Genomic DNA, 251631 nt, shown 5'->3' with positions numbered 1-251631 from the left:
CTTCATACCTGAACCAATTATTAAGATGATTGATACATAATTATATAATGCTACCATTCCTTCTACAATTATGAGTTAGCATTCTACTATAAGCTAGATTTCCCCTTCTTATTTATTTAAATCAGTTTGGATTCATAGGTTCCTATTTTGTTGAATGAATTATAATTTATTACGAGCATTATTTCCTTTGATGCTCAATCTGGCCTAGATTTGGCCAGTGAAAACTTATTGAGGATGACTTCTGTGACTCTTGAAAGTCTCCATTATTCTTGGAGAAATTCTTAATTTCCTGCTGTAAGAAATTCCAGGGCCATTTTGTACTTTCCCTGTTCCAGGCATAGAATCAGCTATTTCAGCAGGGCGTTCTAGTAGCTTTTAGCTGAAAATGATATTTAGAAAACAAAATTTAGTCAGTGCTATATGCTACAAGGATGTCATTCATCCCAGGCTCTCTTCAGTGGGCATAGCTATATACTTACATATACACATACATACTTTATTGACCTCTGAATCTACATATTTTGGAAATCCTGCATTTATACCAATGCCCCCAATTACCACCCAACACTGCAAAAGTTATTCTAGTCTTCCTTTTTTTTTAAATATATAATTATACCTTCCTTCTTTAAAAGAGATAAGGCTGGCTTCCATCATCCTCCATGGACTTGATTTTGGGGATGTAGCTGATCTTGCATCCATTGTGGCTGTCTCCTTAGCTCCAGGGCCTCTGACTCTAATGCCAATGCCAGTGTCAGTCAGAGGCCAAGAGACTCCCCAGTTCTGGTGGCATGTCATCTGAGAGTTCCACATCCATATTGCTTTGAATGAATATTGAAATGGAGTGTACTCATGGTTAAGTGTAAAGTGTCAATAGTCAGAATGTCAGGTTTGTGTAACAGTTATGCCTCTCGCTAGCTGTGCAATCTTAGACAAATTAGTTAACCTCCTCCATTATCTAAATTCCTCTCTTCAAAGAGGCTACACCAGAGAGAAAGTAAGTCATCTTGCTGCTTTTTGCTGATTTGAGTGCAGATCCCGGACATAGAATAAAGGATTCTGCCTTCTCCAGGCATATAGTCATTGAACAATGAGCAGCAACTTTTCAGCAAGAGACCATGAGGTGACTTCAGGGAAGAAGTACCAGCCAGATGAGAGGAAAGCATAAAACACCTGTAACATCAGTTCACTTGGGTTAATGACAGCCCACTATAAAACAATATAAATTTGGGGCCTCAGTTTCTTTACTCATAAACTGAGGATAGTGAAGTGGGCTTCCCTACTTTAGAGAACTGTATGAAGGTAAAATGGGCTAGTATCTCCCAGTGGAAGAAGTAGGAGACATTTAAAGAACATTTCCACCCTCCACTCCCACCCCTTTTCAAAAGAAATACATGTTCACGGTAGAAAATATAGAACACTAAATAAGCAAAATACAGATGATAGCTAGCACTGGTGGTCTCATCAGGTAAAGATAACAACTGTTTAATTTTGGAATGGATCCCTCCAGTCTATTTCTATGCATAGTAGTTAGAAGGCATTCATATAATAGAGTCCCCACTCTTTTCTGTGCAAGGAAAGGACCAGATTCCCTGTGGGGCCCACTCCCTGATGCTCCTGGGCCCCTTGGCTGGCTGGATCCAGTAGTACAATATCCCCACAAAGAAGCTGTCAAGCAAGCCAGGCCTATGTGTCTTACCACATGGGTGGCACACATGCACTCCTCCTGGTGGGCACTTCTGTCTGTGACACCTCCTTCCCATGAGGTCCTTCTTCCTTTACAAGTGGAGAAGGCCAGGGAACAGGTTTCCTCACTCTTTGATGAAAATGAGTCATCTCCTGTGGAAGCTGGCTAAAGTCCAGATCCAAGAGGAAACAGCAGTACAAACTTGTATTCAATGAGAATCTTCTCATGGAAGCTTCCCTGGCAACCGTAGCTCTGGGAAATAGATTCAGAGGATGTGGGGGGATATATGTGTGAACTCTGGGTGAGAGATGGCAGCTCTAGGAGACATACAAAATATGACTTATGACTTCCTATCCCTTCTGCCTTTCCTTTGACAAAGGACCAGCTTGTTAGGTGGTGCCAAGGGAGAAGATTATGTAAGTTAGCTACTTTGTCTCAGAATTGTCACTGCACAGCCAATGAAAGGATACTAGTCCAAGTTCAAGTTTACTTTGCATTTCTTTGAATATTTCCTCTGAGGACCTGTGAATGTTCCTATCACATATGTCCCTCAAAACTCATTAGGAGGATGCTGCTATCTAGCACTATCATATTTATGTTTTCATTTCTTAAATAACCATATGAACATGTGCTACATATTCTGCCCCAATTTTGTTAATATTGTCTGCTAATAGTTTGAAATTTTACCTTTAGAGATTTGAGAACTTTGTGTCTGGAATGTTTTATTAATAAAAAAGAAAGTGTCTGATTAAAACACATATCCTTTAGCACTGTTTTTTTTTTTTTTTTTTTGTGGGGGGGAGGGTAGGTAACCAGGGATTGGATCCAGGTATGCTTTGATGCTTAAATGCTAAGCCACATCCCCACCCTACACCCTATTTATTTATTTATTTTGGGACAGAATCTCACTAGGTTGCTTAGGGCCTTGCTAACTTGCTGAGGCTGGCTTTGAACTTGAAAATCCTCTTGCCTCAGTCTCCCCAGAGTAGCTGGGATTACAAGCGTGCACCACTGTACCTGACTGAGCATTGTCTTTGAATACATTGCCTTGTATTAGTGAATAGTAGCTCAGTGTTACTGCCCAGATGGCAGGGAGGACACCAAGGGAGATATCCAAAGTGACCCAAGAGGAACAGAAACCAAGCATCACCCCAGCACCTTTGTGAAGTTTGTTGATCTCATCATTCAGTAAGAATTTGGATGCAGATAAATTTATCTTATTTAAATGCATCACCCCTCCCCCCATCATGGCTTCATCTCCTTTTCACTATGCTAGGGATTTTATCATCATTGCTTTGTCTATATACTCAGTTTCTTTGACTCCTAGAAAACTCTGATGGCATCTCTGCACTTCCCTGTAACTGAACAGCTGAATGTGGCTGGAGAAAATCTCAGTGCCATGAGGATCATCCCACATCAGCTGCATGACTGTCAACCCCATAGAGCTCCCAGCATCCCTTGCAGTTCTACCTCATTTCCCTAGTCAGTTAACTATATGCTCAAGGAAGACCACTACATATCTTTTCCTGAAACTCCAGCACCTCCTCCTTGGTCCTCCCCATCAGCTGATGACTGTAACTCCAATGGAGAAAGTACAAGTATTGGAAGGGAACATCCTTGACTTTCCTCCTAAATTTACCAACCTTTGTGCCTTTGGACTCATATGTCTTATTTTCTCTCTTATTATAAGTGATGTTCAGTTCATGCTCATTTATTTTCACCTTCTCTAGATATTTTTCCCTTCATCCTTTTCCCTCCTGCATCCTGAGTTTTCTTACTTCTTTTAGATTCTTCCTTTTGAAACCCAAGTATGCTATATTTTTTTCTCACTTATACACAATCAAATCCCAATCCCAAACCTCCTCAAATCACCAACTATTTCCCTATATCTCTGTACTCCTTTACAGCAAAATATTTTAAAGAGGTTCTTTATTTACCTCTAATGTCCTCTACTGTGAGATAATGCTATCTTTTTTAAATACATATATATGTATAAATAAAATGGTATCTTATATGTATGCATGCATAATACTTATCATATAATAATATGATTATTATAACAATGATTATAATAATTATTGTTTATACAATGATAATAATTGTACTATTATAATAGTAAAGATTTTTTTTTAGTTGAAGCAGGACTGAGGCTTTTAAAAGGTTAGAGGGAAGGAGAACACATAGGTGTTTATGGGATAGAGTATGTAAACTTTCTTTGGTGATAGGCAAGCTTTACTGAAACAGATTAGGGTGGTTACATATAAGTCCATTGAAATATCCACACCAGAGATAGTCTATTCTTTCTGGAGTCTCTAAAGGCCCACTAAATATTGATAGAGTTCTGAAAATTGTTTTTTCATTTTTTGTTTTTTGATTCAGTCTTTGTGTAGTACCTTATCCCTGCTGGCAAGTCCATAAGGTTCTTAAAATGATATTTGCTTTCACTTTGATCATTCTACAACCATCTAAACTTACATCAGTGTCAATACATTTTTAAAATGTATTTCTTCTTTTTAGATATACATGACAGTAGCATGTATTTTGACATACAATACATACATGGAGTATAACTTATTCTAATTAGGATCTCATTCTTGTGGTTGTACATGATAGAGAGTTTCACTGGTCATATATGATCAGAGGAAGGTTATGTCTGATGCATTCCACTGTCTTTCCTATTTCCATCTCCCTTCCCTTCATTCTCTTTTGTCTAATCCAATTAACTTCTAGTCTTCCCTGCTCACCTCATTGTGTGTTGGTATTCATATATCAGAGGAGATTTTTTTCCTGTGCATTCTCAACACTATTTATCTTCTGTTGGTATTAGCCCATCCTGATAGACATAAAGTGATGTGTCATTGTGGTTTTAATTTCCATTTCTCTGATGATTAGTGATGTTGAGCATCTTTCCATATACTGTACTGATTGGCCTTTTTCTTCTTTTTTTGTTTGTTTGTTTGTGGGTGGAGAAAATTGCTGGAGATGAAACCCAGGGCCTTGTACATTCTAGGCAAGCCCTCTACCTCTACCACTACTACTAAGTTGTAAGCATTCCTTACACATTTTTAATATCAGCCCCTTATTGGATACATGGTTTGAAAATGCTTTTCCCATTCCATGGGTTACATTTTCATTTTGTTGTTTCTGTTACTGTTTTTTGTTGTGGCTCAACGATTTTTAGTTTGAAGTAATTTCTCTCATCTATTTTGCTGTGTTGTCTGTGCTTTTGGTTGTCATAAGCTCACCCCTGCCAAATATGCCAAAACCAAAAGTCAAGCATCGTTTCTCTTATTATTTTCTTCTAGAAATTTTAATCTTCCATTTTAAAAATTATTTTTTATGCATTGAGTCAGATAAAGGTCCAGCTTCTTTCTTTTGCTTGTGAATATGCAGTTTCCCCAATACCACTTTTTTGGGGGGTACTAACAATTGAACCCAGGAGCACTTAACCACTGAGCCACATCCCTAGCCTTATTTTTTATTTTATTTAGAGACAAGATCTCACTGAGTTTTTTAGGGCCTTGCTAAATAGGTGAGGCTGGCTTTGAACTTGCATTCCTTCTGCCTCAGCCTCCCTAGCTGTGGGTATTACGGGTGTGCACCACTGCACTAGGCCCCAACACCATTTTTAAAAAAATATTTATATTTTTTATGTAGTTGGACACAGTACCTTTATTTCATTCATTTATTTTTATATGGTGCTGAGGATCAAATCCAGGCCACTGCATGTGATAGGCGAGGGCTCCACCACTAAGCCACAATCCCAGCCCCCCAATAACATTTTTGAAGAAGACTGTCCTTTCCCCATTGTGTATTCTTGGAACTCTGTCAAAGATCAGTTGACCATAAATGTGTGGGCTTATTCTTGGGCTCTCTATTCTGTTCATTGGTCTATTCGTCTATCTTTATGCCCTTGTCATTCTGTTTAATTACTATAGCTTTGTACTTACTATATTTTGTAACCAGTAAGCTTCATACCTCCAGTGTTTTCCTTCTTTCCCAAGAGTGGGCTCTTTTGTGGTTCCATATAAATTTTAGAATATTCTTTCTATTTCTGTGAAAAAAATGCCACTAGAATTTTGATAGGAATAGCTTTGAAACTGTAGATTTCTTAATTGTAAAAGAGCTGGGGTGCAGCTCAGTGGTAGAGTGCTTGCCTAGCACAGGCAAGGCCCTAGATTCAATTCTGCAGCACTGTAAACAAACAAATGAACAAACAAGATGCCACAAATGGAATAACAGTATTTTTTAAAGGCTTTAAATAAATAACAGTATTTTTAAAAAGGCTTCAATCTGGGGCTGGGGTTGTGGCTCAATGATAGAAAGCTTACCCAGCATGTGCAAGGCCCTGGATTCTATCCTCAGCACCACATAAAAATAAATAAAATAAAGATATTGTGTCCAACTACAACTGAAAAATAAATATAAAACAAAACAAAAGGCTTCAATCTGTGTCAAGCCAGAATCCCTAGGCAACAAATAAGAATGAATCATTTGAGTTTAATGTTACAAAAGAAAAAAAAAAAGAAAAAGAATTGATGGGTAACCATATAATATATCATCCCAGTTATAGAAGTTTTTTAATCAACTATATTGAGTTATAATTCACATATGATAACATTTGCTGTTATAAAATGTTCCTTTTGTTGAATTGTGATAAATAGTGACAATTATATAACCACCACCAGGTTCAAGCTATAAAACATTACCATTTACCCCTAAAACCACCCTTCTGCCCCTTGTCTGCTAATTTCTTCATCCAGTCCTTGCAGTCTGACTGACAGTTACTGATCTTTCTGTCTCCACTCCCTTACCTTTTGGAGAATTTCATTTGAATGAAATGTACAACATAGTCTTTTGTACCTAGTTCTGGTTTCTTTCACTTAGCTATGGAAATTTATTCATGTTGTTAAGTATATCATTAATTTATTTATTTTTAATGGTAAGCAGCATTCTATTGTTCGATATACCACAATTTATTTATCTGCTCATCAGTTTATGGTTTTTCAGGTGTTTGTTTTCCCCGTAGGGTTTGTAGGAAAGACTAAATCTCACCAAATAATCTTAATGTCTTTGTACCAAGTCAATTGACCCTACCCATTTGAGTATATTCCTGGATTAAGTTTTATTCCTGGATGTTTAAACCATGCCAACAATACACTGTCTTGATTGCCGCAGTCCGGCTGCAGCAAAATAGCCGGGGGTGACGAATAACTTGTGCACATTGATACAGCAGGAATGGGAGCCCTTTATTGTAGGACAACAGAGCTATTTATACATTTTGCACAGCTTATCTTAATTAGCATAAACTAGATACATCAGTCAACCAATAAGGAATCTCCACACTTAATGGCTCACTTTTGTTACTTCTCAAACCACTCCCTCTGACATTTTGCCAGGCACCATCCAGACTTGTTTACGAACTCTAACATTTCTCTGGCAAAATACCAGGTGTTATTTTTGACTTATTTACAGACCTTAACATTGATGACTGTAGCGCCATCATGTCTTAAAATCATGCAGCATGGGTTGGGGTTGTAGCTCAGTGACAGAGCGCTCACCTAGCACATGTGAGGCCCTGAGTTTGTCCTCAACACTGCATAAAAATAATAAAATAATAAAGGTATTATGTCCATCTACAACTAAAGGAAAGAATTTTTTTTTTTTAAATCAGGCAACATGATGCCAGGTGTCATGGCACATGCCTGGAATCCCAGCAGCGCAGGAGGCTGAGGCAGGAGAATCAGGAGATCATAAGCCTATATCATCAACAGCGAGGTGCTAAGCAACTCAGTGAGACCCTGTCTCTAAATAAAATACAAAATAGCGCTGTGGATGTGGCTCAGTGGTCGAGTGCCCGTGAGTTCAATCTCTGGTACCCCTCCCTGCCAAAATCAGACATCATGAGTCCTCCAATTTGTTATTTTCCAAATTGTTTCCTTTGTAAGTGTTTTACAATTGCATATAAATTTACAGTCAGCTTTTACCAAAATACTCATTTTTACCAAAAATACTCTTGAGATTTTGATTGGAATTGATCTTGCAATTCTTTTACAACGTGGCCAAGGAGACACAGGAGGCTCAGGAAAACAAAGCTCTTTATACTCCTCACAGGTCCCAGAGACAGGAGGCTCCATGCTGTGCCACCACATGGGGAACACACAAGGGTGGACAGGGGGCAGAAGACAGGAGTGAGGGAAGGGGTCAGGCCACAGCCTTATTAGAAAAGGCAAGACGGGGAAGATGAACAGCACAGAGTTGACCAGCTAAATGATTTTGGAAGCTCTGTGTTCAGTGACTGCCCAGCATATGTTTTATAGCTACTTGCTCTTTCACTAGAAGAAAGTAAGCGAATGGTCATGAATATAGCCTTTTCCTTTTATGGGGAGAAATCTTCATGAATACAGCCCTATGCCTACATTTTAGATCCCATCAATACATTAGCACAAAGAATACAAATATTTTCAAAGATATTTAGATTGCCAAATCTTCTCCCAGAAGAGTAAATGATATTTCTTGTTAACAGCAGTCACTGGACTGACAGCATAAGAAAGAAACCCTAAGGAAAAGGATTCAACATACGATCCTGTTAGCCAATAATGCTGTCCTAAAGATATCATTCAAATTTCGTAGACTAGAAGATAATATCTTTAAAAATATCCATGTGACCAAACTCATCTTTCAGGATTCAATACATAATATGTCACCTGCTCTAGGAGACTTGACCCTTTAGGTTGAATTATTCGTTTCTTTGGGGTGCTTCAGTGACAATGCGAATGCTCCTAAATTCTGGAAACACCTTTGAACCCTATGTGTAATCTTGCCCAAAGCCAATTCTTCCTATGGTTTGGATAAAAAGTGTCTCCTAAAGACTCATGTGTGAAGCTTTTGTCCTCGACACTGCCATGTTCAGAGGTGGAGCTTTTAGAAAATGATTGAATCATGAGGGCTCTGACCTCATCAATGGATAAGTCCATTGATGGATTTATAGCTGGATGGACTATGAAAAAGTTGTGGAAACTATAGAAGGTGTGATCTAATTGGAGCGAATGGGTCATTAGAGGTATGCCCTGGGAAGGTTTATCTTGTCCCTGGCCCCTTCCTTGCTCTCTCTTTGCTTCCCAACTGCTGTGAGCTGTGAAGTTATCCTCTGCTACACACTTCTACCATGACGTTCTGCCTCACCTCAGGTCCAAAACAATGGAACCAGCCAACCATGACTGTGACCTCTGGAACCATAAGCCAAAAGCAATCTTTTCTCTTACGTTGTTCATATCAGGTATTTTGGTTACATTAATAAAAAGATGTCTGATCCAATATTCCTTTCAGTGAACCAACAAATTTCTTTTTTTCTCAATTTTAATTTTCTCTTGTCTTTCTCTTTCTACCATAACCAGCATAAATGATGGTTATAAATGGGTACAATCACCTTCCCAATGTGCAGGAGGAATATACTTTTAGGAAAAAAGTAAAGAAGGGGGCTTTGGAAGACAGTAATGGAAACCAGAGAATATCTAACAGATGCTGGTTGTGTCAGCTTTTCTCTATTCACCTCAGGATGCTTGAGTCTTGTAGGTCCCTGAGTATGTTTCTGGTTAGAACAATCAATTCAGGTGGAAAAAGGGAAAGCCAAGGCTTAAAAATAAATAAAAGCCAAGATGGCTTCTGTGATTGAGTTCTGAGCTCAGCTTTTGAAGGTGGGATGAACATGACATTAGAAAAACTGACTGAGCAGCTGGCAGCCTTTTCCTAGGCAAGGAGAAGGAGGACCCCAAGGGCCGAAGGGAAGGGAAGCTTCTAAAAACTAAGAATTGTCCTTAACAAGGCATCCTTGACAATTAATCCTACATGCTGTTCAGTCTAGATCATTCATTAAACATCTGATGATGAACACACATTGGAATTCCCCAAATTTCTCATGCATCTAAACAATTGAGGGGTGTGTGTTTACAGATCAAATATTAGGGTGTCACTTTCTTAATTAAAAGCTATTTAATAATATACCATAACTCGCTAATATCTGATGGAGAAACTCTGCTAAATGTTTCCATAACAGAAGTAGCTGTAGACTTTTATTTTCCATTTGTAGAAGTCAAGAGAGTAGTCTGATTTGATCAATATTACATAGCAATTCAGTGATAGAGTTATGTCTAGGACATGAGACCTCCAACTGGTGGGCCACTATACTTTTGAATGCATCCACATGGCCCCAAACACACTTGCTTCATTGGTCAGAGGCATAATAAGAGAAATAAGCACAGACACAGATGTGATCTTCCAACCAGCAGGTGGCAATCTGTTGAGAAATCTCAAAAGCATATTTTGTACACTACTGAGGATGTACATGTAAAAGCCTAGGCGATAATATGGTTTTAACTCCTTAGATTTTTTTTTAATGCTGCTATTCCAGAAGTGGAAAAAAATCAGGTCAATTATGAATTTCATTAGACCAATTATGTTTCCTACATGACAGAAATTAAAATTTGTGATTTTTTTTTCTGACTCAGGTAAGCATATCTCCATTTGTCCCCATGCATCTTTCTCTGAGCTTCTTGTCCTGCTGTGCACCCCAGGAGGCTGACCTTCATGGACTGTACAGCTAGACTTTGTGTCTCTGGCTTATTGTTGGGTTTGACCAATTCACATTGGCATCAACAGCTCCAGAGGGCAGGGGAGAGAGGACAAGTATTTATTTTCCCTATTCCTTGCTTACATGCTGCAGTTCTGGCAGTGGGCACATTTCTCTACAATGTACACCCTGTCAGCTTCTATCAGGCAACCCTGCTTCTAGCTCTCCAGCTCTCTGTGGTGCAAGATGCTTCTTGACCTTTTAGACTCATGGAAGGGAATAGTTTACTTACCATTGTTGGCTCCTTTAATCCTTCCCACATCTCTGTACATGATCCTTTATTCCATAGTAATTCTCCTTAGTCTATGTGTTGTTCTAATATAATTATGTATTTCTCTGATTTCTATCTTTATTGATGTGTACTCTTCTATCAGAAGGGGTTGTCTTTCTCCCCTATGTACTTATTAACATCTATTAATATCAAAATGGTGTTGTGGATATTGATTTTAAAATCCAATATTATTTTACTATTATTTGATTTATTACTTTGTTCCAGTTTTAGCCTTTGTGAGCCCTTTAAAGTTGACTTTTAACATGCTACCATCTTTTTTTTTTCTTTTTCTTCCCCAGTACTTCCTTAATTTATGGCACCATAAGACATGTCTGGATTCATATTGTATTTTATTTGTCCCAACCATTTCTTCAAAGAACCTTTTTCCTTTTTATTGGCGAATGGTATTTAGAAACCAAGAAGCACAGAACAAGGTAGGCTCATTCCTATCAGGGTGTTACTGCTTTTAGGATTTCTCAGTAACAGAACTAAGAAATATGTGGACACATAGACCCATACACATATTCACATATATGTACACATTTATTTCTGTACCTATTCGTGTGTGTATACATGTGCATCTCTATACACATATAAATTATATGCATGTGGGTAGGTATATATAAGAGTAGCTAAAGATATAATAATTTTAACTTGGAAAGCAATTTTAATATCCAAATAGTATTAAAGGCAAGAAAATGTCTAAAGGAACAAAGAATAGTGTTATTTATTGTTAAACAGAGCAAGAAGTTAGATTCTCAAAAACATATATTAACCTTGTAACATGCCCTCAGAGTATAAAAAGCAATCAGTAGTACAGGGGGATAAATATATGTCAACAAGTGTAATTAGAGGTTTTACTACAATTACCTCAGAAATTGATAAAACAAAAAAGCTTTCTAAATTGAGAGGAAGGAAAATTAGAGCTCAGAATCACACAACTAAGAAACCCAAGTTATTAGATGCTGTATTAGTTTCTTGGTGTTGCTATCATGAATTACCACGAGTCCCGTGGTTTACGACAGCCCACATTTGTTCTCTCATAGTTCTGGAGACAGAATTTGAAATGAGTTTTATGGGGTTAAAGCCAGGATAGGGAGGTTTTAACACTGCTCCTTTTGGAAGCTCCAGGGGGGACTGACTCATGGCCTCCTCCAGTTTCCAGAAGTTGCTGGCTTTCCTTGGCCAGTGGCAACATTACTCCAGTCTCTGCTTCCTTCGTCACACAACCTTCTCCTTTTCTGTACTCAAATCTCTTTGGTATCCTTCCTATAAGGACTACACGTACTCTGCCAGAAGAGAAATCTCAACTGAGTCTGAATAACAAATGTCCTATAAATCTTGTGCTCTGACCATTATGAACAATGTTTCAGAATTAGTAATATGGAAAACCAACACATCTCCTATATCTAGAAATTAAATAATATCAGTAAAATGGTAAAAAGAAAACATAAGGAATGTGATCAAATACATGTTTCAAGAGAATTTTTAAGGACACATTTAAAGCAGTAGCTAGAACAGTGCACTATCTTACAAAACTTTCTGGCAATCATGGAAATATTCTGTATCTGCTCTATTCAATAGGGTAGCCACCAGCCTCCAGGTCATTCTTGTGCACTTGAAATGTTATCAGTGTTGACAAAGGAACTGGACTTTAAATTTTCATTTAATTTTAGCTAACTTAAAGTTAAGTCATCACATGTGGCTAGTGGCTACCTTATTATACACTGCAAACTCAGGGAAATTTGTGCCTATGGATAGGTTAATAACTTTAAAAAGGTTGAAATAAATGACCTGAGGTACAGTTGGAAAAACCATAGTGCAAAACCCTAATCGGATAGAGATAAAAGCAGAAATCAATGAACTAAAGAACAAAGACAAGAAAGATGAACAAAATCAAAAGTGAGTTATTCGACAAGATTAAAACGATGGAGAGAATGCTGTTAAAACTAAGAAGAAAAGAGGAGGCAATAAACACTATAGAGAAACATAGCACTAAACAGCCATAGTAGCAGTGGCAGGGGAGGTAGCCTTGAGAGAACCCCCTATTAGTGGTGAGATCTGGAACACCTTTACTTGGGTAACTGTGGCAGGGCCTCAATGGGAGGTTGATGACATTTTAATGTAATTTCTAACTGCATAGGCTCAAAATCTGATTTTCTGGCTTTCTTAGAGATCCCATGAGCAGTTGTATCTTTTTTAAGTCAGATTTTTGAAGGTATACTTTATATAAAACAGAATCCCACACTTTGAAAATAGATGATGCTGTAAGATTGAGCAAATGCAAAAATAAGATTTCCTTGTGCTTTCTGCAAACTTCTTTGGTCCTCCTCATCCTTTCATAAGTTCTTGACAACCACTGATATTGAATTCTGTCACTCTTTAGGTCCTATGGACTAACAATTATAAAAATTTTAATAAAATCATGTTGCTATGATAAAGCCATGTTTTCCATTCATTTTATCTTCCTAGGCATACAGGAAGGCAAGACTTTTTTGGCCTCTTTTGCAATTATTTCTGAGGATGGTACTTAGGTTCTAGATAAAATTTAAGATAAGTAGAAATGATGTAAGGCCCTCACTTGAACCTTACTGAATGCTGTACGGTCCTACAGCCTTCTCTTCTCCTTTGACTGCCATCTTGGAAATCACATATTCCTGTCAGTGTGGTTACAAGATGGAAGCAAACTTGTGTCTTGATGATACCACCAGTTACCAGTGACGAATTCTGCTTCTGTGCATGTTGAAGTTTGAACATTAGAGAAGCACGCCAAGGCAAGCATATAAAGCAGGATTTATTTAAAAAGTAGCAACACAGACTTTTCCCGTGAGGGAGAAGGGAACCAGAGCTGGTATACTGGTATCCCGAGAAGTGAGGGTGTCCTGCCCCTTTTATACCTCTTAGACTTTCTTTGTTTTCTTGTCTTCTTTCCCCTTATCTCTGCATGTATGACTAGGCCCAGGAGATGGCCCAGGTGGGACAGCCAAATGGTGAGAAGCAGATGGGTAAGGGAAAGGGCCAAATGGAGTGATCCAGGCAGAAACCAGCCCAGGAGGCATTAATTAGCAACTTTTGTAACTACCTGTAGGGAGGGAAAATTCCTGGGACAGGTTACCTTAGCAACAGGTTGGAGCAGGGACAGATGGAGGAAGGGTTTGAAGGCATGAACATTTCAATCTCCCAGAGGCTGTCTCCAACTTCCTGGACCTAAACTGACCTCCAATTTCTTCATCCACCCAATTACCTATCTACACTGACTGCCTGACTTTATTCTTAATTCAGTGAGTCTCTACTTGTGGCATACCTGTCCAGAAGAGCTACATTGAACTATGACATGAAAGAGGAATAAATATTTTTTGGGTTAAGCTATTGAGATTTTGGAATTTATATGTTCCAGCAGCATAGCTTAGCCTAATCTGATTAATTCATTGTTTTTCTTCATCTTAGAGTCTTTGCATGAACTTTTATATCTCTTGGTCCTAGTTAGTCACTCATTTCTATCTCTTGGGCCTTTTCTTTCTCTTGGAATATCTTCCCCATATCTTGCATGCAAATATGACTTTTGTTTTCTTTTAGTACCAGGGATTGAACTCAGGGGTGCTTAACTACTGCCACATCTCCAACCCTTTTTTTATTTTTTATTTTGAAATAAGGTCTGCTAAGTTGCTTAAGGCCTCTCTAAGTTGCTGAGATTGGCTTTGAACTTGTGATCCTCCTGACTCAGTTTTGCAAATATGAGTTTCTAATTTCTGTTTTTAGTCTTTATTTTTTTGATACACAACAATTGTACATATTCATGGAATATTTTGATACATGTTTATATTGTATAATGATCAAATCAGGACACTTAGTATATCTATCTCCTCTAACATTTATCACCTGAGATCATATTTGATGAGACCATTCAACATCCTGTCTCCTTATTTTCTGGAAATATATATTATTAACTATCATCATTCCATTGCTAATTTCTTAAACATCCATGTTGAAAGCAAGGTGATGTAAGTGTTTAGAAATACTGTTCAAGGAACTGAACAGGAACTTATAGAAGAAATAGAAGAAATATGATAGGTCAAAATATATATTTAAAAAATGTTCAACATCTTCAGCAATTAGAGAAATGCAAATTAAACTACACTGAGATTTCATCTCACTCCAGTCAGAATGACAATTATCAAGAATACAAGTAACAATAATTGTTGGTGAGGATGTGGGGAAAATGGTACACTCATACATTGCTGGTGGAACCGAAAATTGGTGCAAAGACTGTGGAAAGCAGTATGGAGATTCTTCAGAAAACTTGGAGTGGAACCACCATTTGACCCAGTTATTCCGCTCCTTGGCATATACCCAAAGGACTTAAAATCAGCATACTATAGTGATGCAGCCACATCAATGTTTATAGCAGCTCAATTCACAATAACTAAGGTATGGAACCAACATAAAGTGCTCTGCAATAGATGAATGTGAAAAAGAAAATGTGCAATATATACACAATGGAATATTACTTAGCCATTGAGAAGAATGAAATTATGGCATTTGTCAGTAAATGGATGGAACTGGAGACCAGCATGCTAAGTGAAATAAGTCAACTCCCCAAAACCAAAGGCTGGATGTTCTTTTTGATATTTGGTTGCTAATCCACAATAAGGGCAGGGGAATAGAAGTTCATTGAATTAGACAAAGGGGAATGAACGGAAGCAGAGCTGGGAATAGGAAAGACAGTGAAATGAATCAGACACAACTTTCCTATGATCATATATGAATACATGACCAGTGTAATTCCACATCATGTACAATCACAAGAATGAGAAGTTAAACTCTATGTATATATAATATGTCAAAATACACTCCACTGTCATGTATATCTAAAAACAAATAAATAGTAAAGATTAAAAAAAGAAATACCTTTCAAACTAAGCTTGTCAATACTTGAGTATTCTCTATACCACTGAATCTTCTGAAAGTTAGTATTTTGATTTGTACTCTCTTAGGAAATATGTCAGTTATAATATAAAAAAATAAAAAATTAATTCCATTTTTATAGGAAAAATAACCATTAGTGAAGTGCTCAACATCATATGATATTCAGTGATAGGGGACTTTCAAGCCTTGGTATCTACTAAATGGTTCCAGCATCTGTTATTCTGCTTTCCTCTCTTGTTTTTGAATTCTTTCAAAAGCACTTGGTTTCAACAACATGTTGAATTCATCCCATTTCCAAGTGTACAGTGTGAAAAGCAGAAGGGTCTGTTTTTTGAAGACATTCAAAGAGATCTAAAAGATGATGGTCTAAGCTGAAGTTCATCATAAGGAAACCTTTCATGGTGTTCATAGGGCATTAGAACTAAATATAGATATCGGTGAATCAACAGTGCATCAGAACAGAATAAGAACTGTTTGGAGTGAAATGTGACCTTCTATAGAATCAAGAGATGGTTTCTTATCATGTAGCCACATCTAAACTTCGAGCTTCGAGAGAGGATTTTATGCTTCCTTTTTTTTTCTCTCAAGTGTTAGTCTCAGAGTTCAAGGTCGTGGCAATAACGAGTCATATATAATTTTGTTTTCCTGAGCTATATCAGCTTGTGAGTAACAATGTATGGAGTTTAGGGAGTACAAACTACTCTTTCATCAAGTTTTCAAATAATTCTACACTATTCTTGACCTCTGATTTCAAAGACTTCTGTGGGGAATGAGGTGGGAGGGTCTGTGGGATTCAATGATAAACTTCTTACTTATATTCTTTACAGATTTTGCAGTTTCAATCAATAGACTCTATTCCCCTTTCTAGTTTATATTTATACATATTACTTGTCTATTGCTGTCTTTTCTATCTTCTTTGTCCTTCTGGATTTAAATGCTGTAAATTATTTTACTGAAATTCTTTTACTATCATCTTTACTCTTGTTTAAATCTTGTTTTAGCTCTTTGAACTATACTAGAAATCTATTTAACTTTTATTTACCATTTGGTTTTTCTTCATTAAACAAATAAGATTATGGGTGATACTTTATAATCAGTTTCCAAAAATTAATGATATGAACATGCAAATGGACTAACCAGACATTTCTCCAAAGAAGAGATGCAAACATTCAACAAATATTTGAAAAATGTTCAACACCACTAGCAATAAGGGCAATGCAAATTGAACTACACTGAGATTTTATCTCATCCCAGTTAGAATGACAACCATCAAGAATATAAATAATAAAAAATTCTGGTGAGGATGTGGGGAAAAAGAAATACTTATACATTGTTGATGAGACTGCAATCTATTACAACCACTATGGAAATCAGTATGAAGATTGCACAAACGACTAGGAATATAACCACAATATGACCCAGCAATCCTATTCCTTGGTATTTATCTAAAAGAACTGAAATCACCACAATATAGTGATACGTGCATTACAATGTTTATAGAAGCACAATTCACAATAGCCAAGTCATGGAACCAGCCCAGGTGTCTACCAGCAGATGGATATGTAAAGAAAATGTGGAGTTGTACTCATCCATAAAGAAGAATGAAATCACTTCATTTGTTGGTAAATGGATGAATGGGGAGAACATCATGCTAAGTGAAATAAGTCAGAATCAGAAAGCAAAGGGTCAAATGCTTTCTCTCATATGTGGAAGCTAGAAAGAAAAAAGTCTAAAAAGAGGTGGGAGAATATCATGAAAATAGAAGGAAATCAGTAGAGGTAGGGGAACAGGAGGAAGGAGGAGGGAATGGAAAGGGAAGTTTCCGGGAAAAGAGACTGAGTAAATTATGTTATGTGCATATGTGAACATGTCACAGTGAACTCCACTATTATTTATAATTATAATTCAGTAGTAGAACATAAAAAGAAAACCTATTGCAAATGGTCCAAATTTCTTTTTCCTTTCCTTCCTTTTTTTGGGGGGTGGTGGTGGTACTGAGGATTTAATTCAGGGGCACTCAACCACTGAGCCACATCCCCAGCCCTATTTTGTATTTTATTTAGAGAAAGGGTCTCACTGAGTTGCTTAGTGCCTCACTTTTGCTGAGGTTGGCTTTGAACTCATGATTCTCCTGCCTCAGCCTCCCAAGCTGCTGGAATTATAGGTGTGTGCCATCAGGCCAGCTAAATAGTGCAAACTGAAAAAAAAAAACAATAATAATACATTTTGAACACTTTTGATGTGGGGCCAACTTGCCTTGGGTTTCCTTATTCCTTTATGATAACCTGCCCATAGTATGTCACCCAGGAAAAGAAACATGGGGGTGGGGGCAAAACTTCCCCTGGGGAAGGTGAGATTTCAGCGGCTGTAAGTCTGAAGAAAGAGGAGATGCAAATGTGAGACAAACCACTGCCCAGGTGCAGCTATTGGAAAGGAGACAAGGCATGTGGTTTAGGGTAGCTTTGAAACTACTAGGGTCCCAAGTCATAACACAGATGACCTAAGTGCTAAAATAAGGTGTCACAATGATTGTGCTGGGAAGCAGTCTAACCACCATCACAAGGATATAATTCTCTCTCTTGTCTTAACTCGCCTGCACGCCCTGTCCACAGCCACCGCAGGGAGCTGGACACAACCCTAAATGACAGGCTGTGGGCCAAGGAGAATGGTGAAAGGAGTTGGGGAATTGAGATATGCAGAGATCTCTGATTCCACCCAAACGTCAAGGGTCATGGGAGGACCCTAATACAGAATCTGATAATAAGGAATCTGGTAGAGCAGTATTTACTCAGGCATATCAGTAGGAGCTGTGAGGATGTAAATATAATCCTGAAGCCTGGGACTTTGCTGAAACATCTAACAGGAAAGGTCTATTTTTTCAGCCCACCTGACTTGCCAGCTTTGACTAGAAAGTTGAAAAGATTTTGCTTTCCCACCCCTGTCCCCAGAGGAAGAGAACCTTGTGATCAATGAGGATTTCCAGGCAAATCCTATGCTCATCAAATCTAGTTTTGCAACAAATTAGGGCATTTTTTCAATGATCTCAGAAGTGTTTGAGAAATTCTTACCAAAAATTTTTTGAAAAAGAAAGCATAACCCCATTTTTCATTCATTGTGATTTTAAAATAAATATGGGGAGAGAGAGGGAATGTGAAATCAGTCAAATAATGATATCATTACTGGCCTCACCTAGACCCATGGCATGTTTCTGGATCTGATGCTTGAGTCTCCTGCTTGCTGTCGCTACCCTTCCTGTCTGGGTTGGGTGACCTCCTACCACACACACACACAGAAGGAAATGACCCTTCTTGCCACTTTCAGGGACTGATGTTGGACTCCTGAATACTGCTGTGCACACTGTTTTTCTGGGACAAGGGCTAATGTGGGGACCAAGGGAGGTGTTCCCCAGGGCAGAGGACATTCTCTGCACTCATCCTTCTGGGGCAGGAAATGAGTAGAAAGGAAGAAGAGAACACTCGGGCACTTATCTCTTGATTCTCTACTCCAAGGAGTCTAGATGGGCTTGAGAGGGTGAGATGGTTGATTCCTCTTGGAGACTGGATAGGAAGAAGGAAGGAGGGATGCCTGAGGACATTGAAAAGACACCTGGGGACTTTGGGCACTAACAGTGATGTGATATAGCAACTAGTCAAAAAAGAGGTATAACTCCCTTTTGGAATCAGCCAAGTCTGCTCAATTACCACAGACCATTACTAGCTGAGTTGTGGAAGGGAAGAGAAGGGAAGATAATGTGTTTATACCTGTTTCTTAACTTATCAGTTTAAAATATTATCTTCTCTGAATTTGTGAAGGGTAGAGGATCTCAGAGCGAGGCTGTGGGCTATGAAATTAACCTGCCTCTCTCACTCCAGGTGTTATTTCATTTTTGGGAGATGGTGGCCTTTCCTCAGCGTACTTACACACTTCTCATATATTCCTCTGGTCTTTAGGTTTTTAGAGGGCAGAATGTCGTCTTGTGACTCGTTTCCCCATAGCAGCACCTAAGGCGGAACCTGCATTAGAGTGGGTTCTCAACAAATATTGTTTGAAGATATGGGTCTGTGTGTTAATGTTTCACCTCTGAGTTCTCAGGGAAGATGACTAATCTCTTCAAGACATTCTGATTATGCCACAGAATGACTTCACCCATCTCATGTGACCGAGGTCAGCACTGTAGCCTCCTTTTGGGAGACATCATTTGAGCCAAATACTTGAATTTCATCTGAGACTCTGTCTAGAATTGATGACTAGGGTGCCATGTCACCTTGGGATATCTCTGTGTTGTTTTTTTTTAATTGAAAAATGAATATTTATATATGGTTTTCTTAAAAAGTCAAACAGAATACAATGTATACTATGAAAAGTGTCATCATCTAGATTTTTAATGTCCCCCAGCCAGAGGCAGATATTAACATTTCAGACATTCTTCCACAAATTTTCTACATAAATGTAAGCACATACATGTACATATTTATATGGGCATATTTATAAATATGTTCACATGCCAAATACAATTAGGACTAAGCTTTATGCTTTGTTTTTAATTTGCTTTTGTCCTGCCAAATACTTCTTGAGGATTTTCCATATTGTCCCATATAAATTGACTTCACTACTGTTTTTTTTTTAATGTATTAAAGTAATCCTTGCACGTGGCGTAAATATAAAACATTCATATGAATCTATGGAAGAAACTCATCTTCTGCCTCACTTCCAGCCTCACTCCCTGAAGGCAATCTCTTTTTCTGTTTGTCTTTAGTTTTTCCAATAGCACCATATTATTGAGAATGTGTTTATGCCTGTTTCTTAATTTATCAGCTTAAAATATTATCTATTGGTATTCTGCCATGATAGGTGAGGCTATACCCAACCAACTCACTTCTTCGCCTATCAGTATTAGACATTAATTATTAATTTTTTAATAAGGAAGGTGAACACCTAGCTGCTTTTTCTGCCCTATCTCCCCCCAACAGTGCACCATCTCTATTTACAGTTTCTTCCCTGTTACCTCTTTAACCTCAAACAACAAACATAACTCTACTTCTTTTTGAATCAACCATAGGGAGCATCTCTTGACTCTGAAACCTAAGAACCTTAGCAAATCCAACCGTTCCTCCTCTTATACCACTCCTTCCATAACAAAGTTTCCATCTTTCAAAATCACTCAGCTCTCCCTTAAGTTTGCTATTGTCAAAGCAGGCAACATTTTTGTTCTATTCGGTAACCATGATGAAGTCTTTGATGATTTTCTGGTACATGGATCATATGTTATTAGAACTCAGTAGCACAGAAAACTCACATCAAAGCAAATGAAGCAGGAGAAGAAATTTACTTACTTACATAACAAATAGCAAAGGCCAACCTCAGTAAAAGTTTTATCCAAAAGTGTTATCCAGACCTAGTTTCTCTCTCTAGCTCTTAAAAATCGCTTTGTGTTGGTTTGACTGAGTGAGTCTTTCCCTCAAGGAGGCAAGATGTTGGCAGTTACTTCACCCTTTTATTTTCTCAGGTTGAAATCCAGTAAATTTGGTGGAAAGAAGAGAAAGGCTTTTTCCAAGTACTCAAATTTTGGGATTTATTGTGATTGGAACAACATGTTCTCATGCCCATGCTGAACCAGAGACTGGGACCCTGTAAGCAGGGACTATGGGCATGGTGGGTGTTGAACCCTGTGTCCTAGGTTCCACAGAATAATCAGTGCAGGATCCTCTCCCAAAGCACAAAGAGTTTCCCAAAGGAAATCAGGGTACCCAGAGAAGGAGGAAAGGACATGAGGCATGAAGAATAACAAATACCTACCAGAGGCAACAGACACTCATGTCTTTGGGTTCCATTTATATACATCTGTGAACCAAACCAGTGAAAAACAGAGTGATGGTTACTGTAGGTGAACGCTGTGCAAAACTGTTTTCAGAATGTCAAAAAAAAAAAAAAAAAAAAAACAAGAGTCCATCTGGAGGCCTAATTTTTCTTGAGAGTCACCAATATGCAACTATTGGTTTGTACCTTGATTCTGAAAGTTGGAAAAAATGCAAATACCATTTATATTATTGTAGTTATACCAACAGTTTTTAGAGCAGAGCAGGTTTTTTAGAGCAGGTTCTCTTAGGAACCCTGTCCTTTGGCACTCAACAAGAATGCTTCTGGTATCAAATTGCCAAGATTCTCCCCCTTGCTCCCTAGCTTGCTAAGAATCAAGCTGTGCTGGAGTTTATTTACTCATTCTTTCATCATCCTTTGAATGACAGATATGGCTGCCTACTCACCTGCCATGCTCATTTTTCCTCCCTAGGTTGTTTTCTTTTGTTTACCTTGGTTGTCATGTATGTTTTGTGGAAATTTGTTACATATTCTTGTATAAGAGCTTCCTAAAGTCTTTAATGTGCATTTATGTCTTTAAGAGAATTTCATTGCTATTACCTTAATTATTTCTTTGAAAGGGGAGTTTATACATATATGTGCTTAATTAGTACATTTGTACCAAACCAGAAATCTCTACATCATTCTTTCTAATCATTGCATAATATTAAATTATTCAGATATTTTCTTATGGGTTAACAGATTTTTTAAAAATATATTAACTTTTCATCTACTGACTAACAATTTTGTAGTTATAAACACAAGTGCTATGAGCATTCCTCTATGCACATGTATATCTTTAGAATAAATTCTTAAGCGTAGAGTAGAGTGTTAGATTGAAGGTCATTGGAAAGTTCCTCTTTGGAGTGTGTGAGTGCGTGTGTGTGTGTGTGTGTGTGTGTGCTTGGAAAGTGGTGTTGCATACTGATTAAGAGCATGAACTCTGTGGCTAGGCTGTTCCGGCTCATTCTCCTGACTTTCTCCCTTAGCAGTGTGGTGACCTTGGGCAAGTTACTTAAGTTTCTGTATCTTATTTTTCTAAAGGATAAAAATAGGAAAAATAATATCACCTTTCCTCTAGGGTTGTGAGGATTAAATGGGTTAATTGGATGAGATACATGTCTGATACTAAACACTCAACAACCATTATCTATTAGTGTCTGTTAGTGTTATTCTACGTCAGACTTAGCTATCATGTCAGTAAAATAAAAATAAAAATAAAAATAAAATTATTGTTCTTAGTGGGCTGGTGTCATGATTTTGGTTACTTTGGACATTCTCCTGAGCATGCTCTTTGAGGGGTGTAAGGTGGTCCCTGTGGTCAGGCTCAGGTTTGGGGCCTCAGGGAGGCCTGAGGGAGGGCTCTGGACTTTCTTACCCTGTGGTCTACTGACTGTAGTAACTGAAAGCTGCGGGATTCACTGTGGTTCCACGCAGTGCTTAACACATAGTAGAATGAATAACAAAGTGAATAAAGGAAATCAGGTTTAAGAATTGTCTTCTTGTTGTCCCCAATTCCTCTTCATTACTGCCAAGCCTTCAAAAAATCTTAACCATCACATTCTGGCTTACCAGTGAGGAGCTAGGAAGGCGAGGATGGAGGAGGGACTCCGTGCCCAAGACTGTAGCAACCAGGGCAGACTAGATAAAAAACACAGTCCCTAGACTCCCCAGGAGAACTTGGTGAAGGAGCCTATAAAAGCCTGGACTTCCTGTTCTTTCCAGAAGTGGGTTTGGATGGCTTGCACCTGTGTATTTGAAGGAGGATGAACTGTCCAACCTGGGAAATCTGGCACAGGGCCTACCAGATTACATGGTAATCTCTAATGACAGCTATTTATAATCTAACTTTTGGTACACACTAAAATAAAGTCTGCGTTTCATACTGTATCCACTCTTTCTAAAGCTGTATCTGCCTTCACGCATTATGGATATGACTGCCCATTTAGAACAATATGACCAACGTGGCTGCTAAATGGATAGATGACTGCCAGAATGAATGATGCTCAGAGAGACCAGATAGAAGAACAAAAATCTTAGGTTTCCAACCAGACCCTCTCAGCAGCATTACCTTACCCTAGTCAGTTGAAATTTCCAAGAACTGGTTTCTGCCTCTGTAAAATGGGGATTAGTGCCATAATAACTACTACCTGTCTGGGTTTAAGAACACATCTTGACATTAAATTAAAAGAGAGAGCGAGAGTGGGCAAATAAATACATTACAATGGGCAGGCAATATGCCCTGAAACCTTGACCCCCAAATTACCACTAATGGTAAAACCATTAAAGTATTATATTTCTATAACATTCTTAGCAGTTGCTTGGCTTAGGAAAAGTCCTGATTTTGAATTTCTTAGAATATGGTCATATTTTATTATTTCTTTTACCATTCACGTATGTTAAAAATAGAAAAATCTATGTCCAATAGGGGGTTATTTTCTAAAATTTGATAATGCATAAATAGAAATCTCCTTCAGATAAATAGAACCTTTACACATAATATCATAATACAGATTGCTCATTGTTAATGTCAACTCTTTTTTGGGGGGTGGGGGCATTGTTTAAAACTAATGAAGAACTTAGACAGGATAGTAAAAACATTAACCAAGGCTCATCTGTAGTTACCAGATCCAATATGGATCCTGAAACCAAGAAACTTGTTTGGGTGTTAGATTCAGGAAAGATCCAGAAAAGTCTTTGTGACATCAGACCCAAAACATAGATCTCTCCACGTGAAAGATTCAAGTCGACCTCTTATTTTAATAATGAAACAGCTGCTAAGGTCATGGTCCCTCTTGGAGGGGGAAGGAGGGGTCTTCATTTGCCATAGATAACTGGGTCGTTTTTGTTTTGTTTGGAGAAATAAATATTTGAAGGGGGTAACTAAAGACGGTTTCGCTGCTGTTATGATGTTATTGATACACAAGCTGACGCTATTATGGCCGACGCTATCAGACTACATTATCTTTATGCTTGCAAGGTAACCTGAAGCAGCCCTCTATTGACTGGGCACTGCCTTACACTGAAGCGTCTGCCCTGCCTGGGGACTGTAACCCGAGCCAAGTGCATGCCATACAGACAGCTTTCTTTAGCCACTGAGAGCATCAAGGAAGGAAGAGCGCGAAATCACCTAGGATGGACGGTTTGGAAGAGGGGCTGGTGGCTGAGTGACTCCCAGGGAGGGTGGCCTTGCCATTTCCTCAATTTCTCTTTAGGGGCAATTACTAGTGAGTCCTTCTTTTCGCTCAGAAAAATAGCTACTATAAGGAAGCCTCTGGAAAATTTCCTTTTCTCCTTTGAACTGTGCAATGTTTCACCGCAGGTCATGTCCACGTGGAGGGCCAGGCTCACCAAGGAACTGAAATCTCCGTCGGGAAGGATGCACCCGTTTACCTGCTCAGCTCTGCTGGCTTGTTTTGGGAATTCAAGGGAGAATGCTCCCTTTGATCAGTCCAGCGCGGCAGATACCCATTCCACCATCTATGTCCAGCCCATGGCCAAAGCGGGCAGACGCCCAAGCCACCCAAGAGAGGAAGAGCGAGCTCCAGAGAAAAGGCGAGATTCGGGTACCCGCACAGAGCGCAATGGCAGTGCCACTCGGAATTCAAGCAAACGGACCACTGTTCGGCCTGCTGCAACCCCTGAGGGTTTGTCGGGGTCCCCGGATGACGAACCAGACTGCAAAGCAGGTACTTTGCAGGCTTCCATCCCCAGGCCATCAATTATTGACACGCCAAAGGTGAGTGTTTCCAATTCTGTTACAGATGGGATGATGTCCGGGGAGAGTTCTGAGCTTAGGGAATGCTACAGCAAACTGTTTAAACTCGCTGTTAAGAGGCAGAACCCAACTCTTAACTAGCAGGTGCAAGTGTGTAAAGTCTTTTAAATTCTCAGAAAACTTGGAAAGAGGCAATGATAATAAATGCTGAAGCTTTAGCAATGGCCAAAGTTGATCTTTAATTAACTAGCTGTAGTGCCTTAGAGCCAACAGTGTCTTGACAAAAGATCAGGAATGAAACAACCTGGGAAACTATTTTTTTTTTGTGTGTGTGTGTGTGTGTTTGTTTTAAAAACTGGCCTGTAAATCTATTTATGTGGAAATCCACAATATGAAAAATTTTGCTGTAGGATTTAAGAAATTGCCTCTAGTGCTCAAAATAAATCATATGACATCAAAGCATTTGGGGAAAATTTGGAAATGGCAAATACTGTGTACAGATTGGTACAGAAAGGAATTGGCTCATAAAACTATTCACAATTATGGATGTTTCTATGATCATTTTCTGAGATTTAAAGATAGGAGGAGGAAGTTATTTGAAAAAATGGTGCTGTTGCAATTAAGAAGTAGCATCTTGATTTATTATCTATTTTATTTCAAAGTTCTTGGTAAGGCAAGGTGTCTTGGAGAGACAGTGTAAAGAAAGGGTTTCCTAAAAGGTGTTTTCCAAAGCTCTCCTTTGAGGGTCTTTTTTCTTTTTCTTTCTTTCTTTCTTCTCCTCCTCCTCCTCCTCCTCCTCCTCCTCCTCCTCCTCCTCCTCCTCCTTCTTCTTCTTCTTCTTCTTCTTCTTCTTCTCCTTTTTCATTTCCTGGTCAAGTAACTTAGAACCACACTTTAAAAATTGAAAACTCTTTGGGGGATCATTACTAAGATATTCTGGTTTTAAAAATATTTTTTCCTATGTATTTAAGAAATCCTTTTTCTTGTGTGACTACTGACTTGAATCTAAAGAATTTCTTTAGCAATGAAACTGCCTAACAGTAAATGTGGGGTTAAAACATAATTCAAAAACTAGTTTCATTTGACACTTTTCAAGTTTATGTTAAATGATTGTCTGCATCCTTTTATTCTGAAACCAGGCAGAGAGTTTTACCAAATCTTGTGTTATAGCAGTAACTATGATTTATTTTTAGCTCTACTAAATCAAAATCTAAAACTAACCATGACAACCAAAACACTTGTTCAATTTCCAATGCATACTCACATCCAGATTAAGGTATTTTGGGTGGTAGTTAGTTGAGTACACATCATGACCAAATCTATTTGTTCAAGTTCAAGGAACTAGTGATGTACTATTTTAATGAGACTTTCTGTTGGGTAGGGTATCCAGTAACTCAGCACCCACCCTATATTGCTGAGTATGGCAGCAAGAACAAGGATCAATTTGATTTTATCTTCCTGTTTTAGTGGTTTATATGACTTGTGGTAAGCATGTGTATTCAAACAGAACCAATAAAACACAGTGAGGGCTGTGCCATCCATCCTAGGGATGCAATGACCCTAAGCATTCTATTTATCAATCCCAAAGAGAGAACTTGGATGACTCAATGGAGAGGTTTTAGATATTTTATTTCTTATTCACTCCTTGGTGGCAGTGGAGGGCTGTGCCATGTCTACAGGCAGAGGGAATGTATGGGATAGATGGATGCCCACTGTACAACTGGATTTCCTCATATGTTTTATGAGTACATTCCTTTACTTTACAACCAGAGTCACTCTGTGTAGATCCTCTCCCAAGGACTGGAGATAAGGAAAGTGGCCTACTCTCCCTCCCCATTTCCCACATTCTTTTAGAGACCTTTCCCATTTCACAGTCTTTTAGAGTCCTTCTTTCCTCGCTGCAAGCTTGATTGGTGTTTAACCCAGTGAGGGGCAGTAACATGAATATTTATTGTTCAGTTTGTAGGAGCAAAACCATGGGTAGACGACAGATGTCAGGCAGGCCTTGCAATAGAACCAGACCAAGTACAAGACTAAATATGGGTCACAAAAAGAGGCAATGCATAAGAGAGTTCAAAGGAGGGCTGGAGGCTCAGCAAAGTTACTCTGGAAGGAAGACTGGTCTAGAAGGAGGCATCAGATTTTTTTCAGGGCAGAGATGAAGGAAGAACATTGCAGTGAAGGAAATCATATGACCAAGACTATGGATGTAGAGGAAATGTAGCATAGGAACAGGATGTTTGATAGGCTAAAGATGAAGCCACATATTGGAGAGATACCTGGAAAGGTAGATTAGGGTCGAGCAATAGTGGGATGCCTTGAATGCTGTGGTGAGAATTTAAGTTAGTGGCAGTAGGAAGCTTTAAGAATTTTGAACCAGAGAATTTAATGCGTGGGATTTCATTCTGGGGATACAAATAGAACCATGTAGGATAGATTCTAGTTAGGAAGTCTGGAGCTGAGGGGCCATTGCAAAAACCCAAATCTTGGAATAATCATAAGGACTAGTAGGAACAAGAGGTGGAAGTGGCCAAGAGGACGGGACCCTATGGGGTAGCAAGTATAGTGGATGACTCTGTGGAGGGAAGGGAGACCAGGGTGGTAGCAATAAAAAGACAACACTATAAAATTAAGAGGGCATTCCATGGGTAAGGCAAGTGGACATCTATTCTAGTTCAGATGTCAAGAAGTCACCCATATCGAGCACTTGCCAGTTTGCCAGCCATCTGCTGAGTGCTCTGCATGGAATCTCTCATCTAGTCCTACTTCCACTGAGGTGTATATCTTATGATTCCCATTGTGCAGAGGAAGATACTGACACCTTCTCAAGCCCACAGAGGGAGGAAGTGACTTAGATAGGGTTGGGGTCCAGTTCTATTTGATTCCAAAGTCCATCTTTTGAATATAATGTGTTTCCACTACTGTTTAACTATGTGGTGTTTGAGGATATTCATACATGATCTCACTTGATATGCAAGCAGATTTAATTCCATATAGATGTGTATGCATATATATGTGTTGTATTTTTATAAGCATTTGTTTCTTATTAATTTGCTCAACCTTTTTCTATCAGTTTTGTGGTGACCAATACTATGGAAAGGGATAACTTTACATTTGTACTCTGCTGGTGACAAAACTTTCTTGACGACAATGTGGGAGATTGCTTTGAGATCATCTGATGTAAAGTAGCACAGGACTTCCCAGACTTTTCTTTACCTACTAACTTTGGGGTGGCATGTTTTTCTTCAGAAGATGATGGATAGACTGCTTTTATTGTAATCTTGTCTAGTGGCAAAAAATATTTCCCCTTTGGATGCTTTGAACCTCTTCACTTAAACTGCCTAAGAAATGGCTAATAAATGGCTACAGGTCCCCCAGTCTGTCTTTAGTTACCTGGTGTTCAGGTAGGAAGACAGTTCATTAAATCTGAGACAACATCTGGTTTGAGAGGAAAAGCCCAAAGTAATAAAACCAAGTAAACTAAGTAAAAATGAAAGGTTTATGTCTTGTGTAAATGTAAATAGGTATATGTGTCCATATCTGTAAAGTGTTATAAATTAGTCGTCTTTTCCCTATTCTGGGCCTGAAGTCAAGATGATAACAAGTCTAGAATTGGAATCTGTCTTATAATTACTGATACCTTTGAATTATCGTTTTTTTCCATTCTTGGTGATCTTATAATTGAAGCATCTCATAATTGGTAGAATTAATTGTAGGGTCAATGAAATACAACAAGTACTGCTGTTTAGAAAAATAAACAGCAATTTTTACTATATTCTTCCTCTATGTGAGGATAGCACTAGCCCTAGGAAAGTACAGATGACTGGGATGTGGTCCCTAGCGGGAGAATCCGATGTGCAGTACAATGAAAATACAAGAAAGCTTATGGATCAGCTCTTCACAAGCACAGGAAGGAGCTCTTAAGTCAGACTCTGGAAGACAGCGGGAATGGGGGGGCGGGGGGGAGCTGGATTATTTGGAGGAGAAGGTTTGGAACCTTATTCTCTTAAAATTACCCATCAGACCCAACACTGTTCTTTTCCTACTCGGATGGGGAGAAAGGTACAGTTCACACACTGAGCAACTAAGGGCTTCAGAGAAGTTTGGTAGTTTGAGAAAGTCTGTAACAGTTGTAAGTTTTTTTTTTTTAATTTTATTGGTGCCTTATAGTTATACACAGTAGTGGGATTCATTGGGCCATATTCATACAATTCTAAGTTTTTAATCTAGTTCTTATTCCAACTGAGAGTAGCCAGCCTGACATAGGAAGAGAGAATAATTATAGTGAGGAAAATATTCCTTGGTGTATTTTAACAAAAAGTGCATTGCAGCAGAGTATGGTGGCTCATGCTTGTAATCCTAGCGGTTTAGGAGGCTAAGGCAGGAGGATTTTGAGTTCAAGGCCAACCTCAGCAATGTAGTGAAACCAACTTTTCAAGACCCTGTTTCAAAATAAAAAAATAGAAAAGGGCTGGGGTTGTAGCTCAGTGGTAGAGCAGCCTGGGTTCAATCCCCGGTACTTAAAAAAAAGTAGTTAAAACCATATAAAAATGAAGGGAAAGCCGGGTGCGTTAGCACATGCCTGTAGTCCTAGCAGCTTGGGAGGATGAGGCAGGAGGAACATGAGTTCAGAGTCAGCCTCAGCAACTTAATTAGGCTCTAAGCAACTCAGTGAGACCCTGTCTTTAAATAAAATATAAAAGAGGGCTGGGGATGTGGCTCATTAGTTGAGTGCCCCTGACTTCAATCCCTCATACAAAAAAAAAAAAAAAAAAAAGAAGAAGAAAAAACCAAGCAGAAGGCAAAAGGTAAAAAGGGCCCATCTTGGAGTTGACAACTCTATTGAATTCTGGATTAGGTAGGTTTTACAATGAAACAAGAGAACTGGTAACCAGGCCATCCCTGGCACTCATATAGCAGGCTGTGTTAAGGTCTGTAAACAAGCCAAAATGGATGAAGATTCATGGTCTCAGGTGATCTTCAGGTTCTGAGTCTCATTATTGATGTCTAACAAAGACTCATCTGTCAGTCACCTTTCTCTAAGAGATAGTCTCTTGATAGCCAAGCTTACAAGAGTCTGGTGTGTAAATCAGAATGCCCATTTAGTTGTAAGCTTTAAGAAGTAACTGGCAAATTTAGATCCATTGAGCCATGTATTCTCTGCAGTAGAAAACTACATATAAGAGAAATGTTAAAGACAGTAGAATAAGTCTAACATAGTTTTCCTATGTACACATGAAATTATGTAAGTGAATCCCACCATCATGCCCACCCACAAGAATAGGGGCCTGATTAGAGTAAGATATATCTTATGCTTGTATCAAATGGATTATGTTGTCATGTATAACTAAGAAGAACATTTTAAAAAATTGTTTGAAAACATGGACTCAGAGGAAGGCAAGGTATCTATTTTTTTGTGTGTGTGATAAAATATACATAGCATAAAATTTATCATTTTAACTGTTTAGTTGTATAGTTCTGTGGTTTTAATCACATGCCCATTATTATGCAGCTGTTTCCACCGGTCCATCTCCTGAACTTTTGCATCTTCTTTAACTAAAACTCTATATTCATTGAACGATAACTGCACTTCCTCCTCTATAATCCCCTGGCAACACCATTCTACTTTCTGGCCCTGTGAATTTGACTACTGTAGACCTCACACAAGCTTGGCAATGCTGTTTTTTTCCATTTTTGTCTGTCTTATTTCACTTTGCATAATGTCCTTGTTCATCTGTGCAGCATGGATCACTTCTACCTTTTTGCAGTTGGGGATAATGCTGCTGTAAACATGGATGTACAAATTCTTTTCAAGATCCTGATGTCAGTTCTTTTGGGTTTGTACCTAGAAGTGAGATTGTGGGATCATTTGGTGATCCTATGTTTGATTTTTTGAGGAGCTGACATAAGTTCCTAGAGTGGCTACAACATTTCCTCCAGTGATGGTTCCATTTCCCCCAGTGATGGTTCCAATTCCTCCACATCCACGCCTGCATTTGTTGTTTTCTGGGGTTTGCTTGTTTTTTTGATAATAGCCATCCTAATGGGTATGAAGCGCTGTCTCACTGTGGTTTTAATTTGCATTTTCCTCATGACTAGTGATGTTTAACATCCTTTTTAAATTTTGGGGGGCTACTGGAGTTCCAACTCAGGGCCTCATGCCCTAACATTGACTTATACCCCAGCCCAATATTGAACATCTTTTTTTTTTTAATTATGTGCACTCTCTCATTCTCTATTTATTTTTATTGGGTGCTGAGGATTGAATCCAGTGCCTCACACATTTTAGGTAAGCACTCTACCACTGAACCACAACACCCAACCCTGTTGAACACATGTGTGCTTATTGGTCATTTGTGTATCTTCTTTGGGGAATTATCTATTTATGACCTGCCTCCTCCCCCTACTCCTTTTTTGGAACTGGAGATTTAGCCCAGTGGCACTTAACCACTGAGCCATGTCCCCATTCATTTTTGTGTTTTATTTTTTTGAGGCAGTGTCTCACTAAGTTGCTTAAGGCCTCACTAAGTTGCTGAGGCTGGCCTTGGATTTGTAATCCTCCTGCCTCAGCCTCCCAAGTTGCTGGGATTACAGGTGTGCACCATCATGCCAAGTTTCTTTTTTCCAATTAAAAAAAAAATAGTACTTATGTGTGCTGAGGATCAAACCCAGTGCCTCATGGTGAGCACTTTGTCACTGAGTCATAATCCCAGCCCCACTTTTTACATTTTTTAAAAATCAAATTGCTTCCTCTTGTTGAGTTGTAATTCTTTATGTATTCTGGATTTTAATCCTTTGTCCAGTATCTGATTTGCAAATATTTTCTCTCTGTTGATGAAAAAATTTTTTAAAAAATTTGGTTGGCATCCAATTTCTATTTTTTTCTTTTGTGACCTTTGATTTTGGTGTTATGTTCAAGCAGTGATTGATTAGCAGTGAAGATTTTGTCTTATGTTGATTCATGTGAGCTCTTACATTTGAGTCTTTGATCCATTTTGAGTTAATGTTTGTATAGTTAAGGGACCAACTACACTCTTTGATGTGTAGATATTCAATATTCCAGCACCATTTGTTGAAAACCTCTCTTCAATGGTTTTGGCACCATTGTTGAAAACCATCTGACAGCGTATGTGAGGTTTATTTTAGGTTCTGTATTTTTCCCTTGCCTTGTCTGTCTTTTTGCCAGTGCCACAAGGTTTTGATTACTGTAGTTTGTAGTAAGTTTTGAAATATGGAAGAATGAGACCTTTAACTTTGTTGTTCTGTTTCATGATTACTTTGATTATTTGGAGTCTCTTGAGATTCTAGATGATTTTTTTTAAGGAGAAATCAAGAGAGAGAGAGAGAGAGAGAGAGAGAGAGAGAGAGAGAGAGAGAGAGAGAGAATCTTTTTTGTAGATGGACACAACACAATGCCTTTTTATTTATTTATTTATTTATTTATTTTTATGTGGTAATGAGAATCGAACCCGGGTCCCGCCCATACTATGTGAGCGCTCTACCACTGAGCCACAATCCTAGCTCGAGATACTATATGAATTTAAGGATAGATTTTTTTTTGGATATTTTAGTATGCAAAATGCACCATTGGGATTTTGATAGGGATTACACCGAGTATTTCGGTAGCTTTACATAATACTGGCATCTTAATAATATTAAGTCTTCTAATCTGTGAGCATGGATATCTTTTCCTATATTTGTGCCTTTAATTTCTTTTAGCAATACTTTGTAATTTTCAGTGTCTGCATCTTTTGTTTCTATATTAAGCTTATTTCCAAGTATTTTTTCTTTTTGATGCCATTGAAAATAAAATTGTTTTCTTAATTTACTTTTTGGATTATTCATTGTTATTGCATAGAAATAAAATCAATTTTTGTTCATGTATTCTATCCCAAATTTTGTTGATATCATTTACTCTATTTTGTGTGTTTTTGATGTGTGTATAATCTTTAGGGTTTTGTATATAAGATTGTACCATCTACAAACAGAACTATTTTCTTTCTTTCTTTTCAGTTTGAATGTTCTTTATTTCATTTATTGCCTGATTATGGTGGTTGAAATTCTCGAATTGTGTTAAATAGAAGTAGTACAAGTGAGCATTCTTGTCTTGTTCAAGATCTTAGAGTAAAATCTTTTAGTCTTTCATGCTGAATATAATGCTAGCTGTAGGTTTAAAATATGTGGACTTCATTGTTAGGTATTCCTTATATTCCTAATTTGTTAATTATTTTAATGATAAAAATGTGTTGAATTTTGTTAATTTTTTCCTACATTAATTAAGATGATAATGCCTGTTTTCTTTCTTTGTTCTGTTAAAATGTTGTATTACATTGATTGATTTTTCTATGTTGAACCATCCTTGGATTCCAAGAACAAATTGAGCTTGATCATATTATGATCTTTTTAATATGTTATAGAATTCTGTCTTATAGTATTTTACAGAGAAATTTCATACTCATAAAGAATATTGGTCTGTAGTTTTATTTTCTTATGAGACTTTGACTTTGATATCAGGGTAATGTTGGCTTCAGAGAATAAATAAGGAAGTGTTTCCTATTTTAAATTCTTTGGAACAGTTTGATATGAATTGGTGGTAATTCTTTATGCTTGGTAGAATTCCTCAGCAAAGCCAAGAGTTTTCTTTGTTGAGATGTGGGTACTGATCCCACCTTCTTACTATTTATAAGACCATTCACATTTTGTATGTCTTCCTGATTCATTCTTTTTTAAAAAATATTTTTAGTTGTTGATGTACCTTAATTTTTTATTTACTTATATGTGGTGCTGAGGATCGAACCCAGTGCCTCACACATGCTAGGCAAGTGCTCTGACATTGAACAACAACCCCAGCCCCTGACTCAGTCTTGGGTAAAGAAAAGCTACTTTTACAGCTTCAGTGAACCATGATAATTGCATCTGCAATTACCATTTATTTAGTACCGTTAATAAACAAGGTATAGTGTTAAGTGCTTTACCTGGATTAGTTCATTCCACCCTCCTAATACACTTATAAATTTAGTTTCTGATAATACCCTCCTATGCTCAAAGATCTCCAGTGGCATCCTATTCCCCTCAGAGGAAAAGCCAGATTCTCACAGTGGCTTCTGAGTTTTTATAAGATTCTCTTTTTACCTGAATGAACTCATCTCCTAATGTTCTTCCTGATGGGAAAACTAGACTAAGTGAGGTAAAGTGTCTGATCCATTTCCACTCTAATAACAACCCTTCCAGCAGCCCGAGAACCTCAAGTCAACAACTCAGAACATGATTTCCTTGGGTGATACAAAACTGAGGCTGTAAATAACTAGGTAACTCCTTATATTTCTCTTCTTGTCTAGGCTTCAAGCCCATCCTTTCTCTTCTTTTGGCACTGTCTTTGCCAACAGCTGGGATCATTCAATTATTCAAGTTTCAGTTTTTTTTGGTTAGAATCAGATTATAGCCATGGTCTCCTGAGGCTGAATCAAGACCATGTTAATTGGAATTTGGTGATTAAAAGTCTCCTGGGGTATCTATTAATAGAACAAGTCTTGGAGACAGTCACCTCTAAAGGTAACTGATCTCATTCAACATAGTGATTTTTATTTTTAGTATCTTAAAACTGCATGAAGTCAAGACTTGGGGGTGCCATCTGTAGAAGGCAGTGCTATTTAGAAGTATGTTTCAAACTCATGTGTGATCATCTGTAGCTCCTGATTGGACCTGAATTCTGCATCCCCTTACATAATGGCACTTTTGAGGGCAACTTTGCTGGGCTGCATATCCATTTTCTGGTACAAATCAATCCTTTTGCATTTTTTTTTAAATCACTCCTTCCTTTTCCTATGGCTCTGAAAAGAAGTGAAGCTGTCGGTTGAATAGATGGTTTGATAGAAACTCTTCAAAAATAGAAAGCAACTGATAGATCCTCTATCTAGTTCCTTTCTTTGCTCTGGAGTGAAACCAATATTTTCCCCTTCCTCCCCAACAAGGAGGATATTTTAATGACCCGGTGAGAATCCCATACCATTCCATTTAAGACTTGCTCATTTCTTATGTCTGGTTTCCACTTTCAAAAGATGTTGAAACATAATGGCATGATAATGCATCATATACTTGTATACTCAGTTGGGAATTCCAATCCAGATATTAAATTGCATCCCAACTGGAAAATAGAGAGATGGATTCTTGTCTTTCCTGGAAATGAAATGAAATTAATGGCTCTTATAAAATCATGAACACTTATAACATTATTCAACTTTGACTGTTGGAAACTATCCATAAAAGACTGCAGAGGAGGGCAAAAATGCAAAAATTTCAGACAATTTAGAACCAAAAGGCATGTATGTTCCAAATTGAGCAATAGTAAATGAGTGCCTAATGTAATCAAAATTTGAAGCACCATTTTCAAGTGAGGTTACCACCGTATTTATAATTATTTATAATTCAGATAAAATGGTAAATTCTCTCTATGCAGAGATTGAATGTTGGAGAACAGAGGTACAAAAGAAAGAGGTTGGGCTGTTTTTGAGCAGCACCTATGTACAACTTACCAGAGAGAATCTAGCAACCTGCCTGTGACCTACTTGTACCTTTGCCCTCAATTTTTGCAAGTAATGAGTGAAAGAGTAGGGTTTATTTTGTTCATGGGGAATGGCCTTGAGTGTCTAGCCAAGAAGGTTCCAAAAAGACCCATTTCCCCAAAATACCTGCATCTTTCTATTTAATTGGAATTTAAGTTTTTTTTTTTGAGTATCTAATCTGTATTCATGCTTTAGTTTTTAAAAAGCTGATTCCTCTATTCTACTTGCTGGGTATGCTGGAAATGTTAAAATTTCTTATGCTTCAGGAATCACAGGGGTAGTTGAATGAATGTGCTGTATCAATCATGGGAAATTAGAGAGTTTTTTTTCCAGGCAAAGACGTGGCTAATCTGATCTGAAGAGTGAGTTTTCCACTCACTGTTCCTCCTTTCCAAAGAAAATATAACTCATGGAGTTAACACTTTTTCCAACATGAGGTTTACACACTTGATTTTGTAATTCTGTACCAGAGGAGGCAAGAGTTTGGAAATTTGTGGCAATTAGAGGAAGGAGAACCCTCCACCAGGGGCATTGAGCCCCCTAGAAGAGGAGTTTATAGTCTTGTTTTGAAAATTGGTTTGTGTGTATACTACATTCAGTTAAGTGAAGAATGACAACTCTGGCAACTGTGAGAACTAAATACATAGGCATGATTTGATTATCCCTTGTAAAGGAATAATGTCCCCCCAAATGGCCGCCTGCCTGGAAAGAGTCATGCTATGGTCATTAAAGCATCAAATCTCAACAACAAAGGGCAGTAGATGTATCTCATGCAATTTATGATTGTAATGAGTACACTGAAATTTACAAGTCATAAACTGACTTTAAAATAAATGTAAAGGTTTTGATTTTGATTGGAAACAATGCATAGTCAAATATTTTATATGTATACCTGTAATCAGAGTTGATTTAAGGTTATGCCTTTTGTTAAATTACTCATACTGATCTGTGGTCTGGCATACTAATTCAAGGGGCAAAGAAAGGAGGCAGCAGATCTGGGGAGCTGCTGGCACTAGTTGGTGACCGTGCTCCTGATGTGGATAGTGGGCCTGAGAAAATCATGTAGTTATCCCTTGCTATCCATGGGTGATAGCTTCTAGCCCCCCCATGGATACCAAAACCCACAAAGCTCAAATTCTTTATATATAACATGGGTTAATATTTGCATATAACCTATGCAATCCCCCTGTATGCTTTCCATCATCTCTATGTGATTTATAACACCTAATATAAAGAATAAGCTCTATAAATAGTTGTTGACTGTACTGTTTAGGGAATAAGGACAAGAAATTTACGTGTTCAGAACAATTTTTTCTGAATATTTTTGATCCACAGTTGGTTGATTCACAAATGTGAAACCTGTAGACATGGGAGGACCAACTGTATACTGAGGCTAAATAACGAGTGGGAGTCTAAGGAAATTTAATAGGAACTAGTAATAAGTCCTCTTTTATCTGGGAATTGTTTTCCTTTTTGACTGAACTGGTTTCTGGGAGGACACATGAAGCAGAGATTGAGCAAGAAGCAGAGATTGAGCAAGAAGCAGAGATTGAGCAAGAAGACAAACTACACCTTTATACATAGTGAGGTGACAGGACTCACAGGTGGCTTTCATTCCCAGGTCTTTTCCAAGGACTCTAGAAGGATGGATATATATATATATATATATATATATATATATATATATATATATATATATATATATATATATGGTGTAGATGGACATAATATATTTATTTAATTAATTAATTTTTATGTGGTGCTGAGTATTGAACCCAGTGCTCACACATGCTAGGCAAGCACTCTACCCAGAAGGGCTTTCTTGAAGCATAGTCCTTTTGACTGAATTTTTGCCAGAGTACATCTGCCCTATGTGCATAATACTTGAGTTTCTGTAGGGAGAAGTAAGTTGGTTTAATGGTGTTGCAAATTGACATGAGTTATTTTGACCATTGAAAGCTGTCCTGTATGAAACATGATATGTCAAGAGCTTTGTAATGTTTTGAACAACCAATTAAAAAAAAAGAAAGCTGTCCTGTAAATATTGTGAGCCTCCAACAATTATAGGCATATGGGGGCTACATGTTTGCCCACTTTCGTTCCCTGGCGATATGTTGCAATAAAGAAAGTCTCACATGAATTCTGCCTCAAACACAAACATCTGTTGGTAAACAGGCACAAAAAGAGACATATTCCCTGGTTCTGCATACCGGAAGAAATTTCCAGCTATGTCTTTTTATAGTAGTACCTTGAATGAATAAAAATGAATAAAATGAATAACACACAGGAATACAATAACATTTTAATGGCAAAACCCAGCAAGGCTTCTGATCAAATATGCCAATGAGCCTTCTCTTACATGTGGGTCCAGGACCAAATGAAATGTGAATCCAGGATAATCTTGCTGTATTTCTGTACTTCATTTTGCAAAGGCAAAGATGCTGGTCAGTCATGTCCTTTAAATACCATCTCTTTCTCAAATGAAAAATTATTTCCCAAATCTCATTCTAATTTTGGAAACCCCTGGTTGAGATTTAGCTGGCCTCATTTGAAGCACTTGCTATGGCCACCCTGACGAAGTTCCTTCAAAGACTGCCTAACCTTTTGAGTAAAGGCTTCACAACTTGCTTTTGAGAGGGAATTCAAGGAAAATGACGCTCAAATTTGGGTTTTAGACTTTACAGGGTGAGAATGGGATGCTTGGCACTGACATAGCGATTCTGTGAGCATGAGAGAACGCAAGCCATACAGCAAGAAATCTGGGTCTTTGATGGTACAGAGTCAGGTCCAGTCCAACTGTCATTCAGGTATAGCTACTAAGGTTCACAGTAAAGAATTTAAAAATAACTAAAAAACTATTTTTAACAACCTTGATCCAAACCCTCCTAACCCTGGGAACTCTTCAGGTGATCTCAGAGCTGCACCTCATCGTTGTATCCTTCATCTTGCTTTAGCCACAAGAAACAGAAAAGCTTATGCCAGCTTAACATGCAGACACATTCTTTCACCAAACAGATTCCTAACACCAAGAAATGATAAATGTTTGAGAAGGTGGAGATGCTAATTACCCTGATACACTGCATACACATATTGAAATTACACACTGCTCTTCCTAAATATGTACAATTATTATCAATCAATTAAAAACAAAATTAAAAAACCCAAGCTCTTTACGGTTGATGGATTCAGTAGTCCAATGAGGCCATGGAGTATTTGGGTTCTTCTCATCTCTGCTTTGTCATCGCAACACAGGTTTCAGGCTGCATGTGGTGCCTCTGTGATTGTAAGATAGATACACCAGTGACATCGAGGTTGAGAAACATCTTCGCTTCTCCTCTTCTTATATTATTCCTGCTCATATTTTTCTGCTCTGTCCCCTTGTCTGTCACCCTTTTCTCACACCATTCCCAACTCTCAATTCCAGTTTGGCTCCCTCTCCTGGGCTTGACTGGCATTGGGCCTTTATTTCAATTAAAGCACTTATTAAATATTACTCAGATTTAAAAAAGAATGAAATCATGGCATTTGCCAGTAAATGGATAGAGTTGGAGAATATCAGGCTAAGTGAAATAAGCCAATCCCCAAAAACCAAAGCCCAAATGTTTTCTCTAATATGAGGATGCTAATTCACAACAAGGGTGGGTGGCACTAGAGAAGAATAGAGTTACCTTGGATTAGGTAGAGGGCAGTGGATGGAGGGTAGAGTAGGGTAGGGGATGTGGGGATAGGAAGGATAATAGATAGAATGAAACAGACATTATTACTTTATGTATATATGTGACTGCATGACCAATTTGATTCTATAACATGTACACTTAGAAAAATGAGAAATTATATCCCATCTATGTATGATATATCAAAGTTCATAAGTGCATTATACTCTCGTGTATAATTAATTAAAACAAATTAAAAAATTAAATTTGTATTTGTTTATATATTCCACTCTCCCATTGGACTGTGAGGAGCTTGAGGACAGGGACTGGGTGTTTTCTTCTTTTTATCTGTTACAATTAACAACTAGAGCAATGCCTGGCACATAGAAGGTACTTAATGATATTTTTAAATAAGTTAAAGGATGAATTCATAAAGTCAAAATTGGGGAGAAGTTGTGGTGTAGAGTCTTCATATATTTTTATCATTTAATCTTTGCTTAGTAATGTAAATATCTTTGTGATCCATTCATTTTTCTAGAAATTGATGGAAATGCTTTATGATCACATGGAGGGGGTGGGATCCAAGACAACTTGTTGCCTTGAAGAAGAATGATCTATGTATTACTCAGAACTGAGTCAAAAGACCCAGGAAACTTTATGTCCAGTGAACCTGGCCAAAGCAAATAGTTTCCTTTAGATTGTTCTGATAGCCCATTTCCTGGTCCCTCATTGAAAATTCTTGCATGGCAAATAAATACTCTTGATGCTTCAGTTTTTCTATTTGCAAAATGAGGACAATAGCATTTAGAATTCTAGTATTGTATTGAGAGAATGATTACTTATACAGCACTTTAAGGATAAGAGGAGAAAATACAGAATATTAGTTACACAAACAAAGAAACCTTTAAAGGAGGAACAGAAGGAGAGAAAAGGGTGCAAGCAGCTTATTATTCTGACTTCTATAGCAGGTGGAGAAACATATACATGATATTGATCACATTAATGACAGACCAAGCTGTCTTAAGGACATTACCAAGAATGATTTTACTTTTTTTCCCCCCTCACATTTTGGGTTTTACAATCTTTTGGGTTGATTGTTTTTTCTCATTGGCAGGGAACTTGATATCTAAAAGATGTTTTCAGTTAATCTGATAATTGTATATGAAATCATGTGATTGTATATGAAATATACAATCTTTCATTTAATGGGTTACTTTTTAAATTTAAGGGCAAAGTCCAAAGCTTATCTGTTATTATATCTTCCACAAGTTCTGCATCCATGATTCAACCAATGATCTTTGCTATGGAGTTAGACTCATGATGATTGATTGCATCTGCATTATTTATACAGCATTTTCTTTGTATTAGGTAATTAAGTAATAAGAAGATTTAAAGGACACAGGAAGATTGCATAGGTTAATATGCAAATACTATGCATTTTACATAACAGAGTCCAGCATTGCTGGATTTTGGAATCTGTGGGGTCCAGTCCCCCATGGATACTGAAGGAGACTGTCATGAGAAAAAAAGTAATTTGATTTAATGAGACACAGTTACAAATAAAGCATTCAGCACATTATTTCTTTTGTGCTTTCAGTAATTACTGTGAAGTCTAACTTGGAAATTTTTTAAAACCTGCATTCATTCCTTAGGTCAACGGACTTTGGTGGGGGCCTAATATATGCTTTGTTAGGTGCTAAGATGCTACAAAGAAGAAGGTTCTGGTTTTGCATTGGAGTTGCCTGCTGTTAGACAGCAGCCAGCAAATAAACAGCTGCAATAAAAGGTAATAAATACTGAAATGGCACTTAGCATTTATCTCATCTCTAAGGCTTGTGATGAAAAGCTTTTATACAATTATACACACTTTTTATCTTTCTCACTCTATGAAATTTCCATAAACTCTCACTCGGCCAGAGAACAGGGTCATATAATCACAATCTTAAAATTGCCCCATTTTCCTGTCTCATAACTCCCCATTTCCATGCTGACTTTGATTATTCTTGTCTCCTTTTCTCCTGACTCAGACTTAAGCATTAGCATTTCTGCTGTCACAGGGAGTCTGTCTCCAAGGATAATCTTTCTTGCTTTCTCTCATTCATTTATTTATTCATCTTTCCATTGTTGGGCTATAGGCTCTGCCAGTTCTGGAAAAACAAAACAAATAAGACGTATTTGCATCTCAGCAGGAGCTTGTAGTCTGGTGCTAGAAGTGTGGGAACTTGTGAAGCTGGGCAGTGAATCAGGGCCGGATGGATCTCAACACTGAGCAAGTTATCACCAAGCAAGATAGCTAAAGAAACCTGCTCCAACAGTAAGTGGCAGAGAACCTGAGTCTGACTGGCAGGGTCTGGAGAGATGCTCCTTATCTCACATAGTGAGAAGTCCAGAGGTCTGTCATCTTCTGGGTGGTTGAAAGTTGCCAAGGAATAGAATAGTGAAAAGATGCTGTACTTTGGTGGCTCTTGCAGGCTCAGGCAGACCCTGTCCCTGCTACAAGGTCATCTTGCTCCTCAAAGTATTTTTTTTCAATGAAATTTTTATTGAGAGGCGAAGGGAAATGAAATTGATAGAGTGTTAAAAGTGTATATGAACAGTGGCTTAAGAATAAAATTTGCTTGCTGACTCTGATCTGTTTTTTTTTTCATCTACCTGGGAACGCACATCCCCAAACCTGCAGCCCACCCCAGACTGTTAACTTCAGATAAAAGTTTTGTGTTCCTCAGTTCTTTGGGGACTGATCTGCTAGCACCTGCTCCTGATGGGGACCCAGGCTAGACATCTAGGGCAACTGTCTATTCCTATTCCACAGGTCTTACTCTGCATTTTGGTGCAGTTAATGAAAAAGGCCCTTCCTAGATGACCTGCAGGATTATTTTCATAGGCTTCCAGCCTATCTCTTAAATGCCTCTTTTGTTTCAGGCCTTCGAAAGAACATACTTTTGTCCTGGCTAGTTTTAAGTCGATGTTTATTTGAGGATTTCACTAACTGGTTGCAATGGCTAGTTCTTCACTCTAGAAAGAGTTTATGTGCCTGTGTTAATCCGTTTTCTGTTATTGTAATTGAAAACATAAGACTGGGTAGAGAAAATAGATTTATATTGGGGGCTCAGGCTGTAGCCTAGTGGCAGAGCCACTTGCCTACCATGTGTGAGGCACTGGGTTTGATCCTCAGCTCCACATTATAAAAACAAACAAACAAAATAGATATTCTGACCATTTACAACTACAAAAAATGAAAAAAAAATAGATTTATATCTTAACAGTTCTGGAAGCTAGAAGTCCAAGGTCAAGGGGCCACATCTGTTGAGAGCCTTCCTGCTGGTGGGGACTCTGTGGAGTCCCCATGTGGTTGGTTTAGGGCATCACATGGTGAGCCTGGCTCATACAAGAGACAAGAACCAAATTAGCTTTTATAACAGATCCACTCTCAAGATAACCCACTAACACAATAATTCGAGAGTGGATTAATCCATTCTTGAGGTCAGAGCCTTCGTGACCTAATCACCTCTTAAAAGTCCCATCTGATCCCATATGGCCCCATCTCTTAATAACTCATGATTGGGATTAAATTTCCATGTGAGTTTGGTAGGGAAATTCAAGCCATAGCAGTACCACTCATGCTTTGTCTCTGTAGTCTTGATGGTGACACCATCTTTCCTTTTTGCCCATGTAAGTTATATTATTTCCTCCATTGGCCACAAGCAAAACTCCCTCTTTATGAGTTGAAAGGCTCTTTGTTGAATGATCCACTAGGTCGTTTATTTCTGCCTGATGGAGCTTCCAACTCTTGACTCACTTGCAGGATAACATGATTGAAAAATCCCAGCCCAGTCTGGTCACTTCTCCACAGCATGGGGTAGCACTGGCTCCATCTGTGATGGTCCTCCATGGATGACAGAGGTCCCCTTTTAAGAGTGACCTTTCAGAAATTCATTGCTAAATTTCACAGTAATAGAACTAAATTACTTGAACAGTACCCAAACCAGACATGATCCCATCCATTCATTCCTTCATCCAACACATATTTATTGAGAATATACAACATGACTGGGCACTGGTCTAGTGGCTCAGTATCCATCCACTTGTGAGAAAAACAGTCTCCATGGAGCTTCCAGCCTGTTGAGGCAATGAATAAGTTAGTAAGTATGTAGCACATTCTAGATGGTAATAGCTGTAGGATAAAACTCTGAAACAAGAAACGATGTGAAACATGGGATGGATGGGTGCAGAAGTTTTGAGAAGGTGGCCAGAGACCAGCACTCTCTGGCTTTGGGTTGATACCCACTTTGTGGTTGTTGCTATTCCTATTATGTATGCTGTTGTTTAATTGATGACCAAAAGTTTTAATGATAAAAAAGTTACCATTCTATATCCCAGTTGTTCACAACTTTGTCTGCATCTAGAGTCACTTGTGAAGTTTTTAGAAGAAATACTAATAAAATTAACATCTTAGAAATTTGTACTTAATTGATCAATGGTGGGGAGGACAGAAACCTCCATGGAGCAGAAGGGCAAAAGCTTGCTTGATCTTGATTTTCAGTGTGAATACAGACTGTGAAATCAGAGCCTCATGATCCTTCTGACCTTTTGGATTTTAAGCAGGAGGTGTCAGAAAATTTACCACAGGGATAACTGGCTTGTGGTGGCCAAGTGTGCATAGTGATGTCGCTTTTTGATCCTTTAATGTTGACTCTTCCTATCATTGTGAAGCAGAATTCACCAAGTGTTGGATTTTTCACCCACTAATAGGGAGCGTGAGCTGGGTTTAGACCGTCATGAGGTGGTCTAGTTTTATCCTACTGATGATGTATCTTTAAAAAGCTCTTTCCATTAATTCTAATGCATAATCAAGGTTGAGGACCTTGCTTTACCACACAGAGATGGGAGAATATGTGAAAATCAGTCTCGAAGAACTGGTTATTAGCATTTCTGTGTAACGGGCAATGAAGAATCCTAGTCAACATCATGTGACAGCTTCCTAATTATTCTTTAGCACTCAAAATTTTCTCTCTCTCTCTGGCAAACCCAGGGACTTGCACATTCTGGGCAAGAGCTCTGCTACTGAGCTGTACCCTCAGTGTTACCCTCAAAGATTCTTAAGGAAAAGAATTCCCATCAGCTGGTGTGACAGATCTCTGTCATTCCTCTGTCAAGTGAATGGCGAAACAAAATAAGAAGGGGAAAGGAAGTTTCCATGACCCTATGCATTAAGTGGGCAGAGCAAAATAAGATGGGAAAAACGTTTTCATGACATATGTATTAAGTATTTTTAAATGACTCCATCACAATCTGTAAGTCATACCTTGTCAAGTCTCCTTTGAAACTTAAAACAAAAGTTGTCCTGCTTATCAGCACTATACATAGCCCATTTCCCCTTCTCTCTTGCAAATAGAAACAATGGTATCCATCAAATATTATTCTCAAAAGTATAGTAATGTACTTGGCAATTGATGGGGAAATCTTTCAAAACTCACCTTCACATTCCAAGATTTCTTTCTCCAAGAAAAGAGAACTCTAGATGGTTCCATGAAGGGAGTCAAGAAGAGAATCTTCTCTGGTTCCAGCCACATGATTTCAGCTGAGGATCTTCATTTTCCCTTACCAGGGACATTATCAAAAGATGCCCGCTTCAGGGAATTCTCAGTTGTGTTATCTTTTCTTTGTTGCTGGAAATGTTTTCCTCTTGGTCATCACTATGTGACAGTGCAGTTTTGAGGTATTATTCACATTTCCCCATCTCCTTGCAGAAGTCATTAGGCAATTTTTTTAAAACACCCCAGTGATTGGCTTCTCAATCTTTCAACTTCTCAATGTCAAGGAAATTTGGACCTTGTCCTATTTAGTTCCTTGAACTGTTTTATCAGTCACAGTTCTCCCATGAAGTAGAACCAATATAATGTGTATAGGTGCAAGTGTGGGGTGTGTGTGTGTGTGTGTGTGTGTGTGTGAGAGAGAGAGAGAGAGAGAGAGAGAGAGAGAGAGAGAGAGAGAGAGAGAGAGAAAGAGAGAGAATATGTAAGAAATCAGCTTACACAATTATGGAGCTGATAAGCACCAAATCCACAGGCAGGACTGGATGTAGGGTGGTTTTTTCCCTTGGAAAACTTAGTCTTTGCTATTAAGGCCTGTAATTAATTAATATAGGCAGAAGCCTATATTATTAAGGGTGATCTCCTTTACTTAAAGTCAACTGATTGTATGTGTTAACCACCTCTACAAAATACCTTCACCGTTGACAACTAAGACTATCTATGAAGAGAGAAAAGAATCTTGAATTCTGGATTGGAAAATCTGGGCTCTAGTTTCCCATTAACTTACTCAACACATATTGAGCCCATTTTTTTAAACAACCAGAGCCCACTTTTACTCTTTTGAAAATTTGGGGATGGGGCAACAGAGAAGTTTCAAAGGCAGTAACATCCCATTTGGCTCTAAAATTCTGAGTCTTTTGAAATAATTCAGTATTCTGAATGTTTTTTCCCCATCTTAAAAATTTGCACACTCTGTAGTTAAAGATTTTCTGCAGGGGAGTCTTAGTGAGTGATAGGTGTTCTCTGGGGAAGAATGGATGAAAAGGGGACTTATGGAGTAGATTCCAGAAAGAATAGTTTTATGGGGATTGATCAGAATGATTTAATTTAGGATAATGCTGTAGAATTGTGATCATTGATCCTTTGCTTGAAAGATCTCTGAGTTACTTTTGATTCAATTGCTAGTAGCTCTACCCTCCTAGACCTACCTCTGAACTGTTGCTAGTGTGTTCTTGCTCAAAATAGATTTCTCTAGGACCATTGAATCATTGTAGGCTTAGGTTAGACCCTGGCTGGTGTTAAATATAACTTATAAGTCAAGTCACAAGTCAAGTCACAAAATCTATACATTTGCTGACTTGCTTCAGATGGTTGGCCAAATCTCTATTTCTCTAAAATATGCTTTCCTTTGGCAGCGAAAATGTTAGATAAATTAAACTGCCACTGAAGCAGTTCTGAATTCACACCTTCTCCTGGAAAGAAGAAATGACCTTAGATCTATAATTAGGAATCAAATCCAAGCTTTCATCTACAGAAGTATTTTTCATTTTCCCCGGATCTCTATTTTATCTTTGACTGAATAATTTTAAAAGGGAGGAAATGGTGAATTTTCAATGGGTTGCCGTAAGAAAAAAATAAAAACCATCCACATGGCTGCACACACACAGCAGACAGGTGGATCTGACAAGGGACACGGGTGTCTTAATGTCAGAGACTCCAACTCAAAACAGCTAAGTATAATTGTTTACGTAATACAAACAATTAAAGTATAAAATTACAGTGTTCCTTACTAAAAAGTCCAGAGCTGGGGCTGGTTTTACAGTGGTGTGATTCAGTGGCTCAAAGATGACACCAAAGACCAGCTGTTTCCATATAGCCTCTGCTTTTTCTAGCATTAGCTTCTTTTAAATGGTGGCTCCATCATGGTGTATGTGGGTAACTGTGCTTGTACGTATGTATGTGTGTGCACGCACATGTGTGTGTACATGGGTGCATAGGTGTTTGTGTCTGTGCACACTGGCATATCCCATCACTCTTTTGACCACCTTTTTGATACTGTCCTGGGTAGCTTTTGAAGTAGATACTTTAATAGGATCAGCTTTGTAGTTTGGGGGTACTTACACTCTATTGATATTGTGCTTGGGTTGATAAAAATCTCCCATTCATAACATTTCTGTTATACAGTACATTATTTGAATGGCTAAGTTTTCATGAGCCACCTCATCTTATGCTCATCAATAGACTCTGTCACACAGAGATGTCCCCTCCTACACAATGGTACTATACAAATGGCATGAATTCACTTCCTTTGGCATTTGCTGTTTGTGTTCCACACTCAGATTCTTCTTATTCACAACCAAGGTATACTAAAAGCTGTACGTCTTTGCACCTGGACCAGGCCTGAGAGAGGAGTTAACACTCTGGTCTACACTTTTTGCCAGTGGATTGGGAAAGGGAAGGCTTTGAAGACAAAGGATGGAGAAGCAGTGAGGCTGGGTCCCTTCCAGGCCCTCCTTCCTTCCCTGGCAGGGAGGACCTGAGGGCCTCTGAAGGAAGAGTAAGGAGCAGGAGATCAGGTGGGCAGCAGATTGTATCCTTTTGCCAGGTTTTACTTTCCAGATTGCAGCATAACTGGGAAGGGAGGATGATACTGGCCTCAGACCAGAGTGAGTGCATGGGCCTGCCTTCCTGCAGAAGCCCAGTGCCTCAACTAATGGGATACTGGGAAACCTGTGGGCTGGGGATGACATCAGTCCCAAATGGAAAAATCCTCCCTGGCCCAGTAAGTTTCATCAGTGGGTAGCCAGAGCCAGAGAGATCCTGGGAACCAGCCTCTCTTTCATTCCTTTTATTCTTTCTAAAAGACCTGAGCCATTGGGGAAAGCTCACTGGTCGGTCCTGTTGATAGCCCTTGACTTTCTCTAGAGTTGGAGATGGGGTACCAGGATGGGCCTGGAACTCAGTTCAGGCCTTCGCTAGAGAGTCTGGCCCTTCCCAATAGTCTTGTTCCTGCAGTTCTCAGAGCCATAGGCCAGTGCAGAGGAACACCGACGGACGACTCTAGACGGCAGCCTGGTGAGGACTAGAGAATTATGCACATCCTAGAGCTTCTTACAGTTTTTCAAAGGATTATCATATAAAATCACTCCACTTATCCTGTGCCCTGGAACTCTGCCCAATGCTTGGCATCCCAGAATTTTTCAAACTCTCCTTGTCTATGGCATTTCCCAGCCTAAATGGCCAGTTCAAACAGGGGTGCAGAAGACAAGATGTGCTGTGAAGTATGTTCTTTCCTATGCAGGACTAGAGCCAAGCATGGGAGTTTTTTTTAAAAAAAAAAACAGGATTCTGGGCCAATGTTGAGGAAGATGGCGGCTGGGAATGAGTGAGCCGCTCTGTGCTCCGCGCCACCGCCGCCGCAGCGTATGTTGCTGCTTCTTAAAAGAAGAAGTAAAGATCATCAAAGGACATCTGTCGACAAGGATTCAGCACCGTGTCAAGAAAAGGGCCTAGATGGAGTGAATCCGCCACGACTTCAGCTCGAGCAGTAAGGCTGCAGCCCCCGAGCTGCCGGGCTCCCTGGGCCCCTTCTCACTCCCCTCTCCGCCTCTCCGCTTCGCTTCTCCCCCGCCATCTCTCCTCCCACGCTCACTCCCTAAATCTAGATCTCAATCTCTTTCCCCCACCCCACCCGCTCTCTCGCGTGCCCAGTACCTGGCCCGCGCGGGCTCCGAGGCGCTGCCTCCCCTCCCCCAGCCCGCACCCCCTCCACGGGGGTCCCGAAGGCCACAGCTTTGACGCCACCACCGCCGCCGCTGTAGCCACCGCCGCTGCCGCCACCGCTTTCCGCGGAGCACCTTAGAACAGACTCTTAACCGAGTAAAATGGAACAGCTGATAAGATGAGTGACAATTTAAAATCTAAATGATCCAACATGGCGGCGGACGCGGAGAGATCAAGTCTCTAACCCCTTCAGCTGCACGGGCATAGGGAGAAGTAAACTGTCAAAATACTGTTCGCTCAGGACCACTAGGCACGGTTGAGCTGAAGTGGACCCCGGGCGAACGGTCTAGCCTTCTCAGAACACACCGAGCCCGAATTGGCTGCATTCTAGCTCAGGTTCGCCTGCTTCATGGACTCAACACTAATGATCCCACTGAAATAACTAGTCGGCCCGCCTGAACTCAAAGAGGTAAAAGCCAACTAAGCACCACAGCCAGACCCAGGGAATCAGGAGTGACGCAGGACTAGCGGCGCAGGACTCCCAGCTATTGCTATCACCAGTGCTGACAACAGGTCCCTTGCACCAGCTATCAGGGGAGTTGCTGCTACCTGAGGGCAAACAAATTCGCTGGGGACCCTCAGCCCCAAGCCCTACAAACTTAGGGTCTGAGGGAGGCAAACAGAAAGGGTGTGCCCAGGCACCCATGAAAACAGGGCTCCCAGGAGCAGCAGACCTGGCGTGTAGTCAGTATTGTGGTGAGTGTCACAGGTGAGCGGGGCCTGGCTTGAGGAACCACAAGAGAAGGCCCTAGGCACTCAGGATTAGAGACCCACACAGTCTGGGAAGAAGAGCTGAGGCACAGTGATTGGTTCCCACCTATCAAGAAGAGAAGCCTGGCCCAGTGGGCATAGCTCCACCAACTGGATGAGAAGTTAATCGAGCTATATGACTGCATTTATTATTATTATTTTTTTTTTTAATGATTATTATTAGTATTTTTTTTTTATTTTCACTTTTTGTTGTTGATGTAGTTGTTGTTCTTTAACGTTCCTATTAATGGTTTCAATTTTTTTAAATTCTTTTTATTTTATTAGTATTACTATTATTATTTTTTAAACTTTAATTTCCATTTTTTTACTATCATTATAAAATTTTTTCTTTTTTTCTTTTTTTTTGTTGGTTTTAAATTTTTATTTTTTTCGTTTCTTCTTTCTTTCTTTTCACTTTTTTTTTTCTTTTGTCTTCTCACTTCTTTCAATTTTCCTATTCCACCTTCCTTGAATTCTACCTGCCTACACTCATTCTCTTTAGTGACTTCTTCCCTCCCCTTCTAATATCTCTCCTCCCCAGTATCACACTAATTGGAGGAGGATCACAGCCACTACCTGCCCTGAAAGGGTGATTTTTCAACTATACAAGAGCAATATAATTAAATAGAGGGGGAAAATATCAAAGACACAACAATTTCACCAAGCAGAAAGAAACGCCAGCAGTATGAAACGACAAGGAAAGAAAGGACCACAGGCAATGCAGGTCAACTCAACTTTAGAAGAGGTAATAGCTGCAACAGATGGAATGTCAGATAGAGAGCACAGGACATACATGCTTCAGATGATCTGGAGTCTCAAGGAAGACATGAGACAGCAAAATCAGACAATGAAAGATCATATTGACAAGCAAATCCAGGAAATAAAAGATCAATTTCACAGGGAGATAGAGGTAATAAAAAACAAACAAATAGAAATACTAGAGATGCAGGAATCAATAAACCAACTTAAAAACTCAATTGAGAATACTACCAGCAGAGTTGATCACTTAGAAGATAGAACATCAGACAATGAAGACAGAATATTTCAACTTGAAAAGAACATAGATAGCTCATCAAGTCTACTAAGAAACCATGAGCAGAACATTCAAGAGCTATGGGATAATATCAAAAGACCAAACTTAAGAGTCATTGGGATACAGGAAGGCACAGAGCTCCAATCCAAAGGATTAAGCAATCTATTCAGTGAAATAATACAAGAAAACTTCCCAGACTTGAAGAATGAGACAGAATCCCAAATCCTAGAAGCCTACAGGACGCCGAATGTGCAAAATCATAAGAGATCCACACCTAGACACATTATAATGAAGATGTCCAACATACAGAATAAGGAGAGAATTTTAAAAGCTACAAGGGAAAGGAAGCAGATTACATTTAGGGGTAAACCAATCAGGATAACAGCTGATCTCTCAACACAGACTCTAAAAGCTAGAAGATCCTGGAATAACATATTTCAAACGCTTAAAGAAAATGGATTCCAACCAAGAATCGTGTATCCGGCGAAATTAAGCTTCAGATTAGAAGATGAAATGAAAACCTTCCACGATAAACAAAAGTTAAAAGAATTCGCAGCTAGAAAACCATCTCTTCAAAAAATCCTTGGCAAAACATTACAGGAAGAGGAAATGGAAAATAACATTGATAACCAACAATGGGAGGTAGGACAGTAAAGGGGGGAAAGTAGTCAAAGAGGATAACAAATCAGGTATAGTAACATCAATAAACAAATATGGATAGAAGAACAAACCATATCTCAATAATAACCCTAAATGTTAATGGCTTAAACTCACCAATTAAGAGACACAGGCTAGTAGAATGGATCACAAAACAAGACCCAACAATATGCTGTCTACAGGAGACGCATTTGATAGGAAAAGATGTACATAGACTGAAGGTGAAAGGTTGGGAAAAATCATATCACTCATATGGACCACGGAAACAAGCAGGAGTGTCCATACTCATATCTAATAAAATAGATTTCAAGCCAAAGCTAATCAAAAGGGATAAAGAAGGACACTTCATACTGCTCAAGGGAACCATACACCAACAAGACATAACAATCATAAATATATATGCCCCAAATAATGGTGCAGCCGTGTTTATCAAGCAAACTCTTCTCAAGTTCAAGAGTCTAATAGACCACCATACAATAATCATGGGAGACTTCAACACACCTCTCTCACCACTGGACAGATCTTCCAAACAAAAGTTAAATAAGGAAACTATAGAACTCAATAACACAATTAACAACCTAGACTTAATTGACATATATAGACTATACCACCCAACATCAAGTTGCTACACTTTTTTCTCAGCAGCACATGGAACCTTCTCAAAAATAGACCATATACTATGTCACAGGGCAACTCTTAGACAATACAAAGAGGTAGAGATAATACCATGCATCTTGTCTGATCATAATGGAATGAAACTGAAAATCAATGATAAAAGAAGAAAGGAAAAATCAAGCATCACCTGGAGAATGAACAATAGGTTGCTGAGTGATCAATGGGTTTTAGAAGACATCAAGGAGGAAATTAAAAAATTCCTAGAGTTAAATGAAAACACAGACACAACATATCGGAATCTATGGGACACATTGAAAGCAGTTCTAAGAGGAAAATTCATTGCTTGGAGTTCATTCCTCAAAAAAAGAAAAAACCAACAAATAAATGATCTCATACTTCATCTCAAAATCCTAGAAAAAGAAGAGCAAAACAACAGCAAAAGAAGTAGAAGGCAAGAAATAATTAAAATCAGAGCTGAAATTAATGAAATTGAAACAAAAGAAACAATTGAAAAAATTGACAAAACTAAAAGCTGGTTCTTTGAAAAAATAAATAAAATTGACAGACCCTTAGCCATGCTAACGAAGAGAAGAAGAGAGAGAACCCAAATTACTAGCATACGGGATGAAAAAGGCAATATCACAACAGACACTTCAGAAATACAGAAGATAATAAGAAAGTACTTTGAATCCTTATACTCCAATAAAATAGAAGATAGTGAAGGCATAGATAAATTCCTTGAGTCTTATGATCTGCCCAGATTGAGCCAGGAGGATATAGACAACCTAAACAGACCAATAACAATAGAGGAAATAGAAGAAACCATCAAAAGACTACCAACTAAGAAAAGCCCAGGACCGGATGGGTATACAGCAGAGTTTTACAAAACCTTTAAAGAGGAACTAACACCAATACTTTTCAAGCTATTTCAGGAAATAGAAAAAGAGGGAGAACTTCCAAATTCATTCTACGAGGCCAACATCACCCTGATTCCGAAACCAGACAAAGACACTTCAAAGAAAGAAAACTACAGACCAATATCTCTAATGAACCTTGATGCAAAAATCCTCAATAAAATTCTGGCGAATCGGATTCAAATACATATCAAAAAAATTATACACCATGATCAAGTAGGATTCATCCCTGGTATGCAAGGTTGGTTCAATATACGGAAATCAATAAATGTTATCCACCACATCAATAGACTTAAAAACAAGAACCATATGATCATCTCGATAGATGCAGAAAAAGCTTTCGACAAGTACAGCATCCCTTTATGTTCAAAACGCTAGAAAAATTAGGGATAACTGGATCATACCTCAACATTGTAAAAGCAATCTATGATAAGCCACAGGCCAGCATCATTCTGAATGGAGAAAAATTGAAGGCATTCCCTCTAAGATCTGGTACAAGACAGGGATGCCCTCTCTCGCCACTTCTGTTCAACATAGTCCTCGAAACACTGGCCAGAGCAATTAGGCAGACGAAAGAAATTAAAGGCATAAAAATAGGAAAAGAAGAACTTAAATTATCACTATTTGCAGATGATATGATTCTATACCTAGCAGACCCAAAAGGGTCCACAAAGAAGCTATTAGAGCTAATAAATGAATTCAGCAAAGTGGCAGGATATAAGATCAACACGCATAAATCAAAGGCATTCCTGTATATGAGTGACAAATCCTCTGAAATGGAAATGAGGACAACTACTCCATTCACAATATCCCCCCAAAAAATAAAATACTTGGGAATCAACCTAACAAAAGAGGTGAAAGATTTATACAATGAAAATTACAGAACCCTAAAGAAAGACATAGAAGAAGACCTTAGAAGATGGAAAAATATACCCTGCTCATGGATAGGCAGAACTAACATCATCAAAATGGCGATATTACCAAAAGTCCTATATAAGTTCAATGCAATGCCAATCAAAATCCCAACAGCATATCTTATAGAAATCGATAAAAGAATCATGAAATTCATATGGAATAATAAAAGACCCAGAATAGCAAAAACAATACTAAGCAGGAAGTGTGAATCAGGCGGTATAGCCATACCAGACTTCAAACTATACTACAGAGCAATAGTAACAAAAACAGCATGGTACTGGTACCAAAACAGGCGGGTGGACCAATGGTACAGAATAGAGGACACAGTAACCAATCCACAAAACTACAACTATCTTATTTTTGATAAAGGGGCTAAAAGCATGCAATGGAGGAAGGATAGCATCTTCAACAAATGGTGCTGGGAAAACTGGAAATCCATTTGCACCAAAATGAATCTGAATCCCTATCTCTCGCCGTGCACAAAAGTTAACTCAAAATGGATCAAGGAGCTTGATATTAAATCAGAGACATGGCATCTGATAGAAGAAAAAGTTGGTTATGATCTACACGCTGTGGGATCGGGCTCCAAATTCCTCAATAGGACACCCATAGCGCTAGAGTTAACAAATAGAATCAACAAATGGGACTTACTCAAACTAAAAAGTTTTTTCTCAGCAAAAGAAACAATAAGAGAGATAAACAGGGAGCCTACATCCTGGGAACAAATCTTTACTCCACACACTTCAGATAGAGCCCTAATAACCAGAATATACAAAGAACTCAAAAAATTAGACAATAAGATAACAAATAACCCAATCAATAAATGGGCCAAGGACCTGAACAGACACTTCTCAGAGGAGGACATACAATCAATCAACACGTACATGAAAAAATGCTCACCATCGCTAGCAGTCAGAGAAATGCAAATCAAAACTACCCTAAGATACCATCTCACTCCAGTAAGACTGGCAGCCATTAGGAAGTCAAACAACAATAAGTGCTGGAGAGGATGCGGGGAAAAGGGCACTCTTGTTCATTGCTGGTGGGACTGCAAATTGGTGCAGCCAATTTGGAAAGCAGTATGGAGATTTCTCGGAAAACTGGGAATGGAACCACCATTCGACCCAGCTATTCCCCTTCTCGGTCTATTCCCTAAAGCCCTAACAAGAGCATGCTACAGGGACACTGCTACATCGATGTTCATAGCAGCTCAATTCACGATAGCAAGACTGTGGAACCAGCCTAGATGCCCTTCAATAGATGAATGGATAAAAAAAATGTGGCATTTATATACTATGGAGTATTATTCTGCATTAAAAAATGACAAAATCATAGAATTTGGAGGGAAATGGATGGCATTAGAGCAGATTATGCTAAGTGAAGCTAGTCAATCTTTAAAAAACAAATACCAAATGACTCCTTTGATATAAGGGGAGTAAACAAGGACAGGGTAGGGACGAAGAGCTTGAGAAGAAGATTTACATTAAACAGGGATGAGAGGTGGGAGGGAAAGGGAGTGAGAAGGGAAATTGCATGGAAATGGAAGGCGATCCTCAGGGATATACAAAATGTCATACAAGAGGAAAGGAGGGGTAAGACAAGATAATACAAATGGAAGAAATGATTTACAGTAGAAGGGGTAGAGAGAGAAAAGGGGAGGGGAGGGGAGGGGAGGGGGGATAGTAGAGAATAGGACAGACATCAGAATACATCAGACACTAGAAAGGCAATATGTCAATCAATGGAAGGGAAACTGATGTGATACAGCAATTTGTATACGGGGTAAAAGGGGGAGTTCATAATCCACGTGAATCAAACCGTGTAATATGATGTATTAAGAACTATGTAATGTTATGAACGACCAATAAAAAAAAAAAAGAAAAAAAAAGAAATAAATAAAAACAAGAATGAAATTATAATGCAAAAATAAAAGTACATGTGTAATGGCATAAATTGACATGAACATACTTTATATACAGAGATACAAAAAAATGTGCTCTATATGTATAATAAGGATTGTAAGGCATTCCAAGGTTGTCGTGTATTTAAAAATAATAATAAAATCAATAAAAATTAAAAAAAAAACAAAAAAACAAACAAAACTGAATGGTTCCCCCAAATGTCTTCTAGTTTTAATAGTAAAAATACTTCCTTTAGAAATTCATATTTTGGGGTTTATTTTGGAATATCCTTTTGTTTGGGAAGGCTGGATTGGGACCTTTGTGTTTGGATTCAACCTCTCCCTAGGGATCCTAATACGGAAGGGAGAGATCAGATGTGCAGATCCCATCCGCACAGCTGGGACCAGTTCTCTTCCTCACTCTTATTACCTAGCAGATGCCAACAGCGTATGGGGCCATCCCTTCACAGTCATGCTGACATAGAAACAATGCCTGAGGCAGACCTGCTCCTAATATTTGCAGAAGTGAACCAAGAGTGAAAAGCTGAGTCCAAGTTCTCTGCCTGTGCCATCCTGATTCCACCTTGCACCTCTAGGGGCTTCTGGCACATAATCAAGCATCCCTTAGCCTGAAGTTCCCTCCTCTTTCTCTTTCTCCAAATAGCCACACTTTGAAGCCTGTTCCTGACCAGAGGTGTGCACACTGGCTTTGTGGTCCTTTAGGAGTACAATCTGGAGGGAGAAGGCCCCACCTAGGATGGTTTAATCAGGAAATTTCAGGTCCCAAGTACTAGGACATGGTCTGGAAGGGGCAGGGGTTCTGGGTGGGCATATCCTCTGCCCTGAGGAGTCCTGATGTGGGTTCTCTCCAGCAAAGTGCTCTGGGTAGAGGTCCTGGCAACCTGAGTCGAGGGGCTAGATTCAGGGTCCTACAATTCCAGATGTGCCTGGTACAGTATCAGTAAAAGCGGCATGCTACTATTTTGTGTGTTAACACTTTGCATAGACCTGAATGCTCTTGTCTTTGATAGCTTTACAGTGCTTTAAAAATGGGCTTACGAGGGGCTTGGGTTGTGGCTCAGCGGTAGAGCGCTCGCCTCTCACATGCTAGACCCTGAGTTCGATCCTCAGCACCACATAAAAATAAATAAGTGAGATAAAGGTATTGTTTCCAACTACAACTGAAAAATAAATATTAAAAAAATGGGCTTCCAGGGAATTCTATTTTCATGCCTTTCCATTATGATGCAGCTCCGTTGGTGTCCACAATGTCCTATGTTCCAAGATTTGGCTCAGGTCACAGTCAGTACTCACCCAAGGAGGATGCATTTGGAAGACTTTTGTGAAAGAGAGCAACTCTCCTTCCATATGAAAGGCCTTGGGATGCTATGAATGGGTTTTCACCCTGCTTTGTTTGCAGTTTGTTTTTCTGGCCCTAGATGGCTTCTGTGTGTTCTTGCTTGAGTGGTTCACTCCCATGTTTCCACATCCCTAGGTGAATGTCTTAGTCCTCATGCCCTGGTTCGTCAGGATGACCACACAGATGCCTCACCTGTGACTGGCCTCCTGGTGTTCCAGCTGGGACTGGGCCTTTCTTTTCTTCCTTCTTCCCCCACTCTGAGATTTCATTCCCTTAAGGTCTGCCATTTGTGGATCTGTTAGTGGCTGTGCACATTGTCATTGTCATAGGTGGCTTTAGAATTGTGCCTTGTTGTAAAAAGCTGAATGCTGATGATTTTAGGAACTGAAGCAGGACAGTAGAGAGAATGCCATTGGGAGGCGTGGGCTCTTGATGTCTTTCCCAGGATGGGGAGACCAGGGATGAGACGTTGTCTAGATGGAGTGATATGACCTAGAGCAACTTCTGTCCTCTAATTTCCACATCCCTGGGAGGAGCTCAGCAGGAATGAGGGATGGATGCTGTGCCTTGGTTCTCATGAGGCTGCTGTTACTCCTTTGTCCAGGGAGTAAGGGGGCTAGAGCCCCCTTACTCCCTGGACAAATCTATTACATGATAAAGTGTGTGTTTTACCAAACAGATGAACTCACAGACTCGCTTTGCTCAGTAGAGTAGATTTTAACCAGGGAGAAGATATAGGCCTTAGTAGCTCAGATGCCAGATTGATATAGAGGGCAAAGAGGGGATGTCAGGAAAGTGCCAGAATGTGAGGGCCTCACTGGGGGTGCTGAGCAAACAGCATATTGGAACATGTGAGCAGGGAGAGGCCTTCTCCCCACCTGCCACCCTTCAGAGTGTCACTCAGCTACCGTGTCCTCAGACAAGCTGGCTCTTAAGTGGCTGAAAGATCACACAGTCTGGTCTTTTGTTTCTTCTTAATGGCATTTTCCCCTGGCTTACAAATACAACCATTCCACTTCAGTGATTTGTCCTTCCCAGAGAACCTGCAGGACGCTGGTGCCAGCTCCTTGAAGTCTAGTAACACATCTCACCTGGCGCTAAACTCTGAGCACACCAGAGGACACACAGGTGTGGACTGTGTGACAGGCATTTAGGATTCTTTTCTTGTTTTTTAAAAAAAAGTTATTCTAGATCCCAGAGGCATAACCAGATCTATTCTTACACCCTGGTTAGAGGAAGGACAGGGGTAAAATCCAGGCCAGTTGGCACTTAAGCAAGCAGGCCACATGTCCTCCTGGGACTGCTCAGGCTTTGTGGGCCCTGGAATTTTACCTGGTTTTCTTTGTGCTACATTTTAGTTAATGTACATTGAAACCTTTGGGTGTCGGCCAAGGTTTGTAATCACAAGCAACAGAAATGAATCCACCAGGAGGCTGCAGATTTAGGCTCTGCTCTAACATTGTGAAACAACACCTTAAGCTATCCTTTGGAACTGGTCCTGAGAAGACAACTCTATTGCTTCTGTGAGTGCAGATACTGCAGCTGGATCCTCTGATTCTGCTGACTGGAGGACACTAGTACTACTGCTGTTGCTGGCCCAGAAATGCAAAATTGCTTCATGGCCACTGTTTTCAGTTCCATCTCCCTTGAACTGCTAGTTTCACATTCAGTGTCAGGGGAGGGAGTGCATCTTATTGTAGAAGTCAGGTTAGAGCCAACCGCTTAGATATAGGACAGACTGGGAGAGTCAAATACTGACATCTTCAGCAGCTATAGTGGGAGAAAGGCTCTGCTCCTTCTGAAACTATTGGAAGGAATTCCTTAGAGATGGGAGGAAAGTTTAAGTACTGGGTGGACAACAAGAATGATAGGTTCTGGAGTTGTTGCCCAGTGGTAGAGCAATTGCCTAGCACATGTGAGGCACTGGGTTCAATCCCCAGCACCACATTAAAAAAAAAAAAAAAAACTAAACTAAAAAAAAAAGTATTTTGTCCATCTACAACTAAAAATGTTTGTATATAAAAAAAGAATGATAGATGCCTACTTACCCTGTATTAGATCTAATGTTGACCCCATGTACTGATTCCCAGCTTGAGGATATTCATCTTCCAGTGTTCATTCATTGAATAGTTATTAAGAGCCAGACATTGTGATTACTTCTGAGAATCATTCTCAGGAAGTCCATATTCTCCTTAGGAAGATGCTTGGGAAACTATGTGGAGAGTAATGCCAGATTTAGGGAAGAGAGGATATATTTGATTTGGGAAACACTGAGTTTGAGGTGCTCATGAGGTACCAGAATAGAGAGAACTGATAGGCAGAGGGAGCTGTCTCCAGAATTTTGGGAAAGTAGATTAAACTGAAGATAGAGGTTGGAGACTACCAATATCTGGTCATCCATGAAGTTGTGGAAGTGGCTGATATCACAAAGGGAGACTCTGTGGAGTGAGCAGAGGGGCCAGGTGGAAGGGTGCCAAGTGAGCATAGGTCATGATCATCTATCAAACCATAGAGGGAGCCTGAGAGGGAACCGAGAAGGGTCAAATTCGTGGAAGCAGGAAGAAAACCAGAGAGTGCAAAAACCTGAGGAAGAGTTTTAAGAAAGAAGTATAAAAGTTAAGAAATGAAGCCCTAAAAAATATGCATTTTATTTTGGTAGAATGATCATTGGTGACCTTTATAGGAATTGTTTAAAACAGAGGGATGACCTAGAAGATTGTAGTTCATCAAGGAGAGAAGTGTTAGACAGTGTAGATAAAGGGAATACTTCTCAGGAAGTTTGATTATGAAGGAAGAGAAATTAAGCAGGGCAGAAGCTAAGAGATGATATAGAATCCAGTGAGGAATTACTTAAATCTGGCCATGATTTCCTTTCCACACTTTTATTACCAGAGCCAATTGTAGTGTCTTGTAGGGATTTATATCACTATGTCTCTTAGTGGCTCTAGGATTAAAATGCTCACAACTCCAAGTCCAGCATAAGGAAAACATCTCTTTCCTAGATGTTCTAACAAAAGTGCTAGAATTTGAGTCATGTATCCAGACCTAAAACAATCCTTGTGGTCAGGAATGAATTAAGTAATTTTCATTAATTCATTAATTCATTAATAGTGAACACCTACTATGTGTCAGGTACTGTTTTAGGTACTGAGGATGATTGGTCAGGCCCACATCACATATCCTAGGGGTAAAACCTATCGTCTACCCAAACTCCATGGACTGAGAGCTGACAAGGAAAGCTCCCTCAATGTGCTGTTACCAGAAGAAAACTGGGTGTATCATTGGTGTTAGGTAGGTAAAACTACCTTGTCCTCTCCCTGCTGAATCTGTCCACAGAGATTGCCCTCCCCAGTGGATTGGTACATCTCTATGTCCTGGATTATTCCAGTTTTTCCAAACCCAGCATTTACTTGGGCCTTTCTGATCAAGTCTGGAGGTAGGACACCATGGCAGATAGGCACTCCTGCCATTGAGAAATGGGGACTCTTCCCCCTCCCTTTGAATCTGGGCTACTCTGTGATTGTTGTGCACAATAGAGTATGATGGAAATAACACTTACTATTTCACTTTTGGGCCTAGCCTCTTAGAGGACAGGCAGCTTTTAGGGGTCACCCACACCATGTCAGAAGTATGAATACCTGACACCAGCATCCTGGGAAAGTTCTAGATCACAGAGAGGCACATGGGTGTGTGGATGAAGAAGTTATCCTAGAAGGAGATCTTTCAATCCCAACCACCCCAGTGGATGCACATAAATCAGAGTTAAAGAGTCTGGATGAGTCCTTTCCAAACTTCTGCTCTGCAAAACTGAGCAAAAATAGTTGCCTTTAGTCACTAATTTGGGGGTTGCTTGTTATACTGCAACAATAACTGGAACAGAGAGCAACTAGTATTATGATCAATTTGAACTTTGTACACTGACCCAGTGGGCTCCATATATTTGCTAGTTCTAACACCTGGACATCTGGCATTCACTAGTCCTACAGGTGGTCCTGCAGGTGCTGCTGACCTCATTCTATATTTACCCATCTAACCTCCTTTTTCAGATGGAGTGTGATATGCTTCAAGCTACCCAGAAATAGGCTACTGCTGGGAATCCTTAGGGAATCTTTTGGAACAGAAAGGTCCCTGAGAGACCATCTCATTTTGTTGAGAGGATTCAGGGAGACCTAAGGAGGTCAGGGAATTTGGCTGTCGTCTGGAGGAAAAGCCTGTTCTGCCACTTGAGTTGACCATCACTGACCTCACTTTCTAGTCAATAGCTGATCCTCTATGAATGGATAGACTTTGTGGTAGCATGGAAAATTCCAATTTTTTTCCTGGAATATACCTTATCTGAGCTCTCACCTACAACAAATTTGCTATTCTGATTGCTTTATCTTATTTAATTTAAGACCATTTGAAGACACTCTGGGCTCTATAGTGAGCTGTTCTTATTCAGGTCTGTATTCAGCCATTTATTATTTTATCTTTGTGCCCTTGTACAAATTTGCTGTATTTAAGTTTCCTTTGCTGTAGAATGGGGAAAGTTCCTCCCTGGTTGCTGCACATTTGTATATGTAAATATTGTTACATTCCAAAGATATGGTGCCTCACAGTGCCAGCACCTGGTGAATGTTCCACAGTGATGGCAGTAGCTACCTCTGAGTGTCAGGGGAATGAAATGCACAGGGACAGAGCTTTTGTTCATGAATAGGTTGTATTCTAAGATACATTTGCATTTTCAGATGGAGGAAAAAATAAACTGAGTCACAGAGTCGGTGCCTTGTCAAAGTTTAGCTAGTGAACTATTTAGAGAGCACAGCACATGGGAAAGGGCAGGCCTGTGGGGGGTGTTTTCAGAGGGGCCTCTTGGTTGGGGAAGATGCATTTATCATAGAGCATTTCTCTTGTGGAAAGAAAATGCTTTTTCTGTTGACAGGAAATGCTTTTTTTTTTTTCATTCTTTACCCTTCTCCTTTCTTTCTTCTACTTCCCTTTCCTCCCTACAGCGTCTGAGTCCAAGTCTGTGTTATATGAATAAGAAAGAAACCATATGAGTGAAACAAAAGGGTTCACTGTGAAGCAGACATGAATGGAGGCTCTTTGCTTTTTCTCAGAGCCCTGACAAGATCGCTGGCTTCATCATGCTCCAAGAATTCCTCTTGCCTCACTTGCTTTCTTACCTCCTTCATTTCTCCTTTATTTCCTTCTGTGTGTTCACAAACTTTCCCCCTCCCTCCTACCATTGAGGTCTGGTATGTGGTCTCTTCCCAGACTGCCAACAAGGCCACCTGGTGTTGACTTCCTCTTTTAAGATGGTATTGTCAAGGCTCTAGTGGGTTCCTTGGCAGCTCTAAGGCACAACATTAACCTTGTGTCCTGTTGGCAGTATTTCACATTGCAGTCACTTAGACTCTATTTTTAGATGACTCTTTCAAAATTTTAGCACTGACTATCCTGAAATAATAATATATGTTTGTGAGTGGAAATACATCCTAGTAATATTTACATCTGGCTGGAGTTAAAATAAATTTGGGGAAATGACTAGTTAATGATTTATGGTGTTTGTACTTAGTAAAGATTTTTGTGTATCTTGGACTTAGAAAATAGCATTGATTTATAGAGCCAGTGAAGGAGAATTGAGTGATAATGTGCTCTTTTAAGAGCAGACTTACTATGTTTTTAAAAAGTATTATTCACTTAAATGTAATAGGAAGTTGAAGAATGTAAAAATGAATAGAGTCTTGTTATTCTATAAGAAAACTGTCCAAAATAGTTTAGCTTGTTCCTTATGTTGGGGTACACTATTCATTTCATCAGAGATCTGCTGAAAATAGGTTGACAATTATTATCTAGATAATGTTTCTTAAACTTTCGTAAACAACACAGTAAAGTAATATTGAGCAAAGAGCAATGCTGGAGGCATCAAAAAAACCTGATTTCAAATTATACTACAAAGCTACAATGACAAAAATGGCATGATACAGGCAAAACAACAACAACAACAACAAAAAACAGATATGGACCAATGGAACAGAATAGAAAGGACAAAGACAAACCCACACACTACAGTCACCTGATTTGTATCTGCCTTTAAAAAAAAATAGTGTGGAGAAAACGGGATACCCATATGTGGAAGGATGAAGCTGAATCCCTATCTTTTACCCTACACTAAAGTCAACTCAAAGTGGAGCAAAAACCTACAAATTAGACCAAAAACTTTGCAACTGCTAGAAGAAAACACAGGGGAAATGCTCCAACATATAGTTTTAGGCAACAACTACTTGAAGAGGACTTCTAACACTCAGGAAGTAATACCAAGAATTAATAAATGGCATGGCACCAAATTAAAAAGCTTCTGCACTGCAAAGAAAACAATTAACAGTGTGAAGAAAGAGCCTACAGGATGGGAGAAAATCTTTGCCAGCTACTCTTCTGAGAGAAGATTAACATCCAAAATATTTAAAGAACTCAAAAAACTCAACACCAAAATAAAACAACCCAATCAACAAATGGGTGAATGAACTAAACAGACACTTCTCAAAAGAAGCACAAATGATCAACAATTATATGAAAAAACGTTCAAAATCCCTAGCAAATCAAAATGACATTGAGGTTCTATCTCACTCCAATCAGAAAGGCAGTCATCAAGAATACAAATAATAAGTGCTGGTGAGGATGTGAAGACAAAATGAATAATTATATACAGTTGGTAGGAATGTAAAAAAAGATAGCCACTATGGAAATCAGTATGGAGGCTCCTTAAAAGACTAGAAATGGAACCACCATATAACTAGCTAAACCATTTCTTGGTGTTTGTCCAAAAACTCAAATAAGCATACTATAGTGATACACACATGCCAATGTTTATAGCAGCATAATTCACAATAGCTAAGTTATGGAACCAGACCAGATATCTTTCAACCAATGAATGGATAAAGAAAATGGGGTGTATATATACACAATGAAGTTTTATTCATCCATAAGGAACACAATTATGTCATTTGCAGGAAAATGGATGGAATTGGAGAGCATCATATTAAGTGAAACAAGACGACTCAGAAAGATATGTGGAAACTAGACAAAAACAAAGAAAAAGAGACCTCATGGAAATGGAAGGGAGACATTCTAGGAAAGGGATCCAAGGGCAGGAGGAAGGGAGGGCAAGGTAAGTTACTAGTGGGGGTGAGGGGGTGAAATTGATCAAATTACATTATGTGCCTATACAAATATGCCACAATGGAATCCACTGTTCTGTATAATTAGCATCAATAAAATGTAATTCAGAGATTAAAAAATATAATAGAGCATGAATTTCAGATTCTATGTGAATTTTTTTTTCAAATTGGTCTTGCTCTTGAAATGTGAACTTGACCTAATCACTTCCTTTCTGTGAGCTTGTTTTTCTTATCCTAAAACTAGAGAATGAACTTGTTGATCTCTCAGATCCCTCTGAGAGTGTCTGTTTTAAAGCTGGCTGCAACAATATATTCTAGATGTCTACATTGTTCTAGAGGCTTTGTCAAACAGAGAAACTTTTTCTTTGAGGATGGTCATCTTTGCTATCTTCTCCATCCCCTTCCCCCAGACACCATAAATGAAACCTCCTGTAGAATTCATTGCATCTAATCTGCAGTCAAGTCCTGCTTTCCTCATATGTTTCCTATAATAAATAATAAGATAATAAATATGGTGTTTGCTATATGTTATAATGTAAATATGATGATGCATAATATGACATAAATATTTATGTATAAATGATCACTTGGAGTCATACCCAAATATTGGCTGTTGACCTTACTACACTTCCTAGAGAGGAACAATAAATCCACTTAGTAAAGCAGGACAATCACAGATCCGTGGAAATGCACCATGAAGGGTGCCCTTGTTTAGAGAAGCTTTGCAGAACCTCAGTCCCTCCTTTAGTTTAACTTCTTTGGAAAGGAGTCTTCCCCAAATCCCTCATGAATGCATTCCAATACTTTATTCTCTTGTAATCTGGGAATTCTTCCTAGAATCCTTCTCAAGCATACTGTCCTTTCTCCCAAATTTTCTTGCTAATCTTTTAATGATGGGTTTCAGCAAAATGGATCTGGAATTTAAATCCTTTCTCCTCTACTGGGAGGACAGACATCCTGAAGAGTTGTCTCACAGGCCATCAGCCTGCTTTTAGTCAAGGCTACTCTGAATTAGCTCCACCAGATAGATGAGTGTCTGGCCTATCACAAAAGGCCATTAGTTCTTGGAGAATCAACTCTACTTATTTTTCCCATCTGGATGCACAGGATGTCAGAGTGACTGAATTCTGAAATATAATCCAATTTTGCAATAGAAGCCTACCTCAAGACAGGAGGTGGGTGACATCTTGCTGGACACCAGCATGTGTAGCAGCCGTCACTGTCTGGCTTCAGACTTTGCTGACTTGGCAGGTTATTCTGGAACAGATGGGTCTCCTTGTGCTGCCAGAGGAGATCATGTATATTAATTTGCTTTCTTCGAAGGATTTGTAAAATTGTACCTACTGCCTTTTACTACCAAGGTAACTGACAAATGAACTATTCAAAATCACAATGCTGTAAGGAAATACCAAAGGTGATTTTTGGTTTATGGAATGGAATTGTCACTTGGTGTGGGGACAAGTCCTAAGCTTTGGTGCACAGGTCCTGCTAATCTTACTCATCATTTTTATGATCATTTAGTAGATGCTTCTAAACCCCTGAGATGGGCCAATATCCAGGAAGTGTTATTGGGTTCTAGCTTGTGTGGGACAGCCTTGGTGTCAGTAAGCACACTGTTTATTACCACGTAGACTCTGTAGCTTGCCCTTTGGCCCATTGCATCTGCCATTGCTTATCAAATGATGACACAGGGGATCTTTGGCTCTTGTGTGGCAAACATTAATTTTCCTTGTTGTCTTAAAATTTTCATCTCATTACAAATCCATTAGGGTTGTTTTCAGTGAAGGAACCTTTACCAAAGGAAATCCAAGTGTATGTGCTTAATCAAATTTAGTCCTAAACTGATGTGGTCCAGGCAACCAGTCCACTTATTCATTTCAGTGGCTCAACCGATGACAACATTGGTTTGGCACTGGTTGACCTCTCAAATTCCTCTCTAAATACTAGGTGACCAGAAACTCTTTCCAAGAACATTCATGGAAATTACATCCAAAGGATTTGTGCAGGAAATATGGCCAAATTAGAAATCTATTGAAGAAAATGTTGACAAGCTGTGTGCTTCTCTGGAAAGAATTTTAATTCTGGAGACAGTCTTTAAGGTGAACATTGCCTCTGCTACTTACTTCTTTTGATCTTGGGCAAGTCATATAGCCTCTCTGAGCCACAGATTTCTTATTGTTAAAAGAAAATTATGAAAGCTGCCTCTTCAGGTTTTGAGGTAAATATGTTAGATAATAGAAGCATATTATTATTATGCACAGTAATTTATCTCAAAAATAATATGGATGTTGGGACTGGAGATGTGGCTTAAGAGGTAGTGCGCTTGCCTGGCATGCATGGGGCGCTGGGTTCGATCCTCAGCACCACATAAAAATAAAATAAAGATGTTGCGTCCACTGAAAACTAAAAAATAAATATTAAAAAATGCATTATTTTAGAGGCTTTGTCAAACAGAGAAACTGTTTCTCTCTCTCTTTAAAAAAAAATGGATGTTTCTCCAGTGCTGTGTGTATCTATTCAAATCTTTGCATAGATAAAAAATACATATATATCATTTGCCAGTGTGGCTTCCTAGTTGAGAAGGACATATATTGTCACTCTCTACCATGCATTTAGAAACTGTTTGTTGTCATAGGTAAGGCAATAACATCCTGCTAGATTTTTCACTTAACATCACTTCAGTCAGGTTTATCTGAAATTTGATGGCTTTTTGTTAACAAAATACGTGATCTTTGTATATGATCCTAACAAAACTGAAATAAAATGTAATCTCTGTCGACACGAATCAGGTACATTAGATTGACTCTGGGGCTATTGATTTTGAAAGGTTGGGAGAGGTTGGGTAATGTACCATAGCTTATGTTCTTTTCTGTGATGGAAGTTATAGTGATGGCTGAGAAGAGTTCAAATGCTGTATATGATTTGAAAAATTTACTCTGTTTCTAAATATCTAATATTTATTACATATAAAATGGCATTATATATACTATATTATAGAAGTACATTATTAAATATTATTATTATATTTAATATTATTAAATATATATTATATTATAAAATATAATATTATTGAATAATATTAATTATAACATGATATTGTTGCACATACTTCCTATGAATTTGGACTTTACACACAGAATTTGTATGTTTCTATCAGCAAGAGTCACATTTTGGATTGTGTCAATTATAATGTGGAATACCAAATGTATTCTGTTTTCATATGCAGAATATCATATTTATATAGCACTTTACAGTTTTGAAAGCTTCACATACATTTGCTTCTCAAAACAATCCTCTAAAATAATCCAGGCAGATATTGTTATTCCTGTTTTAAAGATAAGGCCACTTATTGGGGCTCCAGCAATTGAAATGACATCTAGTAAGTGGCAAAGCCAACACTGAAAACAATTCTTTGGACCGCTGGTCCAATCAATATTTTTCCACTACCCAGCACTGCCTCCCTGACAAGTTGATTAATTGTCAGTCTCTGGGAGAGACTGGTTTATAGAGTGGAGAAATAGCTTCACTTCATTTCCTTGCTCCCGCTCATGGGATGTTCAGAGTGTGGTCACTGCCTGTTGGACAATGTCTGTGAGGGATCGCTGTTGTAAGAAAATGAACCCAGAAAAATCAATAGTGTGATTGAGGTGCAGAGAGGGAATTTGTACTTAGGCCATTACATACTTTACCATAGAAACTAGGACACTCTAAGAATGAAAGGTGTTGCTGCTCATAGTTAAATCGAGATAGCAGGTGAAAAGTGGTGCTGTCCCAGGATGTTTGGTCCTCCTATATATAGTAGTATTACAGGAGAGCAAATGGTAAAAATAGACGCATATGCCCTGGGAAATTAAAAATAAATCCAGGGAGAATTATTGGCTCAATTTCTCTCCCACTCTGGACTGGGAGCCCCATAAGCACAAATATCCTTTCCATTTTCAGTGGCTGGTACCTGGTAGGTGCTCAAGAAATGAATCAGTGGATTTTCTGATATTTAGATACCATTATCCAAATTTTGAATTTTTGCTTATATACCTGAAAATGATCAGATTCAAGCAAGATCTACATGCCTGCCTATAGCTACTGAACTTTCTTCCTTATGCCAATGTCCCAGTCATGTTGATAGTACCCATCCATCAGTCACGTAGGCCAGAAACTAGGGAGTCAGCCTTAGTCTTCTTCCTCTCCCCCCCGCCCATTTTCCAAGTCAGGTGTCTCTTATATCTCTAAAATCTGTCCACTTTGCTCCATTCATGCTGCTATTGTTGTGGTCTAGAAAGGGTCATTCTGTGCAGGTTTCCCTGGGATTGAGGGGTTAACCAGAACTTTCAGTACTAAAATCAGAATATTTCTAGTCAAAGTGGAGAGTTTGTTTGGTCACCCTAGGTCCAGGTCACATAATTTCTTGTCAGGTTCACTGTAGTACCATTTTCACAATTAGTTTTATCCCCTACAATTCATTCCCATACTGTTTCCAGAAAAAAAAAATCTTTGTGACTATGAACAAGATTATGTCATTGGTGAAAATTCTTCAACAAGTGTTCCAACCAGCAGCATACCATCATGTTGCTCTATCTCCCACCTACCCCTCAAACTTACCCTTTTATTCTTCAAACACACCATCTTCTGTGCTCTGCAAGCCTTCAGACATGAGGTTTCCCCTGTGTGAATTGCACTGAATGCCTATTTTGGCATTCATTTTTCTTGTTGTTGTACTGTTAGGGATCAAAGCCAGAATCTCATGCATGCTGGGCCTCAATCCATTATTTTAGCTTTTACAATCCAGCTCAAGAATATTATCTGTTGTGAAAGTCCCTGAGTTGGGGACACATAAAGCAATGGTTTTCAGTCTTGGTTTCATGTTGGAACCACCTGCAGGAACTTTAAAAGGTCCTGAGGCCAATATCATACCTCAAATCAATTCAGTTCCCATCTCTGGATATGGAACCAGGCATCACGGTTTTTAAATCTTCTCAGATGATTATTGTGCAGCCAAGACTGAGAACCTCTAGGCTATGGAAAATCTTCCCTGGTTCTATGACTCACTTTACTCCCCAAATCCCTACTTTGATCCCTTCTGCCATATGCCGCATATGTCTATCCCTCAGATGCTATTCACACTACTCTTCAAGGATAAGGACCCAGGCTAATACATGATGCCTGGCACATAGCAAGGGTTTAATAAATGTTAGTTGCAAATAACAATGACCTTGACAATGTACATATCTTTTCTGGATCTCATTTTTGTTTTCTATAAAATGGGGATAAAAATATCCAATGTGAAGAGTTAAAGATAGAACAGTTTATGTCATGTGCCCACATTGTGCTTCACTTGCTGTTAGTTTGGTAGCAGTGAACAGGGGACAGGTTCCTTCCATTTCCATATTGTATTAGTCAGCTTTTCATCATAGTAAAATGCCTGAAGTAGATTACTTTATAGATTAAAAAAGATTCATTTTGGGTTATAGTTCTGGAAGTACAAGGTCTAAATAGAGTGGTGCAGTTTCTTACTTGGGCCCTTGGGCTGCATCACATCGTAGTGGGAGCATGTACGTATCTCTGTCCACGTGGTCTCTCTCCCTCTGCTTAGAAAGCTACCAGAATTTAATCATGGGAACTTCACCCTAATGACCACATTTGATCACTTCCCAACTTCCCCACTCTACCCCAACATTATAGTCACATTTAACTTTAACCTTTTTAATACCATTAAGATAAGAGATTTATGTTTAAACTCCAGTATGAGTTTGGGGGGACAGATTATATCCAAACCATAACACTATCATGCCTGATTTTAAGTTTACTCTTGTCAAAAATAAGAGGGACAATTTACCTAGTACCAATGCCCACATGCTTTTCACACATGAGGAGGGAGGCTGAATTTAAATAGTATTATAATGATAGCTGAATATTTGGAGCATGTGTGTCTTCCCCAGTTGATGCCTGTCTTTGCAAGCCTGTTTGTGACTAAGATGTTTGCAAAAAAAAAACAAAACAAAACAAAAAACAGTGTGCAGTAAGAGGGGAACAATATGACCCCCCCAACCCACCATTCATGGGGAAACAATTGAAAAAGAGAAGGATAGCATTTCTTGAGGCCCTTGGTGACAGACACCCCATATAAACTGGACTTCTGAGCCACTTGGAATCGATACCCTGGGGGCAGTTCTCTTCTCCTTTCTACTGCCTTTCTATTTAATGTGTTTATCTTTTTAAAATTTTTTTTTCCTCATTGATTTTTACCTTAAAATAGTAAGCCTTCTACCACTGGCAATTAAAAAAAACCACCACACACACACACACACACACACACACCACCACCACCACCACCACCACCACTACCACCATAAAACTAAAGAAATGAATAACCAAAATAGGAAGAAGACAATTGTTGGCTCTTTTTCAAGAAAGTTGATGGACTGAAGTGAGTTTTTATCCACGGAAAAACTTTGACTAAAGAAAATAATACAAATACATCATTCAAGTTCAAATAATCACCCAAGCCATGGCCTTGAGCCCAGATCTCAGACCACCCACTATCTCACAAACATTGTGTTGGCCAGACATTTCATTTTAGTTTTCAGATTATTCAGTTGGTTTCCTTGCTCCATAAATATGTGACAGTGAGCAAGAGAAAGAGAGAGAAAAAACAAGAGAATGTGATGAGAGGGATTGCTGATGATTTGCATATTTAGCCAGGTCTTGGTTCTTTTATTAGGATTTAAGAATTTGCGGCTAGGGTGTTATTTCATCTTTTTTTGTACCTGCTTAGAACTTTTTTATTTACCCCAAACTTTCTGAAATCACCTTTTTACTGCTTTTTATATAAAATTAAGAAGTGAGATAGGCTACTAAAGCACAGAAATTTAGGTTAGCCTTTTGATGTCTGTTGTGGGTTTCCTCAGAAGACTCATAGTAGAGGAGGAAGAAAGGCTCTTATTAAGTCATTTATACAGTGGACAACTGGTGCTTCGTACCATGGGGGAAACTCTGAGAAGCATGTCAAATACATGCCTCAGAATTATCCTGCTGAAGAGTGAAGGAGTTGAGGTATGTATACACCAACTCCCATGGGTCATCAGTTTAGTGCTGCTTCTTGGAGGTGCTAATTGCCTGGCACTTCCAGCCTGCTAGTCCAGGCTGGCTGCCATCTTCCTCAACTCTAGAAGAAACCCAATGGCACAGACATATAGTTGCAGACAGTTGAAAGTCCATGCTGGAATACACTGGTAACAGTTAAGGCACTAGAGACATGTGCTGGGAAATGTTACCAAAGTATGTACAGCATGGTGATACTATTTCTAGAACAATGTATATCTCTTTTGGAAGATCAGAGGAAAGGTGAGAATTCTAAGGACCCTTTATGGAGGAAGGCTCAAGATAACCGTTCATAATTAGGAAAGATGAGTCATTTAGTCTTTCCAGGTCTGTTTGGGTAGTGAGTACTTCTTGTGTAGGGTCAACCTGTTTGCAGGACACTGGATCTATAGCTGTCTAGCTGCCATGTGGCTAGACAGGGTTTCTAGCGGGAAATATGGCACTATTGTTCTTCATTTTGGAATATTATGCCTCCCAAATTAGCCCTAGAGCACTGACAAACACCTGACTGTCTTTTGGGTCTGATTTGGGGTTGCCCTGTGCTGCAACTTCAGTCCTTTTTTCTTCAAGCCTGGGACAGACCTCTTAACCAGTTGCATGTGTCTTGCACACAAACCAAACCTTTGTGTACCTGGTTGCAACAGGAAACACCTCCCTCTTAGCATTATCATGTCTTCCCTTCTCCCACATTTGAATGTTTGTATTCCCCCCAAATTTACTCCCAATATGATGGTATTAGGAGGTGGGGCTTTTTGGAGACGTTAGGTTTGTATGAGGTCCCGTGGTAGAAACCCCATGGTGTGATTAGGGTCCTTACAAGAAGAGACACTAGAAAGCTCAAACCCCCTTATCCCCTTGCAATTTGAGGACCAATGAGAAGACAGCCAACTGAAAACCTGGAAAATGTTCTTCGCCACACACTGGATCTGCTGGTGCATTGATCTTGGACTTCCCAGCCTCTACAATATCTAATAACAGTCTATGGTATATGTTTCTTGGCAGTCTAAACTGACTAAGATAGGAGCTTTGACTGAGTATGAAATCCAGAGTTCACAAATCTTGTATTTCCAATCTTGTCAATCTCTCCATCCCTCCTTTTGTTTTTCTCCTCTTGCTCCTCTTCCTACCCCTTCTCCTTCTTCTCTTCCTCCCCCTCCACCTTGCCTCCTTCTTTATCCTCTTCCTCTTCCTCTCTCTCTTTTCTTCCAGAGACCTCAAGTGTCTCTAATTACAAGTAGAGATTCTAGCCTCCAGAAAACTCAGCTAAGCTGCAAAATCAGTCCATGAGCCTGGCTTTGTAGGGAGGTAGAATGTTGAGGGGGTCCAAGTCTCTCAAGCCTTCCTGCAGGCTCGTGAGTTTGCAAACCAAAAGCCCCACCCAAAGCCATCTGGTCCTCAGGTGCTGTTCTCCCCTCTTCTCCATGCTGTTGGGTTTATTTTTGTGAAAAATATAAATCACATGTTTCTGTTTAATTTACACCAAATTCAAAGCCATGTTGCTTCCTTGCAGCCTTTTGAAGTTATGGGAGCCACATGGGTTGATTCCACAAATGTTTACTTTTGAGACTTCATTCTAGTGAACTTTAGAGATGTCCTTGTTTCATTTTCTCATAGTCAGTGACCCTAGAAAGGAAGAGACTGGGGTTTGGGACTTTAGAACCCATGCGTTTGGGGTCTGGGGACTTTTCCACTCTTAGGATGGGGATGGGCTTCTGGCCTCTCCTCCTCCACCTTCTTCCAGGCCTCACTGTAACTTGGCTTCTGGGTATTTGTGTGAAGCTTGTTTGGGGCTAATTTTGATCCTTCTGGGAGGGTTCTGGTCTAAGTTTCTTGTGCTAGAGGATGTTCCTTTTCTAAAAATGAAATTGTGAGATTGTGAGCATGTGCTCCAGATGATTGCTAGCACTGATCCATGGGATTCATAGCTGGGTTTGGTGTCACACCAGTGGATAAAACATTTGACTACATGGAAAATCTGTAAAATCAGGCTACCAGCTCTCTGTGAACCCTAGGAGGCCAAGGATCACATCTCATTTACCTTTACATTCTACTGTGTCCAGCCAGTACTGGCATACAGTATGAACTTGATTAATGTATATTTAAAAATTGGATGGGTGGCTATTTGGTAGGCAAGGGAAATCTATAAGAACACATATGACTAAAAATATATTTATGCACGTATTCATACATAAAACAGTAAGAGCGTTAATTTCTCAAAATAACATGTCCCTGTAAGCACAAGTTCTAAAGTGAGTGAAAGCATTTTTTGTTTTGTTTTTAGACTTTCTCTCCCCACCCCAACACCAGAGTAAGGTGACTCTTGATTATATAAGTATTTAATGTTTGTCAAAGTAAGAAAAGCTGAATTAAGATAATGCTAGATCCTAGAACAAATATATAAAGAACTGTCAGAAATTTGACACAAGAGAAGTTTTTTTCTCACTTACATAATTGTACTGGTGGGTGAAGAGATCAGTAGGGAATTATTTTCCAGGATGATGGGTATTTCCATCTTCAATACGGGGCTTCCAAAATCTCGCTAGAAGTTACATGTTTTCCAGAGAAGAGAAAAAAAAGAGCATGGAGTGGCACCATGGAGTTTTATGAACAACTTAGAGAGTGGCTTCACTTTTGAGGACATTCTGTTAGTTCAACGTGGTCACATGGAAGAACCCAACTGTGTGGAATATGGTGGCTTCCCAGTGACAATCCTGCCCATGGGAAGGGAGCAAGAATTTTAGAGGACATCTATTGGTCTCTCCCACAGATGCTAAAAAGGTTCATCTCAAATCCCAAAAGAGATAACCAGGGAGGTCTCCACATCCAGCATTCAGAAGGCATAAAAGACGAAGGCTTATGGGCAGACTGTCCCAGGAAGAGGCCACTCTCCCTTGGCCCAGCACCCTAGCCTTATAAATACTGTCCAGCAGCAGGGAACACAGTAATCCATATTTGGAGGCTGGGGGAGAAGTGTATATATGTGGAACATAAAAATATCTTGTATTCCGTATTCCTTTTAATAAAACTGAGAAGTATTGCATACAACACATTACTTATAAAATTTTATTTCTAGGAAAAATGTAACATGTCGAGGATACAGTCAAAATGCTGTGAGCCTGAATTTTGAAAATGATTCTCTTTATGTCTAAGTTGATCTGTAACCATGCAGACTTGGGTCTGGCTGAGCATGTGACAGAAAGTATAACTGGACCAGGGAGCTGTTGTGGTGGTAGACCTTCCTCTCGGCTTTCTGAATGACTTATTCTTGTATGCACAGGTGCCAGCCTCCAAAACATAAAACAGAGACGAAAAGCTCACATGAGGCCATGCCTCCTCAGAATAATGATTCTAATAAGGATGGGACCTCACTCTTATTGTGCTCTCGCCAAGTGCCAGGCACTGACTTAAGTGCTTTACATGGATGAGATATTTGTATTTTCATAAGTTAGGTACTCAGACTCATTTTACAGAGGTGGGACTTTTAGGAACAGAGTGAGGAAATAACTTCTGTCAGATCACAAAGCTAGGAAAATATGATGCCCCTCCCCATCCCCTTCCCATAAATGACCAGGAAAGCACACTAGTGCCAGTTGCTGTGGGATACCAAGAAGAGGCTCAAGCAGCAGCACTCACCAGGCGTCAATAGACACAGACCTTCTTTCACCACATTACGTTTCTCTCTCCTTTCTTTTTTCCGTTCTGGTACCACTTATGCTTCATATGTGATAGAACGTCCTAAATACCTTTGTAAGCAACTTTGCTACTTTATTCATTCTGAGGTTACGTGCTACTTATTGAGAAGAGATAAAATGTGGTTTGCTGTCATTTCATGGAAATAAAAGAAGACATTAATTTCGGATAATAGGGACAGAGACTGAAAGATCTGTGGGTTAGGGCAGGGCACCAAAATGCATTCCTTTAATAAAATAAAACACTTAACAACCTAGGAATAAAAGGAAACTTTATCAACCATGATAAAGAACATCTTTGAAAAACTCCCACCTGACATCATGTTTAATGATGAATGACTGAAAGTTTTCTCCCTAAGATCGGTAACAAGACAAAAATGTCTAACGTTGCTAATTCTATTCAGTATTGTATTGGGGCTCTAGACAGGACAATTTGGACAAAAAAAAAAAAGAAGAAAAAAAAGAAAAGAAATAAAAAGCACCTATATTGAAAGGAGGGAGTAAAAGATTCCCCACTTGTAGATGACATGATCTTGTATATAGAAAAGCCTATGGAACGCTCTAAAAATTATTTGAAGTAATAAATGAGTTTAGTAAGGCTGCAGGTTTTAAGATCAATGTATGAAAATCAATTGTATTTCTAAACAACAAAATACAGTTGGTCCTTAGTATCTGTAAGTTTTTTTTTTACAAATGTTCACATCAGCTTTATTTGTGAAAACCAAAAGAGTTGAGACAACCCATTAATATATATTAACTCACCTATAAATAATGGAATAAATCTCACCATTTCTATACAAAAGAGTCACCACTAAAAGTCACCAAGCCAAAAAGACATGAATGATACATATAATAACGGGGGTGAATTTGAAACCATTATGTTATAAAGAAGCCAGACACAAAGCAGCCACCTGTATGATCTGTGTAAGATTCTGGAGATGGCAAAACCAGAGTGGTAGCAAACCAGCCAGGGGCGGCCAGAAGCAGAGGGTTGGGAGAGGGGAAGGACTTCAGAGGGAAATGGGGAACCATTTTGGGGTGATGGAAGTGTTCTGTATCCTGACTCTGTGTTTTGCATACAACTGCAGACATTTATTAAAACTTGTCGAACCGCAGAATTTAATTATGTTCAGTTTGTTGTACTTCAGTTACCCCTCAACAATGTTATGATGTTCGACTTGCTCTGTTCTGGTGACAAACTCCTGAAATACAGTTTCCTGATTGAAGGAACATATGTAGAAGAGGCCACATGGTGAGACAGGAAGCAAGCCTCAACTACCTTTATAACAATCCATTAATTACTCACTTTTTCCAGTGAGCTCCTCCTTACTTTACACCAGGCTCCACCTCTTAAAGGCTCCACCACCTCAACCCTGGGGGCCCATACTGAGGTCCCAGCTTCTAGCACGTGAAACACTGAGGGGTTCACTCAAACCATATTCAAACCATACCAGTATTCATTCCAAAAGATCTGAGCTCCTGCTGCATGCCAGGTGCTATCCAGACCCTGGGTCATATTTCCAGGGATATCCTTAAACAAGGATCTATTTGTCCTGAGCCAAATTTCTGGGATAAAAGGATATATTGAGAATCTGACTTGTCTAGGAACATTCTTTTTTTTAAAAAAAAAACTTTTAAAAATTTGTTATTCTTAGATATACATAATAGTAGAGTGTATTTTGGCATATTATACATACATGGAGGATAACTTATTTGAATTAGGATCCCATTCTTGTGATTGAACATGATGTGGAGTTGCCCTGGTGATGTATTCATATATGAACATGGGAAAGTTATGTCTAATTCATTCTACTGTCTTTCCTATTCCCATCAGTATCTGTGGGTTGTACCTCCATGGATTCAAACAATGAAAGATTAAAAATATAGATAAGCTTACAGTAGTTGGGTCTGTACCAAACACATAAAGACTGTTATCATTGTTCTCTAAATAATACAGTACAGCCATGGTTTACATAGCATACACATTGTGTTATGTATCATAAATAATCTACAGATGATTAGAGTACACAGGAGGGTGTTCTATGTGAATACTGCATCATTTAGTATCAGGGACTTGAGCCTCTGAGGATTTTGGTATCCAGGGGGTTCCTGGAACCAATCCTCCCTGTGCACCAAGAACAGCTATACTAGCATTTCTGTCTAGCATTTCTCTCCACAAAATATTTATGTTAGTTGAAATAATGTGAATAATTTGTTTTTAGATTCCCAGTGAGGAGGGGAGAAGAAATCATTGAAAGCAGAATATTATTATGTTATATTAGGACACTTACAAACGCATTTCAATATAATTTAAAAAAATGTCTTCCCAGAGGACAGTCTAATAAAGAAGGTCAGGACTCTTATTTTAGAGCTAACAAAAGAAGGTCAGCAGAGAATGTGTGCCTGGCTGAAATTCCAAGGCCTGAGCCCAGGCCTGTGTGTATGTTCCTAGTCCAGGGAAACCTAAATCAGTGGGCCACGAGCTTGTCCTGAACCCCTCATCTGACGGAAAAAAGCCCTATCTGACTGTGAAGGCACATCCTTTCCTACCAATAGCTAAGTGCATTTGATGGACAGGTAACAGGGGCAGTCCTGGATCCTGGGAAAGCCTGAACTCTGGTCTTAGTTTGCACCAACAGATATGACCTCAGGACTTTTACTTTCTCTTTGAAGCTCTGTTTCTTCATCTATAGAACTAGGAATAAAATTTTTGACTCTTCTCACTTCTCAAGGTGATTGAGGATCAAAACCGGTTATGTCTGTAGAAACTAGGGTGGCTTATACAAACCTAAGTTAGCAATATTAACAGTGTATTTCATTAACTGTAATAATCAGGGCCAACATCTCCACAACACACTGTTTGCTGTGCTTGTTTTCCCACATCTTACATAGCTATTTCACAAAAATCCAGGTAGATTATAGACATGTACCTTTTATATGGAAGAATGAATGGAAAACCAGCAAAGCAACTATTTACCACCAGATGCCAGTTGTATTATGGGCATTTCAATGTCAGGATGGGTGGTATCTTATTCCTACCATCACTAATTCATGCTGCTATTGACTCTGCTGTGAAGTGGGAGATTGAAATGTATTTTTTCTCTGCATTTTAGCAAAGACTTCCCAAGAACTAAGCACCAAAACATGACTTTTCATTAGCTCTTCATTTTCTGTAAATCCATAAAACCCATATTCCAGAAGATTCCTCAGGGCTGTAAGCAGAATCATGATCATCATTCAGAAATGATGGAGCAGTGCATTCCAGTTGGATAGACTGTTCAGAGGGGTTTTGCTGAGTTCTAGTCTGGGCCTTAGCCAGAATTGCAAAGGAAACCACCTACTCTTATTTTACCCAAGGGCTTCTCAATATGAATAAAAATAACAGCTATGAGTTACTGGGCACCTACCATTGTGCAAGTTGGTTTAAATAGTTTACTCTCAACAGAACTTTGCTCAATGGCAACAACACACCATTTTTAGAGCTAAAGAAACTGAGGGGTAGTTAAATGATTTGTTTGAAGGAAGCAAAATTCAAATCCATGTTCCTATGATAGCAGATCCAGTCCTATTTCCAACTCACCCACCACTGCCTGGCACCACTGTGAGCTATGTCAGTACTGTTAATCATTTCTATGTATTAGTAGCCACATATCAGAGAGAATATTTGACCTTTGTTTTTTGGGGATTGGCTTCTTTCACTTGGCATGGTAATCTCCAGTTCCATCCATTTACTGGCAAATGCCATAAATTTATTTTTTTATGTCTGAGCAATATTCCATTATGGTTATATACCAAATTTTCTTTATCCATTCATCTGTTGAAGGGCATATAGATTGGTTCTATAAGGAAGGGAGGGAGTGGGAACAGGAAAGACAGTAGAATGAATAAAACATATCTTTCTTATGTTTATATATGAACACACGACCTGTGAAAACTCTACATCATGTACAACTGCCAAGAATGAGATCCTAATTAGAATAAGTTATACTCCTTGTATATATAAATGTCAAAATACACTCTACTGTCATGTATATCTATAAAGAACAACAACAAAAACCCCTTCCTAATCTCATCTTCTTGAGCCAGACTAAAGGACTTACTTCTAACTAATAGAATGTGGTGGAATTATCAGTATATTACTTTAAAAAATCATGAATACTTTGCTCTCTTTGGATCACTTGCTTTGGGAGAAGCCAGCTGCCATGTCATGAGGACACTCAAGCAGCCTTATTAAGAAGCCCACATGGCAAGAAACTGGGCGTCCTGTTAATAGTCATTGAAGAGCTGCCTGGTGAGTGAGCCATCTTGGAAATAGAACCTATCACCAGTGGAGGCTTCAGATAACTGTAGTTCTGGCCAATGTCTTGACCATAACCTCAGAACAGACCCCAAGCTAGAACTGCTCTAAGTGCTGGATTACCTACATAAGATAATAAATGTTTATTGTTGTTTTAAGCCACTGTATTAGTGGTTCTTTAGAGAATCAGATATAGGATGCAGATAGATAAGACAGGATTTATTATGGGAATTGGCTCACATGATTACAGAAGTCAAGGAGTCCAGCATTCTGCCATCTATACACTGGAGACCCGGGAGATAACGGTGTAATTCAGTGTTGAGTCCAAAGATCTCAGAAACAGGAAAGCTGATATAACCTTCAGTCTGAGACCAAAGGCCTAAGAACCAGGAGATGGGAAGGCTCTGGTTTAAATCCCAGAGTGCAAAGGCCCAAGAGCCAGGGGCACTGATGTCCAGGGACAGGAGAAGAAGAATTCACCAGCTCAAAAGAGAAAATAAATTTGCTTTTCCTGTGCCTTTTTGTTCTATTCAAGCTCTCGAAGGATGGGATGATGCCTCCCATATGGGTGAGGGTCAATCTTCTTTACTCAGTCTATGGATTCAAATGCTGATCTCATTCAGAAACACCCTCACAGACACACTCAGGAATAATGTCATACCAGTTATCTGTTCATACAATGGCCCTGTCAAATGACACATAATATTCACCATCTCAGCCACTAAATTTTGGGGTAATTTGTTTCATAGTTATAGATATCCTATATAAACTCCTAAATTGATCTTCTAATTTTCTTATTTTGCTGATATTTTTCTGTCATATTGCTTTATTTCTTGGGAGATTTCCTTGATTTTATCTTCTATTCATTTGAGCTACTATATTTTAATTTCTAAAAGTTCTTTCTTGATTTGATTCATGTGTGTGTGCAGTCTTTGTTCTCGTTTTAAGGATCTTCTCCTTTCTCCCTAATGACCTTTTAATATTTCCCCTAACATTTGTACTGTCTGATTCCTTTGAGTCCCTTTTTTCCTTTTTCTCTCTTGTGTTGGAAGCTCTCCTCAAACATCTGTGACCCTTACGTTGTCAGTTCATGTTTAGAGGAGAGGCAGAAGAAAGGGGATTGGAAACTCTCTTGAAGAGGGCTGGAGTGTGCCAATTCATGATTTCACTGCAGGACAATGGGTGTGTCACCAACTTCTTACTGTAAACATTGTCATCAATGTTTGATTGGGGTTGTGGAAGGGTCCTTCATCCTCCTTCCTTGAGAATAAATCTGGCTACTCTATGGCAAATGTAGTGAGTATGAAAGATTAATACTGTGCCACTCAACGGAACAAAGAAATAAGAGTTCATTTTCTATCATGATCTCATCCTGTTTCCTTGGTTCCAACACTATTTTGGGAAGAAAAGGAAAATTCTCTCAAGTTTTATTCTGGGTGAAATAGTTCCTTTCAGGTCAGTGTCTTTGGATAAATGTTCAGTTTCTCAGGTTTTTTGTCCCTCAGCTCCTGCTTGAGTCTGGATGTCTGCATGGGGCAGCAGTGTTGGTTAAAGACTTTGGGTCCCATGTGCTACCAACTGAATCTTTATTGCCTTCTAACTAAGAGAGGTGGACCTGGATGTATCCTGATCCGCTGTCTGCAAAGGTGTGATCATACAGAGCACTTTCCCTGCCCCCAACCCCCCAGGGCTTCACCTATTTTATTATTTCTTCCCCCTTCACCTCTGTGTTCTGAGCCAAGGCCTGCACCAGTCAACCCATCCCCTTGCCTACAGAGGCACACAGAAATTTGTAAAGTCCTAGAGCTAACAAAGACTGTAGTGTCCCAAGAACACAGCCTCAAGGTCCTCCACCAGGGTCCATCCCATCAATAATGCCCCTCTAGCCCCAGAAGCTCCCAAGCTAGACTATTATGACCCCTGATATTCTTTTCTTTTCTCTCACAGAAAAGGATCACATACTAGCACATACTAGGATCTGACTATTTCCCCCCAACTCCTCCAGAAATGGCAAGAGATTGGTACTACTTTTTCCTGTTAAAGGGCTGTCTCTAAGTCTCTACTCCTTCCATCTCTCAATATTAGTTCCTCTCCCCTCACCTTGGGGTCATAATGATGAATGGAGATTTTTAAATAGTCACCTTTCAAACATTTTCAGAATATTTTCTATGTAATATTATCTGTTCTATAAAGCAAACACCCTTATGGATAATGCTTTGCGGACATTTTATGGAATTACTGGGTTACAAAATAGGAACAGTATGGAAGCATTTGATGCATACTGTCAATTGTTGAAAGGGGTAACATAATAACCCATTATCCTCCATTATAACAATGTGGTGTACTTAATCTGATTAACCAAAAGAGAACATGGATGGAAGTGAGATTCTAAACCTGTATAATAGAGCAAATCATGCCAGAGTGTTGGGTCCTGCGGGAGGGAAGCCAGGGGAAACAAGGCCATTTGAAGGCTCATTAACCAAGGACTGGGCTACCGCAGAAATCTGGAATGCAGGAAGAAAAGTCCAAGAAGGATACAAGAAGCCCTAAAGTGAAAGGTGAGCTTACTTTTAGTTTTAGTCACCCTTAAAGAAATTGCTAGAAACTAAAACTCAAAGCAAATCTGGATTTTGGACTTTGTTTCTGAACAAAGTCCTTCCTGAGCACTTCCAAGAAATTTAACACACACACACACAAACACAGACACACACACTTCTCTGAATCTCTGACAATTTTGTACCTGAAGCCACTCCCCAGCAGTGCTTTTGTGACTCATTAAGCCTTAGACTCACTGTGCCAAGGGTCTTGGTTTCTAACCATCTTTACTTCTGTGATTTCCTAAAGTATCAGTAAGTCTGTGTGTTTTTCTTTCATGGTGCTCACCAGTTGGGGTCAAAAGGCCTATCTTCCTAATGTGGTGAGTTTGGGGGATCTTGTTCTTTGGCAAGAATCTGTGGATTTAAACCTCATACTTCCTACATGAAAACTCTCACAGGGGAAATCAGAGCCTCTGGTATATGGCCAAGCATTGGTGTTTCTTAAACATTTCTCATCATGTTTTTAAAAATTTATAGACGTTTTTAAAAAGCAATTTTAGATTTACAGAAAAATTGAGCAAAAACTACCTAGAGCTCCTGTAATGAGAGCCACTATTGGTACCTTATTATTATTAAGTCCAGAGTTTACATTAGCATTCACCCTTGGTGTTGTATATTCTCTGAGTTTAGACAAATGCACAATGACATGTGTCCACTGTTGCAATATCACACAGAGCACTTTCCTTGCCCCCAACCCCCCGTGCTTCACTTATTTTATTCTTTCTTTTCTTACCCCATTCCCCTGGCAACTAATGTCTTTTCACTGCTTATATAGTTTTGCCTTTTCCAGAATGTCATGTACAGTCATGCACCATGCAATGACATTTCAGTCAACAATGGACACCATATGTGACAGTGGTCCCATAAGATCAGAATGAAGCTAACAATATTCCTATTGCTTGGTGGCATCACAGGCATTATAATGTCATTGGAAAATGTGTTCCTCGTTTGCTTGTGAGGACGCTGGTCAACAGGCCTACTGTGCACCAGTTGTATAAAAGCAAAGCACATATGATTATGTATAGCGCTTGCTACTTGATAACGTGATCAATATGACTGTGCTACTGGTTTATGTATTTACTACACTGTACTTTTTCAACATGATTGTAATGTGTAGCCTTTCTAATTTAAAAGAGTTTACTATAAAATGGAATGCTGTGTTACTCTGGCAGCAACTTCATAGATCTTAGTTTCACATTTACCTGTCTCTTGATTGTTTCATTTTCTCTTGCACATGGTTTAACCTCATATTATTTTGTTCATCGTGGCCCCTAAGCAAATAATATCCACCGCTAATGTCGCTAGTAAGAGTCCACACTGAGCAATTGACTTGGAAATGAAAATAAAATGGAGGACTGTGGAGGTGGAACATTAGTGATGGTTGATTCTCCCCAGTCAGGCATGTTCCATCCTACCAAAGCAACAATCATTTTTTAAAAATTCTTTATTTTTTTTGGGAACAGGGGTGCTTTACCACTGAGCCATATCTCCAGCCCTTTTTTTTTTCACATTTTTTATTTTGAGACAGGCAATCACTAAATTGCTTAGGGCCTTGCTAAATTGTTGATGCTGACCTTGAACTCAGGATCCTTTTGCCTCAGCCTCCGGGAGCCACTGTGATTACAAGTGTGCACCACCACACCCAGCCTCACAGGAACAATCTTGAAGAATGAGAGCAAAGTGATGAAAACCGTTAAAGGATCTGCTTCATTGAAGGAAATAAGAATAACAGAAATTAGACAGACATGGTGGCACATGCCTGTAATCACAGTAGCTTGGGAAGCTGAGGCAGGAAGATCACAAGTTCAAAGCCAGACTCAACAAAAGTGAGGCACTAAGCAACTTATGAGGTCCTCTCTCTAAATAAATATAAAATAGGGCTGGGGATATGGCTTAGTGGTCAACTGCCCTGAGTTCAGTCCCCGGTACCAAACAACAACAACAACAACAACAAAAACACACAAAAATTAGAGCAGGTCCTGCATTAGAAAGGACCTGCATTAAAGACCAGACATGGAAGTATTCTAAGGACCTGAATTAAAGACCAGACATGGAAGTATTCCCTCTTGGCACCATGATGTTTCTAGCCAAGGAGAAAAGTTTGTTCATGACGTTGAAGGAAAAAAACTAGATTAAGCCATGATGTTGAGTTTCTTGCTGACTCCGGTTTAAGCAATTCCAGAATCACCATTCATGACAGGATAGGAAAGTGAGCACTGAGTCACTTTCAGAAACTCCAGATAAGCTGATTGTGGAGAGAAATCACTTGCAGAACAGATCTTCAATATGGATGAAACCTCCCTATTCTGTAAACCGGGTCTGAAAGCTCTTTCATCCTTAAGGAGGCCAAGTCCATGCCAGGTTTCAAGGCCTTTAAAAGCAAGATAATTGTCTTGCTTGGAGGCCATGTTGCTGGCTACAAATGGAAAACACTTAGTGATGGGTCACAGTGAAAAATCCAGATCCTTCAAGCATATCAATAAGCACAACTGCCAGTTGAGCAAAAAGAAATCAGGGATGACCCAGATCCTCTTCCAACACATCCTCTTGAGTTGGTGTTCCAGAGAAATTGAGAAGTGCTTCCTAGAAAATAACATATTTCTCAAGATTTTGTTTATTATAGATGATGCTCCTGCACATCCTGCTTTTATTTGTGGGCTTCATCCCAATGACAAAGTTGTTTTTTTTTCCTCCTTCCAAACACCCTCTTTGATCCAAATGACAAATTAAAAACTTACAGCAGCTTTGAAGGCCTAATACCCATGGAGAACCTTTGCTCAGGTTCTTGCTGCAAATGAGGAAGACACTAAAAACACTCTGATGCAATTCTAGAAGGATTACAACATCTATGACTCTATCAAGAATCTTATTTGGGCTTGGGATGATGTCACCACAGAGTATAACATTTGGAAGAAGACACTCAAAAGGTTTGTCCATCCTTCAAAGGATTTACCAAAGGATGAGGAGATTGCAAAAATCAGCTGGGCGATGGTTGAGATGGAAAACTTTAACTTGTGGACCAAAATGACATTGAGAAGCTCCTATGGGTGACTCTTGAAGCACTGACTCAGGAGGAGTTGTTGAGACCTGGATCAGGAATACTGAGCTGAAGAAGAGGCAAGAGAAAAGGAAATTTCAGGAGAAGAAAAAGAATCCCCTCCACAAATTCATACCAAAGCATTTAGCAGAAGATTTTGAAAACCCCATAGACCACCTTAAAAAGTTTGAAATATAGACCTTCACAAACAAAAGTTTTCTTTAATAGAGAAGCATGTTCATAGTGCATTATCTGCTTACAAGAAATCTACAGTGGAATAAAGAAATGAACCAAGCAAATCATATGGACATATTTCTGAAAAGAATAATACCACTCAAGAGGAGCCTCAGGCAATTCCTTCAGGAGGGATTGCAAAAGAAGTTATTGTTATCACAGGAAGTGACAGCTCCATGTGTGTAATTGGCCTAGAAGACCTTCCAGTGGGACAAGAAGTGGAGGTGAAAGACTATGACATTGATGATCCTGAGCTTGTGGAGGCCTAGGCTGATTGTGGGTCTGTGTCTTAGTTCTATTTTTTTTTTTTTTTTTGGTGGAGGGGGTAGGTCCCAGGAATTGAACTCAGGGGCAGTTGACCACTGAGCCACAACCCCAACTCTATTTTGTATTTTATTTAAGGAGAGGGTCTCACTGAGTTGCTTAGCCCCTCACTTTTGCTGAGGCTGGCTTTGAACTCGAGATCTTCCTATCTTAGCCTCCCGAACCGCTGGGATTATAGGCATGCACCACCGCTCCCAGCTGTGTCTTACCTCTTAACAAATTTTTTTTTAAGTTCTTAAAAATTAATTTTAAAATAGTCTTCACTGGGGCACAGTAATGTCTTGGGCCTTCATACTCACATTCTCTCACTAACTCACCCAGAAATGCCCACTCCTGCAAGCTCCCCTCATGGTAAGGATCCTATACAGGGGTACCATTTATACTTTTCATACCTATTCTTATTGTACCTTTTCTACATTTAGATGCACAAATAGTTCCTATTGTATTGCAGTTGCCACATGGTGTACAGGTTTATCGCCTAGGAGCAATAGGCAATGTACCATATATCCTAGGTGTATAATAGACTGTATCATCTGAATTTGTGTGAGAACACTCTGTGGTGTCTGCATAGTGATGAGATCGCCTGATGACAATTTTCTCAGAACATATCCTGTCATTAAGAGACACATGACTGTAGTTGGAATTATACAACATGTAGTCTTTTTAGATTGACTTCTTTCACTTTTCAATATGCACTTAACGTTCTTACATTGTCTTTTCATGGCCTGATAGCTCTTCCCCCCCACCCCCATTTAAAAAATACCTGAGTAATATTCCACTGTCCAGAGGTTCCAAAGTTTGTTTATTATTTCACCTTGGTAGCTTCAAAGTTTTAGCAATTATGAATAAAACTTCTATAATCTTCCCTGGGCAGGTTTTTGTGTATATATAAGTTTCCACTGATTTAAGTAAATATTTAGGAGTAAATATTGCTGGATTGTATGGTAAGAGTATGTTTAGCTTTGTAAGATATGGCCAAACTATCTTCCACAGTGGCTGTACCATTTTGCATTCCCACCATTAATGAGTATACCTATTGATCACATTCTTGCCAGTGTTGTTAGCAGTGTCTTGGATTTTATCCTTTATAATAGGTGTGTGTTGGTAACTCATTATTGTTTTAATTTGAAATTCCCTAAGAACATGATGCTGAGCACATTTTCACATACTTATTCACCATCTGTATATTTTATTTGATGAAGTATCTATTCAGATCTCTTACCCATTTTTAATTGAATTGTTTTCTTATTATTACATTTTAAGAGTTCTTTTTTTATTTTGAATACCAGACTTTTAACGGCTATATGTTTTGCTCCCAGTCTGTGGCTTGTCTTTTCTTCTTAGTGGGTGTCTTTTTTTGTTTGTTTGTTTGTTTTTGGTACAGAGGATTGAACTCAGGAGCATGTGACCACTGAGCCACATTCCAAGTCCCATTTTGTATTTTATTTAGAGACAGGGTCTTACTGAGTTGCTTAGCCCCTCGCTTTTGCTGATACTGGCTTTAAACTCGCAATCCTCCTGCCTCAGCTTCCCTAGCCACTGGGATTACAGGTGTGCGCCACCGTGCCCAGCTCTTAATGGTGTCTTTGACAGACTTGAAGTTGTTAATGTCAGTGAAGACCAACTTACCAACATTGTTCTTCAAACGTACTTCCAGGGCTGAGATGCTCAAATGTGGCCTGGCTGCACAGTTGCTTTCCCAGTGGTCTCAAAGGCTGTTTCCCCCATAACATCAACTTCATGGATCCTAAATGGGAAACACCCCAGCATGCCTTTGTTGCTGATGTCATCTGAAATGCACATGAGTTATGAAGCCTGGGAAATGGTCAGATTGATCTGGGGTCAAACTTCCTAAAGTGAGGAGACTGGGCTGGCATTCTAAGCAATAGCAAGACCAGAAATGAAGAGAGAGGGAGGGGACAGTGCCTAGGCAGGAAGCATTTGTCTGCAATGCTAGGGGCTGAAGGCTGTGCTATTTGTGGTTGTTAGCATGTGCTAGCCTTCCACAGCCTGGTCTGCATTTGCATTTATTTTTCCTTATAGGCTTGCTGTCTCCTCTGTAAGCTGGGATTCATTGAGGCACTCTCTTTAAAGTACTTTTAAAAGTTCCCAAACATATGTATATTTCACTAGCATGATAAAGTGGGGGTAGGAAGCCATGTTTATGGGTAGAAAAAACAAAGAGATTTTTAATACAGTGAAGAATGAGAAAGAGAAGGAGAGTAAAGACTTAGGCATTCCCCACTCAAGGTGCTAATATGGCTCCTTAATCTTTCTCAGCTGTCACAACCTTCAGAGGGTCGAGAGGCATTTTTCCCAGGAAACCAGCCTTCCATGTTGAAATAGATGCCAGGGAGACACTGGTAGATGAGTGAGCGAAGCCTCCTCCTTTGGGAAGGCATTTCCTTCTCTTCAATCTTGGGACATCCTGCTGGGGGATCATGATTCCTTGTGTTCCTGGAGACACAGTTCCCACTAGGGCTTCCAGGGAAGTATCTAGAAGCACAAATTCAGAGTGCTGACGGTGATCATCCAGTCTTCTGTCCTGACCTCGATCTTGAGGAGAATGTCATTGTAAGAACAGTTGGTGAAAAGTAGATGAAAGGTGTTATGGTGCCCGTGAACTAACTCACCTAGGAGGTGGCTATGGCTGAACAAGAGCCAGACCACTTAAAATCTCTGTGTTGGTGTGCATGTGTACACATGTGCATGAGCGTGCACTGGTAAAACAGGTACAACCTACCAGGTTATCATTTTAGCCATTTTTAAGTGTACAATTCCGTAGCATCAAACATTCCAGGGTTGTGCACCCATTGCCAACATCCATTTCCGGAACATTTTCATCATCCTGAACTGAAAATCTATTCCTCTTACACATCAGCTGCCCATTGCACCCTCCTGCCACTCTTCTGTCTCTGTCTCTATGAATGTGACTACTCTAGGTATCTTGTATGGCTGGGATCATACTGTTATTTGTCCTTTCTGTGACTGTCTTATTTAACCTTAATAGAATGTCTTCAAGGTTCATTCATATTATGGAATACCTCAGAATTTTCTTCTTCTTCTTGTTTTTTCTTAGAGGCAGAAACATATTCCTGTGTGTATTTCTGTGTCACATTTTTAAAATCCGTTTTTCCATAAGTGGACAGGTAGGTTGTTTTCACCTTTAGGCTATTATGAATGATGCTGATATGAACATGGGCATAAAAATGTCTGTTGGAGACCCTTCTTCTAATTGTTTGGGATATATACCCAGTGTTGAGATTGCTGTTCCATATGGTAGTTCAATGTTGAATATTTTTGAGGAACTTGAATATCGTTTTCCACAGTAGCTGCACCATTTTTCATTTTCAGCAGTAATGCATGAGCAATTCAGTTTTTCCACATCCTCACCAAGGGTTGTTATTTTCTGTTTTTTTAAAATAATTGTCATTCTAATGGGTATATTATTATGGTTTCGATTTCTTTTTCCCCAATGATTAGTTAGTGATGTTCAACATCTTTTCATGTGTTTATTGGTTGTTTGTATATCTCCTTTGGAAAAAAAGTCTATTCAACTTCTTTGCTTAGTTTAAATTGGTTTTGTTGTTGTTATCATTGAGTTTAAGGAATATATATATATATATATACACACACACACATATATATATACATATATATATATATTCTATACATCAATCACATCAAATATATGATTTGCAATTTTTTTCTCTCATTGTGTGGGCTGTAATATTTTGACTTCACTTCAGATGTACCCATTTTAATTTTTTTTTTTTTTGGCAAAAGTTTGAGACAGGCAAGTTCCAGGTCAGCTGAAGCAACTAAGTGAAACCCTGTCTCAAAATAAAAAAATAAAAAGGGCTGGGTAAGTAACTCAGTGACAAAGCAATCCTGGGTTCAATTCCCAGTTCTGTAAAAAAAAAAAAAAAAAACAAAAAACAAAGGAAATCCAAACCAACTTTGTTTTAAATCCATCATGATTGGCCATTTCAGTTGCTATCGAACCTTGGAAGGAGTAAAAATTGTACTCTGTGCTGCTCAGCTGCTCACTAGTAGCAACCTTAAAAAATTAGGGCACCATATCTGAAAAAATTAGATTTGAAGACCCAATTTGACATAGAGTCTTGGTATAGATGTGATAGCTGGAAGCTTTCCCTCACTGTTTGCAGACACACAACTGATCACTACGTTTCTTCATGACTCAAGGAAGACTTAGAGATGAGTCCAAGTGTCTCTATCAAAAGGCTAGTTTTGTGTTTGTAGTTTGTTCAAACTCAGAAAGAACGAACCTTCATTCTGGGAGAGGTGATTTTTCCCTGCAAAGCCTCAAAACACATGGCTTTTGACTTTATTTTTTTAAAAAGATAATATTTCTGATAAATTAAATTTAAAACTTTAAGAAGGAGCAACAATATTCCAACAGAAGGCTAATTTAATCACATCTGGCCTACAGAGAAAAATGGTGAGAATAAGTCTTTAGACACAATGCTTAAATATATAATATTGTATATGTACATAAGGAAACCATCTATTTTTCTTCTTTAAGAATATTTCATGATGGGTTCAATCTCCAGCACTGCAAAAAAAAAACATTTCATGAAATGCATACATTTGTTTGTTGGACAATTTAATTATCATGATTCCTGCTCTTACTTATCAATGTATTCCCTATTCTATGTCTGAAAAGAAAAAAATAGTAAGAATTTTTATTTCTGCAATTGTTTTTTCCCCATTGGGCAGCTATTGCCAGTAGCAGGAGTCTTGAACAGCTGAAAGTTTGTTTTAAAATACTGCTAACATGACAATTGTTTTCTTTGCTATATTTTGTTTCTAAGAGATCAGTCTGACTGAGGAATCAGTCTCTTCAGCTCTTTTTCAGGCTGAAAGGGCCACCCTTGCTCATCTCAAAGGCTCACAGAAGAGCAAATCTTTCAGTGATCTAGTGTTCCCAAAGATCACAGGTCTGACACCTCACAATTCCCTTTCCCGTCCCTTATTGTTGAAAAAAAAAAATCTTGCCTTGCCATCTTTCTCTTCTGTGTCCCGCTATATGGCATGAGATGGTTGGATTAGATGGCTTTGGTCTTCTTTTTTCATATTCATGATTCTGTGATAGATATGTAAATATTATTGGACCCATTATGACTACCTAAAGTGAAAAGGTTTGTTTGGCACTAAGATTTCTCCCCCTGCCCCAGTAGTGGGGACTGAACCCAGGGCTGTTCTACCTCTGAGCTACATCCCAGCCATTTTTATTACATTTTGAGACAGGGTCTTGCCAAATGCCCAGGCTGGCCTGGATCTTGTGATCCTCCTGCCTGAGCCTCATAAGTGGCTGGGATTACAGGCATGTGCCACCACGCCCTGCTGGCACTAAGCTTTTAAAATATAAATTTATTAGAGGGAATTAAATATTAGCACAATATCAGGGAACATGAGGTAAAATTAGGACATGAAACAATGTTTTAATAGTAGTGGTTTTAAAAAGGATGAACTCAGTGCTTCCTTATAAAGGAGCAGTAGAGAGATTATTTTCCAAGGAAAACATAACTGGATTTCACCTCTGGTTTTCATCCAGCCTCGGGAGAAACCTCTTGCTGATTCAAAGCATTCCAGGAGCCAGATCAGGTTTGAGGTATGATGTGAGTGTGCCCTACATGCTGGTCACTGTCCTGTGGCTTCCGGTAAACCCAGTGAAATTTATCAGTGAACACAACTCAATGTCACACTATTGCCATGATTTTCTTCCTGCAGTTCGTATCCAAGGGACCAGCTGGGCCTATAGTTCATCCAGAGCTGGTGTGATTTCAAATAGTTTGGCTGTCAGAGTTGCCCGTGGAAAATGGTTATTTAGTCTGTTTCAACATCTGGAAGGAGAGTGCCATTGTTCTTGATGTCGGAAGATGGGTGCCCCAGGCTCCCACACCATGGATCTAGCTTGATACAGAGATGAGCACAGCCTGGATTTTTTCACTTCCACCCCCACCACCCCACATTCTTCTTGTCACTTTGGAATCCGTACACTCATCTTTTTATTAGATCTTGTTTTGCTGTCGGCATTAATCACTCTCCCTGCTTTAAATTCTCTGTGATTACTGAAATGTGCTCGAGGCTTCCATTTGGAAATGAATCCTTCACTCCATTTCTTTTTTTTTTTGAGTTTCAAAATTTAGAAGTTGGGGAGTCAAGTGCTCCCTCAACCCCAAGATGTCCTAGAGGATGCCAGGCTTAATGGAAGGCAGTTCATGCTGACAATGTTATTCTTGAGCTTCATGAATTGCCCAAAGAAGTGACTTACTTTCAAGGAATAGTCTTTCTACCAGAGACTATTCCTCAAATCTTTGCTGATTTCCTCCTGGATTGTGCCTACCCTCATTTAGTCAACTACTCTTCCTGTATCACAGTTGTCACTTGTGCCTCTTTTGAAAGGACTCTTCACTGTCCCCTCCACTTGTAGGCTTGCAGCATGCCAATGCAGCACCCACACAGATGCCAGATTAACCTTTAGGATGGGCAAGTTTTGCTTCAGCATGGGCTCCCCACTGCTTTGTAAATTAAGTAAAAATCCTTAACATGACACTCAAATGCTGTATGAACCAGGCATAGTGGCAGTCCCTATAATCCCAGTGACTCATGCCTGTAATCCCAGTGGTTCAGAAGGCTGAGGCAGGGGAGGATGGCAAGTTCGAGACTAGCCTCATCGACTTAGCAAGGCCATAAAGAACTTAGCGAGACCCTGTCTCAAAATAAAAAATAATAAAGGGCTGGGGATGTGGCTCAGTGATTGAGCACCCCTGGGTTCAATCCCTGCTACAAAAAAAATGTCTTATGATATATATGAAGGTTAATTTTATGTGCCAACTTAAAATGATGTGTTACTGAGGCCAGGAGATGCCAGAAGAGCTGGTAAAATGCTATTTCAAGGAGTGTCTGTGAGGGTGTTTCTAGAAGAGATTAGCTTTTGAGTCAGTAGACTGAGTAGACCACTGTCACCAATGTGGGAGGGTGTCATCCCATCCAAGGAGGGCCTGGAAAGAACCAAAAGGCAGAGGAAGGACAAGCTCTGTCTGTCTGCCGGAGCTGGGACACCCAACCTTCTGCTGCCCCCAGGCAGCAGGGCTCCTCCTTTAGGATTTACATCTTCAGCCCCTGGTTCTCACTTCCTGGGGCTTGTGCTGGAGCTGTACCAACAGCTTCCCTGGGGCTGCAGCATACAAAGATGGCAGCCATGGGATTTCTCAGCCTCCATGATCTTGTAAGCTGATCCCTCAAAATAAGTTTCTTTCTCTGTATCAATGTCTATGTCCATATCTAATCTACAGATATGTCCCATTGGCCTATTTCTCTGTTCTCTAGAGAAGTAGGCCAACAGGATATAGAACACTAACACGGCATGGTCCAGCCTATTTCTCTCTGTTCTATGGATGCTTTCTCTACAACCACAACTTGCCACGCGGTGTTTTCACTGTGTACCATACTTGCCTTTGCTCATGCCATCTTTTTAGCTTTCAGCGTACCCTGCCTCCTCTCAGGCTGCTCACAGCGTGCCCAGTTTCCATGCTCCAACTCGAGCTTACTCCATCATCAAGATTTTCCTTGCATCCTTCTCAGACACACCAAGGTGTGGGGAATGTGCTTGTGCCTCTTGACAGTGACCACACCTACTTTGTACTAAAAGGTATTTGCATTTCTGTCTTAACCTCAAGGAAGGCAGGGCAATGCTTTCTAAGTTGTATTTCCCTGAAAACGGGACCCAGTTTACATAAGGTAAGGAATCAGCAGGGATATGGCAGAATGAACTCTCCATTGAATATCAGACAGACCTGGAGTTGACTATTAGCTTCAGGATCTTGGTCAAATCACATGGCTTTTTTTGAGCCTGCTATAGTTTGGATCTAGAATATTCCCAATGTGTTGAAGGCTTGTGATGAAATCTTTAAGAAGTGGGGCCAAGTGGGAAGTCTTCTGGTCATTCGGGGACATGCACTTGAAGAGGCAGTAGGAGCCTAGCCTCTTCCTGTTTCTCTCTCTCTCTCTCTCTCTCTCTCTCTCTCTCTCTCTCTCTCTCTCTTGCTTTCTGGCCCTGAGAAGATAAGCTTCTTCTCTGCTGTGTGTTTCTTCTATGATGTTCTGCCTCACCACAGACCCAAAGCAATGATACCCCAAAAGTATGAGACAGAAAAAACCTTTTCTCTTTATAAGTTGATTGTCTCAGGGGCTGAGGTTGTGGCTCAGTGGTAGAGCACTTGCCAAGCATGTGCGAGGTCCTGGGTTTGAGCCTTAACACTACATAAAAATAGATAAATAAAATAAAGGTACTGTATCAAACTATAACTAAAAAATAAAATATTAAAAAATAATAATTTGTCTCAGGTATTTGTTATAGTACTAGAAAGCTGACTAACACAGAGTGCAAATAGATCCAGGTGTAAAATGAGTATGACAGCTTTTTCCCCAAAATGCTATCATGTAGTTCACATGACATAATATATAGGAAATATCTTTTCAAATTATAAACTAATAAAAATATAAAAAAAACAGTAAATATTTGGAGAGTTAAACTTAAGAGTTTGCAAATGGTTTCTAAAAATCCTTAGAGTACAAGTATTCTAATAGTCTTCCTGGTTTTGTATTAGCTCTGCCCTCACTTGCTAGTGTCACTTCTTTCTCTTTTTGCTAAAATAACTGTTTCAATTTATCTTTGATCACCGAATTTAAAAGATACAGGGAACTATGCTCTATAGATTTCTACTTCCCTCCTAAAAATTTACAGTGATTTATGGTGTCTAGGAGTTTGATAGCACAAGTGATTTGTGTGTGTTAAAAGTATGAACGTACATTATTTTAAATCTTGGTATTTGTGTTTTGATAGCAAAAGTTGAATTGGGGGTGGGCCAATGCACGGCAAGTGATCTCTCAGTGATTAAGGAACAAAATTATAGAAACAATCCGGGCAGAGGCACATCAAGTCCAATGTCAGGAAGTCTACATACAGGAATGCTGGCACCTAAGCCCACCAGGCAATGCATTTAGCAGAGGTGTGAGATAGATTCCAAGGGCCTCTTTACATTTGTCCAAGTGGTTATTTCTATTTACTCCCTCCCCATTCCTCTAAGGCTGTTGTTTAAGGGAAGAAAAATGGATTCTGGAACATAGTAGTTTATAAATGACAGCCAAATTTGAATTTGGCTTATGGTTACTTTCCAATTACATAAACCCAGAGTTCTGCATTATGTCAAAAACACATGATATTTACTCTGGAAATGATTCTGGATTCCAGGCCATGGCAAATCTGAAGGAACTGACCATTGCTATTTCTGAGACTGTTAGGTTTGGAGAAAGCTGGGTAGAAGGTCTTGAGAGCAGAGATAAGAAAGGAAGAGTTGGCCATGAGTTGATGAGGGGACAGAGGGAATTAGGTGTCCTTTTCCAGCTCCTCTAAAGGGGCTGAAATAATAATATCTTTCAAATCCACAGCCTCAGCTAGAGACCTGAGCATAGAACTGGCTTCCTGTCTAGGCTCTGAGCTGAAGACTAAGCACTTTGATGAGTGTTTTATCTCTCTAGACAGCCAGTTTATCAGACATCATCTGAACAAAATTGTTAGGCCTGGTTGAGCAGTGGGAATTGGCAATGTGCTTGACTAGGGCAAGAATAAATAGGACAGAGAACAGCAGACGTTCAACACTCATTGGGAACACCAAAGAAACAAATTGTTGGAACTGAACCTCAGTGTTCCTGGACATAGCCAAAGGCCCTTGGTGTTGCCTACCCACTACCCAACCTTCTCGATAAAATTAATTGATGAATTGGCAGGTGCAATCCACATTCAGAAACATCTAAAATAGGCACCTTGCTGAGGGGTGTTTATGGGAGATTGAAATATCTGAATATTTTGTTAGTGTAATGTATGTAAATACCAAAGAAGGAATCAAAACCTCCCAATAAAGGAGAGTCCAAGACCAGATGGCCTCATGACTGAATTTTGCCAAACATTCAAAGACTTAACACCAATACTTGTTAAATGCTTCCAAAAAATAAAGCTGGAGGGTATACGTCCAAACAAGTTTTATGAGGCTAGAATCACCTTGATTCCTAAGCTAAAGACATCACAAGAAAAGAAAAGTACAGGCCAATGCATCTGATGAATGCTTATTCATAAATCTTCAATAAAATATTAACAAACTAATTGAATCCAACAACACATCAAATAGATTATACTTTTGACCAAATAGGATTTATTGCTGACATACAAGCCTGGCTTAATATGTGCAAATCAATTAGCATGATACATCACATTAGCAGAATGAAACCTTAAAACTATATGATTATATCAGTTGATATGGAAAAGCCTTTGACAAAGGCTTTTACTGATAACTCAGCAGCTTAGGTATTGGAGGAATGTTCTTCATCATGATGCAAGTTATTTAAAGGAAACCCCATTGCTAACATTATAGGGAAAACTGAAAGTTTTTCCACTAAGATCCAGTGGAATACAAGGAAACTCCATCTCACCACTCCTACTCCACATAATACTGGAAGTACCGCAGGAGCCATCAGAGTGCGGGGGATGCAGCTCAGCTGTAGAGTGTGTGCTTGCCATGTAAAGGCCCTGTGTTTAATCTCTGGCGCTAAAACAAAACAAAATAAATGAGCAATCAGACAAGAAAAATAAATAAAAGGCATACAAATGTGAATGCAAGAAGAAAAAGTATTTCTATTTTCAGATGACATAATCCTTCATGTTAAAATCCTCCGAAGATTGATATCTCTCTCTCTCTCTCTCTCTCTCTCTCTCTCTCTCTTACACACACACACACACACACACACACACACACACTCACAGTTAGAACTAATAAATAAATACAGCAAAGTTTCAGGACACCAAAAATTTAAACATACAAAAATCATTGCATTTCTAAACACAAATAACAACCAAGCTGAAAAAGAAATCAAGAAAACAATTCCATTTATAGTAGCATAGAAAATACCTGGGAATAAATTGAACCAAGGAAGTAAAAGATTTGTGCACTAAAACTAAAAAACAAATATGAAAGAAATTGTAAAAGACACAAATAAATTGGAAGACATTCTGTGTTCTTGAATCAGAAGAATCAATATTGTTCAAGTGTTCATATCTCCCAAAGTAATATACAAATTGAAAACAATCTTTATCAAAACCCCAATGGCATTCTTCACAGAAACAGAAAAAACAGTCTTAAATTTCGTATGAAGGACTGGGGTTGTGGCTCAGTGGTAGAGTGTTTGTCTAGCACATGTGAGGCACTGGGTTTGATCCTTAGCACCACATTATTAATTAATTAATTAATTAAAGTTATAAAAAATTAAAAATTATATGTAACCACAAACAATCCCAAACAATTTTTAAGACTGCTAAAGCAGTCTTAAGACAAAAAAACAAAGCTGGAATCATAACACTTCCTAATTTTAAATTATATTACAGAACTATAGTGATTACAATTTCATGGTACTGACATTAAAACAGACACATAGACCAGTGGAGCAGATAGAGCACTCAGAAATAAATCCAAACATATAAAGTAAGTTAAGTTTTTACAACAGCGTTAAGCTTAAGCAATAGGGAAAGAGTAGTTCCTCCAATAAATAATTTGAGAAAACTGAATTTCCATTTACAAAAGAATGAAATTGGACCCTTAGACCATATACAAAAATCGAGTAAAATGAATAAAAGACCTAAATATAAGACCTGAAACAACAGAATTCCTAGAGAACAACTTACGAGGGAAGCTCCTTGACATTTGCCTTGGTAATGAACTTTGGGCCTATGCTACTAAAGGAAAAATAAGCAAACAGAATTGCATTGAATTAAAACTTCTGTATCACAAAGGAAATAAGTTTAAAAATTAAACTGCAAGCTACAACTTGGGAAAATAATGTATTCAAGTCCTATCTATAAGGAGTTAATATAAAAAAGTTATAAAGAACTCACACAACTTAATAGCAGGAAAATAAATAATGCATTTTTAAAAAGGGAAGGGACCTGAACAGGCATTTCTCCAGAGAAGACATAAAAATAGCCACTATGTATATTAAAAGGTGTTCAACATCATTAATCATTAGGGAAATGCAAATGAGAACCATTGTGAGATTTCACCTCACACCCTTTATGATGGCTGTTATCAAAAAGTCAAGAGATAACAAACGTTGGCAAGACTGTGGAGAAAGGGTAATCCTTACACACTAATGGCATGTGGATTGATGCAGACATTGTGGGAGTAGTATGGAGGCTTTAACTGAATTAAAAGAGCCTCTAGCAATCCCTCTGCTGGGCATAGACTCAAAGGAAATGAGATTACCACCTGGGAAAGGCATCTGCACCTCAGTGTTTGTTGGAGCATAATTCACAATAGCCAAGATATGGAAACAACCTGTGTCCACTGATGGACAAATGGATAATGAAATTGTGGTCTCTACCACCATGATATATGATTCAACCTTCAATAGATGTATGAAGACTTGAATTGGGTGTCAACATACTTTATATACAAACAGAAATACAAAAAGTGTAGTATTTATATGTATTAAGAATTGTAATATATATATATATATATATATATATATTGTTACCTTAGATTGGGTAGAGGGAAGTGAAAGGAGGGGAAGGCAGGGGATGTGGGGATAAGAAAAACAGTAGAATGAAACAGACATTATTACTGTATGTATATATGTGACTGTATGACCAATGTGATTCTACACTATGTATACTCAGAAAAATGAGAAATTATATCCCATCTATGTATGATACATCAAAGTATATAAGTGCATTCTACTGTCATGTATAACTAATTAAAACAAATAAAAAATAAAAAGATCCTGCTCTTTGCCACAGCATGGATGAACATGGAGGACATTGTGCCAAGTGGAAAGTGTCAGATATAGAATGAGAAATATGGCACAATCTCACTTACATATGGACCCTACACATGAAAATGTCAGATATACAGAGAGTAAAATAGTGGTTATTGGGGGAACTGGGGAGATTTAGGTCAGCACAGGATACAAAGAGCAGATATGTAGGATGAACAATTCTAGAAATCCAAAGTGCAGTGTGAGGACTATAGTAAACAAAATTATACTGTATTTTGGATTCCAAAGAAATGAGTAGATTTTTACCTGGTCTTATCACAAAAACCAAAATCTGTACGATGAGATGATGGATATGTTAATTTGCTTCATTACAGTAACCATTTTACTATTTATACATATCACATAACATAATGTTGCATATCTTAAATATATACAATAAAATGCATTTAAATAAAAAACAAACACAAACAGATTCAGATTGATCAGTGATTAGATTTCCACTTGATAAAAGGCTCAAGTTACCGATCTGCCAACTCTCAGCATTGTTTACCATGGCTGGGTTGATTTGCTAGATTTCTCCAAAACAGCATGAATGATAATGACCAGTGTGATTCTGCAATCTGTATTTGGGGTTAAAAATGGGAGTTCATAACCCACTTGAATCTAATGTATGAAATATGATATGTCAAGAGCTTTGTAATGTTTTGAACAACCAATAAAAAAATAATTTGAAGAGTCCAAATCTTCCCAACATACAAAAATGATAAATATTTAAGGAATCAGAAGTGCTAATTACTCTGACTTAATTATTATACATTGTATATATGTATCAAATCATCACATTGCTTTGTACTCCATAAATATGTACACATATTATGCATCAATCAAAAAATAAAATAAAAACTATAAAAAATTAAAAAAAAACACCTCATCACTGTCAATAACTAGCCATTTTTTTATGTTATATTATGGCTTAATCTGTGTGTTACTATGTGGTGCCTTAGAGATAAACTGACTACCTTTGCTCTGAATAGAAATATGTAACCCAGCATTTATTCTTTTTGCAGGATCTTGTTTAGAAAATCTTTATTTTCTAAACCTCAACTCTAAAACTCAAGACTTTTCACTGTTAAAAAGATATGTTTTGGGGCTTGGGTAGTGGCTCAGTGGTAGAGTGCTCACCTAGCACACATGAGGTACTGGGTTCGATTCTCAGCACCACATAAAAATAAAATAAAGGCATTGTGTCCACCTACAAAAAAAAAAAAAGATAATGACTGACTGCATCTTTGAGATTTTTGTATGGCTCTTTATAGTCCCCATGCACTAAACGACGTCTTGGGGTTGTTTCTAGCTCTAAGATCTATAACTCTGTGAACTGCTTCTATTTGTTATTACCCATAAAAGTCCCTGGCCTCATATTTTATTCTCACTTGGCACATACAAGATCATAGATGTTAATTAAATAACCTAGGCCCATGCAGCAAGACAACATTCATCCTGAAACCAGACTTGGGCTATTTGAAGCTTAGAGTTGCAGTCTCACCTTCCTTTGTTGGGCAATTGCAAACAGCATAGGTAGGCTAATGTGGCATCCAAATCAGGCAGAAGCCATGACTTTGGCACAGGGGGTAAGTAAGGTAGTTTTTAATGAGGGTATCAATGGGTCTTAAATTTGAATTCTACAGAATTTATGGGGCACTTTAAATTTACAATCATTTGTATTGCTTGCCACTCATAAAACTCCTCTTGTGTGATTAGGGTACTTTCCCTGAGGAAGCATATGGTGAAGTTGCTCTGCCCACAGGCCCAATGTGGCTAATCACAAGTAGAACAGCCTTAAATTTCAAATGTGACCCTTAAGACCCCTCCCACTAGATAGCTAAAAAGGAGCACAGTCTCCACAGAATCAAATCTTTGGTGTGTCCCTGGGGTGCATCCTGTTTTGCTTGCTCTCTCCCTCCTTTCTAAGTCCAGGGCACATGGTTAGCGGATGTCTGATTTAGCATGTGGAAAGAGGACTCCCAAAGGTGGCTTCCCCACCCTATTTCTTACTAAGTGGATATAATAACATAGATCAAACCAAAATTGTAGGGTCGCTCTTTACCTCCAAACCTGTAATTGACACATATTCACAAACACCGTTTGGTCTTGGCTGTGAATTGCTTACTCCCAGAAGACGTTGTGGTGTAGTTATGTGCAAGGGCATTAGATACAGACTTAGGTTCAAATTCGGACGCTGCCAACTACTACCTATTTAATATTGAAAGCCTCAGTTTTCTCTTCTGCACAATGAGGAGGATAATATCTATTTCACAGAGGTTTTCATAAAGAATAAATGCAATATTTTGTATAAAGCTTTCAGCTCACCACCTGGTTACGGAGTCTTTATTACTATTGAAGCTTTGATCTAAAAGCAGCAGACTTGCCACTCAACAGATGAGGGAGCTTCATCCACAGTGCAAATGCACAATGCAGAACCCTTGCTTGACCCTGCCTTGATTTTTCTCTATCTGTTCTTTCCTTTTAGCGACATGGACTTTGAGGGAGTGAGCTGGAATCGTCAACTCTGAGAGCACAGATTCCACCTTACCCATTTTCCCATTGTTCATAGATACTGAGATCACATTTTTGAAACCCCAAATTAAAATATATTGTCTCACCTTAGCAAGGCATGTTGTAGCTCACACAGTCTAAAATCCAGAAAGGATGGTTTCCTTTCCCATTGCGTTTTTTCACATGGTCAGCTATCAATGCGTGCCTGTGGAATGAATGCACCAATCAATCAGACCCTGTCATTGCCATCACTAGTGTCTATACAGCTGTTGCATCCTGCTGTCCCTGATGTGTTTGCTCTTTGCTGTATCAGTCAAGGTCCCAACAGGAAATAGTTAGCTCTCAAATTAGAATAATTCAAGGAAAGCTTAACAAAAGACTATTTTGAAAATGTGAGTGGGATGCAGAGGAACCTCCAGGGATACTAGCAACAGTGAATGGGCTGTTACCTCTCCAAGGCCCCCAGGGAAGAAGGGAGGAAGCAGAAATAGGAACCTGGAATAAAGAGCCTTTCCTGGAGAAGACCGCCTTGATGGAAGCCTGGACCTTCCGGGACTGCAGGTGTGAACAGGTGAGAGGAAAGGCTCCTCCTTCCCTCTGATCTGCTAGTGGTTCCCATTGACTGAACCCAACAGAAAGCCAGAAGCCAAGGAAGCCCTTTGATGTGATTCATCAACAGGCACAGGGAGAACGAAATGGCTCATGGACAGTCTTGGTTGTGTGCTGTATCTGAGATGCAGGGTATCTTTTTAAAGGTATTAAAAGTGAAAAATATCACCTGAGGTTTTGTTTCCGTAGGCAATTCTCTACTGGCATGCCACTGCCTCCACCTTCCTGGCATGTGCCATCTCCCTGGAGAAATCATCCTGCTTCTCATCATCTTGTAGCTCTCGGCACCTGCAGACCAGGAGGTGACCCTCCTCAGGACTCCTGAGCACCTTCCTCTTAGCTCTACCCTAGCACTTTTCATGTTGTAATGATTAGTGTCCTTTTCTGTGCTTAGTCAGTGTTCATTGAATGAATAACATTTTTTTCATACAATGAAACAATGTTTGACAATGGATGATCTTAGTTTTCAAGATTAAAGGTCAGAATCGACCCCAGTAACCTCTCTCCTCCCTTAGAGCAGTAGGCATGCTAAGACCAACAGAGAGAGTTCCAAGGGCACTGATGAATTTGAACATCTGGAGTGTGTTAGCAGTGGCTGTGGGAAGCATCAAACCAGCAGGAAGGTGTGGGTGGGAAGGGTGGTCAGACTACTGGGCGATGTCTGGAGAAAGGAAACTCCATTTTAAAATTCCTTTTAAGGGGACTTTGGCATTGCTTAAGTTTACACTCTCAAATTCTCATTGGCATCCCTTCCATTTCTGGAAGCCCTGACAAAAGAGACACTAAAAAAAGTGGCATGCACCCTGTTAGGGAGATCAGAAGCATTGACAGGAAGCTTGAAAGGCTGAACAACTTGAAATTCCTTTCCCAGACTTGGTTTGCTCACTTTTGGTCAATTATGTGCACGTGTGTGTGTGTGTGTGTGTGTGTGTGTATGCACACTTATACATTGTGCATGTGTGTGTATATATGTCACTGTAACCTTCACAGTGCAGAAGTGATTCCTTCAGGTTTTAGGCAGAAAAGCATTTATAGATGTAAAGGGAATGAAAATGGAAGGCGAGGGGGTGGGGTTGTGGCTCAGTGGTAGAGCGTTTGTCTAGCACAAGCAAAGTGCTGGGTTTGATCCTCAGCACCATATAAAAATAAATAAAATAAAGGCAATGTGTCCAACTACAACTAAAAAAAAATTTTAAAAATGGAAGGTGATAACTTCCAGACACACTTCATTGTCACCTATCCCTCCCATCTACCTACCCACCCTCCGTTTCCACTCACACCTGCTCCTTCCCTTGCTGAATTTTTCTGGGTAGTCCATGCATGCTTGAAATCGTGTCTGGTGAACTCAGTCCACAAACAATAACTATTTGCTGAGTGATCACTGTGTGCAGGGCAGCGGAATTCCATCAGTGGTGTGGCTTTTGTATTTGCATGAAAGTGCCTGAGTGAAGCCAAAGGATATATTCTGACCTTTGTAATTATGTATTTCCAAATAATAAGGTGTTGATCTTCGGTTATTCTAAAGACCTCAGGAAGATGATTTTCACACTTCCTCCCTTATTTGATTGGGAAACATCGCATGAGGATGTAGAACTCCTGATGTTTCTGTCTCGCTGGGGAGAAGATGAAGCCCAGGGGAAGTATGAATTTGATCAGGTGTACATAATTGCATTGGAGGGGAATATGGGTCTTGTAATTTTCATTAGGTGACATTGCCTTTCTAAAACAGGGTTAATGCGGATTAGTGGGAAGAACATTATTTATTCTTTTGTTGGTGATAGCCTGAAAGATGAGAGCTATGTAGTGATCCAAGGAAATCCTTAATGCTCTCCACGAGGCTTTGCCAGGTGTTTTGAGCACAAAGCTTGCTGACATTCCTAAAAAGCACTGAGTTACATGACATGACTATAATTTAAAAATCCAGCACAATTACATTAAAAGATAATATCACCTTAAAAGTTGTTGTAAGAGATGTACTTAGCAAGGACCCTGTGCATGGGTTGCCTAGGAGAATGTTAGACAATGGCTCACTGGCTCCCTGCACTGTCCCTCCATTTCTTTAGTTGATATTGGAAAAACCCTAGTTTAGCATTTCTTCCTAGGATGAATTCAGACCATACTTTAAGTTCATTTGGACAATTTATACATTGTACTTTATGTCAACTTTAGATTGAGGAGAGGTGTTTGGAAGCCAGAACTGGAGTCTGAATTTCACCACAGCTTCAGCTTTAGCAAGGACTAAAACAATTTAGGATTATGAACAAAATTCACCACCAAGTTTTTATTTATTCTGGAAGGTTCTACAGGAAACCAAAAGAATTGTTGGGTGTTACTGCCTAGGGCTGTGACTTCTGCCCACAGACATAATTGCAGCTTCCACAAATTCCAGAACTTAGAATTCTAAGTTCTGAAAGGGAGACTGATCTGGGTATGGAACCTGGAACTCAGAAAAGATCTTCTCCAGGATTCTTAGGAATGCTCCAAGGAAGTATTCATTCTACGGCAGTTTGTGGCTTCTGGCTACATCTCTCTTTCTTCCCTACTTTCTGATCTCCCTGCCTGATCTTTGAGGGAGCAACAGAAGCCAACTGGAAACTACCTCACTGTGCTCCTTGGAGGGTTGGTGAAGGATCTGGCATTGCCTATCTTGTTGGCTGTGAGGCTCAGATTTCTCATGTGGAAACTTGGGAATGCCTGTTCTGCCCATCACACAAAATTTTTGAAGGAGTCAAATGAAATTATATGTTGGACATGGTTTTATACATGGAGAGGTATCTGAGAGGAGGCATTACTAATATTTTGAACAAACATGGAGACTGAGTAAAAAAGGGTGCCCCAATTTCCAACAAACACTATTACTTTCTCATTCACACTGTATTTATGAAGTCCTTTTGGCACAATACTACGGTCTGAATATTTGTGTCCTCCATAATTTGTCTGTTGAAATGCTAACCTCCCCAAGGTGATGGTATTAGGGGCATGGGGACTTTAGCAGGCAATAGGTTGTGGGGGCAAAGTCATGATTAGGATTAGTGCTTTCATAAAAGACCCAAGAGAACTCATTCATCCCTTCTATCAGGTAAAGATTAAGGTGAGAAGGTACCACCTATGAACCAAGAAGTGTGCCCTTGTTAGACATCAAATCTACCTGTTTTGATCTTGTACTTCCTAGATTCTAGAACTGTGAGAAATAAACTTCTGTGTTTGAGAACCATCAGTCTGTAATATTTTGTTAAATAACCAGAATGGACTAGGACACACCTCCCTCTCTGACTGCATTGTATTTCTGGGTATGAATCACTAAGCCCTGCAATGCTGAAGATACTCCTTGGAGCTTCAGTTTTAGGCAAAAACTTCTGAGGGGAACATTTTTCTGTGAAACAAAATTCATTCACTTATTTTCCCATTCATTTAACACATGTTTATAGAGTGCCTAAGGATAGAACTAGATGCCATAAGAAACTGTAGAGTCATAATTTTATCTTGTCACTCATTCATGATCTATGGCATAATACCTATGGGATCTAGATTCATCAATACAGGCAGTCATCAATATAGGTGGCAATCAGTTTTACTGCCTCCATTCCCCAGCAGTTCCACAGGAGTTTACTTTAATTTGAATATTTTTGCAATCATTATGTAACTTTGAAATTTGGACCAGGAAGTTGAATTACAGTTGTAAATATTGTGTCAAACTTTCCTTTGCAACTGATTCTGAAAGTTCCATCTAGTGGTAAATGCTGTTTTGCTCTTGTGGTTTTCTTGGCCTGGGGCTCTGTAAACCTGCACACACAATGGTCTGTCTTTGAAGAAGCCTCCTCTAGCCATGAGGAATACTCACTCATTCCATTGCAGAACTACATAAACTACATTCCTCTTTACTTCAAAGCTCTCTTCAGCTAGTCCTTTCTCTAAGGATAGCTATCCAGTAATAGCTTTTTGGGGGGGCAGGGGCGGCTAAGATGAAAATTTTCAGAAATCAAAATCACACCAGCAAAGAGCTCACGTTGAAGATGGCAATGTGATATCACTGATAGCAAAAGTCTCTGAACCAGGCACATGGTATGAATTCCTCTTGCACATAGAAGCTTGTGCCCTTCTGTATAAAGGGGCACTGTGGTATCTCCCTGCCGCCCTCCCCCTTTTCTTTCAGCATAATGCCATGAATATGGAGATTCCTCAGTCAGCATGTATTCATTAAAATGAATTTTGCCTGGGGTCAGTTTTGTTGACAGTTCATTATACAATTGGGTGAAAGCTTTTAGTACACTAACCCTCTTCTTAGTGTACAATGGACATAAAACATAGTTTCCACCACTCTGCTGGAGGGGGAAGGAGAGGTGCACAATATAAATTTACTCTGTGGCAGATGCTAAACAGGCATCTTAAGTATGTTACCTATTTTACCCTCACAACAGCCCACAGACATAAGATAGTATTATCTTTGGCTCCAGATGAGGAAATTGCAAGAGAATATCATTTGGGATGTGGGATGGGGTATGATATCAGTATAGACTAGACCGCCTGGGTTTTTCTTCAGGATCCCTCACTTATCAGCTTGTGTGATCTCGGACAAGTTCTTTGATTTCTCTGACCTCAGTTTCCTCATCTTAAAAACAGAACAATAATATTTACTAAACAAATTGTGAAGCACTATAGAAACAGCACCTAACCTAGAATTTGATAATAGCAATTTTAAAATATCCATAATTAGGACTTCCCTTTACCAACACAGTATTTTAAAAAAAATTTTGTTTAGTTGTTGATGGACCTTTATTTTATTTATTTTTATTGGTTGCTCTTGACATATCATATTTCATACATTTGATTCAAGTTGGTTATGAACTCCCATTTTTACCACGTATACAGATTGCAGATTCACTTTGGTTACACATCCATTTTATTCATTTACTTATATATGGTGCTAAGAATCAAACCCAGAGCCTCAGACTTGTGAGGCAAGTGCTCTACCACTGAGCCACAACCCCAGCCCCACAACACAATTTAAAAAAATTCTTTTGTTATAGATGGATAACATGCCTCTATTTTATTTGCTTATTTTTGTACTTAGTGCTAAGATCAAATCCAGTGCCTTACCCGTGCTAGGCAAGTGCCTCTGAACCGCAGCCCCTGCCTCAACACCATATGTTTTGGAAGGTTTTTTTTTTTTTTTTTTTTGTGGATCAGAAACATTCACAGAGCTCATTAAAATTATAGACACCCAGGCCACACCCAAATTTAGGTGATCAACTTGTCCTGGTTTGCAGGGGACTTTTCTGGTTTTAGCACTGAAAGTCCTGTACCACAGAGAACCCCTCAGTCTGAGCCAATTGGTATGGCTGGTAGCCCTGCACCCATATTTATTTACCAAGCTGGAGTCTCTAACATCTCAGTCTACAAGGGAGAAGCACTGGTCATGGAGAGGGAGTAGTGTGATGGATTATGCCAGGGGTGTGGGAGATGGATGGACCTGAGTTTGAATCTCCTTTTTGTCACTTTTGGGAAATGTGACTTTGGGTGGGTTGATGGGTTTCTGGGAAACTGACTGAAATGTAAAGTGGCACTTACAGAGTTGATTAGAAAGTGCATTTGGGACTCCTCTTGTGGAAGGGAAGAGAAGGAAGCAGGGTAGGGCAGAGAGAAGCTCTGGCTATAGGGAAGTCTCAATAAGGCCTCAACCAACCTCATAGAGAGCTCTGGAGGTAGGAGGGAGGATCCTTCAGAATTGTTCTGGGTTGGAAGGAGGGGCTGGGTTTCTCACTGCCATGTCACAAGTCAGCACATGCCATCTTTCCTGGCTGCAAACCCAGCCTGGAAGGCTGACAGCAAAGGTCTCTCTGGCAAAAGTAGGAGGGTAAATCTTTCAGTACATAAGTGCCCTCCAGTAGCACATCACAGCATCTGCCACAGGGAGAATAACTTAATCCCTCTAAATCTCTGTCTCTCCATCTTTGAGACAAAATTGATGACAGCAAGTTTATCAACTCAGAAGATTGTTAATAATTGATTCACTACACAGAAAACACAGTTGGATGCTGCAAGCAATCAAGAATGTTAGCTAATATTCTATTTTAAAGTTAGAATAGGACAAAGTTTGGAATGAAGGTGGGGCTGATTCAGAAATCTTTTTGAAGGATGTCTTGTCTGATTTGATGTCTTGTCTGATTTGCCAGGAGGGACAATGTCAGACTTTTTATTGTGATATGTGTTACTGCATTGGACATTAAAATATAAAGCAGGTGAATAATTGAATTCATTCAACAATTGTTTAGTAAGCATCTGTTAATAGAATAGATCCCAAATGAAGTTTGAATTCAGAGTCATTACTCTGGATGAACGATTAATTTAATGGGCTAGACAAGGCTTAGCTATGAGATCCCATGGAAAATCAAACATGTCTTTATTAGTAGCAATGAAACATATCATGACAGAGTCTTTGGGTATAGACTTCTAAAATTAACTCCTGTAAGACACTCTTTGTGTCCATCAAAACAAGCATTAGACACAGGAAGGTTGTAATGACACTGGCACACTTTAGCACAATAACTTGCTGAAACATTTTGGGGGGTAATTTTTAATCTACATTGGGAGCTTCAAAAACACTCACCCTTGTAACTCTGGTCCACGATTATTTGAACTAAGAAAAAATAAAAAAAAATATACACTGAAAGACAGAGAGAGGTTGGAAGAAAATTCCTTAGCTGTTTGCTGGTAGGGAAACAATTATTTAAAATAAAAATTCAACTTTGTTGAAAAAGAATGGGTCATATTTGGAACACATTTTCTAAATGGAGAAAGTGGAGGCCAAGAATCAGACATAGACTTGTCCTAACGAGTGAAGGCAAATGGAACCAGCCCTCCTTAATCCTTGTTCGAGAATTCTGTTTGTCTCTCAAACTACCTTTCTGCTTCTTGGCATGATGTCTTAGAGGAAAATGTCAGCTGTAAGTGCCACAAAACCTCGAAGCCAAACTAAATGACTTGAAGTAAGTGAATGAAGTCCATATTCTTTAAAGTTTTTCTATTCTTATTTTCCCTCCCTACCTCCCTTATTTTTATTTTATTTATTTATTTACCCATCTATTTAATTTTTTATTTTTTAAATTAATGAATTAATTTATTCTAATTAGGTATATATGGCAACAGAATGCATTTTGATTCATTGTACACAATTGTAGCACAATTTTTCATTTCTCTAGTTGTATAGGATGTAGCGTCACACCCTATGTGCAGTCATACATGTACCTAGGGTAATGATGTTCATCTCATTCCACCATCTGTCCTGCCCCCATGCACCTTCCCCACCTTCCCTCCCCTTTACTCAATCAAAGTTCCTCCATTTTTCCCATGCCTCCCTGCTCCCTGTAATGGATCAGCATCCACTTATCAGAGAGAACATTTTGCCTTTTTTTTTTTTAGATTGGCTTACTTTGCTTAGCATGATATTTTCCAGCTCCATCCATTATCTGCAAATGCCATAATATTATTCTCTTTTAATGCTGAGTAATATTCCATTGTGTATATATACCACAGTTTCTTTTCCATTCACCTATTGAAGGACATGTAGGATGGTTCCACAGTTTAGCTATTGTAAATTGAGCTGCTATAAACATTGATGTGGCTGTGTTTTTCTCTCTGTCTCTCTCGTTCTCTCTCTCTCTCTCTCTCTCTCTCTCTCTCTCTCTCTCTCTCTCTCCTGCTCAACCTAGTGAATCTTTGAAAAGAAACTTATTATTACTAAAATCATACCTTGAACTCATAAGGTGTAAACCCAGGTTGTGGTTTAACATAGCCTTTTAATAAAATATTTTGTAATTAAACCTTGCAGAAAATAAGTGAAAAGTCGAATCGTTTGCCAAATTTTAATATTGGCTGAGTACCTTAATTTGAAAACCCCAAATCTGAAATGCTCCAAGTCCAAAGCATTTCACAATCTGAAATACCCCAAATCTGAACCTTTTTGAGTGCCACAAGTGGAAAATTCATACTTGATCTTATGTGATGGGTCATACTCAAAACATTAGGCACACTAAACAAATATAAAATCATCTTTTGGCGGTGTGTATAAGATATACATAAAATAAATGAATTTCAGTTTTAGACTTGGGTCCCATCCCTCAAGGTGTCTCATTATGTATCTACAAATATTCCAAAAACATCTGAAATCTGAAATACTTCTGGTCCCAAGCATTTCAGATAAGGAATGCTCAACCTTGTCAACACATCTGGGTCATGTTTGATTAAACCAGCATTGTAAAACACATAAGGGAGAGTGAGGGAGAGAAGCCCATGATCATCACACATGACTCCCTTCAAGAGCTAGGGTGTTCACATTGTGGCATCAGCTAGGACTCATCCTATTAGAAAGGACAGAAAACCTAATATACATTGGATTTATTTTTAAAAAATGTATATGTGTGTGTGTGTATGTGTGTGTATGTATACATATACACACATATTTTAAAACTAAGTGTTTTAGCTGACTTATACTAAAAAGTCTAGTTAAGCTTGTTTCAGGTAAGGCTGAACTGGGGGATTGACTGATATCAGAACACAGCATCAGTTCATCTCTTGACTTCTGTGGTGTGGAACCCAGTCTCAGCATTTTGCTTTTGAGAGCAAAATGGCAGCCACAGCAGCAATTTCCGCCCCAACAGTTGTCTCAGGTTTCAGAAACAGTGGATACCAACAGAAATCATATTCCCCGAAATCCAGAGAAAAATCTGATTACTTCTCATTATCCCTAATTGGGTCACATGACTATCCTGTACCAATCAGAGGAAAATGCAGCATACTGATGGGCACAGGCCTGGGTTACATGCTTAACCTCTGGAGTCAGTTTTGTGAACCACATGAAAGCACAGGAACCAGAGCTCCTTAAAAGTGGGAAGGGATAGTTTTAAAGATGAAATGAGACTTCCCTTATTAGATAGTGAATGAATGCTAAGCAGCAAGATCAACAGATGTCCATTACAGTTGGGTTGTTGTCATTTTACTCCAGCATTGCTGGGAAAAAGCTGCTAAGAACAAACTCAGCAAATCACAGATTTGAATTGAAGAGCAGAGACACATGAATCTACAGAGCTTAGCTACTTTTCTCTAAATAGAACATAGTTTATACTATCAAAGACAGATGTTTATTTATTCTGTGCTGAGCATGCTACAGTAAAGAGGATTCCAAAGATCCTTCCCTCTGCAGATTGCAGATTGTTGGGGGTGGGGTTTTCAACTCTTACTATAGGGAAACTTGGGGGGACTCATTAGAATGGGGTAATAAATATGTTTGGAGAAAACTAAAAGGCTATGTTTCACAATTCTGGAATTCAGAGCCATAAAAAATAAGCATTTTCATTAGCTCAAAGGACAGAAACTTTTATGTACGAAACAACTTTATTTGGATAATTTTGGCATCTCAAGAGACTTTCCCTGTGGCTATATTATAAAATAACTCCTTATGTCGTTAGTATATATTATCCCGTTGGGCCTTGTGAAGCAAGAAATTACTTGCTGTGTTTAGTTGCTATGCTATGGGCCTTTTCTATAATTTTCATGTTCTTTTGTATATTATTAATTCGCACCCTTTCTAGAAATGCAAGTTTGAAAGAAATTTTCATTAAAATTTCTTATAATCCATAAATTTGAGATAATTGAACTGAGTCCTTGTTTACCCAAATTGCCTATGCTCAAACTATTTCATGGGTTTTAAAAATAAGACAAATTTTTGGGATTGGTCTCTGATGATGAACGCTGGAGATGGTTTTTATCTCTGGAAAAACACTTGTTCCCAACACAGGTGATATCAATTCTTTTATGAGCTGGTACTGATCTAATGAAACTAATCTTTATGAAGAAAAAAAGTGAATTTCTTTCTTACTAATTGAGCTTCAGTATTTGCTGGAGTTGGATCCTGATGAGCTATTATCCAGGAACTGGTAAGCTAAGCACAACTTTGGAAGTGTTTCTATGGTGGACAATATCATTTTTGGAGTTCCATTTTTTCATTTTGGCTACAGAGTACACAGTTATCATAGGAAATCCCATTCCCATATGCTTATTGTGGTCTAGAATATCCTCTGTTGAGCTAAATTTTTAAAGAACAAAGTGTGTGCAGAAAGTGTTCCAGATTAGGAAGGAAGCTGCAAAGGCACTGCTTGGGGTAATTTAAGGGATATTAGAAGGGATCCTGCCTAAAGAGTAAGATCCCACAAAATGGCCCATAATAGTACTTAAAAATGTTTAATGAAAGGAAAAAAATAAATGAAAGAATCAGCATAAAATCATCCTTCAGCAAAACTAGAGAGGTTAGAGAAATATCCCTTAAGCATCCTCCTAATTTACCTCCCTTACTTCTATCAGGGTCTACTTTTATCAGCATTACAGCAGTGACAGTTGTCATTGAAGAATATCAGGTCCTGTGATGTTTGGAATGGTTATTATAAAAAATAATAATAGCAAATGCTGGTGAAGATGTGGAGAAAAAGGACTCTCATAAGCTGTTGGGAATGTAAATTAGGATAACCATTATGCATAACAATATAGAGATTCCTCAAAAAACTAAAAATTCAACTATTATATGATCCAGCTATCCCACTTCTGGATATATATTCAAAGGAAGTGAAATCAGCACATCAAAGAGCTCCCTGAACACCCAGGTTTATTGTGGTACTATTCATAACAGCTAAGATATAGGATCAACCTTGGTATCTGTCAAAAGATTAATGAATAATGAAAATGTAGTGACACACAATGAGATATAGTTCAGTCATAAAGAAAATGAAATGCTGTCATTTGCACAAAATGGATAGAAACTGGAGGACTTATTTTTACTTATGTTAAGTGAAATTAGCCAGACACAGAAAGATAGGTACTACATGCTCTGTCTCATATTTGGAAGCCAAGAAAAGTCAACATGGACCTAGAATAGTGATTACCAGAGGAAGAGAGGGAGAGTGGATAAGGGGAGGTTGGTTTTGTTAAGGCATATTCTATGCATGAGTTTGAAATATCATATTGAGCCCCATTAATATGTACAATTAATATGTGTTAATAAACAATAAAATATAATAGTAAGGACCATAATACCAGGATTCAGAGGAGAAGGTAAATATCCACCTTTCCAGAGATAAAAATAACTGAATAATGCTAGAACTTTCAAAAGTTCATGTAGTCTGTAACAATGTGGAGTGCACGCCTGTAATCCCAGGGATCAGGAGGATGAGGCAGGAGGATCGTGAGTTCGAAGTAAGCCTCAGCAATTTAGCGAGAACCTAAGTAACTTATGGAGACTCTATCTCCAAAGAAAAACTAAACAGGGCTGGGGATGTGGCTCAGTGGTAGAGTGCCCCAGTACAAAAAAATATAATAATACATGGATTCAGCTCCTTGAATTATGAATCAAATATAATTTTCTTTGTTCCACCATGCTGGAAGAACTCCTAGAGAGGTTTATTGCCACCGTGTCTAAGTAATCAGTGTCCCCAGATGTGTAGTTCCAGAGGATCCCTGGGTTGTGCTACTCAAGGGTCAGATTCATTGATACTTCCATGTGAATGGCACCCCAGAGGTGTGTAACCCAGTACTCCCACAGATATGTACTCAGTATTGAATATTTATGTTTTGCTTGTCCAAAATCTCAGCACTTTGGGGATCAGTCTAATTTTCTCAGATTTTGATTTCATATTAATCAGTAGTTTTGAAAAAAAAAGTCTTTCTATAAATTAATGCTTTATTTTTTACTTTCTTTCTGCTTTTCTGGTTTGTGGGGCTGGCACTTAGGAAGAAGAATTCCAAGAAGATAAGTGCCCCAAGTTGGAGCAGAAGATGACATCAGGTAGAGTCTACTCGGTGTGAATCCTTTTCTGGGCTGCTATTGCTGACAGCAGGACTCAGAGCATTCAAAAGCTTGAAAATTGCAAAGGAAAAATTGTATGTTCCAAATGATTGGAAACACTACTAGAAATGTCACTTGTGATGTATTCCAGCCACAACATCTGGGCAATCTTGTTGTGAAACAGAAAATAGCTTGTTCTCTTCTTTGTCTTTTTTCTTTCATTGATTACACTTCTTGATGAACAAATACTTGCAAAGTAGATGATGATAAAGAAATTCCAGATTCAGTAATGCTAAAATAAGGAGTTTGGTTACTTACTGAAATGCTTATGATTATCTTAGAAAATATTCTTTAGATAAGTTTGCTTTAGAAGTTAGTATATAATCAAATTTGTAGCTTTGCTAAAGCTATTTACCCTGTGATAAAACTTCCTATGAGATAATGTGGAAAGAAGTTAAAAGTCGTTTATAATTTAGTTTAAGATTAAGGTCAGGGAAGATAATCAGAAATAAACTATAAAATAAGCTATAAAAATAAACATTAGTTGAATGGAACTAATAATAATGAAAGCTCAATTTTAATACCTTCATCTTCTATTTTCCAATAGCTTCTAGTTTTGTGTTTTATATGACTCAGTATTAGAAGATGACTCTAGAGGTATTTGTTGCTGGAAGAAACTTGTATTCTTAGAATTTCATGGCAACCAGGGAGCAGGATTAAGAAATTGGAAATAGTAATGGAAAGAATATGCAAAGTGAGGGGAAAGTGGCACCCTGCTATGGTATGAGTGGGGAAGAGAGAAGCAGCTATTAGCCAGCTCCACCATTTCCTCTATACCTGTTCTCCCCCTGCCAGGTGACCTGTTCTGGGTTGAGAGCAAGCATTACTCTAGTTTGCTGCCTCTTCCTAGGATTCTGTCCCCTTGTATATCCTCATATACCTGGCTCCTCACAGCTCAAATGTCCTGTCCTACAGAAAACTTGTGGACCACATTCACATTCCTCTGAATCACTCTTCAACTCTGACTCATTTAAAACTTTTTTATAATGCTTATTCTGACTCAAAATCATCTTTCTATTGATTGGTTTAATTCCTTATTGTCTTCTAGAGAGCAGGGACATTGCCTGTATTGTTTAATGGTATCCTTGGCACGTTGGATAGAACCTGGAACATAGTAGTCATTCAGTAAATTCTTGTTAAATGAATCCCTTGTGTCCATTTTCATTCTCTGGAACGGGGACTTCAGTGGGGCAGGCTTTATGTGGGCCCACACTATGCCTATTTTAGATTTGGGGATTATAAAAAAAGAATAAGATATGGCACTAGTGCTCAAAAGAGAGAGATGTCCAAGAGAGAGTGTTTACAACACAAGAAAAAATGTAAAATGTAGGTTGTAGAGGAAGCCAAGGCTGTGGAAGCCTTCCCTTCACAGAGCTTGCTGTTAAAGAGGGCCTGTAAATCACAGACACAGGGAGCTAGGGCAAAGGCAGAATATAGTACACATCAAAACTGAGAAAGGAGTCGGCAGCTTGTGAGCACTAAAGAGGTGGGATGAATGCAATTTGGAGGATTCAGGAAGTTTTCTAAGAGAATGAGACATATAAGCCAGATCTTGAATGATGGAAATTCATTCATTCATGAAGAGAGTTACATTAGCTGGGGTATTAATACATGATAACCAAATTCTGTACATTGAATCCATAGTGGTATATTTTTGGAGTTCCACATTTTTAAAAAATTTTTATTTTGGTTGATGTCCTATTGCTTAGGCATCCGACACCTTATCCTGAGATCTATGCTTGCAAGGGCCACCCAGGAGCCAATGACAGTTCCATTATTACCTGTCCTTTGCTCTCTAATAATTTAGTAGAAATCTCTATATATTTGATGGTTTCTTAGTAAGTAACTTGCTTGTGATTAATGCTGACCCAGAATCAGGTGGTATTTTCCACAGACTCCATGAAGTCTTGCTGAGTGGAAAGGGTAAAATCTTTTTAAAAGTGAACTTTGATCCTTTATTGAAAATACCATTTCAAAGATGTATTGCATCCTTTGCACACAATATTTGATGCAAAAATAAAGAAAAGGACACAAAACTGAACATGGGTTATGCTTGTAACTATGCAACCAGCTAGCAGGATTAAGAAATTGGAAATAGTAATGGAAAAAATATGCAAAGTGAGGGAAAAGGAAGAATGAGGCAGTGGACCCATGAAAGACGATGTTATGTTGGGTGGATGATATGTGGAGGAAGTTTTCCCTACTTGAGAGTTCCTTTGACATGACCAGGAACAATATTTTTACTGATGGCAGCAAAGAGGAGGTATCATGCCAAAGAGAGAGAACTATTTGTCAGCAAGCCATGATTTGAAGTCCGAGAGGGTAGCTCTCCGAGGATAAGCCAGTTATTGGAAGTAGCTGAGGACAGGGACAGAAACCAGTGATATGTTTTCACTTGAACTTATGCATCATTTGCAGCAGTTGCTACACCAGAAGAGAAGCACTCTTTCTTTCTGTATTAGTTAGGGTTCTCCAGAATAAAAAAACCCATTAGGGTATAGATTTGGTAAGAGATGTACTATGAGGAACTGTCTCATGTGATTATGGAGGCTTTTAAGTCTGTCACTGTGAACTGGAGTCCCAGGAAAGCTGGTGGTGTAACTCTAGTCAAAGTTCAAAGGCCTGAGAACCAGGGGAACCCATAGAGTGAGTCCCAGTTGAGGGGCAGTGGAGGACTAATGTCCCAGTTCAAGCAATCAGGCTGGAAGTAAAGGAGGTGACTCCTTCCTTCCTTTACCTTTTCTTCTATTCTGGCACTCAACAGTTTGGGTGACACCCACCCATACCGCAGAAGGCAATCTACTTTAGTCTGTCCACCAATTCAAATGCTGATCTTACCTGAAAACATCACCAGAGATGCAACCAGAAATATCATGTAACTTGAGCACCCCTTGGCCCAGCCAAGTTGACCTAGAATGGACCATCACACTTTGCCTGGGAGCCTCTTTCCTATTGGCCTTTCCATGATTGTGTTTCTTTTCCCGAGTTTTTATGGTTTCTCTGCCTTTTATTTTGGAGAGGAAGTTTTAGGGTGAACCTTTGCTTCATCTCTTTCTATTCTGCTGAAAGGTTCTGAGAACAATAACCAACCATTCTGAATTCCTACAATAGTCTCTGTGGGCTTCAATAGTAATTAGATAAAAAATTGAATATTTCTTGCCTAGCTTGGAGACTCAGGTTTATAATTAACACAGATAAACTACAGATCATGCCCCTACTGATTTTATTTGTAGTCAAATGAGTAGAAATTAGTACCAGTTTTGTAGAGAAAGAAGGATAGGAACAACCTTACACAGGTGGAATATCATATCTTCACTTGTTCATTTATTCCCTTGTGGGCAGGGAGATGAATGATTTGGCTAACTGTGCTTTCTTGAGAGAATTCTTTAAAAATGAATTGCATTCTTTCTGGTGGCTATGTTTCAAAAAAAAGTAAAACGTGTTTGAAAAATGTTGGCTCCATTTCACCATTCCTCTTACCCATGTATTGCTTTAGAAATAGGCCAAGTATTTTTGCATGCTGAAACAACTTACAAATGAATTTAAAATTCAAGACGATCTTTCGGAATCTTGATTATTTGTGCTGTCAGGGCCTCAAAGATTGCAATACTCGATAATCTGTAAATTAAAGCCTTTTTATGGTTGGTCAAAGGGTGTCATCAGAATCCCTCTTTTTGTTAAAGGTCACCAGGAGCAGAGTGAGGCCCAGCACATTTTCGGAGTTCATTGTGCATGTCATTTGCACTGAGTTAAGTTTTCATTTCCTGTGGTTTTTAGGTTACTTAAGGGTGAAGTAACGAACCCTAAACCGTTAGAACTCGTCAACCAAAAATGGACACAATGAGGAAAATTATATATGTATTTTTGTAACTTCTGTGGGGAAGTGAGACCAGGATTACATCAAGCAGCCTTCATTGCTGCCTGTAGCTTGACATTCGCAGAGGTAAAACTTCTGCCTGGGCAAAACCCATTTCTGATTATTCAAAGTGTCTGTTTTTACTTTCATGTCATGGTAGAACAGTCCACAGGGAGACTTCCACAGGGACCAACTATATTTCGGTCACATATCCCCTTCAACTATGCAAAAACAGAATGAATAGGCAACTCTTCAGATGGGGAGGTTAGAAAAAAGGAAGGGAGATGGACTTCATCTTAAATTTCTCAGAAAGCATGAGGATTAAGGGCAGGCTTTTCATTAGAGATAATACTATTGGGGATTGTGGATGGTTTTGGGGGAAGACCTGGTTCCTAACTCCTTTCTGGGACTCTGTTCTACGTGGCTCACATCCTCACCTCATACCAGATCAGTGCTCTCCGTGAGATCTTCTTTAGCCTGTATCTATAAATTTGCAGACTGTCCTGCAATTCTTATATCCTGGCTGGACTTGTGTTTCTAAAACCACTGACAGTTATCCAACACACTGTAGAGTGTATTTGCTTTTTGTCTTCCTCCCTGCTAGAGGGTAAGCTCTAAGGATGTGGAGCACTTTGCATGCCGCTGCCTGACTACTAGCAGGTGTTCAGTACATATTTGTTGGGTGAGGCCTGAATGCTTGTTCCTCTCTCTTAAACTCTTGCTAAAGCAATTTGATTAAGCAGAAATGGAACATGGCATCATTTTTTATTTATTTTTTATTTTGCTTTAGTTCCCAAGTCCTCCTGGAATGCATAAGAACCCAATATAAGTAGTTTGACTGAGTATGAGTGCATGAATAAACGATGGATAGGCTCACAACATAGCCTGTGATGGAAAAACGGGTTCACTCTGTATTTAACAGGTAGGAAGTGAATCATCGAAGCGAGAGATGAGTTGGACATGAACCTTGCCTTCCAGAAAGCTGAATGTTCTTCCTTTACCAGGAGTTTATTTTCTTCCTGTTCCTTGAACTGTAGGACAGACAGTCTGAGGGTCCATAGGAAACCTTTTATGGGAGAAAATGTTACTCAGGTTGTAGATGACTCAGTGAAACCCAGATACTCCACACTCCTTTAGGAGATTTATCTATCATAATTTTATTTTAGCCTATGGAATCACGTTACTTTGTCTCTATTTTGAATAATAGCAATTAGATTTTTGCTATCAAGTAAATCTTTTCAAGAAATGAAGGTGGCAACATGCATGTTGTTGAAGAACACAATCTTGAGAAAGGGATTTAGTCCCAATCCCAAGGGTTTAATACACAACTGAGCAGGAGGCCATGGGCTCTAACACATATCTATAAAGAGATGCTTCTAGAATTTACTTACACATCTTGTACTGTGAGTAGGAGAAAGATACTTTTATCGCCTACATTTTCTCCACTGGTTAAATCCATTAGAACGGCCTTTCACTTTGAGGAGATACTTCTCTAGTGACCGGATGTGGGGGTAATGTTTATCTTTGGCAGGAGAAGATGGCAATGCCATGTTTAGCACCTGGGGTGAAAAGAGACTTCCCGGCCTATTACAGGTGTGCCAGTCTGCTTTCAGCCCACTGCCATTTTGCATTCAGAAGGCATCAACTAATGAAATAGGGTTTTAAAATTCTCAGCACTCTCCTAGGCCAAACCTATGAAGAGATATTACCACCCATGGCTCTGAAAACATAGCACCTACTCTCCATGGGGTTACTCAGAAAGCAGTCTGCTGTTTCTTCCTCTCTTTATGGGCAGAGAGCTAATTGTTTTCAGATTTTTTTTCAATTCAGGAAATCCAGCAGACCACTTATTGTTCATGAATGGGAAAATGCCAAAGATAAATAAAAATGAGGATTTGTTTTAGTGCTCCATATCTAAGATACACCTGATATGCTGTTGATTAAGTGGGTTCCTGTGCCTTACAGAAGAGCTGAGATGTACCTGTATAGTAAATTGAGACACAGCCAGGAGACACCTTGGTGGCTTCACTGTATACTCTATTACACCTGATTTTGTGTTTGTTAACAAAATGGGAGTAGAGGCATGGAGCTTTCCAGAAGTTTAAACACAAGGTGCATCAGATACCAGGAATGAAATTTTCAGTGTTGAAACTTAGAGCAGAACTGCCTGACTTTTTTTATGCGGCCAGATCCATTTCTCTATATCATTCTCTTTCAATATTTTCTTCTTGTTTGCTTAAAATTGAATGTTTTCCCTTTGTAAAAATCTCTTGGAGAAGGAAGTGTTGTGAAGGTGACATTAACACACCAAGTCAGAAGAAGCAAAGCAATGGTCTATATGTAAATGTTTCCCTCCTAGAGGAACCTCTCTACCACTTCCCACTTCTCACTTCCTTCCCCCATGTAAGAATAAAAATATGGAGGTTATATTGCTTGCTATGGATTTGGATGCCCAGCCAGCTTTCTCTTTAGAGAAGTGGATGTGGAAAATAGAAATCATCATCTAGAAGTTCCAAATGCAGGTCACAAATGTTCATAACAGAAAAAAAAATACAAAGTTTTCCAATCTGAAAGACTGTTGTTGATGTCATTGTTATTTTTGCTCCTTAGCCATGTTTCCCTGAAAACATCTGAAATGAAATTTCTGCCCCAGAGATCCCCGTAAAGTAGTTTCTTTATTTCCGCCCTCTCTCCACATTCTGGCTCTGCTTGGCTTTGCAGCCCCCATACCTTAGCGTATATCTCGATGTTTCCTTGTATGATCAGCGATTATTCCAGAAATGTACACATATAGGAGGGACAGAAGGCCAGCAATGTGGTTGAAAAGTCATAAAGGAATTTGTCCCAAAGTTATTTGGCACCGCACTTTATGCAATACTGAGAAGACGTCCCTTGTCCATATCAAAGGTCAAGCATATGGGAGAGATGAAGTTGACACGTGTGGCTAGTTCTCACATCCTGTGTCCCTTGGCTCTTCACTTTGGTGCACACACTGTTCCTACTTCAGCACTTGCGTGCCTCTGACTAAAGGCCTTCTCTTACCTACCCCAGAGTTTTCCCTAATCTCTTGGGGAACAGCCCTCAACCAATCACTGATGGGACTTGGTGGATAAATACTCCCGATCCCTTGTGCTTGGGTCCAGAACTGGTTCCCAGTTTTCCAGCTGGGTCAAGCCTAGTCACTTTCAGGAGAAGAAACAACCCTGTGACAGAACTTTTCCTCCCCTGTGTCACCTGTCCACCTTCAACTCCCACCTCAGCTGCTTTCATCTGATTCCATGTCTCAGGGCATGCTTTTGGGGGAACCCAAGCTAAGAGAAGGTCCCTTTTGAGGCTCACTGATTGAACATAACCATAATATTTGAAAGCATCCATGAGCTTAGCTGAAATGGCAAAAATCCTTTAAAAATATTTTTTAAAACTTTCAAACCTTTTGAGTGGATTTGAATCATAATAGCATTTATTTTCTAGCTCCCAAGCATGGGCCCTAATACTTACCCTAATTGCTGATTGGTTCTGGGTGAACTCAAATAGTCTTATTCTCTGTTTTGAGCCTGTTTTATTTTTTAAAAAACACAGCTCAGGAAAGAATGCATCTGGTTTCTCATCCTTTATCACAGTCAGAATGAGTGAAAGAGATAACAACATACAACAAAGTTACAAAAGCATTTCTCAAATGAATTATGGCTTTCTTGTTAACAATAAATTTGGGCTATAATTAACATTTAGGGGTAATATGCAGTGTATGCTCCTCACAGATATCAGAAAACAGTAAATGATACTGAGAACCCAGAGGTGACTGTAACTGCTTAAGGCTGTTCTAAACAGGACAAACTCATTTTGTAGATGTGTTTTGTTTGGCTTGCAATTAAAAAAAATTTTTTAACAGGTTGCCAATGTTTAACAACTAGAAAATTTTATGTGAAATATAGGTTCCAATTTCTTTTGAGATATTTTAAGAACCAGCCAAACCAGGCCCTCATTCCTAAGTAATAATAAATAAAACTCAGTAGAGTTGCCTTTCCAGCAGCTCCCTCCCCATCCTGCCTCACCCCTGCAGGCATTTGAGGATTAAGCAAGCCCCTGGACTGAGGTGTGAGGAGAAATGCAAGAGGAAAAGGAAGAAACACAAACAAATAATAACCTTTATCATTTCCAGGCAGGAAAAAACTCTTACCACATGCTTCCAGTTTAATAAACAATATCATGTGGTTTTGCTCCCTTATCAGAAATCTCTTCTTTGGTGGTGATCTGAGGAGCAGGTAAGATGGAGTGGCGGCCGTTGCTATGGAAACAGAGGAGGAAATGCTAGCATCAAGCTTGTGAGCGCTTGCCTTGCCTCTGCCAGCGATCTTTACACAAAATTCCCTGAAGCTCCCTGTAGTTGCATTTTAAAATTTTACTCAGTGTAAGGGGTGAATGTTATACTATCAAAAGGCTCTTCATGATTTCGGTAATGGAGGATTTTGCACTGTGAAGAGTACCACCAGGAAATGCAATTTCTTAATGGGTGGGCGTGGCTGGAACACTAGAAATACAGTTCTAGCTTTGCCCTGATGACCCAGGGAATTGGAGGTCTCAGGGAATGCCCTGGGCCTGGGCTTCTCTCCTACGCCTTCTTCTTTTAAGGGAAGTGAGAGGCCACTGCATGCTTCTGACAGCGTTGGAGTAAAGAAAACACGCTGCTTCTGCTCTTGCTCAGCAAGGCTGATGATGCAAAATCACCTAGGGAGCATTAGCCTGTCTGGCTGTGTGCTTGATGATCATGACAATTTCAGTTTTGCTGTCCAAGGAGAAATGGACAAAAGGGACCAAACTGTTCTTGGCTTTTTTCTGAGTCATGGAAGCAGAAAAGATCAAAGAGACTCAAAAAGTCAGGGCATATTTTGCAAAGACCTGATTCTAGTATTTGGCTTGCATAGTAAATAAGGTGGCATCAGTCCACTGGATCCATGTGTTCAGCAAACATTTATGGAGCCTTCCCTTTGTGTTGGGCGTTGAGGTAGGGCTGTAAGCTATGCCTACTTGGTTTTATGTTCAGTCAGAGCCAGTTAACCCTCATAACCCTGATGACCATGTTTCCAAAACTTTGTGCCTTGAAATTTTTTTTGTGCCTAATTTTTTTGTGGCTGTCCTGCTCTATGTAGATTTATAGTATGTGTTTTATTCTAATAACTCAAGAAGGCATTAAAAATGAATAACTGTATGATTTTTTTCAGGTGACTAAAACTTCCTCAGCTTCTTACCCGGTCTAATCCATTGATTTTGTCCTGAGTTAATCTGGCCTGACTGCCAAACTGAATTTCTGTAATTTCTGGAGCATATTATCCTAACTGGTCTTTTCTGACAGCTGAACACAAAATATTTGGTCCCCCTCCCAGATTTGATACTATGAAAACAACAATAGCTAATCTTTATTACTTCTTGTAATGCATGAGGCACTGGGCTGAGTCTTTGTGTGCATTTCTTATTTAATCCTCTTAACAGCCCTAGTAGTAGGACTATTTGACTCCCCCTTTACAGATGGGCAGGTTTAAGGTTAAAAAGTTAGCTTATCCAAGGTCATATAGCAAGAAGGGCATGGCACCATGACTCAATCCAAGGCTGGTTAAGACCAGAAACATTTTAACTTTTTGCCATTTTACTCTGCAAAACTCAAGTCAGTCTTCTGGACACACTTTAGTATTTCTGAGCAGTACCATACTGAGAGGGGTAATTTTATATCCTTCTGGTCTGAGTGAATTTATCCACAGGGATCTGTGATCTGGTCCCATTTAGAAAGGTTAACCCTTCTGTTTTCTTATAAAGAAGGAGCTCTGAGGGATGGTGAGTTCTTGGAATTTCCCCTGAGCATATAAAGTCATGCTTTGATGGAGGTGAAATGTAGAAATGAGTATCACTTTTTTCTTTTAAATTTGGTGAAGGTGATTATCTGTGTTTTAACTTAACTCTAACTTAACTCTAATAGGACATCATATTTAAATCTGGTAGAATCAAAGACAACAACAAACATGCCCCAAAGTTGACTCTTCTCTCTGATGGATCCTGGCTTCAAACTTTAAGGTCATGTAGGATGCATGGTTCCTTTGCAGTATTTCTCGTATCTATTCCAAATTTTCCAGTTTTGCAATCACACTCTAGTTTTAGACATTGTTCCCTCATATCTAAACCATCTTAAGAGTTTCCTAACTGGCCTTTCTGTGTCTGAGTTTCACCTGTCCTTATAAATCTTACACATAACTGTCAGGGTATCTATTCACAAAAATCACACCCAGGCTTGAATGTCCAAGTTATATTCTGTAGTGTCAATGAAGTAACGAAGTACATACCAAGATGTAATCTCTCCAGTGCCTTTCTTATGGCCTATACTTTTCAGTTATGTGAGGATATATCTTATCTCTGGTGACAGCGGTGGGTCAGTTGTTTCTATTCATATTATCTTAGCCACAGCATCCAGATATTACTGGGTGCAATTACAGCCCAGCCATAAAACTACATTTCCCAGCTCCCTTAGAAAGTGAGCTGGCCAGTCATATATATATATATATATATATATATATATATATATACTAAAGTATGTAGATGTATGTGTTAATTAGGTTTTCATTGGTGTGGCCAAAATATCTGACAAGAACAACTTAGAGAAGGAAAAGTTTATTTTTAGCTTACAGTTTCAGAGGTTCAGTCTGTGGTTGGCTGCCTCCATTGTTCTGAATCTGAAGTGAAGTAGAAGCATCATGGCAAAAGGACATGGTGGAGGAAAGCTGTTCAACTCATGGTGGCCAGAAAACAGAGAGAAGGATGAGCCAGGAGAACAAGATATAATCTCCAAGGACATGCCCTAGTGACCCCCTCCTCTAGCTATGCCCCACCTGCCCACAGTTACTACCCACTAAGTCTATTCAAACTAGGATGGACTGATTTGATCACAGCCCTCCTAATCTAATCATTTCACTCCTGAACTCCCCTGCATTAACAGGAGCTTTATGTTTTTGTGGGGGTTGGGGGAGACCTCACATCCACACCACTGCAAGATGTGTCTTCATTTGATTCCTCCAGAACTAGGTTTGGAGACAAATATTCTCATACACCTTTTTTATTTTGGACACAGTTTCTGCAAGTGCAAAGTATAGAGAAATGTGAGAGAATAGGAGGAGGGTGGCCTAGGAGATTTTAGTTATTAGGAATTAGCCACTGGGTGGCTGGAGTTTCATTTTACTGGGGAACTTTGGGATGTACACCTCAGGTGCTATGAATTTCCTCCACTATTTCTAATTCTTTTAACAGCCCACTTTTCCTTAATTTAGAGTGGTGCATGCTGAAAAGATAAGAACAAAGGAATACAGCTGGAGACCTTTTTTAAAAAATATTTTCATTTTTACTATGAGCAAACATTACTTCTTTTTTTTTTTTCCTTTTTCTTTTTTGTGTGCTGGGGATTGAACGCAGGGCCTTGTGCATGCGAGGCAAGCACTCTTATCAACTGAGCTATATCCTCAGCCCTAAGTATTACTTCTTAAAAATTCAGTGATGTAACAAAATGTGGGGTACTCCTAATGCTATGGAAAAAGTAAGATATAAAATTTGGAGTTGTAATGGTAGCTACGGAACATGAAAACCAAGACAGAGCTTTACAAAATGGAGGAAATACTCCAGAATGCAGTTGTTCACCCTCATAGCCCCAGTTCCTAGCACAATAAATACATAATACATAATAAGTACTTGCTCTTCTTAAGTGAGTATTGAAATTTAAGGTGAATTCATCTGTTTTCCAAATTTACAGGAGGTCCTGTAGCTTTCATAATGCAAAAAGAAAAGTAATGTATTCAAATAAGACAGATTTCACAGCCTTCAAGCAGACTTTAATGTTTCTAGAAAGACTTCAGAAGTACCGTGTACTACAAAAGGGCTTCAGGGAATACACCCTTCCCCCTCCTTCCTGTCAGAGCATTGGCAGGATACTGGAGGCAGCTACCCTGGATCAGGTGGAGAACTCAGAGATGAAACTATGTTTCAGCACAGTGGAGGAAAAACATGGGAGCTTGGGTCTCTCATGACCACGGAGAAATAATACAACTGTAGACTGTCTAGCTGTAGGCTTCATTTATGCACAAGAACCAAAAAATGAAACCCACTCTCTCATCTGCATCTTGGGTATTTGTGTTTCTTGTTATTTGTAGCCAAACCTAATCCTTACTGTATTTCTCTTACAATCCTGGAAACTTCTCTCTCTCCCTCTCTCTCTTTTTGTTTGTTTGCAAAGGTATTTATTTCTTTGTTTTCCTTTTTTAAATCATCTCCTTCCACTTTTGTCTCTTTTTAAAAGTTTTTTTAGTGCATTATACTTATACATAATAGAGGGGTTAATTTGACATAATCATAACTGCATAGCTTGCTCATTCTCACTCCCCAGTACTTCACCTTTCCCTCCCTTCCTCCTTCCCCTTGACTCTCTTCCTGTATTCTTCTGGTTTTCTATTTATATTTCATTTTTTAAATTGATACATTATACTTATACATAAAAGTGAAATTCATTGCAATGTATTCATATGTGCATACAGCATAAGTTGGCCAATTTCATTTAATGGATCCAGGGAAACCTCAGCTTCTTCAAAGATAAATGATCAAAGCAGTGTGATAGAGCGCAGTGATAGAACTCATGCCTGGCGTGGGCAAGGCCCTGGATTCAATCCTCAGCACAAAAGGAAAGAGAAGAGAAGAGGGGAGGGGAGGGGAGAGGGACAAAAGGAAATGGATCTATTCTACTGTTTTCCTTTTTGTTTTCTCCTTATTTCTCTATAATTTCTGCAAAAGAGAGAAAAAATTGACTTTCTGAACCTGGCATATTTCACTTAGTGTGATGTTCTTAAGTTCCATCCATTTACCTGCAAAGAACATGATTTCATTCTTTATGCCTGAGTAAAACTCCATTTTGTATATATATGACTTTTCTTTATCCATACATCTGTGGACAAACACCTAGGTTGGTTCCATAACTTGGCTATTGTGAATTACATTGCTATAAACATTGGTATGCATGTATCATTATAGTACTCTGATTTTACTTTTTTGGATAAATACCAAGGAGTGGGACAGCTGGGTAACATGGTGGTTCCATTCCCAGCCTTTTGAGTAATCTCCATACTGCTTTCCAAAGTGGTTGTAGTAATTTGAAGTCCTTCCAGCAATGTATAAGTGTGCTTTTCCCCCTGCATCCTTGCCAACAATTATTGTTATTTGTATTCTTGATGATTGCCATTCTAACTGCAGTGAGATGAAATTTCAGTGTAGTTTGGATTCACATTTTCCTGATTGCTAAGTATGTTGAACATTTTTTCATGTCTTTGTTGGCCATTTGTGTTTCTTCTTTTGAGAAATGTCTGTTTGGATCATTTACCCATTTATTAGGTTATTTGTCTTTTGGGGTGGTAAGGTTTTTGAGTTCTTTATGTATTCTGCTTATTAATCCCCTTGGCAGAAGAGTGGCTGGCAAAGATTTCCTCCCATTCTGTAGGGTGTCTCTACACATTCTTGTTACCTTTTCAGTGCAGAAGCTTTTTAATTTGATGCCATCCCACTTATTGATTTTTGGTTTTATTTCTTGAGGTTTAGGGGTCTTGTTAAGGAAGTCAGTGCCTGTGTCAATATGATAGTTCTTGAAACTCTAGCCATAGTAATCAGGAAGAAGGAAATTAAAAGGATGTAAACAAGAAAAGAAGCCAAATTAACTGTTAGCTAACATGATCTTATACTTAGAAGATACCCTGAAAAAAACTCCACCAGAATAATTCTTGAACTGATAAATTCAGCAAAGCAGCAGGACACAAGATCAGCATACAAAAATCAATAGCTTCCCTATATTCCAATAATGAATCCCTTGAGAGAAACCAGGAAAACAATTTCATTCCCAATAGCCTCAAAAATGAACGAACAAACAAACTTGGGAATAAATCTAACCAAGGAGGTGAAAGACCTCTACTGTGAAAATTATAGATCACTGAAGAAGGAAACTGAAGAATACCTTAGGAAATTGGAATTCTCCCATGCTGTTAGGCAGAATTAATATTGTTAACATAGTCTTATTTCCAAAAGTGATTTACAGATTCAATGCAATTCCCCACCAAAATACCAACGACATTCTTCACAGAGTTAACTAGAAAAAACAGCCTTAAAATTCATATGGAAGAATAAAAAAAAATCAGAATTGCCAAAGCAATACTGAGCCAGAAGAGTGAGGCTGGAGGTATCACAATACCTGACCTCAAACTATACAACAGAGCTATGGTAGCAAAAACAGGCATTAGCATAAAAAGAGACAGGAAAACCAATGGAACAGAAAAGACAGCACAGAGAAAAATCTACATAGATACAGTTATCTGATCCTTGTCAAAGGTGCCAAAAAACCTATATTAGAGAAAAGACAGCCTTTTAAACAAATGGTGCTGAGAAAACTGAATGCCCATATTTGAAAAAATGAAACTAGATTCCCATCTCTCACCCGGCCCAAAAATCAATTCAAAGTGGATCAGAGACCTAAGAATTAAACCAAAAAACACTACAACTGCTAGAAGACCTGGAAGCTTCTTGAGTGGAAGATTGTGCCTCTGAGTTCTGTCTCCATCCCAGCACCCCACACAGTGCATACACATAGAACCAAGTCCTTGATAAATCTTCATGGAGGGAAGCAACTGGATTCAAAGGACTCGGAGAACTAGTGGTAAAACATGCTGTGGGATGATGTAGGGATTTGTAGATGAAGAAAACAGACTCTCAGCTCTCAAGAATTTGATAATAAAACTGCAGGCATGTCACTGTTTAAAGTTGCTCTACCTGGGCAGGTAAAGGCAGAAGGGGATCCATATATCCTTTGTCCTTCTGAATAAAAACAAGACGCCTTTTTACTTCCTGTTCTGGCACTCTTGGCTCTTTGGTGTGTGCTGGCAACACTGAACTTGGCTTGGTGTTGGCATGACTTCTAAGCTTTGAGGGCTGATTCTCCACACACACCCTGACCCAAGCCTCAGAAAGATTATTCTAGTGATAGCTGAATAGCTTGAGTTAGCTGCATATGAACACAGAGGAAGTGGTTCCCTAGCAACAGGAGCCTCTGAAAGCCTCTTAGCGCCCAGCACTTCTCTGGCTTTTTGTTTCTTTTCCTGCATGTTGCCTGTCAGCAAATGGCCAGAGCTGTTGCACCTGCTTTGAATCGGGGGGCCTATCAGTAGACTCCAGAGGTTTGGTTTTACTGAGTCTGAGGGCTCTGTTCCTCTTTGGATCAAGCTTGTGTGCTCTGGGGCTTTTTTTGCTCCTGGTTAGACCATACTTCCCTCAGATCTTCCTTCCTTCTTTGTTCTTTCAGATTTTGACCCAAAATGGAAAATAATGAGGTGACTGAAGAAAATTTGAATTGCATTCTGTTATAATAATGTTTTTAGGCACATTTTTCAGATGTGCTGAATCTATGAAGAAAATGTTTTACATTCCTTTTCCCCTCAGAAGAATTGAGTCTTACCCCACTCTTCCTTTCAGTTTGTCCATAGATAGTAAACAAATTCTTTACTTTTTAAATATGTCAACATCTTTAATATGTACTTGAATTTGCCAGATAGTTGGAGCAGTAATAAAGTACCAGTCACAGTGTATTTACTGCTTCGGGCTCTACAGACAGTCTTGACAAGAAGCACTGGTCATGTCTTTTCTCTAGCTTCAGTGTTCTAGTTTAGAAAGTGTAAATTTGTATAGACCATTGCACATAATGCTGGCCTGGGTCTAGAACTCCTGACTGGAAATCCGTTGTTTGGTTTTCAAACAGTAATCTGTATGAGAGTAGCAAACCCACAGGAGAGAATTATATATTATATATAATATATATGCCAAAAATATATAGTTATATATAATTTAATATATATATAATATAACTATAAATATATAATTATATATAATATACATTATATATTCCTGCCAGTTGGCTAGCATGGATTCAAAGCACTGACCATGTAACAAAGAGTTCTGGTGATGAATGACAGCATACAGTTAATTATTTTGAAACAGGGTTTTGCTAAGTTGCTCAGGCTGAACTCAAACTTGGGATCCTCCTGCCTCAGTCTCCCAAATCTCTGTGATTACAGGCATGCACAACTGTGTGTAGCTGGCATGCAGGTAATTATAATTGAGCCTAAGAGCCCCCCAAAGTCATGTCATCTATAATTTTAAAAATATTTATATTCATACTTATTTAACCAATGAGTATGTACAATTGTCTTCTAAGCAGAAGACACTATGTTGTGTTTTGTGGGATAACATAAATGATAGTCAGAAACCTTAGGGAGATTTCAGTGTGAAAGAGGTTATCTAGATGTCCATATGACTAGTAACTGACAGGCAAGATGGTAGTTTAAAGAGAGGTAGCCATATTTGATGATGTGATGGTCTTTCTCTTGCATCACTTCTTTCCATGAGAGGTTCGTGGAGAAGGTTTAGGGTGAATCCACCTTTCAGAGGATCAAGCAGACTGAGTGTGAGGGAGAAGGAGAGCTGAGAAGGTGGTCTCTGTAGTGGAGCTAAACAGAAGTCTTGACCCAAGACTATGACTCCAGCTCTTGTTATTAACCTCTCATTTATCAAGATAGCAAAACAAAACAGTGAACTCCCCCTGCATCATGATGTTCTGTTTCCAGCCAAATGGGATATTTTTAATCAATGTTAAGAGCTCGACATTTGTCAGCCAAAGTGACATAAAACAGAAATCAGGACGAGAATTTATCTAAGATCTGGGAAAAGTAAAAAATAAACCCTAGCTTAGGGGAAATTTGAAATGCCACTGTTTATCTTATTTTCCTCCCAGGCATAATTTTCCACTAGTCAATGAGAAAGAAGAAAAATATGTCTTAATAGCTAACTCCTCTGGGAAGGAGGCTGTCTCTTTCATAGCCATGTGCCCCCATAGGCTGAGGGGTCTCTCCAGGCTGATATGCTCCGTCACAACCATGGTCATGGTCACAGACAGCCAGAAAAATGAGTTATAAATGAATGGAAATGTGGGGGAAGAAAGGACTCACCAAATCAGACAGCCACGGTGTTCTTTCTCAGGCTGCTTAAACAAGTGGAGAGCAAAAATCTATCCGCCATTCTTAATGCAGCCAGGTGACAAGCCTTTGGGGGATCATTTCAGACTTACTAAAATAGCCACTGCCTTCTGCGGACTTGACACCTCTTGAAGATTTATGAAGTGGAGAATGCAAGACAGGCAATAAAAGAGGCTTTGTAGCCAAATAAATGATTTGTACCCCATGGGCAGAAAGGACAGTGAGGTCCCACCCAAAAAAGGAATATAATTTCCCCAAGGACGAAGCATGAGGCTGAGTTTTCTGATGTAACTAAGCAATTCCCAAGGCATAGTTTCTTCTCCTCATCACTTTTAGTATTTCCAATTTCAAACCTAATTGCATGCAAGAAGATCATGATTTATTATTATTTTTAAGATACTATAGATGGATTCCCCATGACCCTTGATAGGCAGATACCAGGCTTTGCCTCCTATGCCCATTCACATAAAGTAAAGAAATTGCCAGAAGCTGTGGCACATACCTGTAATCCCAGCAGCTTGGGAGGCTGAGGCAGGAGGATCATGAGTTCAAAGCCAACCTCAGCACTTTGGCAAGGTGTTAAGCAACTCAGTGAGACCCTGTCTCTAAATATAAAATACAAAAAAGGGCTGGGATGTGGTTCAGTGGTTAAGTGACCTTGAGTTCAATACCCAGTACCAAAACAAAAGCAAAACAAAAATTAATGCTTATTGAGCATCTACTAGACCAGACATCTTGTATGTATCTCTTCTTATAATCAAGAGGTAATAAATTCCCTCTTTAGCCACTGTGCATGCACAGGAGGAACTAGAGGGAGCATATAAGGAAAACCTCCTCTGTCTGTCATCAAAAAGGAGGAAGGTTCCTGTGTTTTGTAGAAAGTACAGCCATCCCAATACCTGACTTGCATAGCATTCTTCATAAAGCTTTTACAATTGTTGTATTTAAATCTGTTATTAAAACACCTTATCATTGGGTAGGAAGATGTAATTTTCATTTTACAGGTAAAGAAACTGAGTCACAAAGCAATTAAGTGTCATGCTTAAGGTCATCAGGCAAATTAGAAGCAAAACCAGGATAAGATTTTCACATTTTTTGGCTTCTCATGCAGAGGAAAATGTCATTTATTTTTGTATTATTTCTACCAATGTACATGGTATGAATGGGCAGTGGCAGGAAGCATCAGTGGGAAAGATCACAGACTTCCAACTCAGACATTCTTGATGCAAATTCCAGCTCAACTTCTTATTTGTTGTTTGACTTTAGAAAATTTTCTTATCTGTAAGATAGGATAATAAGAGCTACCTCATCAGCTAGGAGTGTGAGGATAGTTCCACACAATATATGGAATGCACAGTGCCAGGTATGAAGGGTTAAATAGAGAATTAGTGAGAAGAGTGCCTAGAACAGAGTAAGCATCTGATAAATGTTAGCCATCATTATTACCATTGTTGTATGATCATAGATTCTCTCAAATATGCTGGCTTCTCCTGCTACCTTACTGCAATAAAAGGATTATGCAGAGAATAAGTCATTATGATGATTAATTTTCTGTGTCAACTTGCCTGGGCCATAAGGTGAACATTTGGTCAAACATTATTCTGGGTATGTCTCATCATTTCTGGATGAGATTAATGTTTGAATCAGTAGGCATAGTAAAGTGGATTGAGCCTCAACCAAAAAATCAATTGAAGACTTGAAAAGAACAAAAACATTAAGTAAGAGGTAACTCCTCCCGCCTAATTTCTTGAGCTAGGACACTGACCTTTTACACTCTTCACACTTCAACTGAAACGTTGGCTCTTCATGGATCTCAAGTGGCAGCTTTCAGATTGAGCTACATCATTGAGTCTCCTGAGTCTACAGCATGCTTACTCAGATCTTTGGAGTTCTCATCTTCCATAAACACATGAGCTGATTCCTTATATTACTTCTACCTATTTATCTATTATCTATCTTTCTATCCATCCATCCATTCATCCATCCATCCTTCATCCATCTCCAAATGGTTCTATTTCTTTGGAAAATCCCAACTAATACAAATTCTGGAACCATGTATTAGGGTGCTGCTGTAACAAATACCTAAGTATGAAAATGGCTTTGGAATTCGTTTATGAGTAAAAGCTGGAAGGATTCTGAAGTATATACTAGAAATATGGACACAAATGGCAATTTTGGTGAGCTCTTTAACAGAAATGAGAATTGTGTTGTTGAAAACTAGAGAAAAGATAATTCTCATTAAAAAGTGACCAAGAATTTGGCAGAACTGTGTTCTGGTGTTTTGTGGAAGGTGTAACTTGGGAGTGAACCAAATAGAATATTTAACTGAGAAGATTTTTCAGCAATGTATTGAAGAATGGCTTGGTTCTATAAGTAGTAAAATGCAAAAGGATAGAAGAAATTATTATGACAAAAGGAACCAAAACTTAAAGATGTAGAATATTCTCAGTCTGTTCATATTGCAAAACAAACATTTAAATTAAAGTGTATGGAAATTGGGCCAAATGAGGGAAGGCTATGGATTTGATAATAGGGGAGAAGTGATGTATTTGTCTGCAAACTTGCACAATTCTTCAAAAAAAAAAAAAAGAAAGAAAGAAAGAAAAGAAAAGAAAAGTGGTGCTGATGGTAATTCAGAGATCATCAGAGCCACCACTTTCGTTTCAGCAGACCAGACAGTCTCTAACTGGACCCTTGGGAGTGAACTATCAAGTGGAGCATAGTGGGCAAGTTCTTAACTGCAGAACCTTTGTCCTGGAAGAGCGATAGGGGGAGGACTTCTGCCTGGAGTCATGAGGGTCAGTGGGCCTGGAAGTTACATCAAGTCAAAAAGGATTATTCTTAAGTCTTAAAATCTAATGTTTTTTTTTTTTTTTTGGCTAGATTTTAGACTTGCTTAGAATCTGTCACCCCTTCTGATTCCTCTTTTTAGAAATGTGAATGTCTATCCAACATCTGTCCCACCATTGTATTGTGGTTGTACATAATTTGTGATTTCAAATGTTCTTAGCTAGAGAAGAATTTTGCCTCAAGTTGAATATTACCTCAAGTTCTACTCATATCTGATTTAGATAACATTTGGTTGAAACTTTAGACTTCAAAGTTGATGCTGAAATAAGACTCTTGGGGCTCTCAAGAGGGAATGAACATATTTTGCATGCAAGAAAGAATGAATTTTTAGCGGGCCAGAGGTAGAATGCTATGGACTGTATTGTGTCTCCCTTAAATTCATGTTAAAGTCCTATTCCCCCAATATGATGGTATTTGGAGATAGGGCCTTTTAGAGATAATTAGGTTTAGATGAGGTCATGAAGAGAAAAATCTCATGATGGAATTAATGCCCTTAGAAGAAAATACCAGGGAATCGATCTCCCCTGCCCAACTCCCACTATGTGAAGACACAACACAAAGGTGACCATCTGTAAGCCAGAATGATAAGCTTCGTAAGAACTTGACTGTGCTGGCACCTAGATTTTGGACTTCCAGCATCATCAAAAATTGTAAGAAAATAAATTTCTGTTGTTTAAGCTAACCCAGACTATAGTATTTTGTTAAGGCTGCCTGAGCTAAGATAGCCAGTTCTTTTGAAACTAGCCTAACTTGCTTTTGCATCTATTTGTATAACCCAAATACACTGCTTAGTGTATATTTGTATTTTATCAAAACAATGTTGCCTTAAATTATTTAAAGTATCACATGTCTGAAGACCCCAAACCACCAAAATGTGTTTTATCAGTTTATCTATCAAAATTGAGAGTTATGACATAGCTTAGTAATTGGAACCACTAAGTAATTTCCACAAGAAGGGAAAGTACCACTTGGTTATTTTCTACCTAAGAAGAAATTACAGAGGGTGGTAGGACTTTGTTGATGATCAATTATATTATTTCAGCAAACACATTTGGTTAAAGCACATTTTCCCCTTCTGCTAACACTGCTGGTAAGGAAAGCAAAATTGTCTCTTCATTTGTGAGATAAAAGAACACTTATCTCATAGAGTGTTATAGAATCACTATAAATTCTTTGAATCCAAGCCAACTTGGAAGTGGAAGCCATATATAATTATACTAGATCAAGGTTGAAACAATTACAACTAAATTTAAAAAACCTTTTAAAGCAAGTTTTTTTTTAATTAAAAAAATGGGGGTATCAAAATTAGGTGTTCCCCTTAGAGAAAAAGGATGCATCCACATATTTTGAAATATTTTTCCCCTATGGACCTTGACCCAGCAATCACTAACTAATTGCATGGCTATAGGCAGTTTGACTACTTGGTTGATCTGAGCCTCAGTTTCCTGGTCATTAAAGGGTTGGAATGCATTATCTGTAAGGTCCTTCAAGCTTTGAAATTCTTTGATTCTAGCTACAATTTATGCAAAATTCTATTGTAGTAAATCCAGGAAACAAAAAGAAACCTTACTGGATTTATTTAACTTGGAGGGAAGCACTCTTTATTATCCAGTAGTCACTAGGATCATACTGTGCTCATGTTAGAGCTGCATTGGTTCATGTTTGGTGGATCCTTGGCTTTATTTCTAAGAGAATGAAAGCAGATGGAAACCTTTTTTGAGAGATGTGGATTAAAAGATAGTTTGCTTCGGATGTGCTAAATTGAGCAATGAAGGCATATGGAAAAAAGTTAACTACTTCCTACAATTCTGGAGAAATCATTCATTTCTGCACATCATTTAACCAATGCTTATTGGTAGGCAGTATAGTTTGTTAATGGTTCAGAATGTGGATTCAGGTGTTCTGGGTTTAAATCCTGGTTCTACCACTTATGTATTTTGTGGCCCTGAGCAAGCTACTTAATTTTTTGGTTTCCTCATCTGTAGAACCCATCTCAAAAGCTTGTGGAAAGGGTGAAATGAGCTTATATAGATAAAATATTTATAACAGTGCCTGGCACATAGAAATCAATCAACAGAAATCCAACAGTCTGTGTTGGATACTAATGGGAACTCTGAGAGATGTTACTAAAGGCCAGATCACAGTTGGTACGCAAATGAGGAAGGAGGATGATAGGGCAAACTTCAGAGAGGAGGTAATCCCAACCAAGCCTCAAAGTTGGGATAAGTCTTTGTTGGATGAGGAAAAGGGCAGTGTTAGCCCAGGGTGGAAGGTGCAAATCCTTTCTACACTCTGGTGACTGTATTGGGTATTACTGATGTTAGGAGTGGGGGAAACATCATCAGAGAAGCAGCTAGATAAGTAGGTCAATCAGGGGTTACTCTATGTTCCATGAGAATCGTGGACACTGATTTAAGCTGTTTAAGCCATAACCATGAAGGCTCGAATTGGAAGGAGAAGGGAAATAAAGGGATGAGATTGGACTTGATCCAGGGTCTGGTGGATCCTGAGGTTAGGCTTAAAGGGGATAACATAAATCTTAATAATTTTTATATATTTCTTGATTTTCAACTTTATTTTATGTCATTGCATAAGATTCTTGTTTCCATTCCTGCATTTCCTGAGCCAGGGACCTTACAAATCTGAGTCATGATTTTTAAAAATGTATTGAAGACTTACTACCTAGAAAGCTCTAAGCCCAGTAGATGGAGAGGCCAAGCATAGCAGTATCTTACCTAGGGTCACTGGTGCTGTTCATGTTCAGAGGAGGAAGACATCCTTTTGGCTTGGTTAGTCCAGGAAAATGTTGACAGGCAGAAAACAATCTAGGTGGAAAAAGCATCATGAGCAGAGTTGAAAAAATGAGATATAAGAAGTGGAGCTAAAAATAATAATAATAAAATAAAAGCAAATACAAGTTGAGGAGGAGGAGGAGGAGGAAGAGGAGGAGGAAGAGGAGGAGGAGGAAAGCTAAAGAGAAAATATAAGTAGTATCTTGACCTGAGTTTTCGAGGGCCTAGGCCCTCGAAGAGCTAGAAACAGGAAAAATGAGCTCTTGGCCACAGGGATGAGTGAAAGAGAATGTTGAGGAATGATTAGAAAATAATCCATCTGAAAGATTGGTCAAAAATATAAGGAATTTTGAGGTGTAATGTCAAAATAAGACCTTTAAGAGAAAATTCTTTCTAAAAGGCAGCTAAAAATGTAGACTGATGTTTTGAGAAAAAGGTTGGCATTTTAAATAAAAGTTTTGAGTGTTATCCCCTTAGAGGTTGTATTTGTGCTCTGGGAATGGGCAAGTTTTCAAAGTGACAGGATATAAAAAGAAATATGTCTAATATTTCTGGATATAAAAAAGAAAATGTGTCTAATTTGCGTGGAAATCTTTAAGGAGTTCTTCTAGCAGTATGAAGGACTAAGGTGAAAATCATGGGGTGGGGGACACTAATTGCTGTATACAAACTAACAAAAACTTTTGTAAATGCATAACTAAATTGCTAAAACAATGATGGAAATTCCCAGAGGCCAAAAACAAAGAAGCAGCTGAAAACCAGAGTGGTAATTTTGTAAATTGATGCTGTCACTGCCCTTGGGGCAGGTTTCAGCAATCTCAGGCCTTGGGTTTTATGCCTATCTGAGTAGAGGAGCCTATTAGTTATGTTGGGCTGTGTAACAAATTACCATGAACTTAGTGACTCAAAACAAGTATCTCACGTCCAGAGTCCAAGCAGGTCTTAACTGGGTCCCCCCCTCTAATCTCTGGGTGCTTTTGGTCATTTGAGACGTTTTGTTGTTGTTGCTGTTGTTTACCATTTTCTTTTAGATTCTATTTAAAGTTTACAGTCTCCATGTGAATACTGGCTCTGCCATTACTGGACGCAGAAATTCATCACTTCTCTCTCTGTCCACTCCCATCTTCTTGAAAATTTACCACTTTTATGTGGATAAACCCAGGCCTATTTTTTTTTCTTAAATTTGGACACAAAATGTTTTGAAATCCTCAAAGTTATTTTATATCAGTTTTAAAGAATCAATGATAATGTCTTAAATGTGTAACTCAATTAGATAAAAAACAGCAGAGACCAGTTTATAGTGAGATAGAAAATCATACAATGTCTCCATATTCCTTCACTTCTGGGCATTTGAGTGGAGGCATATTCATTACTATTTGTTTTCTGTCTTCCACAAAGTGATATGACAGGTTACCAGAAACATTTTAAACTTCTCGCTATGTGAGAAAGGAAAGATAAAAACTAATCCTGCAAGTCATGGGTCTGTTGAACTGATATTATCTCAGGATGACCTGTGAAAATCAGTTGTCAGGTTTGGGGTTGGAAACTCCTTCAGCTCTGTTCTTGCTGGTCAGCCCTGTAATTCCTCTCCACATCCTGCTTCTCTCCTTCCTGGAATTTGAGGGTTAATAAGGAATCTTTTTGCATTTCCACTTACTCATTTGCTCAACAAATATTTGTTAGGCACCCTATTTTGTATTACTAAATTTAGTTTGTTTAATGGAAAGCTTTTTTAGTGTTTTTTTGGATTAGGCATTAGCTGGTGTATTCATGTTCTCATTTGTTGAATTAATTTATTTCACAAATGTAATTATTTTATGGATATTCAGTGAAATAAATTAAATTTTTTAAAGAGAGAGAGAGGAGAGAGAGAGAGGTTTTTTTAAATATTTATTTTTCAGTTTTCGGTGGACACAACATCTTTGTTTTTTATTTTATGTGGTGCTGAGGATGGAACCCAGCATCCCGTGCATGCCAGGCGAGTGCGTTACCGCTTGAGCCACATCTCCAGCCCGAAATAAATTAATTTATCATTAAATTTCTAGTGGTTTTTCCAAGGAACTGCAAGGTCCTTTAGTATTAGATTGTTAAGTTTTCTCCAGATAATTTTAGCATCAATTATATCTCCTTGTGTTATTTTTTGAAAATCATGAGCCCATATATGGTCTGTGAATTGATTATCTTAAAGAACTACACAGATTAGTTTGTACTGGCCAGCTTCACAATGAAAGACCTATATAAATTATAACACCATCTCTTGAAGGGATTATTTACTCAGTCAAGTGCTTTGACCAGCCATATGATTTTTTTAATCAATTCCTGCAAATGGCTCCAGCCTCATTTCTGAACCCCTTTCCTTTCTGGCACTTCCTTCCCTGTGCCCACTAAGCTCTGACCTCTGTTGTTTGGCCTTGCTATTCCTCTGCCAAGTCCTGTTACTATTCTTCCTTATCTGATGTCCTGTCTTCTCCTCTCTCTACCTTTTCCCTAGATTTCCTTTATATAGTAATTCTTATTCTTATGTACAGACTTCTTCTTCTTCTTTTTTTTCTTTGGTGCAGTTCAGGGATTGAACCCAGGGCCTCCCACCTGCTAGTCAAGTACTGTACCATTAAACTACATCCCCAGCCCTTATGTGCGTATTTCTGAATTCCATTCAGATGCCTGTGATCCCAGAACCTCAGGAATCTGCACTTTTCTTCACAGGCAATGATTTGTGCGGTAGTACAGGGGCTTGTGCTTCAAAAGATTCCACGTTATCCATGCCCAGTGGAGCATGCCTATAATCTCAGCAGCTCCAGAGGCTAAGGCAGGAGGATCGCAAGTTCAAAGCCAGCCTCATCAATTTAGAGAGACCTCAAGAAACCCAGTGAGACCCTGTCTCTAAATAAAATACAAAAAGGAAGGGCTGTGGATTTGACTCAGTGGTTAAGTGCCCCTGGGTTCAATCCCTGGTACTGAAAAAAAAAATTCATGCTTAGTACAATGCTTTGCTGCCATCATCTTGAAATGCATTTTAGTTCTGCACTGGTTCCCACAACCTATGTAGCTAGCCCTGCATTAGGGAGAAACACTCAGGGAGTTTGAAGGTACAACTCTCAATGGAGGTGAAGGAGAGAAGCAGGCCTAATGATAAAGTCAGGGAAGAATAGGGAGAACAGGATCTTTGGGGGGGGGGCTCATTTTTCAAGAGGGCCTTTTACTCCCTGGAAAGGTCCTAAATTGGAGGGACAGGTTTGGGTTCATGGTGGTAATCTTATAAGTCTTATAGATCATTTCTGTTCAAATGATCAGTCTATTCTGATCGGTTTTGAGGAATCTCTACCAAATTCCAGGAAAGGGACTTATCTCTAAAAATAGGTGGATTTAATAGTTGAACCATAGAAATTATACGTGGTCCCACATCTTCTATCTAAATAGGACACTAGTATAAAAAGATAGATATATTCATCCTAGGGAAGTCGTGAGCAAAACTTCTCCCCAGAGGGCAAGAATGTACTTTTTATGAACACTGGCTTTGAGGAGCTCTTATGGTGGTGGTTCAGGAAAGAATCCTGGTAAAGTAGAAAGAGGATTGTGAGGTAGAGCTGATGAAGAGGTGTGCAGGTGGTGTCCAGGCAGAGCATGAAGATTCATATGTAAGAAGGAAACAAAGGAAGACATGCTAGATAATCATAAACTATTCTGGAAAAATAGTCTATGTTGATTCAAGAAGGAAGGTCTTTTTATTAAGCAGTACAATAGAAAGAGGTAGGGTTTGGATTACAATTTCATACCTTTCTATTTGTTTTGGGATTTTTGTTTTGTTGGCTCTCAATAAATGTACAATAATAATAAAAGCCCATTAGGTAACCATTTCAAGCACATGAGATCCTGTGGTAATTCATAGAATTCAAACAGTGGCATCTGAAGCCTCTTTAATGAAGTTATTTTTCAATACACAGACGTGATTGCTCTTGAAGAGAATTAATTTCAAAACATGGTTTTGAAAATGAGACCTAAGTAACAAACATACTTATGTATGTACAAGCCAGCTCTGCCTAAGTACATTTTTTTATTTCTTATTCCTTGAGATTCTTTGGAAGCAATGGGGATTTGTAGGCAATCATTTATTTTGCTAATGATCATTGTGATAAATCTTGCAATTCAGCTGTTTTTCCTGCAATTCTAATACCAGGGAGAAGTAAGGGAATAGTGAACTCAACAGCTGAGTCTTAACATTGCATATAGGGCAGCTTGCTGTAAAGTAAATTGCTGAAGTGATGGAGAGAAACACATTCTGATTGCTTTCTTAGATGTCTCAATTATTGCCCTGAGCTTCAGTATGGAAAACAGGCAATTCCTCACCAAAGGAAGACCCCTGTCCACATACTGCACATTGTAGAAGAAGATAGGACTCCACCAGACTTCTACCATGGTGTAAATTATTCATATACTGTGTAACCTCAAAGGAGATATACACATTTCATGTCTTAGGTGGAAAGATTGCACTGTAGTGACTTAAGTGTGTTTTAATATTAATGCTTGATATTAAAAAGCAAATTGTAAAATCATGACTTTTTCCTTAAATTTATAAATCACATTATGCTATATATAATACTAATATATTTAAAAATTACTTTTATGTCCTTGATTGTTATCTGATCCCACTTACAAACTTAAACTTCTTTAAACATTTTCAGTTGCATTTATATTTACAAATTTTACATATTTAGTTTTCTAAGTCCTATTTTTTAATAGCAGAATCTTCCCAAGATTTGTAATACAAAGCTAAAATATACATTTATATGCATTTATGTAATCTTAAATTCTTTGGTTTTTCAGTACTGTTTACAAATTTAGTTTTATCATATAAGCTTCAAAGCATGAATCCAAATCTATTAACCATGCCAAGTTATTTTAGATAATACAAATTTTTAAAATAGAAGACATATAAAATTATTCCTTATGTTACATGAAAAAAAATAGTAGTACTATAAATTTGATTTCATTATATGTAGAATTTGTTCCAAGTTTGCTTGGGATTAGATACATCCATTGAAGCACCAATGACAGTTCTCTTCATTTCATTTATCTTCCAAGAAAGGTAGGGATGCTTACCCAAGGAAGTTGAGGTTTTCATTCCCAAAGCCTTGAAGTTGCCTGCTCATAGACTAGTTGCATATAAGCTGAAGAGATTGGTGTAGGTGGGAAATAAAGAGCTATAACCATCAGCATTATTATTCTCACCAAAAGACTGCTGTATTGATCCTTCGTATAATGATGGCTTATACCAACAGTGTGCTCCAAGTCAATGTCCTAAATCCCACGTCCCTGAATTCATGCTTGTTCTTTGTAATTACTCGTAACTGTGGCCTCTGATTGGGGCAAATAATATGGTGTGTTTCCCCACTCCCCCAACCTTAAATCCCATCTTTTTTGCTCTATTCCTTGATTGGAGTCAATCTATTTAATGTTTATTTCTATTCTGAATTGTGTTCACATTCTTTATGTCTGGCAGGGCTACTATTTATACAACATCCTTTAGATTCTCTGTGTCCCCTCCTACCTGTTTATCCATATCATCAGTTTCTAAAGTCATTCTAATGAAACAGTTTAAATATAATATTAAACAGATTGGGACATAAAAAACCAGGACTGTGATAAAGATATGTTTTGGTATAACTGGATGGCAGTGCTTTAAGAATTAATAGCATTCATTTAGGAAAGTTTCCTTTTTAATCATTTGACCACAATTTACACTCTGCTGTTCAAGAAATGGCAATTTACCCAAATTGCCTGGATAGTAATTGGTGCCTGGAAGGAAATAGACCCACCAGTGTGTCTGCCTTGCAAATATCTTGTCTGCAGCTCACCTTCAGGCCATGGTCATATCTAATTAGAAGCATCCTGTGAGGGGACTAATAGTTGATGAGAATAGGGAATGTAGCCAATTGGTGCAGAAGAAAAAAAATCCAGATAATAAATGAGGAGTTATAACCAGATGGCCAAAGGATGGAATGAGGTACAAACAGATCATTTGGGCACAGATCAGCAACTAATTCAGAAACTATTTCAGAAACCATTGATTGTGTGTGTTTTATGCATGGCCCAAAGAGCTCTGCTGAGTTACATAGACTTATAGGAACCAAGCAGAGCAAGACCCCCAAAGCTATAACACAATCCATCTCAAGTGCCACAACCTATTTCCATGAAAGTCAGAATCCATGATAACTGGGACCCCAAAATGAGAAACCAAATAGCAGAGGTGTTGTGGAGGGAATATGCCCTTTGGCACCCCAATTCCAAGATTTCTAGCTTTTAAGACAATTGCACAGGACAATCCAAAACTCCCCATTGCCAGTTGAATATAAAACAGCATTGTTTTTTTATTGTTTCTCAAATGAATTGTATATTGAATACAGAGGAGAGGGGTGGGATCTCAGTTCATTCATGCTACATGAAGAGAGTCTTGTGTAAATGGAGGCCACCCAGGGACTGGCAGTGGCCAGCAGTGACCAGCAGTGACCAGCCCTCAACAAAGTAAATAAAATCATCAGCACAGCAGGAGGTGGCTTTTCTCTTCTCCCAAGCCTATGTTGAGGGATCCAGGGTCTTGAACCTCCCCTCAACCCTAATGAGGAGGAAGATACTCTTTGCTTTGATGTACAGCTGTATGTTTTCTAATAAAGTAGGCAAGAGATCGGCTTCCATTAGGACTTCTCCTTTTAAGCCTTGATTATTCAGCAGCTCTGTTGAAATTAGCTCTTCATTTATCCACGAGCAGCTGCATGTAGGGTTGGATGGTTGTGCTTGTTGTGTTAAACTGAGTGGGTCTGGGCTAAAGCACTCCTGAATATTTATTTCACTTATTCCTCTGTAATAGTACTAGATTCTGAAACAACCAGAATTTCACCATTAAAAAAAAAAAAAGACGGAGAAATTTGATCTGGATTGTAAAACACAGCTCAGTTCTAATACAAGGCAAATCCTTTCTGTCCCTCCTGTTTCTTGTGCACGCGACATTAATGCCTATTTTGGCACATCATGTCACAGCTGCAAAGCAGGACTGGTCCCTCCTGTTCTCTTATTCTTATGAGCTCCCTGCAGGGCTGCCAGAATAGTCACATTCATGACTGTCAGGTCCTGGCTGGAGCAGTTGTGAAATGAAGTCATTCAGAGCAGGAGCCAAATTCTGCTCACTGTCCTGGGGAGGTCCATGGGACTAGATGAAACTTCATCTTAGGGTCAAGGAAGAATTCAAGGATGTCCCCGAGAAAAGGTAAAGATTAAATGCCAAGTTGGAAAACTGGCAGGACACACACACACACACACACACACACACACACACACGTGTGTGTACCCATACACAATTCTGATCAACAGAATTCTTGTGCTATATCTAGGTCCATAGGCCAGCAGGAGTACAAGTGTATATTTTACTCTTGGATTTTTATTCATCAGTAATGTTTGTACTTTTTGTTCAGCGGCTCTCTAGATTATTGATTTAATAGTTCCACCCACCTCTGTTCTTTTAATCCCCCATTTGCCAGCTGCTTGAGTTGTTAACACATTTGTCCTAAGTACAGCTTGTCATACCCAAATAAGGAAGGCTACTTAGGAACATTCAAACTCCTTGGGAGTTGACCCCCAAGTTCTTTGACTTTGAGATGAAGCTGAGTAGGTGAAACCTTGGCCCGGTCAGAACTGGCTTACCATATGTTCTCCAGCCTTTGCAACCAACCTTGAAATAGCTTTCACACTTCTCATATCTTCTGATAGGCTTCATGGTTTTATTCATGATTCCTATGGCCACTACAAAACTTCTGGTGTATTTGAAATTATTCTCTATGTGTTTTCTGAATTGAGCTCCAGGTTCCCTCATCTGCCTCCAATTTTTTTTTTAATGTACCAGGAATTGAACACAGGGGGTACTTAGCCACTGAGCTACATCCCCAGCCCTCCCATCCCCCTTATTTTTCATTTTGAGGCAGGATCTTGGTAAGTTGCTTAGGGCCTCACTAAGTTGCTGAGGCTGGCCTCAAACTTTCAATCTTCCTGCTTCAGCCTCCTGAGTCATTGGGATTGTTCTATTTTTGTTTGTGTTTGCTAGGAGCTGTTTGGGGGTCAGTACCATCTTTGCTGACTTAAGCAACTGAAGAATTCTTTGTCACTGATGTTAACAAGTTCATTTAAAACATCCATGTCTTCAGCAGTATTTAATGTTAATGTTGAGAAAGGTGAGTTTGACATTTTGTTGAGCATTAGGAAAATGGACTCTTTTACATGCCTTTAAAATACCAGCCCAACTTAGCTTGAAAATGTTTACAATCCAGATCAAATTTTCTGATCCTTTTTTTATGGTGAAATTTTAGTGGTTTTAGAATCAAAATACTAAGCTTGAAGCCTGAGCTCTGCCCATTCCTCCTCAATGTACTTGTACTTCTTTTGTGCCCTTATCCATGTTGGCATTGGTTGTTCTCCTTTGCATGTCTGTGCTTTTTCTGTAGTACATGTTCTGGGACAGAGCTCCACTTAGTTACTGCTGGGATGGAGTCACTTTAATTTTCCTCTGTGAGTCCCATGACGTGCTGGACTCTTGCCACTGCTGGGCTATTCTCCATACACTCCTGGTCCTACCAACTGTTGTTTGCTCACTAAGAATGTGAGCAAACAACCAACTAACTTCCTTGTTAGTCTCAGTTTTAGTTATAGGATTGTACAAAACAATCCAGAAAAACTTGCCAATCAAAAACTCAAGGATAGGAAATTCTATGAAGTGGCTGTGGGTCAAACTAAAGCCCATTCAGTCTGGTCCCCTGTTCTGCCATTCTTATCAAGTGCCTGACAGAGTGGGAAGACAGTTTCCTTCCTGACATCCACAACATGGAGGAAAGAGAGTCCCCTGAAACTCCATGTTCTTCTGAAATACCTAGGGTAGTTAATATGCGTGTGTGTGTGTGTGTGTGTGTGTGTGTGTGTGTGTTTGTCCGTGTATGATGTATTTGTTTTCAAATTCGTGGATGCCAGTTGTATTTGCTAATGTAATACGGTCATATGATTAAACATCAAGACAACAAAATATGAGTGCCAAAGAAAAAGAGTTGTGATTATGAAAATCAGGTCAAATGCTTGGAAAAGAACGAAAATGAGCTGCTTAAGACAAATTGCTGTCAAATTAAGTGTGGGTAAGAGAACTGTATCAGACTGATAAATTTGTATAAATCAAGAAGGATTCTTTACTTGGACCACTTTGTAATTCTTTCCACATTCTTGCTCTCCTTTAAAGAAACACACCAGAAATTGTTCAGTCTACACACTGTGGGCATGCTTTCTGCAGAGATGAAAACAAGGAGCTCTAATTAGAAGCCTATGTTTAAAGGAAGATATTGAGCCCACAATCAAATAAACTGGGAAATAAATGCCTAATATAAGTTTAAGTTAAGAGTTTAAGGCATACATTATGTTTATAAATTTCCTGGTCTGATGAACTGACCATCAGTCTGAATCAAAATAGCCAATACAAGGATTTCTAAGCATTCTGGAGTAGACTGCTGTGTTTATTGTGTATGGGATCTCCTTTGGAAGATTACTTTGACCAACTTTTCCAGTATGGGTTAGGATCCTTCCTGTTGGTGTTTGCCCATCATGTGACTTTGTGACATCATTCATGTTTGTTGTCTGTCTCCTCCACTGTGAGCTTGCTGGGGACAGTGACCTCACTTAAATCTCTATGTTTTTAGAAACTGAAATCCTGCTTGGTCCAAGTGTGGATGCAGAAATGATTATTGAGTAAATGTTGAAAGGTATACTTTATTAATGTTTTGATGAAAAAAATCAAGATAAAAATCCAGGTATCTTATTTTGTGGAAAGATAATGGAAAAGTTTTGTTGGAATAGACACATCATTACTGCAATATTTAAGATGTGTTCTATGATTAGTTTGAAGAGACCCGGCCTGGGGATCACAGAGCAACTTGAATTATTTTATTTCCAGTGTTCATTGTCTTGGCATAACTGCAAGAAAAATTCACTCTGAAGAATTTTTCCTTCCCTTTATTTTTGCTCCCCATGCGTTATATTCTATCTTCAGCAGCTGATCAGAAAGCTGTGGAACAGGGCTTGTACGATCCCATCCCGGCTGGGAGAGGGTAAAAATCTTAGTCCTTCTGAACCTTGTTTATGTTCCTTCCTCTCTTCCCCAACCTAAAATCAACAGATGCTTCTTGTCTGGGAAACTAGGGGAGTTCTTCAGGCCAAGTATTCTGTTTCCTTTAATAGAGTTGCAGCCTAGCTAAGGTAAGCATTAGCTTCTCTTTTGTCTTTTATATTCTTTAATTCCTCCATTTTAACTCTTTAATCAAATGTCTGGCTTTAATTGTCCCTTGCCCTGTGGCATTTGGCTTAATGTTTAGCCACAAAATGTTCCATTTTGTATATGTTTGAAAAATTAGATGGCAGGAGGAAATACTTCTTCCATAGTCAACATTATAGTTTGAACATTTAACATCTTAGACCAAATAGTTTGCAATAGGAGTCAAGCACAGTTTAGCAGAAGAATTGTGAAATGAGCCTATGTGATATTAATACTAGTTTAATGTGTGCTTTCAAAGCAGCTTAATATGGAGCCAAATGTCATTCTTTTCACTGGCTACAGGATTTCCCCTGAGTTCCCTGAAAGGAATGTCAAATTTAAGTCATAAATAACTAAGAAATAAAGCTTCCTTTATTACAAATAACATAACTGTCTGAATAAAAAAAAATCCCAAAGGATGATCAGAAAAAGCTACTAGGATGTGAGTTTATCAAGTTCATACTTACAAGGTCAATCTATAGGAATCAATTATATTTTATATATTAGCAATAAATAACCAGAAATTAAAATTTTGTAAATATATTACTTATAATAGCATTAAAACCAAGAAACATTTGTGTAAATTTTTAACAAAATATATATAAGATTTGTATTGTCAAAGTATAAAACATTGATGAGAGAAATCTGAGAAGACCTAAGTAAATGAAAAGATATACCAGGTTTGTGTCCTGTCAGAAGACTAAATGTTGTCAAGATGTTAGTTTTCCCCACATTGATCTATAGATTTTAATATAGTCTTAACTAAAATCAAGCAAACATTTTGAAAAAAAGAAAAACCTGACATGGTATTCTAAAATGTATATGAAAAACAAAGGACCTAGCACAACCAAAATAATTTTGAAGAACAATAGGGTTGGATGACTCACACAACCTGATTTTGGGTTTTCAATAAAACAAGACAAAGAAAACAATATAGTAGCAATGAAATTATAGAGACACAAGGAACAGAGTAGAGATTGCAGAAATAGATCCACTCTTGAATGGTCAATTGATTTCTAACAAAGCTACTAAGATAATCAATACATAAAGCATAAAAAATGGAGCTATAACAATTGAATATCTCTAGGCCAAAAGAAAAAAAGAAACTCAACTCTTACTAACACCATATGCAAATATTAATAGATCATAGACCTGAACATAAAAACAAATAATATAAAGACAAAAACTTTTAGAAGAAAGCACAAGAGAAAGCATGTGGAGTGTTGGTTTGGGCAAAGGCTTTTAGCTAGGACACAAGAATACAAACCATTAAAAATAATGGATAGGGGCTGGGGTTGTAGCTTGGTAGTAGAGTGCTTTCGTAGCATGTACAACGAACTGGGTTCGATCCTCAGCACCACATAAAAAATAAATAAATAAAATAAAATTATTGTGTCCATATACAACTAAAAAAATAAAAACAAAAACCTCTTAGCAATGGATAAATATGATTTCATCAATATTAAAGTTGTTTTCTTCTTCAAAAGACATTATGAATAAGAGAGAGGGAGAGCAAATACTTGTAACACCTGATAAAGGAAAAAAGAACACACTTAACTAAGAAAAGTGCACAACTAAAAAATATCGGATAAAAGACTTGCACAGGAATTTAGAAGATTTATGGATGGCATAAGCTCATGAAAAGATGCTCAACATCATAAGCCAGTAAAGGATTACAATGAAAACCACTGTATACCTGTTAGTACAGCTAAAATAAAAAAAATATTAATAATACCAAGTGCTGGTATATTGTAGAGTAACCAGACCCCTCAAGCATTGCTGGGGGGAATGTACATACAGGCATTTTGGAAAATAACTGGGCAGTTCCCCTCAGGCAAAATGCATACTTGTTATACGTATTATTTTCTTAGAATGTTGTAACAAAGTGTCACAAATATGGGTGGCTTAAAGCTACAGAAATTGACATCTTGCCCTTTCTGGTGGCTAGAAGCACTAAATCAAGGTATTAGCAGGACCATATCACCTCTGACACTCATAGGGATGAATCTTTCTTTTTTGTCTCCTAGTGTTTGTTTTCAATCCTCAGCATTCTTCAGCTTGTAGATGCATAGCTGTAATCTCCGTGTCCTTGTCACCTGGTCATGTTCTCCCTGGGTTTCAGTCTCTGTGTCCTCTCTGCTCTTCTTATAAGGACACTAGTCGTAATAGATTAAAGGCCCATCTTGCTCCAGCATGCCCTCATGTTAACCAATTACAAAATAAAGCAATCACTTTATTTTCAAGTAAGGTCACAATCTTAGCTTCTGGGATTTAGGACTGAATATACCTTTTGAGGGGGAAAGAGGACACAGTTTGATCTGTTATACTATACAATCCAACAATCTCACCGAAAAATGGAAACAGAGTTCTGAGAAAGACCTATATGAGATGTTCATAACAGTTTTATTCATGGTCACCACAAAGTGAGAACAACTCAAAAGTTCACCAACTGTGAATGGATAAATCATGGTACAGATAATAAAAAGAACAGACTACTGATATATCCAAGAGTACGGAAGAATTTCAAAAAAATTATGTTAAATGAGAGAAGTCACACAGAAAAGATAGGAAACTCTAATGCCACGTATTCAACATCCTGGAAAAGGCAAAACTATGAAGCAAAAATCAGGAGAATAATTTCAGGGGCTGTGGGGGTGGGGAGGAGAGTAAACAGAAGTGAATTGACCACAAAGAGGCATGGGTTAGCTGTCTCAGGGGATGGAATATTCTCTTTCATAACTGCAGTGATGGTATACAACTGTGTGTGTTTGTTGACATTCATAGTACTTTACATTAAAAAGAGTATATTTTTTACCATATGTAAATTATGCTTCAAGAAAATTTTTTATACCAGAGAGTGCAATTGAATACCAATAACACTTTAAAAAAAATAGGGCCCAAGGTCTGAGGATGTTGCTCAGTGTTAGAGTGCTTGCCCAGCATGTGCAAAGCCCTGGGTTACAACCTCAGCACTGCAAAAAATAAAATAATAAATAAAAAAAAAACAAAGAAAGAAAGAAAGAGGAAGGAAGAAAGGAAGGAAGAAAGGAAGGAAAGAAGGAAGGAAGGAAGGAAGGAAGGAAGGAAGGAAGGAAGGCCCAAGATTCTTGGTATAATTAAGGAAAGAACAAATCCCCCAATTCAGTAGGAAATCTAAATCTAAATTATTCTAATTTAAGGACTTACAGTGCCTACAAGGATTGTAGGACATACAGAGTAAACTGAAATTAATAAACATCAAGGAACAATGAAGGCCGCCTCCAAAAGCCAGGACATATACTTCTGGGGAATTGCCCTTTGGCCATTATAACGAGCAGCCCTTGGAACAATCTGAGACTTAAGAAAGCCTCCTAACTTAGAGCAGCAATTCACCTCCCAGCTCTGGTTCTGTGCTTGTCTGGCCTATTTCCTGTCATCTATCTGAATCTTTTTTTCCTTTTCTCCTGACAATAGTTCTTTCCTAGACAGGGCCATGCTCTGCCTTCCTTACCAGGATGGCTTGCTCTGGTTTTAGTTCTATTTTGGCTTTGAGTTCACAGTTCCACTTTCGTCTGAATTCAAATCATAGATCACAACTTCCATGTTTTTAAGAAATAATTTAAGTTCCAAGTGACAAAAAGTACAGGTTTATGTTGAGTTGTATTCAATTTACACCAGAGTTTTTGTTGTTGTTGTCGTTGTTGTTGTTGTTGTTGTTTTAGAGGGTGTTTCCTGCATGAGCAAGACCAGGGCTCTCCCTGGACTCATCCATTCCCCAGAGTTCCAAACCAGCAGGCCCCCAGTATTCAGGTGCAAGCCCTTCTCTTTGCAGATATTCTGATTGTAATATGCAACAACGGCCAGCAAGTGTACACACAAGAATTGCCTCAATAGGAAAGTTTGTTTCCTTAGTCTTTACTTCACAATAAAACCAGGGCATGACCTTAAAAAAAAAAACAAAAAAAAAAACCTTAAAATATCTCAAGTCTTTCTCCCTGCCAATTTCCTTTTCCTTCCCAGCCTCTTTATTTCCTTTCCTTCCCTCCTACCCGGGTTGTCTTGTTTGTGGTTAGTTTTTCCTGTCTTCTTTCTGTATTTTCTTTTACGGCCCTCTCCTCTTTCTTTTCTTTTTCTTCCTGCTCTTATCCACCTACCTGTCCACTATTTTAATTTTATTTTTTTACTTAACCCACTCTCTTTATCTGACTACTATAAAGGATTCAAAATATATCTTTCATTGTCCTTATTCAAAAGTTTTGTGTTCTCCATTAAGCCTAAAAGAAAGTCTGCTATGAACTTGCCAAAAATATATCCACTGGCTCTATCCACTTTTTAACACCAGACTGATCTAGGCAATGCAACAATACCTTTTATCAGCTTCTTGGTGGGAGTCCAGCTTATGCATATTCATTTTCTGCCTCATTAATAGTCCCCTGGGCTTACTCCATGTCATTGGGAGAACACTGAGAACAGTGGAAATCTCAGTTAAAACAATGCCTCTTGTTTTTTCATTTGCCATGGCATTTTTGAAGCACGAGTTTCTAATAGCTCCACAGAACTGCTGATCAGGTTTTTGTCCTCTATGTAAAACTGAGTCTTAAAAACAGGCCAGCAAATGTGCAGTGTGCACTAAGCTCAGCTTTATCAAAATTTCCAAAAAGACACCCCATTCTGCCATCTGCAAGCAGAGAAAAATAATTTTTTAAAAAACAGTATCTTTAAGGTTCTTTATTTAACACAATAGGAAAATATCTAACCTCTATTAGAAAGTATTGAAATAAGTGTTGCAAAAAATATTTGGAAGAATAAACCATTATTTTGTTATTAGTTCATAAAACTTGGCAGCAACATAATGATGCCTTAAGTCAGTCCATCAAACTGGTCATTGGTTTTTTGTTGTTTGTGTTTTTGGTGCTGGTGATGGAAAGCAGGACCTCGGGCTTCCTATGCACGTGCTCTCCCACTGAGCCACATCCCCAGCCCCTCATCATGCTAATTTTTGATATAATTCAATACATATCAATTTAACTTCCATTACAAACCTTTCATTGTGCTAAACACTATTTAAACATTGATTCTTGCTTGCCTTCAAGATTTACAGGATAATGAGGGAAAAAAAACAAAACAAAACAAAACAAAAAAACCCATGTGTTTAAAAAAATATTATATAGGACAGAAAATAAATTTGTTAGTTTCTTGAGATACTTGCTTTAATAAGCAATTAAGGAACTGTTAGTGTTAGTGTTAGCATGGGTTCCTTAGGATAACTGTTGTGGGGGACAAGAAAATCATATCTTACAGAAAGACCTAACTCTGAATTTATTTATTTACTTATTTTTTAAGTTGTAGATTGACCTTTATTTTATTTATATGTAGTGCTGAGAATCAAACACAGTGCCTCACACATGCCAGGCAAGTGCTCCACCAATGAGCCACAACCCCAGCCTAACTTTGAAGTTTAATAAAAGAAAAGCCAGTGGTTTCTGGCTTCGAGGTGTGAAACATGGTGTGTTTCACTGGATTGGCCTAGTTGACGTGGTCTGCTTGGGCAATGACTTGAGTTATATGTGTGCCCTGTGGGCAAGTGGGAAGAGGCAGGAATAGTGGATTTGTACCCAGTGGGGATGAAATATCTGTGGGTCAGGAAGAATTTGAAAGATGGAGTGAAAGGTATGGATTTCAGTGATATGGTAGAAAAAGCAATTGCTTGGTTTTGTCTTCTAACTAGATGTGGGGTCTGAGAGAGGAAATGAAGACTGTCTTAATATTTGGGTGGCAAAGGGGTATTCTTAATAAGAGGGTACGGGGCAAAAAGGGAAGCCAAGAGGGAAAAGAGGACTTTTGCTTTTAACTAGTCATACTGATAAACTGTCACTTAAAAGATTAAGATCTCTCACCATGCTAAGAATTTCATGAGCAAACTTTTCTTAAAATCAATTTCCTAGCATTAGCTTCCTCCTGTTCTGTAAGAAAATTTAATAGCCACTTCAATTTATTTAAAGTGTATGGAATTCTCCAGTTTTGCTACTTCATCCTGAGTCATGTGTAGCAAGTTATATTTTTCTATTCCATCTTGATTTCCAAATGAAGCTGATCATAGTATCTCTATATTCTCTTTCTAGCCTTTGAGTATCCATAGCTATGTTTTCATATGCATTCCTAGTATTTTCTCTTGTTCCTTCTCTGTGTTTTTGTTTCTCTGTTTCTTACCAGTTTGGATAGAGGTTTGTTGATTTTCTCCTTCTTTTGAAGAACTTAACAATATCTACTCTATCTCTGCATTTCTTTCTGATAGCCTTATAAGTACTTGTGTATAGAAAGTGTATAGAAAGACGTAGATAATAACAGATGGCTTCAACAGTTGTTGCAAAGAGAAATGATCTGAGGAAAGCAGGTGCTTGTCAAAGTGCAGTGTCCTGCAACGTTTCAGCTGTTGACTTAGAAAAGGGAGGCTGGAATCTGAGGACAGGGCAAGTTGTCCTGAATCCTGGTGGTGAATGACGTGAGAGGTGAACTGGGAGATTGCAAAACACCACAAGCAAATGCCTTTAAGACAGACTTTCTTTATCATTCTCTTTTCCCTTTTAAAATTCAAACTTGTTTTTAGTTTTTTATTTTATTATTATTATTTTGGTGGTGTTTGGGATTGAACCCAGGTCCTTGTGCATGTGAGGCAAGCACTCCACCAACTGAGCTATATCCCCTCAAACTTATTTTAATCTTAACATTACCCCGTTAACACTAAATTACTTAAAATTTTTAGTTCACAATAAACTTTATTGGGATAGAAGGATGTTATCACTAGAAAGACAGTTTTAAAATTCTGGGGATATAGATCAGTTGATAGAGGGCCTGCCTCGAATGCACAATGGGTTCAATCCCCAGCACCACCAAAAAAAAAAAAAAAAAAAAAAAAATCAAATAAAAGTCTGGTAATCATTAGCAGTTCAAATGTGTGAGTGACACACTTCTCTAAGCAGGGTTAATAAGCAAACCTTCTCTGGAAAGATTTAACGTTAGCTATAGTTTGGACTTGTAAACTTAGTGGATCAAACAGCCTCCTTTTCCAGCCATGTCTGGCGGCAGCATCAGCAACATTACTAATACACACACACACACACACACACTCTCTCTCTCTCTCTCTCTCTCTCTCTCTCTCTCTCTCTCTCTCTCTCTCTCTCTCTGCTATGGAATCATTCAGCATTGAGTCCAGAGGAAACTGAAGTCCACGGCAAATTAAATATCTTGTCCAAAGTCACGAATCTACTTGGAAGCGGAGCCATGACTACAAAGGAAATCTCTTTAGACCTAGCCTAGTTTTCACTCCATTCCTTTACAAACTTATCTCATTAAACAAAAGGTAGATGAATATATATAAATGGCATTTCAAGAGACACTTTCTGCTAATGGAAATGTTTGTGAATATCAGCAAGAAGAAAAAACAAAGTTGGAACAAACTGTAAAAACTTCTCTATAAATTGACCATTTGTATTACATGTTAGTCATCTGAAATGTTAACATAGGAATGATCTTTGCTTTGTTTAAATGCAGAGATAGTTTGTTTACTCTTAAATATCTAATCTTAAACTATCTTAGTATCTTTGAAGGGATGAGCCTTTGAGGGGCCCCTCCCCTCCCTTCGCTTTTTAGAGATTTTAGTTTTAATACACAGGAAGACTCTCAGGAAATCCTTTTTTTTTTCCTTTTCTTTTCTGATTTTAGATACATGTAAAGAAAAAGACATAAAGCTCAGATCTTTGCATCATGTAGAAGTTGTTTATGTGCCTAACAACTGTTTCTTTTGATTCTTTGGGATATTTAGTTACAAATTAGAACCACCATTTTATACAGTCCCTTTGATTTTAGAATTCCAAACAACAAAGAACAAATGTTTTGTAAAAACTAAACACTTTAAGAAAAACATATATTAAATGTTTTGAAATTAATTCTTCAACTCTTTAGAAGTATTCCATTACATTATGAGACACAGCTCTGCTCTGGAGCTTGCAACATGCTTTGGTGGGTTAATCACCACATGGAGGAAGATTAATTTTTAATATTGGTGTTATTAGCATTTTTAATGAAATGATTTCATTCCTTTGCTCACAAATGCTCACCAACAGCATTTTAATGCAACAGTATATTTTTATATAGCATATTTTTTGGGGGTTTATCATTTTTACTCCTTCTAAGTACCATTAATTTTAATAGATATAGATATATTTGCTTGACAAATCATACATCTTTTCACACACAAAAAAATTCCACAAATGAGTTTTTCACATCTTTCATAGAAAAACTTTATTTTCCAAGGTTACGGAACTTTGGATTAATGTTAGGTAACAACCCCACTAACTACTTAAGCAAAATAAGGAAAATTCTAATATATCCACATTACCATGCCATTTAAATGATATTTTTAGGATACCATGTTGTTACTTTTGTTTTTCTTTCTCTATTTTTTCAATGTTCAGGCCATCAGGGTTCAGTGAAGACTAACTGTACATAAACTGTGTGGGAGCTAGATAATTACTTAGTAAGAATTCCTTTTCAAGGCCTATCCTTCTGGTTTACTTAAGTAACTGCTGAACTCTGTATGGATACCTTCTCAAGGCTCCCATTTTCTGCCTGCCCTCACATTCTATAGATTTTATGCTAATCAGTGCCTACCTATCCATCTAACTAGACTCATAATTGTGTGTTTAGAATTCTAAGATAGCCTCCAAGATGTCTGGCCTGTGCTGCACATATATCTTGTACCACTTATTCAACCATGTATCGATCTAAGTACTACATTGAATGATAGTTTTTCATTACTATAATGAAGTATCTGAGGCAGGCTTACTTATCAAGCAAATAGGTTTATTCAGTTCACAGTTTTGGAGGCTGAAAGTTCAGAATAAGGTACTCCTGGTTTGGTGTTTGGTCTTTAGTCAGGGCCTAATGGCAGATGGCATTGCCCCAGTGGGAATATGTGTGGGATGAAGTGATGACTTCTTGAAATATGAAGCCAGAGAGAATCCCTTCTGAAGATATGCCCACAACGCTCTCCTGTTAGGCTCCACTTCTTAATAGTTCATAACCTCCTCCTGCCACACTAAGACCCAGTATTCCAACCACATGAACTTTTGGAGGTCATGCTCAAGCCATACCCATATGGATAAGATGGGTCCATTTCATCATAACATAGGATAGTCTGCTTCTTGACTTTGAGTCCACCCCAGACCAGCCAGTCCCTGGCAAACTTCCTAAGTGGCAAAAATGCATGGTAGAAACTGAGCTGATGTCACTTAGGGGCAGAATAGAGATGTCTCAGCTGAGCCCCATCTACACTGCCAATCCACAGTACTGGGGGCAAATCATTTATTCTTGATTTTAAGTAACTAGGTTTTGAGATGTTTTGTTATACAGTGATAGAAAACAGACGATATTAAAGAAAAGGCTTCATAATATGATTTTAAAATGAAAATTGTATGTCTTTTTGAATGGGCTATTGTTTATTCAGATGCCCAACATATAGAGCAAAATTTAAGGGACAAAAGGATGCATGTATGAAAATGGACTTCACTCCTCCAGGACACTGTCAACCTCACCTCATCTCTTTAGAGCTCCTCTGGATGATGCTTAGGGTATAGAGTTAACAATTTCAAAATTTATGCATGTAGAAAATGACCAAAGTTGAAGATAGAAGCGAACATACCTTATTTCAAATTGATTTGCTTTGCTCCACTTTATGTTCCCAAATGTTCATTTCTGCCTTCTTCAATTTTTCTAAGAATAAATTCAGATGTCACAGCAAAAGGACAAGGTTAAAGCTTAGCATATGGATGACCTTGTGAATGAATGCTCTAAGAGAGAAAATTATCATATGCATTTTCCAGTAATTTGAGATTACACAATCTATGGGTGAAGTGACTAAGCAACCAATCCGGATGAGTATTTTTTTGTATTTCACTTGGAGAAAGCAAGTCACACCAGGCCCTCCATGCCTCTAGATTAACTGCATCAATCTAGGAACAAAAACCTAACACAGTCCAGCAGGTTCTTAGGCCACTAGTTTCCCTGACCCATCCAGAGTCCTTTCCACATTCTGAATGTGAAATCAATGGGACATTGGACTCAGACTGAGAGTCTGGTATCACCTGAAGTCACCTCGGAAAGTCCAGCTGAGCCCTGAAATGCTAGTCTTATTCATCAAACATCTGTCACAAACCTACTTTGTTCTGTGCACTGTGGTGAGTACAGATAAAAAACCACTTAGTACATAGCCTTAAAGTTCTTATTCCCAGGGTCTATTCACAGAAGCTCCCAGGCTCCCAAATTAAATTGGATCCTCCATAAAAATTCCCCTAAGATTCCCTAGGGATGGAAAATATTCAGCCCCAAACAGTAGACATAATACATTGGTGGATTTGGCCTGCTATATTTTAATAAAGATTTGAATTGAGAAATTCAAAGTAAACATTTGCTCTCCATTTATTTGTTTTTTAAATAAAATTATGGTAGTTGGGGTTCGGGTAGTGTTGACTTTGAGTCTGTGAGCATTTTTCTCTCAGACTATAGAATAAACCATGTTTCCTTTTCTCTCAGAAGGCAGGGAAACACTGTGTGGTCACTTATCACATGGCTTGGTATCTCAGGTGTTTGTCCAGGCTGCTTTGGGAGGACAATCAAGCTCACTGGTGGGTTAATGCTTGTTATGGTTTGAATATGGAATGCCCCCACAAAACTCATGTGTTAAAGACATGGCCCCAATACAGAGATGTCCAGGGGTGGAACTTTTGGGACGTGATTGGATCATGAAGTCTGTAACCTCATTGGTGGATTAATTCATCATTTAATGGATTAATAATCTGAATGGACTACTGGGAAGAAGTGGAAACTGTAGGCAAGAGGGGCATGGTTAGAGGAAGTAAATCACTAGGGGCATGCCCTTAGGGACTATATCTTGTCCCTGGCCCCCTGCCATGCCATTATGAGTTGGGCAGCTTTCCTTTGCCATGCATCCTTCCACTATGATATTCTGCCTCATCACAGGTCCAAAGCAAGGGAGTCAGCCAACCATGGATTGAGACCTCTGAAACTGTGAGCCAAAATAAAATTTTCTTCCTTTGTTTATGTCAGGTATGTTGGTCACAGGATTAAAAAGATGACTAATACAGTGCTTTACTGAGGTTAGAATTCAAAGCATGCTTTTTCTATTAGATGGATGGGGTTGCCATAACAGAATACTACAGACTGGTGGCTTAAACATTTTATTTTCTCACAGTTCTAGAGGCTGGAAGTCCAAGGTCAATATGCTGGCAGGGTTGGTTTCTGGTGAGGTCTTCTTGCTGTGTCTTCACATGGCCTCTGTGAGCCTCCTCTTCCCTGTGTGTGTGTGTGTGTGTGTGTGTGTGTGTATAGAAAAAGAGAGACAGAGATCAAGAGATCTAGCATTTATTCCTCTTCTTATAAGGTTATTAGTCCTACTGAATTAAGGAGTCACCAGTCCCCCTAATTAAGGCCCCATCCTTATGATCTTACTTTATCTTAAGTAACTCCTTACAGGTCTATTGTCCAAATGTGGTCACACAATCTAAAAATTATGGGGGGTACACAATTTAATCCATATCACTTCTTATATGTGAAATGCTATGCTAGGCATGAGGATGTATAGATATCAAGCACAAACTCTATGTTCAGGGGAGTACATATTTACAATACAGAGCAATAATTACAATACTTTGCTGGTATGAAGGGGCAGAAAAGATCCATTTGGTTTGAGCAGGATGGGAAGGTTTTCAAAGGTACCCGAGTCTCCAAGAGGGGAGGACTGTTGGAGGTAGGGGTGGGGTGGGTAGAGGTATGCTGAGCAGGGGCAGAAGCAAGTGGAAAAACATACAAGCAGACCTACTCATTTTCCATCCAGGCTCCACAGTCACAGAGCAGGGCCATTTGGCAAGTGCTGTGACTGCACAGTCTGGGTGTTTGCAGGATGTAGGAAGAGTACAAAGAGTTTGTTGCAGTGATGTCACAGAAGTGTGCTGCACTTTGGAAGACTGCACTGAAGAGCTTGGACTTGATCATGGAGTAGGAATGAGACACCTTCTTCCTCAAGAAGAAGCTGAGCAGTTTGTTTCAGAAAGTTTGCTGAGGAAGCAGTTGAGAGGAAATACTTTGTGACATTGGAGACAGGGCTGGTTAGAAGGCCCTGCCAGTGTGGTGACATAGCATAAAGCAACCCCGGTAGTGCAGGTGGTTGAGACAGGGGAACAGCTAGACATCATGTACAATGTTAGGAACTAAGAGTTGACACTGATGTGGGGAAGCAGGGAAAATCTAGAATGGATCCCAAGTTCTGGTTCATGGCTTGTGGAGCTACTGTCTAGAACAGAAACAATACAAGACAGGGAGGAAGGAAGAATCAAATAGTAGGAAACACTCTGAATGAAGTTCTCACAGCTCAGCTTCTTGGGCTGGGAAGGGGCTTCTCTCTCCAAATACTTTTGCAGGTGATTCTACCCCTTAGCAGACTTCTGGGGTCTGAGGGTGGCCAGGCTATGAGGCTGTGGCATTGTGAATGATAGATATCTTTAGCCTAAGTAATTTGCTTACTGAAATCCATTAATTGATGGACTTTTCTGTGTGATCATGACCCAAGCTCATTTAGTCAGAGAAGTTTTCTAATGAATAAACCCTTAGTCATTCATTGCCAAGAAAATTAAAAACCTTTTGATCCAGAATGCATCAAACCCCTGTCCTTATTGTACTCTGAAACAGATCCTGCTTATTTACCTGCTGTGATTCAGATAGATGGTAATCTTAGAACCTTTGGGTTGGCCAGGGAAGCAACTTGCTGTAGGGGACCTGAAGAAAATGAAATTCAGAGAGAAAGGCAAATAAATAAATTTTTTCTTGCACATAAATTTAAATCTCCAATTACCCTTTAATTAAGGGAGGGGGGGGGAAGCACATGAGTCAATCTCCAAATTATTGTCAAAATGAATTTGTATAATTACGACAAATCTGTTTCCTTTTCCTAATTCCTTTTGAGTTTTCTTCTGATAAGTACTGACAGGATTTCAATGGGGACCGTCTCTCCCAACATCACAGGGTATTAGCGGAGATGGAGCCCAGACGTGGGCGGCCAAATACCCAGCTTGAGTACGTGTGTGCGCGCGCACGTTCATGAGAGTGTGTGTGTGTGTGAAATAGATGGTGAGAGAAAGAGAACAAGAGGAAGAAAGGAGGGAGGGAGAGAAAGAATAAGAAAAGGAACTAGAAAGAGAAAGTGGGAAAAGGAGGGAGGGACGAGTGAAGAGAGAGAGAGGGGAGACCAGAGAGAAACGGAGAAAAGAAGAAAGAAAGATGAAGGGGGCGGGTGGAGAAAGAGGAAAAAAGAGAAGAGAATCTCTTATTGTGGAACCCTGAACGCGCGCCTGTCACCTTACCAATTTTCTCTCATCTGGCGACGCGTGATCTTTTTCTTCAAACATTGCCTCACTTCTTTCGCGAGTCCTCCAAACCAACCAAACTAAAGTAACAGAATTTCCCCGCGGCATGGGATCTGAGACCCGTCGCACTCCTCTTGGGGTCCACGCAGACCACTCGGGCCAGGGGTGGGGGCGTGGCCGGGGCGCGCGGCGGGTGTGGCCAGGGCGTTCTTGGGCGGGGCCTGGCGGTGACTCAATGGTCTCGCCCCGCCCCCAGCCCGCCCCGCCGCTTAATTCGGACGCGCGGGGCCGCAGGGTGCGAGAGCCGCCCCGAGCCGGACGCGCTGGCTGGCTGGCAGTCGGATCCGCGGTTGGAGCCGCCGTCGGAGCCGCCCTCGCGCCACCTCGGGCCGCCACAGAGCAGCCAAGCCTCTGGGCGCTGCCGCGGTCGCCCTCAGCGAGCCAGAGAGGGAGCCGCGCGTCTTTGTGCGCGCCGAGGTAGGTTGGCCCGGCACTTAGTTCTCACACAAAGACGAGGGTCTCGTGGAGGCCGGCTGCCCACAGGGACGCGGCGCGTCGGCGGCCTGCCCAGACCCCCGGCCAGAGGGACCCTCCTGGCAGGAGGCCGGTGGAGCCTTGTGCGGCGTAGGGCGGGGGTCTCTGGTGCGCAGGAGGGTAGTGGGCGTGCGGGAACCCGAGTCACCCAGTGCCGCTCCCGGGAAGGTACCGGGGGTCGAGGCTGGCACGCGGTGGGTGCGGGCGGCGGCCCTGGCCCAGGGGCGCTAGGGAGGCGGAGGCGACGCGAGAAAGGGGAGCTCGGGTGGCTGCTCGGTTCATTGTTACCTCCTTGGCCCTGCAGACTAGACTGTCTGAAGCGGGCTGCGCTGCTCCGGGCGCGCCGCTCACGGTCAGATGCCCGGTCCTTGGCTCCCGCTCGCCCTGGCTGCCCCGGCGGCCCGACAGGGTCAGCGGCCCGACGCCAGTCCCAGCCCGGCAGACAAAGGCGGAGTCGCCAGGGTTTGTCCCCGATTGAAAGGTGGCGGTGACAGTTTCTAGTCTGCAAGTAACTTTTCTGATTTGACTCATCTGTCTCTGCTACTCCAGTGAAACCAGTATGTCAGATGATGTTTGCACATTAAAAAAGTACTCCAGTTTTGAGTTCTGTGATTTCCCCCTAGGCATGTTTAGGTCACTAGGAGATGGTCTGTTGAGAATGGTCAGGTTTTAATATACAGTAAGGGATGGTATCAACCTCTTGTGAAATTTGAGGAGAAATTATTTTCAGAGGATAAAGTGCAGATATAGCCATATCCATCCTTTCTGCGAAAAGATTTTAGTCAGTGACAGCAGAGAGAAGTTTCTTGATTAGAAGGGGCCAACTCGAGATTCCTTGCTAACAGATACATCAGTTTTTTTTTTTTTTTGTTTGTTTTCTACCCCTTCATGACTTTGGACATATTAGCTGTCCGAGTTGCTTTAAGTTGAAATAGTGTCTGGGGTGTTTGTCTAGTGATTTCAAAGTGCTAGTGGTTTCAAGTTTATAACTTTAAATTATGAAATTGTGTGTTTATTAAAAAAATGAAAATTCGTATGATTACTCATACGAATACCACCCAAACACACCCTGTGGCTGAAGGCATCTTTGCTTGATTTATGGTTGGGTTGTCCTGGTGTTTGTGCAAGTGAGTGAATGAGAGTATGAGAGAGAGAGAGAGAGAGAGAGAGAGAGAGAGAGAGAGAGAGAGAGAAGAGAGGCGCACACTCTACGCTACTGATTCTTAAATTTTACCCAGTTATATCACTCTAAAATATGATACTTAATCATAATTCTGAAATATTGCACACATGATTAAATCAAAAATTGGTTTGCAATGTATATTTTTATAGCCTTGTAAATAACCACCTATGCAGAAGGTAGAGGGAAAACAAAGGAAAAACAGTGTAATTTCCACTTCACTTGGAAGAATATGCTGACAAGAAAGTTTTATGGATTATATATTTTTTGGATTTCATGCATAGTTTGGAATTTAGCTATTTTTAAATAAAAACAAACCAGCTTTAAAAGTATTTACAGAGTAAAATCATGTTCCGGGATTCGTGATAAATATGTGGTGGAAATGAACTTTTTTTTTTTGTAGATCAGGAATAGCAGTGATTTTACAGCTGGAAACATGCTTGCTTCTAAAAGATTTTGCATTGAAAAAGTGAAATAAGGGTTTCCCATTGAGTATTGAGTAGTTTTGAGTGTGGGTACTCTGGAAAACAAAAAAAGTAATTCAACCATGTATTCAGCTGCTCAATGCTTTTATCATTATCTACTTTTATATTCCCCTTGTAAAATTTTTGGACCTTTGAATTATTTAATATGCAAAGTGAAAAGAGGCATTTGAGACAACCATTTAGAAGTAGGTTGATCATGAAGCTGATGCAATACTTTTTGAAGTGAGAAAAATTTACAAGAAGGAAGTTGTGGTTTTGAATTAACAGGTGCATTTTTTGTTGCTGTTAGTACTGTTTGGGCTCCTTCATGTGCAGTTTGGATATTTTCAGTCTATATGTGTGCTTAGTTGCAGTGTCCTGTGAAGGAAGGGGGAGGTATGCAGTCTTCTATAGTGAACAGAATACCTTTAAGAGTTTGAATAATAACGTCAGAAGAGACTTCAATAGGAAACACCAGCATCTTAGAATCTTATTTTTTAAAAATTATTTATTTTTGGGTCCTGGGATTGAACCCAAGGGCACTTAACCACTGAGCCACAACCCCAGCCCTTTTTATTTTTTGAGATTGGATCTCACTCATTTGCTTAAAGCCTCCCTGAGTTGCTGAGGGTGGCCTCAAGCCAAGATATCTTCCTGCCTTAGCCTCTTGAGCCACTGGGATTACAGGTGTGCACCACTATGCCTGGCTCAGAATCTTATTTTTCAATCCTCCTGTGGTACCTTGGGTGATAAAAGTAGCACAGCCAAGCTGACCTTGAGGTCAGACAGAGTTTGCTCTTCAATTCTATTGCCTCAAAGGAGAGAAAAGTGTGGGAGTAGCCCAGTATTAGGGACTTTCTGTGGCTATTTCTGATGGCCAGCCTCCTACCAAGGAGACAAATTCCATTTCTGGGATGGTTAAAAGTAGATTTGTTTTTTGGTTGAGAGAAGTGCTCCATGAAATCTTGTTCTTGAACTGTAGGATGCTGTCATTCATTCATCCATTTATCTCTTTGATGCTTAATTGTTTAAAATGACACAAGTAAAGGTGGAAAATATATTTTTTTTTACTAATTCTTCAGGATGAATGAGGAGTAGATTATTTCTGTCCAAACTGAAAGATGGCACATGGAAGACCAGTTAATAAGACTTAGTATTTTTGTTAGTGTCCCATCTGCCCTTTCCTTCCAGAACCCTTTGTGCAAGTGTTTTGAAAAAATGGGTCAGGGAGTTTGCTGAAGTGATCTAGAAGTCCCACCTTGGGGAGTCATCACCCTTCTTTAAGTTTAGAGAAAGTAGAAACTGAACAACTTTGAGGCTAGCTCTACCAGGAGAGCTGCTGTGGAATGAGAATCTGTGCATCCCAGAGTCACTTGTGATCTTGGTATGACTGATGATAACATCACTGCAATTCCTTGTGTAGTTCCCTGTCTCGGTCTGATTTTGCTTTTCCTTCTCAAAGTAAACCATTGTCACCCTTTGCCTTTCTAGTTCAACAAGTGATGGGTCTCATCCACTTGAGATGAGTACTTTGTCCTAAGTACTTAAGGAATGCACAGAAGAGGAATCCATGCTTTTACCTACCTAGGATTATTGATTTTAGAACTCTGTCAGTAAAAGAAAGAAAATTATTTGGCAAGCTGGCTTTGGTTACCATTGAACTGTGATAAGCCCATCAAGGCTGTTTCTAAGGCTGATAGGTGAGAGGTTTGCTTTTTCATTCCCTCTACATTGAACAGATGTTTATTTAGTGCCTCTTATATGCTAGACACTGGGTTTACTGTTTACTGTTTATTTGTTACTGTTTAACAGAACTGATAAGGTCCTTGTTCTGTGGCAGGGCAGGTGAGGATGACATTTTATGAATCGTACACAATGACACAAAAATTATTCAATTATGGTTCTAAGAGCTATGGATATAAAGTAATACTTTATGAATTAAGCCATGTCAGAAAGAATGATGTAAATCACAGCTAAGGATGGGAAATTGGGCTTCTGACCATTTAAGTTAAAGGAGGATTTGGGGTATACATGGGGATAAATAAGATGATTTGTCTATACTCTGATCAGCTGAGAGTATAGCAGTAGGGGCATAGCTGAATAGATTAAGTGCACTGCTTAGATTTTGTGTAGAATTTGGCTATAGATTTGGGACACTTTGTAGTGTAATTGAGCAGGGTGGGAAACTCCACAGTGTTGTTCTGTTGTCCTCTTTCAAGGTAATCTCAGGGCCAATAGTGATGGGAAGCCAATTGTGGTGGGGAAATGTGATCTGAGCTGGTTGGTATTGCCAGAAGGGAGGATTGGTATTGGAACATCTCTGTTACAAATGGAAAAATGAGCTGGGGATTGTGGGGAGAGGGTGAGAAGACTTGCTGAAAATTATTTTCAAGCTCGGGTGAATTGTAGGAAGGAAAATGGGAAGAGCTACCGGAACAGGAAGGGCTGTTGATTTCACAATAAGGGAACTCTTAGAAAGTGCAGTAGGTGCAGGAGTTGGTAAGCAGGGGCTGGAGTGTGTGTGTGTGTGTGTGTGTGTGTGTGTGTGTGTGCGTGCACTTGTGTGGGGAGGTTGTGAGAGACATATGGATTGGTAACAGTAATCTTTTCTCCACACAGCAAAGACTTGGGTTGTAGATCATGGCAGAGAAGGACTTTCTGGGTGTTGTTCCTGGTCTACTGCTAAATAAGTGCTTTGCAGTCATGAGACCAGGGGGCTTTTGATGGAGACTACTGAGCCTCCGCAACCTTGTTAAGTACGTGTTGTCAGATCTTGTCCAGAAGCAAGGTAGGAAAAATGCAGTTTCAGACCAGCTATCCTGTTATAGTGGTATCAGGCACAGGGGCAGTGGAGGATTTTTTTTTCTCCTCATTTTCTCCTCTTCTTATTGTCAGCACTAATGTAAATTATACAGGACCATCTATAGGCAACAGCCCTGCTCTACAGTAGCCCTGGGCTTTTGGAGTGGAATTGTAGAATGGGACAAGGATCTGAATGTGGTGTAGGAGAAGGGTTTGGAGCTTGAAGCCACACACATCAGAATTAGAATATATTCCCTAATTTTCTGATCTCCAGCAAGCAATATAACCCCTGTGAGCCTTGATTTTTCTCATTTGCAAGATGAACTTGGTGTACCTGCCTCCCATGGCTGAATGAGAACAGTGTTAGGTCTTGAAGTACCTAATTTGTGGTCCCTGAGACTTGGTAAGTGATGGTGTTTTTGCTGTTGTGTCAGTACTCCTCTTTTAGAAATTTACTTTTTAAAGTTTTATTATGGTAAAAACATGTGACATAAGACCTACCCTCTTAGCCAACTTGTAATATTTTTAGAAGTGTGCATTGTTGATTGCAGGTTCAGTGTTGAACAGGTCCAGAGCTTATTCATCCTGTTTGACTGAAACTTTATGCCCATTGTTGATAACTCCACATCTCCCTTATCACCCCATTCAATCCCTTGCCCCACACAACCACCAGTTTATTCCTTAATTTTATAAATTTAACTGTTTAGATACTTCTTATAAATGGAATCATGCAGCATTTACCTTCCATGCTTGGCTTATTTCATTTAGCATAGTGCCTTCAAGGTTCATCTGTGTTGCTGCATGTGGAAGCACTTCCTGCTCTTTTAAGGCTGACTAGTATTGCACTGAACATTGTGCCACATTCTCTTTATCTATTCATTTGTTGGTGGATCTTTAGGTGTTCCCACAAAACTCCTAGAAAGAAACACAGGGGGAACCTTCATGACATTGGTGAACCTTCATAACCTTGAGTTTTAACACTGCTTTCATGGATATAATACATTGGCAGCAAACAAAAATGAACAAGTGGACTGCCTCAAATTCCAAACCCTCTGCACAGCAAAGGAGACAGTCAGCAAAGAAAAATGTGGCCTACAAGTGAGAAAGTATTTCCAAGCCATATACCTAATAAAATAAGCCATATACCTAGTAATCTCCAAAATATGTAAAGGCCTTCCACCATGCAGTACTAGAAAACCCCACAGCCCAGTTAGAAGATGGGATAGGGACTCGAGTAGACATTTTGCTCACAGCCTTTTGACTCCAATTTTTAGTAAAGCACCTGGCAGCAATGTCAAGATGCTGGCATATGGTTGGGTGCACTCCTGTAATACCAGTGGCTCAGGAGGATTATGCAGGAGTATGGAAAGTTCAAAGCCAACCTGAACAACTTAGTGAGGCCCTAAGCAATTTAGTGATACCCTGTCTCTAAACAAAATACAAAAAAAAAAAAAAAAAAAAAAAAAAAGGACTGGGGATGTGGCTCAGTGGTTAAGAGCCGTGAGTTCAATCCTTGGTACCCCCCCCCCCCAAAAAAAAAAAGTTGCTGGCATAGGAACATTTAGGGAGGGTGAGGGACTCTGTTCCTTATCACCTGGCCCTCGTCTCTCTTCATGTCTTCAGGAGAGTTTTAAAGATAACCTGGTTTTAACATTAGAAATTCATGTCGTTTTCTATACTTTGGCATGCTTCCTAAAGTGTCAACTTAAGAAGTATAGGAGGGAGGCCTGTGGCACTGTGGTATTGATAATAATGTGGAAACTCAGTGCATACCTCTGAGAGTTAAAGTAAAAACTTGTGTTTTAAGGCATCTGGGCCTAATGGATGCTAATGAGTTCACAAAAAAACTACAGTTATATTATTAAGTCCTGCAACATAAATAATCAGAAGTTGTTTATGGATGTTAAATGTAGATATATTAAAATTCCCATGTACTTGAGGAAGTTATGAATATTGTGGTAATGTGTATGTGGAAGGGACTTAATGTTCTTTCCTTTATAATTTGATGTTATTGGAATTAGGTAAGCCTGTGGCCAACATTCTTTTTCCTTCCTCCCTCCCTCCCCCCTCTCGTGAATCCCTTTCCCTCTTTCCTCTCTCTCTTCCTTTCTCCTTTTCCTTCCTTCCTTCCACCTATCTAACCATCAATTCTTCTTCCACTCGCATATTAGTATAATGTGTTGGAAAGAGATTTACAGAATCCTAAGACCTAAGCTCAACATAAATTAATATGATTTTTGAGCAAGTCATTTATTTCTGTCTTCCACCTTCTTCTTTAATTTCCCTACCTCTCAGCATTGTCTTGAGAGTGAGATGAAACCATGTTTCCTTTATACCTGTAAAAGTGCCTGTAACTCTAAATTATTGGTTAAGAGAACATTCTGGGGTTCTCATGACATGTGGGCCACCCCTTCAGGAGAAGGTGAGAGTAGGCAGAGCCCAGAACCCTGCAGAGAGCAAGCTGTGTTGTGCTGTAAGCTCCTCATATAGTGGGTTCATTTGGTCATTCTGACCTTATGAAATGGGAGGTATCCTAGAGGTAATAAACAGAATTTGACCTGAATTATCAGATCAAATTTCACATCTGTGAAATGCAGTAACAGTAACAACAACTATAATAATGACAATCCAATAATTACCAAATACAGTTTTCTTACAAGTCCTATGTGGCAAGTGTTAAGTGCTTTATGACATTTGTCCATTCATTCAGCAAATATTTAACAAATGCTACTATTTGCAAGGCACTGTTTCAGATTCTGGGGAATCTGTTGGATATTATGGTGAATAGGATGGACAGATAAAACCCCTGCATGCATGATGTTTATATGCTGGTGGTATGAGAGATAGTAAATAGACCCAGAGATAAGGAGGTTCCCATGAGAAAGATGTCAGATCAGAGAGCTGAGTCTGGTGGGAGGGGAGGTGGTGTTTTAATAGGGTGAGGCCTTTCTTAGAAAAATTTGAGACCTGAATGAACTGAGCAATTGCTCCAGTCCAACTGTGCAGAGGCAAGTAAAATAATGCTTGAGGCCAGTGTAAGCTTGCTGTGAAAGGAATGGTAGAAAGGCTAGTGTAGATGGAACCAGATGGGTAGGGCAGGAGGAAGGTTTAAGTGGGGACCCATGGTCAGGACTTGACTGACAAGAAAACCATGGGAGAGTTTTGAGGTGGGGTTGGAAGACATCAACTTTGCATTTTATACATAGTCCTCTGACCTTGGAGGGAAGTGGTGACTGCAAAAGGTCCAGTGAAGGAGGAAGTAGGAAGACCAATGGAGGGAGCCACTGCCACATCTGAGAGAGATGCTCAAATGACTGAATGGAGCTGCTGAAAAGTGTTTGGATACTTGATATATTTGGAAGATTGAACTAGCAGGATTTAACATAAAGCATTTGGAGCTGATATTTGAAAGAGAGGAATCATGAGTGACACCTACATTTTTGGCCACTTGGTGAAGAGGGATCTTATATATTGGAATGGGAAGACTAGTCAAGGATTATCTTTAAATGTATACAATGCCCTCTGAAATTAGTATCATTTTATTCCTATTTTACAGATGTGGAAGCCAAGGATTAGAGAATTAAAAAGTTTGCCCTAGAAGAAGCTGAATCAGGATTAGGAGCAAAGTTTGGTCTGTGCCCAAGCCTTGCATTTTTAAACCAGTTTTGTTGCACTTCATAACTATTGGAATTTACAATGATGCCAGATTGATGAGAAATTGCCTGTGCAGATGCTTTAGAAATGCATCTGTTTTTTCAAGCATAGCTCTATTGAGGTATAATTTACATTCCATACAGCTTACCCATTATCAGTATACGGTTCTGTAATTTTTAGTAAATCTGTTAAGAGTGGGCAGCCATTGCCATGGTCCTGTTTTTGATTTCATAGTCAGTTCCTATTCCCATCCTTAGTCTTAGGGAACACTGATCTTTTTTCTGTCTCCAGAGTTTTGCTTTTCTAGAAATTTTGTGCAAATGGAATCATATAACGGCCTTTTGTGTTCCAGTTGTTTTCATTTATTTAATGTATTTGAGTGTATCCATTGTTGCATCACACATCTGCTTTTAAGGAACATTCTTGACCTTTCTCAGAAGAAGGCACTCTGAGCTGATGAGAAAAGCATCCACTGAAATGTGCCTGAAGTTGGTAAAAATAATTACAGCTTGAATTTACTGAGCACTTGTTAATGACAGGCCTGGCTCTGTTCATTATCTTATGTGATCTTCCAAGTGATTCCATGTGGGACATAACATGATTAATGTTTTACAAATGAGAAAACTAAAACAGAGAGGTTAAAAAACTTTCCCAGAATCACACAGGGTGAGAACATACTTGGTCTTGTTTCTGTAGACCTGTGACCACTCCTAGGGTCCCTTACTGTTCATTTAAAGCTTGTACATCTTAGCTTCAAAAAGGGCTGGGAATCCCATTATTAATGCACTTGCCAGATAAAGCTACAGTTGCACTTTTAAGGAGAATATTTGTTCTGAATTTGTATTTTGGTATTACTGTATGGAAATTACAGTGTCTTAAAGTTACCCTTTTGTGATGCAATATTTTTAAGCATAGTGTCAGAATTACACCAAATTAAAAACCAAATTATGTCATTAGGCCAAGTTTGCATATTTGCGTTATGTTTTAAATGTCATTTTTACTAGAAATACATTTTTATATGAATCATCCCTGGCTGTTATCTTACTATTATTGGATAGAAGTTAATTAGGCATCATGCATTTTTTCAATGTTTATATAATTGTATTATGTGTTTATGCATTTCGCCCTCTATCTACCAACTCTTCATTTATTTAATTTTTTTTATTAATTGTAAATGTACACAATGCTTTTATCTTATTTATTTTTATGTGGTCCTGAGGATTGAACCCAGTGCCTCACACATGCTAGGCAAGAGCTCTACTACTAAACTACACCTCTGGCCCCAAACTCTATATTTAAATGGTGATTTTTTCCCAATCAACAATAATATCCATATTGGAAAATTTCATATTATTTAGTACACAAGGAACTTTTGCCTTCACAAGAGTTCTGAAATATTTGAAAAGATTTCATGCACACAGGTAGCTTAGAGTTAGTTATGGAATTTTGGCCATGGTGAACAATAAAGTTTTTGGAGTTAAGTACTGACTTTAACCTGGATTATACCCTTATTTTCTGGTAAGACAATTTTCACTAGTCTCACATTTTCCTAAATTTGTAAAGTATATTTATGGCATAGTTAAACCAACTCTGCAAGTGTCTTGCATTTTTAGGGATTTTTATTTATAATCTAGTTTATGAGTTCAAAATTTAAAAAAAAGACTGCTGCTTTTTATTTTGGAGTATATGGTTTTAAGAACAAAAAATTAATAACTTTAATTTTAAAATATTTCTTTCAACTCTCCATGTAATCTCTATGTGGTTGGAACCACAGGGGAATTTGCCTTTTTAAAAAAAAGATTAATGATGAAATGCTTTGCCAGGCCTTTGAAGTTGGTGTTTTTAGTCAGCTTTTTTGCTGCTGCAACCAAAAGACCTGACAAGAACAATTTTAAGGAGGATAGTTTATTGGGGGGCTCATGGTTTCAGAGGTCTTAGTCCATAGACAGCTGGCTCCATTCCTTAGGGCTCCAGGTATTGCAGAACATCATGGCAGAAGAATGTGGCAGAGGAAAGCAGCTAACATGATGATCAAGAAGCAGAAAGAGACTCCACTTGCCAGACACAAAAATAAATACCCTACAAAGGTGCATTATTATTATTATTATTATGATTAATGGATTTAAACATATTTGATAATGTGTTTCAATCCAATCAGTTATTATCTGTGTTAATATGCAAATTGTCCTAATTTTGGCCAGTGGGAGCTTCTTCAATATATCCTGAATTCTTTAACATAACACTTTGATCTTTGGTAGCTACTATTGTGGTAGCTTTCCCTAAGGTAGATTCTAGTTTATAGTAGAATTTAGTAATATATTTAATTTAAATAAATATATTTAATATTCACAAAATAAATTTTGTAATCATTTCTCAAAATAAATAAATATCCCAAAGACATCCCTCGAAATGCCCACCTCCTTTAGCCACTCCCTACCTACCTTCAGTTAGCACTCAGTTAATCCTCATCAGGGGTTAATTCACTGACTAGGTTAGGCTCTCATTATCCAGTCTTCACCTCTAAGCCTTCTTGCATTGTCTCATACATGAGCTTTTGGGGGCCACCTAATATCTAAACCACAGCAGTGGGTGAGGATGAACAACTATGGTTCCATACTTTTTGGACAGTTCTGTGCAGAGACAGGGTAAAAATCCTGTGACTTGAGCAAGAAACTTGAGAAAAGCAGGACTAGAGGGCAGAGGTAGAGACTTGAAAGGCTCAAAAAGCCTTGTCTTTATTTGCTACCCTCTGTTCAACTTTAATTTTTATGCCTTGGCTGGTCAGGGTGTATCACCTTAGGCCACCAGCAGTGCATAAAAATTGGAAGCAGGTTCTACTGCTCTATCTCAGGCTGGCTTCTAACAGATGTAGGCCTTCAGAAAATAGATATATATTGGAAAACTATAATAAAGTTAGAGGAAGTAAAAATTGAACCGTACTGCAGTATGTGCATTTAATGCACATTATACCTCAGATGTTGAAAAAGAGACAAAAAAGTAAAATCGAGAAACCTTCCAGGTAGAGGTGCTAGGATATGGAATACTGTTCGGGAATGCCAAATCTTAGTTATCTCTTGGGCATTGCTTATCTCTTCCTCCTTTCCTACCTCATGGGCACTTTGTTTGCTTCAAGTGCTTATTTCTCAGAGTACTGATTTTCTACTTTTCAATTGAAGCTCAGAGCTGTTACAGAGACCCATTGGCAAAATTGCTGGGCAGAGGAACCTGTAAGTGTCCTTTCTAGAGATCCCTGGGAACTCCCCCTTGTTTCTCTATGTGTGAGTCCTCCCCATTGAAGGTTTTTACTGTTTGGAGCTGGTGAATCCACCTAACTGTTGCCCAGTTTCTGTGACTGTGCCCTGCCCTTTCCCTGCCCTTTCAACTTGGGAGTAGCTGAAACAGTTTGAGAAATCAGACAGCAAAGAATGGGACACCAGTGATCTGTTGAACCTCCACCCCTCTACCCCCCACATTGAATGCATCCCTCATTAGATTAAAAATGGATTTTTACAATTAGTTTCTTCCAACCAGGATCCCAGCAAAACCCATATAGCACGTTTGACTGCTGTGCCTCTTAATGCTTTATAAAATGAGAACAGCTCTACTTCCCTCACCCTTTCCCCCTCTGCACTGATTTCTTCAAAAAATGACATTCTTTGTTCAATAGAACATTCTGAATTTGGCTACTAGTTTGCTTTTAAAACTTGTTCCACCTGTTTTTGTGTTTTTGTAAACTGAAATCAAGTACTAAAGCTTGATTAGATTCTTGGTGAGCTTTTTGATCAGGATTAATTTGTTGGTGGTGTCATCTACTTCATCTTGCATCATCTCACGGAAATGTCTGGCTGTATGATTTGTGATACAAACATTGATCATCAGGTTTCTGTCCTGGCAGCTTGATTCTTCATTGTGTATTTCCTCATCGACTGGTCTCTCAATGTCGTTAGCACCCATTGATGACAGTTGCTTGAATTAATTATTTCATTGTTTAATGAGCATGTGAGTGAGTGTGAGCTGAGACAGATTGGTCAGGGTGTCTGGGAAAACTGTCAACACTGATGCAGATCAGGGTTGTTAAGAGACTTAATAGAGAAAAGCAAAGACTGGTTTGATTTTCTATTATTGCAGGTACTTCCTATCATTAAAGTTAATTGCCATTTGCACAATCTTTTATGAATGCTGTTATGTTAGGTTAATTTTATTGTAAGTCTGTTGAACAGCAATATTAAATTCTTTGCAATGTAGTAAATGTATTGTTTACATAACATGAGTGTCTGTTCACCACCTGTATTAGGAGATTATGATAGGGAATTATGAGGACAATTCTATAAAATGGTGCAGATCATGGTAGATTATCTTTTTCAGTAATCACTTTAAATTTCTTGACATGCAAGGACATTTATGCCTAATCTTTTCTTAGAAAAGGTAAGTCATTGATAAATTTAAAAAGGAGAATGATAAATCTGAAATAGTTTTATTTCTCTTCTATCAAGATTTGATAAATGGCTCCTAAAAGGCAATTTTCAACTTCATTGTTAAGACTGTTTGGAAAGTATGGATCACAGCAGTATTAACAGAAAGAAGTAGTTGAGAGCTGCTTTCAGAGAAGTGTGGCCATAGCAAAGAAATTGGTTTATGTTTGTCCCATCACCACCAGAGTGTACCTTGACATACTATAGTAGCAATCTGATTTGGCGACATCCTCCATTATATTGGCATAGAAATGCATGGATTCCTCCAATCATGGCTGACCATCCTTTTGCCACTATATACTCCTAGAAACCACATTGTGACAAGGATGACTGTGAAGTTCACCCCAGGAGTTGGACACACTTCCCCCATGTGCTTTCTCTTAATTAGAAGTCATGCTTTTGACTGGACATGTGATATCAAGTAAATCATAACTATTCAGCAAGTCATAAAAGAAAGATATGGAATCTGGATTCCTATAAAAGAATTTGAAATTGAAAATGATACTGTATTGTTAAAAGAGGGCTTGAGCATAGAAAAGCTGTAGAAATTGAGAGGTCCCTGAATTAGATGCCTAATTTTCAAGTGAATAAACACATGCTTAGATGAGTTCAGTAGATTGCTCAACACCATACAACTAATGGTAGGTAAGTTGGAACTAAAACTTATTGTAGAGTAATGATCACAAACACTTGAGTGTTTCCTGTGCACATGCTAAGTAGTTTACATGCATCATTTTTTTAAAATCCTCATGATGTAGAACTATAGTTAGCTCTGTTTTACTGAGCAGCACATAGTCATGGAGTCATACACCCAGGACCACCCAGGAGTCACTACAGAGAATGTGCTCTTATATATACTGTAGTCCTGCTTGCCTCCCTTCCTCTTATTATTTTTTATGTCATTATTCCTCATTAAAATAATGCTTTATTCATTTTTGTTTTTGTTTGGTATCAGGAATTGAACCCAGGGGTATTCTACCACTGCGCCACATCCCCAGCCCTTTTTATTTCTTTGAGACAGGGTCTTGTTAACTTGTTTAGAGCTTCCCTCACCAACTTGCTGAGGCTGGCTTTGAACTTGCAATCCTCCTGCCTAAGCCTCCTAAGCTGCTGGGATTGCAGGCGTGTGCCACCATGCCTGGTTCCTAGAAGAATGCTTTATTCTTAGCAAACCCACCAACATTGCCTTTCTAAGCCTTCCATATACTCTTTTTTCCCCCAGTTTCAGGATTTCTTTTTCCATTTAGATATACATGACATATACATACATGGAGTATAACTTATTCTAATTAGGATCCCTTTCTTGTGGTAGTATGTGATGTAGAATTTTACTGGTAGTGAATTTATATATGAATCTAGGAAAGTTTTGCCACCTGCACTTCAGATAGAGCAGTAATCTCCAGCATATACAAAGAACTCAAAAAGCTTAACACACACACACACAAAAAAAAATCAATAAATGGGCAAAGGAACTGAACAAACACTTCACAGAAGAAATACAGTCAACAAATATATGAAAAAAATGTTCAAAATCTCTAGCAATTAGAGAAATGCAAATTAAAACTACATTGATTCCATCTCATCTGGTCAGAATGGCAGTTATCAAGAGTACAAGTAATAATAAATGTTGGTGAGCATGTGGGGAAACAGGTATACTCATATTTCTGGTGGGATTGTAAATTGGTACAACTACTCTGGAAAGCAGTATGGAGATTCCCCAGAGAACTTGGGATGGAACCACCATTTAGCCCAGTTATCCCACTCCTAAGTATATTCTCAGAAGACTTAAAATTAGCATACTACAGTAGCATAGCCACATCAGTGTTTATAGCAGCTCAATACACAATACTTAAGCTATGGAAACAGCCTAGGGGTCCCTCAACAGATGAATGAATAGTAGTCACTCCCCATTAACTTTCTCCTTCTACCCCAAGTACCCCTTCCCTGGAAAACCATTAATGATACAAATCTATGGATTTCCCTGTTCTGTATCTTCTGAATAAATTAAATTAATAATAAAAGCCCTAGATGATGAATGGATAAAGAAAATGTGGTATATATATGTGTGTTTGTGTGTGTGTACACACACATAAACACATATATATACACAAAAATGTACATACATACATTTTTACATACATACAAAAGGTATATATTTTAGATGTAAAATGTATATATACACATGTGTGTATATAATTTTTTTAAACTGCAAGCTCTAATGTATTGTAAATAAGGTGGATGGGAAGTAATGTATTAGCTAGAATAATTATTTAAATACTTAGTTATTTCACTTGGATTCTTAGCCTTAAAAAAACTTTCAGGTGATAGATGCTTCAAGGTCTTACAAGATGGAGAGGCAGGTTTGATATTTTCTTTTGATAAGTGCCCCATGTAAACTCAAAAGTTTTAAACATTTTCTTTAGTCTTTTTTTTTTAAAAAAAATCACCACTTATCCTTCAAATACTTGAAAACATCACTGAGAAATTGATGGTAGAGGGATCTGGGATCTGCCATACTTTCTCTCCTGTTCTCTCCCTTGCTCTTGGAGTTGAGATTTCCTAAAGTTAGGTAACTGGGGAGGAATTGACGGGAGAAGACACCCTCTGGCAGTGGGAAGGGGTGGCTGGTGTTGCTTTTCTAAGGGTCAGCCTCTTGTTTCCTAAGCCCTGCTCCTTTTCTTTATTCCTGCTGCCCATAGAGAACCCAGTGTGCTGGCCCAGAGGCATTTTTTCTAGTTACCTGTATTAAGTGAGCATACTAGTAGGGGGAGAACCAGGAGACCCCAATAATTTCCACATGGTTTGTACTCTGATCCCTGATTTTAAACAACTTGTGATAAAATAAACAGTTGGTTTTGCAGCTATACATATATAGGCCCAGAGGAGGTTTGTTTTGTTTGCTTTAAACGACTCCAAGTTGCAGTTCTTCGTATGCTTCCTGTTTCATACTCACAGTTGAAATATGTGAATCTTGGTACCAAGTCTGTTTTTTTTTTCTATTCCATTTATGCTATAAACTAAACAGCTTGCATGCAGCCCAGAACATGTTGCATACATGTGCTTATTGGTGAACCATAGCACAAAGCTGACTAATTTCAAAAACTGCCTATTTATAGCTGCTTCAGAATAATTGTCAGATGGTTGGTGCTCCCTGTTAATATCATGTGGATTAATATGGCTTTTTAAATGGAGATAATTTTTTTAACTCATGGATGATTCATTTGGTAGTCTTCTAATCACACCCCATGATGTCTCTGAAGTGTGTCACTCTAGTAATGCACCCATATTTGTAATTGTCATAAGATTGAGTGTAATACTAAGCCTTATAGAGTTTGTAACTCTGAGGTTGCAGACAAAACTGAAATCTGGGACTGCTGAGTTACACAGACGTGCTTTAGTGCATGTCTGGGACTAGAACTTTCTTGACTTCTCACTTAATAGAATTCCCCTTGTTCTCACTGGTCCTGCTTCACTCCACCTACCTACCCCACATGCTGGCACTTGTCACCACAAAAGAATAAAAACAAGAACAGGAAACAGAACTTCCTCGTTACCAGGATGATGGCAAGAATTTTATTGCAGAGAGAGAGAAAAGAAAAAAAGAATGTTTAAAATTCTGCCCCCTAAAACATTATTTTTGTTTGATGTGTGTTTAAGAAAAAGTCTTGTTCATACTAATAGAAAGTCCAAAAAGCATTAAGCATTAAAAATAGTTACTTATACTGTAAACAAAGGCTTAGATATTTATTTAAATGGATGAGAACTATTTTTGCTGGCTGTTGCTGTTGTCCACATTTTGACTTCTAGGACTAAGCATCTTCCTATGATTGAATAATATATGCATTCTTTCCAAATAAACATGAGAGACTATAGTTCTATAAAGTCAGGAGAATAAAGACAAAAATCTCCCCCATTGATGGAAGGTTGCTTCTTACATGCCAGGACTATGGGCTTTTGCAGATGTATGTTATTTATTAGTTCTGACATGGGTACACTAGAAAGAACATGAATGTTTTGCTGTATAGACGTGGATGGCATGTGGTTCCCTCTTTTCCTTCTGTGAGCTCAAGTTTTCTCATCCCTACACTGTGTCACCACGCTGAAACACAAGTATTAACAAATGTCAGTGCCACCCTGTGTGCGCTCCCCCTAAATTGGTATCTCAATATGATGTCATACTTGATTATTGACATGCTGACCCAGTAGGAGACTCAGTTCCATTAGGACTCAGAAAGAATTAGGACCAGGTTTGGGGTGGATGCCTGTTTCATTGGTATTTATTGCATGGACCTTTCGCTCCTGAAGTTATAAGCATTGGTAGAATATAGAGATGGACTGGGAGGATAGAGGTAGAGGGTCGCTCCTGAAGTTATAAGCATTGGTAGAATATAGAGATGGACTGGGAGGATAGAGGTAGAGGGCCCAAATTGGAGCTCTGTCCAAGTTCTAGTTGCAGAGTGGAAGAGACACCTCTGCATGCAAAGGTATGCTTTTAGTTATTTGGGGTGCTATTAAAAAAATAAAGACTGAGTAGTATAAATAACCATCACTTATTTCCCAGTTTAGAGGCTAAGAAAGCTAAGATTAAGATTTTGAAGGGTTCAGGGTGGGGACCTGTTTCCTAGTGTGTAGATGGCCCTCTTGCTGTCTCCTCAGTGGTAAGAGGGACCATCTCTTTCCCGTCCCTTTTAAGGATACTAATCCCATTCATGAGGGCTCCTGTTCTAGGACTTTGTTACTTTCTCAGAGCCCCACTTCTAAATGCCAATGCTTTGGGCATTTGGAGCGAAAGGCCCATTGCTTTGGAGGAGACACAAATATTTAATTCCTAGCACTGGCCAGAGTGAGCAGAGATTTACAGTCTATGGGCTGGAATGTTTCTGTAGAGAAGGTATATCTTTAATGGCCCAGGATTGAACTGGAAATAAGAAGGATTGAGTGGTAGGAGTGACAATTTGTGGGTCAGGAATCTGAACTTGGACATGAGAAAATCAGGTCAGGAGGTCACCAGTAATCAGGAGTGGACAGCGATGCTGAATAAGTGTTCTTGACCAGCTGATTTGTTGCTCTGTGGGCTCCTGTTAATGCAGGAACTGATTGTTGGGTGAGGGCAACCCCACACTCCCAAGCAAACAGGTCAGCTGTCAGTGGCAGGAGGACAGCCAGGGAGAGCACACCACCTCGTTTGTTGGGATGAACCTAGTCCAGGTATAACTACTGACTGAGCCTTCATCGTCTCTCACGAGTGACCTGTTGTGGTTGGTAAATAACACAGCCATTCTACATACATGTACTTGGTTGTAGAAGTACTTGTGTGCATGTGCATGAATGAAGATCCTAACTGAAGATATTTTTTCTTTTCTTTTTTTGTGTGTGTGGTATGGGGATTGAACCCAAGGGTACTCTACCACTGAGCTACACCTCCAGCCCTTTTTATTTTTTTTGCTTTGAGACAGGGTCTCACTAAGTTGTTGAGGCTGGCCTTGAACTCATAATTCTCCTGCCTCAACCTCCCACCTCACTGGGATTACAGGCCTGTACTACCACAGGTGGTCTGACTGAAGCTTTGATCAACAAGGGGTGTCTATACTGAGTTCAAGGTTTACCTTCTCATGGGAGAAGTTTGACAGCTTTCTCTGATTACTATTGTTTGAACTTAAATATTCTGCATTATATTTTCCAGAACTTTTTTCTCTTGATTCATATTTTATATGACTGTTTTGCTAAGCTAATACTGTCAACTTCTGTGGATTTGGCACATTGCAGCATCTGTAATTGTATGTCTTTGCCTTGAGTCCCTTGGAGATGGTAGTCTTCTTTCCTGGGGGCTCCCCAGGGTGTACAGAAGCTTCACCAAAGTGTTGGTGGCAGGGACTGATGAGAGGAGGGAGTTGGGGAGAGGAGGAGAGGGAGCTTCGCCTTCTTTCACTTGTTAGCCTGGATAGAGGTAGCTTGGCAAGTCTTATTTTCATTGATTGCTCAAAAATGTTATGTGAGGGAGTGAAGCTTGCTAAGGTGGGGTCCAGGGACCAGAGTGCCATCATGGAGCTAATGTCATTGCAGAGAGCACCACATGTGCATGTCTTGTTTCCTTAAAGGAAGGGAGAGCTGAGGTTCTTCCTTGAATTTCCACACTAACTAATTTTATTTGGATACTAGCATCTGTAGGCCATCATAGTGTCTGGACTCCTTTGTTCCTAGTGAAATGGACTGAGAGGCTCTGGGGCTTGAATGCCGGGGGATGAGAAGGCATAGCTATCATCTGGAGAGTGCTTTTCCATCTTGGGCTTTTCCTGTGGTCACTTGATTATGCATTATGGTTTTCCATGTCAGGTTGGAAACTTTGAGGACAGGAACTCTGTCATCCTAGTCTCTGTGTTCCCTGTAGGTCCTTCAGGAAGTAAGTACTTCTACATAAGTAATTGCTGCCATTCTGAGCCCAGCACTGATCTACTAACTGGATTCAGACTTGGGCTTGCTGTGTATTTCCATGGGGATGGGTGTTCTTCATAAAGTCATTTTGCTTGGCCTCCTTGGCCAGTCTGTTCAGCATCTGGGATTTGTCAGAATATCTGTGAGTTCCTTTCAAAAGACAGCATTTACCTCTGCTTTTGTTAGTCTCATGTTTCCTAAGCTCAAAACCCTTTTTTTTCCTAAGGGTTTATCTTGAAACACACACATAAATGACAGCTTTGTCTGCACTTATTAGCATGACCCCCTCTGTAGATCCCAAGAAGTAGCTCTGGTAGTAGCTGGAGTAACCCAGAAAGGTTGAAGTATAGCAGACCCTTCTGTGGTAGATGAACTTGGGCTTCTTTCCCTGCCTCCATAGCTTCCTTTCAGTGATGAACTTCTTCCATTCCTTCATAGCAGCCGACATTGGAAAATAATGCACACACTGGTTGGGCTGAGCCTGTTCTTATCCCCTGTCCCCACCCACCCTATCTTTATGATTTGGGTGGGGTGACATGTCCGGCCACAACTTCCGTGACCATTCTAAACAAAACAAAGTGAGAACTAGCTGTGCTGCAAGTTTGTGATCTCCCATAGGTTAAAAATATATACATAAAAAACGTAGATGGGCAGCTGGCAAATGGTGGTTGTGTGCCTGGGAAGGTGCGTTTGTGTCCTGTTTTCAGAGTTCTGTGGTCTGTGCTGTAGTTCCACATTTCATGTCACTTGTCAGTAACATGAGTGGGTTCTCTGCAGTGTATTTAGCTCTGGCTTACTATAGCTCCATGAAGAGTCCTCCTGCTCTCTGGCTCTTAAACAATAGGCTCTCTTATTATCTAAATGGAAAAGGATTGTCTTCCCCTCTCTAACCTGGGTAACTTCTGTGAGATGAATGATTTTTCTTACCACTTTCTTTAAATTGAGTTGTAGTAGCTTGTTCTATGTCACATGCCTGTAATCTCAGCTACTTGGCAGACTGAAGCAGGAGGATTATAAGTTTGAGGCCAGCCAAGGCAACTCGGCAAAATACCATCTTCAAAAAAAAAAAAAAAATAACAAGTAATGTTATTTGACTCTGGAATTAGCACTCACCTTCTGGAACTGTAGCTCACTACTTTTGTGATCTTGGGCAAGTGAGTTACATGCCTGATTGTTTCCTTAGCAGTAAAATGGGGCTAATAATAGTGCCCTTGATGAATTTTATAGTTGCATTAGCTGTGGACTTCCATAGAGTGAACATTCAATAAAACACTAATAGAATGTGGGTATGTTATTGATAGTGTTTGTCTTGAAGCTCTGGTACTGTTTTTAGGATTGTCTCCTAGAATTATGGCCACAATTTATTCTCTCCTCATAGTCAGAGCAATGCCAGGCACAGTTAGATGTTTCCTGGGAACATCCTGATGGCCTGATAAGGCTGTGGCAGGGTATTGCTTTAAGAATCTTTCAGATGAGTTGGTTTCTAGTACATTCAGTATCTTGGAACTCTGACTTAACTGCTCCTACAATTGTGGGGTGAATCCAGAGCAGGTCTTACTCATTCTCCCTTTATTCCCATTTCCAAACACTTTCTTCCTTGTACTCAGCTGCACCCATGTTGGTTGACCCATTGTGGTTTCCCTAAATTGTCAAGCCAGTGCCTGCCCAAGACATTTTGGGTTCTGCAGATTCCTCTCTGGAAAGCTCTTACCAAGATCCAGAGGCCTCTTTCACCTGTGTGAGCCCAGCCCTTTGACTCTGCTTTGTTTTTCTTTTAGCAATTCACCAGAGACACTGCAAATAGCTGTGTGACCTTTGTTTTGGGGTGCCTTCTTCTGCCCTGGCCTGCCACACAAACATGAATCCTGTGAAACAGTGATCTGGACATGCCTGGCCTGGATGTAGAGATTTGGTTTTGCTCCTGCTGAAGTTCGTTGTAAACACACTGCTTTTCATACTCCCCACAGCAACACAGAGTAAGAGTTCTTTAGGTTTTAATCTCTGAGGATAGCTGAATTCTTTGTCTTCTCAATAAACTGGCAGAAGGAAATGATATTTGGGAAGAAATTCTTCAGTCTACATTATTTCAAGTTCCATCTTGCTTATGAAGTTAGGATCCTGGGAATCCAAATATGGGGATCTAATTAGCATTTCCTTTTTTTAAAAAAAATTTTAGCAGTATATGGACATAATACCTTTATTTAATTTATTTATTTTTATATGGTGCTGAGGATTGAACCCAGTGCCTCACACGTGCCAGGCAAGCACTCTACATTGAGCCACAACCTAGTCCCCCAGTTAGCATTTCTTTTCAGTGAATTAAAATAAATTAAAGGCCTATGCCTTTGCCCTTCTTCTTGTGCACATGGAGCACATTGTTCCTTATTCTGGGTTCAGTGTGGGAAACTTATTTTAGATTATCATGCCATGATATTTTTTTCTTTCCCTTGGGAAAATGGAATGCTAATCATTTTACTGAGAACATGTAACTTTTTTTGGTTCTGACCACTGTGAAGCTCAAAAACATATTTAATACTCAGGTCTGGGAATTATGTAGTTCTACTGTTCTGACTTTTGCTATTTCTTCAGAAGAGTACTTTGACTTTATAATTCTGTTTTATTTACCTAATTGCTTATATGACTTTTATTTTAAGGAAGGTACCAAAGAACACAAAGCAGTTTTATCTCCTCTCATCTCTTAATACGAGGTATTAAGCAGCAATTTGGCTTTGAAATTCTCTTGCCCTTTTGAGGTTTTAATTTGGGTAATTCTACTGACATGAATTTCTGTGTTTGCTTAGGTAGAATTTCCATTTTTTTTGGCTGATAAGCACAGGGTAGTAATTTTAGGATTGGTATTAGCTGGGTAGGGAGGTGAGAATTTGTAATTAATCACAGTACCCTTTCCATATGAATCTCTCACTGGATTTATCTGGTTTATTCCATTTATGAGATTTTGGTTACTTTTCAGCAGAATGGTTTCAATATGAGTGTTTCAGGCAAACCAGATAACTGGTTCTGAGTATTAAAATATAATTGTTTAAGCATTGGTATTTCCAAAGGACTACAGGGTTTTCTTTGTTTGTTTGTTTGTTTTTAAATCCAGTATCTTAGTGCCTTCCTTTGTTCAAAGAATTACATTAGTTGCTGTGGCTGTTTGCAAATGGTGCTTAAATGTCTGAACCTACCTTGGAGAAGTTGACATTGTAGTTAGTTTTCTGGGTTGGGGCATAGCTCAGTGGTAGAATGCATGCTTAGCATTCAAGAGCACTGGGTTCCATCCCCAGTACCACATTAAAAAATAGATACACATGGTTTTCAAAGTTGGTGTGTGAAATTGGTAATTATTTGGGGAGCAAATTAAAGAAACATCTCATAAAAATCAGTTTATTTGCTTAGGTAGTTGTAAACTGCAGGTGAGTTAAATTGCTGTTTTCTTTAGACTGAATTTTTATTCCGTCATTGCCTGTCCTCTGCAGTGATTTATTAGGCATGATATACATATTTCTCATCTCCATTCTTCTTTATTTCAGTCTCTTCTAACATGGTTGCATTTTTCTTTTATTGAACAGGAGTTCTTAAATGATTTTTTCCCCTATGATCAAGGGGGCAGCTTGTGAAGTTTTGTTGTCTTCAGAGTAGCTTCTTGACCGTGGGTGCTGTGACCTAAGTGAGGACTACTGTTACTCTATGAATGGGACCAGAAAGTGAACACTATTTGGCAAGATCCCATCTCTGAGCATGTCTGAGACTGATTCTTTTTCCTCAGTGAAGACTTGTCATATTTATAAGCCAGTGATATTATTTCAGAATCTCAACAGAAAATGTGTATCCATGATAGGGAAGAAACTTGTTTATTTTAGATTTTTTTCATCATCTTTTTAATATTGAGAAAATTGCTCAAGAGTGTTTTGGCAAAGTAAAAACAGGTGGCTATAGTTGGATTGAGTGTGTGGAATGTTTTAATTTAACTAATATTTATTAAACTCCTTAGGAAAATAGCATTGTGGGCACAAAATAAACATACAGAGTATTTGCTCTCAGGGAGCTTCCATGTCAATGGGGAGTCAAGGTACATGCTTAGATTCAGCATGAATGTTAAAAGAGTAGTCATTTATTCTGCTTTGGAGGCAAAGGTGTTACCACTTTGCTTAATGAACTTTTCCTGATTAAAAGAAGGTTTTGTGCTGACATTTGTTTTTGGCTTGTGAACAACAGAAATTTATTTTTCATAGTTCTAAAGGATGGAAAGTCCAAGGTCAAAGTGCAGTCAGATTCAGTCTCTTAACTCTGACTTCACAAGTTGGAAGGGGTGGTGGTGGGGGGTCTCTCTCAAGTCTCTTTTCTATAGAAGAGAAATATCATTCTCTTGAAGTCTCTGTCCCTACAACCTCATTCCTTCTAAAATTCCCCCACCTCTTAATACCATCATATTTTTGTATTAAGTTATTTATTTTTCTAATTTGTTATACTTGATGGCAGAATACAGTTCATTTCATGTTATACAATTAGAGAAATGCAAATCAAAACTACTCTGATTTCATCTCACTCTAGTCAGAATGGCAGCTATTAAGAATACAAACAATAATAAGTGTTGGCGAGAATGTGGGGAAAAAGGCACACTCATATGTTGCTGGTGGGATTGCAAATTGGTGTAGCCAATCTGGAGAAAGCAGTATGGAAATTCCTTGGAAAACTTGGAATGGAACCACCCTTTGACCCAGCTATCCCACTCCTCAGTTTATACCCAAAGGACTTTAAAACAGCATACTACAGGACATAGCCATATCAATGTTTGTAGCAGCACAATTCACAATAGCTAAATTATGGAACCAACCTAGAATGCCCTTCAGTAGATGAATGGATAAAAAAAATGAGATATATGTACACAATGGAACATTACTCAGCATTAAAAGAGAATAAAATCATTGCATTTGCAGGCAAATGGATGAAGTTGGAGAATATAATGCTAAGTGAAGCAAGTCAATCGCAAAAAACCAAAGGCAGAATGTTTTATTTGATATGAGGATGCTGACTCATAATGGCCATGAGCGGGGAGCCTGAGAGGAATGGAGGAACTTTAGATAGGGCAAAGGCGGGGAAGGGGAATGGAAGGGGCAAGTGGGTAGGAATGAGTTAGACATCATTACCCTAAGTACATGTATGAAGACACGAATGGTGTGAAAATACTTTGTGTATAGTGACTTGAAAAATTGTGCTGACATTTTATTGAACATTAAAATAGCCATCAGCTTTAAGACTTTCCAGTAGGGAAGAACTGGGGGTAAGGAGCCATTCTTTGGCAACATTAGTGAGAGTACTCTAATAAAACTTAGTTTAATTAAAATGTTTCCTGGCCTGTTGCAGCCACAGAAATATTAACTGTCTGCAAATGTTTATTTTGAAGAAAAATGACTTTAATACTGGAGTAGAGTGTGAATAGAAAACTGCAGATTATAAGTAGATACTTTTATTTATGGTTGTGCATGAAAAACATTGGCCTATATAACAAGGGCTGCCAGTGTAGAGATGTGAGCAGAGGTTTATGATCTGAGCTTCAAGGATGCAGCTTCTGGGAAAGGAGTTGAGACAGGATCAGGAAGCAAGGCCTCTCTTGCCATTTTGGGAGTAGAACTCCTAGGATCTCATGTAAAATCATCTAGCACACCTTTAGAAATCACAAGCTTTAAAAAGAAACATTTTTTGATTAATAAAACCTTGAATGATTCTATTCTTTTTGATCGGTTGCTCAAAAATTAGTGTTTAATTTCTTGTTTTTCCTAGTTTTTAATTAGAGGTAACATATAACTGATCCCAAAATACTTTGGGAGGATATAATCTAATAAAATAAACTTTTTATATTGAATGTTCTGAAAATGTCTATTCCTCTGAGAGATTCTTGGCAAAAGCAAGAAATTCTGTTTTATATACTTGATAATATGTTGATATGTATTTATATATTATTATTATTATACTATTACCAGGGATTGAATCCAGAGGCACTTAACCACTGAGCCACATCTACACCCCCAGCCCTCTTTTTTAATTTTTTATTTTGAGACAGGGTACCACTAAGTTGCTTAGGGCCTTATTAAATTGATGAGGCTAGTTTTGAACTTGAGATCCTCCTGCCTCAGCCTCCTGAGCTGCTGGGATGACAGGTGTGCACCGGCTCTTAACTGAGTTTTTATAGTGTTCTTGATTTTTCTGTCAAATACCTTTTGAGCATTTCAACCTTTTTCAATTTTGAGTAAATGTCCTTATTTTTTTTTCTTAGCTGGAAAAAGTTAAAAAGAAATGCAAGTCATAAATGTACTGTCAGGGTTCTAGTCTCTGTTACACTACCAAAAATATTTCCTTTCCGTTATGCTGGCTTACCCAGTATCACATAGTATAGAAACTCTTTGTGTAGGAGGAATTTCTCAATTGTTGGCTGCTTCTTAACTTATTTTTTTTATGTGGTAAGATACGAATAATAAAAGTTAGGATTTTAACCATGGTTCACAGTGTTATGTGACCATCATCGCCATCTATCTTCAGAACTTTTTCATTCCAAACTGAACTTCAGCATTCATGAAACAATGCCTCCCATCCTCCTTTGCTCAGCCCCAGGCCACCATTCTGCTTTCTGTCTGTGAACTTGACTGCTCATCATGTAAGTGGACTTACACAGTATTTATCATTTTGTGATAGGCATATTTCTCTCAGCACACTGTCCTCAAGGCTTAACCATGTGTATATGGCTCAGAATTTTCTTTTCATTTTAAGGGCTGAATAATATTCTATTGTATGTAAATATCACATCTTGTTTATCCATCTGTTGCTAGATTTAATTCACTATTTTTATATTGCTGGTCACAACCTGCATTCTTAAAAACTATATGTTGTTTTAGATATAGATGGACAAAATGCCTTTATTTTATTTATTTATGTGGTGCTGGGGACCAAACCCAGTACCTCACACATGATAGGCAAGCACTCTACCACTAAGCCCCAGCCCACTCCCAGCCCACAACCTGCATTTAAAAACAAAATCAATAGGAAATTTGTGCCTGTATTACAGATCAGGATTTTAAAGTGTGGGTCTGTGTCATGATGTGAAATATTTTCAGTGGCTAATGCTGGAAGTGTGTACCTCTGTGAGCCCCTTTGTGGCTCTGTGGTTGCTTCCTCAGTGTCCAGGCTATCACTCATTGCTTTTCTTGGCCAAGTTTGTGTGCTTCCTCAATGAGAAGTTTCTTGGCAGATAAGACTTAGTGTAGGTAAATAGATACTTCTTAAACTCTCATGTGTGGTAGAGGGGGTGATTACTAAATCCTGTTCTTAGTGAATTAGTTTTTTTTTTTTTTATAAGCAGAGCAGAACTAAACTCTTACTACCAGTAACTACTAGGTCTTGTGACACTTTGTGTTGAGAGCTAAGCAGGGTTTCCTCTGCTGGGATGCTGGAGTTCATGTGGAAAGAAGAGCAGGAAGACCATAGAACATGCTGATCAACTCATATTTTTAAAATATCACATGTCCACAATGATATACCAAACAGCATTGTTTGTAGACTGTTTTCAGGGTTCCCCTGTCCCCCAATCTCTCCCCGACAATGTGCTGAATGACCAGGTACCTCCCTGGGAGGGGTCTGGCCTCTTCTGGGCATTGTGAAGGTATGGAAGTGTCCTTGTGGATTAGAGTTAAAGTCAATTCACTAACTAGATGCTGAATATGTTTCTGCAGTTGTCACTTTATATTTTGGTTTTGATGTGGATTTTTTACCTCCTACCAATTTAGTAGTAACAATCTAGAACGAGTTTCCTTGTTTTAGAGAGGAAGACCCTTCAGACCAGAGGTCACACAGATGGACAGAATTGGGACTAGAACCTAAAACTCAGGTCCCTTCTAGTTGTCTGTGTTTTGTTTTTGTTTTTTACTGATTAAATAAACATACCCTTTGTTTCTCAGAGGAAATTCTCAGAGTATGTCATAAGTGGACTATAATATGTGAGTAGTGCAGTTTGAATTTATCTTAAAGCTTATGTGCTTCAGGTACTGTGGTGATATTATAAGAAGTAAGAAGCTCAGCCTCCAATAGTTGGGGAACATATTTATAGTTGAAAAGGTGACTCAGGATGTGTCAGATACACTGGGTGAATGTGGAGCTGAGGATGGTGCACATCCAGGGCTGGAGAGTGGGTCTGACCTGTTGCAACACCATATATTGTCACAGCCTCAGTGAGGGAGCTGCTTTGTAAACATTAATTAGCTTTCATAAATATTTTAGTTAATTCCTGTGGAGGGTATTTGCTTTCAAATAGAGGAACTGATTTTTCATGTGCATCTGAATTTTACTTTTGCTTCTGGAGACAGTGTGTTCCCTGGGTCTGGAAGGGTCTGGTAACTGGTACCAGAGTTGGAACGGTTTGTTTTCATCGTTTGCTGTAGTTTCCATGCTTTATGAGGTCATTCAGTTGCACAGAGTTCCCGCTTTCTGAAGTTGCTTCAGCTTCTCTCTTTGAACTTGATTGTTTGATTTCCGGAAAGAGTATGTATCAGGAAAAGCCAAAGACTGCTTCACCACTCTGGGGCACTACCACCATAAGGAGGTATATTCTTATTCTGATCTTTTAATTTGTTGCTTGAAAATATCTAAATAATTAAATCTTTAACATTTTGTTAGTAAAAGCCTGATAGGTGACAGGTGTGGAAATATTTCCTGGACAAGTTTTTCCCTTGCTAAACGATGACTTTTCAAAACCTTGAACATTCATGATTAAAACAGAAACAACATAATGTGTATCTGAGCTAAGTATAAATGCTTGGGTTTTCTTGTGGGCTGCTGAATAATCTAGTCATTCGATAGAAATTGTGTGAACTTAGTCTTGTGATACTGAGTATCAGGTATTATGTCTTTGCCAGGAAGAGAGCTTTATAATAGATTGTGTCTTTTACAGTAGTATGCCAATTCTTTTTTCCCTATGATTTCTTCAAATGCTCAACCATGCCTGACAAACCAGGGATGAGTTACCCTTGCTTTAAAAAAATCTTATATCTCTATTATATTACTCATGCTTTTAAGTGTCTAGGATCCTGATGGTTCAACTGTGTGTTTTCTTTGATGATTTCTATTTCCAGTAAAATGTGACTGTCCAGTGATGGTCATAGGACTGAGATATGTTTTGAAGTGCTTTGTCATAGTCTGAATGTGTATGCCCCCCATTTGTATGTTGATATCCTAAACCTGGTGTGATGACATTTAAGAGATGGGAGTTTGGGAAGTGATTAGGTCATGAGTGGGGAGACCTTGTGAATGGCAACAGTGCCCTTGAAGAAAAGACGAAGTGCTGTTGTCCCTTTGCCATCCACCACATGAGGATTCAGTGAGTGGACAGCTGCCAGCCAGAAGGCAGGTCCTCACCAGATGCTGGTTCTATTGGCACTTTCACCTTGGACTTCCCATCATTCAGAACTGTGAGATGTAACTATTTTTGTTTAAAATACCCAATCTATGATAATTTTTGCAATAGTATCCCAAGATAACCAAGTCCTGCTGCATATTAGCAAAATAGCACTTGATTTGAGATTGTTTTGCTCATTGTCTTTATCTTCTCCCTAGTAGTTGTAAATATTTCAAAAAACAAAAACCCAAGTAAGCCCAACCCAGCACTTTGCTGTTCCCTGAGTCCACCGCTTTTTACTGCTTGATGGTATCAGGAGAGAGTTTCTTCAGCATCCACTATGGCAGTGGTATTTTAGCCCCTGTTAATACCTGTCTAATAAGAAAAGGGATTTTGATGTTTTTCTTCATCGTGGTATAATAACTTCATGGGACTTTGGCTTTTTCTGCTACATTCTCTTTTACCCCCTTTTCTGCCTGATCTAGTGTGCACAAATATTTGGTGGAAATGTAATGTTGATCTAGAAAAACAGATTATACATATACATATTCTGTTTTTTTATGGTAGGTGCATTTGCAATGTCTTTTTCACTTGAGACAAAATATAAGTTACTCTCATTAACATTAAGTACTCATCTACCTTGCATGCATTTATATTTATTTACATAAAATAAAATTTTCAATAGCAGTGATAAATACCATCTTAAGTAACACTGGCTTAACATGTGAACTCTTTATAAAGAATATATTTTCTTGGGGCTGGGGTTGTGGCTCAGTGGTAGAGTGCTTGCCTAGCACATGTGAGGTCCTGGATTTGATCCTCAGTACCACGTAAAAATGAAATAAAGATATTGTGTCCACCTACAACTAAAAAATAAAATTTAAAAAATATCTGTATTTTATTTATTTATTTTTATGTAGTGCTGAGGATCGAACCCAGGATCTTGCACGTGCTAGGCAAGCACTCTACTGCTGAGCCACAATCCCAGCCCTCAAATAAATATTAAAAAAAAGAATATATTTTCTTTCTGTAACTAATAACAGTCATTTTCAAATAAATATTTATTGGTAACCCTTAGAAAATAGACTTAACAGGTGGCATTTCTGCTCCAGTTTCTGTGTTCTGGTTTGTGATGCTTCTTTCTGCTTGTCTAGCCTGCCTGGATGGTTGTGAGCTGAGGTGGGGGCAGGTGCTTCCCCAGGTCCAAGGGAAACCATGAGTGCACACGTGTGAGGTAGCAGGACCCTGCCTTGAGGGGTAGGAAAGAGACCTTGTCTATGTGACAGGAGATAGAGGACCCCAGGAGGCAGAGGGCCCCTAATGTGTCTCACCTTTCCCTTGACCTGTGAGCTTACTCCACTTCTTTGTTAGGTTAGGGCCCTACACCCCCAGGCTGACTGAACTATTTTCATCTTGCCCAAAACTCAGCTGAAAGTACTGAGTTAATTCTACTGCATATATTTTTCCTAAAAAGTTTTTACTGGAACAGTGTTTTATTGTTGAGTCTTTATAACTTCCCTAAGACTTAAATCACCAGATGGTACAATCTTAACACATGTACATCTGTGCAAATGAGCATACACACACAGTGCAAAATATAAGAGTACAAAATACAACTCATCATAATACATACCCTCCTTTTCTTTCCATGGGTGAAAACTTGAATCTTTTTCCTTTTGGCTTTTATTGTCAAGAAATATTGTCTACACTCTGCATTTCTCTATTAGTTACTGGCAGTTGTCATATTTGTAAAATTATGAGAATTTTTTGGATCCCATCATGCCAAACACACGTCATTAGTGAAAGATGAGGGATTTAAGGATACTCAAGGTTGGACAAAGGTTGAATAAAAAGAGAAAGAAGATACTGATGTGTGAAGCAGTCGTAGGAGAATAGACTTCCAAGAGTGGGGGATGGTTAGATGAGGACCAAGGAGTGAATTCCCAAGCTTAGAAAATTCCTCACTTCTTTTCTCTGGGATAAATTTGTCTTTATACCAAATAGCAGTTTCCAGTGTGTTGAAATACAGCTATGCTTTTTGTCCCACAGACAGTGGGGAACACCAAATCCCTGGTAGATGCCATTTACTGCATCACCAACCAGTGGTCCCCCAGATCATGTGGGTGCAGCCCTCCTCCATCTTCTCTGTGTCCTTCCCACCACATCTTCTGTTTGGGTTCCCCCATCCCTATGCACTCCCTGTTCTTCCAGGCCCTTCCACTTGTATTCCTCTTCTGCTTTGTGTTGGTCAGCCAGCTCTCCTGTCTCTTCCCTGAGCATCTTCCCTCTTAGTCCTACCTAAAAACCTCTCTGAGTTTGCTGCTGTCCGGACAGCCTTGTGAGTGGAGAGTGCCCCATCTCCTACCCCTGGGAGTACTCTGGGGTCTGGAGGCAAGAAATGATTCAGATCATTCCTCTCCTACTCTTTGCTTCTTTCAGGCTCATTTCAACCATACTGTGTCATTTCAACCATACTGTGTCTTCTTTTCCTCAGTGGTATCCTCTGTTGGTCCTGAATCCTCATTCATTGAACACCTGGTACTGAATTATAGTCTAATGCTCCAGATGTTTGTTCAAGCTCATAGACTAATTCCAGTCTAGCCAGAACTGGAGGACCAACAGCCTCAGTTTACCTGGAACTCAATGGGGGCTGGAGCAGTCTTGGGAATGAAGGATTGCTCAGGACATGGGATTTTCAGTGCCCAAACCATGACGAATGGATCACCCTAAAGAATCACTATTGCAGCTCTCAGTAATACTAGGAACTGCTTCTGCTCTGAAATTCATGGTTTACCAGGTGGCCAAAGCTTTCTATCCTTAAGTTTATTCAACAGAATTTCCTAAGGAATAGGTTCTTGCCTCACAGGCTGGTATCCAGCCCGTTGCCCCCCACATGTGTATCCCTACCTGCTCCACATTTCCAGTTCCATGGCCAGCATTCCAGCTATGCCTTGTCAACACACTGACACACCTCTGTCTGCTGTCTTGGTTCAGTCCAGCCCTGGAGAGTTGGGTCGCCCATACATGCCTGTATCTGATGGCCCAGTCCTGCCAGAGAAAGTTACACAGATGCCTCTATAAACTCCTGTTCCTACCCACCAGCCTCAACACTTCCTGGAAATAAACATTTTCCTTATCACACTCTCTCCCCATAATGATTTTTCCAACCTTCTTGGCACTTCTTAACTCTCAAGTCTCATTCTCAGCCTCATCTCTTCTTGTCTGTAGTTCTCAGCAGATGGTCTTTCTATCACAAATAAGATGGTTAGATGACACCATTGTCTATTCCTATGGCCCCTTTGAAAATCTGCATTTTTCTGTTTATATAAATGAAAAAGGAACCTTCTCACTTTCTAAAAATCAACTTCTTCACCCCATTCTTTCTCACCTATTTCAACCTCTCTGTGCTGGTGTTTCAACCTTTCTGTGCTGGTGTTTATGGGTGCTGGTTCCCTCCCATCTTAGGATCCAAGCAGAACAGAATAAACAGTGGCAAACCAAGCCTCACCTCCTCCTTTAGCTACTACCTTCTCTCTTCTCCCCTTGGTTAAACTCAGTTAAACTTGGTTGTCCTGCTTTCTAACTTGCACTACTTACCTATTGCTGCATAACAAATGATCACACAACAGCTCACACATCACTTATCTTAGAGTTCCTATGAGTCAGAATAACAAAATAAAACAAGTATGGATATTTGTGCAGATCTTTAATAGTTTTTTAAAAATGAAAGCTGTTTTCTAAGTCAGAAAGAATTTAGTGGAAAAAAAAGTAGTACTGTTTTCCTTTTGGGAAGCCTGTTTTATTATAATCAGCTTTAATAGAAAATAGTTGTCTTCCCATACCTTCTTCTGTATTCAGTCTATGTGGTGGGTGGTTTTGATTGCAGCATATGCAGAAGCCTCACACATGTATGTGAGTGGAAAGACTAGGATAATTGAAATTCAGATTTGAATTACCTTATGGTTCCTTTTGATATCCCACTAAACTTGGGAGAGTGGGTAGTGTCTTAAAGGTTAGCCACAGTAGGGATGCTGAAAATCAAAACAGTGGCCTTTTTCTCCTTTGTTACATTAAAATCAATTGCATTTGAATAGGACAATAGAGAATATTAACACATTTGTAACACATTCATATAATGACATATTACAAAATCATTAAATATTTTATTATAGGTGATATGTTTGCAAATGCAATAAGTTGTCTATTCAGTGTGAATCTTAATTTTCCTTAACAATTAAAAGAGGTATATATTCATATTAATTGAAAGGAAATATGTCAAAATATGAATATGTTTAGTGGTATAGACATTGGTGGCATTTTATTTTCTTTATACTTTTCTCTCTTTTCCAGTTTTGTATAATTAGCACTTTGCTTCTAAAATAAGGGGGAACTTTTTTTTTTTAAAGAGAAATAAGTATGTCTGTTGAACTGATTGCTTATCAATAGGCTGCTGTATACTGGAAAAACTCTAGCATTTCCTACTGAAGTAGAAATACTGTTTCCCTCCTTATGTTTTTATTTATTTTACTTATTTTTATGGCTGTCCTGAGTTTTAAGATTTTTTCCTTTAAATAGCATTTTATTGATTTAGTAGAGAAACTTAAAGATTTATTTAAGCAAAGTTGTAAAAGTTGAACTTTCACATACAGTGGAGACAGACTTTGCTTTTCCTCATTTCTGCAACAGCTCAGGCAGTACTGCTTCTCACCCAAGGAAAATGGCACAAGGCTGTCTTGTCTACAGTGGAGGTGCAGCTGCCTTCACAGTGGAGAGGTGTCCTGCAAGGAACATGCAGAGCTACTGTTGCTGAGTCTGTTGCCAGGGGTGTGGGCCTTGCCTGCTTTTCCCTGGTCTTAGGGCTAGAAGTTGAAGTGCTTTTAGACATGCAAAAAGGCAGCTCACATCTAGGGCTTAGTTCCCATTTGCTTCTGAATTTCTAAAGGACATGTGCCTACTTTGATGTGGCTGATGTGGTGTTCTCCTGGGGTAAAAATGGGAGTTCATAACTCACTTGAAACTAATGTTTGAAATATGATATGTCAAGAGCTTTGTAAGGTTTTGAACAACCAATAAAAAAAAATAAAAAGAAGAAAAAATAAATAAATAAAGGAGCGCTGCTTACAAACCTTTATCTTTTCTGGAGAGGAATCTAAATGTGATGGTGGTCTGTTTTCCTGAAAAGGGAGAGTCTTCTGTTTATGTTTCTCTTTTGACATTTCTTATGATATAATTAAGCTATTATTAAAATGTCTCCAGATGCTATAAAGCATCCACAAAGCCTTAAGAGAGAGCTTTCACTCACTACTTGTCAAAAGAAAGCTAAAAGCATCCTCACCTGGACAGTTCCAGTGACTGCAGAGTGGCTTTAGTTAATGTGAATGATGTTCACTGTTAGCAATCTCTCCCAAGACTGTTTCCCAGGTTCTGGCTCACTTTGAAGCCTCACCTTTGGGCAGGAGCTACTTAATTGCATATTCTAATTCGATACTGTTCTACATTAAAAGACCATTCTGTCCTCTGCTTAAAACAACCTGTGGATATTATTTTTAAGGGCATCCCTAATGGTTAAAATTGTCATCACATTTGGAAATATGCTAATTTAATTTCCATTTGATTTCAAGTTGAACATTTTGGAAAGTAGAAAATGCACTCCAGATATACCTAGTGATTTCTCTTTTTTACTGTTGAAACTGCTATTTACATTTTGTTATTTCGTGGATCTGTCAGTATCTTTTGTGTATTAGACTGGACTTAGAAGGATTTGCAGATTTAAGCTGAGGAAAGACTGAACAGCATTATTATTTCTGTAGTAATTTTATAAGCCTGAGCCGCAAGGTCCTTTCCCCCTGCTGCCTGTGGTATTCAGAACAAAATCTGAAATCCTCTCATAATCTGGTTTCTGACCACTTTCCCATTCTATCATAGGCTAAATCAGGGAAATTGGTGGCAGTTATTTTACCCACATTTCTAAAACAGTTTCTACCATGCCTTTTTCCTCTTTAGGGACCTGCTACATGTGTGTCTTACTGGCCACATCACAGGTAAACCAGGCCTGATTTTGGACCCTGTGATCATGGCTCCTCTACCTTCCTAGCCTTATCTCCTGCCACTTACCAGATGTGTCCTCCTTGCCTCAGTCAGGCTGGTGTCTCCCATCTGGGCTATAGGTCCTCCTTAGACTATCCTGCTGGGTCCTTGTCAGTGTCTTTTGTGTATTAGATTGGTGTGGCCATCACGATTGATTCTCCTTTGTATAACTAAGCCATTTGGCTCACATGGCAGTAAACAAATCTGCATGGCTTTCAGGGATGTATGATTTACTTATTCTTTAGTTGGGCTCACACAGCTCAATAGTTGAAGGTTTTTTCTCCTACTTTTTTATTTACTAGTTTGGGCTCCCCTTCACATTTAGTCCTTGGAGTTAATAAGAATTTAAACTGTCAGATTTTTATTATGCCCAGCAGCTCATATTATTAAGGAATTGATATGTTTTTAAGAATTCAGCAACAAAGTATAGATTTTATAGTTCCCCTGCTCAGCTCACCACAATTTTCCAGTGCTCCCCACATTTACCAGTAGCACAGTCCAGAGCAACTTCTCTACTTCTGAAATTGAGGAAGGAATACAATTAGGAAAATTGGGATGGAGGCACATATTGGCCAGTCTGCTTATTTTCTCCATGGACAGTTTTAAAAATGTCCGTTCAATTTTGGTCACTTTGTAATGATTCAAACTATACTGTGTGAACAAGTATTCTTTTAGAAGTTATGCATTTTAGCATCTCTAGGAAGGCCAAGGTGCTGTTTCCCTTTTATGCCCTTATTTTGTTTTAAAATTATTTAATTAGGAGACTTATATACTTTCTCAATTCTAAAAGCTAGAGAGAGCATGCCGTATTAGAATTTCCAAGTGTGTACATGTGTGCATGTTTGTACTTACACACATTGGTAGTGGAGGCAAACAACTGGACCATGATCTGAATTACAAAGCATGTGGTACAGTGGATGAGGGAGATAAGGGAACTGGGAGGATGATGGACATCTGGGAGGGCAGGCTTGGAGGAGTAAGGAGGGAATTGCCTGAACTCAGGTAGAGAGGGTGAAAGGATGAATTTAGTCTTTTTCTAAAACCAATTTTAAAAATTATTTCCTTGGCTCCAAAACAGGACGAAACAGCTATGTCTTATTTTTCTTGTCTCCTAGTCTCCATTTACAAGAGATAGAATATAGTGTAGTAGTGAAGAAGGTGGTCTGCACTGCATGACCTCGGGCAAGTTGGGCTCAGCCTCTGTCAATTAGGATGTTAACACCTCCTCAAAGAACTGTTGGAGAGATGAAATATGAATATTTAAGACAATGCCTGGAAAGTATTAAGGCTCAAAAGTTAACTAGTAGTAGTAGTAGTAGTAGTAGAATAGGTATTTCTGTGGGTTTCTTTAGTATCAAGCCATCTTTGCTAATATAGTTTCTCTTGTAAGTTTCAAACAATTAAGTAGCAACAAAACAAAATGATAAAATAAAACGTTTTAATAAGAGTTTGTGGTAGAGCATAAATGCACCCAGTAGAGAGAAACAGTTTTCCCAAGATTAGTGACAACTGTTTTTGCACCATCACCAATATAGGACAGATAAAATTGTTTATGGACTTTTTTTCTGTGCAAAATTTATTGAGCTATTGTAAAACTTTAACAAATGACAGTTGAACATTTAATATATTATAGGTCTTACAGAAACAGTAGTACATAAAACAGAAGTGGCCCTGAACTTCATGTAGCTAAATATCCAGAGAGGAGACAATCAGATAACAAGTATCCAGCAATACATTAAGTGATTTCAAATTGGGAGAGGTGGGAAATCGGTTCAGGGCAGAGATTCCCAGTCAAGGGACAGGGTTAAATTGGTGAATAAGGGAGGTGATGCTTGAGTAGAGAATGGAGTAAAGGGTGAGGATGAGCCAGTGGCAGGTGGAGGTTTAGGGTGAGAGATGGTTATTTGTTAAGGAAGAGTTTGATGTGTTCTTTGATGTGGCTGCAGGGTAGGGAGCAGTTTTGGGGGGAAGACTGGCATGGGATGGTGGGAAGCAGATGTGGGTCAGATAATTGGGGAATGGAGTCTGTTTATAACAACTGCCTTGGAGAAGTTATTATGAAGTACCCTGAAAATCCCATGGGACAAAAGTCAAATCTTAGCACAAAAGTGTGGGTACTATTCATTTTTGGTGTCTGTTTGCTACAGAACTAAGAGTACCTGGGTATCTTTGAGAAGTGGCAGTGCTGGGCTGGCCTCCTGAATTCTTAGCCTGAAGTTCCAATCACAGGCTGAACTGTGAAGCCAGGCCGTGGCCTGTGGCCTGGATGGGATCATACAGAGATCCCCTGTGAAGGTACTAGTGTAGGATCTCAGTTCAAGCCTGGAGTTGGTGCACAGCTCTGCATCACCCTGGGCAGGGCTCTCATTAGGTAGGGATAGGTCAGAGGAGGACACTGACCTGGGCTGATATCTGGCATGCTGAGTGCTGACTTTTTTTTTTTTTTCTTTTTTCAACTGTGGAATCATGGCCAAGCCGGGAACAATCCAGAAACTCGGCAATCAGCACTTCTCAATCATCTGTGCATTTGGGAGAAGTTACCATGGACCACTTTATCAATTGTAAATTTCTGATATCAAATCACTGGCCTCTAAAGCAATCAGTTTTGACCAGGAAGGACTCTTTGGAAAGTCTTTTTAAATTAATCACTATTATTCAAACAGTATTCTTTTATTTCATTGAGTATGGAAAAAGGAATTTAATGCTCTGTGGCCATGGTTTGCTTTCTCTGAGTTCTTACTGCCTCTAAGTCCCGAGAGCCCAGATACAGATATACAGGGCTGCATTGTAGGCCCATACTTTAATATGGATTCCCATGGGTCATAGACTACTTCGGTGTCACCCTGTTATTTTGTACTATAGACAAGAAAAACACAGATTTCTCACATTTCCTTTTTCTGGGGAAGGGAGGAGTGTGGTTTTCAAAGATCTGGGTGTAGCCTGATTGCATGGCCCAGTGTAGTGGGTGTGCATATATGTGTGTATACAAACGTGTGTGTGTGTGTGTGTGCGTGTTGGTATGTCTGTGTGTTAAGAATGTCTGCATGTTTAGAATCACATTGTCCTTACTCATGAGAACTTGTGATTGCCTAGGCCAGGGTCCAGGGAGGACCTGTGACAGAGGTGGATCACGTTCTGAGGCACAGGGTCTGAGAGGTGGCAAAGCTGGAGTTGAGCCTGGCATTTCTATATTTCTGATGTTTGGACCTGTGCCCTGATAAGGCCACAGTGTGTAGTTAATTGTAAAAAGAATGGTTTAGTAACAGTTGTAATGAGGAAACACATAATGCACAATTATTCCAAGTCACTGAATCGAATCTGTTTTTGTCTCTGCAGTTAGCATTTTAAGAAAAAACAAACTTAATTTTTTGCTAACAGTTTGGAAGCAAACCTTATTTTTAAAAGTAAAAATGAAGCAAAATAAAACTAGATTAAAAATAAAATGTAAGTCTAAAATACTTTGTTATGTTTTAAAATCAGGCATTAAATTATGTCAGTAGGAATATGATTCCAAGTTTTTAATACCATTAGTACTTAATTAAAATAATAGCTGTATTAATACATTTGCTAGTCAGTTTCAAAATTAATTTTTTCCTAAAAAATAAGCATTATGACTTTTCAAATTTTTAAATATCTTTTAAATAATGAGTCCTGTTTTCTGAACATTTATAAGTTCAATTTTTATCATTTAGGCTTGTGGGTTCATTTTTCCAAGTGAAGATTATGACTTCCATTATAATCCCCTCTGGCTTGATAAAAATAGTGATTTCTTAATTCCTCTGTATCAGTTGATGGTTTGGGTATAAAGTAAAACAAGGAGCTCAAACTGTTAAATACTAATTGGAATAGGCCTTATTGTCCACTATTGCTGTGACAGCTAACAATTTAAGTCTGACATTTAAAGGTAACCTGTTAGATCATGGGAGCACACATACTGAGTTTTTCTATACTTGCTTTAAAAAGTACCTTTATTTAGTGATCAGGTAGATGAGCGTGTGTTATTGGCCTGTCTTTTATCCACAGGGTTAAATTAACTTTGTTGATATACTTTGGCTCTTTCAATTTAACAGCTTGTTACTGCCTCTTTTACCCACTTCATTTTTAAAGGATTGGAGAGAATGGCATTTGCAAACCAGCTTAGGCAGGAATATAATAGAGAATGTAACTCTATTTTGAAAAGTCCTGTCAGAATTTATTAGCTACTTGGTACTGGTGCTTCCTCTTTCCAAAACCAATGTTCATGCAATCCTACCCTGCATTGTGAGATTGTTTGTTGCCCTAAGCAGAATTCCTGGCATATTTGTGGCCTTGTCCCTTTAATTTCTGCCAGTTTTCCAAGCCTCAACTGGCTCACTCCATCTCCACAGTAGTGCTGCCTTCACCATTTGCTGCCTTCATCCTGTCTGTGGTAAAGAACTCACTGGGTAAATAAGTTGAACCTAAGGATTGTTCCAGCACACTTCTGCTGCTGGTCTGCATCCCAGTCTTTATGGCTGTTTGCCTGTTATTGTCTTGACCTTAAAATAAGCCTGACAACTTTGCCAATGGACAAATGTTAGATACCCACCTCCCTTCCTTTAGTAAATATACTAATGATAGGTGTTACCTTACTCATATCTACTGTTTTGTTGAAGTGGGTCATATTTCCTAATGTCAACGAAAAAACTTCCTAGGGAGGTGTGTTTCAGGGGTGGGGCAGTGGGAGGGTAGGAGAAGATAAAGAAAACTCCAATTGCTGGCTGTCTGAACAGGTTAAGCTGGCTTACCTGGGATAGTTTGTGTGTCAAGCTGTATAAATATATTGATCTCCAGGACGTCAGTTCATAAAGCAAGCCTGAGAGGGGAAGATAAGGAGAGACACTCAGAGGTCTTGTGAACCGCACAAGGTTTTCTGTGAGTTAGCCTGTGTGGGCTCCTTGGCTGTCCCATTATTAACTGCATGGATTTGGGAAGGTTTTTTTTTGCCTTTCTGACCCTCAGAACCTCCCTCAAAGTGTTGTTTTAAAAATCAGTGTCTGTGTGCCCAACCTAGAGTCATATTTAATGAGTAATTATTTTTTTACTGTAAAGTTGGCTAATGCAGCAGACTTAGCTGAGTTTCTCAGATCCTGAAGCTTATGAGACTCCTTCTGTTTCATACTGCAATATTGCTACCCCGCCTCCCACCAGTTTTTCATCAGCTCTTGGTTTCTCCCTAACCCTTTCTTACCCAGTTGCCTGCGTTGCCTTTGACTGCTTAATTTTGGGGGTTTGGGTCTGGAGAACTTCCTACCCCTGGTTTTAACTATAGCTAAGTGGAGTTTTGTTCAAATTTTTAATGTTGCACAAATAAAATTATTATTTTGGTATTAAGAAAGTTAAATTATTCACTGGGTTACCCTGTTTTTTTAAAGGCATATACTGTAGGATTTTATTTATAAATGTTGAAGCTGCCTTAAAAGATATTTTAAGGGTTGGGGGTGTTGCTGAAAGTCCTGTCCTTGTCTCCAGTGCTAATCCTATAACGAGGACACGGTTTCAAGAAAAAGGAAAAAGAGAGGTTTTGGGTTAATTTTTTTTTTTTTTTTTTTTTTTTTTTTTTTGCTTAGCTAGCAAAGGAGAGACACAGGGGACTCCTGTCCCAAAGGCTGTGATTCTTCCCATCTCCAGAACCGGGGGGTTTTTAAAGAGGTGATTCAAAGAAAATGAGGTTAGGGAGGAGAGATCAGGAAGGAGAAGGTTAAGAAAAAGAAAGAGGGACAAAATCAGGGTAAAGTTTAGGGGAAAGAAGATCAGGAAGGAGAAGATGAGGGAAAAGGTCAAGGAGGAGAAGAGGTCAGGGAGAAGAAGGTTGGGGAAAAGAAAAAAAAACATGTAAGTTTCAAAGCCACAAGAGATATAGTCAGAGCATCAAGTGAACCCCTGTTACAGGGGTATAGCTCAGTGGTAGGGTGCTTGACTAGCATGAACAAGGCTGTGGGTTCCATCACCAACACAGCAAAAAATAAATAAATAAAAGTAAAAGGGACAAAAAGTACTTTCTCAGTCCTCTGTTCCCCAGCTTTCATCATAGCAGTGGGGAAAACTTACCTATGAACAAATATGATTCTTGAAGTAATCTTTAATTTATATTCTATTTCTCATTTACATATAAATAAAAGGGATTTGAGGTTCTTCAACAACTGGAGTAAGGGTAGTTTAAAGATTAGCTGGAAGAGAAGCAGATGGCCACATTATCAGAAATATTACCCCAAATAAAACTTTCTCAGAAGTGTTTGTTGTGGTATAGGCAGCTCTTTCAATTTACATTTCTATTAACAAGTGCCTTCGCCAGTCATTATTATTACCTTGTTATTGTGGCATGTATAAGTAAATGAATTAGGGCAAGATTTTTCAGGCTGCAGGTTGGTACCCCAGTGGGTCATGAATTCAACTGAGTGACAACAAGAAGCATTTCAGTAAGGTGAAATAAGGAGCAGATAAAAGTGTGCAGCAGGTAGGAAAGGCGATGTATTACTTCTAGAAACTCTTAGTTTTCATTTGTATGTGTATATGTATGTATGTGTGTGTAAAGAGGCTCACAGACTGAAAAGTATGGACGTCATATTTCTGGAATATTTTAGAAAATTTGTCAAGAGTTTTTCAGAGTGAGTCTAACTGTGCCTAGAAAGAAAACAGTTACAGTGGACTCATTCTTAGCTGTATTTCCATCACAGTCTGAGTGGATTCAGAGTGACCTCTTTCAGGATCTAGGACTTTGATCCTTTATTTCTCTGGCTCCCACTATATCACTGAGCAGGCTCCAAAGCACAGGGGAGTTTGGGAGAACTTGAAAAGCAAAAAGGAGGTAGAAGTACTAACTGCTGATGGGACTGACAATCAGAAGACTAAACTGGAGAAAAAGGAAAAGAGATTCCTTAATGTTGGTAATGTATATTATTATTAAATATAACAGTTTTTAGACATATTATTCCCCCAAATTAATACATTTTTCAAATGAAAAAACAAGGTTATTACTTTAATTATGAAGCTTCACAGATGAAATTTTAAAAATAACACATCCTCCTAATTATTACATATAACCATTGTGCTTATATATTTTCTAACATATTTTAAAAAAGTGCTCCAAATATTTGGACTGTTAGATTAGAAACCAGGGCTGGGGTTCAGTGGTAGAGTGCTTACCTAGCATATGTGAAGCACTGGGTTCAATTCTCAGCATCACATATAAATAAATGAATAAAATAAAGATCTATCAACATCTAGAAAAAAATGTTTGAAAAAAAGATTGAAAACCAGAGTGGACAATTTATTTTCAGGTTTTGTTCTTCAAATTCTGAATTGCCTTAAACTTTTAAAGGAATCATCTCATTTTTATTGGCCCTTTTGCTACATTTTACTTTAAATACTTAATCTATTTGAGAAGGCAGAACTATCCTCTTATTTCTAAGCTTTTCAGATTAGTTTTCTTTTTAAAGGCATAAGGGAAGTAATAGCTGTCATGTACATCTGTAGTTTGTTAGAGAATTATTTTATAATTGTTCTTTGGGAAGCATTTTGTGATTTCCTTTATAACCAGTTGTCAGTAAAAGACAAGTTCTTATTATGAATGTGTTGACATGTCATTCGTTCATGTCCTTCTTATTCAGTTAAAATAACCAGAAGCTTCTATTTGTGTGGATTTAAAAACCAGTACTTTTGCTGGGGATATAGGTCAGTGGTAAGGTGCTTGCCTAGCCTACATGAGGTCCTGGATTTAACCTCAGTTAAAAAAAAAAAATTAAACCAACAAACTATAACAAATCCAGGTACTATTAAAGGAAACATCTGACTTTTGTGACAAGATCTGTGAGAGAAGTCAGAGCTGATGGGCAGTTTCTGAATATTGCTTTCTTGGGTAATGAGTCCTGTTGCAGCAAAAGAAATGAAAATATTTACAATTTGGATAAATTCAGAGTGAGCAGCAGAATTCTCCATTTCTTGTGGAAGGTGTCTGGCATGGCATCTACTAAAGAATTACCATCCTATTCTATTCTTGTACTTAATCATGGTGGCTACTGTATGATTTAAGTCTTAATGATATGCCGAAACTTTGGGAAGATGTATTTGACATTATTTGCAGCATTATTAGATAGTAACAGCTTTGATTGAAGTGCCACAAACTTCTAGAGTGAATAGGCTGATGGGGGATGTTGACACATGGGACCAAAGCCCTAATACCTGGTGTCCAAGGACTTGGGAGCTGTAGACTCAGTAGTTGGAGGTTGGTGTTCTAACACATTTGTGTGTGAGGGATGCAGTTAGTTTTAAGAGAGAGAAAAAGGAATTTACTTGAGGATGGAAGATGGTGAGTAAATAGGAGATATTGCAACAGTATTAAGTGATCCTTAAAAGCGTCTGGCTTGAATGAAGATGAATCACATCACTCTGCTTCTATAGGACCCGGATTATGAGTGTCTCTGTTCGTTGTCACTGAAACTAAGCATTGTTTCTCTAAGGCCCTTTCCAATTCCCCCAGAGTGAAGTGGTTATGTTTTTCAGATATTGTGGCACCTGATGTCTAGATGTTTGAATGTGGTCTTTTTTGTTTTTAGGCTTTAATTATTGGTGCTCCTTGTTTGCCAAGTGTATAGCTGTCATTTTTCCCTATTTGGGTTTGGAAGGTTTCCCCAGACAAATAGTCCACCACTTGAGCAGGGCCCTATGGGGAGATCAGTGCAGCTTCTGGGCCTGGGTGCACTGTGACACGGGTGACTATAATCAGTGTTTATGGTGTGTCAATGGTTTCAGGGAGCTGAGGTTGCCTGGTTTTTGTTTTCTGTGACTCTGGGAGTCAGCCTGTGGGAAAATGGTAAGGCCTGTCATTCAAAAATACCAAGCCTCTGGAGGGAGTTGAATTCATGTACAGAGTTCAAGGGAGAGAATTCCAAGTGGTGTAGTGCACTCCCCTGTTCCGGCACCCACACTCACTGCTAATGTGTTTACATTTGGACTTTTGCCAAAACCCCCTTCACTTGAAAAGAATTATCAAATAGAAAAGCTAAGGCTGAAGAGACTTCTGTTAGCAGTCTGCATCTATGTTACTACTGCAGCTTTCACTCTGGATGGCAGGAGTACCAGACACTTCTGAGAAATTGCCTTGCTGCAGTTTCCCTTTCACCTTTGGAGCTGAGGTTCCAGGGTAGCTAAATGCAGACCAAAGAGCCCCTCATCAGGAGCTGGCCTCCCTTTGAAGGTGGTTGAATTCGGTGTATTTCGTGGTCTCCTCAGGTTGCTGTAATAAGTCTTGACCTAGTGCTTCATCAGCATTTACAGAGGCTGGAGGGCTGAGGGCAAGAGGCAACTGCTTGGGTTCCTGGCATCTTTGCATGTGTTCTGGAGTGTCAGGGGTGAGATATGTGTGTGATGTGGCAGGAGGAGAGAATGCAGAGAGCAAGCTCTGGTCTCTTTCTCTTCTTCTGAGCACACTAATCCCAGCATAAGGGGTATACCTGATAATTCCATCTGCACCTAATCATCTTCGAATAGTCCCACCTTTAGATACTGCCACCTGGTGGAATGGATTTTGAACTTCAACATATGAACCAGGGGAAACACCAGCTGCAGTCCTTGAGGGTACATTGGTGAGGCAAAGTTGATTGTCTACCAGGTAGCCATTGATGTTCCTCTTCACTGCTGATATGCCAGGCTTACATATCCTCAGCTTCCTTTGTAACTGGGTGGTCACATGACACAGTTCTGGCCACTGAGATGCATGAAGCCCCTCTAGGACTTCTGGGAGTGACTTCTCTCCAGATGTAGAGAGCCAGTGAGGGGCTTTCCCTGCCTTCCCCTCCTCCTCTGATTCAGGGGCTATGAGGTGGGTGGGGCAACGAGGACAGCCCGCACTGTCTCGCTTCAGCATTCTTCTGTGAGCTGAAAATGGACCTCTGTGGTTTCAGCTACCTGTTTTTAGGTGTTACCTGCACTCCAGAACATTCTCATTGAGCATCTGTGTGGGAAAACCTTCCTCCTTGTGGAGTTGGCAGGAGTCTTAGGAAGATCTGGTTTCTGAGATCTTCCTTTACTCCCCACCTGGGGTGTACCCAGTGTACCATGGCATCATGTTGTGTCCTTGATGCCCTTATCCACAGGGGACTTTATCTTTCTGCCCACTAGATTTTAGGGCCCACCTCCCTATACTTAGGAGGGACATAGTGAATGTTTAAATAGGTAGTTCTGTGGTTCTGTCTTGTAACAACTATTGGGGTACCATTCCTGTTTTGCTTTTGGTGTCCTCCATAATGAAAGGGCTGTTTGTTGTTCACATTCAGAAAGCCCACGAGGCAGCCTGAAGAGAGTAAGTGGGAAAACAGACTTTAATTAAAAGTACCTGGGCTGCACAAATAGCTGCTCTCAAGGGTCTAGTTAGAGACAGACAGTCCTCCCAAGGCATGCCCAGTCCTCACATTCATTTTTCATTGTGAGAACAGAAATCAAATAAGACTCACCTTATATTCTTTTAATTATGAAACATTTTTAATCATACAGAAAAACATAACCATGGCCATTGTTTCTGGCATGAAAGTCTCTTTTTTCTTTGTAAGAGTGAAATTTGCCCATAATGTAATGTTTAAATATTAAATTGTTATTTTGTTAATTGGAAGTTTTCTGGGCAACTGCTTAACTGTGCTGTATTTCAGAGTAAGACAGTAAGTTGAGTGGTTGGAAGTCAGCATACTTTCTTCCATGAGGGAGAGGCACTTAATTCACAGTATGGCTGAAATGTAGACATTTGAGATGAAAAGTTATAAAATGACGGGGTACTGGTTGTTTTACCCAGAGAAGTGGTAAGTTAGGATTTAGGTTTGTGAACCTTTTATGTAAAGTTCTTTCTACTTTTACCACACATTGCTATCTTATTAAGACAAAAGTATCTCAAATCACATGTCCCCAAACCACTAGGAACACATACGTGATGATAGAGGTGGTGTCTTCTTCTGCATCGGCAGGACTTTACCCCCAGAGCAACCTAGATATTGTCTTGGAAAGGCAGAGGTGGTCTGTGCCTGTGCTGAGGGACCTGAAGATGTGATTGTGGAGATGGGGTCAGATCTGGTTGGATGTGGTTAGAGGCAGGCACTGTTCGGTAATTGGGCAGCTTAGCAATTTTTATTTGGGAGCAGGAGACAGGTGGCGTTAGAATGGTCACTTAGCAATCACACATATTAAGGAGAAAAAGGGGAAGTCTGCTTCTTGTCATGGTGGAAATCTGAGTCCTCTGTATCCCATTTTGAACCTCCTTCAGGTTCTGCTGGAGATGTTGGGGTAGAGCTGTCCATGAAACTTGTCTTTTCTTCTCCAGTTGTCAGTGGGGCTGCTTTTCATATTTTCAACAACTTATTATTTAATTTTGTCGTGAATACTGATGTTTGGGGAATGGTAGGTTTCAATAGAAGGATGAGTTGGTAAGTAGAGACTGGAGAGGATTTCTGATGTGACTGGGTCTAAGCATTCACTGATTCACTATTTTTATAACATTGCTGCTGTTAAATGGTCATATTTCAAATTACACCCTGCCCCCCCCCAAACAAAAAGGCAAATTGTCATGATGACGTTGTACTATCCTAAAATTTGGCAGGCTGCAGAAGCAGATAAAACTGTGGTGCTTTTATTAAAGTACAGTTGTAATTTAAATAGATTTTTATAGTCTTCAGAGATGATAGCCAGTTATTGATCAGGATAATGGTGATGTTAGCGTGGTGCCAGAGACACCCCCAAACAGTAGGAAATAGAGATTTAGAAAACTTACAAGGACTGTGGAAAGTGGAGGCCATGTGGTAGACTGATGCGTGGACCAGAGGCAGCTCCTGGTTCTGGTCTAGGCCTTGCCAACTTCTCTGCAAACTTAGTCATTTCATCTCCTTGAGCCCCAGTTTCCTCTTTTGTACAAATGACAGGTTGGACAGATAGCCTCAGTATTACTTCTGAAATTTCTATTAAGTGCTTTTAAAGATAAGAGTCTCTTCTTTTGAGCATGTTAGTTTGGTCAGTTAGGCTTGGTCATGAATTTTATGGAATTATTATTCAGCTCTTGAAGACAGGAATATTGGAAGCTTTGAAAGCCAGTCCAGCAGGAAGTTTTTTCTGGTCTGTGGTTTCCTTCCTCTCAGGAGTGACTGAGCCTAAACCAACCATATTCCCAGTCCATCCCCTTTGTAGTTTCCTGAAATGAATGGCTGAGGTGTTTCCTTCTCAAAAAATAACATGCAATAAAAGTGCCAGGGGAGGCTTTTCTGTTCAAGAATTTGTGGCTTAGGGATAAGGTGTGATAACTTTTGTAAATTTGAATCCTATGTATGCAAAATAACAATTAAATATTTAAACATTACATTATGTGCAAATTTTGAAGTAATGCAGAATCCAAAGGAATTGATCAAAAGTTGCATAATTTCAAAGACAGTAAACCACAGGGTTTGTAAACTCTTGTTTATGGAATTGCCATATGGCTGCTCCACTGTGGCTGGCAGTAGAAACATCTTACCTGTTAGCTATTCCTAATTGACATGAGAGTTTCTAGTATGGGCTGATATTTAATGTACACTTAGATCTAAACATCTATTTATAACCTTCAAATATGTCAGCCAGGTATTCAATCAGAGGTATATTAATGGTGGTGCTAGTGATAATGCCAAAACAGTCTTCCCACCACCATCACCCTGTAACAGAAGTGCTAAGACACTAGGAAGGAGATCAGATTATACCTGGGACGCACCATGTTCTTCATTTAGCAGAAAGAGTACAGAGCACACTTCCAAACCTGAGAGCTAATGTGGACAGGCCCTACAGTAAAGTGGTTCAATCATGGACTCTGGAGTAAGCTGCCTATGCTGTCACTCATTTGCTTTGTAGATTTCCACAAGGTCCTCAGCCTCTCTGGGCAATGGGTTGATTTAATAACTTCCTCAAAGTTTGTGTGGCACAGGATACACATTATGGAAATAGATTGCTGGGAGCATCCCAGATAGATGATTCAGTAGATCTCATTTTTAGAGAAAGTACTTCTTGCTACACATTTGCTACACATTTACAAATTTGCATTTGACAAATTCCCTGATCCTGGTGGTGCTGCTGCTGCTGGCTCTGAAACAGCACTTTGAATTGCTCTTTGCTCTGCAAAGACACCCCACCACCACAAGACACATACATGCAGGCATTTTTTTTCAAAACAAAGGGCATATTATTTTGGAATCTGGTATTTTTCTCCCACTTAATCTATCATGAATATTTCCTTTTCATAACTTACTCTAATACTATCTGATTTTGATGCTGCATTATATTCCCATTATTTGATATTTAAATATCTTTTTCCATTTTTTTTTACTATCATAATTGCTAGAAAAAGTATTCTTATGCATACATTTTTGTCTATATCTTTGCTTTTATATTTGGTAAATTCCCAGAAGTGGAATTTCCAGGTTTAAGTATATGTACATACACTTTTGCCACGTATTATCAACAGACTCATCAAAAAGGAAGCTGTAAAAATTATCTTCTTAAAAGTACTCTATGAAGGTAGATCCTTAGTTTCTAAACATAAGGGATTGTGGAGAAAAAAATTAACTTTTTTCATGTGTTTGGGTTTTAGTGGAATTAGGCAAGAAGAATATCCATGGATTTTTAGAGTAAAGGCAAAGAAATGTCAAGAAAAGCTAAGGGAGGAGTGATAAGGCTGAACTGTGGCTTGATTTCAGGGTAGATTTTGGGCTTCAGACTTGAAATAATATAATGCTATAATATATAGTCACTGTATGTGATTTTATACAAGGAAGAATAAATACTGCTTTATTTTTACTTATATATATATATATATATATATATATATAATTTGCTATTGCTAGTTCAAGAGTCTGCATTTCTTTTTTATTGATTTAAAAAAAATAAATGACAGTGGAATGCATTACAATTCTTATTACATGTATACAGCACAATTTTTCATATCTCTGGTTGTATATAAAGTATGTTGACACCAATTCGTGTCTTCATACATGTACTTTAGATAATGATGTCTATCACATTCCACCATCCTTGCAAGCCCCCTGCTCCCTCTTTTTCCCTCCTACCCCTCTGCCCTATCTAGAGTTCCCCTATTCCTCCCATGCTCCCCCTCCCTACCCCACTATGAGTCAGCCTCCTTATATCAGGAAACATTCAGCATTTGTTTTGGGGGGATTGGCTAACTTTACTTAGCATTATCTTCTCCAATGCCATCCATTTACCTGCAAATGCCATGATAAGGGTCTGCATTTCTAAAAATGTGTTTCTTGTTTATGATATTTAGGAGGCCCCTGGATTTGAAGTTTGGATTTAATAAAAACAAGTCCACTTTCTGTTTCTATGTGAACCTTCTCTCTAGCCCTGGGTCAAGCAGTTGAGAATCTTCAAGGGGGAGGAGATCAACAGATAAACTGAACTTCTTTATTATCACGATGTTTAAGTGGTAAGGAATCTCAGGGGTCATCTGATGCAGCCTTCTCTTTATACAGATAAGGAAATTAATTTTTTATTTTCAATTGAGCTTCAACATATACAAGTTTTTTGTTTTTTTTTAAAGTTTTTTAGAATCAGTCTTGAATCATCATTGTCTACTTTTTATTTTATTTTTTTCAGAAAGAGATGAGCTTTTGAGAATTGAAGTGGCTGAATGTTTGATGGGCAAAGCAGGGACAGACAGTGAAGCAAAAATAACAAGAATGGCCACAGCTGCCTTGTTCTGCTTGGGGTAATGAGTTGACTTAAAGTGGCCTGCCCTACTCCTGCTGTGGGTCCTCACTGCCTGCCTGTCCCAGTGGAGCCAGCTCAGAGCTACACACCACTCCCTCCATGCTATAGTGTACCCCCCTGAGGCTTCAGAGCCACCTTGGTCAAAGAATAGCTCTCTTCTGTGCCAGTCCTGTGATTTTTAGATTTACTCACCAGTTTCCTTATTGCAATTTGAAAAACTGCTCTCCTCTTTTCCTTCCAGTAAGAAACACATGTCAGTGATTTCTTTGAAAAGCAGCAGCCACTCTAAACACAGACTGTGCCTTTTACCACTGGGTGACACTGTTAGACCACAGAATACTCTACTGGTAGAATTAAGGAGTCCTCAAACTTCAGATTTCATCAAACTACTTTATGTAGGAGAGAGAACTCTTAAATCTAACCTTAACATTAGTCATTTATCACATGTTGTGTGATAAGTGTAACTTATCAGTCTAAGGCAATTTTAAAGCCAATGAGTTTGAAGTAATCAATTATTAATGAGACCCATTAATTGGACAGCACTTCAGTTGCTTAGAGGTTTGTGCAATTTAATGTGCTGCATATTAATGAACTACTGATTATTTCATGGGAATATTTATGCAAGCCAGTGTTCTAATATTTATTTCCCACCACACAACAATCTGAAAAAAAAAAGAAAACAATCTGTTATCTTTGTGTGGCAGAAGACTATTTGCCCATGCATAACAATTAATGTTATAGACTTGTAGTGAGGATTTTATTGAGCTGCCTTATTCAAGAGGGAGTATAAGCTGTTGGTTAGCAAAAGGGGCATTGATTCCCTGTACAGATGTGTAACAAGAAGCATTGACTCTAACTTGTTGTGAGCACCTGCAGGATCAAGTGAGGGCAGGGACTTTGTTCAAATTTAGGTTGTCTTGTTCTGTTCGCAACCTCTTCTTAAATCCAAGGTCCATACTTCTAGACTTGACCTGAGTATTAACTGGTCAAATTCAGTTGAGGAAAACATGATATATAATTCTGAGGATAAGAAATAAGGAAGAGTCAGGCCATCCCTTTGTGGGCTTAATGTGAGTGATGAGAAAAGTTTAAATTTAATTCTAATAGAAGCAGGCTTCAGTGTCCTAAGAGAGGTGTCAGCAACATCTGTAGAGATATAAAGAAGTGATGCTCAAGAGGAATCAGTGAAGACTTCATGGTGGGGGTTATTGTATTCGGATGCACTGAGCTTCAGCCTGTGCTCCATTTATTCCTTACATTTTTACAAATTGCCCACAGTCTGATACGAAGCACCTGGCTGGAGAATGCAGTGGGGAGTAAGACCAGAGGTGCTTCAGCCCCTGCCCCGCCCAGGACTCAGCTAAAGCCATGAGAAATCAACAGCTCAAGTATCTATTAGGTCTTCATCTCCTAGATGTCCTGTACATGAGACTCCGTGTTAGAGCCTTTGGGCACATGATGGAAGTCAATCAGAGGCCACTTCCTTGCTTCGGAGACTCACATCTGTGTCCTTGCAGGGGGATAACACAGATCCACCTGGAATAATATAGTTCACAGGGAAGCGGGGGAGTAAGGAGTCAATCCATGGGTACAGGGTAATATCAAGATTTCATGCAATAGTTCAAGTGAGGGAGATAACCCCACAAGGGGCATGGTTTGTTGAGAAGCAAGCTTTGTACAGGGCTTTCAAAGTGCCTGTGTTTTTCATTGACCAGGAGGAGGGAATTCCACCCAGGTGGAAATGTGGAAGAGAGGTGGAGATAGGGATGTGCATGGGTTTTCTGGGACTGGTTTATTAGAGTAGGGGTTTGTGCTGGAGAGCAGGAGCCACAAGTTTAAAAAGGTAATTGAGGACCCAATGTAGAGAAACATAAAAGGGAGGCCAGACAGTTGAACATTATATCCCCCACTGACAGTGCTATGTGGCTTGGAGGCTTCTGATATGATTAAATTAGGCAGTGCATTGGATTTGACTGAGGGTGCAGCTGGATTTTAAGGAAGGGCCACCAGGAGGATGGAGTTCAGTTAGGATCTAATTGCATGATACTGAGAATTGAAGGGCGTGGGGACGGAAACCCAAGACTCTAGCAGTGGCAAGAGAATGATTTTCAAATACTTTTATGAGAAAGAATTGATGATTTGATTCCACATCAAGGGTGAGGGATAGGACATTGTCAGAGATAACTTAAGTTTGAAATCTGGATGATGATGCTTTTGAGAAAATAAGGAAGTTAGGGGAGCACAGCAAGGGATTATTTCTGACAATGGGAAGATGATGTGAGTGTGACAGAGAAGAGCTTCAGTCTTAGTTTGCCTGAGGTGATCACCACTGCAGTGTCAGCTCAGTTGAGGGGGGGTTCCTGTCCTTTCTTGAACCTGGCTCTCAATAAATGGTGAGCAAGGTGGAGCTCAACTCTTCACATGTTGATTGAGGTGAATGCTTCAGTATGCAGTTTGGAATTTTAGACCCAGAGCTTGGGAATGTGGGAATGGCCTTCATATCTACTCTGGAAATGGGCCACAAAATGGAAGGTGGGTAGAGTGCACAGAATCTCCAGAGGCAAGCCAGAGGGAAGGGTACAGGGCTTCAGACCTATTCCTGGACAACTGAGGCTCTGGGAATGAAGGGGAAGCTTGGGGCAGACCCCAGAGAGGATGGCCAATTGAGCTTGCTTTGAAATCCAGAAGGAGATGGACAACAGCTTCAAGTCCACAATGTGGCTGAAGTGAATGCCACCCATGAAGAGGCTGGAAGCTGCAGAGTCCTGAGGAAGTTCCCCTGGATACAGTTGATTTGGGGAGTGGGACCATGTTCTGCAGGCAGTAAATGTTTGAAGAATGGCATTGTTATTTGTTAGTGATGGAAGTAGCTTTATTTTCCGTCTCTGGCTGCTTCATGGGTCTCAGCCCTTGTGGATAGACCTGAGGGCCAGAAGCAGAAATTTTATATGAAATAACATCTGACTAGCCAAGGGCTACAATCAGCCCCTATCGAGTGGCTGGTAAAGAAACCAAGGCCTTCTCAGGGTGACATTTCTCTAGGTTAGTCCCTAGGCCTAGCCATTTTCCTGAATAAACACAGATGCATTTGTGTGGTTGATTTTAAGCCACCCTGCTTTTGTAATATAGATGGCACTAAAGGAGCTAGACATACAGTACCACCTACATAGGCTTCAGAATCAGCTCCTAAAGGACTGTGACTTGCTGCCTGTGGACAGCTGTGCTGTGTGTCACCAGGGCTGCATGCATGCCGGTTGTCTGGTCACCTGTCTCTGTTTTTGTATAGATGCACTGCTATTGGACAAGGTTAAGGAGCAGTTCTCTCCCTGGGCACTTTGCCCAGAATTAGGGTGTTAGTGCATTCTACCAGGGAATTCTAGAATCCGCCCCGAAACAGAGAGAATATGTATGGTTCATGTCTCATATCCTCAGATGTGTTTGGGTAACTGTACGGAAATAGTCACCAAGGATCAGTCTCTTGCCAGGACAGGGGATGTTACAATTGGCCAAGGGCCCTGAAGGATTTTGTTCACCTCTTAAACCCTTTTTCACTCTGTCTCCTGACCCAGCAGCTTAAGCATACCCAGCTTTCATTTATTGGACCCTCAGCATCACTTCCTTCTGACCAAGCCATGAGGAATGCTTGAGAATGGGTAATGAGGAGGCGTAGGTGGCTGAACTTGGACATGGTGCTCTCTGAAATCCAGTGGGATCTTGGGTGCTTGACCTTGGCATATATGCTCTCTGATCCTCCTGCCATCATCTTACTTTCTTCATAGCCATTGTACATGTATGAGCAGTTTCTGGTTACATGTGAATATAAATGCATGAATAGGATAGAAAATTGGTTTTAAAGATGCTAGTATAGTAAACTTTATGTTTAACATCAAGAGCATGGGATGAGAAGTATAAACTGGTATAGTACACTTTAGGACATTTTATTATCTGTCTGCAGCCCGTTGTGTATCACTTTCCATGGGGTTACATTGAACATTATGCAAAACATAATGAGATCTCCCCTATTGTCTGTTTTGGCCTTTTTTTTAATGGAGTTTTATCAGTGGGTGGCTTAGTTCAGATTTCTCAAGGGACTTTGGAGTTAAATAATGTTTATTGGGTTTACTTGATGTTTGAATAATTTAACTAAGAGTTATTATGATTTTATAGATCCTTCATTCGTGTAATTGCTTTGTGCTCAGGACAATTATTCCCAGTGGATACCAAGACACTAAGAGAAGTGACTATCATCTTGGATAAGAAGACTGAAGCCCAGACATTGGGAGAGTCTCAGGATTCTCCAGGCACTGGCAGGCTCAGGATGCCCACTGTAGTCTGCTTTGGCCTTGCCTTATCAGGGATTTTCTTTTCCTTCTTCCACTTTCTACCTATCTGTCCCTTCTCTGTCATCCTTCTAGGTCCAGATTGGAAAAATGAACAGAGGCCAGGACTACCTTCATCCACATAACTTCTTTGTCTAAAGTAGTAGACTTGCAGTGTATGATCATCTGTTTTGTTAGCACATTACTTAATGGAGAGTTATATTAGTGAATTCATTTGTTGGGATTATTTAACTGGGTTATTTAACCCAGTTTATTAAGCATTTACCATATGGGCAGGTACCATGAATGGTAGATGTTTTCCAGAAGTACTTTAAGTGTTTAAAACAACTCTGCCACTGTAGGTATGTTGGTTCAGGTTCCCATTTGTGGAAATAAGGTTCAGATTAAGTAATTGGTATAAAATGACATAAATGACCTAAGCAGGATCCTATCTGGGATGACTGGTTCTCAAACCTGGCTCATTTTTCCATTAACCATATAACGTCTTGTGGAGGACAGTTTAAGATGGATGAAATCACTAATTTGTAATAATGCAGCAGGAACCAAGTAATTTCTAGGTGGTAATTTTTTTAAAAAAAATAGTTTTAGTTGTTGATGGACCTTTATTCATTTATTTATATGCAGTGCTGAGAATCGAACCCAGTGCCTCACACATGTAAGGCAAGCGCTCTACCACAGCCACAACCCCAGCCCTCTAGGTGGTAATTTTAATAGCTATTTTATGTGAGCTGTATTTATGAAGGTGTATCACACCTACAGAGAAAGATATGCACCAAAAAAGTACCTGTAGATGAATTTTCGGAATGAATGCCCCTGAGTAACCAGAATTCATGTCAGGAAACAGAACACCATACCCTGAGAGTCCCCCTCTTGAAAAGCCTTCCTTCATTATCTACTCTCAAGGTAAACATTATCCTAATAACCAACACTCAAGGGTGTTTTTGCCTATGTTTCAACATTGCATACATAGGATTACCTAATAAATGCTCCTTTGGGCCCTCTTAAATTCAGCATTGTATTTGTGAAATTCAGCTATGCCCTTGCTTGTGTTTTTCACCCATTCATTCTTAACTGCTATATAGTATTCTATTGTTTTAGCACAATACAACATATTCATTCATCGTACTGTCCATGGACATTTGGATTGCTTCTAGCTTTTGTTTATTTTGAAACGCTACTGCTGTAGACATTCTTATAAGAATAAATATTTTGTGCTGCTATAAACATTGATGTGTCTGTGTCCCTGTAGCTAAACTGTGGAACCAACCTAGATGCCCCTCAGTAGATGAATGGATTTAAAACATGTGGAATATATACACAATGGAATATTATTCAGGAATAAACGAGAATAAAATCATAACATTTGCAAGTAAATGGATGGTGTTGGAGAAAATAATGTAAAGTGAAGTTAGCCAATCCCCAAAAAACAAATACTGAATGTTTCCTCTGATATAAGATGACTGACCCATAATGGGGTAGGGAGGGGGAGCATGGGGGGAATAGACGAACTCTATATAGGGCAGAAGGGTGAGAGGCGAAGGGAGGGGGCAGGGGATTAGCAATGGTGGTGGAATGTGATGGACATGGTTATCCAAAGTGCATGTATGAAGACATGAATTGGTGTGAACATACTTTATATACAACCAGAGATATGAAAAATTGTGCTCTGTATGTGTAATAAGAATTGTAATGCATTCTGCTGTCATGTATTTATAAAATAAAATGAATTAAATATTTTAAAAAAGAAGAAAATATTTTAAAGAAAATGCCTTTCTAGCCTCCTGTCCCCATTTTCATGTTACCTTTTATAAGATGTTTTCAGTTTGGGATTGTAATGCTATTATATTACAAAGCTTCTGAAATCATGTCGAGAGGCAGAGAATTCTTCCATCTATTTTCCCAGTCCAGAAGCATGGAATGCCTGAGAGCTTCTCGTTGGAATCAGACAAACTTGGGTTTGAATCCTGGTTTTTGTCCTTCCATGTCTGTAACCTTGGGCAGCAGTAATTAAGTTATTGTTATTAATCACTGTTCATTACCAGTGACAGCACTAAAACCACTAACATTTATTGAAGGTGCACTGTGTGTTAGGCAATGAATTTGTAAGCATTTCTCATTTACTCTTTCTAAAAATCTGTGAGATTATCTGTCATTCCTTTTCGAACTAGTGAAGATGCTTACCCAAGATCACCCTTCACAGTAAGTGAAGAGCTAGCCTGTAGAACCAGTCAACCTAATGTGGAGCCCTGTCTCAACTGTCCACCTCAATTGGAGAAAACAGGGAAGAAGAACCTCTATTCAAGGACCCAGGAGGCTTGAATGGTGGGGAGGAGCTTATGTACACATATAAGAGAGACACTCAGAATGGGCTCCTTTCATCTCATGTCTATAAATGGCAAATACTTTTGGTGTGTGTTTTTACTAACAGCACTGAGTGTCCCATGAGGCATTGTGGCTCCTCCTCATGCTGTCCTTATGACAGCATAGTTGGCATTCAAACTCAGGACACTCAGGGCTTTGCCCATTGCCACCTACCTCATGGCCCCACCTCACCCCGATCAGCTTATCTTGGATATTGGTGTGTGTTCTGACTTCTGGATATTTCTTGTCCTGCGTCTCTTCTTCCTTTCCTATCTTCTAAATATAAAAATGTGCCTTATTTAAAAAATGCATTTTTGGGGGATGAAAAAACTGATGAGAAAATGAATTTGATATTTTCCCAAGAGCATCACTGTTTGACATTTGTACAGCAGCATATGGGACAAATTCGTTGAGAATTCTCTCTTGTTTTTTTTATGTAATATTTTGTTTATAATACTGATTTTTTTTATTGTTGGTTGTTCAAAACATTACATAGTTCTTGATATATCATATTTCACATTTTGATTCAAGCGGGTTATGAACTCCCATTTTACCCCGTATACAGCTTGCAGAATCACATCAGTTACACTTCATTGCTTTACATATTGATATACTCATGTCTGTTGTATTCTGCTGCCTTTCCTATCCTTGTTTATAATGACTGACTTGGGACTGTAGGGTCTCTCCTATAGCAGTAATGGAGCTTGGCAAAGTATGAAAAAATATTTCTTCCCTTATGTGGATTGCTCTGATGGGGCATCTTTTCTAAGCTTTTAGGGGCTGTGGCCCCAGAGGTCCTCTGGGCATTTGTCTGATGCCTTTAGGTGCCACATGATGTCATAGTGTACTGGTCCAAGGCTGAATTTTTAGGTTTGCCTCAAGGCCAGGCAGGTCGGGAATTTGTCAGCTGAAGCCAATTGCCTTGGGAGAAATTCCTATCTTTAAATTCATTCTCCTGCCTGTCTAGAAACTCTGAGTACTGATGGAGATTGCTTTGGATCCAAGAGTGCCTGCCCTTTTTCAGGCTGATGCAGGCCTGGAATTTACCAGCCTCCAATTCTAAGTATCTTGGGTTTCTTGAGGTCTTGCCAGAGGATGCCAGAATCTCCTAGAGACAGCCTGGGAAATAGATTCTCTGCAAGAAATCCTTGGAATACTTTTAATTTTTCATGAGTTGTAGCAGTTCAAAAATATTCAGGGCTGGGGCTGTAGCTCAGTAGCAGAGTGCTTGCCTAGCATGTGAGGCACTGAGTTCAATCCTCAGCACCACATAAAAAAATAAATAAAATAAAGGCATGCTGTTCATCTATAATTATAAAATAATATATTTTTTAAAAAAAATGTGTTTAGTCTAGACTGGTTGTAGTACACCTGTAAATTGTGGGCATTGCTATAGGATAAATGGCTTTTAAACAGAATTCAAGTATGAATGCTTCCAGGGAGAATTTGGTTTTTAATATTTAAGTAAACATGAAAATTACCATAATCTCTGTTCTGATTTTTAAATCTCATCAGATTAGCTTTCAAATTTTATCTGTTTGACATAGAAATATGCAAGGATAGAGCCAAAGTAATATGATGGGGAAATTGTTGCAATGTGTTTATGAGCCCAGTTGTGAAAGTGTTCAGCAGACCTGGGAAGCAACCAAAATGAAATACTTGGGGTAGGCATAGAGCTGGGTCCAGAATGAACTTTGAAAGAGAGTGGGGGAAAAAAAGCAAAAACTCAAAATCCATCTGTTAGGATGGGATTTCTTGATCCTTTGGGCTAGCCAAATTTAGTAATGACTTTCATTTGCAGAACTTAAAAGCATAATTCTCATCGGGTGGCGTTTTAGGCATGCTATTAATATTTGCTAAAATGCAATTCTGTTGTTATTCAACTGCTTAAAATCTTTCAGGGAGTTCCATTCACCTCCCCACAGCATAAAAGGCCTTTTTTTTCTTGCTACACTCCAACACCCTCGCTGGAGCCATTAGAACCATTAGCCATGGAATGGAGCATCTTGATAGTGTGATAAACCTTTTTGTGCTTTTCAGCAGTTTCTTAGGTTTGTAGCATGAATGTACCTGGGAACCATTGAGTTTACCAGCCAGAAAGTCTATGGATATTTCAACTGAACTTGTGTTTTTGAAGAATCCAAGGCCTAGAGAGAAATAGTTTTGTATTCAAGGTTACTGAGACCTCTAAATAAAACATTTGATGGTGTTGGTGACATAGCTTGGCTAGTAATAGCTTCTACTTACTGACTGCTCACCTATGTCTTCTGTGTCAGGAATTATAGAGAGTACCTACATATATATTTCAATCAATTCTTGCAGTAATATTCATTGTAAAATGGGGAATTAGGTTCAAAGAAGGTAAGCTGTGTCTAAGATTTTGAATCAGTTTTATTTCTCCTTCATTGAGCAGACCCTGGTTTTCTTTCATTGACTTGATACTTTTTGAAAAGTTACTTTATAGATCAGTGACTTGGCCAGTAGAGTATGACAATAAAGTCTTTGTGCTTATTTCTAGGAGATGTTTCATGTAGTAATACCACTTTGAAAAGTGCTTTCACCTCCAGGTTTTCTCTGTCATCTTTCCTCTCAGGCTTCTGGATTACTTGATGCTCTGTGCAGAACCCTCTGCCTGGCCTACCAGCCCTTTCAGTGCTGTACTTAGTTAATATCCAGGCAGCTCAGGGGCTCCCTCTACTGGTAGTTAACCCATGTCTTTGTTACTTTATTGAAGTAACACACTGAACAAATACAAGTGGTTTAAGAATAAAGGTGTAACCAGAGTGGTCTTTGTGGTGAAAGGGATGGTAAGATTTATGTTCCAATCCTGAATCACAAGGTGGTAATCAATGAGTACCAGGAAAAGAGAACAAAGAAAATTCCATTGTTGTTAGAGGCTGGATAGTTTAATTACTGGAAGAGCTGACATTTATCTGGATTTGAAAGGACACTGAGATTTGGCTTTTGGAGATCCAGGAATGGAGCAGAAAGAGGGTGATCATGCATGCTGGAGGGAACAGAGCTCACAGAGGCATGCTGGGAGAGTGAGGGAAAAGGATTCAGAGGAAACTAAATCTAAAGTGAAGTCAGAAAAACATCAGTCTGTTCACCACCTGCACTGCAGCCATCCTGGGCTGAACCTCTTCTGGAGGGTTGTGCTAGCAGCACCCTGATTCTTTCCCTGCCTTCCCTCAGTCTATTCCAAACCCAACCACTGTAGCAGTGACCTTCGGAGACAATCTTCTGTTGATTTGGTGTCATGGAGATTATCTGTGCGTTAGAGCTGAGAAATAGGACCTTTTATGGAACCTTGTAGCCACCTTTGTCTAATGATTAACTAGAATGAAATTGCTGTTGACTTTTTAGACCACTGACTGCTTAGAGGTGTGTGTGGTGCATTTGAGGTTTAAGGCAAGGAGCAGGGGACTGTGGACTGCATATTGGTCAGGCTGGCTGAGATGGGTTCCCTGACTCACCATGAACAAGGTTTGTAATTCTCCACTTGGTTAAGGTTGCATACATTCTCCGGTAGACTCTAAGGAATGTTTGGTGTAATTTGTCACATATTCCTTATCCTTCAGTAATTTTGAGTCTTGATATATACAGTGATATAAATATTTAAACAAAAGATGTAGCTACAGTTCTTCTATAATTGACTTCCTCTTTGGATTTTTATTTGCTTTATTTTCAAATTGTTGGTATAAAAATATAAAACATTACAGTTTGGAGGAGAAACAGGTTTTGAGATGAGAGGACATTGATTTTAGTTTTAGCTTTATGCTGCTGGCAATATAAGTAGGCACAGGATTTAAATTTTATTTCCCCATTTTGTTTTCTGTTAAGTGAATGTTCTAGTTCTTTTATTTGTAAGGTCGTTGCCAGAAACAAATGTGGTTTTGTACCTGCATGTGCTGTATCCAAAGCTCTCTGTGATTGCTGACTGCCGCTTTGTATAGTTTCTAGTCAGATGTGTTAGGAGTCCAGTAATGTCTAGAGACACTTCAGGGATTTGTGGAGACTTCGTTGGTGTCTTTGGCCCTGCTTTAATTTTAGCGGCTGCTGCTGCCTGTGCTTTTTTATTTTAGTTGCAAACATGTCTTTGCTCTCTTCTAGTGTCTCCCACCCTCGAATGTGCTGGAGGCCAAGGATATACAACCTGCCTCCCCTTGTCCCTTCACTCTGCCCCCACCTTTCTTCTGTCACACACTTATCTGTGTGCTTGTGGGCCACCTCATTGGCGCCGACTTGCATTTAGGAGCTCATCCATGGAGGAGCTCCTTTTTAGTACAGATTTCATTTAGTTTAACATTTATTCAGTGCCTTGGTTGGCCTGGGTATCTAAAATTCTGGGGAAGAAGTTCTTGCCCTGGCAGAGGACAGAAACCTGTGGTTAACCTGTGTCAGGATGCATTTTGTGACAGAAGTACACATACGCTGCTGTTGGTACTAGTGGGGAAGGTGGCAGTGTTGGGTGTGAGCTGTTCGGATGTGCTTCTCCTCCTCCCACGCCTTCCTGTATTCTCTAATCATTCTTCTATCTATGGGAGTGGAACTAGCCAGGCAGTAAGTAATTGTGTACCATGGACTTTGTAGAGAGTCTGTGTAAAGAGGCCTGGTATCTGATTTTCAGTTTGGAAGTTGAAGTCACCACACCTGAACAGAAGAGCATAAATAGCATTGTAATTATCATGAATTACTGGCCAGGTTTGTTTTGCAGGCAGGGGAGCAGTTATGGGATCCATACTACGAGTTGAGTCTCGGGGGCCAGCCTTGGCCCTTATCTGCAGCCTATTGCCCAGCCAATCCTGTTCATCTCACCCCAGCCCCAACTAGGATTTTTTGTGTCTTACAAAATAGGACTGGTATTCACAGGGCACCCACTACGTGGCATGCACCACCCTAGCGGGTAGGAAAAGAGGGGGCCAAATGCCCTATTCCCCAGGAACTCCTCTTACTGAGGAGGACACATATACTTGAGTCATGGAATAGACAACTCCAGAGAGACCAGGAATGAGGACCAGAGGAGGCTGAGGCCTGAAAGGTTAAGGGACTCTGTCCAGGCACTTTAGCAGTTTGTTCCTTCTGTGAAACCCCAGTGACTCCATTCCCCTCTCTGCCCCAAAAGGCTCTTGCTACAAGGTCTCCTCCCTCCTCCCTGCTGTCTGCCTTCCTTTGATCCAGCCCTGGGGATAGAGCAGTGTAATGAAAGGTCACCCTTACCCTCAGGAACTCATGCCCTGTACATTCAGTCATAAATAAGTAAATTTGGTAGATAGCTCACTTGGGGAAGTGCTGGGGCTGGACTGTGGCTTTCAGCAGGGCTCTCAGGAATTCAGGCTCCTCTGAGCAGGTGCCTTTGGAGGACAGAGCTGAAAGGATTTGGGCTGGATGAAACCCACATGGCTCAAGTGAAGAGAAGAGGAGACATGACCAGGAGCATCACAGGTCAAATTAGACTGCTCTAGAAGTTTCTGGCCTTGATGCAGGGTCAGGGCTTGTGAGTTTCCAGTGTAGATTCATTTGCTGAGACTGAAGGGACCTGGTGCCCAATGCTTGTTGCAAGATTGCTATTGTGACATGGTAGCAGGAGGCATCCTGTGTGACCACAGCACAAATATGAAAGGCAGTGACTAGAGTCAGGACACCAGACTCCTCTGCCCCATAGTCTCAGACATCACTGGAGAAAACCACTCTGCTCCTCGGTCCTGTGCTCCTCAGTTACCCTCAAAACACTTGGGATGATTTGCCGGTGATGTCCCTGATGTGGACCTGTCTAGTGTGCTAGACTGGTACAGCCAGGTCTCTGCTTTGAGAGAGAAGTCTTGGCAGAAAAGCCTGCAAGTAAGTCTTCTTTTTCTCTTTCAGACGGCCTTCTTGAGGATACCAGCCCCAAGGACTCATATCTCATCCCAAGAAACATCATGGCCGAGCCAGACTACATAGAAGATGACAATCCAGAACTCATTAAGCCCCAGAAATTGATCAATCCTGTCAAAACATCCCGGAACCATCAAGATCTTCACAGAGAACTCCTTATGAATCAAAAAAGGTACTGTAGTGTCTGGAGCATGGCTTCTGTACAGGGATTTTAATAACCAGATTTATCAGTGATGGTTTTTACAAAGGCTTTGAAAGTTTTTATTTCTTGACAATATTTAAGGCTTCCCTGTTCTTTCTCCACCTTCAAGCCAGGTCATCCCTCCCTGAAGTGACGCCCCTGCTGCAGCTCAGTTTTTGTTCCACAATTCTTAAATTTGGGTGCAAGGGGCTGGGGCAAAGACATAAGGGAGGGAACCAAGTAAAAGAGAAATATGTTATTTCTTAAATTTGAAATCTCTGAATTTCCCCCTTGCTTTGGGAGGAAATATTAGAATCAAATGTAAATCCTTCCTGCATTAGCAATTGGTAAGTGGCAGGGAGGAGTCTCTAGAGCCTTATTAGTGAATAGATTAGAGTATTTCTTCTTTATGTTTTTGTTTGTTTTTAAGTTGTATTTTAAATAATTATCAATATTTTTACTTTTAGAAGGGAACAGAATATATATGTTTATATTTTTACTATGTTTATCTCTACAGACTGCCTTAAATTCTATTTTTATTTCCATCCCTATTGTGACATCCTGAGAAATTTAAAAATTTTAAAAGTATATTATATTTTTAAATCTTAAATTTAAAAAAAAAAAGCAAAACACAAGGGTTCGGAGCATTTTCATGGCAGTTCTTCCAAGTTCACTCCTGCCTACCAGAACTAATGACTCCTGTCCTCGTATATCTTTCTAGATATCTTTCTCCTCCTGGATTATGGGATTGTGACTCAGTCTTTTTTGTCTCCGGCGTGTGCTATGGAGCTATTAGATTAAAGTTTATTAAATTGAAAACAAGCTTGATCATTTTTAGTAAGTGCTGACCTTCTGCCTGTCTTTGCTGCACAATCAAAATGGAAAATATGAATTTAGTACTCTCATGCCCAGAGCAAACATGACTAAATACATTTCTAAATAAACCACAGAATTTGGAAGCAGGCCTTCCTGGGAAATTTTGTCTGTATTTTATTGGAAGATCATCAGGTTAGTGGGCTTCAAAACAGAGTAGCATTTGTCATCTACTGGTTTTCTGATTGTCTACCTCTAGGGTTTCCTTCCCTTATCTGTAAAATGAGGGTAGAGCTTAGTTGAACTCTTAAGAAATATTTTAGCTCAAATTATTTTGTTTTATTTTCATTGCAAGTCTATAAAAAGGTCCCAAGTCAGAATAAAGGAAAAATAAGCCTAATTTTGTAAAATAGATCTTCTCTGGATTATAGTCTGCAAATTACTCTGCAAAAATATAATTAGTGGGGCTGGGGTTGTGGCTCAGTGGTACAGTGCTTGCCTAGCATGTGTAATGCCCTGGGTTCAATTCTCAGCAGCACAAAAAAATTAAAGGAATAAAATAAAAGCTATAAAAATATATAATTAGTAGCGTGATACACATCACTGCAGAACATATGGATTTAAGCAATTGCGTCTTTCTAAATTTTCTAGAAAATGGACCTCCTTTCTGTCTATTTTGACCCATTCTTTCTTTCCCTGTTTACATAGCTGACTCTTTAGCAGGCCCAGTGCAACTAATTTGGAATAATGATGACTTTTGCTGAAGCACTGAGGCGTAGCGAGGACATTTGAGATCAGAGATCATGAATCCTGAGGGTTCACTATTTAACTTGATGTACCTTATGATCTTGACCAAGAAACCCCTGTTGATATATTTTTTGTCATCTATAAAGTAGGGAATAATAGTAATATATTTCTTTAAAAATTAAATAGTAGCATGTATTACAATACCTATTAAAATACATGACATATAAGTGGTCAGCTAGTCCCATCCATCTTCTCCCCATGTGGCATGCTGGGAAATTTGTAATTCTTTTCCTTCTTTTCTTTGAAAGATTCCAATCTGATGAAATGTATTTAAGAAAAAAAAGGCATATTTCAAAGTCAAAAAAGATGAATATATCTCATATGTTGAAAATATAAACAGATTTTTAAAGATAAAATCTTTGTTTAGTAGAGTCTTTTTTAGAACCATAGTCAGTTTTAGGGTGAAAATTTCTCAAGCTCAGAAGAAAACTTTCCTTTTATTTTTCTTCCATATCATGAACCCTTTGGAGACTGTGGGGGTTTTATTTCTATTTTAGTACCAAATAATAGAAAGCATCATATCAATAATTACTACCAGACTTGATTACTGGTTTGTACTATAATGAAAACCTGTTTCTTTTCTACAATTTATAAAGGGCCTTTCTTTATTTTATCTTACCCAGTGATCTTTCCAGTAAACCAGCAGGTTACCTTGTGATTGTCCCACTTTGACATGTTAGAGAGAATTGTTTCTTGTTGAGGAATCTCTCAAGATCATGCAATAGATTTTTAGAATAAAAAAGGATAGAAATAAGCATGGGATTTAGGACAGTTTCTAGAGATAAGTATAGTAATTATATAAACTAGAGAAAGGGTTGAATAAATGAAAAGATGGGAGAATGAAATCAGCAAAAAAACAAACTTTACCTGGAACATTGACCTTTGCTCCCATAACTACAAATTTGGCTCAGAGCTCTGCAACAGTTAGTTCAATTTTTTTTCCAATTTACTTTTAGAGATTATAAGATAAAAACAGTTACTGATTAGGAGAACAAGTATTCAGAGATCTTCTAGCTCTGAACCTGTGCTTCTCAATTTTATCATCTTTTTAGATTTGGCTCAGATTCCAGTAGCAGTCTTTAAATTTCCACCTGGTCACAGTCTGCTTCTAGGTCTGATAGTTATGACCCTTTGTCAGGTTCTTGGGTTCCATAGGCCTTTATCAGTAGTACAAAAGGGCAGTTTCCAGAAGGCATTATAAAGCATTGTATTTTTAGTAGTTGAAATGTCAGTATTGGAAACATCTTTTAAAAAAATAAGATGACACAATGGAATATTATTCAGTGTTAAAAGAGAATAAATCATGGCATTTGCAGGTAAATGGATGACATTGGAGAAGATAATGCTAAGTGAAGTTAGCCAATCCCAAAAAATAAATGCCAAATGTTTTCTCTGATATAAGGAGGCCCATTCATAATGGGATGGAGTGGGGAGCATGGGAGGAAAAGATGAACTCTAGATAGGGCAAAGGGAAGGGAGAGGCAGGGAGGTGATGTGGGAGTAGGAAATGCAGTGGAATGAGATGGACTTCATTACCCTAAGTACACGTATGAAGACACAAATGGTGTGACTATACATTGTATACAACCAGAGACATGAAAAATTGTGCTCTATATGTGTAATATGAATTGAATTGCATTCTGCTGTCATATTATAACAAATTAGACTAATTTTAAGAAAAGAAAAAAAATAAGATGATTTCTAACAAATTAAGAGATTCAGTTTTCTATAAAGAATAATTTTTGGACAAATAAACCAGTTAAGTTGAACATGTCTCTAATGGTTCTTTGTCTTGTACATTTCTAAGTGAGTGGTTTCTAGCTCCCTGAGTTTTCAGCTGAACTTTCGAAATGCTTTACCAGACAAATAGTTTCTCAATGAATACTTTGCTGCTGTACAGCATGGAAAAAGATAGGGGAGGTTGTAGTGACAACAGAGAGAAGTATTTATACTTGAACCCATGCAGGTGAAAATGGCTAAGCCAAGAATGTAGATGAGGCAGGTCAAACTAGACAATTCCAAGATTCACAATCACACTGAAATCCAAATGCAGCCATCCCTTTCACCAAAAAACAAAAACAATTAGACCAGGAGAGGTTTGGCTTAGGGGGCAGGCACGTGTGCTCTCTGATGGTTTGCTCCCCAGCTTCCTGCTCTGGCTGGTGATGTGTTCCTAGTGAGGAGTTGACTTCATTCATAGCTTGCAAGCATGCTTGAGGTTGAGATGAAGATGCAGTGCATATGGGCTTTTCCAGTTTGCCTCTGAATATTTAGTGTGTTTTGCTGATGTGAAGAAGAGTGAGGAAGAGAACGCTGTGTTTGTACAGGTGTGGAAAGTGTGGGGGCACACAGACCAAACAGTAACAATTATATCTGGTTGCAGGAATGGGTAGGGCTTGATGGAGCAGGCACTACCTCATATACTTCTCAGGGACACCACTGCGTAGAATACAGTACAGATGGTCCTCCTGTGATTTGTTTAATGGGGCAAGTTTGGGGTGTGCTTTCACTTTTTTTTTTTTTTTAATGGATCTGGATATACTGCCTGACTTTTTTTGGCAAAAATTCAAAGAGTACCTATTAAGTTCACAATTTTTAAACTAGGCTTTGCCCACTGTGATAGCTCCATGACCAGGAAGCAGACTTGAGAATTACTTGATCTTGGGTAGTATGAAGCCACCAGCCCTTGACTCCCTGTCAGTCATGAAGGGATTGAAAGTACTTGTTATGTGTATGTCAGAATTGATTGAAGAGAATCAAATGTTCTTATGCAAGGGGTAATATTGTTATTTACAAAATTTGGAGATGCTCATTTCTGCCCCTCCACAATCTCTGCATTCTGATCCACTTAGAGAAGCACACAGGCAGAGCTTAACGTCTCCCATTTGGCACAGAAATTTAAGTGACCCACTATGATTAAATATTAACTGAAGGTCTGTGACTTCTTGAGTGTTACAAGTGCAGAATTTTTATCACATGAGCACCACTTTCCTGAATTATCTGTTACTGAGTATTTTATCTTATTGTCACCATCATGTAAAATCTTTGAGCAGAAAATGAATACTGTAGAATAGTTAAACCCATTTATAAGTTGCAATGAAATATCAGCTTAAAGTATCATATATCAAAGTTCTTTCAGTAAGTTTTGCAGAAGAATGTCTTCTAACAATAATTTAAGTGAATTTTGCTGGTGGAATACAGTGAAAGAAAAATCTTTGAAATCTAAATTATTCAGATAAGATAACTAAATTCTTAATCCTAAAATTTAATTCTCTTAATTCTATCTATAGTGTCAAATCAAGACTTTCTATTAGTCATGAAACTAAGAAGCTTCTTAGTCTTTTTTCAGATTATTTTAAGAAAGTTTTTTTTAGTGATTAATGACTCTTCTAACTGAACAGCAAGAGTGCTCAAAAGCAACCTTTAATGTGCCGATTAAACATTTGATTTCTAGAATATTCCGTCTGTATTTTCATACCTCTATTCAGTCTTGATAACTATGAGGCAAACTGTAATTAAATCAGAAACATGACTCCTCCTTGTTTCTTTGGAAATTTGATCAAATTAATTTTTTTAATTAAAAGTTCTGCTAATATTTGAAATTTGAGAAAGTAGGACATATATATTATTTTGTCTTTGTGTCCTTATCATAAAAGACAGATCATACTGATCTTTACTCTGTAAACAACTACATTGAAAATTTTTATTGAGATTTTTAAAAAATGAAGTAGGAAAGATGCCAGAATTTTTTAATTTCTAAATTACTGAGGAAGTATAGTATTGAAGATTCATTTATAGGTGTGATTGAAAGCAGCTAAGAAAGATACGTTCTTGATTTTCTTATAACTAGAACCTCATTCTGGGAACTCTTGATTTACCAGTTGTTCAACTGACTCCTATGTAAGTTGATTGGAGTAGTTCAAAGAATGACTGCCTGGACTGATGTCCCGTCCTCCAAATCAGTAGTGAGCAGCAGGGGCAGGCAGTGGTGGGCAGGTGTAGCACTTCTGTGATCCCAGGCTGAGTCTATAGTCAGCCCAGTGTGAACCGCTCTTGAGTCAAGTGTATATACAGCTGTGCAGCATGAGTGTGGACATCAGCCATTATTGACCCTGTATGGTCTGAAATCAACAGTGTTTCCTGTTCTATGGTTTATTTTGTTTTTATTTTAAATGACCTTAATAAATTTTAATATCAAGTTGAGGTTGCTGATGAGCTAGTAGAGTCAGGCCAAAGTAAATAACTAGGGGAGACAAAAAGGAAGAGATAAGTGATCTTATCCGGCATCCTGGAAAGCCCGGCTGGAGAAAATCCCAAGGAAATGGCAAAGCACATTATTATAGTCAGCTACTTCATCACTGTGACTAAAAGACCCAGCCAGAACAAATATAGAGGAGGAAAGGTTTATTCAGAGGCTCACCATCTCAGAGGTCTCTGTCCATAGTGGCTGGCTGCATTCCTCAGGGCTCAAGGTAAGGCAGGACATCATCATGTCAGAAGAGTGTGACAAAGAGAAGAAGCTCACATTATGATCAGGCAGCAGAGAGAGACTCCATTCACCAGATACAAAATATATACCCCAACACTATTCCCACCCCCAGCCTTCAGTTACCACTCAATCCCTGTCAATCCCTGTTGGGGAATTAATTCCCTGATTGGGTTAAGGCTATCTCTCACAACCCAATCATTTCTTTTCTGAATCTTCTTGCACTGTCTCACACGTGAGTTTTGGGGGACACCTCACATCCAAACTATAACAGACCTTGAGAAAAAGTGACTCTAAGCTGACATCAAACATAGATAGGAGTCCTACCTGAGAAAGTGTCAGTGGGTCTTTCCTTTGACTTGTCTCAAACATTTCAGATGGATTGTTGCTAGTGAATAGCCTGTTTTGGTTTTATTTTCCTCCATTTAAAGAAATGGCCACCTAATTTATCTCTCAGAAGAGTAGAGTTTCCTTGAAGCCTGAATTTCATGTATTATAAATAAACCATGTATCTGAGGTGGTCTAGGTGGAAAGAACAGTAGACTGACAGTTAGGAGATGATTGATTGCTCCGCCTGGCCATGACCCTTGGAAATGATATAATCTTGGTCACAGAGACCGTTTCTTTTTTGGATCTGAAAATGGAGAATAGGAAGAGGTTTCTAGGGTAGGAAAAAGTTTTGTGATAACCTGTCTCTGGACTGCATTAATGCATGAGGTCAGATACTATGCCTTGGGAATCCTCCTCCAGTGGAGCCTCCTCGAGTCTTGGGCATTTATCTCTCTGCGGTGGGTACATATCATACCCATTGCATGAAGGTATTTCCCCACCGGATTATCCCCTTCGCCATCACCCTGTTTTGTGTAGTCTAATTCTTGCACATAGTGGGTTCTCAATACATTTTTATTGAATAAGGATTTTACAAATTCTTTGGAAGATGTTCTTCTTTCTTTGATGATGGTGAGTTTCTGAGCACTCCCATTAACTGCTTAGCTTAGGAGTAGGTATCAGAGGTGTGCTGATTCTACAGACCTCTTTTTCTGTGGCTGATACCTTCAATTACATTTTTATTCATGGTTAACATTTCTCATTTTCATTAATGCTTTTTTTTTCAGGGGTCTTGCCCCTCAGAATAAACCAGAATTGCAGAAGGTGATGGAAAAGAGAAAACGAGACCAAGTAATCAAGCAGAAGGAAGAAGAAGCACAAAAGAAGAAATCTGACCTGGAAATAGAACTTTTAAAACGGCAGCAGAAGTTGGAGCAGGTAAGAGTGACTGGGGGAAAGTATTCTTTCTCATTTCTGAGAAATAAAGATGTTGGAGCAAGCAGAATCTCCCAGACATATCAGATATAAACATTGTTGCCTTGAAAGAAAAGAAACAAAATGTCAGCAGATGGCATATATTATACTCCAGGCAGAGGCAGGAATTCTATTGAAGACCTAAAAGAAATGCTCAAGGCAAAGGCAAATCAGAGAAATATCGCTGAATTCACAGAGTACAGAGTACTGGAGTAATTTATGCAGCTCAGCCTCACTTGGACTCCAGGGCAACTGTGTGTTCTTCTCAGGATTTTGTTTTCTTGGCTTTGACTTTTTCATTCCTGTCTTCTCATGCTGTCGTTGGTAGTAACAACCAGTTGGGTGCTGCCTCTGCAGAATCAGTCCTTCCTCCCTCTTTCCCTCCCTTGCTTTTCTTCTTTCTTTCTATTGGGAGACCAAGAGAGAATTTCTTCCATTGGAATGAGAGGAGTGCCTTAAAGCCTCTCAGTTTGTAAATAATTTTCCTGGTTTTGAATTTCATTTAGCTTGAACTGGAGAAGCAGAAATTGCAAGAAGAGCAAGAAAATGCCCCGGAGTTTGTGAAGGTGAAAGGCAATCTCAGGAGAACAGGCCAAGAGGTGGCCCAAGCCCAGGAGTCCTAGGCGGAGGCTGTCTGGAGACCTGGTGTGTCCTGCCATCACCGCAAGAGCTGTGTCTAGGTGCCTCCTCTGCATTTGTCTCAGGGCCAGAGCCCCTGGAGAGAATTCCAGCCAGCCAAGAATCTTGACTATGACAAGGATTTGATTTGATTTTACTACAGTCTGGATGGATAAATTATCTATGAAAATTGTAGTTCCCATTCGCCAAATGAAGGACATTGACCAGCACGTAAGTTGGAATAATGGACCTGTGTTCAGAGACCTAAAGCAAAAAAAAAAGGAAGAGGACCCTGGAAAAAAATATTGAGAGCTGCACTACTTGGTTTTTCTTCCAATCTGAGTTCAGTGGAGCAAATATTATTTTCTTTGAAGAGCTAAAGAAAATGTGTTTATTTCTTCTTTTGGTTATCTACAAGATAATTTAGATTACATAGAAGTGCATTTAATCAGTTACATCCAATATTTGTAAATTCTACTTTGAGAATTCAAAATTTTCTTGTTTAATTTATACTTTCACCCATGTTAGAATTAACAGTGGAGAATGTTAATGTTGAGCACAGCTATTACCATTGTTGGCATCAAAATTCAGAAATAGATTAAGAAGGTATAAAAACATGTAAAGATTCATGTTGGTCTGTTTTAATTTCTTTCAGTCCTATACTTTGTGGAGGCATCCACTTCCCAGAAGGTATCTCATGTAAATTCATTTATATTGCTTTGATAACCAGCATGTTTTCAGTTCAGTTTTATTTTTAAATTTCTTGCTGAGATACTTCTTTCAGGAAAAGAAAAAAATCCTCGTTCCTTTGGAAAACAGAAATAGTCTGTATAGCCCAGCTTTAGTGTCAAAAGTAAAGAGTACAAAAACCTTAATTTCTCTTGAGCACAGTGCAGGGAAAGTTCCCATTAGGAGCTGGATGGTAAGGTCTTCTTTAGGTATTTTAATGTGAAACAAGTATAAGTTGATCTCAAGGAGGCTTTTGGTTTGTACATTTTGAATATTAGTAGAATCCAAGCTTTGAAAACTTTTTGATTAATGATTGTGTATTTCTTTACTCTTTTTTTTTCTTATGAAGGAAAACTTTTACCACTCTCTCAGTGTGATGCTGTTGGTAAGGATAATGTTGATGACTACTGTATTGCATCTCTCAGGAGAAACTGAGGTGCAGGGAGAAGAGACTCAGTTTCCTTATGTTAACTAGCATGCTATTCAAAGACATCCAAGTTGCAAATAATAGCAAATTCTCATTAAAAGTTAATTTTATACTGCTGACATGGAAGAATTCTTGTGGATTTAGTATGTTCTTCGTAGAGATGATTCAGCCTTTCTACATCAGAGGCTTTTATACTTCCTTTACAACTCATAGAAAGTTGGATTCAGAGCTTTGGAATCCTTAACTAGCAAGTAGACATTAGCTTTCTATGGGAGATTCTTTAGTTTTAGTAATCAACAGGCCCACATTCAATCCCAATGTGAACAAAATAAGATTAAATAGATGATAATATACTGCTAGTTAGAGAAATATATTAGCTGTTTATACCTGAAATGGATTATTTGTCTCATCAGCAAATATTATTTAAATAAGACATGCTGAGGTTGCTCTAAAATAGTTTGCTGTTGAAGATTAGAATGGTGACAGTTTTCTTATCATTATTCCCTTTGAGAGAAGAAAGTGAAGTAAGTGATCATCTTGAAAGAACATTGCTTATTGCACATTAATTAGAGTTCTTCCTCTGTCTTTGTGGACTTAACGGTGTGATCTGTAAAGTGAAGATTCTGGACTGGCTCCTATCTTTATCTAATAGGATGTTTGATCTTGAAATCTATTCCTTGAAGCAGTTTTGCCACTTGACAAAAATCTCAAGGGCTGGAAGGACCAATTCTGTTCCTAGAACTTCCTTAGAATTCATTCAACACTGGGAAAAAGTTAATTAAAAAAGCATTTCCCTTCTAATTGCACTAAGATCTGCAGAATTGATTGTAGCTATACTACAAGTTCTGGCCTAAAGAGGACTTGTAAATGGTGTAGAGTGATCGGTGTGGCTCAGTAGCAAAGTGTATAGGAAAGGAAGCTTTGACATCATCTGGTTAGCTGGGCCTACAAGCTGCGTTTAAAAGGTGGTCAGTCTCTCCTGTACCTAGCACTATAAACTGAGGACTCATGAACATCTGAGCAGTTCTGTGCTTGGAGCCACTATTTGACAAAAATGGCTCCATTTTTCCATTCCATGGTTTTCTTAAAATAGTTCAGTGTTTTATAGTCTCTTAATAGTAAAGTAGTGTTGCTTTCTAAGCTATAACAGCTGACTTTATTCTTCTACTCTGAAAAATCTTGCCTTGTTTGAGTGTATATAATATATATAAAGGGAGCCTTAATGGATTTGTTTTCATAATTTAATATTTTTTGTATTTGCTCTTGTATAATTGTTTTTAATGGAAAGTATTACAGAATTGAGGGTGGAATTCTTAGAACCAAAGTTATTCTTAATAAAAATCACCACATGCTTGGACCATGCAGCTGTGTTTGTCTGATCTGTTTAAGGTGAATGTCCAGAACCTGCTGCAGCTATGTTCAATTCAGAGATCAGAAGGTAGTTCCAGGGTCTCCCTTGGTGACCACAGTCTTTGACAGCCTTCCCTGCAAATGTCCTATCATCTGCATTTATACAAGCTGGAATTTATATGTCAAATAAGTTCATGCTAAGATATTAATAGCTCTCTATATACCCTTTACAGAGAATATATGGCACCTAGAGCAGCAGGTGCCAGTCCTGCAGGGAAAGATTGAGCATTTTAGGTAGCTGACATGACCAATGGAGAAGCATTTTGGGAAGGACCAGTTTTTAGTGCTTGTGAGCTAGTACAATTGTGATTCTGAAAATTTTTTTTCTTACACAGATTAATGTTTTCATCAGAGAAGTTATTTTGGAAAATTATTCTCATGATTGCATTATCCTCTTGTTTAAAAATAGTTTGGAGGCTCAGGTCCCTTTATTTGATAATTATGCTTTTATGCTTTTATTTTTCAACCATAAATTAATTATTCAAGTGTTCAGTTACCCAACTTCTAGTGTCTCTGTACTTATTTTACATTTGTTTGTTTGTTTGGTTTCTTACTTAGCAGAGTAGATCTGCTATCTCTAAGGTATATCATGAGCCCTAAAAACCCATGCAAAAGATGGATTCCAGAAATGATTTGTACAGTAGCTGCAAGGTTTTCCATGGTGACAGTTTTGAAGCCATTTTTCTGGACTAATGTATGTGTGTTTTACAATAGTAATATATTTGAAAGAAGACAGACCAATTAAAATGTTAAGTGAGTTTTAACATATTACATGCTGTAGTATATCTAAAAGAAGCATTAAAACATTAGTCTTACATTTATTTTAAGAAATGAACTTATTTTATTTCCAGGTCTCAGAGTAAATAAAAGCTTTATGGGCTAGCCTTTTAAATCATAATTTCTATTTTCTTTTTTCCACCTGAGCAAATGTAGTCTGATTATCAACTGGAGGTGTTTTGAGGGTCTCCCTATTTGCCCCTTGATTTTCTGAAATGATAGTAATTCCCAGTGAAAGTAGTAAAAAGGGCTCTTAGTTTTTTATTGAAGATATGTTCATTGTTCCTGGGGTTTGCTGCACCCAGGCTCCCAATATATAAATGCATTGATATTTATTTTTATCTGTATTTATTGAATCATGAGCAATACCCTTAATGCCAACCAAGTTCTTCTCCCTCTCCCTCTTTCCATATTTATAGCTCCTTTCTCCAGCAGTGAAAACCTGGTTGCCAGCCTCCTCCTCATAGCTAATGATTTCCTTAGTCCTCCTGTGTGTGACTTTCCTCAGCCACCTTGCTCACTCTGGTCCTGCCTACTGGTTTTTCAACTGAATTAAGGAAAAAGAATGGAAACAACAATTTTTCTTGAGCTTTTAAACATCTGTTATAAATTTAGTTAACTGAGTTGTCTCAAACAAACTCAACTACAACTACAGGTTTAGTCTGGGTGATTGGGACCTTTCAAACTCCTTAAACACAGTATACAACCCATGCTTAAATGCAATTAGCACATTTTAAAAATGACTTATGTAAACCTGTTTCTAAAGCCAAGTCTATGTCAATTATTTTTGCATATTAAAAATGACTTTTATGCTACTATGGCCATATTTACTTTCATGTCTTCCTAGGGACACAGTTAAACACAACTTCCTGGGCTTCCTTTCTAAAGGGAAAGGGATGTCTGCTTAGACCACATGAAGGAGAAAGATCTGGGTTGTTGACTGTTTCTTACTTAGACCTGGATCCTGGCTGGACAGTCCAAGTTCATTGAACCATAAGTCAAGGCCTTGGACCAAGTCTTTTATATAATTAGCTCTTACTTGCTTTGTTATGGGAATTCTACAACCTCCCCATTTATTTTACTTTAAATTTTCAAAACTTGGTGTTCTTCCCAGAAATGGTGTTTTCACTTAACATAACCAGTATTACCTACACATTGTCAGCCTTTATGATGGCCTTGTTTGTTACCGTTTTTGAGAACTTATGTATGACCTTATCGATGTTCCATATAATTAGTAGGATCACTTTGAGATTTTGTGTATGAAGAATCTGTGTGGAGAATTATTTTATTCAAGATATTTGGCTGTTTATTACCTTGGACGTGCTGTTGGATTCTCTTCATCATTGTATATGATCTACTGGATTCCTTTTCTACTTAGTTATTATGTGTCTCTACTCTTGGTAATCAGTCGTCTTCTTGTACTATATATTTCTTTTTTATCTTGACTGTATTCTTTCCTGTATTCATAACTAGAAACAAGCACATTCTTCCACTTTAAAGAAAAGGTATATTTTTTCATAGAATTAACAAAATACACACACCTGTGAATATTCCCTTAAATTCCCTTTAATCATCCTCATTGTGAGTATCAGTACAAATCTGTGACTCTTTGTAGGCTCAACTTCTTACTTTAATTTCCCTCTCCTTTTGTAGATTTTCAGAATATTTCAATTTGGCCAGAGAAAGCACTTAAAGCTTATTATGTCTTTATTTTCTGTTTATTTATAAAACATTGCTTTTAACATTTCTAGCAACATCCTTGCTTTGTTACATAGGATGTTTTGAACCATCCTTATTTTTTCTGTCTCTGACATGTTACACAGGACCTGTGCCCATCAAGGAGTCCTGGTTTCTTCCCATGACAGACCTCAAAGTCTGTCATGAGGGGTGCACAAAAGAATTTTAATTGGACAAGTAGTGAAAGAATGAGAGAACATGAAATTGCCCTGGCTTTTTTCCTATTTTAAACCTTTGTTTTTCTGTCTTATTTTTCTTAGGGGAGGTATCATTGAACCAGAAGATTTTTCTTTACATTTACAAAGATTAGCCAAGATGTTCTCTTTGAAAATAAGAATTAGGAAAGGGGACCTGCTTGCCCAGATACCTAAATGCACTTTCCAAGTAGTAGTGACTTAACTGGCCCTATACTGGCCCAGAGTAGGCAAGTTGGTCAATGGAGCAGAGTTTATAGTCCCCCAAAAAACATTGATTTGCCCATTGAAATTACTATGATTGAGGTAAAATTTTACTTCAAATTAGGAAAGAATAAATTTAATAAAAAGTTTGGGGCAATTGGAACCATATATTCTTCTACTTAACACTATATTGAAGAATAATTCTCAAATTTATTAGTGTTCAACACAAAAATAACACTATGTGCATATTCGAAGAAAATATAAAAGTACTTTTATAATCTTGGGATTATAATCCCAAATTTATAATGAAGAAAACTATGAAAATTTATACAAAAATAGAAAATGGGCCAGGTGTAATGGTGCACAACTGTGATCCCACCTATCAGCAGACCAAGGCAAGAGGATCATAAGTTCAAAGCCAGTCTCCACAACTTATAAAAAAAGGGCTGAGGATGCAGCTCAGTGGTAAAGCACACCTGGGTTCAATCCCCAGAACCTGAAAAAAAATTACATAACAGACTAAGATATATTTCATATATGTTAGCAAATGAATAATACCTGGATTACACACAGATTATCTGTTAATGTCAATAAATGAACAGAATTTGTGCACAGGAAGTTTATAAATGAAATAAAATGGTCCAGCGGCATATGAAGAGATGCTCAGTGTCACCAGCATCAGGAAAATGCAAATTAAAATAACAATGAGTAATTTTGTACAAATATTCACAAGGCAAAAAATAACACACAATTGTGTAGGGGTTATGTTTAGTGTGCTACTAAAGATTGAACACAGGGGTGTTCTACCACTGAGCTACACAGACAAGGTCTGCCCAGGTTGGTCTCAAATTTGTGATCCTCCAGCCTTAGCCTCCCAAATAACTGGGATTATTTATAGGTATGCATCCCTGCTCCCAGAAATACATAGTTTGATAATAGCTATTAGTAGTGATATGAGATATGGGTATTATTTTCATATATATATGATATATATGTGTATATCATATATATATATATTTATATCTTCAGCAAGAATACAAATTAGTAAAGCCAATTTTAAAGTGCAAATGTCTTAGTATCCCTTAAGATGGACATAATAAAAAAGATAGTCAAAAACAGGTATTGATGAGAGTGTGAAGACATTTAAGCCCTTGTTACATTGCTGGTGACAATGTAAAAGGGACAGCTAATCTGGAAAAGTTTAGCAGTTTTTAAAAAAGTTAAACATAGATTTACCATAAGTCCCAGCACTTCTAAGTATATACCCAAGAGAAATGAAAACATTCACACAAAGTCGTGCACACAAATGGTCATAACAGGAATATTCATAATAGCTAAGATTTGGAAACAACCCAAATGTCCATTAATTGATAAATGGAAAAGTAAAATATGGTATATCCATATAGTAGAATATTACTCAGTCCCAAAAAGAAATGGAATGCTGATAGATTCTAAAATAAAGGTAAATCTCCAAACCTGCAAGTTAAAGGAGCAAACAAAGAACCACATGATAGTTACATTTTCTTGTAACATCTGGAATGTGGAGACAAAGCAGATTAGTGCTCTAGCTGGCTATAATAGATGATTGCAAGGTTTCTTTTTCAGGATGATGGAAATGATTTAAAATTGTGATGGTTATAAGACTCTTTAAACATATGAGAAATATGGCTGGGCATGGTGCCACACACCTGTTGTCCCAGTGGCTTGGGAGATTGAGGCAGGAGGATTGCAAGCTTAAAGACAGCCTCAGCAACTTGGCAAGGTCCTAAGCAACTTAGCAAGACCTATCTCAAAATAAATAAATAAATAAAAATAAAGTGCTGAGGATGTAGCTCAGTGGTTAAGTGCCACGGGGTTCAATCTGTGGTACAAAAGCAAACAAGCAAACAATCATATGAATAATAGTATTAATATGAACAGTATTAATATCTACTTAAGTGGGTAATTTTATTGTGAGTTATACCTCAGTAAAACATTTAAAGGTATGGATATATTTGACACAATTACATTTCTAGCAGTTTGTTCTTCAGAATGATTTATGTTTATATACCTTGTTGTTCAAAGATATATTTGTAGCAGCTCTCATAATTTCTGTTATGAGACAATTCCCATCTAGTAGTATTTTACTAAATTAAGTATAATACTTGTCCCCTTTAACAAACTATAATGCATGTCTTTCAATATATTATTATTTATATAGAAATTTGGATTTGAAGTCTACTGTTCTATAAAAAAGGCTATAGAACAATACATGTAGATAATCCCATTTACATGAAAAAATTTAAAAGTATATTTGGCCATATATCTATTAAAAATGCTTAGAAATCGGCCTGAAAGCTTACCTATCCAGTTAATAGTAGTTACATCCTGGGAAAGGAAGCTGTTTGGGCTCAGAAACAAAGGAGGCTTCCATGTTTAATCTGCTATTTTTATATTTTAAGGCTTTGTGCAATAAGAATGAGCCACTAATGGTTCAAAAAAAACATAAACACAAAGAAAAACCTAACTGTAAGTATGCTTAATACAAAAGTATCTCTTAAAATTTAAATGCTATTCATTTTATAGTATTTGCACACATAGTGCATATATAAGTGCACTATGGAGATAGAATTCTATCACAATTGAATGCTTTCAGTGTTCAGAAACCCCAGACACCATGACTGATGAAGTCAAATGGGGAAAGGGATCCAGTGAAAGAATAATGAGAAGTTCAGACTCCAGAAAGGCAGTAAGGAAGGTTTTTTGACCTTTCATCACCCCCAGTGATGGTTAACCTTGATTGTGAACTTGACTGGATTAAGACACTTACAAAGTTGGTAAAACACACCTCTGCATGCTTCTGTGAGAGTGTTTCCAGACACGATTGCATGTGCATTGCTGGACTGAGGGGAGACCCCTGCTGAATGTGGACAGAACCATCCATTTGGCTGGGGACTCAGAAGGAAGAAAAAGCAGAAGCGGAAAGCAGGCTCACCCAGGCCATTAGGTTCTCCATTTCTTCACTGCTGTTATTGCCTATGGACATCAGACTCTGGCTCCTTCAACCTTTAAATGTGGACTCTCACCAGCAACCTTTCAGCCTCAGACTGGGCTACACCATTGGTCCCTCTTCTTCTGCAGCTCCAGCTTTTTGGGACTGAACAGCTGCTGGTTTCCTGGGCTCTCCAGCTTGCAGACAGCCATTATGGGACTACCCAGCCTCTGACTGCATGAGCCAAGACAATAAATTCCTTTTTATAATTACATACACATTCTGTTGGTTCTGTTCTTCAGATCCCTAAGACTCCCTCAGAGTGGAGCAGAGAGTGAGCCAAGGTTTCTTGAGAGAGATCCAAGGGACATAGGTTTTGCTTGAAGACAGCTTTGTCCTTTAAGTTTTTCTACTGCTACTGGAATTTTAGGTAATGTGCTTACAATCCTCTGGGTCTTCCTGCTGCTGTTTTTATTGGCTGGAGTCAAGGTGATTGAGAATGTGAGGAAACTGGTACTTGGTGTACAGGGCTTTCAGGGAGCTCCTGGTTGGCCAATCAAGGTCTTGCTGGAAGATGGGCTTCCTGGATGATGGTTAAATTTCTGTTTGCCTTTTTCCTTGATTCCAGGTGGAGCCTTTATTATATTACTGAGTACATTTCTTCTTCCCCATCTGGCTCCATGCTTGAGACTTAAGCTTGGAAAAGGAGCTAGCCAAGAATTTGGAAACTGCTGACTCCTGGCCCTTTCTGAAGTCTAGAAGAAGCTATCACTCAATAGAATTAGCAGCAATGAATCTTAAGTGGCCACCTCCCCTATTCTGACTCCAATGTGGAAGCTTGACATATGTTCCCACTCATGTCTCCTACATTACTTGCTCATGGTTATTTTTTGTTCAAGAGTTTTCAGAGAGTCATTGCACCTGTACCAGCTAGGTGTCAACAAAAAAGAAAGAAAGCAGCAGGATTAAAACCATCTACAGCCAGGCGCAGTGGTGCATACCTGTAATCCCAGTAGCTGGGGGGTGGGTACTAAGGCAGGAGGATCGCAAGTTCAAAGACAGCCTCAGCAAATTAGCCAGGCCCTAAGCAACCCATTGAGACCCTGTTTATAAATAAAATATGAAAAAGGAATGGGGGTGTGGCTCAGCGTTTAAGCACCCCTGGGTTTAATCCCCAGTACCAAACAAAACAAAACAAAACAAAAAAATCCTACAACCTTGCAGGAGGGCACTGTTACTTAATGAACCATGAAGCAGAATCAGGGTTCAGAGGTAGCTCCTGGAGAGCTAATAGACAACCTAGGATGTGAACTAGAAAAACATTCACTGTGTAACCTGAATGAGCCAAGAGGATTCTCTGGCAATGGCAAGTTTGCCTTGAATTTGCTCAGGTGGTACTCTGCTATCTGGAAGGAGGGTCTATGTATTTTCTCAATTTTATTTTTTCTCAAAGATAAGCAACCCAGTCAATTAATTACAAGTACTTGCTACATATGTTAATAAGATATCTTGCAAGGAGCTGGTTCTAGTCCTTGTGGTATTCATAATCTTGTTCAGAGGTAAGGCATTGCATAAGATGTAATAAATAATAATAAGCATTAAATAAAATGCCATATGAACACTTAGAAGATAGTACCTATAGGAGCAAATTAAGAAAATGCACACAGTAAATCAAATGGTTTTATTGCTGGATAGATGCTCTCATAAATGCTCTATGAGAGAAGTGTCGTAATTAATGGTTCAAATGTTTTAGGTTAAATGTGAATTTTATTTTGCCTTGATATCTCTCTCTCTCTCTCTCTCTCTCTCTCTCTCTCTCTCTCTCTCTCTCTGATTTCCCTGGTTTTCAAAAGTTAAGACTAGACACTTTCAAAACCCGAGATCTTATGAGTACCAAGAAGAGGAGAGTGGGTAGTGGAGAAAAGGGGAGATGGCAGATAAGCCTAGAGTCTTCCCCATGCAAGGCAGCTTGAAGTGTTGCTAGGTAACATCTGTCGTTTATTTTCAAAGAACTTCCTGAGGTGCTTGAAGCTTTGGGCAAGTTTTGATCTAGCAGTGAAATCTGAAGAACTGTGTGGTTTGCTCTGGTGCAGTCAGTAACAACCAAATGGCAGGCTGTCTTTAGATACCTGTCTAGGGGTACAAGTCATAAGAAAGAATGAGGCTCTGGGAAAGCATGTATCTCCTGTCCAAGCTGTTTGTCCATTTTTGTCACAATGCTTTGTGTTGGGACTCCAATGCTGAGCAAAATCATATGCAGTTTCTGTCTTTTTGGAGCTTCAAGTCAAGAGAGGAGACAAACATCTTTCAAAGAAACACAGTGATGGCTGGGCACAGTGGTGCATGCCTGTAATCCCAGCAGCTCAGGAAGCTGAGGCAGGAGGATGGCAAGTTCAAAACCTGCTTCAGCAACTTAGCGAGGTCCTGAGCAACTTAACAAGACCCTCTCTCAAAATAAAAAAAAAGGGCTGGGGATGTGGCTCAGTGATTGAGACATGTTGGGTTCAATTCTCGGTACCAAAAAAAAAAAAAAAAGAATTATGCGAATGTATATAAAATGAGCAAATGAGAGTGGTACAAAATGTGAAGGGCAAGATGCTATGAGAACAGGGGCCTGTGTCTCCCACTCACATGGTTGATAATGGTGATCAGAGAAACAACCACCATCCTTGCACAAGCTCCATGTGTCAGGCCCTGGGCTCTGTTCACTCAGGATCTAATTCACCTCTCACCGCCCTCCTCAGGGACTACTGACATTTCTGGGGGAGAAGATCTTGGCTTGAATAATTTACATTGGTGAGCTACAGTTCCCTCTTCTACAGGAGAATCATGCCCTCATCCACCCATACAGTCTTTCTATGAGTTAGAAAGATGGGAATCACTGTTGACCCAGCCTCCTCCATATCAGCTAATCACCCTGCTCTGTGCGTTTTACCTCCTAAATACCTACTGAATTTCTGTGCTCCCTCCCTGATCCCATTACCATCTTAGAGTGAGACTCCTCATGGCCTCCTGCTTCCTTTTGCCTCAATCATATCTATATTCTTCAGAGAAGCCAAAGTGATCTTTGGCAAAGGATCTATGTCTCTTCCTTCTTTGAAGACTTCACATTGATTTAAGGGTAAAAACCAAACTCCTAGGCCCTGCACTCTTGGGCTCCTGCCTCCATCTCCAACTCCTCTCATACTTCTGCCCCTTACTTTCCTTGTTCCAGACCCACTGGCCTCCTTTGTGCCTCAGGGCCTTTGCACCTACCAACTTCCTTTCCTGAAAAGCTCCTATTCTCCCTTCTATGCTTAACTCATATTGGGTTCTTAGGTTCTTATTTCTTAATTGTGAAAAACAGTTCAAATTCTCTCATGATAGTTTCATTTCTTCTTTCGAACATTAGATACATTGATCCATTTCATAATTAATCTGTCACATGCTGTAAAGTTGAGTCTAATATCTATCTTGTTTGCTGCATGATTCTCAATTCAGGATTTGGCACATACTAGGCACTCAAGAAGTCTTGGTTGAATTAGTAAGAGAAATTTTCAGTGCTCACATTGTGAACATCTGGCAGAACTATGATGTGAACCCATTGTGACTATTATCAAAGCTTATGTTTAATCTCTGCACTCTACTGTTGTGACCCGTGCCACCACCATGTTAATATTTTAAGACGTCAGAGCTGAAGCATGCTTCAGAGTGAATATATACAGATGGAGCCTCCTCCTTCTCTTTCACAGAACATTGTGCAACGGCCATGTCTCCACGTAACTTGGTTACTTGCTCCCTGTCCTCACATGTGCTGCTTCTGAACTGAGTTGGAAAAAGCTCTAGTGATAAAAATCAAGAGATTCAAGAAAATTATTTTTAGAAAAAAAAGATTTAAAAGAATGGAATATAGAGGCTGGCTGAGTTTTCATTTATTTGACATGGAAAGAACAGAAAGCAATTTGTGAAACAGTTTCAGCAAGTCATTCAGCCAGAACACGACATCCATCAAGTATGAGATAGGACTGGAAGGAAAATACAAAAGATGATTTACTGTGGTGTCAAGTTAGGTGAGGAAAGTACACAATGCTAGGTTCATGAGGTTAGGAAGACTTGTCTTTGCTCACAGCCATGTTCCCAGTCCTGAAACCTCGCTAGTCATTTAATAGATGTGCAGAAAAGACATGATGAATAAATGAATGAAAATGTGATTTCAAAAGTCTATAAACCAGTGAGGATGTGCCAGATTGTGGTACAGTAACAAATAAGTCCAGAATCAAAGTGGATTAACAGAACTAATGTTCATGTCCTGCTCTGTTAAGTCACCAAGGAAACTTCCTGGACAGCTGCCCTCTGCATGTACTTTGATACCACCACAATGCAACAGGTGTAGAGAGGGATGGGGAGTCAAGCAGTGGAAGTGATCTCCATCATTGGATAAAGCAAGTCATAGGGCCATGCCTACTTCAAAGGGGCAGGGAAGTAAAACATTCTCAATCTCTCTCTCAGCAAGGAATAAACCTGATATTAGTGAACACAATAATACTCACCACAACAGATATACAGATATTGAAGTGCACTGGGCTATTTGCTTCTCTAAAACTTCATCTTTTCTCCAATATTTTAATGACCTCACTTGTGACTTTGAGATTTTTCTTAAACATGTGGACTTCTATATTTTTCTGTGCAAAAGATTGTTTTTAACTCAAAGTCCAGCAATTCATTTCTTACATATCAAAGTTTTTCTGTAAGACAATTTTAGTGATGTAAATTTTAGAAGGATATTCACAGAGATTTCTCTGAGTGAGCATTCACTGTACAACTGTCTCTCCATATCTGCAGTTCTGTGTCCTTGGACTCAGCCCACCATAGACAGCAAATATTTGAGGGAAAATTGTATCTGTACTGAACATGTACAGACTTTTTCTTCATTCCCTAAATAACACAGCGGAACAACTCAGCATTTGTATTATATTAGGTATTATGGTTAATCTAGACATGCTTTAAAGCATACAGGAGGCTATGTGTAGGTCAGGTGCAAATACTGCACCATTTTACCTAAGGAATTTGGGCATCTACAGATATTTCTAGGAACCAATCCTCTATGGATACCCTTTTTATCCCAGGTATCAAGACATGATAATCTCCTTTCTTGCCTCCCCTCCCCCAGACCCCCATTTATTCTTTTTTTAACTGAAGCCTGAGAAACTACTAGCTGGCTGGGCTGGATGGACAGCATCTCCAGGTAATCTGGGGTTTGGGATTGACACTTGATCTTCCAGCGGCAGCAGCATCATCTTCTCTTAGAGGATCATCTAGGGCAGTTTTTTGCCAAGTGGCTTCAATAAAAATATAGGACATGATCGATAAATGCATTTCCCACCAAAAAGGCAGGAAGAGGAACTTATTAAAGGTAGTTTATTGTTGATCATCTACAGTCCACCCTACTTTCCTTTAGATTGTGTGGCTTTCAAAAATCAATTTTTACAAAAGCTATATATTTTTCAAAGCACACTGCAGCATCTTTAATATTGGGAAATCAGAGTCAAGAGGAAAGACAATTCTGTATTGAACCTGATGTTTTACCTTCACATACTCTCCAAAAGTTATTTTTACTGTGAACAAATTTTAAAAATGTAGTTTTCTCCATTGTAGTTAGACTGCAGCTGGCTGAGTTCACTGGTTCATGAATTGTCCATGATCAATGAATTGACTTAAAGTATTGAGTAGGTGAATTTGTAGTATTGAGTTCTAGCTGGGAAAAAAAAATCTTTTTTTTCTTTTGTTGTGCTATATAATTGTTCCCTCGAAGAAAGTGAATCTCAACCCTCGGAATTTACTTCTTTTGAAAAGGATGGGGTGGGGTGGGGGTGGGGGCTTCTTTCTGCAGTGCAAAAATATCTAGTCTTGAATTGTCTCAGCAAAGCCAAAGCAATTCAGGGGGGCACATCAGGTATTAAGGGCACACATAACCCTTAAAAGTAAATTGTGGAGACCCTGGCAATACCCATTTTTTTGCATTGTGAAATTACCCAAAAGCTTGCCTCCTACTATGTGCTGGGAGACACCAGCCTGAGATCTCAGAACTCTCCCCAAGTTCTCTGTGGGTGCCATGGGCTGGGCTGGGCTTACTGCCCCTCACTCATCTTGCCTTAGGGCCATGAGGCCCCTGAGTACCCCCAAAGAAGCCAGAACCCAGGCAGTGAGGGTGCACCTGAAGGCAAGTCAGGCCAACAAACCCAGCCAACTAGAAACGACTGGATAGAAAGCCCATGGGCAGGTCTGAATAGCACAAAACCAAGTGCATATGGTTTCCCTTTCAAGTCCACAATTTACTTCTTAGGCAACAGAGTTTAATTCACAGTAAAGCCTAGGAGTCTCTCAATTCAGTTTATTTTCTCTCAGCTTTAAGTCCTAGGGTGTGCCCCCTCTCCCCTCATTCTCAGCACGATTCATGAATTTCCCTCCCTCTCTTCCTCACTCTTCTGTCTCTCCTTCTTACATAGTGGAGACAAAAGATGTGTGTTGTAAGGGCTGATCTGACATTGGCACTCACCAGGCAAGCTCTGTTTTTCCCCACAATGGCCTGTGTTTCTCACATGTGTTCACACGTCTCACACGACTTCTGTGGTGCTGTATGTAGTTCTCCCCCTGTCTCACTTGCCACATGATGGCTGTGGCTTTGGATGGGCCTTGTCGCTTCTCCTTCCCTGGCGTACAGCAGAGAGAGACTGAACAGACACGGAGACCCCAGCAAAGCCCAGCAAGGAGCAGTGAGGTGCAAGAGCAGACACCCAGGGATCAAGAGGTGACCCACCCCTTCCCCTCCCTAGGGTAGGCTCACATTTTATTTTACGTGAACCAACATTTACTGAGCATCCACTGTGTGCTGGGCAGCATGAGGATGAAAACTGTGTGGGACAGAAGCCCCATCCTCGAAGGCCCCACAGGTGAACAAGTGTCCTTGGCAGCTAAGAGCTTCCTTGTATTTTGACCTTCACAAAAATGGGTATGAAAAAGTGTTATGGGGTCCATGCAAGTGTGACTGATATTTTTCTAAGAGAATATGAGGGAAATTGAAGTCCAATTTTGAGAAATTACCATGATGCTGTCTGTCACAGCTCCATATGGACACAGCTTTTGGGACGCACATGTGCATGCACATACACACACACACACACACACACACACACAGAAACACATAAACAGTGAATTATTTTGCTCAAGAGCAAAACACAGTAAGGCAAAGGCAACACTCAACTCCAGGTTGTCTGTGGCTTCCTTTCTCGGGTCACTGCCTTGGGAGGTATTTGTTGCTGCTCTCCTTCAATAATGAATGACTGTGTGTGTGTGTGTGTGTGTGTGAGAGAGAGAGAGAGAGAGAGAGAGAGAGAGAGAGAGAGAGACAGAGAGAGAGAGAGACAGAGAGAGACAGAGAGACAAGGGGCTACTTTCTATAACAAAGGTCAGTGGAATTCGCATTGGATTTTAGTGGAAAATTGAGTGGACCATGGAGTGAGTCTAGGAGCTCAGGCTCTAGAATCAGAGAACCAGGGTCTGCCTTTGTGATCATGGAAAAATGAATTCTTTGACCTCAGTTTCTTCATCTGCAAAATGGGTATGATGGTTATGTCTGCCCCACTGTGTTGGTAAGAGTTAAAGGAGTTAATCCACGTAAAACACTTAATGAAGAGTAGTGATTATCATTGTTTTTATACTCATCTGTATGTTGTTTCTATCATGCTCACGCCAGTCAAGGCTCCAGTCACTGGAACTTTGTGTGAGTAGAACGGCTACAGAGCTATGCTGTTCAGGGGAGCAACACACAGAGTGAGGGAGATGCTAGGCACAGACACTGCCACTTGGTGTGATCTGAAGCCATAACGTCTACCTATCCCCAAGTTCTTCTTCTGAAAGCCTCTAATATTCATTTTTTAAATCCCAACCACCATTTCTCTATGTTAAAGCTCCATCATGCCATTGCCTGGGGAGAGAAAACACATGTCCCTGTCACCACATGACAGAGACACCTTGATGCATTCCTGAGCAGTGGGTACAGCCAGAACAAGCCCTTTTGGTGTGAGAAGGGAGCAGTGGGTACAGCCAGAACAAGCCCTTTTGGTGTGAGAAGGGAGGAGACCAGGCTGGGAAGTCAATATGGAGCCACGAGGAGCCTGGAACAGGAGTGTGGATGCTGATGGCTAGTTTGGAAGTGAAGCATGTGGGTGCTGGATGTTGGTGCTGGATGTTGGTGTTTGGAGCAGAACACCTGGTACACACTGGGTCCTCAATAAGCATTAGCTATTCAGCAAGGTACTGGAAAGAGGGATCCTGGGCACTAGCATATGTGGCCTGTCACTAGTGTGCCTAGGACAAGGAATCAGAAGGCCAGGAAGGAGGGCCTAGTTGATGTGGTGGAAGATGTATTTGGACCATCCAGAGGCCCAGAGGAAGCCAGTGTCTCTGCCACCCCTTAACTGGGAAGAACCAACCCCTAGCTCAGAGGCTTCTAGAAATCAAGTCTTCCCCAGAGGGACTTCTTCAGTGACACAGAGAGGCAGCCAAAGCCAGCCTCTGAGAGGACAAGGGAGCACATTTCCCTTTCCTGTTTCCCTGCCTGCTCTGCCAGGAGGAAAGTTGGTGACACAAGGACCCTGCATTTGGGATTTGATCTTTCTACTAGGATGTTTAAATCCTAAATGATTTAAGTGTTAAGTAATTTTGATGCTTAAGTTAAGTAATGCAATCCAGCCCTGTCATGGCCTAGACAGAACCTCAGTGAAGGGATGTGACAGCTGCTCCCAGCAAAGTCCTTAAAATGATGCCCAGTGCTGCCATCTAGTGTGCATCATGGACCTTTTAAACTTTTAAATTAGAATTGCATTCATTTATTAATTTATTATTGTTTATGCTGTTATTATTATTGGCTCTATTGGTCTTAGACTTTCCCACCATGACCTTAGTCTTCTGTTGTTAGTTTAAGTCATCAGTAGTAAATACTATGTTTAAACCTGTCAGTTTGGCATGACAGGTTTCTGCACCCAGAGTATCAAGTCCCCTTTTCCAGTCCCAGTGCTGCTTCCCACTGTGGGGCAGTGGGGAAGTCACTGAGTCTCCTGATGTCCAGTTTCCCTCATCTGTAAGGACAGGGAGTCAGAGGGCCAGGAAGGAGGGCCTAGTGGATGTGCTAGTAGATGTACTGAAGACAGGCCACACATGCTAGTGCCAGGCTCCCTACTATCTTCCTCCTGCTCACATCTGGGTACTGTTGTGAGAATTCCAGTGCCACCATCCATCCATCCATCCATCCATCCATCCATCCATCCAGCAAATGAGCAGGCCCTGAGTTCCAGCAAGTGAGGAAGTCAAGGCTTCTGACATCAGAGGCATTCTGTAGTGGAAATTCTCTCTCTCTCTCTCTCTCTCTCTCTATCACACACACACACACACACACATACACACAGCAAAACATTGACTAACGGAAGGCTCCTTTCCTTTCGCCATATGACAGTCCTTTTCTTTTTCTGAGTCAGAGCTCTGAGAATATCACCATCTTGCTCAGAAACCTCCCTTGTCCTTATAATAAGGTCCAACTTACCTATCATGGAAGCTGTGATGCCAAACTGGCCCAGCTTCCTCCAGCTGCTGAGTGTCTTCTGCAGAAGCAGCTGGTAAGCTTTGCCATGCACCCAGTATTATACTAAGTGCCTTACCTGTTAATTTTCACAACCACCTTACGAACTGTGTCCTGTTATTACTTTATGGGGAAACCAAGGCAGAGAAAAGTAAAGGAACATATCAACAAAACACACATGGCTAGTAAATGGTGTCCATGGCACCCACCCCTCCCTGACAGTGCCAGCACCATGCTGCTCCACCCCTGGGCTCCACAGCTGTCCTCCTGATGGGATCTCACCAGTTGCCCATGGGCAGCTCAAACATCCTCCACACTGCTGCTGCCAATATGCTGCTCTCCTGTTCCTCACCTTAGAAGACCCTCTCACGGGTGTCATCCCTGTCATGGCCCACAGAGGTCTCATACTTGTGCTTCCATTGACACACAGCGAGGGTCTCGTAAACATCCACAGTAGTCAGAACTAAATCAGGGTCTGCTGAATGGGAGTAAATCCACAGTGTTGGAGGCATCAGAGAATCAGAAGCCAGCAGATGCTTTAAAAGGTTCTTTTTAAATGAAAATAGACTTAGAACATGAAGTACTCATTTGTGACCAAGCAATTTCTTCTTGTTGATTTTAGGCCACTTTCCACATGAACTCACTACGTGAGGAAATGTACATTTCTGCCTTTCAACCAGGGGTTATCACACAGGGAAAAGTTCCCATTATCTTCCTGAGAAAGAGATTTAAAACTGTCTTTGTGCAGTCTTTGCATAAAGGCAAGTTTGTCACATTGTAAAGAGTTTTATGATTTGGATGTACCTTGATATAATCAAATTTTCTCTCAGAGTGTGGACATTGTAAAGAGTTTTGAAAAACATGAATCAAGTGACTGCAGCCTGGGACAATCTTTCCAGGTAATGGAGCCTGGCCTAGGTGTCGGGTCCTTAGTTTGGGCTGGGACTCTGGCTCTTGCCAGCTGTGTGTCTTTGACCTTCTCAGCATAGAGGCCACAAAAGGATTTCTGAAGTCCCTTCCAATCCCAGGGTCCTAATTTTGGCTCTGCAGCCTCATCTTTTGGAGATGTTTAATTGCTTTTCTAAATCAATATTCATGCCTATAAATTGGAACTGGTCTGAATTTTCAGAAAATTATGGCCATCACAGAGAAATATTACATCAGTTACTCATGGAATTTAAAATCTAATAAATGCAGAGAAGAACGAAGGAGGCTAGTGTTGCCCAGTTAAACAGGATGGCTCCCTAGCATAGTGGTGGCCAGTGCTCTTTTTAGAAGATGAGTTTTGTAAGTGAGATCTGAATCCTCCTTCTTGGGATGGTAAACTGAGATTTATGCAGTTTACAACCTTAGAAACTGCATTTATTGTTCTCCAAGGAAGGCTGCTTCCATCTCTCTGGTGTTCACTTGCTCTTATTTCTGGGCAGATCTATCGCATCAGCCCTGTGACCTTCCAAAACCAGAGATCCAGTCTCCAAACTTAGCAAGCTTAAGGCCTTCCTGTGGATGCTCTTTTGGTTACTAATAAAAAATTGCTTCATATGAAATCATTTGTAGTCAGGAAGGAAGCATAATATTATAAAAACCAAAATTTTCTTAAATAACATTATATACTTCAAATAAATTGAAAAGTAGTCAAAATAACTTAAATGTCCAGAAATAGTTTCAATGGCAAATTCTATCATTGGTCAAGAGAAAATAATTCCAATTTCACACAAATGATTCTTTTTTAAAAAATTTTAATATTTATATTTAGTTTTCGGCTGACACAATATCTTTGTTTGTATGTGGTGCTGAGGATCAAACCTGGGCCACACACATGCCAGGCGAGCGCTTTACCACTTAAGCCACATCCCCAGCCCACAAATGATTCTTAAGAATAGCAAGAAAGGGAATGTTCTCCAAACTTAAGTTACAAGGCTTTCAACATCATGATTCCAGAACCTACAAAAACCCAGTAGGAGACAGGAAAATTTTGGCCAATAGTTCTATAATTATGGGTATAAAAATTCTGTACAATATATGGGCAGGCCAAATCCAGCAGCATAGCCAAGGGATAGTACATCAGAATCAAGTATGTTTCTTCCAGGAATGCAAAACTGCCTTGAGCATTAATTAATGTAAAATTTAAACATTAACTAATGTAATTTTCTAAATTGTAAGATTAAGGGGAAATATGTGATTATTTTAATGAATACAGAAAATGATAAAATTGAATATCATTTATGATTTTAAAAATTCTTCTAAAGCTAAAATTCCTTAACATGAAAAAAGTAAAACAAAACAAAAATCCTGCCACAGACATTCTCAATGGTGAAAAAGTGAAAATGTTTCTTTTGCAATGAGTAACAATTGTAAGGGCTATCACAATTTTTATTCATCATTGAACTGAAGATCCTAGTACAGTAAGACAAGAAAAATAAAAGAATTTTAAAATATAAATTATTAATTTAAATCAAATATTAATAACAAATATGATTGTTTAATTTACTTTTATTTTTCTTGGGATATAATATTTGTTCATCTTTATGGGGCACATTGATACATGTGTATAATGTGGGATAAACAAATTAGGGTAATAAGCATTTTCATCTCTTCAAACATTATCTTTTTACATGTTGGGAATTTTAAAGGTAGAAACAAGATTGCTATTATTTGCAGATGCCATGATTGTATATATGAGAAATCCAAAAGAATCTGTAAAAAACTTATTAGATTGAATAGAAAATTTACCAAGTTTATATACGTGATATCAACATACAAAAACTTTTTGTCTTTTTTATATACTGTTGTGAAGATTTAGAAAATAAAATTGAGATGCCTTTTTGTTGTGAATTGCTCTAAAAATAAAGTTCATAAATTTTTTAAAAGATTCCATTTAGAATAGCAGAAAAAATGTTTAAAAGCATTTAATAATGTTGAATAAATGGAAACAGAGTAGAGCAATGTTTTCCAGAAGTGGTGAGGAGAAGGAAATGGGAGAAATAGATTAAGGAATACAGATTTATAGGTAGGCAGAATCAAGAATAGACACCTAATGTACAGAATGAAGACTGGAGGGGGGATAGTAGAGAATAGGACAGACAGCAGAATACATCAGACACTAGAAAGGCAATATGTCAATCAATGGAAGGGAAACTGATGTGATACAGCAATTTGTATACGGGGTAAAAGCGGGAGTTCATAATCCACGTGAATCAACCGTGTAATATGATGTATTAAGAACTATGTAATGTTATGAACGACCAATAAAAAAAAAAAAGAAGTTAATCGAGAAAAAAAAAAGAATGAAGACTGGAATTAATAATAGTGTGTTATGTACCAAATATTTGCTAATAGAGTAGAATTTAGGTGTTTTTATTATAACCACAGTGTAACCAGGAAAGGGGATAAGCATGTAAATTTGTAGTAATCATTTCTCTAAGCATGTATATATATATCAAAACCTCATTTTATACACCTTGAATACATACAATTCAAATAAATAAAACATATTGAATGAATAACAATGTTAAATGAAGTGGCCTTATAAAGACATAAAAAAAAGGTTGTAGAAATTCTAAGATTCTGCATTCTATTATTGCTTCTTGCTGCATTTCAA

General features: G+C 39.0%; 1 protein-coding gene across 3 annotated transcripts; it reads left to right on the top strand.

Annotated features, from left to right (window-relative positions):
- Positions 1-24691: 24691 nt before the first annotated feature.
- Fam107b (family with sequence similarity 107 member B) lies at positions 24692-232442 on the top strand. Of its 3 annotated transcripts, XM_026410254.2 has the most exons (5): positions 24692-25105; positions 112986-113040; positions 221750-221933; positions 229164-229314; positions 229857-232442. In XM_026410254.2, exons 1-5 carry the CDS (start codon positions 24692-24694, stop codon positions 229971-229973), a joined length of 921 nt encoding a protein of 306 aa, XP_026266039.1. In that variant the 3' UTR covers positions 229974-232442. The 3 variants fall into 3 exon arrangements, with proteins under 3 accessions (XP_026266039.1, XP_026266041.1, XP_026266040.1); XM_026410256.2 differs by lacking the exons at positions 24692-25105; positions 112986-113040 and adding an exon at positions 159746-159908; XM_026410255.2 differs by lacking the exons at positions 24692-25105; positions 112986-113040 and adding an exon at positions 219282-219370.
- Positions 232443-251631: the final 19189 nt, after the last annotated feature.

Source organism: Urocitellus parryii, chromosome 9 (assembly GCF_045843805.1).
Source record: "Urocitellus parryii isolate mUroPar1 chromosome 9, mUroPar1.hap1, whole genome shotgun sequence".
Classification (NCBI taxonomy): Eukaryota; Metazoa; Chordata; class Mammalia; order Rodentia; family Sciuridae; genus Urocitellus; species Urocitellus parryii.
Note: the sequence above shows the minus strand (reverse complement) of the source record. Positions and strands in the feature narration are given on the sequence as shown.

What these genes read in the sequence shown, in the direction of transcription:
- Fam107b (XM_026410254.2), top strand. Translation starts at nt 24,692, where the DNA reads ATGTCCACGTGGAGGGCCAGGCTCACCAAGGAACTGAAATCTCCGTCG. An exon ending in CAATTATTGACACGCCAAAG is followed by an intron (nt 25,106 to 112,985) that starts GTGAGTGTTTCC and finishes GCTGGCACTTAG; the next exon opens with GAAGAAGAATTCCAAGAAGA. An exon ending in GGCAGCAGAAGTTGGAGCAG is followed by an intron (nt 229,315 to 229,856) that starts GTAAGAGTGACT and finishes AATTTCATTTAG; the next exon opens with CTTGAACTGGAGAAGCAGAA.